We start from the raw sequence: 229406 nt of genomic DNA, 5'->3' as shown, positions 1-229406 counted from the left end.
CAGGGATACTCTCAGTGCCATACCAGCACACTAAAAGCCATGGATAGTAGCAGCAGGTAACTCACTACTTTTTTGATTAAAAAGTGACTTTTTTTCCCAGAGCTTTTGCCAACAATGTGGCAAACATTTTCCATGGCAGTCCACTGTATTGGAACAGTTGGATTTCATTGCTGTCTTTATCCAAGGCAAAAGTGCCTTTGCAGTAGAAGTGCTTTCTTTTTTATAAACTATTGCTGTAGTAGTTGCTACTTTGTGAACCATCATTGGATCTCACACTAGGAGGGTGTTACAAAAGTGCTGCACTTTTGAAGGTACCAAGAGAAATGGAAACAGTTTGTGGGTTTGCAGTTAAGGAGACCCTGAGCAGGAACCACCCCAGAGCTTTTTCCAGTTGTGGTCTAAAGAAGGATGAGCACACACATGGTAAGGAATCTGCAATCAAAATTGGTAAGAGTATTGCAGTAAGAAACTGCAGAGTTCTGCAGCACCTTGGGCCAGGGTGGGAATCATCAGTAAAGCCATGTCCTGGGGTGTGGCAAGACTGTGAGTGGAGACAGGTGTTAGGGACACCCCAAACCTGGAGGTGCAGTTGATGGTGGTCCAGCAGATGAAGCTGTCAGTAACTCATACAATAACAAAATCACAGAATGGTTTGGGTTAGAAGGAACCTTTAGAGGTCATCTTCTTCCAGCCCCCTGCCATGGCAGGGACACCTTTCACTAGACCAGGTTCCTCAAAGCCCCATCCAACCTCACCTTGAACACTTCCAGGGATGGGGCAGAAACAGCTGTTCTGGGCATCCTCTACCAGGCCTCACCACCTTCACTGCAGAAAACTTCTTCCTTGTATCTAAATGAAATTGACCCTCTTTTCATTTAAAACCATTTAGTTTAAACACCATGGGCAAGGAGGGGGTGAGGTTCTGTTGCAGAGTGTTTCCCTTGCTGAGATAATGAGACCACCACATGCTCCAGCAATGCTGCTCTGCTGCCTCTGGAGTTGACAGCCTGGACAGCAAACAGCCAAATCACACCTAATGAGCTTTCATGCTTTGACTGTAAGTGATGAAGGCAGAGGATAGAACTTCTGATGGAAGACATTTCCTCCAAACCTGCCTCTGTTGTTCACATCCTGAAAAGTGGGAATTCACCCCGTATTTCTGAGACTAATCACTTGCACTGGACAAACCCTGCATGGGCTCCAGCAGAGCCTGTGATTCCTTCACTGGAAGGATGAGCTGCTGTAGGAGCTTGTGATCCAGCAGGGTCAGCATCTTCCCAGCCAGCCAACCTGGGAAAAAAACAGACAAGGAGGCAAAGGTCAACCTCAAAATATCTGAAAAGTTGTATTTAGGTTAAGGATTATCCTCCCCTGAAAAATGTGTGTCTGAATTCACAGCTGTGAAGAGCTGCAGTTGCCAGGAGCAATGGGGATTCTTACCAGCCTAAGACAGAGCCCTTGATTTTAATACTAAATCAGATCAAGTCTACAGTTCTTAAAAAACTCTGTTTCCATGGGAAGGGCCTGCTTTTCACTAACCTATAATTTAAGAAATAGTTTGGAGAGTTAAGCTGTATTTTGAAAAATAAATTCTCCTTCAGGCTGATGGCTTTTACAGCCTCAGAACAATGTCATGTGAAATGACAGAGATCAAGACCTTTAGTTAAACTGTACAAGAAAAACAGCTTTGGAGAATAAAGTGCATGATCATTAATTATTGTAGCACAAGGAACACAGCTGTAATTTTTTTGTTTGCCCAGAATATCTCCCACAAATTTTATCAGTCTTATTGTTAATACATGAAAACAGGAGTCCTTTTTTTTTCATGTCTTTTGGTAGCGATCAAAATTAGACAAGATTTCTAGTTACAGCTGCTATTAATAAATCTACTCCTTGAAAATGTGGTAGTTAATGTCTTAGGATTCAGTGCACTCAATAAGCTATTGAAAACTATAATTGCTCATGGCTGTAATTTTGAAGTAATTCTAGAAATAGCTATAGAAGAAATGCTGAACATAGTCTTTCTAACACACTGAAGTTCTCCAAAGTGAATAGCATCCCTGTCAGGAAAATCGAGCACATAAACCCACTGGCACCCTCTGCACTAAAGTCACTGTTTATGGACACCTTTGTGTCCATAACAAACGAGAGACTTCTTGCCAGTGCCACTCCAAAGGCCCCACATGAGGGTGTTTGCTCAGGAGACATCCCACCAGTGGCCCTGTGTGAGCACTGGGAGCTGGCCAAGGGACTTGCTGGGGTCACCCCTGCACAGACTTGGGCTTTGCCTCCAGGCACCCGCACCACTGCACTCTCTGCTGGCTCCAGGCTGTTTATAAACCACTTTTCTTTTGGTGACATTGGTGAAAATATTCTAGAAACTCATTTGATAGTCAAGAAAACTAAATTAACGAGCCTTTAGGAAGGAAGATGCTCATTTCTCAAGAAAATGTTCTCACCCTTCTTCCTCAGCCCAGCTACGTGCACTTCCATAAGAAACACTACCTTCATTTTCAATGCCACTTCAGGAAAACATTTGTTTTCCAGTAAGAACCTAGGAGAAACTCCACCTTCAGCTCTGTGACACATTCATGTGTCCCAGAGCTGCAACTTCAGCCCATCCTGCTCACGCAGGAAATGATGACGAGAGCAGCATCGGTTGCGATTGCCCCAGCACAGCAGAGCCACACGTGATCTGCATGACCCCCATTCCTCCTCAGTGCTTTTCCAAAAGGAAAAAGCAGGGCCTGTCCAACCAGTGGAATCAAAGCTCATCTTAAGGAGTTAATGAAGAAGGAAAAGCAAGTTCCAGATTAAACAGAGACTCTGGTTAGTGCTAGAAACTGAACAATGGAAGCAGGCAAAGGCACAGTCGGACAGAGTTCCACTCCCTCAGCAGTTTAGTGAGCACAGGATAGATGAAATCTTCAAACCAAAAGATACCAGCAATTAAACAATGCTTTTATGGGCTAAAAGGCAGCGTCATGGCCCTGGGATGGCCCTGACCTCTGGCACTGTGGCACTGCAGGGCTCTCCCAGCCCGTGCTCCCCTGTGACCTGTGCCAGAGGAAGGGGCTCCCTCCCACTCACAAAGTTTTGGTTTTTTAAAATTAAAAAGATGAGCCAGAGCAGGAGACTTCCATCCTGCCACCCCTGGCTCGTTCTTCCTTAAGATTTTTCTTGGTCTATAATTTCATTTCTGAAAAGCTTTCTCTAGAGAAAAACTGTTACCAGAGGGGCTGGGTTGCAGGTCCTTAAGGAAAACAACACCAAACTGAAAGCACGAAGGTGCAGTGAGGGATGAATCACAGCATCAGTCCCCACCAGCACTCGGACCGGGCGCTCCTTTCACAGCCGGGGGCTTGGCCAAAGCTGGGACATAGGCAGAGCAGCTGTGTCATAAGAAAAAGGCATCTGCTTATCGCCTGTGCTGCTTTGGAAATCCGGGACGCGCCTGCGGCCCAAATACTTCCTCTGGGATGTTGCAATAAGGGCTGCTGGCCGGGCCGGAATGGCTCCTCCGTGCGGCCCGGCTGCACAGCTCCGTCTGCCCCGCAGTCACGGCCGCTCGCCCTCGCTGCTGTCTGGGCACCCAGACAGTGCCTGGCTGTACTGCAGGGCTCCGACATGGAGCTCTGGGGAAACCTGCCCTTGAAACAAAGCGAGTCCTACGCCCCAGTCAGTGCCAGCAGGAAGCAGCCCCGCGGCCGGGCTCGCCCCGCGAACCACCTGGGCCGGTTGTTCCGGCCGCAGCGCATCGCGGCACTCCCTGGGTGCCGATGGGATCCGGGGCACAGCCTGCCCTGCCCACACAGCCACGGCCAGCGCGGGCATTGCTCAACCCACGGAGCTTTGAGCAACAGCAGCGGGCACGGGCAGCGCCCAGCGCCGGCGTGCGGCTGACGGGCGCTGAGGGGAAGGGCGCGTGTCACGGCCGCGGCCTCTGAGGTCATGCCGGACGTGGGAGCTGCCGCCTTACCACGAACCACTCCCGAGTGCTGCAGGTGCCCTTTCCTTATCACCGGCATCCCAAACCGCCGGACCAGCTACTTGTGTCACCTGCCTTTACTCCTGCACCTTCTCGTACTGTAACTCCAGCGACCGGCGTGAAGAGCTCTCTGGCCCTGCTGCGGCACTGATCCCCACCCTCCGAGCACATGCTGGGAACAAACAGCTGGAACACACAGAGGCTTGGACATCAAATTCTGCCGCTGTACAAATATTTTTGGTAATGAAAATAAACAAATACATGGGAGTAACATGCTGCTTCCTGCTACTATGCTGCTTCTAAGAGACAACAAGCTGCCAGAGAGCCTGAGCAAGACCCAAGTGGGTGGCATGTAGGTGACGGCTCACATGAAGCTGTTCCTGTCCAGAGGCCGCACAACTGCCCAGCCCTGCAGGCCAGCAGGTGTTGCTGAGGCAGAAAATGCTGCCCAGCAGCAGTGCCTCAGTGGAAGGAGAATCACAGCACCTCTCCAACATATAACCCCTCATGCCAGCTCTTCCACCAGGTTCCTGTGGGGACCCCAGCCCCGTGGGATGCTCCACATTGGCATTTTCTGTGCCAGTCGGGGCAGGAGCTCTCACTCCTGTTCCTCAGTGCTGAGCTGCGTGTCCTGTAATGTCTGTTCCTTCCCACTGACCACAGCAACGGGAAAATTAACCACCCCTTTGGGAGAGCTACCAGGCCCACTGGGCACAGATGATTTACCTTCCAGCTCCTCTGCCAGAGGACTCTCAAAGCAAAGCCACTCCTGCTGGGGAATCAGGTTCTGCTCCAAAAGCCATAGGATTTGAACTTGCGGTTCTTTAGCAGTCAAAACAGAAAAGCACTGCTTCCGGTAAAGAAGCATCTCCAGCCAGCACCAGCAACTTTAAAAAACCCTAAGCACTGGTGTATTTAAATCTGCCTGTAGCAACAGCAAAGATGATCTTGTACAGGGGGAAGACAAGAAGGCTGCAGGGATGATGTGCAAAGTCTGTACTGCTCCTGTACCACAAAATAAATGAGGGGATGGCTGGAACAGAATGTGCATGCTGCAGCACATAAACAGAAATGTTCCTTACAGCACAGAGACTCAAAAGTCACATGTATCTCCAGGCTCTCTGCTTACTTTTACTTCCAACTACAAGGCCACTATTTCTTAACAATAAATGTGTAAGAGAGAAGAAAGCAACAGCAGCTCAGCAAAGAGCTGTTAAGAGCTCTGTGCTTTTGTGCAGCCAACACATCAAGCTGCTTCCCACCCCTGGATCCAGAAATTGTCCTGTGGTTACTCTGCTCTAAGTCACACAGAAAATAATCATATCCTCTTCTGCAGACCCCTGGGAATAATGTGGGAGATGAGAGACGCCATGGTACTCGGGTGCCTGTGGCTTCCTTCCTGCCTTTGCCTCAGCTAAGTGAATTAGCTTTTGCTTTTGTTTCAGGAAAATAAAGGGAATTACAGAAAAGGAGCAACAATACATTAAAAATATTGCCTAGCAAGTGCTATGTTCCAGTCTTGCTTGAAAGTTAAAAAGGAAATCAATTCTGGGCATTAACATCAGCATTTTCTGGATGCTGCAGTGATTACACTGGTGCATTTACTGCTCACATCATTGCTGCCAAACACCCTCACAGACACATGACTCCAACTACTCTTGCCATCCCCGTCAGGAGGACACCTCATGACCATCTACTCTGGTAACACAAAATTCTCTGCCCTCTGTCAGGTGCACTCAGCCCAAGGAGCCCTGCAGGAGGTCTGACAGTGCACAGTGCACATCTCAGTGTTCCATGGCAGAACTCCCAGCTAAAGCCCAGCATCTCCTGCTGCAGACTCTGCTGGAGCTGCCTGCTTAACACCTTCAGTGCTGCTATGGGACTGCAGGCTCTGCCTTGTGAATCCATCATGGAACAGGCCAGCAATAAGCCCCTGTGTTATCAATATTAAAAGGCAAGAAATCCCATGTTAATTGCTTTTGTTGACTCACCCACACAGAGCACTGAGCCACTGACACAGTGTTACTTGGGATGCCAGCACAGAAGGGAGGCAGAGCAATTCATCCCTGCACACAGGGAAACCTCAGGGTGGTGTTACAGGACCAGGTTAAACACCCAAGAGTCAGTTGTTGAGGCCTTCATTCCTCTGAGAGAGGACAAATTCCATTCTTCCAAACACTCCCATCATGGGCATCCTTTTACAGGGCTTGGCAGGTGCAAGTGGAAATCCTAGAAGGCTCCAGTGCTGTCTGGCTGTGCTGAATGTGGGACCCACAGCATTCCCTCGTCACTGCAAGACAGGGCTTGGGGACACTGACCTCAGCTCATCCTGCACCTCACATGTGGCAAGGGCACCTGGGGCAGGTATGCACCAGGGCAGGAATCCATGTAGCATTTATCAAAATAGAAGATCAGCTGCTTCAGGCAAAGGTTTCCATCTTCTGCTTGTCCTTTTTCCATTCTTTGGGAACACAGAACCTTATTTAAGCCAGATGCTTTAAAGCCTCATTTATACACTCTGCTACACCTTCCTAATTGTTTTTCCTGTTGTGTGATCATTACTTCACTTTTCTTGGCAGCACTGCTATCACAATTTGAATTTAGATTTAACAAAACCTTACAACGACTCCTCAATAACCTTCATTCCTGTGCAGCAGCCCAGAGAGACAGAGAAGGGATTGTCCTCAGGCAGATGGGCAGAAATGAGTGACAAGCACAATGGCAAACACCTCTGTGACAAACTTCCTTGCAAGTCACTTTAGGAATTAATGTATGAAACAGTGGAAGACAATGGCTTTCTGCTTTCTGCTTATGTTTGTTCACCTCACACAAAATCAAGCATTGGTACAGAGCATCAGGATCTCCCTCCCATCTCACTATTGCCTTCTGGGGGCCAAGAACATTCACAGCTGAAGGGACAGCAAGTTCAATCACAAATTCCTATTTGAAACAATTAATTCCTTACGAGTTCCCAAATTAAAATGGCAGCAGCACTGAAAGTGCCAGAATTAGTGCCCCAAAAAGGGGAGCTGAGAGGAGACAGGTGTCAAATGTAATATGGTTCAGTCATCCACAGACTCATAGCACATGTCAAAAAAGGGACACATAAGGTACCAGAACTAAACTGACATACTGTATTTATTGCACAAATTTCCCCTAAAATTGGGAATGGTTATTATAATACAAGTGCACATCTTGGGAAATATATACAAAAACAGAAGAGATAACAAGTATGTACATTTTACCCAGCATTTTACAAGTACCACCATCTAAATAATTTAGAGAAAGCAAAAAATTGTCATAAAACATTTCTAAGAACTAATAGGGAAAACATATGCCAGGTGTAAAATCTGTTCTTTTAAACAGTTTTTTGTTCTTAGCAGCCCAGTGTTTGCCAATTGCAACAAAATCAAATTTGCTAATTTGTGTGCCTAGTATAATTAGGTTTCAGCCAGAAAATTAAGACATGTTAATAATGGAGATTGGGAGTAGTGGAAAAAAATAAATCAAACATTAGTTTTCTATTCACATAAAAGAATAGTGATATATTTTAAAAAGTCAATTCTATATCCTGTAAAAATCCCTTTTCGTATTTAACAAACAGACATACGTACCACATTGTTCACGTACCCAAAAGTTCACTCACAGGAAAACTTCCCATCACACAAGGGTTTGGTTGTGCTCTGCCCACAACACTGCTGAGAGGTGGAGGGGCTGCTGCCATGCCAGGAGGGACTGGCACTGTGGGAGGATGATGAGGAAGCTGCAGCCGTGGCTGCTCCATCTGGGGCTGACTGAGCACACCATTAATGCCATTACTGGCTGGTGCTGGGCACAGGGCAGCAGAGAAGGTGCCACTCACAGCCACCTCCTTCTCCTCTCACATCAGTCACCACTGCAGGCCTGCAAGGGCCTTTCTGGAGAGTCAAACCCATTTCAAAGTGACCCCAACAATTTGCACAATAAAGGCAATAAAGGCTCAAATGAGGACCAGTATTGCCCTGTAAGGATCACTGTGAGCACAGTCCTGGGGGATGCCAGGGTGAGGGTGCAACTGCCCTGCTCTCTGGGCACCTGCTGTGGATGAGCTCACCCACAGAACCCTCCTCTGCCAGCCCCAGCAGCACAGACACCACCAGGTCACTGTGCCAGTCTGGGCACAACATGGTATCCAACTACTGCCTGTACCACATGTCCTAGCAAAGAGTTAAACATCCATGTTCTGAGCACAATCCTATATTTCATTAGAAATGTGTTTACACAACTGGGCCCCTATTTGTGCTCATTCCAAAAGCCAGATGCAATATAATTGTGTGGCAAGGAAAGGACATTTGAAAAATGGGAGAAACAAATCCTTGGATCACATATTAAACACGAGGTTTTCCCCTGCAGCAGTCAGCATTAGATTTTATATACAAAAGAGTTTCCAATGACACTGCCTGTATGAATGTTGGGGTCACTTCCTGATGTAGACTCAGTCCTACATGGAAGGGAGGGTGGGTTTGCCACGTAGAGCTCCCTGAAACAGAGTTTTAGGTGACAGATTTTAAGTAGTACTGAAAAACTACTCCAGGTGAATCCTGGCCCCAAAGAAGGAAAGGAGGAGAGAGGTGGGGCAGGGATCTCTCCTATTGTTTTCAAGTTTATCAAATGGTTAAAATAAGATTTGTACTTAAAGTAACTCTGCAAACAACAATAGCAGGCGTGCTGTACTATTGAAAAGATGATTACAGAATGATGTATTTATAGAAATTTTATAGAGTTCAGCGACCAAGTGAATACGTGTCTCCTACTTGTGTGGATAATCCATGAATTTCAATATGCTAAACCTAACAGATGAAAACAGAAGCTAAAAATCAGCAACATTAATTGGCTGCTAGGACAAATATGGAAAGCAAAGCCTAGAATGAAGTGTCCAATTAAACTGAGGTAGTAGAGCCTTCGAAAACATAATCCACCTCCCACTGTCTATTTACATTACTTACACCAGGTTGGGTCCATCAGCTACTCGTACAGCTATTGTATATACAATGACAAACCAGTGATGGCTGAGTAAAAGAGAAATGCTGAGAATAAAATAAACAACATTTCCTGCTGGTAATTACACAAGTGAGTAGAAAAGGGATTAGAGTTATCTGCAGCAAGGGTATATTTGTCAAAAAATAATTTGGATATTATTACACTATGGTGTAATCAATGTTCTTTTTTTTTTGTTTGTTTTAAAAAATGTATCAATTTGTTACCTGAGCAATTAAGGGTAATAGTCTACTCATTCTTTCCCCAATGCTTTGGTACAATTATTTCTAGTTCATTATTTCAATAGCTGACTGACTGCTGTAAAAAGAATATGATGGTCCAAGATTTTATATATCATAAAAAAGTTAGAGGTAATTGTCATGTCTTTCTGGGGAACCCATGGGGAAATTTCAGCCAACGTTCTCTTTAGATTATTTTTGTTTTTAACATTTTGATTACGTTGACGAAGAAAAGCATCATTTAGTATAAAGCAACATTTAAACATTATAAACATTTAATACTGGTTACAGCATCCAGCCAAGAATCTCCATCGCTAGTTTGTCTGTTGGCCTCTTCCTCCGTTCTCCCTGTCACCCTCTGTCCCCCACTATTTCCTCTTCCCAGGAGAAAGATCATAAATAAATTCTGTAGCTGACTGTCATTAATAAGTTCCTTACAAAAAAAACCCAGGCCTCTGCCCCGTTATTCCTCTGGGAAGTATTCAGAATTGGACTATGATGTGAAAAAGTAGAAGTTGTTTACAAATCATTGCAGCTTGAGAATTACAGATCCTAATGTGATCCTCATCAGCTGCAGCCTGGCTGAAGGCAGCTGCTCTCAGTTCAGTTTATAAGGGGTGATGGCATCGTGTATTTCTCAGAGCAGTTCTTCCTCCATTCCCCAGTGTAAGTCACAGTCAGCCATTGTGGCAGAAACTGCTAAAAATGCATCTCTTCAGCTTTGCTAAAATCTCCACTTTTCTGTGGTGGAAATCGTGGGCTTACTCAGTTTTCCTTTCTCCTTTCTTTATCCTTTTTTTAAGTTGCTAAATGGGAGAGGAGAAGTCTCCAACTGTTTGCACACCATGCAGTCATATATGGAGGTGCTGCAAGCTCAACAAGCAGTTTGTTTTACTTGCTGCAAAGAGAAAGGAGCCAGAACAAGTTGTCTTCCACTTTGTTTCCAGAGAAGCAAAAAGTCAAAGTCTGTGGCCTCTGGCATTTTAAAGCAGGATCTGGGCAACGTACGGAGAGTGAGTGCTCGCTACAGCTGCCAGCAAGGGGAGGTCGCTGGATTCAATCCTGAAAGGAAGCAGAAGAGTCATGTTTAATCCAGCCTGAAATGTCACTGGGCTGAACACGTGTCAGAACCCACACCGCCTGCTCGAGCCCCAGCACTTGCACTGGGGCCATGGGTTACACACTGCAGCTGCCAAAATGCTCCTCCCACCCCTCCAGATGTGCCTGCTCCCACAGTGTCAGCACTGCCTGAGCTCCCACCTGTCTGGTGGGGTTTTAACAGGGCCAACAAACTGGTGAGGAAGCAGATGGGGGAAGGAAAATTCCTGCCTAACTTCAGAGTAAAGGGAGTAATAGTTGGGGGACACAGTACAGGAGCGGAGGACCAGCTAAAGCCGCTATGTCCAGCACCACACATGCTCTGTGTGCCTTCCTGCTCACACTGCACTCCTCTGCAGGAAAACATATCAGAGCCTTCCTATAAACACCCCTTAAATAGCTCCTCTGCCCATGCCCCACACCCACAGAGAGGTATTATGTGCCTTACATGACACAGAGAGTGTTTCCTGCCATGTAGGGAAAGTCAACCTGGAGGAATCAGGTGCCCCATGCTGTTCAGTGACGACTGACCAACTAAGAAGGGAGTTTGATAAGCTCCGGAGTGCTGAGCCCATCCTCCTGCCCGCAGGGAAGACAGAAAGGCTGGGGGATCCTTGTGATTGAGCAAAGCCTCAGGAGAAGCCTGAAGCCATGGGTAACTTAGGAGTTCCAGTCCCATTTAGGAATCCATTTTGCCGTGCTTAGGAACAAGCCCAGGCGCAGGGTGTGGCACCAGGACACCCAGGGTAGCACTGCTGGGACAAGGTTGTGACCATACCCCAGCACCACGCCCAGCTCCTTGACATGGACTCTCATCTGGCCCTTGAGATACTCAGACAGCATCTTGCTTTTGAAGTAGAGCTCCTGCAGCCGATCTTCCAGGTGCATCACACACTAAAAAAAGCAAAAGGAGTTGGGTCAGGGAGAAGACAGAACCAAACCAGAAAGCACAGATCCCATCCCCCTGTTGACTGTTCTGTGGCTGTGTCTAGGTAAGATATTCACTGGCAGGACTTTCATTTTTGAGCAGAAGCCTTTGATTACATGTTAAATCAAAATTAATGAGGCAGCTGTTTTGATTAGAGTGGCATTTCAATAGGCATCACAAACAGCTGCACCAGAAGTTGCACTGGCTATGAAAACAAACACTAGGCAGACCCTTATGTATCTCTGACCTAGGAAGTTAAAGGGTGCTTCAAAACCATGGCCCTTGTGGTTTCCACTTAGACTTACAAAGTTTGGAGATAAATTATGCTTGTAAAGCTGAAGAGTGGAATGAAGCAGGTTGGAGACGAGACTGGAGACTAACACTTCTTTTCCTAGTTTGTTCTCAATCATTCGCCTCTGGCTACTGGCCACTTGCACCGTCCACTTGTCCGTGTCTGCAATAATGCAGACAGCTTCTGCAATGGGCTCGTCCAGAACAGGGTGCTAGGAACAAAAAATGAAGAGCAGAGCCCCAAGAATGATAAATGACAGCACTCTTTTCACAAAACTTTTCACAGAAATATCCATCCTGGATATTAGGAGAGCATTGCTGGATAGCAGGATAGCATCCCAGACACTGCTTCACCTAAAATACATTTGCCCACATTGCATTCCATCCATTAAAATCAGCAGGGTTTTGTGAACAAGGCGCAGTCTTAGAAGGATAGTGGCTGTTTTATCTTTTCTTACAGGCTTTAAAGCATGTCACTGGCTGACAGTTACATCTTTTGGTATTTGATATAAAGAATTCAAACATATCTAAAGCGTATTTTAAACTCCTAAAACTGAAAGCACCAGAAATCCAACTTGCTGTTTAGCGTGTTAACGAGGTCAGATTATCCCCAGCCGTCACAGGTTTTCCTTCACGGGAGGCCAGCAGAGGGAGTTAGGAACCAAGCCTGTGCCTTGCCATTCCCCCTGCTGGCGTTCCACCTCTCCAAAGCCACGAAAAAGGGTTCCAAAAGGGATATTTGGAAACCCACTGTCCTTCCCTAATAAATTTTCTGGGCTGAACTGTTAGCAATTATCTGCTTCCAAGGAGTCAGCAGGGGCATGCAGGGAAGGGCTGCAGGTCTAATGCACACTGTTGAAGGGAGAAGTAGGGAAAAGGGGACCTTTTGGAAGGGCTCAGGAAAGTGGCTGCTCAGCAGCCTGTTTTTCCTTATTCTCTGGAGACTAAACTAGATGGGAGCAGATGTCACACTTTCAGTGACAGCCTGCTTTCTACTTCTTTCCTGGTAAAAGGGGGAGGAAATACCACACTTCCTAGTCATGCCCCAGTTCATCTAGGGAAAAACTGCTGTGGAGAAGAGATGATTTCCAACACGTCAGAAACACGAGTTCCCTTCAGACCATTATCGTTACATTGGTTTCTCCTTTTCCAATGAGGACAGTGCTGTTGGACACATGGACTACCCTCCTAAAGAAGGAGCAATGTCTCCAAAACACTGAGCATTTGTGATGGAGAACACATTCTGCTGCACAAGCAGCAGCACATGAGTCAGACGTGCAGGGACAGAGGGAGCAATGAGAGCTTCTGCACCACTGCAGAAAGACTCTGTGCCCAGGGAGAGAGGCACAACCTCAGAATATGGGCTTGTTTAACATCATTCCATCCTGTGGGGACACAACCATCAGCTGCCAAGCTACAGGAGACAGTGATAGAGCTCAGCACTGAGATCCATCTTCCCAGGGCACAAGCCTCCCAGCTGGCTTCAGTGGGAGCCTCATCGTTCATGCTCCAGAATTGCAGTGAAATATCCATGATTTTCACATACATTAATTGAGGGAGGAGAAAAATTGGTGACCTGGGACTGGAGAAATCTGACAGGAGCTGTGACAGGAAATATTTCCACTTCCAGCAGGTTTGTACCTTCACAAACATTTATCTTTCCCTACTGTGAGAAATACATTTACCAAATATAGCTTAATTACCTGCACAGCATGAGACAAATCTGACACCAAACAGTGCCTCAGCTTTTCATCACTTCCTATTCCTTGCAAAACAAAGTCAGGGACATAAGAGGAACAGTAGCCTCCTAGTAAGGATCTTCCAAAATTGGCAATACTGGGCTGGACAGAGTTGACTTCAACTAATTTTGACCTGCAAGAAAGGCATATCAAAGAGATGTACAACAGTAAACAGCAAATTCACCTTACATAGGATGCATTTCTACTTTTTTCATATCTCTTCCAACTTGAAGTCAAGCACTTTTAAAAAAGTTTACAGTCAGCTTTTGCAGTCAGCTTGTCATGGAAGCAGAGAATACAAGCCAAGATCACAATACACCATTAGTATTTTTTTCCAGACAACTGATCTCTCAATATTCCTCAACAACCACTAAGCTCAAGAGACACTTTTCCAACCCCTGATGCCAAGTTAGGCTACAGTCCTCCAAATAGGTGACATGAGAAGAGGCTCCATCTTTGTAGGGCTCTGCTAGTGCTGAACAGTACTTACCCAGGGAAGGGAATCTCATATTCCTCTGCCCAGTCTTCTTGCTCTCCTCCATAATAGTTACTGCCCAGTCTGGTTAGATCATGGCCTGTATCCTCACTCTCGCTGTCACCCAGGGCACTGTCTGAACTCTCATTTCTTGGAATGTCCCAATCAATTCCCGGGGCCACTTTTTTCTCTATGTTTTCCCTGTCCCCATGGGGGACACGAATAGAGATTTTCTCTCTTTGGTCCTGCTCATTAAAGCAGTTTTTGTAGGTCTCTTGTCGAACAGAGTCCATAAATTTACAAAATTCACTAGGTGGTTTGCAAGCCTTTGTACAGAGCTTTTTAGGAAATTCTAAACTACTGTTGTGAGCAAGAAGGTTCGCAGCTGCTTGCCCTGGAATATCATCAGTAGTCTGGGTTTCAACTGAACTGTCATCAGTGAAATATTCATCAAACAGACTCATGCTCTCAGCACTGTATGGGTTTGAGTTCCAGCTCTGATGCTCACTAGCAACTTGAGGAAAGGGTTCAGCTGTCCCACAGTCTCTATTTTGGTCCTCAACAGTTTGTTTAGCTTCACAGTTCTGATCAGCAGACACTCCTGCCTCCGCTGCTGGCGGGCTGTGATGCCTGGCAATTTGTTCCACTACTGCCTGACTTCTCAGTTCAATGTCTGAGTCAGGTGACATGGAATCTCCGATGAGGAAAGTCACCTTTGTCTGAGCCTCGGCAGCGCTGCAGGGGAAGGTGTCCATGAAGAGCTTATCAGGTGGCTTCTTCTCCACAGCGATGCCAGGTGTCCTTGTGCCCCCTCCCGCCTGGCTGCCTGCCTCCAGAGCATCCTCACTCCTCCACGTGCTGCCTGCTGGCTCCAAACAAGATTCTGTCCCCACACATTTCTCGGGTGAAGCTGACCCTGTGCACACCACAGTCTCCAGTTTGGCATCCAGGCAGGGCCTTGGCTGTGTCCCATCCACGGCATCGTCCTGGCCATCCTCAGGAACAATGGTCCTGTTCTCATCTGAAGAAGATTCCAGCTCTACCTTAGGAGTGCTTTGCATGTCTTCTCTCTCTTGCTGTGCAACACCTTCTATGTTCTGTGCGAGGGAGATGGGACATTTGCAGTATTTACAGCTGCAGTTGGGAGCTCTCATCTCCTCAGACTCGGTGGGGAGCAAGTTGCCCCTGTTCTTGTGCATCGTGACAAGCACGTACTCAGACTCTTCCACTTCTCCTTTCTCCAGCGTGGTAGTGATCACAGTGCCAGGCATGACAATGGCCTCATCTTCCCCATTTTCCAGCAGGTGTGTCTCTTGAAGTTCAGAGCATCTGATGAAGTAAGTGAGGAAATAAAGCAACCTCTGGACCAGGTCATGTCTTTTGCCAACCACGACTGTTTTTGCTAATCTCACAGGTGATCCGATGGCCCCATACAGGTCACCTAGGACAGGAAATTAAACACACAATTATTGGGCATCTTTGCAATGATTTATTCTTCTAACAGCCAGCTTTTGGCTGGTTTTCAAAGACCAGGTCTATAAGAGAGAAATACTGAAGCAGTAGAGTTAAAACAGCTATGCTGTATTTTGTTTTCAGTAAGAGAATCCCAAAGATGCTGTTGGTATGATCTGTAAGGTGAGCCACTGGTCAGGGGGACATCTGATCTCACACATCAGGGAGCATTCACACCACCTCACTCCAGCTTTGGAGGCTCATCTCCTGGGATCCTTATACAGCCATGGGACAGAGGAGGCACCTGTGCCAAATTATGCTGGAGAGTCTGGAAAGTGGGCTGGACTTCTACCCACAAAAGAAAGCTGTAAAAGAAACAAACCTATGCCAGGAACGAGGACAAAAAGTGACCATGACAGGTGCATGGCTGCAGCCAACCTCCTTCTCTTGCCCTCCTTGAGTTCTGCCATGGCTTGGATGGGGTGCTCTGGCTGTACTGAGTCACCTGGGCAAGTGGCTGTGTGCTCTGGAGGTATCAGGGCACTGCATGACTGCAGGGCTGAGGGGACAAGGAGTCCTCTTGAAGGCCACCCTCACCACAGTGGCTCCCTCAAGCCACATGAGGCCTGAAATCAAGTTTTCTTGCCAACACCCTGACCATTCCTACCTGTACAGAAATAGGACAACCTCACAAAACCCTCCTTACCTTCCCTAATCAAATCCTATGACTGAGTTTGTGTGCAGAGCAGGACAGCCTGACCTCCCCTGCTCTTCTCTCCTGGGCAGTTATCAGACAGTGTGACCAGCTACAGCACTGACTGGGCCCTGAGACCTTCCCTGGGGCTTGCCAAGCTTTGACTTCCTGTTCTGCTTCACCCTGTTGTATTAAAAGTATGTTCACTTCTGATCAAAAGATGAATTTTCTTGATTTTCTCATTCCAGAATGAGGTTTAGTGATAGTGGCATCTCAAAACATAAAAGCAGATTTTCCCTACAGTTGGAGGAGGACCAGAGGAGGCCTGGAATCCTCCACCAGCACCAGAGCAGGGGACCTTAAGGGATGCAACCCAGAGGACTAAAGAGGGCTTTACTTTTTGGCCAACATTTTTTAATGGATAATATCTTAAAAAACTTAGAGCATAAAAAACCACAGTGGCCACCTCTAAGCTTGAAACACACTTTTCTCTCATTTTGTATTGAAAATAAATAACCTGGGAGGGGAGTAAGCAGCATGATAAACCCCACCTCATGCACTCCCATTTCTGTAAAGCTGCTGGGGGTTCAGAGGTAGTTGCCACCTACCAAGCTGAGCCCACAGTGGGTTGTAGGGATGAGTTTTGGCCAGCATGTCCACACTCTGGGAAGAATGCTTCTCCAGGAAGATCCTTATTGGTGGTTGGCCATTGGGCATGACAGTGGGGACCCAGGCCAGGTGGTTGGTCAGCACTGCAGTCAGCAAAGCTGGTAAAAACCTGAAAGCAAAATGTTCAACATGTTTTTTTCTTTTTCCAGATACACACTCAAGATGTTAAACTGACAGCAGCTCTAGTCTATATGGATCAAGGATTAAAAAAACAAAATCAGCAGAGATCATCCCTTCAGTCTTGGTTCCTTGGGGAGAGAAAGGGTGGCTGGACCCTCCCTCCCACCCTGGCAAAGCTGTTTTTTAGAACACACATTTAAAGTAAAATGCAATATTTTAACTTTGTGGCATCTCACTTGCTCTGTTTGGCAACAATTATAAGACTTCCTATTTTGCAAGCTTTATGTTGTAAAACGTCTCAAAACCAATTAATTTCACTCACTGTAAGAAAGCAGTGGCACTGTGTGGCCCTTGTACTCCAAGGAGATCCCAAACCCCTTGTGACTGTGGATGAGAAGGAAGACTATTGCCACCAAACCTGTAAAACAGCTGGGTGCTGTGTTCTTTCACCTAACTATTGTGCAATTTCAGCCCATATGGCTGCTCCTTTTCAAAAATAACCCCCACAAAGTTCTGTAGCTCAGCCAGAGAAGTTGTGTTCTTATGCTGGCAAAACAGTTTTCACTGGCTAAGCAAATAAGGTGAAAAAACTTCCTGAAAAACATGAACTATCTGATTTACTGCAATGATAGAGCAAGGTTTCTGCTCTGTGGAGTTTTCCCAGTTGGTTTTCCCGGCAGGAGCTCGCCCAGGAGGCTCCACACACCAACACATGGTGCTGCTGGCCACAGTGGCTCATGTGTGGGGAGGAAAAGAGCCAAAAGTCTCAAAATAGTGTTATTTGATTAATTTACAAGCATCAGGAACCCTACAGCTTCCATGCAGCCACACCAAAGACAGCCAAAGGAGGAGAGATTTAAAACTAAATTGGGAAGGATAAAGGGCTTAATTTTTCTCTGTTTTCCATCACTTAAAATCTATTATATTTAAAATAAAGAGAATGAACCCAAATAAATGACTATTTAAATGCAACCAATATGTACAGAACTCAATGGCAGGGATCAAAGGAGACAACCCCAGCAAAGAGCCTCCACTGAAGCAGGAACTGATCTTTAGAAAATACATCTGCACCCCTCACAACTCCCTGGGGTTTGTCCCATTGCCCTGGGGCAGGAGCAGGCAGACCACAGTGACCACTGTCACAGTGACCACTGTCACCATCTCCTCAGGGGACAGAAGGGATGACAAAGGTGGTGGCAGAGCTGGAGGATGGGAGCAGCAGCCCCTTCCCACCCTGCAGGGAGCAGTGCCCTGACCAAACATCTCATCTGCTGGTGCCATCCCCACCCAAACTAGGTTTGTGCTCTTTTCAGGACTGTAATGGAGATAAACCCTTTAAAAACTTCCCCTGCTCATGCCCTGAGGAAAGGGGATAAAGTATTGACAAAAGAGTAAATTTATCAGATTCTCCCCAGTTTATCAGGAACTTTCTTTCTTTTTCAGTTTTCAGCATGTGCTCACAGCTGGGGCCTGAGGCCAGAGAGGTGAGTGAGCACTAAACAGCACAGAAGTTCTTTAGTGGCATTTTAAAATTATATTTAAGGTTTGTGGTCTGACAGTATTACAGACACAGCTCTTCCTGAATGTATAATCCTGCTCATCACATGATAACTGATTCTGAAAGATAAGTTAATGCATTTTGTAAGGTATCTTCACCCCTTTCCAGACATCCACATATATCACACACTTCCTATGGACATGTTTCAGATGTTCAGCCTCTATCAAGATTTAGAGAATTGTGAGGAAGCAGGAATTTAATGAGATAATTTCTTATTTGTTTCAGAAAGAAGGTATTTATGGATTGCCTTTTGATTGATTGTCAGGATTTTAACAACTGACTTAAAAATTGGTTTGAAATAAAAAGGCACAATCACATATGTCATTTAGAAACTAAAATCCACCATACTGATTTTTAGAAGCATTTTCCATCAAGAAAGTGAACTCCTTCATGAAGCGATGGCACAGCTGGTTCTTCTCTGGTGTCCCTGACATCATGGTGAGCCAGACAGGCTCCCCAATCCGTGGCATCGTGTACAGATTGCAAATAGTTGTTCTAGAAAACAAAACCAAAAAATCCAGGAGGTTGAAGAAAAAAACCAAACAAAAAGAACCCCAAACAAAAAACCCAACAGCCCTCAAAAAACCAAATCAAACAAAAAACCCCAAACAACAACAAAAAGTAGAAATCCCAGCTTAAGAGAATTCTGTGCAACATTTAGATCCAGCTCTCATTTCTATCAGAAACAAAATTTCTCTCAGCAACCATTCTCCAAACCATGTTGTTCATTAAATAGCACAAATTCACCCTTGAACTCAGAGAGCTGAACCTCACAGGTTCCTCCTGCATCCACCTGACCTGATCCCAAACACAGCAACATTCCCTGGCACAAGTCAAGAGCTGCCCTGCTCTGAATGAAGAAGGAATGGATCGTTTCTTCTTATCTCCCTGCTTGTTCTTCATTTCATTTGAAATAAACTTCTGCTTTATTTATGACTAGGACAAGATTGTATGTATCTGACTTATAAAAATACCTTCACTTCCTCCTTGCTTTAAAAACTTGGTGAATCTCCAGGCCAAATCTATGAAGTGTGGGTGTGTAGAGCAGGGAACCAGTTCACATCTTTAGCTTTAAATAGAGAGGATGACAGTAAAGGCACCCTGTGGCTGTACCTATTACACACTCACCACATCCTTTCTGACTCTACAGAGGACAGTAAATGTACGATTAAAAATTTGCTCTGCAGTAAAATACCAGATTAAAATCCCTCAGATTACTGTTAAATATAAAGAAGTTATAGTTTAAATTACAAAGCCTACATTATGACACTATGGGAAGCTGTATTTTTAACACAGTAAAAATGTAAGCCTGAAAAAGCCCAAAAGGACATGGGCAATGACTGATCAATTCAGGTTTTTCCCTGCCTAATGCACTACTTTTTCTAGGCAAAGTATTTTTGTTTTAAAAGGCAAAGATATACACTACCCCATTATCCCTAGCACCACCCCTGATTTATTAAGATCTTATATCTTCTTTTTTATAGTTATAAAAACTTCTGAACTTCTATTGTATCTTATATATCTTCTCTGGATATTGTGGTCTCAGAATTTACAGACACTTCCAGCAGCAAAGCTGTAAAGAGCAGGCAGGCAAACACACTGGAGCAGCAGCTGCCAGATCCTCCATGGCTGAGTGTTTAAAGTGAAACTCCCAGGCAGTGAGAGCTGCACGTCAGCAGCAGCAGCTCAGCCCATCCCAGCCCAGGGAGGCACCCCCAGCCCGTGGGCACAGATCAGCTGGGTGCTGACCCCAGAGCTGCTCCCCAAAGGGCAGCAGAGGTGACTGAGCTCGCCAGGGCTGCTCCTGAAGGAAGAAGGTGAGGGGGCAGTGGCTTTCTCTGCTTTACTTTTCCTTACGATTTTCATCAAATACAAAATCCATTCTCTAGTGTTCACAACAGCCAAAATCAACCCTGTCTTCTTCAAAGGTTAGACCTTCAAATCCTCCACTGCCAGAAGCACGATGAGAGCACCACAAAAGAGTCAGTGTGCTGGAGAGGGGCACAGCTGAGTTACCTCTGCACTCCCCAGAGGCTCTGCTGGGTCACTTTGGAGCAGCCCCACCAGCTGCTCCACGTTACCCTCTGCTGCTGGCCCTGTCCGGGAGGGAAACCCAGCCTGGTGAGAGCTGAGCACTGGTCCTGCTGCCCAGACAGGAGTGGGGCACACAGCCAGGGACACCAGCCCTGCCTCTGGGGCACCAGAGGGTCTCCAGCAGCACAAACAGTCCTGGGGTACTGGGACTTCACTCCTCTGCAGGGGTAACCTTTGACTGGGGGATTTATTAGGGGAAAGCTTTCTGTTCACAGCCCATTAACTGGAGCAGATGTTAAAGATGCCAAAAAAACCCCAAACCCTCAAGTCCACAGATCTCAAGCTCAAGGAGTTTCAAAGCTCAAAACAAGTATGAAAACTTACACCCCCCAGACACAGCTGAGAAGCTGAAGATAAACAGCACAACTTAATGTAAAACACAGTTTATTTCTCCATCCTATGCAAACTAACCCAAGCCAAGCTTCTTGCAGCTCGGCTGTTTTGAAAAAAGAAACTACTTCTATACTAAAACCAACATATTAAAATACTTGTTTTCGTTGAAAAGATAGCCCGAGTCTTGTGACTCGTTATTTACTATTCTGGTAACCCTGGCTGCATCTGCAGCTGATAGTGTTTCCTCCGAGCCAGATCAGATTGCCCTGGCCCCTGGCCAGCAGGCATGTGACTGCAGCACAGGGAACCCTCAGCCAGCCAAGGCAGCAATGGCACACAGACCAAGGGCAAGGATTAACTGCTTCCCAGCTCTTCAAACACCCAGGGAAGCTCTCCTGCCAGATAGCAAAGGGCAAAAACGAAAACAAAACAAAAAAAATGACACGAAGAAACCCTCCTCAAACACTACGGGGAAGTTAACAGGATTTTAAATATAACAATCATTAAAAACTCACTTGGCCACTCTCCTCATGGCCATCTGCAGCAGCACCCCCTCCCCTCCCTCCCTCCCCACACACACACCAGCATGTGAGGGAAAGCTCTGTTAATGAGAGACTCTGCTCTTTTGAGGGTTCCAGTACATTTAAATTGGTTTATATTTGGAAACGCCTCTGGGAGGCTGAACTCAGGCTGGAGCTTCCAGGCACCTTGGCCCCAGCAGTGTAGAATTGAGCACAGGGGCCAGAGAGCCCCTCTCAGGAAACACCTTCACATCTCACAGGGTTTGAGAGCCAGTGAACCCAGCCTGGCCAAGCAAAAAGGAAGCCCTGAGCCAAGCCCAGCCCAATTCCTCTGGGGTCTGCCTGCCCTGAGGGCACAGGTGGCACCAAGGTGAGCAGCCCTGTCCCACAGCTGCTCCACCCTCACCCTCATGCACCCCCAACCACCCTGGCTTTCAGTACCGATTTTCAGAACCAATCCAAGACATCTTTCCCTGGTGCTGCACAAACCAAACGAGCCAGACAGCTCCTCATGGATGAAAGTATCCTGCTGCAGCCCCCTCTTCCCCAAGGAAAACACACTGGCCCTCAGCACTGTGCCCCCAGAGCAGCTCTGCTATTTAGGAGCCACAACATAATGGCAAAGAGAGAAAATAATCAGTGGTTTATATAGCTTAATTCACATACATTTGTTTCCTACCCTCATTCCATCCTTCCAAAGATGATTTTTCCTTAAAAAGGAACAGAAAACAAAGGCAATCCCCACTGCATGGAATGCAGGAGCGGGGCTCCCCCACAACTCAGTGCCCATGCTGGCACCACTGAGCACACTCAGTTCACAGCAGCATAAGCTGCTTAAAAATTACTGGCAGAAAATGGGATCAAATCTGTCTGCCAGCAAGCAGAGAGGTGTTTCCCCAGGCCCTGCCATCAGGGTTTTCTTGCCAGCCAGCATTTGTGCCACACAGGTATTAGTCACATGCATAATCTGTGTTATCAATGTGCTGTGCTGGCCTCAGGGACTGGGGGAGCCAAAATGTTTATGCAAGTACAGTACCTTATTTCCCAAGTCATGTGTCTGCACAGCTGACATCCACAGAGAGTTTTAAGCCTCTAAGTCAAGTGTTAATAGCTAAACCCATCAGTGCTTTAGAAAACTAAAAATTGCTGTAAAGTGACTAATGATGCAAAGGTAGGCCTGGAGCTGGGCACCAAACTGATGACAAATTTATCAACAGCCTCTGTTTGTGGAAGCAGCCTGAGCCTTTGAGAGAAGGCAGCTTTGTTGTCCAGCTTTGACCCAGCTCCCTTTCTGCAGGCAGTGGAGTGACCCACAGCCCTTCCCAGCAGAGGGGACTCTGGGGTGACATGCTTCCTTCCTTGATCAGCAGGGCAGCACATCCCCCATGCCCACTGCTCTGAGGTTATTCTGATCACCAGATGAGTGCACATCAGCTACTCTTGAGCACCTCTGAAAATCTGGGGGGGGGGGTTTAAAGAAAAACAAAAAATATTCTCCTTAAAACAGCCAGACTGCAATGAGTTAAACCAGCAACAGGATTACATTTTAGAATCACCAGCCCACTGAAGTCAGCACCCTTCTTCCCTCCAGCACAATTTGCTAAGAGGACAGGAATCAACACAAGTCTCAGGTTCACCAAAGGACTCGTCTCCTGACTTCCCCGTGACTTCAGTGGGAAAGCAGACACCTAAAGAGATAAGTGTCCTAAATGGGTTTGCTGAACCTGTGCCAAAGCATCTTTGCATCCAGCCTTTGGTATTTAAATATACCTCTCTCTTCTTACTAGACACATCCTGCATTGCTTTGAAAAGCAAGGGGGTCTTGCATGTCACAGAAATGAGGATGACATGCATGTCACACATGTCACAGGGGCACAAGGACCCTGCCCAGGGTACCAGCTGTTGCCCACCTCTGAATGCAATCCCTTAAAAAAACCCAGCAAAAGCCAAAACTGCCAAAGGCTGCTGCCCCAGGAAATTCATTTCTATGAAATTAAACTGCATTTAATTAACTTCATTACACCATTAAAGAGCAATATTTATATCACCATGGAAACCTCTGCACAGAACTGGTGGTTCAGCTCCAAGTGCTGGTTATGCAATGGCCATGTCATGGGAATGATCCCAGCTCCTGGTGAGCACTGAGTGCCAATCTGTGTCTGCTGGGACAGTGCTTTCTTCCTCACCCCATCCCAGCTCAGCACTGCTGAGTGTCCCTCCAGGAGGAAAAGCCAGCACAGGGGACTTGCCCTGTGTCTTCAGGGTTTTTTTCCTGCTTTTGACTTGGGATAGGTGCCCCTCCCCTCCCTCTGGAACTGTTTAACTTGGAAGGACAAAGGAGAAGGGGCAAAGTCCGCTGAGTGTATCTTGAGGGGGAATGTTTTGGGGGAAAGGTTTGGAAAACAGCTGGGGAGCTGCTGTTAACAGAGGGTGGGAAGACACAGAAATGGCTCAGGGAGAGACCTGGGAGGGGAGACAGGGCAGAGCTGTGGGAGTGGAGGAATCATTGTGGCTGCTCCGAGTTGCTGAACTTGTCTCAGGCCCCTGGGCTGGATCAGTGGCTCCCAGCAGTCATGAGCTCCCTCTGCTCCCTCCCTTGGCACAGCTTATCCCATTCACAGGCCCACGTGATCCCTATTTTCTGCCTTCTGTCCCTACAGGACATATCCTCTGCCCTTCCTTGTGACTGCCTGGAGGTGAGCTTCTAAAAAAATTTAAAATACACTGTGCCTTCGTCCTGCAGCACCACCCAATCCATGGCATTCAGGTAAGAAAATTGTGGAAAAATAAGTGAGCCCTCAGGATCCTTCTCTGTTCAGTAAAATACATCCTGATGTCAGAAATTTCTTTTTATAACATCAGAGAGCTATCTTCAATAATGTGTCTAAAAAGTAGCTCTACAGTGGTTGTAAAAGGAAGCACCCTGCCACTCCCATCTGAGAGGAGATGAATCACTCCAAACAGATGGATTTCATCTTAACTCCCTCCCCATGACTTCAACTATGGAAAGAAAATACAGCTAAATGCCAGGGATGTGCTTATCTGTGTTACTTTGTATAATAACTGTTGAACAGAGAGGCTCTGCAGGTACCAATAGCCAGAGATTACAGCACTGCATTTGACTGTGGGAGAAGACAGCTCTTCTCTTTCCTAACTGTTTCTCTGAAACACCTTTGGAGCACAGCTTAGAGAGGGATGAGCTTTGTCACACATCCGGAGGAGGATTTCCAAAACAGGGCTTTGCAATGCCTTTCCCCCTCTCAACAGGCCACAAAAGACCATTTAAGAGGTCATTGGGAGCTTCTTACCACCTAAAGCACAGAAAACCCTGAACACTTGTGTCCTGTTCACACAGGACTGATGGACACACACTTGGAAAAATCCAAAACCTCACACACATTAGGATGGCTTGGTATCACCAGTCCTTTGCTGTACTGACTTTTGCAGGAGATTTTAGACATTTTAAGTTACTTATCCTGCGCTAAGAAGATCCTTCTAAAACAGGCTCAAGTGCTTTTGAAGAAAGAGACAGAAAGCACAGGAGACATGTGGCTCACCTGAACTCGTTGAGGGCATCCACAATTCTGTTATATGCCAAACTCCGCTGGCTGGCATCAGCTGATCTCCGACTCATTTTCATGGCCTTGAAAACAATCATTAAGCAGATAAGTAACACACAGCTACAGGAGCACAGAAAATGGAAAACCAAGTCATGTGCTTGACTCTATCTTTTGTTCAACAGGTCATGCAAATAATTCTTTGAAGTGATAAAGTGAAAGTCCAAGTGCCAGCTTTCCCATCTGAGGGAAGACAGGTGAGGCACATTTGCAGCTTCTGCTTCTTTTGTGCTTTTCACCATTCAAGCTATAAAACTCAAAGTTTTAACTGCAGTGATGCAATTCCCACACCCAACATCAAGTTGATCCCACTTTTGTAACTAGCAACAGGAGTTAGAAATTAATCTGATAGGGCTGGGAGAACATACACAAGTGCAAGAAGCCAAAGCAATTGTTTACCTGTTCTATTGCACTCTTCAGTTTGTTCATGTGACTCTCAAAAAGAGGGAAGTGTGAAAAAAAGAACTCGTTAAATTTGTTGTTTTCATCTTCATCTCTTGAGAGTGAAAAAATAACCCCAATTGCTATTTTCTTCTTCCTAACAATTCCTGGGTTTGGACCAGAGCTGTCATCTGACAAGTTGAAGCTTTCATCCATGGACCTTGGAGCAGGAACAAAAGGGAAAGTTAATGTAATCCACTGCTTAAAGTTGTACCTTGGTTTCCTGTGTGATTCAGTTCTTAAGCATTTAACTTCAACAAATACCTTTTGCTTGAATGTGTTGTCAAATCATCATCTTTGATAACAACCCCTTTGTGATTTTTTTACAAACAACTATTAATTGATTCTGCAATCAAAAAGCTCTGGAACCAGATTCAAAGTGTTTGTAGGATCAGAATATTGGTATTCTAGTTCTCTCCTATACCTGCCAAGAATTTGTGCTTTGAGTATGATGTTAGGGTTCTTATCCTCAAAACTACAGCATGCAGATTTCCATGTTGCTGAATACTTTCCAGCCAGTGAAAAAACAATGAAGCCATGAGGCACACAGAGACTAAAAAAAAGATCAGCCTGACTTAGACCCTAAATACCCCAGTGAAAGCATCAGCAAGGGCAGATGCACACATGCAAGAGCAGAATCAGTGGTGTGTGGCAGCAAGCAGCCCTGGCACGGCCAGCTCACCATCGGGGGAAGACGCCGTTCTCCAGGCTGGTGGTCTGGCTGCGCCGCCAGCGCCGCTGGTAGCTGCTGGCACAGCTCTTGTTGAACGAGGAGCCCGGGGATGGGAACGGGGTGATGAGCAGGCTGCTGAGAGATGCTGCAACAACAAGAGCAATCAAAACCTCTCCAGAAAAAAGAGCATTCGGAATATAACACCAGCAACTAAACCAAGGCTCTCAGGAGATGCTGATGTTGCTTCTCAAGTGCCTTCTCTTTTGCTTATCTGTGTTTCTAATATAAAAATAACCAGTTTATAATGACATTAACAAGCCATACAAGCATGACAAGGGTGGGACAGTCCTGCTGATTTACATAATAGGTAATGCACAGGATGCACCTTGCTCAGCAACCTGAGTATCAGGAAATAAATTCCTTGTGGAAAGGAGCAATGCTGATCACATCCTTTAACAGCCTTTACAATCCTAGCCCAAGTGTTCAACATCCTGAATTTGGAGGGAGGAAAGGGGTTTGTTGAGGCCAAGTCATGTTTTAACATTACCATCATAGGAACACAGAATCACAGAATGATTTGGGTAGGAAGGGATCTCAATTCCATCTCATTCCATCTCCTGCCATGGGCAGGGACACCTTTCACTAGACCAGGTTGCTCCAAGCCCCATCCAACCTGGCCTCCTGGATTTGGAAAGGAGATGACAGCAAGTATTGTTTAGAAATGCTGCAAGCCCATTTCAATATTTAATCTGCCTTGCTTATTAGCAGCTTGTTTAATAAAAGACACTGCTGTCAGGTTACTGTGAGCTGCCCTCAACACCTGCACCACCTGGACCTGTACAGAGAGGTGTCATTAATGTCACAGAACAATCCCATTTCAGCACTACTTCATGATGTGCAGAGATCCCATGACAAATTAATATTTTTGGAGTTTACAGGGTTAACACATGGAACTGCCATTACCAGATCTTGCTATCCCGCTGTCTCTGTCCTCGTTCTGCTCCCTCCCAGGCATATCCATAGGGTTGCTGTGAACTGTAAAACAAGGAATACCAATTAGCAGGGGAATGTACAGTTCCTTTCTTGTTTGCAGATCTCCATGTAATTAATGAAACAAAAACATGCTCATTAATTCAGATCAACAGCACTGCACAAGGCCATCACCAAGAAAGGCTTAGCTGAACAAACCAAAACACTTACCTGAGAAGCCTGTATAGGTTTTTCTCAAGTCCATACACCTATTTTAGTGCAAAACCAGGATTGGACTTTGTTTCTTTGCACAGATAATTTTCAATAAAATTTTATTGTACCAAGAGGATGCTGGTCACATTTGCAGTACTCAGTGTAGAGGCAAAAACTCACCAAAACTCAAAATAAACACAACTTCATTCCTATACCAGCTTTCTCAGGTATTAGACATGTATTTTTAAAGGAATTTTGAATGCTGTCTTTAAGATATGGATACTTTTAAGTTGTGAGCAGTGCATTGGTTGTTCAACTAAGCTGTAAGCTGTCCAGATTCACAGTCTGCATACAGACAAGATCAAAGGTGTGTCAGGCTCAACAGTCTTTAAATGTGATATATTTTACAAATATTTGTGTGAAATAAAGCTACTCAGCCATGAAAATAAGATCCACTAAAAGCAAGAAATATCCATTTTGAATTAATCTAATTTAGCTCTAATTTTTACAGTTTGGTTGAAACCAATCCAGATCAAAATAGCTTGACATCATTGTGAAATATTATCCCCATAAATATTAATTCCATATTTAAATATTTAAGTTTCCAAAACAGAACAACACAGACAATTGAAAGAGGACTATTAAACGCCCGCTGTCCTTTGGGGATTTAAGAAATATGTCCAGAAAGGTAAGGGAGCAAACACCACTGTCCATTTTATTTTTTTCTTATTTTCTTTTTTTATTATTTTTATTTTTTTATTAATATGAGATCTTATTTGCAGGGCTAAACTACAACTCCACAGAGTTTGTCACCCCAGCTAGACTAGCCCCACAGCACAGCACACAGCACACAGCAAACCTGCAAAGAAAGAGGCGCTCCGGATGAGGCGGAGCGGACCTTGCTCTGAGAATGCCCGCCTGGGGCTGCAAAGCTGGGAAAGACCTACATGGCAAAACGTAAAATACACATCAGAGAATGAGGTTAGTAAAGCAGAACAGTCCATAGGGAGGGGGCCAGGGCAGGGAAAGGTTTGAGCCAACATAAATGCAGAGTAACACAGGCAGGAGAACAGCTCTGAGGCTTTACCAGAACGCTGATGTGAGGGTGAGTCTCACAGCTGGGCTATACAGCATTTATAGATTAAAATAATAGACCCAGCTTTCCACTGTCTCCCATACAAGGATGGGGTTTCTCAAAGGGCTTTTTTTTTTAAATTTTAAGGTTGAAAAATGATTAATTTATGCAGGCTCAAAGCCTAACTTGACCACAAACAGGAGATTCATCACAGAGTATAATGTTTGTTTTAACATCCACACTGGTGGGGTGCCTGGGAACACTGCTTCTGAAGAGGAGGAGGAAGGGGAGAAAGAAGGCAGGAATTCATCTTAGTAGAACCAACAGAATATTATAGGCTGAAGTAGTTCTGAGAATAGTCAGTACATAAGTTGAGTGAAATGATCACATAGAAAATAAATGTTAGCAGTCTCAGTAGTGCATTTTAAAAGTAATACTGGATTATAGATATACCAGGGAAACAGTGTATTTACTGTACATAGAGCCAGAAAAAACACATAAGTATTTTTGAAGAGTTAATTGCCAGTCCCCCTCCTAAATTTGAAGCCAATGCTCACTCAAAGTTTTCTGATTATACAAAACACAAAGGCTGCACCTCAAAGCTCCCTTCCTTTCTCTCAGGCCTCCAGTCATTAAAGGGAACACACGACCAGGGCTGCTTTGGCTTTTTTTAACCAGCACATGTGAAAAAAGCACCCTGTAAACAGTTCCCAGCCAAAACACATAAACTCTCCTCCTGTCAGAGGTGAGTGAAGAGCAGTCTCTGCTGCTGAGCACAGTTGTTGGAAATGCTGCAGTTACAGATTAACTCCTCTCCCTAGCTTTACCTAGGGTTCCCTCTGTACTCAAATGGGAACTGTAAACAAACACTGTTGAAAACTTGTGCAGCTCAATCACAAAGAAAACTCCAGCATCCACTTCTTGCTGGCAATCTTGTGCCTCTTGCCACACACCCTTGCCCCGAGGTGCCCACAGCTCCTGCTCGGTTCTTGGGGCAGTCTCCAGGGTCACCTCACAGCTGGACACAGGGAACAGGTGGCACTGGCTACACCTGAATCACTCCATGCCTAAGAGCTGCCTTTTCTGAACTGGAACTTGCAGTTTAGATCACTCTAATGCTACAGCACACTCCTGCCAGGCACAAGCCACAGCAAAACCTAACAGCAGATGAAGGTGATCTCCTGTCTCTTAAATCAGGCACCACATTCACTGCAAAAATCACAACTGAAACCTGAAAGGACGGTGGGAAAGGAATGGTTTCCCTTACAAATGGACTACTGCAAATTATTTTAATGAGGTATACAGCCATGAGCTTGAGCAGCATTTAAGCCCATGTTTGGGCACACACTTAGTAAAGTCAATGTGAAGGAAAGCAGTAAACAGCCCAGAGATCTAGAACCACCTCAGAGTCAGAAACCCATTTAAGAGTATCACAGTCATCAAATATACCCCTTACTTCCAACCCTATAAAAGCATATTTTACATACAGCAATTTCCTGGAAAGCAATTGTGAAAATAACCCCCTTAATCCACCTACAACAAACATTTGTTTGCTAAGTCAACAATCAAAATGAACAGAAAGGGAGGAGAGAGCCATGGATCAGGCTGCTACACTGGACAACCAAGCACTGAAGTGCAGTCCTATCTGCTCTACTGTTCCAAGAGGAAAAGCCAAGACCTTTGTTATCTAATGTTCATGGAGCCTCCACCCACAGGACTGAGGACACCAGATGGTTTCTCAAGACTGCTTAGCTGCCATGGTCAGCCAGAGGAGAGAACACACAGATATTCTGTCTAATCTGATCCAAAGCTGCAGCTCAGCTGTGCAAGGTTAACTGAGACTCATACAGGACTCACAGCCACAAATGCTCAGGTGGGCAGAGTACAGTGCAGAATGAGAATTATTAATGGCAATAAAACCAGGGAACTGAGCCAGGCTGAATCAGTCCTGCCTGATCAGAGATATGCTCTTCAGGAATTTCTACAGAATGTTATTTTCCAACATTTTCTGTATATGAAAAGTATATATAAATATTTCTATTATGTATTTTGTATACACATATGCAGCTGTGTATACTGAATAACTGCTAATTCCCTGAACAGTCCAAGTTATTCTCCTCCAAGCTCCATCAGCATTAATTTTCTATTACATCTTTAGCTTTTTTTAAAATTTATTTAAAAGATTTGCATGTTCTAGAATCTATGTTTACTCAATTAAAGATATCAGCAAATAAAATCTGTTTGCAATTACCTATATTCCCAAGAAGTCCATTCATAATTGTACTGTGGTCAGGCTTTAATGTATTGCTGTCTTGATTAATGAACTCAAGACTGTCCTGCAACCTATAACAAACATAAAACATATAACAAAACCAGTGATTTGCATTTCAGTAAAATAGAGAGATAGTTCATTATAGCCAAATGGAACAGATAATGTAAAAACACAGGCTTCTACTAGAAAAAACTTTCATAGCCTAAGCCACATCTTCAGGTGGGTCACTTAATAACAGAAAACAGATATTTTTGTAACATATTTTTATAATATTTTTTATTTTGCTATTTTTGCCTTTTTCTTCATCTTGGACTGAATCCCCAAGGTTGCAGGTAGGTACTTTTGTATCTTACAGTATCAAGCTTCACCATATCAGCATGGAAGGAATGGTTCATTCATTCCCTTAGAGCCAGCTGAGGTGAAGACAACCATGAGAGAAAGGTGAGGACACCACTGACAGGATGTAGCAGGGAGTTATTTTTTTAGAGAAAGAATCTGGAGGGTCCAAAGAAGGTCCTGTGTGTCCTTGCATTCCCCTCTTTCTGTGCAATAGCTACAAGGGGCAGGGCACTCACGTGTTCAGGCTGCCGTAGATGCTGCTGCCCGTGCGAGCTGTGAACACCTTGCTGAGCATGAGCTGGGGAGGGGAGCTGGGGAACAGGAGGGAGATGTCAGTCACAAACAGTGCCACGACAGGCTTTGCCTTCCATTTCACAGCCCTCCAGATTTTATTGACCTTAACACAACATAACAGCCTTGTATTTCAAAAATGACATCAGACTGACTTTAGAGCAAACACAGAAATCCATTTTACTCTGCACTTGTGCCATTCAATTCACTGTTTATAGCACTAAGGAGTGAATCTTCTGAAAACACCTGCAGCAAAAAGTTCATCTTACCGGATCTGATGGATTTTCAATGTGGAGCCCTTGTAGCTCATGGCCACAGAGCCAAACATCATCTCTCCAAGCATGTTGGCATCTGAGGAGCACCGAGAACCCTGCAAAAAATCAAACCCACCAAGGTTTGGTTTCAAGCATTTTACAGGCACACTTCTACTAAGGCAACACACAAGAGAGAAAATATTCCTCATTTAAAAGATAAATATGCAAAATATCTTGCTGGAACACTGTTGAACATGGAAATTTGAACAGTTTAATCAAGATAATGCTAACAGAGAAAGTGATCTTCACTGGCTGTGAGCTCAACCCTAAAACCACGCAACAAACCAAACCCACCTAGGTGAGGGGAAGCAGATTCCAACAGCACCGACCCAGGGGACTAAACTTTTAACAATGTGTTAACACACCTCACTGAATTAAGCCTAAACCTTGCTCCTGCTTGACAAGAAGAATCAGCAGTTCATTGGAGATGTTAGACTGTGCAATGGAGCCAAATTGGACCAATGTTTACTTGACAAAGACTGAATCATAACTTATCCATGGATTATATTTTATATGGGATGAATCTCTCCCTGGTGCTTCTGTGATGGCACCAGGAAAGAGCTGCAGCATCACATTAGATGCCAGGCTGAAGTGGTGCAATTCCTGCTTCTCTGGCGGCAGGAGCTTGCTGTAAGGCACACAGGCTAAATACCAAGGAGCAAAGTCACTATGCTGCATCACTGGCTAGGGCAAATTCTGCAAACAAAACCCTAAAATTAAAAAATTACTCAGGGTAATCAACTGGAGACAACTGCTCTGCAGACAGACTTCTAATTTGTGTGTTTTCAATGACTGTGATTACTGTCCCTTTGTCCAGGGCTGTTTCACCTGCAGGCCAGCAGAGTGTAAATGCTGGGTCTCCACTTGTACCTTGCCCTGAATAATTTAAAATGTGGTGATCACTCCCAAACAGAGCTCAGCCAGTTCTCAGGTGAGGGGGTTTGGCACTGTGCAAAAGAGCAACACATTTCCTTCAAAGTGTGTGATAGCATGTCATTACTCCATTCCCTGGAGAGATCCTTCTAAAAGATCCCTTGAACCCCTCACAGAAATAACCCTGCTGGAAGATGCTCAGTGCATCTCCATATTCCTCTGAACAAACCAGCATCCTCAGCAACCATGTATTCTACACAGGACTGAAGTACAGAATGGCAGAATGGTTTGGGTTGGAAGGGACCCGGAAGCTCATCCAGTTCCACCCCCTGCCATGGGCAGGGACACCTCCCACTGCCCCAGGTTGCTCCAAGCCCAGTCCAGCCTGGCCTTGGACATTTCCAGGGGTAGGGCAGCCACAGCTTCCCTGGGCAACCTGAGCCAGTGTCAGACAGTGAGCCTGGAGCACAACCAAGGACTGGGTGTCCCCACCACAGACCCCTGCTGGCAGCAAGAACAGCTGTGAACATCCCACTCAGTGCTCCTGCTCACACCAGCCCACAGAACAAGGGCAGGAACAGGGAAATGCTCATCAGCCAAAAGGCAGCACTCTTACAACATTTCTCAATTTTTAGTTATTTTCAAGCACTCTCAATTAAGTTGATGATACTTTCAATAGCCATGCTTTTAACCTCTGGAATCTATCCCTGCAAGGAGAGGGGATGACTGAAAGCAGAAACCACAACTGTAAAAACGAGGGCACAACTCCAAGGTTTGTAAGTGTTCGGTGACAGGACAAAAGCTGATCATTAGCTGGGCCTCAGTGAAATTTCTCTCTCTGCCTCCCAGGACATCCCACTTCTCAGGTGCACTGTAGGCAGTACTGGAAAAACTAGAATTTAAAACCAGTCAGTATGAACCAGCAGCTCCAAGGAAATCTCAGCATAGATGTTAATGACTCCAGGAAATAACAGGTTTGCCAGCATCACAAAATCCTGTCTTAAGAACACTGCAAATTATTTCAGCCTCACGCTATGATTGTTGTTTTTAAATCTGTTGCAGATCTCCAAATGAAGGACACAATTCTGATTAAATGCCAAGCTCTTGATGTGGGTTTTGATTTCAACTTTCTGCTGTTGTGAAAATATAATTCTAAAGCTCAGTAAAAATACTTTATCTTAAAGTACTGACTTTCTTTGTCAGACGGCCAAATTAAAGTGAAAATCAGCTGCTTTCAAATTTAATTATAGGGGTTTCCCTTTCCTCTGAAAGACAGACAAGCCCTGCTGAAGGCAAAGAGTGTGATAAGATGAGACCATGGCCTGTTCAGTCTGGCATTTCCTCTACAATTAATAACAGTAATTTTGCCATGCATAACCAAAGGCACACATTTCATGCATTTAGTATGGAAACACTGTTACAGCTCAGCTCTTTGGGCCTCTAATGCTGCAAAACTCAGGTCACTCAAGACCAAAGCAGAGTACAACCAACTGGGGAAAGGGGTTAAATATTCAAAACTCAAACAAAAAGTAGCCAAGGAGCATCTGGCAAGAAGGGCACAGCCTGGGGCACTGACAGCCTGGACACAAACCAACTCCTCAGGTCACAGTTTAGAGCTCCTATAAAAACTGATCATAAAATACCCACAAAGTGTTTGTGATTGCACATTAGCATATTAGAGGTAGTAACATTTGCATGATTTGGAAATTACATTTCTGAACATATTTACAGCTTTTAATACTCCCTTTACTGTACATATTGTCCTGTCAATAACTAAGTATATCTGTAAATTAAAAAGGCAATAAGAAAATAAGTGTTAAATATGGGACATAATTACAAATATGGAACCCTGGAACAAATCCTATTTCACCTTGCAATTAAAGTTGCTCATATATAATCAAAGTGTATTTAAACAAGAAAATATAAAATAGTATTTTAAAAGCCCCATAGTATTATATTATTTGAACTTCCATTTTATAGCCTTACAAAAAAACAAACAAGAGAATTTATAAATACTCCAATAAGTAACTTCTGAGGCTACAGACACAGCAGTTAAAACATAGGAAATGCCAGGCTGAGTGAAGTCTGGACAAACTTACTCTGGCCCTTCTGCATACCCAATACTAAATTTTACTGCACATTAAAGAATTCCTGTATTTTTGTCTCTCTGCTCACTTGCTGGGGTAGCCTGGAAGGAGCCTGATGAATGCAGTAGATAGTTCACAATAAATATGCTGTGGAAGACCAACTTCAGCTGGAAGTGTGTGGCACAGTGCCACTGAGATTTCAGTTCAGCTCAGTAACATTTTGAGTGAGTGATACACATGAGGAAATGGGAACTTCAAAAGGAAAACTTTCCACAGCTTTAAAATGCACCCTCATGCCAAACACTAAAATTCATTTTCTTTAGTAGCATTGAGCATTGTTTGCAGAGAGCCTGCTCTGGAGCAGAGCCAGGTTCTGGGAGTGGGGGGCATGTTTTTTCTTGGGCACACAGTGCACAAAGGAGGTTGCATTGTGCTGGAAGGGAGCTGCTGACAGAAACATCTCTTCCTTTCATAACCACAGTAAATGCCCTGCCAGGAAGGGAGGAACGGAAAACAGATCTTCAGCCACCTTACCCAAGCTGTGGAAAAGAGTGTGATGAGACAGAGAAAACAAGAATACACAGCTTGCCAAATATAGCAGGAGTTAACGTGACAGTAGGAAAGTCAGCACTGGAAGCTTCTTCACTTCTATCTGTGGGAGATTAAGACATCTGTAGTATTGTACTCCAGAGCAGGTTGAGGAGATAGCAGCTTCCCTCAAACACACAATTACTTCATTACAAAGAGTGAAAAGGGCTTAGTTCTATTTTAGGGTGGCTTAATATAAAACACTTGTGATCTGTGGAAGGAGAGATGACAAAAATATATCCGTGTCAGATGACTCTAGCTACTCTCATGGCCAAAAGCTCTTATATAAAATGGAACTCAAGTGCACCAAATCCCTTAAAAAGCTGTTACACAGACCATCCCTACAGACAATGTTATTTCTGTGGCATTTGACAATGAAATAGACTACTCCATCAACACCAAGATATTTGTGCCTAGTCTGATCATACCGAATGAGTGTTATCACCTGGGTCACAAAATGGAACAAATGCCCTGGAGAAATCGCTGCCATTCAAGACATCCCAAGAGAACCAGCTGGTTGGTTTTATACTTGATAATATCCAAAGCTGCAGTGTTAAACATTCCTGAGTCACCCAAGGTCTTGGTTCTCACTGCTCTCCACTGCCAGCCTCTCATTTCAAGTACTTTAAAACAGTCATGCCTCACCTGCTGTTAGCATCTGACATGGAAAAAAAAAGTGACTCACCTGGTATTTTGGGCATTGCTCTTTTGGATCAGAGAAGGAGGAGGATGAATTGATTGAACTATCCAAGGAAGAAGAGCTGTCTCCTCCAGGCTTTAGCTGGCAACACTTCCCAAAAACTCTCACCTGAGCATCACTGCAGAGTTTCTGAAATAAAGACAACACACGTGACACACTAAGTCCAATGACCTGAAATCATTGTTAGTATCATTGTACTTACCTATTTAAGTAAGATACTTAACAGCTGAAAGGCTCATGCCCCAGGAAACAGGTAATAGAACATATACCCATATCTCTGCAGCCTGGCTGTCCAAAGGAAAGCTGAGCTCTCTTACTTCCAATTAGCCAGAAGCCAATAGGTCACTACAACTCCATCTCCCTAAGCAGACTTTTTTAGACCCAGGATTAGGAGAGATAATGGTACCAAAGCATTTACAGGAAGGATGGCAATGTCCACCTTACTCCCTGTGCCTGCCAGAGTGGAGATGACACAGGAGTGTAAGCAGCAGCTCACCATTAATTATCAAGCAAGAATAACACACAATTCAGAAGATTCAAGTTAGGAGGGCAAGTGGAGAGAAAAGATCCTGTTTTTCACAGATCTCTCCCTAGCTGTGTCTAAGCCCCCTAGTCTTTCTCAAGAGTGGCAAAGAGGTGACACATTCCTTACATTTTCTGTATGAGGGAATTGTGAGGCTGCAAATGGACAATGCTAAAAAACACAGTGCTACAGAGAAGGCAGAAAATATTCACAAAATTATGAAGAATAAATCCAAAAGGTAAATTTTCATAGAGATTCAGATAAAAAGCAGAGAAGAGAGGGCCCAGATGGAGCTGGAACTGATGTACAGAATGGGCAGAATCTGTGTTCACTCCACACACAGAGAATTATCAATAACTAGCATGGGAGATGCTTCACTATGTTTCATTCACTATTTAAAAGCATTTGTGATTTCCCTTGAGAATGCCAGCATCCCAAGCAGAATCAGCATCCACCAAGTTAATGCAGTTTACATAGCACTGGCATTGCCAACCCTCCTCACCTAAAGATCTCAATGTATTTTTCACACACTCGTTACACTTCAGCACACCCCCATAAGGTTGGCATTATTTACATCTGCTGGTAGGCAGCACTAGGAGACAGAAATAGTCCACATTGCTCAAAATTCCACACTAACTCTGCCCTAAGACTTCCTTAATTACCATTTCCTACACAATCACCAAACCAGTAAGAGCAAGCTGGAAGCAAACCCTGCTGAAAGAAGGTTTAAGGACAGATGGGAACACAGAAGTGCTGTTGTATGTCACAGCTTCATCTCTGGACTCACAGCTCCCTGCCACAAGCTTCCTCTTCATCCAAAAACGTGGCCATGTCTCAACTTTTAAGGAAAAGGCATAAAGAAAAGTGTGAGATAGCCAAGGCACACATTAGTAACTCCACAACTGCTCAATAATCAGCAATGGCTGTTGGAAAAGATGACTGGCCTTACTGCTGTGGAGGAATGGCAGTCCCATGCCTCTGTCCTAGGTTGTCCAGGTTATTTTTTTAGGGACAGGTGACTTAAATTTGGCCCTAACTGTGGTTCAGCAAAGCAGCAGAAAATGGCCAGGATTATAAAGCCCCACGTGGCAGCCTTCACTGCTGCTCCCTTAGAGAGCTGCTGCCACAGAAAGCCTCAAGGAAAAAATGTGCAGAGGAATTAGTAACAGAGGGGAGGGAAGTGTTCACTTTCCCCCAGCCCTGTCAGCTTTCCTGACACACAGCAGTGTCCTCTCCTTTCCACACAGTGGAGAGCTCACTGAAATCCTGCAATATGCAGATTTGCTAATGGCTGCTGAGGATGTGTGGCTTGAGCACAGTGCACAATGGCTGGAACATGTGAACGATCATCATATGACTCCAGTAGGAGCTCGTGAACTAGAATTGCATTTTATCTCTGACACAAACAACAATGTCCTAGGCTAGGCAAGCATCATGTGATAAAACCACATACAATCCACAGGGTTACAGCAGCTTTTGCAGGCAAACCACATTTCAGCTTGCATTTTCCATCAGATGTTGAAAGTTCCTTCTAAAATGTTACAATTATAACTAAGCTTCCTTGAGACTGTAGAAATGCATTTACTGACTTTACAAGAGAAAATAAAATTCTGTGCATTAAAAAGAATAGGCTGAGTTTGCAAATCAATTACTTTTACATAATTTCTTCTCATTGTCACTGCCTTTTTCTGCACAGCAGCTTTTCCCAGATCCACTGGGTGGTCGGGTAACTTGCAGTAATAGTTGCCTAATTTAAATAGCAAACCAGGAAAATGGCTGTTTGGTCTTTGCAGTAGAGTTTAATGAACCAAAACTCCTGCAAGGAGTCTTTAAATGAGGTCAGAATCTTTCAGCTCTCACTTTTCAGAACCTTGTGAACAGTAAATCCCTCCTAAAATGCAGATCACTGATGAATTTTGGTGCTTTCTCTTTCACAAACTTAGCATGTGTTTAAGATGAACTCCTTGGACAATGAAATCAAGTACATGCAGTGACCCTCCCCTCTGCAATCTCTGACTTCAAATGTCAATGAAATTTTAGATGCTACAAATCTAGAGATATTATCCATCAAAGGAGTAGGATTACTTGCATTCCCACATAATATTCCAAAGATATTCAAGCCAGGCTTCCAAAAATAAAAAAAAAAAGTAACCTCATTATTTAAGAGCTGTACAAAGAAAAGTTTCAAAGCTGTGAATTTTCTTCCCAATTATTGCATCAAATCTGATCCCTGGGCAGGGTGGTGCTGGAGTGCTCTGAAATGCCCATTTTTGCTGGAGAGCAGAACATCTGCTGGAAGGATGCCTCTGCTCCTGGCTGCCACCCTGCTCTCCCCGCTGGGGTCACACTCTGTTCTCTCCCTGCCAGCTCACTGCAGATGCCACCCAGCTCCAAATACTTCTGCCCTGCCAGTTCTGACATTAGAGGTCATCATTGCTGAAAGTCTTGGAGACCTATCAGGCAGATCTGAAGAAAACTTAAAGTAAAATGTCTTTATAGGGAACAGGGTACAAAGTCATTTTCTTCCTCAGTTCCTCTTCTGGAGTCTTTTTTCTCCACATCTGTGAGCAATGCCTTTTAACTCTTTGACACAAACTCTCTGTTCTCCTCAGCAAGGGGGAAAAACATGCCCAGTGCTGTGAATGGGAAGAGGAATTTCTGCTGGGCAGGTTTTGCTTTGGGGATAACAAGAAAGTTGAAAGGAGCCTGGTGTGTTGAACTAAATCAGAGTCTGTGTAGGTGTGTTAGGGCTGTGACTGAGTGACAGAAGGGAAAAGAAATGTCATCATATGCTTTACTCTTTTTTACCTCTCTGCAACAGCAGGTGCTCAAATACCACTGTGGTGGCAGTGATAGAGAAATCTCTATTTCCAAGCAAAGTTGCTACTCTTCAAGAGATCTGTTCCTCATTTTCAAAACAGGCTTTCCAGAATAAAAAATATTTCAAAACAGATAAATTAACTCTTCTGCTGTATTAATATGAGTTGGTCTGTATGTGCAATGAATGTATCCACCCAACACATGGGAGTAAACTGAACAGGCACTCATTCTTCCCCTTCAAGTGCTCGTGTAAAAATCCAGACATCTTTCTTAAGATGCAGCTGCCAAGTGCTGCAATTTTCCTTTATTTCTAGAGTTGTTGAGTTCCTCTATTACTCAGAGGTCAGTGAAAGAAGTCAAGACAACCCTGTGCTCCCTTACTCCACTAGTATTTTTCCATGTCTGTTTAGAGAGAATAAGCTGAGCTAAGAAGGTGGGACTTGATCTCTGTGCTTACAGCTTTATCCATCTGCTCCACTCTGCTCAGACAGAGTCCAGAGTCTCCATTTCACACAACTCACCTAAAAGCAAAAGGCTCACTATCCAATTACTAATCCCTCAAAGCAATTTGCTGTTCAACATTTATCCAGAGCTGAAGTCTGTCAGAACACGTGGCTAATCCTGGCTTGTTTCAAGCAGCATGCCATTTCTCTACTTTGGGATAAATATGACATTCAGAGTAAAAGAAATTGACACTGAAGGAGATCAAGTATCATATGACCTTTTAGAGAAATTATTCACAGATAAAGACAACTAGTGGAAGAGGTGAACTTTGCATTCTCCAAATTGAACTTCACTAAGGCACCTCTACATCTCAAATTCTGTACCCCAGGTCTCCCATTTCATCAGAACACCAAAACAAATGCTATTTCTGAAAACCTTCTTCTGCCTCTGGGTCCTGGCAACAAGTCACTGCCCTTCTCTGATTCCTTGTCTCTCCCCCTTTCCTACCACATGCCCAAACTCTAGATCTCTGCTCAGCACAGTGCAGTTTGAGTCCTTCCCTTTTGTTCCTCCCTTCTCTTCCTCATGGTCCCTTGACAGCCCCCCTTCCTCCCTGTACTTGAAACCTTCCTCTAGGCTGATCTTCAAACTTAGGAAATCTTTTAGCTCTTACATATCCCATCAGCACCTCTCTCCAGCCAGATCCCCAATATTAACCACTCTATTGTCATAAATCCCCACTGGACAAAACAGAAAGGAAAATGAGCATTAAAATGAGACAGTTAATCCCTGTCCCACTTTGCCTGCTCCAAGGGAAGCCATGATCCAAGGTTCCCCTTTTCAGCTTCTTCTTTACTTCACTCCCCACTCCTCCCTCCTGGCACCATTCCTGGCATCCTTATCCCAATCAATTACCAGCCCTTGGAGACAAACTCCTCATCCTTCAGCTGGCCTTTGCACACTGGCAGTTATGGGGACATAATTCCTGCACCACACAGTAAAACACAAGCCAGCCCTAGCAGGAGCTGAGTATGGATGCAGTGTCAAGGTTGGGAAGCCAAGCAAGCACAGGGAAAGGCAGAGTGAGGCTGACAGCCCAGCACTGCCTGGGCACCTGGCTGCTGCGCCTTAAGCAGGAAAAGGAGCTGCCTGTTGTGCTTATTTGAAATTCAAAGGAGGCCTGGTGCCACGGTTTTCTGAGGAGCACACCTGTGTTCACACACAGCTCCTGGCTCAGGTACTCAGTACAGCCCAGGGCACAGGGAGGAGAGCAGGGCTGATGGCACCAGGGAGCAGAGAGCAGGAGAGGAGGTGTCACAGCAAGAGCAGCAGATGAACACAGAACCTAACAGCAGAAACCACTCACAGGTTGTAACCTTATCACCTGCACATCAAGTAACACAGTCTCATTAGAAATGAGATACTTACTGCTATGAGGAGTGAAAAAAAATAACTTTAGAGAGGAGACAGTGGCTCAAACCCACAAGCTTGCCCATAGAAGTTCTTGGATGCCCAAAAATCCAAGGGATGTGGGTGCTTGGGTGTGGACAGAGGCTGTTCAGTAAAGCCATCAGTAATGCCTCTTCCTCCTAGCACAGGCTGCCCCGTACAGTCAGTGTGCAAATGGCTGCTCTGGTGCATTTGCTCATGACCTAGTGCCACAGGGCTGCAAGGGGCAGCCACTCTCTCTCTGGGATACCCTGGCAGAACTCACACACTCAATTTTCTGATGCTTGGGACACAGCAGCTTTTCCCTCTGCTTCCAGAGCCCAGCTGATCAATAGCCCATCCCCTGGAAAGCTGGGGAAGGACTTCTCCTGCTCAGCACCAAAAAAGGTATAGGACTCACAAAGGGGATCTCTCTGCCTCCCACATGCAAAGTGCCCACAGCTGCCTGAGGCAGATCTGTGCCTGGCACAGCCTTGGGCCAACATTCCCGGTGTGGGGAATGGCCTGCAGCCCTCCTCCCTCACCAGGCTGCTGCTCAGCCTCCCTGGCACGTTTAACTCTAGCAAGGCTGGGGGAATCATCACTTCTCCTGAGCAATCAGTGGAATGGCCACTGCAAACTCCTGACTGCCTTCAGTGTCCTGCTGTGCAAAACCCTCCCCAAACTCTTGTCTATTTAATATTTACCTTTACTGAAGGCATGAAGAGGCTGAATTAATCTCCAACGAAAACAAAAGGTCCTTGTTTGTGTTATAGCCACGTTTCCCTCGCAGGTAAGATGAACCTACTAATGCTTTACTAAGGAGAGCCCAGCTTGGTGTGACCACAAACTCAGCAGTTTTCACTGATCAAAAATCCAGAGCTTACTGTTTTATTTCTTGAAACATCTGTGTCTGCAAAGATTTTCTCTGATGCTCCCTAAATTTTATGACCACACCCTCCACACCCTCCCTTACAGAATTCAAATGCCTGAGCCACGTTCAACCTTGGCCCACCACACACAACTTTTAACATATGTAGGGATTATACATATAATCCAGATCAAAATATATCTCACCTTGCAGGCATACAACTCTTAAATTATAATTGCTTTCATGTCTGATGAACAACAGAAAAAGGGAACTGAAGAGCACAGCACCATAAAGCAAAGTGAAACCCTCTTGATTCTCTGTGCTAGACTGCTTTGACTTGAACCAGAACACTCTGGCCACTGCCAGGCACTCTTCCAATTGTCTCCCTTGTGTTATTTGTAGATCCAGAGGTATAAGTCACATTAGAAAATGGGGGTGAGGGGGAAGAGATGCAGAAAGCCTTGCACAAAAAGTGGGGTGCTGAACAGACACCCTTTTCAGAACAAAAAGTGCCCAGCCCACACATGACTGGCTGCAAAAGGGCAAGAGTGCCTTGGAATGTGCTTAGAGCCAAGATCTGGCTTTGTATAGGCAGGGTGTGTCTTTGCTAATGAAAATCATGATAAAGAGCAGAGAAAAGAACAATGCAATTCCTTGAAAATGGCCAGTACATCCTGCTCACTGCACAAACCCACACTGAGCTCACATCAAACCCAGCTGAAGACTCTCCTGCACGTTTTCACCAGCAAACTTTTGGTTCACAAGAAAAGTTTTGCCTGACATGACATTATCTGAATGCTGCAGAAAGCAGATACATGGCAAGCAAATGTTTCAATATATCCACTTTCAAAGAATCCTAATACTATGAAAAACAAATGTATAAAGTTCCTAGAAATGACTTCTGGGTATTTCAAATGCCCTGGAAAGAGTTTTCCTCCACTAGTCTCGTGTGGAGATGGTGAGTACAGCTGTTTCCCTCCCCCTTAGCAAAGAAAAAGGGAACATTAATATGGAATCTTATCAGCTCCATTATCAGCCATTTATCCTGTGGCTGTTGAGACGCCTCAGTCAATGAGCTTTCTGAAGTAACCCAAAACAGTGAAGTTGGCAAGTACACATCTATCTTAAAGAGGTTTTAGACTTTCAAGAAATTAATTTAAATCTGGCAAGAGGATGTATACTGTAAGTTACTTTTATTAATGAAGTAATAGTGGTAAGTACAGCCAGCAATTCATACCAATAAACCACTTCTAAAGATCTCCTGTCTTTAAAAACCTGTTTTCCTGGCAAGAACATCAGGAAGAACAGGAACTAACAGAACCATTCTGCAAGTTTAAATAAAAAAGAAAGATGTATTTTTAAACATTTTATGAAACTTGCTTTATTTCAAAAATTCTCTCTAAAAACTAGGAAATTGGGATCTTGATTCATGGCTGTAAAAGTACTGGAGTAAGCAATGGAGAAGACTGGAAGTTTGTGCCGGGTAAGACACAGATTCCAGAGGTTTGGATATTGGACACAGCCTTTGAGACCAGGGTTAAGAGCATCAGGCTGGCAACAGGCTGGAAGAGTTTGGAAAGCTGGATGAAAAATCTTCTTGCTGTACTCCAATACCCAACAGGAAAACCAGGGCTTGGAAGTAATGTGTTATTTTGTGTACTCCTGCTTACAGAAGGATCTCTGTAAGTCCTATAGGTAAAAGCAGCTGGAATCATTAATTTCAATTAATTCACACCATGCTTTCTGCTTGCAGAGCTTAAAATGATTTGTGAATGTTTACTGAAATGGTGAAAAGGAAGTTCAAAGCAGCTAAATAAGTAGTCCAGCCTTATACCACCACTTTCAGTAGCACTGTGGCCAGAAATTAATCTTCTGTCCAGAGCCCTTAAAGGAAGTATCCTCATCTGACCACATTCATTTCAGTTCCAATTAATAGATTACCATGCAAACTATGCCAAAAGGAAAACCAGAGTTTTCAAGTAACTTTGTGTGAAAAAAACTGTCAGCAAAGCATACAAACAGCAATTGATAAAAGTTAACCAAACAGGACACAAGAGGACACAGGGCTGGGGGGACCTTCTGACTAAGAATGCAGACCCCATCATGGCACAAAACCAGATCAATAAATCCCAGTTCAGGCCCTGTTTCAAGTCCAGCATTGTTTGCTGCAGCCCCAGGAAGAAATCCTTCTCACTGCAAGAGCAGAAAATGCATAAATCCCAGAATAGAGAGATCCCTACAGTATTTAAAACTGGTAAAAGTGAAACCCCTGAAGCCTGAATAATTTGCAACTTAACAGGCATTTAAATATAGCCCTGCATATAACCAAGGTTTAAATATCAATGTGAATAAAACAGAATGTATGCAATTTATCAATTTAGCCATTTGAAAAATACAACTATAAACATGTAAATTAGCAAAATACTCACCGAGACTGAAACATCCTCTATTTTTCTTTTAGCACTGGAATCAAATAAGACATTCCGTCCTCTCCTCTCACAGTCCTGGTACACGATCAGTCGGATCTGACTTGGGTCAAACTCCGGCAAAGGCCAGCTTTAATTGAAAAAGAAAAGAGCAGAAGGATCAATTACCACAACTCTTTATTACACTGCTCTTTTTACATTATCTGTATATACAACTTGATTAAAACAGAGTCCAGAAAATTCAATGCCATTTCATCAAACCCTTTGATCCTGTAGCCAGAACTACTGCTTTTGTTTTCTTTTCTTTCCCTACATGTGCCAAATTACGCTGTCATAAACTGCACCAATCCTCTACGACTGCACAAAATGATGTGTGCAGCATTAATAGATCTTGTGCTCTGTCTTGTGATGTTTTCTTCAAGTTCCAGCTATCTAGAATCAACGTCATAGAACTTAGCTTTTGTGTTTAAACATACAAAAAACCCCAAGATGAATAATCACAGGGTGGTTTCACAGAACCACCTGGCTCGCTCTACATAAGCCACTGTGACTCAAGGGCATGGTCAGCAAACCACACAAAGCAATCCTAACACACCTACTCCCAAACTGGTTTCCAAGGGAAGGAGCTTTCCTGAAGCCTCAGAACCTTCCCTAGTGCCACTACTCCAGAGGAGCTCTCAAAGGGAGAACTTGCAGGGATCAGGCTTGGAAACCACTCTACAATCTCCTCTTTAAAGGTGTTTTGTAGTTACCATCTTAAATTTTCAATTTAAAAAGCCAGCCATCACTTTAAAGCCCAGCAAGCATTGTCGTCCATTGGCTTGGGAGTCCATTTTCACTGACACCATGTCAATTCTTGGAAGATAGGAAACAAGATACCTGCTGTATCCATGAAACCACCAGGGATCATCTTTCAGCTAGTTTACAAGCCATTTCCTAGATCAAGTGGAATTCTGTCTTCCTCATTCTTGGCTTTTAGACAAGCAGTGTTAGCATGAACTTCAAGGAGCTAGAAACGAGGCACTGGAACTTTCCAGCCATTAATGAAGGATACAGATTCCCAATTTGCATGAAGCTGAACACGTATTTCAGCAAAAAGACATCCATAACATGAGTTAAACCTGGCAAGTTAGACTCCAAGACAACAGTAAAATTTCCTCTCCTCTAACTCAACACCCAAAGGGTTTCCTGCTCTGCACCCATGCTTTATGTGACCAACAAGTTCTGTAACAGCAGAAAATGCATTTGATCAAAGCCATCACCACCTATCAGAAGTTTTTAAGGATGCTCCAGTATAGGTACACAAATTTTACAACTAGTGTAGTCCCAATGAGGTGGAACTAAGCATCAAGACATACAGTTACCCACTCTCCTGAGATGGAATCTATTTCCTAATCTGCCCATCCGCACCATTTAGCAACAAGAGAGAAAAACAGAAGCTGCAGAGAAGATGGTGTGCAACGAATGTCCAAATCAACTTATTACAAGAAAGAAAACCTTGAGCAACTTGAGCTGAAATAACTTCATGTCTAGATTTGGGGGCAAGGAGCCACACACCGTCTCATTAGGGCACCTAAAGCAAAGTGTTATCCACAGCATGAAATGCCCACACAAAGTGCAGACACCAAACTGAGCAAACTGCACCAAAACCCAAGCACAGTGACAAACTCAGAGCTTCCACTTACTGGAGGCTCTCCTAATTAACCCCATCTTGCATTTCAGAAAATATAAGAAAACAGAGCCCCTAGTTTGTCACATGCCTGGGGTGTTACCAACTGAGAGGCACAAAAGGCACTAGAGCTGGGCATGGTAACTGCTCAGAGCATGACTTTGGCTAGAAGTGAGGAGAACCACTGGATAAACTGGCTTCCTGGAAGAACAACCTCCATATATTAAACTGGAATCAGTGGAAGTCCAGAAACAAACATTTTCTCCAGATAGGCCACTGTGGTTCCTATAAAGAAGCTGTGTGACAATAACAATGACTTGCTTGCCGGGAGGGTGCTTTTGCTCCACCCTTGCAATGCGTTTGAATTTCCTTCACACTCAGACAAAAGCATGTCTTCCATTACCTAGTACTTTTGATATTTGACTTTGAAATTACTGGCAAAGAAGGCAGTAGCTGTTCCAGATCTTAGGAAAGTCTACTTATAAAAAGCTCCAAGAGCAGATTACACACTAAGAGGAGAGAAAGCTAAATATAAAACTCTTGCTGTATTCAGAAATATATTTGATGAAAGTAACAAGAGCTTGTTTACTTCTCAGCTTCTTCACATGACATTTCAACTTTCTCTAGACAAGCATTTAGTAGCTATTATCCATCATAATTTGTGATAATTCCAAAGAAGCGCTATCTGTGTTACATAATAGCATCCTTAAGCACATTTCAGCCTTGCAAAAACATTCCCTGGCAATAGCAGGCCACTTCCCAAACCAGAAGAGCCTTTCAGAGAGCTGGGGGAAAGTTCATTCAGACAGACAGTAAACAGAAGGCAGCCTGGCACCTCCAACTCACCCCCACCAGTGAGGGGGAAGCAGGACACAGAGCTTTGCTTTTGTTGTTAGCAGATTTAAAATACCGTTAAGCTTGATATCTGAATAGATTATCCCCAGAAACATAAAATTCCTGCATGCAAGAGGCATTCTCAAAACAAACATAACAGGGCAGCACTCCAGCGCTCCTCTTCAGCAGATGAAAACTGACCTAGATCTTCTGAATATAATTAGTTCTGTTTATAAATGGAAACTAACTTTGACATTTAACTGATGTTTTCTTGAGATTCCTACAGGAAAACCAGGAGACATAGAATGAAATGTTCTAGCAATGATAACGAAAGGTGAGTCTCCATTTCCCACACTGCTCTGGAAATGACAATTTCTTAATGAGGACTTTTTCCTGCATGAACTATCTGCCACTCTTTGATCTTGCCTTGAAACTTAGTAGAACTAAACAAAACCCCCAAAATTAACCCAGGGCAAAAAAACTCCATAAGAACCACTACCAAAAAACCCCAAATACCTTTCACCAGTAGAAGTGTTTGCAACTTCGCCACACAGTGCTGTGACCTCAGGCACGGAACAAACAAAAAATTGGTGACCATCAAATTCCTTCTGAGCAGGACACTGCTCCTGTGGAGATCTCCACTACACAAGCGGGGATTCCTCTAGAATGAGATGCTCAAAAATACCTATATGGAGTGGAAACCCTTTGACATATATATGCTGTATGGGATCTTTTAGGAACAAAACCCAGCTCTCACACCACGACAGACTGGTAGAGGTTGGAAGGGTCTTCTGGAGGGCATCTGATCCAATGCCCCTGCACAGACACTCATGCAAGTACAGAGTGCAAAAGAAAAGGAATTATTTGGGAGAGAAAGGGAAAATCCCATATTATTCATGATGGAATTATTAGAAACCAGCAGCAATGAGACCAAGGTCTGAAAAATGGTATTTTAATGCATATTCGCACTGAAGCCCTACTGTTGTTCAGCTCTTCCCTTTTTTCATCCTTTCTGCTTTTGTGCCTTTTTTACCTTCAATCACAAGGAATATCACCTGTAGCTTACACTTACAAATTCATTTCATGTTTCCTGACACCTCTACTAGAGAGATTCATAGCAATCCAGAATTCCAACTGCTCTCTAAGGATGAATTTTCTTGTGTTCCTGGAGTTTATTACCACCATCAACGTTTCTCAGCAAGAACTGAATGGCTGTAAAGTGGTATTATTTCACTCTGTGCAAGTTTTAATAGAGGACACAACAGACACAGAGATCTTCAGTTACCACTCCAACAATTAAAATACAGGATTTTCCCCTGTAATTGAATCCCAGTACATTCCTTCCTCCTCATTCCCACCTAGAACATGAACACCACTTCTTCATTACATTAAAGGTTTAGCTTAGTATTATCTTCCCTCCTGGCTGAGACTACTTTTAAAACTGTTTATATTAACATGGCTTAGATTGTATCTGGTTACTTTTTAATAAAAACAGATACTTTAGAAATCTTAAAGTAAAGCAACTGAAGCAAAATGATCAAGATATTTAGCAAGTAGGAACTGGAAAAGAGTTTTCTAAAAAGTAAAGCTACTCAAAATCAGAAAAGGACTAAACATGTAAAAAGTAAGTTGAAACTATCAGTCAAACTATTGTTTTCCTACATCATGTTACCCATAGTTATAAAAATTGCCTGGTGATGAATCACTTGGAACTATTTTTAAATGCATCTACGCAAATGATATTTATAGTTTATGCCAGCTTATCTGTTCTGCATGGTTTACATGTTAGCACCTTTTTAAAGGGTGACAGAACAGCCCGGCGGAGCGGACGGGCCCACCTTGTCCCGTGCTCCCCTCACAGGCTCCGGCAGGAGGAAACATCTTCCTTCACTGCTGCTGGGTGAGCACCACAACAGAGGCACAGGGATTCCAGAGCTTATCCCCAGCACCTGCAGATGGTTCTCCAGGTATTATCCTTGTTGTAGTGGTGCTTAGACCCAGCCAACTTGTACTTACACCTCCTTTGACAGAGGCTGCATCTGTCATGAAGAGCTAACATTGCAAATATGAGACTGTTCCACTGAGTGCACTGGGATTCCAGATTATCTCCACATTCCATGGAGATGTACATCCACATCACAGCCCACTCACCTGTACCCATACAGCCCAGTATACAGGATCCTGCAGTTACTTTGCTACAGGGAAATGCGATCAAGTCCAGAAGGAAAATGGTCCTTCCTTGCCTAGTCCAACCATCCTATCATACTCCTCTCAGCCCTGAAATGCCTTTTCCAACCAGGAATTCCCTTCTCCTGCCCAAACAGCTCTGCAGATTTCTATTATCTGTCATTAGATTTTTTTCTTTTGGCTTTGAGAAGATACAACAAAAGTTGAGTATACAGGATTAATGGCGAGGATCTCCTACATACTTTAATACCTTCTTACTACATTTCAGTAATTCACTTATTATTTGGTCATTATAGCACAAAACAGCTGCACAGACCATTCTGAAAGATCACAACTAATTTAAAAACAATGGAAACAGAACTGTAATGTGTATTAATGATGCTTGCAGCTTTGGAAGACCATCTTCTCCTAGAGGCATAGGTATGTTATTTGTTTCTTTAACAACAGCACCCGAAACACAAAGAACTTTCTCAGCATTCACAAGACAAGGATGATCCAGGCTGCATGGCTGATTTGCAAAGCTGGCATTTCAAGAGAGAGATTCCGTTTAAGTGCTGGTGACATAACACAACCATAAGGCTGCAAGGAGGAAGAAAGTTCCCTACAGTAGAGAAACTACAGGGCCTATACTTAGAAAAAATGTTGCAAGCCATTTGTCTTTACAAGAGCTGAGGTCACGCCAGGGCTGTGTGACTGTGGCGGTGAGCACTGGCTGGTTCTGCCCAGAAAAGCAGCGCTGGTGCCCTGGCCAGGGCAGCAGGGAGCCCTCGGGGCTGGGCTGTGAAGGAGCTCAGAGCGCCCGGGGCACTCTGCCCTCTGCCTCGGTGACCGCAGCTGCGCTTCCACAGAAGGCACAGGACCTGGCTTCTGGGGAGCACGGAAGGATAGACAGATGGTGGATCATCTCAGGGACAAGCACCCTTGACTGCTTGCAGTGGTGACATGGGTTTATACCATGGAAATAATGTTTCTTTAAAACACAAAAAAAGAAATCCAAGCCCCCTGCTTTTAATCTCTTGAAAGAGGGCGACATGTCCACAGGCACTGCAGCACTGTGGAGGTCAGCTCCCTGCTCCATCTCTAAGTCAGTCTCATTATTTACCAGCTTAGCAATCCCCACCTGGAATAGATGCACTTCTTGAGCTCCAGGAAACTTGTTCTGCTTATACTAAGTACACCAGGAACAAAGTACATCAGCCAGGTATTTCACAGGTAGAACAAACTTGGACCTGAACTTCAACTGCCTGTCAAGCTACTTGGCTCTGTCCAATTCTTTATCAGTATATAAAGCTGACTTCAGTTTGTTTTCATTTTTTCTCCCTTCTAATGAGAGTCACTTGACTCTCATTAAGATACCTAATTTATACTCTAAAGTCTAATACATGAGCCAGATCCTCTTCCACAAGCAAAAAGACATAACATTGACAGGTTAGGTACAGCCTAGTCAACACAGTAATCATATCTGGGGTGTTATACTGAAAATAAATTGGTGGGAAGATTTTGTCAGAGCTGTGTAATATGCTGAATAACTTCGCAATTCACATACCTTGCAGAATTTACAATCACTGTTAATAATTTCATAAAATATTTTTGGGACTACTTCACTTAATGCCATTTCAAAAAGCACCTGTTCAGGTTTTAGCTGATTTAGGTACATGTATGCATGCAAAATATATGCACATACACACACAAGTTTCATGCTCTCTTGAAATACGTTTTAATTAAAACCACACACAAATGAGACACAGTTCCTTTCAGTTATATTCACTAGCACTGAACAAAATTAGATTGTTCAAGCAGACTGCACCTTCCTTTGCAAAGTTACATGATAGAATCAATTCAGGCAAAAAAAAATCACGTCCTTTAGCATAAAATCACAGTAAGAATCATTACAAAATAAGTCTCTAGAAGATTCACATCTCTGGAAAATAAGTATTTTCATCAGAGGGAAAATAATAAGCTTTCAAATAATTAAAATTATCTGAAGAACTGTGCAGTGACCATACCTGGGAAGCATCTTTGTCCCCCGAGCAGCTCCACTTTTGAAAATCCCTATAAACTCCTGTTGTGCCTGGCTGCCAACTCAGGTTAATAATAGCAATGAGCCATATTCATCCAAAACCACAAGACTGTCAGGTGACATATCAAGAGGTCTGAATTTAACTCAAACAAAAGACTCTCCATGCTGCAACGCAAAGCCTTAATCCTAGCAACAGGAGCACAGAAACCACCTTAAGGACAGCAGTGTCGGGGTTTGCACCCGCCGGCGTTTGCGCTGCCCCGCAGTTTCATAACCCAAATCCTGCCCCACAATTCTGCACCGCCCGGGATTTCTGCTCGAGGAAGGAGCGCCCGTCTTTCTCCGCTGCTCCGTCTTTTCCAGGGCTTGCTGCAGAGATCAGCGGGATTCAGGGGGAAGCCAAGCGCTGCCCTGGCAGTGCCGTCAGTGCCATCCATCCATCCATCCGCGCTGCCGGCTCCGTGTCACGGCCGAGCCGCGGGCGCTGAGCCCGCCCGGCGAGGAGCGGGGGGCGCGGCACGGCGGGCTCGGGGCAGGCGGCGCCCCCGGCCCGCACGCTCCCCGCAGCAGCGGGATGCTCCCGGCGCAGGCCGGCCGAGCCCGCGCTGCCAGCCATCATGTGACACGGCTGTCACCGCGGCCACCTGCGGCCGCCGGCCCGCCCTGCACGGCGCCCTGGGAGCGCTGCTGCGGGCAGGGCTCGGCGGGGAAAGGGGAACGAGGAGCCCCCGCCGCCCCCGCTCGCTGCCGCCTCTGCGGCGCGACTCCCGCATCCCGCCCGCTGCCGCTCCCCCTCCGCTCCCAACAAAGAGCGCTCTGTGCGCCCAGCGAGGGCTCATTAATATTACACGGGGAGAAACGGGCATGTGCAAGACAATTGGATGGCCACAGACGGGGAAAAACATTAAATACCCAAAATAATGGGCTGAAAGAAAACCCGAGCAAGCCGGCTGGCTGTAAACAAGGTTTCCCGATTGTGCGAGGAAGGGTACCCAGACATCACAACAGCAAAGCGCGGTCTAACAAACATTAAATAGCAAAGAGCGATTTAACGAACTTTATCTCTAAACTGTGGGGGAGGAACGAGACAGATAGACGGGAAGTGAAGAAGGAATTGGGCGTTCAAAAATGCAATGCACATACATTAAAAGCCATCTAGTCTTGTGACAGGCGGGCTAATCACTCATACTACTAATTCTTTATCATCTTTGGATAAAACTCAAGTAATACATGAAGGCAGAAGGCTACAGCATCATAGTTCTTACTTTATTCCCCCCCCCCCCCCCGTATGAAAACCTACAAGTTTTGCCAAAATTTCAAATACATAAGCAGCAAAAATAGATTTATCATCAGAATCTCCTGTTCCACTGCATCCCACAACCCAATTCTATTGATGGTTCCCCTGCATCACAGAGTGGGTGAACTGGTGCACCTGTTCATGGTTTCAAGACCATACAATCCCAAGAGGACAGATGTTGCTTGTCCTCTGGAATGGATTCCAAAGCAGAACACAAAGCTCTGCTACACATCTCATAGGTTAAATACAGGGAGAAATCCCCAATCTCTCACCACTGCAATGGTTTTGTTGCTGTTTTATAGGATGGTAATATTTTTATGTTTGATGCTGGACAAGTGTTTTGACACAAAAGCAGCAAAACTAAAGAGAGATAAAACCATTATCTTTTCTTACCATGCTTTACAGGAAGTTTCTCATTTAGAAATGAAGAATTGAGGCCCTGATGCCACAAACACATACATTACAGACTTGGCTTTTCATATATGATTAGTGCCAGGCAATTCAATGGAATTACTCACATGAGCAAAACTGGGCATGTGCTGGTTACAGGACCCATGCCTTAAGCCCAAATCTTGCCTTTAAAGCTTAAAATGCCAAGCTTTAGGAGACAAAACCAGTAACATCTGACCACTCCTAGCTACCTTCTTGATCTAGTGAAGGAATGTGCAGTGCACAGTAACTTCCTTTACCTGTGTGGCAAAGGCACCGCTCTCTAAAGGTTACTGATGTCAAAAGTGACCTTTTTTCTTAGACATGCAATGCTGAGAAGTGCCTCGTATTATGTAAACATTTATTTACAGGAGTAACATCTAAGGTTTCCATTTTACCTCAGGGTAACCTGATGCGTATCAAAAGAAGTGCTTTGAAAGCTGACCCAGCCTCCATCCAACAACTGACCAGAAAAAATACTGGAAGGAATTTCTCTGCAAATAGAGACAGACTCAAATTGTACAGAGAGTAAACAGTGCTTTAGCCAGATCAGTGAATATTTATTGCTTGAGGAAGGAATTCAGATATTCAATGTTTGTTTACACACACTGTCACCACTCCCCATCCAAGAAAACACTGGAGCATCTTTAACATGAGATATGCACTATCCTCTTCTCTAGGTGTATATTCAAGCCTCTCTTTGAAAGGGTGAAGGCTTTCCTTTTTTTGTGTGTATAAAATTTGAGCTTGAAAAACAAAGCTGGTAATATTACCCTACTTCAGAAAAACACTCAAGTCCAAAAAAAATGAAGTTATCAAAATCTCCTGTGATAGCCCATCACCTGCCAGGGACATATTTCAGTATCCATGCACATCCAGCCAGATGCAGATGGGAAAGATGTGGGTGATGGAGTTCAACTATATCCAGCAGCCCAGAGCCCAATGCAGACCCCCATGCCCAACTGGGGCTGGGGCATGTTCTGAAACACTCAGCCAAAACCAAACAGCACCAAAAATAACCACTTTCTTCACTCTAGCCAAAGGCATTTCTGAAAACACTTAAAACTAATGCAAAGGCTCATATACACCTTTTGGGTATAAATCATCTGATTTTAAACCAAGCAGACAACAGAGTTTGCTCCAACCACAGGCTAAAGAGTAATGAAATAATTAATTTTTGGTCTTCACTGCCTTAACAAGTTTTTTCAGTCTTTCTTCTAAAGGAAGGCTTCCCTCACACATGTTGTAAACGCACACAACAAAGAGCCAGGGAGTGAGCCAAGAAATATTTATTGCTTAGTAATGCACGAAGGTAGGAGCTGGAAGCCACACTAGACGAAAAGAGAGAAAACCAATTAGGATTTTATTTGAAATCTCACTAGAAATACTTGGATACTATTTCTCTACAAAACACTTGCCTCACTAGGATTACCACTGAGCTAGACTTCTAAACAAATGTGCTTTCTGTGCATTGTTGTATCCCCCCAAAAAAAAAAAAATTCTCATTGCTGGAGAGGAAGAGTGGAGATGTTAAAGCATGAACCTTCCATATATACTTGGAGCATACTCAAACCTGCACACACAAACATAAGTCCAGGCAAAGGTCAGCAAGAGCACAAACGATGAGAAAGATCACTGCAAACAGGAGATTCTCCCTCAGGAGATTCAAAACTTGGGCCCTCTATTCATTAAAGGAAAACAGATTGGTAAATGCTGGAAAGAGTGCTTTTGATATCAGATTAAAAAAAAATACACAAGTTTATAAACTTTTCATACACAGGATTCTCACTACCAGCACAAGGTCTCATAACTGGAATAAACTGTCTCTACTAGCATTGTAAAGGAGCATCAGCAACTACAAATCTGCCAATGAGCATTCTTGGAGGGTAGGACATGAAACAATTATCTCTCTTTCAAGAACATGGAGACCTCAGCAGATTGACTATCCACTGCTGTAATTTTTCATGTCATTAGAAAAATGCTGAAAATAAAAATAACTATCAAAGTAAAAATCTGATGCATGGTTAGGCTACTGAAACATTTGTGTTCATTTTGTATCACTTTTCCAGTTGCAATCTACTATAAGACACCAAACAAACCTCCATAATACCAACTGGTACTGCAAGACAACAGGGCATTCTTCCCCTGCCAAACAGTTATTTTATTGTGCACACTCGGGTGTGCACAGCAGACTCTTCTGCTGTAGCTAGTAAAAATGAAGTGTAAATAGCTCAGTGTTGTGTGTGCTTAATGAAAAGTTGGGGAGAAAAAAGTTCCAATACAAATTGCTCTTGATGAACATAGTTGGAAATAGCATAGCTGTTGGAAATAAAGACCCTCCTAAATCACCCAGAATGATGTAATGCAGCAGAGCAGGGTTATGGGGGGCAGGCTGTGTTCCCTCCTTTATGCTGGAGGGAATTCTGGAGATGTCACGAGAGGTTCAACAACCCTTAAATCCACACACAGAACTAACTAGACAAAACAAAATCAAGCTCACAAGCTCAGATTTATCAACTGCAAAGTTTGCTAAGGGAACTTAATGGTGAATTGCTGCTTTTTATTTTGGAAACTGTGAATATTAATAGATGAGACAAATAGGAGAAAAGACAAATGAGAGTCGAGGTTGCATGCAAGACCTCTACTGTCATGAAAATGAAGACATCTCAGAGGAATCACTAAGGCTCCACTATTGTTATCAACACCAATATTAATAATAATAATAAACCCTTGAAAGATTCCTGATGGAATAAGGATGCTTTAGCTCAATACTCCTAACACTTTCCATTTTTTAATAGACAAATATTGAATTCCCTGTATTTATCTTCAGCTTAGAGTGTCTTTAAGGCTTTTATTTTCAAGTACTTTTCAGAAACCATAAGGACTACAGCAGTTTTATTCTTTCTGCACTGCTGAAAACTGAGATTATTAATATATTACTTCAGGAGACATTAAAAGAAAAGCTGCAAGGTGCATAACCAAACTGCCAGTGTGCTCTAGCTATGCCTGACATGTCAGCTGATTCTTGCAACAAGCAAACACATCTAAATAAGCTTTCTTTTTAATCAGACAGATACATCTAAAAATACATACATTTTTAAAGACTAAAAGACTAGAATGTAAACAGCTGCAATTTTTTAACATCATGCTTTTTAACCTGTGAGCTGTACCAGGGTGGGCGATGCTGTGCCAAGGGTGCCAGGATATGGTGGGTGCCTCCCCAGAGCCTGCTTTTTCCACCTTGAAACCCCCTGGCCTGGCTGCAGGCAGCCAGGACACCTCCAGCCTGGAGATGCCCCTCCATGGAGTGCCCAAACCACTCCAGTGCCAGCACATGACAGCCACCAGACCTCTGGCTGCAGCCACTGCACCTGCTGCACAGCCCTGCAGCGACCCACGAGCCTCTGCTGTGTCAGGGTGCAGGCAGACATCTGCTTCTGCTGATCGAAACACCCTGCAATACTTGTTTTGTGAGTTTTATAAGGGGAAAAAATATGGCCTTGGTGGTGAAAGTCATCCAGCACAGGCAAGGCAGCATGGGGCTTGGAGCATTCCTTGGCTGCAAGCCACGGTCCTGTAATTGATTAAGGTGGCTGTGCTTGTGACCGAGTGATAATTGAGAGCCTAATAAATCTCCACACAAGTATTTGTCACTCAGAGATGGAAAGCAATTGTTATGGACCTTCATAACGAGCCACAAGTGGTAAAATTACAGCTAATATTAAAAATACCAAGAGAGCCCACAGATCACTGCCAACTTCCTTGCCCAGCATTCATATGCTCAGTTAAATTTCCAGGAGTGTCAAATGCACAAGGACTGTACTTTCAGGCTTTCAGCTAAATCATCTCCAGCACAAACTCAAATCATTCCAATTCCTCAAGATTATGTTGAGAACTCCCTGGTTTTCCTTCCCCCCACCCCAGATCTCATTTATCTGCATAGGCAGCATTGCTTTAGAGGAGGTCTACGTGCTATTCTTTTCTCAGGGGGGAAAAAAAAAGAAAAGAAAAAAGGCAGAGCCACAGCTGTTCAGTGTTGCTTGGAAAAGGAGGGAGACAGAGGTAAGTAGTTATTCTCCAAAGATTCACAGGGATCAGTGCCTGAACAGCATTTTACTCTGTCCCTCATGTGACTTTAATTAGGTGTTGATTCACTCAGTCATGAGACACAAGGAAACAGGGCTGCAAGCCCTAACGTCAAAGTAATGCCTGTTCTGCCAGTTTCTGTATTAGCAAAGCACAAAGGGGACATCCAGTTCTGAGAAGCAAAACTTGTGTTTTCTTGCCCATAAACCAATCCATCACATCATTTCAACCTTTCCATATTGAAAAAAAAAATGTAAAAAAGACATATGAATTATTTCAGAGAAAGATGCTTGTGGATTCCCTGATTATTCTTGCCTGTAACAGCCAGGACCAGTGCAAGTGTCCCCAGGGTGAGCTCCCTGGCCAGGCTCTGAAGCCCTGAGAGCAGAGTGTCCCCTTCCATATGGTAATCCAGGTCCAAGCTGCTTCAGGATATCAGGGTTTCTTCTGGGGTTTGTTTGTTTGCTTTTGGAAAAAGAATACAAGCTATTTTTCCGTGGCTTTATTCCTGTTGTTAAGTGAATTTCTTGGCCTCCTTAGCACCAAAAAGCTTTTCTGTTATGGGGTCTGGTTCCCATAGCAACAGGCTTTAAAAATATCAAAGAAATTTTCAGGACATGGTAAACCAATTTCACAAACTGTGTATATGGTTGTAATAGGAAAAGCTGGCGGACAATTATTTAGATGTACTCAGTTCTAACAAGGTTTGACATAGGGATAATCCCAAGATGCTGCTCTCAGCCCAAAGCCTGGGGTTGTAGAGGACTATAGTGGACTTTAGCTTGCTATGTTACCAGGTCATTTATCAAGACAGTCACACAAAATTAACAGATGAGGATCACTTTTCCAATGCAGGTGACATTTAAGCTCAGTATGTCCCTGAAATGCATTAAATGCCAAAAGCTTTTTTCCTGACGAATGCAGCCCCCTAAACCTTTGAGTTTAAACACTGTGTGCTTGTAGTCTCACCCTCCTCATTTGTGTAGATTTTAGAACTTATTTAAAACACATGCCTAGTGCTGAGCACATCAGTGGGTTCACTGGGAGCAGCCAAACTACTTCCAGACAGAGAGCACATGCCTAAGCCCAGGGCTGACTCAGCCTTATTGCCCCTGAAAGCTGATGAGCTTCCACCAAAATCCCATCTCAGTTACACAGGAACAACTGCAAACTAAAGACAGAGGATGATTATACAAGCAAGTGTAAGAAATTCATATCTATGGAATGAAACCCCAGGCTGCCCTATCTGTATGTGATGCTCATTAATATCAACATCCCACACGTCCTAATGATAGCTACTCCCCAGGAATCAACAACTGCCTGACATGAGTGTTGGTCACTTGCCACCTAAGCATCCTCCAATACCTTCAAATGTCTGATGTGGCCCAATTCTGCAATCTTTCTGCACACAGAGTGGTTACCTGCTGCCATAAGCCCCAGTAGACTTTAACCCATCTCTTTAGTTAACCCCTCAAACCCCCTAAATGTCAAGTACGCTGCATTTCAAAACTATTGCCAGGCTCTGAACCAGAAACAATTAGGAATGATTTCACAGATCTGCCAAATAACACTACTGAATATTCAGGTGGACTGGATCTATCCTACAGCTGCTTTTCAGGAGGGAAGACTTTTCTAACTTGGCTCCAACCCATGCACTGAACATCCCTCCCTTACTGGCTCTACGAGTCAAACAGGCCCCTACTTAAACTGCAGAAGGCATGAGATCTTGATTTGTGCAGATAGTGCCAGGGCCCCAAGACTACTGTGAGGAGCCTAGACTGCTTAATTCTCCAAGGCAAGAGTCATGCTGCTCAACTGTTTTCCAAATTAAGCATGTAAAGGTGACCTGAAACTATTTCAGGTAGATTTATATAGAGCAGACACTAAAGACATTGGTTGACTTCACTTTTATGTAACTCATAAGGACACGAGGACAAATAAAAATCAGATGCTTGAACAAGCCACAACTTCGTTCATATTGAAAAAAAAATACAGACTATTAGAATATTGGAGCAGCCTGGCACTTTCACGCAAATGCACCTTAACTGTGAGGTCCTAAATGCTTTGGTTTCCAAAAGCAGAAGAACATGTAAAAATGCATTTAGCTATCCGCTCAACCTTTAAACCAAGCTTAACAAAGTGCTCTACTGGGTTTGCTCCACTGTGCTTTGCTCACTGCTGCAAGGAGCTCTGCACCCTCAGGCTTTCTGCCATCCCCTTCAGTGTTCTAAGTCTCACTACACGCTCACGGTTTTGGGTTTCCAAGAATGGTAGGAATGGAAAATACAGGGCAGGACTGGCCATTGCCCAAGCTCTCCAATACAACTATCCATCTAGAGGGATTTTCCACAGCAGAAACACTGAACTGGTCAAGTATTACTGAGAACCCCACATGACAGATACATGGCAGCTTTGAGCGTCAGCTGAACATAGCCCTTACATGCCTCAGAGCTTTTCTTACTGCTAAAATCTGTTTGTGATAAAGGAAACTGCAGGTTCAGCTCAACATGCCCTCCCTGGGTATCAGCACTGAAACTCACTCCAAACACACACCTTCCTTATCACAGAGCTGAGCTGGAACACACAGTCCAAACCAGCTCTGCCTGACAGAATCAACAGAATCACTTGATAAAGCCTACGTTGTTCTACTGGGAGAGGCTGTACTTAATCAAGATATATATGTATATTTAGTGTATGTTCAATAAACCCCTCTCTGCTAGTAGTAACCAAATTGATGCAAACATAATTCCAGACACTCCCAGCCACCACAGCTTGCCAGCAGATTTCAGTTTGCCCACATGAGCATCCTCAAAATGTGGAACCCAAAGAAACCTAGTGCTGCAGGAAACCTGCTGTGAACCAGCCACAGCAACACACAAAGCTATTTATTGCACTGCATCAAGAAGAAAGAAAGGTTCTCATGCTGGACAGCAATAGCTGTCAATGCCACCAGGACATTTTGGACTGGGTTGTTTTATCATGGTCTTTCTAAAGAAGCTGTTCTCAAAGTAATTGCTCCCTTTGCTTTTTGTTTCCCTTTCCCCTTTTCCTGCTCATGCACATCACTTGATGTGACACAACAGTAACCCCAAACAGGATGCACACCACTGCTTGTGGCAGGAGAGGAAGGGACAGTACAGCACCCAGGGGAACCCTTCAGAGAGGAGAGGCAGCACTGCAGGCCTCAGAAGACACCAAGAAGAGAGCAGAAGAATAGAAGGGAAAGAAAGATGGGCTTTAATTCTCGTCTTCTGTGTATGAGTGCATGTGAGTAAATACAAGTTCCCAAAGCAGAGCATGAAACAGGGACAGTGACAATGAGGGAGAACACTAGAAGGAACAAAAAATCCTGAGTAAAATGAATCACAGTATCACTGAGGTTGGAAAAGTCCTCCAAGATCATCAAGTCCAACCTTTGGCCAAATACCACCATGCTGACAAAACCACTATATCCTGTAAATTGTATGTATGTAATCACAGCAGCATCACACAACTGCTTCCAACTGCACTTGCACATGTACCTTTGTAACCTTCTGAACACAGGGCAACTCCAAATGCTTATATTTATACAGCATCTATCAGCCCCCAAAAACACAAAAATCTTACCATCATGGTTCTGATCTAGGAAGCAAAGGATGTGTTACATTACAGCAATTTAGGCTTGTCTACACAGTGCACACAGGGAATGAATTTACCTGTCTCACTGCTGGGGGAAACACCAGAGTCCTCCTCTCACAGACAGCAGCTGAGCAAGGCAGGCAGGTTTCTGCTTTGTGGTATCCTGATTACTCTGAGTTGAGACAGGTGCTCACACACTCAGAGCCATGGTAGCAAATGAAGACACCTGGGTGTATTTTCAAATATACAGATATGTGTATTTTGTCTGGCACAGACAAATATATACCTACATGACACAGATCCAACAGTGAGGTCTGTCCTGTTCTTGTGATCTCTTTTCTCCCAGCAGGAATATCCTTCAGCAAAGCTCAAGGCTTTGGCACTGAAAGCCTTCAAACCCTAGTGAGGATGCTCAGTACTTCATAGAACTGGGCCATTTGGTATTTGTTTAATGTTTTTCTCTTTATTTTAATTTTTATATAAAAACAATTTCTTGTCAAATTCCCCGCTTCCTCTATATTTTCTTCTCCTCCATCTTCTCTATCCATACAGATGAGAACAATTGCCATTACTGAATCTTACATTATCTTGCATGGGTTTTTTCTCCAGTGTGGGCATAGACTGATGTCACCTCCTGAATGCAATTCAGCTGATTTGTCCAGCTAGCTACTAATAGAAAAGATCAGTATTTAAATTTAATATACTAAACCCATGTGAGGAAAAACCCAACAAAATCCCAAACAAAAAAACAAAAACTCATAATACTTGGTGTCTTATCTTCTGACCCTAATGTGAGAAAAAGCCTTACACAACACACAAACATAAGCTACCTCGCAGTTTCTGAACATGCTTCAATTGAATAAGGAAATCTGATGACACATTTTAAAGTAGCTACATATTCAGGCTAACCAAAATTGTTCATTTGCTGATAACTGCAGAAAAGATACTATGGGAAAAAAACCCTACTAAATTTAAATAAAGTAAAATAAATTAGTCTTATTACAAAGTGATATTTTTGCTTATCTAAAAAAAGTTTGATAAATATTTATTTATACAAAGATAAAATTCTGTTATAGTCTCAAAAGAAGTTAAAAGTTGCTTTGATTTTTTTTTTTTTACTTCAACACTTATTTTATTATGTCTATTTTGGAAAAAAAAAAAAAAAAAAAAAAAAGAGGTCAGCAGTTCATGATTAGCATCTCTTGTATGACTAGAAAATATATCCAGTTAAGAAACCATCATGCTCCTTTTCAGAGCTTCTTAGTGCTCCATGCTATCAGTAGAACAATTTCCTTTTCTACTGAGCAAGTAGAGTAATTTCCAGTAACTCACAGCAGCTGAAATACGTTTAGGTACTGAAAAAACCAACCACTTTTTTCTGTCTGACTATTTAAGTTCTATGTCAGTTTGGGTTGCCTTTAAATAGAAACACAGTTAGTACTGTAAGCCAATTCACTGTCCTGACATTTGAGGCATTTCTTTAACTCTGTCTTAAGGGGTAATACTGTTATTTTTCCTGTAGGAACAAGAAAATTCTGGCAGACTTCTCCCCTGGCAGCTTCTCAGATGTTCAGATAATGTCATTCAAGCAGAACAAGCTTCTGAGAAGGAGCACATGCTTCCCCCAAGTTCCACAGCCTGTTCCCTGCACACCCAACCACACAGCTTATCATCTGCACCCATTCTTCATTAACACCTGAACTAACACAGTTTTTCACTACAAGTTTCTGGTATCAAGTTTCATGAAAAGGAGTAAACAAAGCATTCAGCTAACTCTCCAAATGGCAAGAACATTTTCTAGGTAATGCTTCACGGGGGCAGCGCGGGGAGAGTGTAAAAATACTCGAGAAGAATCTCATTCATTTCCCATGAACTGCTCACACGTGATGTGCTTCCTTCTGCCCACTGCAGTCTTCCACAATTACCCACAAACATGACAAACTAAGTGCTGAGCACACACGCTTGGGAGGCCTGATTTTAACCTTGGACATGCATGAGACAAGAGAAACCTGGGTATGTAGCAGGCAGTGTGTGCCTTAATACTTGTCAGAAAACAAAATAATTTAGCTAACATATTTGATATTCTGGTATTCACGGTAGTCCAGGGCTGGCCTTTCTTGAGGTCACACTACAGCTGTTCCCTGCAAACTGTGGAGCCACATGACCACTGTCTTCCTCCAACATGCCATCCTCTGGCTGTCCCCAGGACACAGCCGCTGGAAACAGGAATGGCCAAAGTGCAGCCAGCTCAGAGCTGCAGAGAGCCTCACAGGCAGGAGACACCCAACAGCACCCACAGCATTTTCACTGAACTTAGAGAAACTCAGCTCACTCAAACTTCTGTTCTCACATTCTCCACCAGACATGACAGAAATCAATCAAAAGGTTTAGAAATTACTGAGGGGAGTGCAAGGCCAAGCACTGCAATGTGTGAGCCACCATTTCCACAGCTCCTGAGGCTAAAATAAAACAAAATAAGAAGGCATGTAGCAAAGTAACAGTTCCTTTGGGCAATGCTCAGACAATTTACCTTCTCTCTCTTTTAGTGGGAAATGACACAGGAACTGTGGTGAAGATACTGCTCTGGCTTAAACAGGCGCAAGGCCAGGATCTAAAGTCAGGGCTGAACTGCATTTGAAGGTTCTTCATTTATCAACTAAAACAGATGGAAGAGAACTGTAATTTGGCTCCTGTTTCTTCCCAGCTCTATATCACACAAACTGAAAGAGTAGAAGGTTTCTGGTACTATTACAAATTTTATGTTTTGCTGACATTTTAGCTGGAGCAAGGAAAAAAAACATTTGAAGGTGCTGAGAGTGAGGCACACACAGATCTGGAGGGGCATGAAACACCATGAATGTGCAGGGCATGATCAATCCCCAGAGTAAAGGAAATGTGACTGTTTCTGTGATGTATTTGACTCATTTCAGACAAAAATAATTAGTGGATGTTGTGGAATGATCCTAGAGAAACAGAGCAGGATCAGTGGTGTGTGATGGATCACTCCCATGCCTGAAGCTCACTGCTGTCAGCAGGGGCTGTTGCAGATCCACACTTGGGTACAGCAAACCACAGGGCACTGTTGGGCTGTTGATGTGGGCAGGGCTACCTACAGCCAGGATTGTTGCTACTGACACTGGCAACAATGCAGAATCCTCCACCTGTAGAAAATGGCTTCTTTCAAGAACCGAGTTCTAAAGACAGATGGAGATACCATGGGAGATACCCTGATTATCAACACAAAAGCATCAGTCAAGACTGTTAAATATAAAAAGTTTTTAGATACAGCCAAACTGTTTAAGTCCAAAGGCTTAATTGCTTGGTAAGAGCTATGAAATTAGAAAAGACTAAAAATTTTATTACAAGCACATTTTATTTGCAGATGCATCTCACACACATGCACTGTTAATACTCTATATCTAGTTCATGTGGCAATTCACGTGTTTGAACAAGTTTCTCTGCAATGCATTGTGTTCTCAATAATAGTATCTCCAGAAGCTATCAGTTTCAGAGAAGAAAAGGATTGTTTAGGCAAATGTGCAGAATCAACAAGTAAAAGCTTCAGTTGAGCCCTAAGCAACATTGTTAACCATGCATTGTTGTAAAAATAAATAAATCCTGTTCAATACAAAGACTACATAATAACCACTCACATGTCTATGAAGCAGAACATAATTGTATTGTGTGTATTGGGCAGGTATTGTTAGAAATTAATGATTGAACATAGTGCTTATGGTCACATTCCTTAGGCACAAAAGAATCACATGAATTTTGTGCAAATATATTTCCCATATTTGAATATTTCCCATATATGCTACTACTCACTGTAAGGTGGAGCAGCCAGTGCATTAGCTAACTGATTACTGATTAATAAAATTATTTCCTGTTTTTGATGGGCATAACTTTTTTTCTCCAGCAGATATTTTACAAGTTAAGGTTCTCTATCTAACACCACAAATGCAAAATGTTTCAAGTCCTCAGAGACAAATTCTGCTCTTGGCTGATTCTGGAAGCACAACACAACCACACTGTGGATTCGCAGCTGCAACCGAGCTTTGCATTTTTCCTAACGTTACTCACAAACATGTGATCCTGCAGACATCCAGCTCCAGATGTAGCACTGGGAGGGAACACAACCACTGAGCATGAAACCACTGCATGCATTAGTTTCCACTTGTAAAACACACTGCTGAAGTGGTCACCTAGAGCATTCAGCCAAAATTACAAAACAAGTTGCAGGCTCCAAGTCACACTGGTCCAGTTTATTCCAGAACAGAAGCTTGGATTCATCCGAGCTGTCACCATGAGCATACGCTAACTCGAAGCATAACAGAGCATACACAGAGCAAGGGATAAAGCCCTTTGAAAATACAAGGACAATCTATCAGTCAACCAGATGAGCTGATCATCCCAAGTCAGCAAGGTCTGGAACACGAGACACGTAAACACACCCTCAGTCACCTGAAAACAAATGGTGGAATCGTTGCAGAAAAGAAGACATCACAATGCACAAGCGGGTACATACACCCCATGCTCTTGGTACATCCTCACCTGGAGTAGGAGAGGGAAGAAACAGAACCCAAGGGTTTGTAGAAACACCTTCTTCCAACACTTGCCAGTGTAACCCAAGTGTGAAGCACTTCCACTCAAGTACATCTATATGCACATGAATCACCCACCCCAACCTTTCCTGAAAAAGATTTCTAATTTAGAGGAAGGAGTTGCAATGCAGGAAGGGGAACCAAGAAAGTGACTGTTCCAGGGGTGCTCAGCGAGGCAGGAGCCTGCAGCTATCCCCAGGCAGCCCAGGCCGTGCCACGGGGAGGAAGCAGAGCACGCGCTGACAGCGCTGACCTCGTGATGGCCAGGACGGGCAGGGCAGCCTCGTGATGCCAAATGCTCAAGGCACCACGAGCTCCCAGCCACCACAGGCTATGCCAGGAGGAAAGGCAATAAGGGTGACCCTTCACCTATTAGCTCATTTTGTAATGAGCTTTGCCTCCTTCTAACAAACGAGACAAAAAACTAGCAGAGGGCTCTTTCACTCCACCATTCGTGTTCCCTGTTCCACTGGGGATGGGAAGAAGCCAAGGTGAAGCAAGGGCTAGGCAGAGGTCCCACCAGGGCAGGGAAAAACTTTCCAAGGCACAAAGCCAGGCAGACACAAGCACCCCAACAGTTTTCAAATTATTTCATTTTTCTCTGCACTCACATGCACCTATCAATCCAACTTAATTCCTTCAGATCTGGTGATGATAGAAGTAAATAATCACTGGATGGACTGCCAACCCTCTGATTATCAGCTCCTTCAGTCACTGTACAGACCTAGGTTGTAGCACTGCTTCATTCAGAGCTAGCACCACCTTTTCAAGGACATGCTGGGTGTTTTAGGAGCATCACATTCCTACCTGGAGAAGCACTGGGACACCTAGAGAATGGGCAAGGAAGGCTTGGAGGGTGGCCCTTTCAGGAGAAATTAACAAAACTATCTCCAAGCTCCAGAGGTGCTCAGTGGAACCTTGTCGTTTGTATGTCTGTTTCCAAGATGAAAATTGACTTTAAGCACTGGAAGGTACATAAAAACTTACATGACAGGAAATGCAAAACAGATTTTGGCAAAAAGAGGTACTTTAGAAAACAGCGATATATTTCAAAACACAAGCCAAAGTCATCATAGCATAGAGAAAACTGTGCATAAATCAAAGTGAAGCATTTATTAAAACTTGGTGCACTCAAGCTAATGAATGCAACCAAAAAGCCAAAACCATACTCTTCCAAAGACTACAAAGAGATGGATTTTTATAAAAAAGCAAAACTTAAAAGGACATTAAAGGGCAGAAATTAGCTCAATAAAATCACAGTAACATTTGAGATGTTTAAGAATTCGAGTAGTCTTAAAAATTATGGCACAAAAGCTTTTTAAATTCATCAGATAACTGGAAAAGATAAAAAGCCGGACCTATTACAAAATGAGATCCAGCTAATGCTCTTTTGGAACAAAAACTTTGAGGCGGTGAAACTCCAGGAGTTTTACAAATATTGACAAAAAACCTCACAGAATGCCAGAAACGAACAAACATCAAAACATGCTGTTTCATTAACAACAGGTTTTGGTCAGGCTGGCCTGATGCACTGCTGAGGAACAACTTTAAAAAGCCTTGTGCAGAAGTACTAGGATCAGGAATTTGCTGGCTGCGTTGCTCCCAAGAACTGACACAATTTGGCAAGAGATCTGCTTTCCTGGGCTCAGCCAAGCTGTACACAAAGCTACCTGCTCCTGAGAAAAAAGTTCTCTGGGTAAAACTTTTGACTGGAAATACCGATGTAAAGACAACTTTCATGTTCCTCCTTCACTGTACTCCAGCCTCCACTTTAAAAAGCTGCAGTAGTCTCTGGCTGCACATTAATAAATGTCTCTGAGTCTCTTTGCACTTTTTTTCAAGGAATTAGCCTCTGGTTCAAGAAGCAATTATGCTTTTGTAAGAAAGCACGTACCATTTTTACTGCGCAAGAACAATAGCTCTGCAGAAGAACTGGCTCATGAAGCATCTCTGTATCAAGCTACCCATTTACAACTCTAGGTTTATTGTAATTCCCTTGATGAATGCCACTGCCAAAAATTATGTGAAAGGAAACAAATCTCAAGATACCATTTAAAGTCACTGCCACAGTGAACAGAAAGAGTCTGGGCTGATGGGGAATGCTTGCCTAGACAAATTTCAAGAAATACTACTTTAGAGTCAGCCTGAGGCCAGTCCTATCTCAGGAACCTGGCAAACTATTCTATCAATAAAGGAGCAGCACATATTACTAGAAGACCCCAAGAAAGCCCATGTCCAGGAAAACCAAAAATGGCTTTCTCTATCATAAAGTACACTTAAAATTATTTATTCCTATATCTCTCCCAGGTTGAAAAACAGCACTTGTTCTCAATAATACCTAGATCACCAAAGCAAAGCCCTAAAGGAAGAATGTGCCCAGATACCCCACACCATTGGTAAGACCTGAAACTGGAAGGGGTTCTGTCAAGCTTGAACAATCACCACACAGCTGTACCTCTACAACAGGTGCTTTAACAAGAGCAAAACAGAGTTTGCAAACATCAGTGGAATGCCCCTCGGGGTGAGATGGTTCTTTAGAGTTCCCTAGATTAAAATAAAAAAAGAGACACTGAAGCTTTTATTGAGCTGTAGTGTAAAAAGAATTCCTGATTAATAATCCCTCTATCCTCCAGCTAGGCAGGCAGGATGTCTAGAGACAGAAGGGAAGAAGTATTTGAACTTTATACATGAGATGGAAAAAATCCCCACTGAGTTCCCTCCTACATGGAGCCCCAACACTTCCCACAGTTCAGTGTTACAAGACAATCCCTCTCCCTCTGCCACATGCTAACAGTGCCCCAGGTCCCATCAGGATCCCAACCCTCTCCTGCAGAAACCCTGCTGCAGCCCTTGCAGCTGTATTTACCATTGGAAACACTGCCCACACATCCTGACAAGGATATAAAGCCGCAGCCCTCTTGGTAATTTACTGAGCTTTGTGCTCAATCTGCTGAGCCCATCCTGAAGAACAAAAAGCTGGTTGAGTTTTCAGTGACTTACCAGCTTCCCTTTCTCCAGAGGGCTGAAGTCGATCCCTGGAAAGCCAGGAAAGACACAGCAGCTGAAAATCCCCAACTGTAGCAGTCAGTAATGTAAATGTGCAGTGGAATGCTTTGTGTGCCCATATAATATACAGCAGAAATGCATGGCTGCTTCTGCTTAATTTAAGGAAGTTTTTGTAAGATTATTTCCATCTTACTGGAACAGAATTCATTTATTTATTATTTTAAAGTGTATCTCCATTTAGACACATACGGCTTACAGCTGATGTGAACACCTTTATGTATTTTTACAACAGGAATGCTTTGATTCTAAAATTCTAGAAAACTGCTTACCTGAAATTTTATTTTCCTAATAACCTGAGCCTGGGCTGAGCTCTCCTGTCACCAGCAGCAGTCTGTGCCAGATGCTACAATATGGCCAAGAGATCCTATTTATAGTAAGAATTACCCTCAGGGAAAATCCACTCACATGAGTATTATTTGCAGTAGACAGCAGGTACTCTATATCTTGGAATATAAGGGCTTAATTTTTCCCTCCTAGAATACTTGCAGGTGTTTCTGTGTTTCTTGTAAACAGATTTATTTTACCACTAAAATTTGAATATTCTTGCTCACCATGTGAATGTCAAGCTGTATCAAGAGATTTCAGTCTAAGGACCAAGTCTGCCAATCACCCTGAATTAAATGGAAGAGCTAAAAACCTAACAAGTGGTGGATCTACTGTGATTTCCTAAAGTTTCTTCTGAAAAATAAACTGCATATATATATATATATATATATACATAAATTATATTATAAATGACAAACTGGCACCTCAGCAAATATTTTAAAATTGCTAACTTACTCTTCCCATTACTAAACTTCTTAACCTCTCCAGCACCTAGTCCCAAAGGGTTTCACAGAGTTTGACTATACTTAGGCACACAAAATTTCACACACCCACAGCACAGAGAGAGATTCTTGGCAGGAAATTAAAAAAAAAATAAAAATCAAAGCCCACTACAAACAAATTAACAACTAAACAAAATGTTTCACCTGAAAAGTATTGTTTTATTTTTGAAACAGTGTAAGGTCAGATAAATAGAACTGGTGAATTTTCACAATAAGCCTGATGGAAACGTAAAATATATTGATAGTAAAAAAAATGAGCGGCAAAATCATCCTTAAACGTTTTCTGCTATAGTAATGTCATTGCCAGAATAATTGGGCTCTTCTCTCCAAGCACATATTATTCACAAAATATAGTAAGAGAATTTATGCATTTTATGGTTGCTCTACAGTCTTCTCAATAAGAGACCTGTGTTTTCAAAGTGAAGACAGAAAAAAATAACAGTGCTCCGAATATTTAGTCAATGCTCTGTTATTTAGACTGTAAACAGATATAATGTATCAATCCATAAAACATCACCTTGCCCTAGTGGAATTGATGAGGCTGTTGCATTCAGCTTCACTGGAACCTGCAGCAGTCTAAACTCTAAAGTGCTTATTTCCACTCTCCAAAGACTCAGGTTCATAAATATCAGTCCTTATTTTGTGTATTATCTGAAAGTTTCACCAGGAATTGATAATCCTATCAAGTTGTGATCTTAGCTATAAACTTAGCCTCATTTGGAAAATGAAGGCAGCCATCAGGTAAAATGTACCTAGAGAGCATCTGTATTAATCTTCAAAAATACTACTTGGCTCTCCTAAGTCAGAGCTGGATCTCCCAACCTCCCCAGAGCCTCATCAGCCTTTCCCTGCAAATTATACCTGTGGGTCCACCAAAAAAACACCCAGCTGCAAATTCACCAGTTACCAGTTGACAATTCTTATCACAAAGTGAAACAGCACTATCAGTTTCAGACCCAGTTTGGCACAGAATGATACAGGTGACGAGGAAAGCACAGAGCTTGCCAAGTACTCACTCTCCTTTCAACACGGGTGTGATTCCCACATTTCTGCCCCAGGTCTGCACTGCAGCTGCTGCCTGAACCACCATCTCTAGACAAACCCATCACTAAGGCAGGACAAAAGGCATGACAACGATACAGAGCAGTCCTAGTACCCCTTCCCTTCCCCACCAAGGGCTCTGGGCCAGTATGAAGCTGATTTGGGAAATAAGATGACAGTGACATTATTAAAACATTCTGTTTCTTAGAAAAGATCATTAAAGAAAAGGATTCACTCCACAGTGAATATCAGAGAGGTGTGAAAGCAGTTATGGATCAGTGTCTTCAAAAGTTGTGTGAGCTCCAGGTAATGTCCAGGAGCATGTCTTGACTCCTTGAGGACTCATACAGTCCAATCAATATTTTTTGAAAACCCTTGTGCTTAGAAAACCGCAAATACACTGTTGTACATCTAAACTGCTAAATACTGCAGCTAAAAGGGGTACCCACCACAGAAAATTAAGCCCATCAGTCAGAGATGTCTCTTTACAGTGCAACCCAAGGCTGATCATTTGCAGTCAGTAAATTTCAAGGCAGCGAGTGGGAAAGAGCTTCACCACACTGTTACAAGTGCTTTAAGAAGCCTGTAACTCTTACTAATGAAGCAGATTTTATTTCCACCTAGGTGGCAAACCGCACTTTAAAACGATAGTGAAGGTTCTGTCTTTGCCAGGACGCAGACACGGCATCGCTTTCGAGCCTGACCATTATCCACGCGTGGAACAGCACAAAAGGTACCTGCTTCCAAGAAAACCAGCCGGCGGCAGCCCCGGGGAGCCCCAGGCCCCGCAGAGCCCCCGAACGCAGCCTCTGCTCGCCCCGGCCCCTCAGGCACCGGCCCGGGCCGTGCGAGCCCCCTCGGGCTGCCCTGGGGCCCCTGCCCCGCTCCCCGCGCTGAGCTTGGCCCCGCTCGGCCGCTCCAGGGCTGCTGCGGTCGGAGCATGACCAATTTCGCTACAAGCCCCACTCCTCTCTTCGCCAAAACTTCACGTTTTCTCCCCGTTCCTGGGGCTGCTCCCTGGGGACCTGCCCGCCTGTCGCCCTCCCTCGGCCCGCAGCATCCCCAGAGGGGCCCGCGGGGAGCGGGGCCTCACACACGCCGGGGAAGGGGAGGCAGCGGCGGGCCGGGGGCGAGGCACGGCCCGGCGCTGGGAGCCGCGGCCCCGGTGCGGAGGCAGCCGAGCGGAGGCACCGCAGCGGCCCCGACGTGGCGGTCCCGGGGGGCTCCCGCCCCGCGCCCGCCGGAGGGGCCCGGCCGGGGCGGCCCCGGGGCTCCCGCGGAGGACAGGGGACGGATCCCCCGGGGCTGGGGGGTGCGGGGCGCGTCTCCGAGGAGCTGCCGATGGGGCAGGGAAGGGTCTGCCAGCCCCCGCGTCCTCCGGACGGCGGAGGGAGCCAGGAACTCGGAGCAGAAGTTTGGGGCAAGGGAGGAGCGCGACCACGTCCCGGTTACCTGAAGACACAGTCGTCGCGGGCGTCCCTGGCCGGGGAGATCAGGCCGTGCTTCTTGTTGAAGAGCTTCTGGAAGAGGGTGGGCGGCATTTTGGGGCGCTGCCGCTGCCCCCGCCGCCGAGGCGCTGGGCTCCGCGCAGCGCCGTCCCTTCGCCGCGGCTAGTTCCGCCCGCCCCGCTCCATTCGGTGTCACAGTCATATGACAGAAATTAGTCACCCGGCGCTGCCAGGAGGGGAGGAGGCAGCGAGGGGAGGGACGCAGGCAGCGGGGGCCGGCCGGAGGGCGGGGCGGGCCCCGTGGGGCGGCCCCAAGTGAACAGCGGAGCCCCGCAGAGCCCGGGGCAGCTCGGAGCTGTTCCCTTTCACCCGCCTCGGCCTTTCACGCTCCTCCGGCCGCAACGCGTGCGGGAAAAGCGCCGCTCCCGGCGAGGCTCAGCCGGGGGCAGGGCCGAGGAATGCCCCGGGGGCGGCGATAACGCGCCGCTGTTGTGTTTTCCTTCTTCGGACGGAAGTTAAAGGCAGGAGGCCCAGGAAGGCGAGAGGAGGTCACGATCGAGGCATCAGATCCTTCCCGTGGCTGTACCCAGCGCCTTCGGGACTCAGCAGGGGTGCACAGAGAAAGGTGACGTCTTTCACCCCAAACCTCGAAAACCCAGCTCCTTCCCGCTACAAGAAGCGATTCTCCCACAGCTGTAGCAAAACAGCTCAGCCCAGATGCACTGGAGTCAAAACCTACAGGGAAGATGGAACGCGTGTAGTTGATGGCAGAGGAAGCCATCATTACAGGTAAAACATCCATCCACAAAAGAGTAGGTAATAAAGCCCAGCAACTGATTCCAAAATTTAAAAAAAAAAAAAGTGTGATAGTTTTTTTAAATCAAAAGGATCCATGCCTTTTACAAAACTTTTTATTCACAATACTTAAGTGAAATAGAAACATTGGTAACAGCAGCCTCCTTCAATGTCTCACTGTTCAGATACAACCCTGCTAGGAAGTTTAATTAAGGACTGACAAAACTGAATGACTCATCTGCTTTCCCTGGAAAATGGAATTAAACTACATTAAACTAAAACAATGTATGATGTAAGATTAATTTAAGCATTATTATTTTTAATGCATAATTTAGCACATGTGTGACATATCTACAGAATGATTCTTCACAATCATCTATCTGTAGGAATTTCGTTTTCCATCTACCAGAAGTTGTAGACAATTCTAACACAAAACAGGAATTAATGTTTAGCTGCATCTTTTCCCCCTTGTTCTGTATGGAAGGCACACATGTCTGCCACACATTTACACATGACCAATCTTTACATCCTTTCAGCATGTGGAAGCCTCCTGGCTTCAAGAGGAGCACAAAAGTACAGTCGCAAAGATAAAACCTCCTCAGGGAACAAAACGATAAATTTTGGCCAGGGTATGTAACTCAGCTTTCAGTAGTTTCACAACTTAGAGCAATGAAGAATTAGCTAAGTTCAAGTGCATTGCAATTCAAGCTGATGAAGTCCCTTTAAATGTAAGTGAACTCATGCATACATTCAGCATATTTTGATCTGGGCCCCAGACATCTCTTCTGTGTCTGAAGATTATGAACCAAACCAGAACCATTTTCATGTAGGGCTTTGCCCTCCGCTGACCTGCACATGTACCCTTGTAGTGCTCCTGTACAAGACACATCTCCCACCATCTCTGAGTACTTGGAGTCAAAGTCTCCTAAAAGTGCACTTCAGATAACAGGAATAACTGAACAGTGTTAATGAAAAACCTCTTACAGATTTATGTACAATACATTTACTCAACATGCATCTGCCATGCACAATTCCTGCTGATAAAGGATTATCAGAGTTCTTGCATGGACTGACTCGCTGCAAGCAATTCCATTCAAGCCATTAAGACTTCATCATGTCTGGGATGTGACAGAGCAGCCCTGGTGACACTGAACAGATTCTTCTCCTGAATCACTGCACAAATAACCTCCTCAGTCCTACCCATTAACTGGCCATGACCCTTAACCTTTATCTACCAATATGGAAGAGCCAGTTTCCACTCTGAATGAAATTTTATGTAGTAATTTTTCAGCTGAAAACCAAACTATGAGAAAATGCCTTTCCTTTGAGAACAGCAGAACAAGAGTAGGGATTGTTGCAGCCTCAAAATGAATTTCCTTCCCTGGGGCAAAGAGCTAGCCTGGTAATTAATTACACTTTCTCTAAGAGTCAGACAAAAGATGATAAGAAGCAGTGCTTTCATAACTGAAGGGAAGGACAAGAGATTGTGGTTCATGATATTTCTGTCCTCCTATACAGCCTCATCACATCAAGAAAAACAAAGAAACCCCAGCAATATTCAGGCTGCTACAGCCAATTCCACACTTCCAGACCATGTTTTCCTCTCTTGTACTTTCCAATTAGTTTGTCAGTATTAGTCTCTTTGGGTAACACTACCAAATGGCCTGGGGCAAAATAAGTGTTTTTTCCTATGACTTCCAGAATATCCTTACAATAAACATCTTTATTGTGGACCATCCTTTACTTGAATAATCATTATAAGCATTATGATGATTATTCAAGTAAACTTACTAAATATGTAACTTTCATTTTTGCTTAAAGCTACATCAAGGAGCTCACCTCTGTCTCCTAGGGGCTCTAGATTCCTGCATAATTACTAGTGATTTAGTATTTGCAAGAACAAGGATATTGATAATTAAAAGCATACCCGACAGGACTCCACGGAGTTATTGGCAGAACTCGTTCTATTAATGCTTTAAAGAAAAAGTTTAATGGCATAATTTTTAACCTTGAGCCATTCAGAATGTTTATATAATACCTGTTCACAGACTAATCCAGCAGCAATTATTTGCACTTCCTTCTACCCCAGAGCAATGGGGAAAAGATCAGGGTTTGAACTTTTACAGGTATTTTCAAACGCAGTCAAACTACAGTTGTGGATTTTGTACGTCTTCTTTTAATGCTCTTTTAGGAAATACAGAACTATTTTCCAGGGTGATAACACTGAGAAATAAACTCAGACTTTTGAAAGCCATACTAGCATTTTGTAACATTGAAAAACTTCCTTTTTGTCCAGAGAAAGTCTGAGTAAAGGATATTGTAATGAGAACACTGCAGGGCTCCAAATTACTTTAATGTGCAATGAATTCAAGCAGAAAAAAATTGTTCTTGACAGTGTTTTCTGAGACATTCAGCACATTAAGAACAACATTTATGAATTAACAATCCACAACCTGAACTGGAAGCACTGGGAATTTGAATTATGTGGACATAGTGTGAGCAGTAACCTGAAAATCCAGAACGTCAATATCCATCTTTTCAAACAGTTCAGCTATAAAAGGGTTTTTCCCACCATTGTGTTCATGTAAGGCATTTACTTTAAGTCTGAAGCCACTAGAAGGAACAATGACAGCAATGTGATATTACAAAATACCTGAGATGAAGCAGGAAAAACTCTGAGATGGCAGTGGCTGGGCAGTGGATATGCCCAGAATGGTAACAGTGCTGATCATTAAGAGCCAATTCTAAGAGATGAGGTGAAAATGACCTGTAGTCATGTTCAGAAATCAAATTACAGCAGAACTCACAGTCCTGTACCTCCAAAGTTCTGCAGACCTAAGCATTGAAGGAGTTTAAAGGTGGCATACTATTGACTTCTGGGTCTCCAAGAGTACATGAATGCTCTCATGGCCACTCCCAGGTATGCAGTTACCTTCACAGTCAATGTTAACACTTAAACAGAGGTCTCATCTTTAGATACTAATGCTGGTAGAGAAAACTAGAAATTTTGGCAGAGAGAGAGCCAAAAGTAATTCTATTAAAGGCATTTGGTCTGCTGTTCTTCAGTCAAACTTTTTAAAAATCTAAACAAACTGAAGAATCATCTTTATGGAATCCTTGCAGAATAATGCCCAGAACAGGATCTAGCTGCGGTACAAAATCATTTAATATAAAGTATTTGAGTATTTACCAGCTTACTGAAACACGTAATACTAAACATCAAACAACATACAACCATTATTTGCTAGTTAGGAGGTCTGTTTTACCACCACAGCAGCAAGACAGTAATTTCCTCTGTTAACTCCTGTTCAGAGCCAAAAAGCTCATCTCCGTTTATAGCAGATCCAATTTTTGGTACTCGTTATAGAATCTGGGGAAAAAAAAGTAATAAATAATTATCAATAATGTGGTACATTCTCACATGTAAAAGAAAGCTCAATGATCTCACCAGCTGTTCAGATGTTCACTAGATATATCCAATGCTGGCATTTATCTGGAAGAATGTGGATCTTGCAGATCTCATTTACCAGTGAGAAGAGGACAATACTTTTGAGTATATGTACATTCCTAGTGGAAACCAGCATCATCTGAAAGACTCCTTGAGCAGAGAATAAAACATCCAGCACAAACCCCCCATCACACTGGAATCTAATTCCTGATACCAGGACACTCTAGAAAAGGAGTAAGAAAACCAAACTTTTGTTCTGACAACACTGCTTGCTGATTTCTGATTCACTTGCCCACCAAGTACAACCTGTGTTCTGTATTACCACAATTTGCCTGGGCACATGACCCAGCACAATCCCAGTTCTTTGATCTGTACAGAAGCGTCAGATGAGTGTCATTAATGAATACATAATTAATACATACAAACACAAGCACTTCCTTGCATTCTAGGCGCTGCATATAACTGGTAATAAAGTAGGAAGACATTTGGACCTAAGAGAGTGCAAATGAAAATTTTTGTGTATTCAGTATTTTTGAAAGCTTCCACACTTATGCGGTATAAAGTGTGGCAGTATTGAATTAAAACAGAATAAATAACACACAACTTGCAAGCAGCTTGGAGAAGAACTACTTTAAACTTTGGAAGACATGTGCCATCCAGTGGTACATCAAGAAACTTCATCAGAGATGGGAAAAGGAGAGGCTTTTCCCTCTGTGTTAAGTGATGAGACAGTTTTGTTCACAGTTCTCATTTTTGTATAACAAAAACCAAAGAAGTGAATAAAGGAGCTTTCCCTATGTTAAGGGTTACAGGAAAAAAGAACAGAAACCTTATGAGAAACTGGTAATTTTTGAAGAGAAACATTACTGATAACTTGAATTACTTTGGTGGAGGGGTGGTAGTGAATACCAAAGTTCAACTCAGGCTTATTCACCCTAGAAATAAAGCACAGACTAATAGTAAGGCCTTAATTCTGAAGTAGCCTATGACTGTATTAACTCCTATGCTAAAGATCCTTGGAGGAAAAAACATTAGTGCAATTTTAATAAAGTACTGTTGCACAAGAACACTATTAAGCCAGAGTTGAAAGTTTCTGCAGCTTTCCTTCTTTTTAGCCTTGTGGTTTTTCCAAATATTCAGACTTTTAGGAAAAAGCCCAACAACATTTAAACACTCAACTAACCAGTTAGCACCCGCCCAGTACATATATACAATATGTACTACACATCCAGGAGTATAGAACCAAGTCTGTACCCCCTTTACCTTCAGGCAATCCTTTGGGAAGGTAACACTTTTTGGAGTTAACTGGAACTCGGTGCAGCCGGGAAGGCCTCGGCTCTGGTGAGAATCTCACGATGGAGCAGATCTCCATTCTGTCACACTGAGGCTGGAAAGATTAATGACATTTCATTCACACAACTGTTCCCACTGAAGAAATGTTCTTTTAGCTTTCTTCTAGGGGAACTAGAGATTATATGCAGATTTCAAGGCATGTCACGAGGAGACATTTAAGACTACTTGTGTATGCTCAACATGCTATTGGAAAGGGTGATAGAAAGCTTCAAAGCTTTAAACATTCTCTTTAGCAGTTTTGATATTGTAAGGATTAAATATACAGTACAGTAAATATACAAATATTAAATATTATTATAAATTATTATTATACAAATAGTAAATATTAAATATACAGTATAGTAGAAATTAGCATGACAAAACTGGATTTAAGAAGTGCAATAAAATCAGAACCTTTAAAATATTCTTTTCTTCTGGACTTGGAGGAGTCATTTCTTTTTCTGAGCTCAGAGATGCAGGAACAATTTCTTCTGAGTTAACAAAAGGACCTGTGGTATTCAGGAACAGGTCTTCCCCAGATGAGGCTTTACACACCGGCGACAGGCTAAGCTACAGTTCCATCAAAATACAAAATATACAGGAATAACTGCCCAGTTAAATAACAGACAGCAATTCAGACTGGCTAATGCTTGTTGGCTCATGCAGAAGATAGTCTATTGCTTAAATAAAAATTATTTAGGGATTCACCAAGACCCTGATATTCTCTGTTTATTAATCTAGTATGCACTAGCTCAAGTGTGAAGAGACAACTAGCAGTACTGTACAGCCAAAGAATTCAAAGCGCATTTAAATATCAATTTTGAATCAAAGAGTTTATGCAAGTAAGGACACTAGTGCTGGTTTTACATTACATTTGTAAAAAAGCAAAACAAATTCCTAGCTTGGGTTGTTTGGGTTTTTAGGTGTCTAGAATTATCAGTTTGTTGTGCCATTTGCAATGTAATATATATACAGGCAAAAATGGAATGTGCCACAAGGAATGATTTCTTTGGTTTTAATCATTCAAAAAAAAAAAAAAAAAAATCAGATAGACACTCACATCTAGCTCTAGAGGCTGAGCATTACCAGGATTTTTTAGGACTTTATTTTCCTCCATGATTAGCATGGTGGAAGTCATTTGCTAAACAAAAACAGAGAAGAACTCAGTATCAGTTTCAAAGTCTTTGCTGTTTATAATTACTCTTACAGTATTCTCCTAATACTTAAAGAACTCCATTTAGAATTACTACTAGTTCTTCAGATTTAAGTACTGAATTCATGTCATTCAGGGTTATTTTTTGGTCTTATGCTCTCCAAAATTAAGACAAAGAATTTACAAATTAGTTTAATCCAGTATGGACATTTCAAATGTGGCACTTCCTGCCACTTCTCCTATTTAATTTTAACTTCAGTCAAGATTCACAACTCCCATTTCCATTCCATGCCAGGGTTAATCAGTGGGGCACAATGGGAACACTTACCACCACAGCATCTGTGGGTTTGGTTGGCAGAACTTCTGCTGTCAGCCCCTTTGATCGGGCTGACGTGTTTTCTGGGGCATCAAGCTGCCTAAATGATGATGAACCTTCTTCAAAGGGATTGAAACTGCTTTCTTTTTTCTTCAGCCTTTTGGCTTTAGCTGTTCGAGTACCATACTAAATAGCAAAACAATTACGTTTTGTGTTACAAAGGGAACCTCTATAGCCTGGTAAGTAAAAGCCTGGTATAGCCACTAAAAAAAAAAGAGTCCCCCTTGTCATAGTCGAGCTCTACACAACCCATTTCAGTACCACTGACACAGGCAGTCTGAAAAGCAGTGAGCCTGGGGACATCATGATTATTGCTCTCTGGAGAGGGAGAGGCAAGCTACATCTTCACTCTGCCCTGGCTGCAAACACCACTTTTACAAGTGTAGCAGGAACTACTGTTCCTCTAGGTGGAGTTTTCCACCCATACAAGGAGGAAGTCATTTGTGCTACAACCTTGCTGATTTTTTAAGAATCTTTCACCTTGCTTTCCGGTCCTATTGGTGAAGAACAGCGCAAACCACTTTTTAGATCTGGAGTTCTCTCTCTTGCAGCTGTTATTTTACGGAGTTTTTTTCCTGTGACAGATTTCCAACACATTAATTAACTTTGAGACAAAGACTACTGCAGCTACTCTCCACCCCATGTCTTACAGGATGTTTCCAAAGAGGAATAATTCTAAAGCCACTCCTGTAAACACAATTTTCCCCTCCAATATAATCCTCATCTCCCCACCATCAGGACTGCTTTACCCCTCTCCCATTCTGTACACAAGGCTGCTTATTAAAATGGTTACTTGGCTATATACAGCTGGGTAAACACTGAGACCTGCATAATCACAGCAGTCTTTAGCAGTGGCAACTTCTGATGCTATTACACTCCAAATTAAGCAGGGGGGAATTATGTGGTACCTGGGCTGCAGACAGAATTGTACTGGTCACACATCAGAAATGTAGTTATATCAATGAATTTGTGAAGCTGACATGAAATTAGCTCAAGTAAAGAGCATGACACAAATAGTTGTGCTCTGGGTAAGGTAAATAAGAAATGTCAATTTTCAATGTCAATTTCACTGAGCATCATGGGTGATGCTCAGTGAAAATTGGAAAATGTAGGGTCTAAGACTTTAGTTGGTTGGTTGTTTTTGTTTTCTTCTCCTAATACATTAATTAAAACCAAGTCTTATTTGCTGGGACAATTTTTCAATTTACACTTTCTCTTCTAGACACAACTGAGTTTAGTCTGTGCTGGAAGACAAATGACACAGTAAAAGCCTGGTTTAGATACTGTGCAACCATTTAACTTTGTGTAGAATATTCTGTTCTCACAGCTAGTACAACTGCTTCACGTCATGTTTTACCTGCAAGTGTAGCTGACACGCTTAATGCTGAAGAACTGCTATGGCAACTTGATGGTCTCTTTCTAGAAGAGGAGAAAAAGAAAAGATTCTGAATGAATGTTAACATTAAAAAAACCTATTAATAAGAAAATCCTAGGAAAATATAGATTGAGTGAAATAGGATAAATCTTATTTCAAAAATATTGTTAAGGAGTTGCTTGATCACCCTTTACAGTTATTTGACAGTTTATCAAGTCACACATCTATCTTGAGGACTGTTGCAATTCAAGACCCACAGAAGATTCACTAAATACTCAGCACTTCAGCATTCTATGACAGAACACATTTAAGGAGGATGCAGGGGAAATTAGATTTGCAAGAAAATTCAGAATCAATTGTGTAGAGATCTGTAACACTAAGATTGATATGCACTATGAATGAAAATGTCTGCATATAAAGACTGGAAGGAGAAGCACAAGGGTTAAAAGAAATGATGCTGTTCCCAGAAAAACACTCATGTTCTTCAGGTTTTTATGTAAGGACCTGAAGGCAGCTTTGTGACAAAGCCAACTACAAAAGACCCTTCCCTGTGATAAAACCTCACCACAGACAACTTATCAGAGAAAATCCAGCACCCAACAACAGGAGGGTGTCAACAGGGTGCCAGCACAGCACACACACACATTCTGAGTAAGGAAACACTATCAACAGGCAGTAACCTGGCCCAAGATTATAGAACAAAGTCAGCAGGATTCCAAAGCAAAGGCTGCTCCTCATGTAAGCTGGTGATTCCTACAGAACATAAAAGACCTGCCCAAAAACTGATTTTTCTCTGGGCAAGCACAGAATGTCAGACTTAATGAAGATTTGACAACAAGTAAAATATATATATAGGCAAAAATGGCCGCCTTCAAGCTCTACTGCACAGACAAGTCTGGCCACACCTCCTGAGCACACCCCTCTCACTGTGACTGAATGAAATCTGACAGAATTAGTGCAATTGCACAAAAGCAACTTATTTAGTGATTTTGTAAATAAATGCCATCTCCTTCCATAAAATCCTTCATTGAGTTTTCTTGCATTGACTTCCCTATGGCTGCAAGGCCAAACTAGAAATCTGTAAGGCAAACTCTTCCCTGACCAATTTCAAATTCCACCCATATCAAAGTTAGTGAGGACACAGGTAGCTGAAACTCCACAGAAGAGTCTGCATAAGCAGAGGCTTATTTGTACTGGCCTTTCTTTTAAATACCTCTCAAAAGAGAAGAGTCTGAACATTTAGGTGCATCAGATCTGCTGTACTGATTACCTTTTTGTGTGTTGGTTTGGAAAATCCTCTGGTACAGGTTCTAAAAAAAAAAAAACCCAAAACATGAAAGCTAAACTTCAAATGAAAAGGCTATGCCAGCTTAGACCAGGCAATTTTTTAGTGCAAACTAACTTATAAAGCACAATATTAGAAGCAAACACAAACCACTAGCAGGGAGCTGCTCTCCATTATGCTAAGAGATCTTACATAAAATCATCATTACATATTTTATACAGGTTCCTCAACCAGAGTGAAAACTGTTTATGTTTATATCCTGAAGTATTGTAGAAAAGAATTACCTAATATTGCTGAAAGATTTGACATCTGTGGTATCTTATCAATGGTCACTGCTTTGCTGGAGTCCAGGAGAGTAGAGTTCTTGTACTTGCCAATGTCCACAGAGTAAAAATTGCATTTTTCTGGACATAAAAAATATAAGTGCAGATTTCTTATGGTGATATTCATTGAGTTATTAAATTTGTGACCCAATTGAAAGCAAACACAATTGCAGGACAGGAACGAAAAAGCAAAATTCAAGCACTATCTTGGCTCAAACAGCTGCAGAAAAGTTTGGACTGAACACACATTTGTGGGTCATTCCCAATAAACAGCTTGTGTCAACAGTGAAAACTTTAGCTTTAAAGCAGGATTCAAATTACATAAGGACCTGACTCACACCAGATTAAAGGACAGATACAGTGATTCCACATTAAGCACAGGTTTATAGCAAAGATGTGACTTGGTGAGTCACACCAAGGGAGGCCCCTAGTCTTTCTATTGTAGAGTCTCCCCACATTTTCTGCATCGAATAAAACTGAAAAAAAGTCACCCAGAAGTCGCACCCAAATCATCATCTCTGAATGTTTCAGGGGATGAGTAAGTTTGCAGACTGTTGCTAGTAGTGCTATAATCTGCAGCTGAATCTTCATCTAAACACTCTATGAGGAAGGTGGAAACACCTGTGGGAAGAGTAATTTCTGTACCTAGAGAAAGAGACAAAAAACGTGGCTAAAGAAATCTGTCATCTTGTACAAACCATCAGGATTTCCTTATCTGAGTTTCATTACTGTAATGAGCTAAATATTATCACTCATTATATAATAAGTCATAACACAGTCAAAGGGCATCCTTTGTTTATTAGCATACACTACCACAAGCCAAAAGAAGAAATCTTCATCGTCCAAGGTTCACAAGGCAAATCTTAAATACATCACAAGTTTTTAGAAATGCAGGTTTGAGTAAACTGAAGAACTCATGTCCACAGCTAGTTGTGTCAATGATAAAACCAAGATCATGTGGTTTGCAGCAGGCTGGGCTCAAGACTGTCTCAGGTGCTGTGGGTCTGTGCTGCCAGAACCAATTCATGTGAGCCCAGCCACAGGCTGCAGTAAGAGGCAGAAGTCCAGCCAGTGGTATCAGAACCTTCACTTCCTAATATCACACAGTCAGAACCTGTTGTCTTATATATCAAGAGCTCTATTATCATTATAGTGCAAGGATTCCATATCACCAGAGTTTTGTACCTCCTCAATGTTTCTCGTAGGCATCTCCTCTAAGCACTGACTGTTCCTGGTGCTTGCAGCAGCCATCTAACCCCAGTTCTCCCCACCCCACTCTTTTATACCACTGTTCTTATTGGCTACAGGTGTGGCCTGTTATCATCAGGCCTGCTCCTAATCTTTAGTAACTGGTTCAGCTACAACTCTTTAGGGGATAAGATTACATTCTCTACTACATCATTTACCCACACTGTATCCCCCTACAAGAACCAGTACAACAACAGCACAGTACATGACCAGCACTTTTATAGAAATAAAATTATATCAGGAATTTTACATTTAGTTTCTTATCAATATCAAATATATTTAATAATATAATGTATAGTCATTATACTCACTTGAAGTCACTTCAGCATTTTTCAGACTTCCTTTATTGTCAAAGTTGATTAGTTTGGAATCCTAAAATTAAAAGACCAATACAAACAACCTAAGAAAACTGAATGTAGACAAAGAAAGGCATTTAAATATCATCCTACATTAGCAGATGCTGAGAAAACTCACTGTCTGGTACTTCACCACTTAAGCCTACTATTCACAGTGTAATTTGTTGTAGGATTTTTCATTAACAAACCTACAAACTTACAGCTCTAAAATTCATGAAAAATATCCTACCCCTTGATCCTGCAATCTTGGCTGGATGCGACTGCCATTGAAGGCATACTGACATGAACTGAACTCAGGCACAACAGAGGTAATGAACTTCACTGCCTTTTGATTTTATTTTTTTGCAGACACCAAGTCCTCACTTTCAGAATCCTACACCATTTCTGTAAATACAAACATCTGCAATGTGTAGGCAATAGATTCTACAAAACTAGGCATTTTGTAAAAATGTAAATAATTGGTAGACTGTAAAGAAGAGCTAACATTTTAAAGAAAAATAGTTTTCTACCAGTATCACCTGTGCCCTCTGCTGCAGCAGATTTCAGTTCAAACACCTGGTTCACTATTCTCTTGCCACTGCAGTATTAACTGTCCTGCAGCACTTCTGCACCATCACCTCCAATCACTTTTCCAGTTTTACTGACACAAGAAAGAGCATCAGTGAGTGTCAAAGGCCTGTGCCTGACCTAGAAGTGAGCAATTCTCTGGAATCACAATCTACTGACATCTCTTCCACACAGCACAATTCCTACAGCCTTGCCTTGTCCAAGATATTAGTATTGATGTTTTCTCATGCTACCAGGACCCCCAACAGCTTTTATTCTGGCTGAAGACACAGAAGATGTATTCCAAAATACAGGACCAAGTTCAGCCTGAAAAACGTGTGGGCTCACAGACATAACTCATAGGAAATTTTACCTGAATAGAAGAAGAATTTAATGTGTCACATTTCTCTAATTTATCCTCCATCACTAGTAGATAAAAAGCAAGACAGCATTCTCACCTTCAGTGGTACACTGCTTTCTTCTGGCTCCTCTTCTTTTATGTTGAAGTCTATTGTTTCACTGCCAGTCACTTGACTGCTGCAGTTGAACAAAAGAACCAAGTTCAGTCACAGAGCTACACTGCTTTAGACAAAAGCAACAACTCCAAAATGTCTTTATGGGGTGTGAATAAATAATTTGACAAACATCAGTGCACTGAAAATTCGGAGTGCATTGCTCCAATTGCCATCTCACAAGACCAAACAATACCATTTACTAGCAAGTCTTAACAATGTGTGTTTAAATGAGGTCCAGCTGACCTTTGGTTGCATGAAGAGCTCTCTTCAGTATATTCAACACTTTCTTTAATCTTTGGTAAGTTTTTCCCACTGAACTTTTTCTTCAGGCCTAGAGAATAAATATTTAGTTCAGTAATGAAAATTTCAACATTTGAATTTAGATTATTTTTTCTAATTTAACTGTTCCCACCTTCTACACTCATAACACTTTCTGACCCTATTATCAAAAACAATGTAAAATCTGAATTTACTTTTTTCAGCAGTATATCAAGACAAAACGAAAAGCACACTTAAAGAAATACTTCTCATGTTTTAGAAACCTGTTGATTAAAAGGAAAAAAACCCACCACCCTGGAAGCAACCTTTACCTTGATTCAAAGTGTTTGAGTACAAATCACTTTTAAATGGTGTTTATTAGGAGTATCAAGGATTTCTACATAAACTGGTCCTCACTGTATATAATCCCAAACGGCATTAACAACACAATTAATCAGTAACCAGCAAATTTCAGAGACATATTTTCTCATCCTAAAACTAATTTTATGAGTAATTTACTTTTGTGGTTTGCTTTCATTATCTAAGAGCTAGAAACAGTCAAATTTTCTAGAGTTACACTTTTATGACTGCAAAGGAGCGTCCATCCCCACACTAAAACCTGGGTCTGAGTCACTGCATTTCCCTAGGGCCACACAGAGCCCTTCAGCTGAAGCTTCCTGGGAATTCAGGACAGGATGATATATGGACAGCACTCATCCTTTTCCTTCTTTTTTTCAAGCATATGGAAGACCTCCAGGCAGCTGGTTGCACCATCCTGTGCACTGGAGCACTAAATACATACACGAGCAGGAGCCAACAGAGCAGGAACAAGGCAATAACAAACATTTGCTGTACCCTCTCACTGCAAAGTTTTACTTTTAAATTACCAAGATCAGCCCAAGATCAAGACATCCCACGCTGGCGTTCCCCAGAGTCTGCCAGGCTTCACTTGATTCCCATCCCTTCCCTTGAACTGCGTTTTTTTCTTAACAGGTCTCAAATGCTTAGCTTGGTATCTGCTGCACTGCGTTCAACGAGGCAGCTCCTTCTGAGTAACGATTTCAAGCAATTCTTAAAATATTCTCTCTAAGCAAGACTTTTGTCTTGCCATTTCTCGACGCTCCCTTCCAACTCGATTAAATGGAGGGGAGGCACTTCACAGAAGGAAAAACCCTTCCTATTGCTAACGAGCAGCTAAAATAGAATTAACACTCCTGTTTCCAGAAGAGCAGTCTGCTTTCTCCAAGCGGTGAGGGACATGGAGAACAAGAAATCACCTCCCAGCCTTACACAGGACCCGCTGCGCTGGGCACCCATGCGAGAACAAACCTTTGGGGGCCACCGAGGACGCTGCTGGCAAAAATCTTGACCTCGTTACCCTGACCAGCATCTTTACCCATCAGAACACACCGCAGAAAGCACAGCACACGGTCCTCTTTCCCCCACCTTTTCCCGCCGGTGCGGGCCCCGCCTCCTGCACGCCGAACCCCGCCCGGGACAGGCGCTTACAGGCGGGCTCGGGCCCGCGAGGCCCTGCGCTCCCGAACAGGCGCCGCCGGCACATCTGGGAGCCGCCGGCCCGGCTGCCCGGGAGAGCGGCCGCCTCCGGTAGAGGGGACGAGCGGCGCTTCTTACGCGGAGCCTTCCCGGCGAAGGGAGCGCGGAGCCGGCACTCCCGCTCCATGGCAACCCCGGGCCCCGGCAGCCTCCGCCGCCCGCGGCCCCTCCGGCGGCGCCGCCCCAGCCCGCATGCGCGGGGCGGCCGCGCTCGCTCCGTGTGAGGGAGCGGTCTTCGTGGGGGATCGGCTGTGTGAGGGAGCGGCCCTCAGGAAGCATCGCCCCGCGTGAGGGAGCGGTCCTTATGGGGGAATCAGCCTGTGTGAGGGAGCGGCCCTCATGGGGGAGTGCCCCGGGTGAGGGAGCGGCCCTCGTGATGGAGCCGCTGAGAGCAGGAACGCGGGACAGCGGACACGAGACACCTCCAGCGGGTCCGGCGGATCCGGGCATCGCCGCCCTCGCAGGGAAAAATCCCCTGTGAAAATGGAATCAATAAATCGTGTGTGTGTGATAATCCATGTACTGCTCTGACCCCGTGTTTCAGCTTCAGGCTGTAGACAGGAGGAATCTCGTTGCTTCGTTACCTTAAAAAAATAGAGCGTATAGAACCAGAATAATTTGGGTTAAAGGGAGCCCAGATGTAATCCTGTTCCCCCCTGCCAGGGCAGGGACCTTTTCTCCCACACCCTGTTCCAAGCCCCATCCAGCCTGGCTCTGGGCGCTTCAGGCGTTTGTGGATTTCCAAGTGAAGGGAGATACAACTGCACACAAAAACCGGAGTAGAGCCCATATGCTTTGAAACTTTATTGGTTTAGACACAATCTGAAAAAATACTATGCATTCCCAATTGCAATTCATATTAAACAAGCATATACATGTGGTTATATTATTATTGATTTTAAATTAAAATCGAAACCATTACAGAAAGACTGCTGCATCTTCAGAGAACTTTGCAACGATTAGTTTTCATAGGAGATTGCTAAAATCAATCTCATGTCCCAATATGCTTTTGGTCATTATTTTATTTTACATAATTTTTTATTTTTACAACACATTTAGTTTAGCCACACATTCTGAATGACTTCATACCAATGGTGAGGACAAAGTACTGGAGGAACAACAGATTTTATAAAAGAGCTTTTATTGTATGTCAGTACACAAGAAAATCTTATGAGCAGTTTTGAGAAAGGTGAAAATTTAGTTTTTTACAAAAGTTTCCATAGATGACTCTTTGATATACATGCTAATATATACCAAAACTGAAAAATTTTTAATAACAGTTAGGATATTTTTTTTACACAAATGTATATGTTAAATTTTACCCCCCTTCACTTTCAGTTGAAAATACAATAGGCAACACTTACCAAAATGCCTCATTTGTTGGCTGCTTTTACTTTGCTAAAATACATAACAAAAAGCTGAAATGAAGGGCTTAAAGGGACTCCAGATGCCTCAGAAAACAGTTTTCTTTGGAAGAATTCAAATTTCATTTCTGGGCATCCAGATTTCTCTGAAAAGCTTCATTGTTTCACAGGTGCAAAGGTGGTATAGAAACCACCAAATGTGTAAAATATTGAAAAACATCAGTTCCAAGAAGAAACAATGATTAATTCTGATCCCTCCCCCCCCCCCAAGAATACCAAAGTGAACTAAAGATACAAAAGGCAAGCCAATAGAATTGTCTCTAAAGAAAATAAAATGCTTTTTCAATTTTTTTCTAAGGCATCAAGAGGTCTTTAAGTCACCTATTACCATGCAAAAATAGTATATTATTTCCCATTTTACATTCATCTTGTAGCATTTATTTACATATAGATCAGCAGTTTGTGCTTTTAACACATGTAAAACTAAAAAAAAAAAACCAAAAAAAAAAAAAACAACCAAAACAAAACCTAAATTAATTAATTTTTTCATTCCAGAGGTTAAGGTCAGATTATTTTGTTACACATGAGAATTTCATATTCATGGCAACAATGAGACTGGACTTTACTGTTGCTGATAGATCCTGACTAACAGATTGCAAAATGGTATTTTATCAATAAAAACTCACCCTCTCTGTATCACCTGATGTGCATCAAGCATTTTAACTTGCAAATGTGCCTTTCAGGACAGAATTATTCCATGTATTTCCTGCCCACATGGGGTTAAATACTCTGGTCTGGTTTCTGCTCATACTTTGTGCATTTTGGCAGAACAGATTTTTTCTCTGTGCAATATATCAAGCAAAGAGCATACAAAATATATAACTAAGCAAGAGCCTCTTCCTGAAAAATGTATTTTATTGTGGTTTTTTTATATATAAGACATTCTTCCAGTGATTCCACAGGCATAGCACCAGGCCCAGGAAGAACCAAGAATGCAGTACTGCAACTCTAAAACTGACTGCAAAAAGAGTTGCCACCTTTTAAGATGAATAACAGAAACTAATTTTGTAATTAGCTGTCTTAAGGTAAAAAAAAAAACAAACAAACCCAAAACCAATCTGGTTATTGGACAGTCATGGGGATTTTTCCGTGGTGGTCACAAGAAGTGTTTCAGTTGAAGAAAGCTCAGTATAAAATAAATACGCCTGGAATTTGAAGAGAAGCAGGATTGAGCCTAGCTCATGCCTTATGCAATGTCTGTTTTTCAGGTGTTAATCTCTTACATCGTTATGATTGAGGTGAGAGAATGACCTGCAGAGGAAAATTGGATATACAAGTACAAAAGAGAGCTTTTAGTTCATTTATACAAATTTTCACAAGTTCTGAAAGCATTCACACTTTTGGTGTGACAAAAACCAACTCAGATTTTACATCACCCAAGTGTGGCCAAGTCTGCATTTTTTCTTATTCTTTTGGTGTTCATATATTTGGCTCTAGTGCATCTGACATTTTGCATCAAATACCAAAAGAAGAATATAGATATATTATTCAAGGTCATATATGTAAAAATAACAGCCATCTAAGCTGTAAATAAACTCATATTGGAATCTTCTGTACTTATACAGAGTTTAGTTGTCTCAAAAAGCCGGAAATCACCTCAAGAGAAAAGTAAATCCAATTCAAATGGCAAAAAAATCCCAGTGAAAAACAACTTTTCTCTACTTTCTTGGATGACTAGGTTTTGGGGGTTTTTATTTTAAAACTGTTGCATTAAAACAGACAGGAAATTGTACTGAATTTAATTCTCCATTGCTTTGAAGGTTGTGTGTGTAATGACTGTCTTTTGGCTGATACAAAAAGGATATGAACTAAACTTCACTGAGATAAAAATCCTTTATGACTTGACCCAAAGAGCCAGATTTTATGCAATAATCCCTATCCTCCATTGACGTGGCAAATTCCCCAGGGATGCTATTGCTGCATACACCAGTGAAAAATGATGATCCCATCAGATCTCAGATATTTCTTTACTTGCTTTGGACTGATATGAGTCACTGCACTGAAATCAAATGAGGAATCAGGTGCATAAAGGGATTCAGACAAACGCACATTTGATAAATCAAACTGCCACATTCTTTGAGTCATTATGTTACTGAAATGGTTTCCTCTGTATTATTCTGAAATCATTGCAATAAATCAGTCTTCGTAAAACACTAACTTATTAATTCAATTTATTTCATTTGGAAGCATGCAACAGAAATTCAGAGAGAAAATAAGGTACTGTTTACATTAAAAATTTAAACTTTTAGCTTCAGAAGTCTACAGTGGATTCCACTAAAAGAGAGAAAATAAGTGTGCTTCCACTGTCCTAGCAAAGATCTAGCAGGCACAGCTCCATGCTAGCATGTACTGGTGCAACAAACATCAGCTAGTAAAAGACACAGATATTTAGGACCCTGTTTAGCAGAAAGAAGCTATCAACAGTCCAAGTATTCAAGCAACTTGACATGACAGTTTTCTCTTTGCCTTGTACCATGCTTTGTACCAAGAGAGAGCTCTAGAGTCTGTTCCTACTCCTTGTGAGACTTATCCCCTTTCTGATGACCACAGAAATGTAAGGTTTTATCCAGACAACTTGCTGGTTATCCCACAGAGGCCATTGGAGGTGATGCCAATGGGATTTGATGCTTCCAGATGTCTGACCATAAAGACGTTCCCTTAACAGGCCCTTCTGCCACCACATCCACTGTTCTGCCTTGCACAGCAATGGCCAACACAGCCTTTATCCCATCCCCATGAGTCTTTTGGGGCAGTATTTCTTCCCCCTCCATGGCCAGATAAAGGACAGGATGCCCTCCACTGCTGCATCTCAGGCTGGCCTTTTCCCAAACCTTTCCATTTTGCTAAGCCCCATCCAGAATCACAGCTTATTCCTTGTGCTCCATTTCTTTAGCGCTGTTTCTGAAGGGAGTTAGTCCAGCTGGACTATGCAGTATTAGCAGCCTGTGAAGTAATAAATTAGGGATTGGGAGCATATGGATTATCGTGAACTCCCACCTAAAGCCACCACAGAGCCAGTGATGCTTTTCCAACCTTGTCTGTTTGAGCAGTTCAGATGTCCTTGAGTGCACTGGACTGAAGGAGCCCTAATGCAGAATCTGCAAACCATGGATAAACTGTGTTTGGATGAAAAGGAAATAGAGGGAATTCTGTGCTATTGCTTCCTACCCTGTTCTTGTCATTTCCAGGTAACATGAATCCATTAGATGTAACATACTAATAGGTCTATTAAGTACAAACAGTGGGAAATTCCTTCCTATTTCTGTTCTGGCTGTTAAGTCATCGATGATTAAATCAAATCAATGTAATTTATGTCCTGAAAAATATAAAAACTATCACTTACTATATAAACCAATATCCAGCTTGAAGTTCCAAATCAGAGAAAATAGACTTTTACTTTCACCATCAGTCACTGATTATTTGAGGTAGACCACATTATTGAATTACTTATTATTTTAGTTTCTAATATATTAGGTTGTATACAATCAAATATCAACAGACATACCTGAAATTTTCCCTATTTTAACTAGAAATGTTTGTAGTTATTTAAAAGATAGACTTCCATAATTTACTTGGTCATAGATTGAAATTTCTGCATATTTTGTGGCAATTTAGCATAACTTTTAGTAGTGCCTTACTGTATACCTAGAGTAAAAAAGAAATTGTATCACACCTGATGGCAAAAAGAAGGGAAAATATGGTTAGTGATGAAATCCTAGAAAGATGAAAGGCTCAAATGTAAGATTCAGATGCTTATCCATTTCAGCAGTGTCGTTCTGGCTCTGTAGTTTTTGAGTATTATTCTAATATTGCTATGAAGTCCATTACTCAGAAGATTCTTCCCATGATTTCAGATGGAGATGCTTGAATATAGCTCTTCTATTTGTTTTTTGAAGTAATCTCTCAGTTCTGGTCTCTTAGCCTTTAATGTTGGTGTCAACAAACCGTTTTGCACCGAGAACATATCAGAGTGAATATAAATGGCTTTGACCTAAAATAAAAGAGGAATATATTTATAGCAAAGGTCACAGGCATCACACTGGATAAACATTAATTTTTTTGCTATGCTTCCCTCTGGTGGTGCCTCAAGTCCAGGGCACTCTTCTGCTGAGTCCCCAGGATTTCCATCCCCTGCCCACAGAAGGGAGCTCTCCAAGAGAATGAGCACATAAACTGCTTTTCTGTATGAAAGCAAGGCCAGAGCACAGTGAGGCAGTGCACAAGGGCCAGTGTGAGATCATCACTGCAGTTTCACACAGCTGAAAGGCAGTGGGGGAGAGGGCAGGGGCAGGGAGTTGTGCTAGGAAACCTCAACTTAACCCCACTGCAAAAGCAAACAGCTGATTCAATATTGCAAAGTTATCATGAAGCTTTTCAGGCACAAAATGTGTACATGATGATCATCTTTAGCTGATTAAAATGATCCAGATCTTTCAGCCAGTGCAAATGGCATTTCACAGGGCTGCCCTTGTTTGAGGCAGTGGCTCTGAGCACAGTGGGGAGCCTGGCAGCACAGATGGGAGTGAGCTTTTCCTTCCCGTGCTGGTGTGGGGGAAAGCAGAAAACTGCTGCGTGACTGGTCAGAGCCCACTGATTTAAGACAAAATTCCCCAGCCATCTGCTGCTTTTGTGATTCCCCAAGCCAGACTGCTTTGCAGTTTGTTTGGCTGGGAGCTGCAGCAATATAGGCTGCAAATCCATTTTGCATTCCTTAGATATGTGATTCATCTTTCCCTGCAAGCATCGTGGTCCAGGCCCTGCCCCCATGCAATCCTTCATAAATCAGTGTTCACACTATTAGTGCTCCCCTGTTTGCTGCACTAGCTTTCAGATCCTGGAAGCTGATGGTTATAGAAATCACACTTGTCATTCCCAAGACAGAAATCCAAGCTGCAGATGAGGATGGGGATGATAAAGAGTATCCCCATAAACAGAGAATCCCATTCCATAGGAATATTAGCCACAGTATCTGGCTCAAAATTTGGTTTTAAGATTACATATTGCAACAAAGATGAAGTTTTGAAGCCCTTTAATTTTGAAAATGGTATCATTTTTTATTCTCTTCTCTTATTATTTCATTCCAATTTTAGAAAGATGACAAGTCTTTCCTCACTACTTTATACTTTATTAATTGTAAACTGCTGGTGGAATCGATTACTTGAGGATATTTCATACTGTGAAGACCATGGCAGAGGCAAACAAGGTTTATTGGCACAGACAGTTATGTGCATTAAAAATGATGCTTTATACTGAATTATTTTAAAATAAATTTCTTTTTGCTGTCATTTCATTTGCATAGGTAACTGAGAAATTAATAATAGGGTTATGTTTAATGATGCTTCTGCTCCACTCCAATATGGTGAATTACTCATTAGAATTATCACCCAGAAACAGTCTGAACAAAAGCAAAAAAGCCCTTGCTTATTATATGTAATGATTAAGATATTTGTTTTTTTAAACAGATACAAGCATTTGACATTTTAAAGTGGGGTGGATAATTTTTCAGTGTTTTTAATGCTATGTAGACCATGGTTGATTTCAGATCTCCCCTTCTGAAGTGTTTGTAGCTCTATTGCAGAAATATTTACACAAGCAGGAAAGAACTAGTGCCCAGACTAAAGATAAAGAAACCAGCAGCATTTGCAGGTCAGGTATAAGAGTAGTCATTAGTGACCCAATTTCTAACAGAGCTTTCAGTGGCAGGAAAGTCAGACTCCTACAGATGTTTATCTTGACCTCTGGTTTTCTGGAGATTATCCATGTCCCCAGTTAAGATTTTGACCTCTGCACCCAAAACTTTCACTAAATTTAATTCAAATTTCAAACATGGGTGGGAAGCAGAATCACAGCAAATACATTTTTCTAAAGGAATAAATACAGGGTGCCAGCAGTAAAGCTCCTTCCAAAAACATCACGTGCAGCTGCAACAAAGATTTGTAGTAACATGATAAATGCTGACAAATCCCTCTTCTATACAGACAGATGGCCTGTCTGAGCACACTGAAGGATGTGTTTCATTTTACCTGCTCAAAGGAGTGAAGCCCACTCTCCTTCCCTAACCGTACCATGTCTTCCATTATTGCCTGCTGCAGTTCCTGCATCAAAACACAGAAATTCCTCATGAGCTACCATAGCCAACCTTACATGCAATTAATGCTCACTGCTCACCAAAAAAAGTGTTTCTGAGCAAAGTTCAAGTGCCTTACTAACAGTTAGCATGTAGCTAGCAAAATTCTGTTATAATGTATAAGCATTACATTTAAGTGTGGTGATGTTAAGTGTCTCCTTGGTATGAAAAGTAATTCTATTTTCAAACCAGCAGTGTGACATAGCTGTTAAATTTACAGTCCTTTCACCATCTGCCAGACTTCAATGCAGAATCACTGCCCACAGACACCAGTGGAATGGTTCAGTGACATCAGTATTTACTGATGTGATCCAGTGCAGTTCCTCAGTATTAGAGAGCATGTGTTTAAGACTGGGGTCCTTTTTATAGAATCTTCCCTTGAGTTGGAAGGGACCCACAAGAACCACGGAATCCAGCTCCCAGCCCTGCACAGAACAGCCCAAGAGTCAAACCACATGCCTGTGAGTGTTATCCAATTGCTCCTTGAGCTCTGTCAGATTGATGGTGTGACCAGTCCCCTTGGAAGCCTCTTCCAGCGCCCAGCCACCCTCTCTGGGAAAAACCTTTTCCTAATATCCAAACCTCCTCTGACAACTTCAGGCCCTTCCCTCCGGTCCTGTTGCTGGTCACCATAGAGAAGACCAACAATAAGTTTTGTTTAGTTGTCTTATTTAAGAAATCTGAGTCAACACAACCTCTCCTCCTGCTGTACTGTTGTTCTCTGCAAGAGAGACTCTTGCCCTCCTCCACCAGTGCTGACAAAAGTTGGTACCACCAGTCAACACATATCACTGGATCCAGGTCAACCCTGCTGAATGTTCAGTAAGGAAATAATTCTTGTCACTGAAATTGTCATTCCTAGACAAAGTATTGTGCACACATCATGCTACAGCAAAAAATAATAATAAAAAAAGTCTGTACTGCAGATACAAACCTTATTTTTACAGAGTTCTGCATATGTTCCTTCAAACCCTCTTTTCTTTGCCCAACCTGGCATGACCTCAGAATCAGGCACCACAATTCCCACCAGGAAGGCCTGTAGGTAAAGGAGAAGGAGAGTTGCAGGTGAAAGCTGAACCACATTCCAGGCTCTACATTGAAGTGAATACACAAGTCAGCTGAATTTCTGCATGTTTACCACTTCCTGATAATTATGTCAGTAATTTGCTAACATATTGTCATGAAGTACATTCTGATGCCTGTGCCTTTTTCTCAGGTAAAAGGTTGTCTGTGACTGCATTTACCAGCAGTTTTAATACCCTCAGTTGGGTTCATGCTCCTCCTGGACATTAATAACTCACATGGCCCCGCAAATCCCAGGCAAACTCTGATGCCAAGGGAAGGCTCATGCCTGTGAGCCTTGAATGCAGAGGATGAATTGCCATGGCTTCAGAATCTGTAAGTCTGTGTATAAATGTGCAAATTAACAGAACAAGACTGGTCAGAATGGGCAGGCAGTGTTGGGGCAGCAGTGACTTTGCCTTTTCCTGGCTTACCACAGGCATGGTGGCAAAGCACAGCACTGGAGACCCAAAGAGTGACACCAAAGCCAACTTAAAAGCTTGATCTTTGGTCACAGCATTCTCTGAGCTGCTCAGGGTCACACCAGCAGCTCAGTTCCTGCCTGGCTGTCAGGCAGCTCCAAAGCAGGAGGGAGACAGTGTGGTGTGATCCACTCACATTTTCCCTTCCTTCAAGCCCAGCTCTGTCTTCTAACTACTAAGAGTAAAGTAAGATTTTCTGAAAGCTTGGTTTGTACCTGCAGGCTGTCTCCATGGACATAGATCTGAGCAACAGGGTCACTGCGGATGTAGATATTCTCGATCTTCTCCGGTGCAATGTATTCTCCCTGAGCAAGTTTAAATATATGCTTCTTCCGATCAATAATTTTAAGGGTCCCATTCTGTTAGGAGAAAGAAATGAGAATTCCCAGAGAAGTTATTTAACCACAGAAACTCAGCAAGCTGTCTGTCTTTAACAGAGCTTTCAATTGCCTATTGTGCTTTTGAATGCTTATTGTGCCAAATATAAACTCAATCCTTTGTAAAGACAGACCTGCTTGGAGACCTAAGTTCAGCCCTTGAAAATTTACTTGGGATAATGCAATTGCCATAAGAACTCTGGGTGTGTCCAGTACGCACAGGTAACCATTTTCCAATGTCTCCTGTGTGAAGCCAGCCCTCCTGGTCCAGTGCCTCAGCTGTCCTCTCTTCATCTTTCAAGTAACCTTTAAACACATTGGGTCCTTTCACACAGATCTGCAAAACAACCAGGGGTGGTGATGAATTATTTTCTTATTCTGCTATAAATATAAGTTAAGTAGTAACTCACTAAATTTGAAATATTTTAATGACTAGGCTCCATGAAACTAAAACAGATTGGGTTAATAAACTATCTATGGCTTTTTTTTAAGCAAAAGGAAATATGAAGTAGGCTTTGCAAAACTGATTTGTTTGAAGTTGATTTGCATTCCATTTGCAGTTAAAAATAACAAAATTATTTCAATAAGTTTAATTTTTGTGTAATATAAAAATCACAGCAATGTAGAGATCGCAGCAATGTAGAAATCAAAGCAATTCAGCTCTTCTTAGCTGAACTAATTCAGTCTTAGCAGTTTAAGGAATCAGGCTGGAAGTACTGCCACAGCTCCTTTTTCGTTAATTCTTTGCTGCTCTATGGTTAAACATCTATTTTCCTTTCCTGATTGCACAATGTAACCCATCAGCAACCATGCACGCTACAAAGGTCAAATGCTTCTATAAACTACTTCATACAGTGTTAACTAGTGAGAATTTGATATAAAAATGTGATTTGCTACCTCTCCTTCTCCTTTGGAAGCAAAATAATTCAGTTCTTCCACATCCTTCAATCTGATTAAGTTACAGGGCAAAGGGGCTCCTACATGACCTGGAAATCAAAGTTATCAAGTCACTTGTCATCTCTCCTATAAATAATAATTAGCATTTTATCATTAGTTACTTGCATAGTTGTAGATACACTGGATGTTCTTGCAGGAGCTGTGTCTGTGTGCAGAAATCATTTACTTAATTAAGGTTTTGCACTATTAAAACTAAATACCGACACCTCCTCTTTGGATATAAAACCTATCCTGAAATAGCACAGAGTGGTTTGGTTTGGAAGGAACCTTAAAACTCATCTCATTCCAACCCCCTGCCAGAGGCAGGAGCACCTTCCACTAGATCAGGTTTCTCCAAGCCCCATCCAACCTGGCCTTGATGTTACAGTCCAAAATTTCCTAAAGGAATGTGCATTTCTTTTATTTCTTCCAATGGTGGAAGAAAATAATTACCTGATGTCCAGTCACCTGGAGTTGTAAAGGTGCATCCAGCTGTGCATTCTGTTTGGCCATAGCCTTCATAAACCTGACAAAGAGACAGGTATCTTTAAAAGATCCTAAAAGATTTTGCTATTCCAAACTGCAATCCCAAGCATTGCCCTGTGTTGCACAGTCCTTGAGCTGAGGCTGCAGCTGCAGTGTGTGGGTGCCCATTTGCCATGGGGACACCGTCCCTGGCTTCTACCGTGTACAAAATTCCATTTCCATAACTAGGAAAGACCATGACTCTATATCATTGAAAATAGGGAGATGATGAGTTGAGCACTTAGCCTTTGATTCAGGACATATGCTACACTATGAGAGGAACTTATTAATGGGAAAAAAAAAGGTATTTTTGTGGGACATTTTGAAAATTCACCCTTTATTTTTCTAACTAATTTTAGGCTCTCAAATGAGACCTCTCAGTTGCACTGGGTTTCCTCTCACAGAGAAATAATGCAGCGGACAATTCAGGTGGGTTAGGCTGATGTCTGAGGATTAGCTCTCTCCATTTATATATAGAATAAAACTCATGTAATGAAGTTCCCAGCACGAACACATTTAATTTCACATACTCAATTTGGTGCTGAGAGGTGGGTGGGATGAGCCTGGGGGTTTTTCTGGGAGATGCCCAAAGTGAAAATATCTCTTGCCTGTTACTGCCATCCCAGAGCTGTTCCCACCCGCTGAGCTCTGGGTGCACCACGACTCCGTGGCTGCCCCAAGCCCGGCTGTTCAATCCATCCTGGTACAGCTGTCCTGAATGCCCTTCTGAGGGTCGAATCCATCTCCTTTCCTAAACACCAGGTGCTCTCTTGCTAGCAGTGGATGAACATCCCTGAGCAGGCACACAAACCCACCTGGCATCCGAGGGCGGCGCGGAGGAAGCCCAGGACGGTCGGGGACGCGGGGGCAGCGCCTGTCACTATCATGCGGACACAGCCCCCAAGGCTTGCCTGGTTGGGAGCAGGAGGAAACAAAAGAAAGCATCAGAGGCTACTGCAGATGGCAAAACCATGAGCTTGCACAGAATGCTCTCTCTAGGATAAATGTGCAGGATCTCCTGCCCATGGCTTGGGGTGAGAATTAGATGAACTTCAAGGAGCCTTCCAACCCAGCCATTCTGTGGTTCTGTGGTGAGGCCATCTATGGAAATATGAACTAGCTCTGAAGCTTTCCTGAGGGATAAAACCCCATTCAGTGTACAGAGACAGGAGTGCTCCTGTCCCTGGCAGGACAAGCTGCTCAGCCTAGGCTCCTGCAACTGCTGTGCCTGGGCAGGCTGCAGAGCTGGCTCTGGGAACTGCTGGGAAAAACAGACTCTTCCCCATCCAGTCTTCTTTGCTTATTTACACCTCACTGGTTTTAATGAATTGCCTCCCAAGCCCTCTAAAATAATGTTGTCCCTTTTTTAAGGCAGATGACCTTCAAATATTTCTGGAGGGTATTACATCAATTCCTGTGTCCTATTTCACTTCTTTCTCCTCCCCCTTCATTTCCTTTTCTTTATTCTAGAAGTAAAAAAGAAAACCCAGCACAAAAGAAAACAACTGCTGACTGAGTCTGCCCGTCTCGCCAGCCCTTGCATCAATATGCGGCCTGGCTCGCTCCCGGCTGGGTGAACTCTGCTATCTGTGCACACTGAGGACAGCTAATCCAGAGACCACAAGTACAGTCAGTTTCTTTAGTTAAAAATAAAGTGGCATGTCTCCAGATAAGTCATCCGATTAAAAAAAATGAAGTAATTAGAGCCTCCTGTAGTAGTACAGAGCCCAGAAAAACCTGGTTTAAAGCCAATTTAATATCTTTTTTTACTGAGATGTGTGGGAAGCAGAAGGGCATTCTGATTTCTTTATTCATGGTTGCTAAACCATGATTCATGTGTGCATTTTTCTTTACAACTTTATTCTTTTCCTAGGAAGAAAAGTGGGTTTGAATATACCCAACTGCAACTCAACCCTAAGTCCAATACTATTTGTTGGGATTTTCCAGAAAACTTTGGAGCAGCATCTCTTTGATCAGTGACCTCCTTTTCATGACCACCTGTCTGAACTTCATCCCTAGATACCTTTCCTCCTCCCTCTCTCTTCTGTCTGAGAGCTGCAAAAAATTTTTGGCAGTATTCCATAAATTAGTGATTTCTTGGTGCTGCTGAAGAGGAATGTAGCAAATGTCATCTTAGCTTGCCTTGTATTTCTCCATTCCCTCTGGAAAGTTATCCCTGAGAGAATTGAAATTTTGACATTATGCATGGTGCTTAAAAACAAAAACAAACAAAAAAGGCAAAACTTCACTAGCAACAAACTGTGCTCAGTTCCCTTTCTCGATTCTATTTTCCAGTCTGTTGTTCACTATTGAGTAGTGATTGCCCACAGTTCATCATCAGGCAAGTGGACTACAGTGACTTTAAAGAATCATAGAATTGTTAAGGCTGGAAAAGACCTCTAAGTCTTAACACTCATCAAGTCTCACCATCAATCCAGCACCATCTTCACAACTAAACTATGTCCTCAAGTGCCACGTCCGCCCCCTTTTCTAACACTTCCATCACTCCCCTGGGCAGCCTGCTCCAATACTTGACAATCCTATCCATGAAGAAATTTTTTCTACTGTCTGAAACTGCCTTGTCAGAAAACCAGGCATTGCTGGAAGAAACGAGAGTTCTTTGACTTCAGACTCACTTCTTGAATCACTTACCTGTATCTTATTAAAGAAAAGTTTATCCCACAAACTGTCGTTTCTAATGATGCCGTTTCGAACTTCGGCCTTTTTCCGTCTGGCCGCAAACTCCAGGATCCAGCGCTTGAGGGATGTGTCAGCCTGGCTGAAGATCTGTGGGAGCACAGGATGGCAGATGAGGTGTCACGGAGGAGAGGGAGCACATCAACACCTCTTCTCCCCATGACACCCACACAGCCCGGTGGGCACAGTTACATTTGCAGCACAGGCAAACAAGTTTTAGTTCTTTTGGGATTTGTTAGTGGGGAAAAAGGAATTATGTGTTTCGTTCCATTCCCTATTGCACATGTGGTTCCTTTGGGGGGGGGAAATACAGGATGGTGGTACAGGCCTTGACTGGATTGACAGGGCTGCTCTTAATATAAAATTTCTGAGATGGGGTTCAGTGAAATACAGGCAACCTGAGCAACAGGGAATAAGCAACATGAACAGGTATCAGTGGTGGCCAATGTGGTGATGGGGGCTGCATTTACCTGAGCTGAATCAGGCACCAGCACAAATTCCACTTCAACAAATGAGAAACTCCCAGTGCCTGTCCCTTAATAAAGCACAGAAGCCCTGACCTTTGGGAAAAATTACATCAGTAGCTTGTGCTTAAGCTTGTCTTTAGCAGGTAAGTCTTCTGAGGAATAAATATTCCCAGCTAGTCAAACAGATTTAACATGATGATCAGACGTGCCTGTCTTAAATACCCTGCAATACCTTTACCTTAGTTTTAAAGATTTCTAATCCAAAAGCCACTGTCACATTTACACTGCCTAAATCCTCAAAGGCTTTTTGAAATTTCTGATTTCCAGCTGTTGTTGCCACCAGAACAAGAGATTTGAGTTTCAAATCTGGTTGAAGGGCACAAAAAGTCCTTGTGCAGCCAGGTTGGACTGATGTTTCTGTGACAAAAAATATCCTGTATCTCTAGAAACATCCCTGGTAATTTTAGTGAGAACAAGGTAGGAGGCTAGTACAGAGGGATTTCATATTCATATGGGATAGCTGTGTCTGGAGTCTGTGTAAGTCATAATACAGACTTACACACTGAAGGAGCTGTATCCATTACACAGGGTGAGAATGTGTCTGCAGCAAGGCAGAAATAGTGTCATCTGCTTGAGAAGTCTCCATGACTAAGGGAATTCTTCCACATGAGTAGTAAAGGGAGATAAACTCCACTGTTCTAAAAAGAGTGAAATCAAAATGCAGCTCACCTTGTCATACATTCTGTTCAGCAGCCGTGGCACCACGGGGAAGATGGTTGGCCTCAGTGCCTTCATGTCGTCAGACAGGAGGCGAATGTCGCCTTGGAAGAAGCCAATCCGCCCTCCGTGGCAGTACACTACAGACTGAGGGGAGAAAGAGGAGCACATGTAACCCCTTGGCTTTCAATTCCCTAAGCAAAGCATTCCTATCCCAAGCGCAGAAGTTCCTTTTCTGCTCTGCAATGTGGCAAAAATGGGACTTTGGAAATACAATAAAGTAACAATAAAATTTGCGCTGAAGAGAAATATCCAAATAGTTCTGGGCATTTTTCAGTACAAGCAATTCAGCATCTGGCAAATTTACCACTTGTTCTGGAGGAACAAGGAATCAAAATTTTTAGAAGGGATTTCCCTTCATCCCCTGCATATGGGGATAGAGAAGTCCCAGTTAGGGTCAGAGTCTGGATCAGAACTTTCCTAAAGCCCAGCCCTCCCATAGCAGCTCACAGCATGAGGACCTATCATCAATACAGAAATGCAAAGTAAGAAACATTATAAAACACAGAGCAGCAGCCAATTTTTAGATGTTAATACTTTAGTTTTGTTTAAATACAACAATATAAACTACGTTAGCAATACAGTGCCTGATCCAGTATCCCAGAAATAGAAGCCCACTTCATGAAAGGTGCTTGACTTGTATGGAAACTACAAATCCAGAAGCCTTGGACTTGAAAACAAAGCAGGGTGTTTTCCTCATCAGCAGAATGGAGCTCAATATGTGAGATGGGGCAGAGGGGCTGCTGGCCATGAGCCAGCTGGTAGCGGGTTGCTGGTAACCAGTAACCCTGCCAGGGAGCCATCACAGACTGGGTCACTCTGGCATTTTGTCACTGAAGAACGTTTGGAGACCAGCACTTCTCCCATGGTTTTACAGTGCATGGAGGAGAAAGTGTCCTCAGCAAGTGCCCCTGTGATGCCAGAGCTGAGCCCAGCCTTCCTGAGTAGACTGAAAACTTCAGCTCCCTTTTGTGGGCTTGTCTTCCCCAAATAACTAAATAAGTTGAAAATTCCTTAAGAGACATCCACAATTTTTGTGCAGCTCCTAAAAATCTGCAGTGCTAACCAAATTGCTCTCACTGCTCTGTCAGACAGAGAGTGTCTCCATCAGCTGAAACCACAGGAATTTTACACATGTGATGTGGGTTTAATGAAAATCACACTGCTGAATCTGTGCTTTACACTGCACATGAATTTAAAAAAGAAAGTAACCAGTGTGCTCATTGAGAATTGAAAATAACAACTAGAAATTTTTAGTTTTAAAGAATCTATCTTTGAATGTATGATTTTAATTGTAAATTACAGAAATTAATAATGTTGGCTAAAACTAGGGACACTGATGCAGTGCTTGCTGTTCAAAATGCTTTTGAAAATTACTTTTTAGCCCTTTTGAAAAAATCCATATATTAAGCTGTTTCAGATGGGAGGATAAACCTGGACATCCTTTGGAGGCTGTCCCTTTCAGTACAGCAACATCCTCTGAAATGAAAGCATTTTCAATGTTTCTAATTTCTCTCTGCCCACCCATCAGATGAATTTCGAATAATTATATTCTTGTTTGCTGAACAGTGCTGGCACATTGACCAACTTTCCTTGCAGGTGGAGAAAGGCTGGGCTGTAATTCTCCAAATCTTTCATGGGCTTTTACTTCCAATTTGTGAGAGTTTTAACAGGGAAAAAATATATTATTTTTGGCACAGATGTTACTAAGAAATGGGAGGTTTTTTTTATTCAGATGCTTGTCTGACTCAGAAAGTGTGCTTTCAGCCTGAAACAGGCCTCCCTGAGAAAGTACAGAGCTGCAATTGGATCGAGATCCAACCTTCACATACTGGATCTATTTTAAGTTTGCAGCTTCTCAGGCCAGGAGACCTGATGTGACTGTCTCACCTGACTTGCCTAACTCACCAATTGCAGCACAAGTCAAAAAGAGACATGGAGTCAGTTCTGTGGGCTGGCAAGAGCTTGGATCTGCCCTAATTCCTGGGGGACACAGGCTCCAGTGAATGGCCACCACATGCTGCCCTGCCAGGAGGATCATGTGTCTCACCATGATCTCAGTTTCTTCCTTTTCAGTACCCGCCAGGTTGGGGTTTTTTTTTTTGCAGATCATGTTATTTATGCAAAAAAATAATTTTAGCTGATGTAGAAAATGGCATGAAAGTATCTTGACTCACACAACACCTCATCCTAGAGTGCTTTGAAAATCTGTCCTAGAGATTGCTCAGGTAGCAGTAGCCATGAGCTGAGTGAGCCATGAGTTTGGCTCATTGCTGAAGGGCTGTTTCTCAATCCTTGAGCCAGGTGTAAGCTGGAGAGCTTGGGAAACTCTCCTGGCCTTGCTCTGGACTCACAGCCATGTCACTGAGACCATGGCTCTGGTGTTATGCACATGGCACTTCTGGAGTACAAGCCTTTTTAGTGCTACAAGATATCGCTGGTTATTTAGTATTTTATTGATTTTATTTTATTTTTTCGTTTGTGGCGTGGAAAAAAAGACGATTTCCACTGACACCATGACCTTACCTGTACCATTCTCTCAAACATGTGTGCTAAAGGCAAATAGGAAATGTGTACATCCTCACAAGTAGGAGACCACTGACTCTGGAAGAAAACACAAGGAGCCCCACGAGGCCTCGTCAGTTCAGGCAGTTTCTTACCTGTATAACTCTTTCAAACATGTGAGCCAGAGGCAGGAAGGAGATGAGCACATCGTCCTGTCTCGGAAAGATCACTTTCTGCAGGTGGAGGGCATGGGAGACAGAAAGGAAAGAAACACTGACAGGAAGACAACAAGAAAGTCATAAAATAATAAAAAGAAAAATGGCACCAGAGGAGCAAAAGGGTAAAGATTGTCAAGAGAGGAGGGAGCGGCGGACACAGGGAAGCGTTAAAGCCACAGCATCATGGAGCTCAGTTAGCAGGAGGAGTAAAGAGCACGGAGATGTACACACAGGGCAATGCAGAGGGCTCTCCTTGGCAGAAGGCAGATTGTACCCACGCAGCTCTCGCTGGCAATGGAGGCTCACCCTGATGGAGAATCCCATTTTTATTCACTGCTTTCTACCAGGAGGCGCCGAGACCCTGATCTGTGCTCTCAGCTGTGCCAGGCAGCAGGATCCTGGTGCAAACCTGCAGGAGCCCCCAGGATCCCAGTGCTAACCTGCAGGAGCCCCCTGGACACCAGCAGGGCCCTGCAGGAGCAGCACTTTCCCACGTTGCATCCAGCCCATTCTAAAATCACAGTGTTACTAGAGTCAAAATTAGCCTTTTTTTTTTTCCTTTTCCTTGGGTTAATCATTGGTTTGAATCAATGTGTTGGAAAACTAATGATTCAATCTTAGGCTTCAAAATTACTTCTGTTAGTGTTTCTCATCATTTTAAATGATTAAAATATGATTTTAGGGGCATTATGACTGTCCCACAGATGAGAAAGAAGAAGGGAATAGGGGAAGAAAAGTGACCAAAGTCTTAATTTTGCCAAGTTTTTAACTCTCTCTTGAAGGCTGGAATAAACAAAGGCCTCAAGAGCCTTACCTAATCCATTCCCCAAAAGAAAATAACCTTGCTACCTGCATTTCCTAGGGAACAGCTTGCTGTAATATTATGGATTAGAAAAACGGAAAGGTTGACTACCCAATAATTTGCATCAAGGCCAGTGGTTGGTGGAAAATGGGTATAAAAATCTATCAGCTCACAGTGTTAACAGTTTATACCCACTTGCACCTCCACTGCTCAGAAGGAATCAATAGCCCATGACCTGGGATACAGTGGAGGCAGACACAGGAGTTCAAGCCTCAGGGGATATTTTATTGAAGTTAATTCTGGGCTGGTCAGATTTGGGTATGGCCTCCCAGCCATCACCTACCGAAGTCAAACATCATTGACCTTGGGGTGTTCTCAGCATCCCATTTCATATTATTGTGTCTGTCAGTCTCAATGAAGCCATTAGGGCCTGCAGATCTATTTATACATTATTTCAAATTGGCTTCATTTTCTGCAAGCACAGTAATGCAAAACCTTTAATATCAACCAGGGTTGTTCTTTTATTACTGCTGTAAGAGCCCAGACAAAATAATCTGGTTTTAAATCAGAACAAAATTATGCTATTGAATAGCATTTCACAGTTGGCACAGTTAAATATAAAAATGCAAACAGCTTCTTGGTATTTGAGAACAACCTTATAAAGCTTTGGACTCGCTTAAAAATACATTTGGTTTGTAAAAATCACTGAACTAAGCAAAACTGCCACAAGAACTTGTAAACAACAAACCCACAGAACTTCTCATTTTGTTTCTTTAATTTATACTACTTTTAAATGTTTCACACTTTACTCTATTTCATTACCATGGTCAGACATTACCCAAATCTTGTGGATCAGCTACAGGCATTTACCCTCTGCTAGCAATACTCTGGTGACTGGAGACAAATTTACAATCACACCAGACTTGGGTCTCAATCTGATACCTTTGAGATTAATCAGGGTTCCACTCCATCAACAAACACTAAATCCATTTTAGTGGACCAGTTCTGGAAAATGCCAAGTTCCCTCAGTTCTAAATTAGCACTGTTCCAAAATAAATGCCTGCCCATAGAAGCTCAGGCCTCCCCACACCTCAGCTTCCATTTGTGCCTCTTGCTGCCACTGAAGCTCCATGCTGAGGAGCCCTCACTGGCATTTTGTGCTGCACACTGTGGAGGCACAGTCCTGCAAACATTGGCACATGTGAGTTCAGTGGCATTTCTTACATCACATGTTGCAGTTTCTTTACACCAGGGGTCTGGAAATCTCAGAAAATTCCAGGATTAAAATAAAAAACTTCAGTAATTTCAACATCAACAATAAGACCCGTAAGGGGTATGAGATAACCAATTTTCCATCCTATGTGCATGTAATTACTTTATAGAATTCCTGTTCACTACCAGAAATTATTTAGAAATTATTTAGATTTGTTTTATATAAGATGTATAAAATCCTTACTATCCTTACAACTGATTTCGCTTCCTATATTGTTTCTAAACATGAGTTTACAGTTGTGTGGAACAGATTATAAAGGCACTTGGCCAGCACTCTGCTGTGCTCTGTTAGAAATATGTATAACATAAACTGAAATATACTGGAATATCAATGAAATTAACCATTAACCATTCTGGTAAAAAATCATGTATGTTCTTAAAAATATATATATTTATACACACATACTTTGTATGCAGAGAGGTTTCAAAGAAATAGTGACATTTTTGGGCACAATGAGACACACAGAGCACAAGAGAAGCTTGAACTCCTCTTCAAGCACCAGTTGCAACTGTACAGGGCTTGTGTGCTCTCCTCATTCTTCAAAAAGAGTTAATGAATTGATTTACAGAAGTCAGCATTGTTTCTCAGAAGCCCTTAGTGCCCTACAGAGCCTGGGAGCCAGAGCTGCAAAGAGGATTTAATGCCCTCCAGTACTGTAGATTCAGCCTTGCTCCATTCCCACGGATTTGGCCCTCTGAGCAGGAAAAATGTCATCTTTTATCTGCAAGAGCATCCTTCCAGCCCATGCAGGGCCACAGCTCAACCCACACACCCTGCACATGGCAATGTTTTCTAGCTCAGGGTAATCACCTCTGTCACTTTCAAAAAGCCTGAAAAATCCGCCACCACGTTTCCATGGGTCAGCATAGCACCTTTGGGACTTCCTGAAAGGAAACAGAGAGGGAGTTTAAAAGATAAGCCAGAAGGTAACTTTCAAAAACTGAACAAAAAAACAAAACAAGAAATGTCTAAAATATTATGTTCACTTCTTCAATTTTAAAACACAGTAATTTTCACCATCATTTCTGTGCACTAATACATACCAAAAACACTTCAATACTCAAAACTTAATAAAATGCTACTGCAAATAGAAATATTTCTCTTGGAGACTTTGGAAAACAGGTTCCAGCAGCAAATAGCCTAACTGCAATTTCTGAGAGTGCTCAGATGGAGCCACTCAATGAGCACAGCCATCAGACTTGGCTGGCTGTTCCAGCCTCTCTTGGGAGGATTTATTTCATCCAGATTTTGACTAAGAATGATCTTGAACACCAAGAGACACTGTTTAAAAGGCTGTTATACTCTTACTTAACCAGTATTCTGGATGACATGAGAAATGCAGAGAAGTGCAGGTAAAAATTAGGCTACAAGAAGACCCTTTGAGACTACAATTAAGGGAAGTATGAATGAACGAATAATATCAGCAGCAGAGGTGTCTTGAAGGCACCCCTAAACCCATTAGGGAGCCAGCAGAGCCCCTGTGCTGTGGTCCAGAGCTGGGCACTGCCCCTGCAGCATTTCATCCACCACCAAAAGGCACCTCAGCACCACTAATATTTGCCTTTTTACACTCCTTTTACACCATGGTCAGCTGACCATGGTACACCTCTTGCATTTCATATCTTTTGGACACAAAAACAGTGTTTGTTAAGCAAATCCACAGGCTGGAACCTCCAAAAAAGTGACATGGAGGGCTCTGCACATCCTCCTATCACAGCACTGTCCCTTTTCATCACCTTCCAAGGCTTTACTTGTGAAAATAAGGTGTAGCTCAGCTCAAATAAAGATTATGGGGCCAGCCTCTTTCTCTGCAACATGTTTTTAAGCAGATTGTTTTAATTCCATCACACCACTGCCACGTAGTTCCTGCTGCTCTGTGCGAAGGCAGATCAGGGGAGCTTTACCTGCAGGTGCCCAGTGTGTCCCCAGAACAGTGGGCACAAGCAGCCTGGCAAAGCTCCTCCAGTCAATGCAACAAAATGGCAAACCAGCCAGAATTTCATTCTGCCTTCCTCAGATTAGGAAGAGACTGTGGTGCTTTGTGAATATGTTTCAGCACAGGAAAGTATGTTTAATCCTCTCATTTCAGAGCAGTTTGATGAGGGCTGTGCTGCTAGCATGGGCACAGACATGAGCACACTCAGCACTGAGCCCTGCCAGCACCACCACCATCACTCCTACTCAGCCTCCCAAGTAATTAAAGGCAGGCACAAACAGCAATTGTTGCATATATTTATTGCAGTGGAGCAGGATATTTTTAACACAATGTATTATACTGAAAATTCCTATTTGCTGCTCCAAGTGCCTTGAGTAATTCAGTCCCAAACACTTGCAGATGAAGATGGTGCACAGGAGGTTGCTTTGGTCCCATCTGAAGCTCAAGGGTGATGGTGGCAGCTTTGCCAGCCATGGCTGCTCCCATGCCAACATGCTGAACCAGGCTCACAGGTGCCAAACCAGCCTGGCAGGTTATTTTCAACCGGGTGCACACATGGATCCAGGCTCCAGGAAACATCCATGAACAGGTGTCAGTTGTGCATACACACCACAACTCCAGAATCACTTCTATTACTGAGCTGTGTCCAGCCAAACACAGGTGCTCAGCCCCTGCAGTTCTAGAAGCAGCTCTGCTCCTGCAGTGTCACAGTGGAGAGGATGTGCTCAGTACTGGTTTGGAAACTCAAAACTGTGCCCTCTGGCACACTTCTTTCTGGTCCCTACACCTTGAAAAAATTCTTCAGATGTTTTTTGGAGGATTTCAAGTGTTTAGTGCCAGGCTGGGTGGGGCTTGGAGCAAACAGGTCTAGGTGAAAGGGTCCCTTGCTGTGGCTGGGAATTGGAACTAGACATGCTTTGAAGGTCTCTTCCAAGCCAAACTATTCTGTGATTCTGTGAGATTTCTCAGATATTTGACTCATTTACTCACTCCACCTCTGACTTGAATGCAGATCCAGCATCTCTGCCATGCCTGGAAGCAGTGTTAACATCCTGACTCCTTCTTCAGCCTCCTTCTTCTTGCACAGGCTCAACACCCTGGACAGGCTGCAGTGTTGATAGTGTCAAAGCAGAGCAGCAGTGCTGGAGCCAGGAGAGCCTTCATCAGGAGAAATCCAGAACAAACCATGCTGTTATGGGACAGCTGCAGCTTTTTGGGCTGGGGGACTCTTGTAAGCTTTAACCTTCCTTAGTAGTTCTAAGAGTTAACCTAGCAAAAATGGGTGCCCTTTTCTATGAGCTCTTTCCCAGAATCACCACTTTGAGAGAAGAGGGTTGGCAGGGATGCTGCTCTTCTATTTAAAAAAATCAATGCCATTTCTGTAACACTGTTCTTGTTTGAATTTCCTCACAAAGACAGGCCTAGTGAGTGTCCTGTTACAGAATGGATACCTGCAATCCATCAATAATCCAGGAATGTCAAGGCCGCCTTATCTTGGTGCCAGGCTTGTTTTATAGTTCTCATAAGCAACAGTAGAACTTTTAAAAGAATAGAAGAACCTTTTCCACATTGCCAAAAGGGTCTTTCAAGTGCTCCAGCACAAATGTGATGGTGTGATCCATCAGTGTTCTGGGATGCAAGCACTTTCCTCCCCAGGGGAGCTCTGACTAAAAGGAACATGCACTGGCCATGCTGGGAGAAACCATTGGGAAGCAATTTTTATCCACCTGATCAGTGGATCCTTGAGGGAATGACAGTTGATTGATTTCTCTGGAGTAGCCAACATGAAAAATTGTATCCTGACAGTTTGGGGATATCTATATATCTTTGGCCCATTTCCAAGCGCTGATGGCTTCTTGGCACAGCCATGGAAGTTGCTCTTCTCATCCAAGATCAGTAACCTCAGCCTCTCTTTTCTCCCTGAGGAGGCATTGGGGCATCTGGTCCTGTCAAAGAAAAGCAAGTGTTAAAGTCTGCTCCTGGGGAATTCTTTGCAATTCTACAATTTTCAGGAGACAAATTCTAGAGCAGAGGTTTTTTTCACACCATACAAAAATATTTAAAGCCCTTTGGAACTGGAAAAGCCCTAGAGAATATATCCTTTGGAAGAAAATTCTAAATTTAGTCACTAAAAATTACATGGGCTATATAAAACTCTTACATCAAAGCACAATGTAGAAAACAGACCAGAGTGTTGATGCAACCTCTGGAAAATGCAGAGAGTGATGTGCCAAGTCCTGCAGCAGCAGAGGATGGGCTCATGCATCGCAAATCATTGCTATGAAATGTTCAGTTTGAGATGATTTGCAAAATTGGAAATCTCTGATTTGGATTGGAGAAGGGAAATGAACTTCCTGATTGTCCTATTTCTGTAACTCTGGCCATGCTTCTAAGAAAAGCACAAAATCGGAAACTGGCCCATGATTGCATCTGCAAATGAAAAGGAAAATCACAAGAAACCTTCTCTATGCAGAATTTCTTAATTAGAAATAAAAATGTCAACAATAACGTGACTAGAAGAATAACTGCAGAATTTCTTATTTAGAAATAAAAATGTCAACAATAACGTGACTTGAAAAATAATTGCTCTGCACTTGAACATGCACAGAAACACACTGTGCCCTGCTGCATCCACAGCATGGCTCCTTCCATTTCCACTGCTCCCATTTGTGCCCAGCCACTTTGCACTCTGTGCATGGCTGTGATGTTCATGTCCAGCACTGAGGTCAGTCTTTCCCATTTAGGAATTCCCAGTGCTGGAACAGAGCAGAGTCACAGGCTCCTTTCCCTCAGTGCCCTGCCCTGGGCACTCTGAAGTGCAGATATCAAATCTAAGGACCATACACAAAGGTAAAATACCCAAACCCTTTTAATACACCTTGAGCTTGTACTTGGAGCTGATACAGCAGTTGCCTACCTGGTCTGAAGCACAAGTCTTCTCTGCGAGGTGGAGGATGAAGGTGTTCCCTCGTGCTCAGCCTGACCCACCATCTGAGGAGCACCAGCATCTTCTGCTGACACCAAACTGAGGATGCTTTGGTATAGGACCAAGCATTAGGCAATCCCAAGAGCACAGGTGGATCTGGAAGAGCTGCTCCAGCAGTGCCTGGAGCATGGACCTTCTCTGCAGGCAAGTGTGAAAGCAGTGTCCCAGGCAGTGATGCCTTGTGCATCTGCCCACACAGCTTTCAGGGAGATGTTACAGAGGCTGAGCTCTCAAGAGTAGGAAACTCCTGCAAGCTGATGAAGACCAGGGTCTGAAGAGAGGAGAAAGAACTGCCTCTGCTAAGAACAGGCAGGAAAATTATGCTGCTCCTCTCTCCAAGAAAAAGAGGCCAGCAACACATGAGTACCAGCACCAGGCTCATCCCAAACCTCCCCAGCACTTGGTGTCATAAGCAACACACAGGAAGAGGAAACAGAGGTGACAAGAACCTTGGTGAGGCTGGAGACATCAATGTGCTTAGGATACAGAGAATGGAAAGCTCTGGAACCACATTTTAGGTTTTTTTGATTTTTGTAAATATTTGCAGAAGATAAATACCAATCAACCAAGTGCTTCACAACTACACAACAAAATGGGAAGCAGAGACATGGGTGGATTTTCAGACAACTGGGAAATCATACTGGCAAAATGTATGTCAGAGAATTCAACTGAAAAATAAATATATTGTTATTTTTAATTTGCAATCTACAGAAGTATATAAACCTATATATTCTTAAATATTAAAAATGCCTAGAAATATCATTGCCATATCAGTATAACAGCACATTTGAATGTATTGAGGTTGGATTCATAATTAATTTCATAAGATATTTTAACATTTCTAGATTAAAATGCCTCTTTTACCTGTAGTGCCACTAGTAAAACACACAATTGACAGATCTTCTGGTCGAGGAGGCTAGAAATACAAAAGGAGATTAAGAAAATCACATCAGTCAAATGCAGATGTGTCAGTGGTAGAGACTGTTGACATTGTAGAAACCTAAAGATCAAACCAATTATGTTTTTGCTCTGACAAGAGAAAAAAAAAGCTATAATTCCCCTCAGCATATATAACCAGAATTCTTCAACTGATGCAGGCTCTATTCCTGCCTTTATGCTGTGCTCCAGCTGCACTAAGGGCATGCTTTAGTGTTTGTCTCACAGTTAGCATTTTCCAGTCCACCACCTGTATCTTTAGACACGTGGGACAGCTTGAGATAATTCATCAATTTCCAGGTCAATTCTGCAAAGAACTCTACAACAGGGACAAGATTCCAAAGCTGCTGATTGTTCCCATTTCCAGCAGCATCTCTGTATTCTCAGCACCGCCCCATACGTGCACTATTTTGGGTCATTAATGATTAAATAAACCCTTGAATATCAGAAGCTGCTTTTGAGAGTTTTGTATGAGTATGAGCAGCCAGTGAAAAATATCAAAGCAATTTTCCCAAAATATCCCATATAAATACTGCCAAGTAGTGCTTCTGAACTATAGGAACCCCAGCAGAAAGTGAAGGGTACAGAGACACTCCAGTGCCACCAGGGTAAGGTAGTGGAATTAGGATAGCTTAACGATGGCATTTAATTACTGTCCCATTAACACATTCATAGCAGGATGAGCTATCTCAATTAAGTGTTCCAGGTAGAGGGAATAAAGCAAATACTGCACATTGTTCCCTACGGGGGTGGTGAAGCTCTGGCACAGGCTGCCCAGGGAAGCTGTGGCTGTCCCATTCCTGAAAATGTTCAAGGCCAGATTGGACAGGACTTGGAGCAACCAAGCACCCATGGAAGGTGTCCCAGAATATGGCAGGGGGGTGGAACAAGAGCTTTAAGGTCCCTCCTGTGCAGTTGTAAGTGGGAAAAGCAACAAGCCAACACTCACCACAGGCACATGTCGATTCTCACGGCCACAGTCCTGGAAAAGATGAAAGCAACAAAAGTGATTTCCACCTTAATTCCTGCAGTGTAACCCATTTGCTAATAATCTGCAAACCACTAAGGGAGAGTGTGAGCTAAAGCAACAAATTCCTAGCTGGCCATCTTCATTGTCCTGAGTTACTCATTATCCTGAGTTTCTTGCCTCAACTGTAGTGCCTTCCTTGGATTTCAAGGAGTGTTTGGGTTGGTTGAGCTGCATCCAGGGTGTTTCAAACAAGTGTGAGGCTGTAGGCTTACATGTAGTGTGGGTGAGGGTCCATAGTGACACAGAGTCCCCGGGCAGGTACAAAGGAGAGCTGCTTTATTGCAAAAACCAGGCCTTTTAAAGGAGTTTGTCCATCATCAGTTACATAGTTTTAAAGCATAACAAACATAATTCAACCAACCACCATACAGCACAATGTGAACAATGTGTAATTTTTATAACTTGTGAATACACAAGTTATATAACTTGTTTTCCTACCCCTATTTCAGCTGAGTCTCTTTCCCACAGTCCTTTTCTGCTTAGCTAAAGTAACTGAGCCATGACTTTACAAGGCCTTCCTTTTGTGAAGTTTTACTTATTGGTAACATTGCATAAGGACAATGTCTCAAATAGCAATCCCCTTCCCATGCTTAAATAACAGCTGATAGCATACTTGAGGATCAAGAATTGAAATGTTGGCTCTGCTATCAACAAGGAATAACACCAAGAGGCAAGTGCACCAAGCATCAGCATTATCAGCCACAAGCTGCTCTTTTGTGCTCTCCAGACACTGAACCTGGCACACAATTCACAAGTCCCTGTGCAATGTACTGTCTTTTCACAGATATTACAAAAAAAAGTAAAAGGGGAGAGAGAGCAAACTCACCTCCACCTCCTGCATGGTCTGGATGCGAACCCCACAGCTCTTCCCTCTCTCTGTCAGCTCCTTCTCAAAGGGGTCCATCAGGATGATAGACCTCAGGCCTGGTGTTTCTTTCCTCTCCACATGGTCGAGGAGTATCTTGGCTTTCTCAGGCTTGTCACAAATGACTGTGGAAATGTCAGCTGCAAGAAAAACAGCCAAACAAGCTGTTTGCAGTAAATCTTCTTTAATGCAAGATTAGCTCATAGCTAACACTATATCAGTTCTGATAGTCAGTCCAGGCTACACCAGAAATCCCAGCATACAGCACATGCTTCTCTTGAAAAATGAGGAAAAAATGCAGTCTTAGGTAACCTAAGTCAATGACAAAGCTGTGGCTGACATTTATGATTATTCTGGGAGTCAGTTCAAAATATTAAAATTGGTCCCCACATGCATTAAAAAAATCTAGGAGGCAAAATATCAAGCAACACAGGAGTGGGTGGACACATTCCCACATCCAGAGCAGCCCTTATCTATGGCTATGCACAACTGGGCATGTGGAAAATGCAACAGAGGCAGCACAGGGACACAGGGCTTCTCAGGAACCTCTCTGAGTGAATTTAAGACACTCAACAAGTATAATCACAGTGTCCCACCCCTGGAAGTTTTGATGGCCAGGCTGGATGAGGCTTGGAGTAACCTGGTGTAGTGTGTCCCTGCCAATGAAGAGGAGCTGGAAGCAGATGAGGGTTTAAGGTCCCTTCCAACCCAAACCATTCTAGGATTCTATGATCATCTGTCTTTTAGAAGCAGAAAATGAACCATTCTGAGCAACAGGACTGAGAAAATCACATCAGTTTGGATGTTACCTGTGTTGACAATGTACCGAATGGCTCCAGGACCTAAGGTGTCATACAGGGGAACCACCACCATGGAATAGGTGTAGCAAGCCAGCTCAGAGATGATCCACTGAAGGAGAACATGGAAGCACAAAGGTGAGAAGGGGCCTCGAGAGCAGATATACCTTGAGAACAAGCTGACAGGTCAGGAACATTATTAATACAATATGAAGTTGGATATAAAATCTCACCTCTGGGCGGTTTTGAGCGAAGACGCCAATGAACTGCTTTGTGGATGGCTTGCAGCCCTGCTGCAAAAGGCCTGAACCCAGAGCTTCTGCTCTTTCAGCCACCTGGAATTTGGAGAGGAAAAAATACATATAAAAAGAGGAACATAATGATACCAAATTAAGCAAAGACTTACAGGAAGGCTCTCCAATTATTGTATTTCCTATCTAAAAGTCCAGTTTTTATGTTATCATGAACCATCATTAGCTGAGTAGTAGTTGATGAGGTCGGTGATGCCCCGTGGCTCCAGAGTGCCTCAGTGCTGCTTTCAGGAGTGGGCTCATGGCATGGAGCCAGCCCCTGAAAGCTGACACACCCATGTAACACCTGGATGTGCCAGGGTGGGGACAGCAGGAAGCATCACATGCTGCAAGAGCAACCCCCTGGTCTAACGTGGAGGCACTCCAACACCCCATCTTGTGTTGGGCAGGGGAAGAGGATGCACAGTGGGTGTCACATCCAGCTCACCTCCTTGTAGGACAGCCACTGGTAGGGCTGCTTGGGCTTCCTGAACCCCAGGCAGGGGCCATTCTCTGAAAGACACAAGCAGAGATGATGAGTTATGGAGAGGCAGTGCCAGGAGTTCACACATAGGGCCATGATGTGGGGGAGCCCTCCAGGAGTAAATCCATAGTTAATGGGTTGGTTCTCACAGCAATCCCCAGCAAATTACACACACAAGTGCATCTGATGGGAGACAAGCTGCTGGGAGCCCCCAAAAAGGCCTCAGTCCTCCCACTGACAGCAGCAGTTTGCCCCAAACAGCCTCATTAAAAGACATTTCTCCAAAGGTCACATGAGCATTGATGTCTGATAAGGGCACTCATCCCACTGCCTTTTGTGCTGCATTTTGATTTAAAAAGGTAAAAACTACTATATTTAGCCCAGCCTACTCTGGAGGAAGGTAAAACAACACGCAGCAGTGCGTGACCAGATGAAAATTTGAAAAGTTTGAATAATTTGCTAATGGTACCTACTTGCAGGAATCCAATCCTCCACACACCTACCGAGTCCTTCATCTACCCCTGTCTTGTGGGGCAGAATATGTGCAGATCTGGGGTTTTTTATTGTACCAAAAATACTAATCTGACCATGACATTGCTAAATCCAATGAGGCAGGACACCATAAACAGCAGACATGGAAATAGTTTGGTAGAGCAGGGAAGAGTTATCATGGCTCTTTGGAGTGGGAAGTGATGTCTCAAGTGTGTGAGAGCTCTGTGACGATACCAGTGACCATGGAGTAAGGACACCTGCATGGCCTGGTCCCCACCTCTCCCAGCTTCTGCTCCTAGGCCTCCTCACCACTGTGCTCTCACCAGAGATGCTGAATCCCCTCCTGAAGACCTCGTACATGGTCCTGGCATCATCGTAGTAGTGCGTCAGCAGCTGCGGGCTGTCCCCAATCACCGAGCGGCGCGCCCCTGCCAGGCCCTGCGTGACACAAGGTGACACAAGGTGACACAGCCAGCAGCACTGCTCCAGGGTGGGACATGGGGAAACCCCCACCATAAAGCAGTACACTCCCCAAATGCCAGCAAGAGCTTTGTGATCACCACCTGCCCCAAGAACCAAAGGGATGTCAGAGGGGGGACATTGACCTCAGCACCTCAGGGAGAGGGAGAGCCCTCTGGTCACAGAGGAGCACTTGACCCAGCTCCTTGTCACTGAGATCATTGATATTGCCCTAGGGAATTTAATAGGGAATTATGGATCTGGAAGTAATGGAGTGGGGATGTGCTGGGGGAAGCAACTGCTCTGGGCTCCCCAGGTCTCCAAGACTAGCACCATGAGCACTTCCACAAGGACATCCAGGCCAACATGAAGGACAGACCAAGGCAGAGCCCAGCCTCCAGTGCCAGGAGCTCAGCAGAGGTATTTTAGGAGTGGACAACCAGGGTGAGAATGAGCAAACCAGGACTGCATGGGAGCAAAAAAAAAACCAAAAAAGTAACTAAAGCCCTAATCACAGGGAAAAATTATCTTGAAAAATGTTAATTCCTCCCACCCTTTTAAAAAGCTGTTGGAATTAAAGACAATGACGTCTTGGGGGGAGCATCACAAAAGGCTTTAAAAATTCTCATCCCACTTTCAGATATTAAAATAAGTGGAGACAATACTCAGAAACATTTCTGTTCTTTAAGACAGAGCCACATCATTAAAGTAATTTGCAAGGATAACAATTAGTAACTCCTCAGCCTCTAAGCATGGGTTCAGGTTTACTTTTTCTTACTATTACCAAGTTTGCAGCACCAAATTCAGCAATGGGTGCACATGAAGACTGCCAGGTGATCTGGTCTCATCAGCTGTTGCCTTTCAGTTGTTTCTCCCATGCAATGGCAGTGCCTCTAATTTTTTGCAACAGATGGTTGAACAAAGCTAAGACCAAAATTTTACTGAAAATCTAAGAGAATAACATGTACTCTGTATTCTAGTTTTTCAGTTTACAGGAAAAGGTGAAGTGATGGGGTGAAGTGATCTTGGCACAGTGCATTACATGGTTGATTTCAGGATGAGGTTGGGGAACTAACAAAACAACAACAACAAAAAAGACTTTCTGGTGTGCCCTGTGGACATAGATCTGTAGAGATAAGTCCAGAGGAGCCATGAAGGTGATTAGAGGAATGGGACACCTACCCTATGAGGAAATGCTGAGAGAGTTGGGGTTGTTCAACCTGAAGAAGAGAAGGCTCTGGGGAGACCTTAATGAAAGGGGCTGGAAAGGGACTTTTTGCAAGGGCACATAGTGATAGAACAAGTAGTGGCTTCACACTGAAATAAAGTGGGTTTAAATTAGATGCTAGAAATAAGTTCTCTCCTGTGAGGGTGGTGAGGCCCTGGCACAGGCTGCCCAGACAAGCTGTGGCAGCCCCGTTCCTGCAAGTGTCAAAGGCCAGGCTGGATGGAGCTTGGAACAGCCTGGTCTAGTACCCATGGCAGGCAGTTGGAATGAGATCATCTTTAAGGAAGGTCCCTTGCAACCCAATCCATGCTGTGACTTCCAGGCACGCAGACCTTGGGGAAAGCCAGCGGGGGTTGCCCTCACCTCGACTTCTTCCGACTGCATGCGCAGGTCGCAGGGCGGCTTCACGGCGCGCGGCCGGCTGGCGAACCAGTAGGCCACGACGGCGGCGAAGGCGCCCAGGCCCACCAGCGCCGTGGCCGGCAGGTTGCGGAAGAACTGGCTGAGGTCATCGAACTCGGGCAGCCGCAGGCTCCGCAGGATCTCCTGAGCCTGCATCTTCTCCACCAGCGAAACTGCAACCTCTGCAAGAGCCACAGGGATGGGTCAGGCCGGGTGAGGTCAGGCTGCGGAGGGGCAGAGGCAGCGCGGGGCTCGGGGAAAAGGAGAACGTGCTTTGCCTCATCAGCCGTCGCAGACACCCTGCTCTGCTGAGCCAGGGGCTGCCTGCCAGCGGCCACCCTAACTGAGAAAAACTGCTTCTGTGGAAGAGACAGAAGAAAGGACGAAGCATCCATAGCAGGGTGAGCTGGAACAGACAGCTCACTTCCTAAGGACAGCTGAGTACCAGTGTACAGGAAGCGATGCAGTTGCAGTTATCTTGAGTGAGAGATGCTGGGACAGGCTCTAGGATCCAGCTAGGACCCCTCAGGGCTGCCAGGAGCTTTCTCTGCCTCCCCTGAGCAGGACTGCACAGACAGTTGTGCTGGGCTCACAGAGTGGGAGCTGCTCCTGGGAAAGGCAAGGTCACGCTGTGGATCAGGCATTGATCTAGACTCTGCCACAGCAGGTTATCCTGCTTTTCCCTTTTGCACAAACAGAAACAGCCACCAGAGAGAACGAGCCAAGCAGGTGGCTCACTGCTCCAGAGAGGTCAGGCGGTCCCCTGGGGACTCGTGTTTGGGCATTGAGTGCACAAGGAGCATTTTAAAAAACTCCTGTTTACAGGAGAGCCGGGTATCGGCTCCTCGCTGAGGAGTCCCCAGTATCGGCCAGCCCTCTGAGGAATGAGACAAGCAGGTGCTGCCCAGGGGGAATCCAAACAGTTCAGGTTTCCCACAGCTCTATTTATGACTTTACAAGAGTCAAGGTCTTAAAAAAGTTTTTCAGCCACATGAGCCCAGGCAGCCCTTTCCCTCTTGCCCTCTGGCCTTGCTCCAGCTTGTGGAGTTCAATTGCTTCACTTCCATGAGGGGGCCAGGACTTCCCACACAACAGCACCACTAACACAAACCTGCTTTTTTCCTCCTGGGAGCAGTGTCTGGGCTACACTATCCTGAAATCCTGAGGGTCAGGACTACCCTCTAGTAGCCTTCTCCTGTGTTTGTGCCAGGTGAGCATTGGGGCTGGCACAGGCCAGGTGGTGAAGACAGGGGCATCCCTTGCACAGGGCTCTGGAGAAGGTTGGTAAGTTTGCAGCCACCATAACAAACAATTAACCTCACTCACTTTTGGGCTGTGAAATGGTGAGGGCAGCAGCAAGGGGACAGCAACACAGAGCCCATGTTCAGGGTCATCCATCTCCCCCTGAGAGCTCTGGCCCAAATGTCCCTCTGGCCCATGCTGCTCCCTGATGCTGGCCAACATCTCACAGCCACCTCTCCTCCCAGAGAACTCCTGACTCTGCAAACCTCTGGGACCACAACCAGCCTCTTCAAGAATGGTTAAACCCCTCCAATAATCACATCCAGATGACGTTACTGGGAGATATCCACCATCCTCCTGAGATCTGAGGACCTTTTCAGAAATTTCCACATGTGATAAAATACTGACTCTGGAACTGAATAATGTTGGTATGAACTGTGAGGGTGGTGAGGCACTGGCACAGCTTGCCCAGAGAAGCTGTGGATGCCCCATCCCTGGAAGTGTTCAAGGACAGGCTGGATGGAGCTTGGAGGAACCTGGTCTAATGTAAGGAGTCCCTGGTCATGGCAGAGCAGTTGGAACTGGATGAGCTTCAGGGTCCCTTTCAATCTAAAACATTCTAGGATAGAATGATTCTACGGACGGAAACAGAGTACTGATTTGTCCCCTCAATATTTCTCAACACCAGACTATGAAAAGCAGCCTGACAAACACACTCTTACTACAAAAACTAGGAGAGCTTAGCAAGGGAGCTATTAATTTACTGCTGAATTGCCTATTTGTGAAAAAGCATTTCAGCAAGTCCCAATTAAGACAGTCTGCACCCAGAAACAGCCTGTCCCACCAAAAGCAGCCACCCAGCTTGCTGGTTACACTGAAATCCTGGGAATTACTCTCTCAACAGCAGCCTGTAAGTGCTGTTTTGTATCCATCTGTGCAGTTAAGTTGAAAATGGAAAGCTGGGAAGGTGCCTGTGGGAACAGCACTGCCATGGGGGGATGCTTGGCTACAGCCATATGCTTCTGTCCTGCTCAGCTCCAGGGATTGCCTGGGTAGAAGCAGGACTAGGCCTTTACACCCATCTGCGTCGAGGGCATCCATGGACATCCAGAGCTCATAGCATCAACAGAAGGGTCACGAGAGTCAGGGCTGCAATTTCTGTTCACATTCAATTTTGGCACTGCAGAGTTCACACAAGTTGCCTTTCACAAGAGTTAATCCTGGGTTTTGCATCCCCAGGTGATTCATGATAAGTCCATACTTGATCTGCTCAGAGCAGCCAACCTGCCCTGGGATGGTGGCCAGGAAAGGGCCCAGGTGTGTTTGGGATTATCAGAGAGAACTGCCTCACCCCTCCCTATACCTATAGACAGACAGAGGGGTCAGGGTGCTGGCTCACAGCCTCCTCTGACAGGTCATGACAAGCAGGTGAGCACCTCAGGGTCACACGCTCTGGGAATACATTTCTCATGTGATCAGGAAAATAAATCATAGTAATTGAAACCCAGCACAGTTGGGCTGGGTTACCCATCAGCAAGGCAGTGTTGCACTCCAGACTGCACAGCAAGCAGCTTCTGCTGTCACCTCAGGCTTGGGATCAGCAGCAGGATGCTCTCCACACCTCTTCTCTACATTTCTGTTACCTCTGTGCCCCATTTCTGCTACTTCTTGGCCCCATTTCTGTTGCCAGAAGTGGATCTAGCAGCCTGCTGCAATTCATGTTCCCCACAAGTAAGCAGCCCTGGGTGCCAGCAAGCAGAGCATGGCACCCATGCATGTGACACATGGAAACACTGACATTTCCATTTATTCCAAATGGCACTTCACATCAATGGATTTCCAAAATATTCCCATGGCAAAGAAAAGAGAAACAAATACGCGAGGAAGGACAGAAAAAAGTGGTTTGGAGGAAGGAAGGAAGAAGTGCTGGAGAAGTGCCAAGAGAGCACAGCCATGGGTAAGAGCTGGGGGTGCCTGGCACAGGGGAATTTCCCAGCCTGGGTCTGGGCTGAGCAGGGCTCCTGCAGCCTTGGGGCAGCCAGCAGTGACACTGGGCTCCAGGGCACCCACCAGCCTGTGTTCACAGCAATCACCCACAGAACAGGGCTTATTTATTTATTTTGGCAACAAAAGGCTCTCTTTTACAAATCAATTTTCATCTTTTTCTCCTGGAAGTGATTCTGTAACTCCAGTTGGAGTTCAGTGACATAAGCCAGTGTGGGAACAGCCTCAGACTACTGGTGTGTGCTTAATGCAATTAAAATCTTACTGGTCCTGTGCAGCCACACAATCACATCCTCCCTACCATTCCATCAGTGCCTGCTTGGGAAGAACAACTCCTGTTGGGGCATCCATATCCTCCTGCCCCGTGCACTCATGGTGGGGTGGGGAAGGGGCAGGTGAACCATTTTATCCTGGAAAATGGGCAAAGTGTCCCATCACTGTCCCTTTATTCAAGCCCCAAAAAAGTCTATTTACACTGGACTTCCACAGCACAAAACCAAACCCAAATAAGCAGCTTTTCAATATGTCTGAGAGAATTAACAGGTTGCAGTGGGGAACTGCAAAGCAGAACCAGTGCCATGCAGTGGCTCAGAGCACAGAGACCCTCTGCTTCTCCCAGAGCAAGCTGGAATATCCCTTCAGCCAGCAGTCACCATGGATCCGTGTCCTTGGCTACAGCACTGGCTGCTCACTCATTTCACTGAGGAAACAGAATTTCCAGGATCTAAAACATCTCAATCTAGACAGGCTGATTTGGAGGGATTTCACGCCAGTGAAACACTACAAGCCTTTTGAACTCTTTTCTCATGTTCAGTTCTGCAGAGCCCAGACCCTGAGATTTATAGTTGTTTTCCTGAAATGGGGTCAGTGACAGAACATTTGCACAAAGAAGCATCCAGCAAAACTTGAACCACACTCCTTCACCTTCCTGTACAGAACAAAAAACATGCCAGTGCTCTGTGCAGAGGGCTTGGGGGAATTTGCAATAGGGATCCAAATCACAAATGGCACTCAAATTATGACTATGCACTACAAGAGAGTTTCCATTTGCCAAGGGGAAAGGGAAAATCAGCATTCCCAGGGATGCATAAAATTATTAGTCAGACTGCATCACTGGAAACCATTTGTTTATTTAAATGGAAGCTGTTGCAATAATTAACATCTTCATGAAAACATGCACAGAGGCTGTCACAGCCATGCAGGCAGAGGCATTTGGGGATGTTGTGTATTGCTTGCAGAGTATAATCATTTTTATTTTTCCTTTTTCCTCAGACTCCATGTAGGCTCCTGGGAGGAGCCCCTGCCATTAAATGCAGCTCAGTACTTCTGACCTTCTCCAGCTTGGCCAGGGAGCTCCTGGGACACTACAGGCTGTGAATTCCTAATCACTGCTGTAATTAAAACCAGAGAGGTGATGCCAAGTCAGCCTCTGCTCTGCAGCTCCACAAGTTTTCCCTGTGTGGGCACAGAGAATGAGAAGCTGGATAAGCCTTCAGCCCTCATCCTGAAGCCAGTGTGGGTTGGGGCTGGGCTCAGGTGAGGAAGGGGGACACTGACCACTCTGCAGCAGGAGGCTGGGCTCACATTCCTCTAGATTTTATGGGAACAAGTGATCTAATGAGATCTCCTGTTACAGACTGTGCTGTACCTCAGCCACAAAATACACAGTTCAATCCAAACCTGCAGATTTCTTCTCACTTGTTTTATTTAAATGTGAAAAATTGGAAAACTCATGGCACTTGGTCACCTTTCTATTTTCAACTAGACATCAGGTCAATTTATTGTTTTAATGATTTTACACTATAGTGTTTATGGAAGTGGTAATGCCACGCTTTACAGCGGAACAAAACCAGTGTTAATTACTGAGAGAAAATGCCATTACGTATTTGCTGGGCATTACAGAGAGCTACTGAAAACCTTACAGAAAATTTCCTGCTGTAAGAGAGGAAGCCAGGCAGTCTGCAAGCTTGCAAACTGCTTGAGAAAGAGTAAAAGGTGTGTTAAACATCAAGGGGAAAATAAAAACAGCAGAAGTGGGGAAAATAGGAACACCAGAAGAATCTGAAACAATGAAAGAATCACTGTGTGGAAATCCAGTAAGCAGCCCCAAAATGAAGCAGGAGACAAGCAATACTTGGCTCACATAGTTGTGCAAGACATCTAACAGATTCTGTCCCACATGCAGCTGTGCTATAAACACACGACCACAACAGTGACCCAAAATACTTCACTGCTTGTCCTACACCCCTCCAGAGCAGCCTGGGCAGGGGTGACCCCACAGCCCTGACCCACTACACGCACAGGGACCCTCTGTACTCTGCAGGGGCTAATCAGCCACACATGCAATTCAGCAATTACTAGGATTATTAACCAAGGCTAATACTACCTAAAACTTTCTGAAACCATACCTGCTTTTTCTCCTCTAATGTGGAGGAAAATATAGAGAACTTCTCTATTTCACTATAGCCCTTTTCTCCATTTAATGCCTCTCACCTTCAGACACATCACCATAAGCCAATCTCTCACAGCCTCCACATGATGTATCACTGCTTTGATTTTTTGGACAGCACATTTTCATAAAAACTGTGTTTTCCATTAAAAAAATGCCCCCTACCTAACCAAAACCAGACCAAACTGAACTCTTACAGGTGCCTAATTTTACCCACTGAGCAAAATAATTGCCTCTCCAGTGCACAACCACAATTACTGTGTTTTACTTAGATCATGCAATTCTTTGCAGGGTCAAATAATAATAGAGGACTCAAAGCCAAGGCATTTGGCCTCATTGACTATGGTTCCACTACAACTCAATGAGTTATAATTTGGAAGGGGAAAAAAAAGAGGGGAAAGAAAAGGAACTGGTTTTGAGATAAAATTTCTTTTTTTGGATTATTATGCCAGTGCTCAGGCATCAAAAGAGAGGGTGAGAAGCAATGGATAGCAAACAAGGGAGGACAGGCCCACAGTGCCTGTGAGGCTGTTGCACTTCTCTGGGGAGCAGATGCTAGAAAAGCACCCCATGATCCAGAAATGTTATAAAAGCAGTTTATAACTTTTATATTCTATTTTTACTAACAAAGAATATCCTTCTCCCTTTCCTTTGAGAATCAGACCCATCCAATCTGTGAAACTGGCCTTTTGCCAGCCTGACTATTAAAGAGCAGGGTTTCAATAGTACCTAAGCCTCTCTAGCTCAAATTGCTTTTGTGCTGGCAGAGCTGCCTGGGGGCTCAGTGCACCCCAAACTCAGGGTCTGGGCACTGGAGCACACATGGGGCTGCAGCAACACCACCAGGGCCTGTCCCCATGCCCCTGCTCCCCCTCACCCTCTCCCAGTGCACTCCCCCTCACTCAGTAAGGCAGGGTTACCCACAATGGAAAAAGGCTTTGCATCCAGGTCAAGCTTTGCATCTGTAGGAGAATAAAGCAAATAAACTTTATGGCAAGGAGGGCAGCAGTGCTTTTCTGTGTCCCCTGGTGACTGAATGAGTGAGTGGAGCACAGGGATGGATGAAAGAGACCAGTTCAGCATCAGCATGTAGTTGGGGCTGTGGTATAAACTTGGCCCAATGGTGCATTAAGGCAGTTTCACTCAGGACAGAAGGAATGTCTCAGAGAAAAGGCTGACGAAGTACTGGGTCCTATTTATACCCAGTATTTACACACATTACATATCTGCATGTGTGGATGTAAATGCTTCTGTGTGCATGTGCATATATATATAAAAAGCAGAATTTCTCCCTACATATATATTTATAATATATATATATAAAAAGCAGAATTTCCCCCTACTCTCTGTAACTGATGATTAACAGCATTAATTGCATAATACCATGTGCCTCTAGCATTACTGCAGAAACATCTCACTCCTTAAAAAACTCTAAGTTTAAAGCAGCTGGTGCATTAACAGCCTGGGTGTGACCATGGCACCACATTTCCCCATGGCTCCTGGGGACAGAGCCAATGGCAGACACAGCACTGGGCTCAGGAGCTTTGCTGACCTTCCAGCTTCCATCCACCTTCCTGACATCCCCAACCCCAAAGGCAGGGCCCAGACAAAGGATGGAATCTCCAAGCAACCAGAGGAGCAGCACTGGCCTCTGCTCCCTCCTGCTCTGCACTGCTGGGAAATGTATTTGCAAAACAGAAGATCTTTGCAAGCATCCACTAAAAAGGGGAAAATGCTAACAAGGAGCTCAATGTCCTGAAAGAGACCAGTAATCACACATAAATAGAAGTATTTAAAGTATCTGAAATATCTACAGCGTATTGGTCGCTTGCCTAGAGAAATTATTCAATAAATAATTCAGTGCTATGCAGAGATCTTTAGACATTTGAGATCTTTCTGAGAGCAAAATCCAGCCCCCAGCTGCCTGGAAATGCTCCTTGCTCAGAGCCATGCACGGACCACTAACCCATCCTCATGTCTCTGCATTGAGTCCCTTTGGCACTGATGCCAAATCCTCATGGGAAGCTCTGTCCTCCATCCCACACCTCCTCACCCACTCAGCACAGCTCAAACACGTGGACCAACATAAAAATACCTTTTGCACCCCTGAGCAGAGTGGTGTAGCAGTCCTCAGAAGCCACTATGACTCACACATATGGAAAAGCCATGCCTGGGAATCTGCTCCAAATCTGCCACTCCTCTGGATAACAAAGCATCAGGAAGCCAGAGCAAGCATTTTAAGTTTCATACCAAAAGGGAAAAGCTCAACAACTCTGCTGTCTCTGAAGTCTGTCAGTTGCCCAAGGCACAGTAACAAAAAAGCTCCTCTAACTGCTGAAATATCCTGAAAAGGTTACCCAGCACCAGCATGAGCCAGAGTCATGAGGTTTCATTGACCAGGCTAAAACCCTCAGCCTGTGGTTGCAGGATGGAGTTCAGATGGGAAAACCTAAATGGGATATTTTTGCATTCAATATCCTCCCCATCACATTCCTCTTGTTCCCCTTATGCCAATGTAGCTTCTGTGTGCTCACCTCAAGCTAAAACCTAACCCAGCCAGAAGGAAAAGCAAACCACCACAGTTGTGGGGTTTTCTGGCTGTCTTCAGCTCTCTGGAACCTGCTCACAAGTGTGCCAAAATCAGCACAGGGGCTGCAAAGTTCCATCTGGGGAAACCAGAGCCTGATCCCTCCGCATTGCCTTCCCTGGCTCACAGGCAGCACAGCCCACAGGAGCATCCCATTGAGGTGGCTAAAGCAGGAGAGAATTTGCCACTCAGCCTTATGGCAAAGCTTGCAGGTGGTGGCAGTGAACCCTGCAAATGCTTTCTGGGCTTGTGCTGAAGTGCCACGTGCTGCTGGCATTGTCCCACAGGGCTGGAACCTGACAGAGCATCATGGGGCTGCTTTTGCCAGGGCTGGGGCTTCGTTCTGCACACTGCTCACAGAACATCTGCAGAGCTCCCCCCTTCCCAAAAGTACACATAAGTAATTGTCAGCTTCAGTTCTCATGAAGAATGAGGTTTGTTGGGTTGGGTTTCAGCTTTTTAAAATTTTTTTACTGACATTGATGGTTGATTGTCCCATATACTATATGATTCCTGAATACTCTGTGTCAGGCAGCAAACAAACAACTTAAAGAATAGCATAAAAATAATTATCTGGGGCAGAGTACAAAGAGAAGTACTGAATGGAAAGGGAGAAGGGAGCTGCACCCCTGACAGCTGGCTTGGCAGAGAGGAGATGTGAAGGTGCTTTGCAAAGAGCTGGATGGCTTTGCCAGGGAAAGTTTTGATGTTGCCTTTCAATACTGAATTTAAATGAACCTTAGTACAGTCTGTAGAGGCCCTGGTCCAGCTAAGAACCCCAATGACCTGAAGGCTCTGCAGCAGTGTCAGTGCTGGGCAGTGCAGAGGTGCAGGGACCCAGGAGGGATGCACTCCCCTCCTCAGCTCACTGCCTGGCCCATTTTCAGTCTCTCCACATGAACATGCCCTAGCCAGGCCCTCTGTGGCCATCTCACCCTACAAAGCCCCTAGGCCATGGCTGGGTGGAGGCATTTGGGCACAATGCCAGGCAGGGAAGAAGCTGATACCATAAGCATGCATTGCCCTGGCTGCTGAGGGCTGGCTCTGCTGTCCCCACAGCAGGTCACTGCCACACAAGGACACACATGCAGGCAGATTCCTGCACTGCCAGTTGCTCTCCATGACCGTTCACACCCTGCCCTTGGCTGCACCTGGAGGGTCACTGTGTGACACTGGTGACAGGGATACAGGGACAGTGATGAAGGGGGAGCCTGGCTGCTCTCCTGCTGCACACACAAACTGCAGAGGCCTGATTCCTGCTGGCAGGGTAGGGTGGATGATCCCAACTCACACCACTGCTGGACTGGGCCATGAGGAACCCCTCACCTTATGCCCATGCTGGGGCACATGGCTGTTGGCACAGAAATTACTGTCCTGCTATAGTATCAGAAAAAGTGGTTGGTTTACAAGCAAATCCCCACTTGGCATGATCAGATGGCATCCTGGTGCCAGGGTGGGGTCCTGTCCTCCCTGCATGGCTCCCTGACCCACCACACACCCACCTCCAGCCCTGCCTGGAGCACAGCTTGGGGAGCCACACCGGCTGGGATGCCCCATCACATTCCAGGCCTGCCAGGGCAAGGAGTGCTCCTGAGCATCTGCCCCTTCCATCACTCCCACACCCACCCTGCCTTTCCCAGGCACCAGCACAAATATTTGTGCACCACTCCAGGGGTACTGATCCAGCTGCAAACCTTTCTGGGTTCATTGCTGCAGTTTCTTTTGGCAGCAGCACCAGAACAAATGGTTTCTGAATAACACTCTGAGGATCCTGCCAGCCAGTTGCATTCAGGCAAGCATGGGAGTGCTTCATCCAAAGTGAAACAGAAAACTAAACAAGCTCATAACAGAAAATCTTCCATAATTCTTAGGACATGACACAGTGGCATGCCCAGAGTTAATCCTGCAGGGAAGAACAGGAATGTTTTAAACACCTATTCCAAGTCAAGTGTTAACCTGCCTTGTCTCTCTGACAGCTCAGACTGGACCAAAACACTTATTTGGTCAAACTTCAATTTTGTGTTGCCTTCTGCTATATCAACAATTATGTAGCAAGTGTTCACAGCAGGGCTAAGCAGGCCAGACTGCAGCTGGCATTGCCTCCAGCCATGAAGATCCTGGAAATTTGGCCTGTTGCTGTCTGCAGGAGGTTGTCTGTGCATTATCACACCACAGATTTTCATCTTCTGCTGCAGATGTAGAGAGAGACCTCACAGTTTGGGCCACATGACAGCCAAACACTGCCTTTATTATTACAAGGAGCGATTTTTTTTATGCCAATCCTAGAGCTTGAAGAGCTCCAATACTTACTGACCTGCCACTGCAGTTAAAGCAAAGCCATATGAAAAAGGAGAGGGCTGAAAGGCTCTGCCAGCTCTGTGTCAAACACATGCCCATACAGACAGTATTACAACTGTCACACTGGAAACTGAAACGAGAAAATGACATCAAAATGGGAGCTTACAAAAAAGTAACAGTAGTGTCACTAACCATAACAAATAGAGTTGTTTCCCTCTCTTAGAGTAATCTGACTGTAATTAGACCAGGTTAGTTAACAAGAAAGTGCCCTGCAAGTTCATGGGATCACAGATGGGTTGGAAGAGACACTGAAGATCACCCAGCCACCCCCCACACAGTGGGCAGAGATGCCCTTCACTAGGGCAGATTGCTCAGGGCTCCATCCAACCTGGCCCTGCAGCTGTAGTGCTTTTCTAAAGGACCCTGTCTGCACAGATGGGAAGGAGTGAGGGGGTACCAAAGGCTAAGTACACATGGAGAGAGCAGAGTTTTATCCAGACCCTGTGTACACAGAACTGTGACTGCCTGAATCTGCTCCAAGTTTTATCCCAACACAAACCAGAAACTGAAGGCAGCTTTGAAAGTTGTTCGAGGCTTATTTGGCAACCTTGCAGTGCAGTGAGGGGCAAGAAAATAAAGAGGCAGGCCATGTGCCAGAAACCCAACGGAAGGCAAGTGCCCCCTGCCCCTGCAGGTGGGGGACAGCAGCAGGGACACAGAGGGGCAGGAGCAGCCTGATGCAGCAGCCTTGCCCTGCACAGACCTGCCGGCTCCTGCCGTGCCCTCTGCCTGCCTGGGCCCGGTGCCAGTAGCCTCCAGTCAGAACTGAAACACACTGCCTGCAAGAGCCAGAGCTTCTCAAAATAATCTCTTCTGTGCTCAGGAGTATCACCATGCTTTTAAAGGAACACAACTTGATGTTTCTCTCTTGCGTGGTATCAGTAAAAGCAGAGTGATTAGTGCAGGAAGGCTCCTGGTGTCAGGGACACTCAGTGCCCAGGTGCAGCAGGTTTTTCCAGGAGGCCCCACAGTGCCCACAGCCACCCCTGCAGCTGACCCACCACATGGCACAGCTCCAGCAGCAGGCAGGGACCCTCCACCATCCAGGAGGCTCTCTGAAACTGCTGAAAGCATCATCCTCCCCTTCTCATCACATCTCCAACCTGCTCTGTCCCCAGCATGCCAAAGGATGGGATGCACCAGCAACAGGCACATACACAACACAGCAAGACAGAAAACACACTATGGTCAGATAGGGCATTTCATGGCTACAGATCAGGTTTTCACATTCTGTCCCTGACACCAAGGTGCAACCCCATGAGCTCTCACACCCCACACAGCAGTAGGCTCATCCCACGTGGATGGAGCATGTTCATGGTTCTATGCTTGAGGAAAGTGGGACTGCACGGCATGGAATTAGAACATCACACACTGAATGCTTGCAACCTACCACTGCTGCATAGCTTTGGCAAAGGCAAGTTTTGTCACCAGCTCCAGGAGCTCCCTCAGGCAGGGACATACATTGCAAAGAGCCTGCACTTCAGTCTGGGTGGCTGAAAGTTGAGACACAGAGAGCATAGAAACCAGCAGGATGTCACAGAATTCCAATCATTTAGGTTGGAAAAGCCCTCTAAGATTATCGAGTCTAACCATTCCCCCAGCACTGCCAGGCTTGCCACTAAACTGTGTCCCAAAGTGCCAAATCTACACGTTTGTTAAATCCCTCCATGGATGGTGACTCCACCATTCTCCTGGGCAGCCTCTTCCAGAGCTGAAAAATTCTTCTGGTGAAGAAATTGTTCTTAATATCCAACCTAAACTTCCCCAGGCACACCTTGAGGTCACTTAATCTTGTTCCTCCATTTGCTGCTTGGGAGGAGACAAACCTCCCCACCAGCTTCAACCTCCTTTGTAGAGTGATAAGGTCCCTTCTGAACCTCCTTTTCTCCAGGCTGAGCTCCCCCAGCTGCTCCTTATCCAGCTTGTGCTCCACACCCTTCCTCAGCTCCACTGCCCCTCTCTAAACACACTCCAACACCTCTGTGTCTTCCTTGGAGTGAGGGCCCCAAAACTCAACATAGGATTTGAGGTCAACCACAACTAAACAGATGTCCCACGCTCCACAGAGCTCCCGCTGTGCGAAACAAGCCCCGATCTGTAGGGTCAAGAGTTTGGGGCAATGAACTAAGAGGGGCAGAGTGCTCCAGGGAAGCCGCAGTGCCGGGCTCCGTCTCCGCATCCCAGTGAATTTGCCCCCACGCAGGTAGAGCTGTCCTGCCCGCTGACCCCAGGGCTGCCGGGGATGTCTCCAGCCCCAGGGCTGTCCCCCCGCAGCCCACGCGGGACCTGCGGGGCCGCTGCCTCCAGCGCCGGGAGCTCCGGCCGGAGCCGGGCAGGAGCTTTTCCCGCTCAGGCTGCTGGAAACACGCGAACCGCGGGAAAATGCCAAAGCCACGTGCCAGTGTCCCCCGGGAGCTGTCCCGCATCCCCCCAAGAACGAGCCCATCCACCCACCCACAGCCCCGGCTCCCGCTGCACCGCAGCTCTGCCCCCGCTCTGCTTAGGCTCGGATTTGCTGGGCATCCCGGAGCCCGGCTCCGCTGGAGCCCGCGGGGATGCGGGTCCCGTGTGGAGCCCCCCGGGCCCTCCCAGACCCAGCCGAGCCCTGCCCGGACGCAGCTCCCGGATCCCCCCGGGATCGCCCGGCTCCTCGGAAGCACTGCGATAATAACAATGAACCCGCCGGCACTCACCATCCGCCGGTGCCGCCGCTGCCCGCTCAGCTCATGGCCGGGGCTCTGCCCTGCCGAGCCCCGCACAGAACTGCTGACTCCAGGCCGTCCCTCCCCCTCCCATCCGCAAACGGCTGAAAGAAGTTAAGCTTGGCTAATATCGGCTTAGGCTGAATTAGCGCAGCAGCAGCGGCAGCGATGCCCGCTGTAACCCTTGAGCTTCCGCACCCGGCGGTGGGAGCCGCCTCCCAGAGGAAAACCCACCCTCTCCGCTCCTGAATATTGCAGCAGTTTCGCACATCTCTGTCATACTGGAGGATTTACAGGCTCGAAGAAACGCTTCTGGGTGTAAAACTGTAAAACCTTTCTGCAACTGCGCAGTTTAAAATTAGAAACGGTTTTTTTTTTTTTTTTTTCTTTTTCTTCAGGAAAAGTCACCATACGAGAAAGTTTCTGACAAAAGAAAGTGTGTACCACCAGTTCAGGTCTGCTGAAATAGAAACTTCATAGGTCGGATATCGGCAGATATTTAAATGGGCAGATGGTGGCAGGACAAAAGGAACGGCTTCCCACTGTCGGAGAGCAGGGTTAGATGGGATATTGGGAAGAAATTCTTCCCTGTGAGGGCGGTGAGACACTGGAGCAGGCTGTCCTGGGCAGCTGGGGATGCCCCACCCCTGGATGTCCAAGGCCAGATTGGACAGGGCTTGGAGCAACCTGGTCTAGTGGAAGGTGTCCCTGCCCATGGCAGAGGGATTGGAACTGGGTGACCTTAAAGGACCCTTCCAACCCAAAACATTCTGTGATGATCGAGTAGAATAAATACAAATCCCCTGAATCAATAAAATAGTAAGAGTAACTATTACCAGTGACATCATCCTCATACTGTTATATATAATCACAGAAAAAGCCCAACACCCCTGGTATTCCAGCCCCAACCAGGTTTTGTTAATTTAAGCTCAAAATAGCAAGACCAGAACTTTGAAATTCATTTGTCATGGTAAATTACTGACATTTACATTTGAGAGATCTGGCTGAGATATTCTCAACTACAAGAGCATTCCTTTCAACTGGAAACCAACAGACCAACAGTGTCTGATAGCTTCCAACTCCCCTCTCCTGAGCAAAGATAACATGGGTGTGCCACCCCTGGGCCCCCTTGCTCCATATCATCATGTTATTTACTGCTCATTTTTTACTGTTCAATTCCTGCTTAGGACTCTGGCTTTTAGGAAGGCATTTGAGGGGTTCTCCCTTCTAGAAGCTGAATACCTGGCATTACTAACACTGAAATTATTGTTTTCCTCTACTCCTTTTTTTTTTTTTTTCCTGGCTGGCTCTCCAGAACTGCTTGGCAGAAAAGGGGGGAGCAGAGGGTGAGAAGCTATGTGAGGACTTACTATTACCATAGTTAATAAAGTTTCTGTCTGACCTGTCCTAAATTTTACTTGTGATATTGGAGTTTGTAATGGAGAATTCTCAAAGAACACTTAATATCCATGAATGAAGAGACTATTTAATGAGATTTCAGGCAAGATTGTAAAATATTGCTCCTTCGGGTCACATGGAGGATGTTCTGCAATCAGGCTTAATTCATCAAAGTGCCAGAGTGGGGCAGGGAGTATTGGACTGAATGGTCTGCAGGTGCAAATCAGCATCACAGTGCTGGCTTAATGGGACCTCAGCAATATTCACCAGCCTCAGATTCCTGCCCCTTTGTTCTTTATGAGCCACAGCTTGACAGAATCTTTGTAGCCAGGAAAATATTTCAGGTGTGTGAACAGTTCTGGGCTGGCTGGGTGCTTCAGTGCCAGTAGCCCACAGTCTCAGCATATCTGTGTTCATGCTGAAATGCCCTAAAGGGGAGGTGGGAATCCTGATTTCAAATGAGTATTGGATTAAAACCAACATACTGTGCTATGGAACTCTTCTTTCAAGCTCCTTCTGGTAAGGGCTGGTCTTGCCTACCAAGATGAAGCTCACCATGGGCAATATGCCCTCGGTATAAGTGGTGAGATTGAGTAAAACACGTTTCATGGTAGAGTCTGACCCTTTTACCCGCTCTGTAAGTACCCTGAGCAGTAATTCCCTTTCTCTTGTTTTGCTTTCATTGCAGTACATACGCACATGGACTCACTCTCTGAAACAACCATTGAGGATATCTGAGGGAGAACAAAGAGAGGAAGATGGATGTGGGCTGCCTACCTTAAGGGAAAAATGATGCAAGCATACTCTAAGTAATAAACTGAATAAAAGCTTTCACTCTGCCCCAGAATTTTCTGCCAGGTAATTTGCAGGGCAGAGTGATGGGGACAGGGCTTTATGGCAAGACAACCTAATATTTTGGACTCACAGGCAAGAGAAAGCATTAAGTAGCAGGGATGTTTATACTAGCACAAAGGAAATTAGACTTCACCTTTTGTGCTCAGTCTAAAGCCCAATAAGACCCACCTACCAGTAAAATCAGTGGAAAGACTTCAAAGAACTCTGGGATTTGGCTGAGACCTGATCCATCCAGGATGGGATGCAAAAAAAGATGTTTCAGTAAATACAGTGCATTTAATGATCCCAGCCAAAGACAAAGTTAAAGAGTCCTATAAAAGAGAGTAATCTATGTAATCTCTCTGTCCTTTTATACTTTATCAAAAATAATGAGAAACGCAGATTAAGATTGAATTTTAAACATTGCTGCTTTTAGCCAGGAGAATACAGGATAGAACATGGTGTAATGGTTTTAAACTAAAAGATGGCCAATTCAGACTAGATATAAGGGATGATTTTTTTATAAAGAAGGTGGTGACACACTGGCACAGGTTGTCCAGAGCAGCTATGGATGCCTCAGCCCTGAAAATATTCAAGGTGGTGTTGGACAGGGCTTGGTACAACCTGTTCTAGTTGAAGATGTCCGCTCATTGTAGGGAGGTTAAACTAGATGAATTTTAAAGGCCCTTTCCAACACAAACTATTCTATGACTTTACACAGAGTCATCAGAGCAGCTAAATGAGGCTGTATCACCAGGAAACCACCCAGAGCTGAGATAGCCTGGGAGCTCCCATTGCTCTGAGGAAGAGTTTCACTTCAAAATTGTAAGCATAACTCAAAAAACCCCAGTTGCTGCTATGGTTTCCAGGGCATTCCCATAAACCAGAGCGATAGCTTCAGTTACAGAACAGAAATCTGCCAACAGAATCTCTACATTCCTGAAGGCCCATCCATGGAAAATTGTGCCTCAAGTAGAAATAAAAAAACGCCACTAATTCAAATAATGTGTAAGAAAGGGGAACTTTACTGCTTTGTGTGTCTTTTTAGTGGTCTCCTTTTCTATATCTTCTGGTCAGATATTATGATTTTATGTTTATACAGCCTATATTTTTGACCATTTCCAAAGAGCAGCAGGAAGGAAGCATACAGCACAAACAGAGGAATAATTGAATAATTAGGAACATTAATATTATGTTACTGGGCAAGTCTTTCTGCCTCCTCTCCCTCTAGCCCTCAATTTCCTTACACCACAGGGATGCCAGCTGATGGCAAGGTAACAAAAATAAACCCAGGATGATGAATTTATTGCTTATGCATCTCTTCCCAGCTGTCATCCTCAGAACACTTTACAGGCACCCAGAAGCTCAGTCTCCACACTGCAGCTGAGCGTGGTAGGTGCAGCACACAGTGGGGTGCAGGGGCCGTGTCCTGGCCCAGTCCAAGGGGGTCTCTCCTGCACCCTGGCATGTCAGGGCTGGCATCCACCAGCCACAGACCCCAGACACATGCCACACCCAGCTTCTGTTCCCCTGCCAGCAAGGGCCTGGCACTGTGCGGGAAAATGAGAGAAAAGGGGGGATTTGGCATCACCTCATGGAGGGTTTTTGAGAAATCTGTGGTTGGGCTGTGATTTGAGATGTCCTTAAATAGTCCAAATTAAATACTTCACTGAAGTATTTTTTTCTCCTGACACTAATAACAAGCAGTTACATTGTTTGAATGATTTTTAAACACACGGTTTATGTTTCAGGATCTTTGTTGTCGCTTCAGAGTTTCTTATTTATTTCGTTAACTAAAGCAGCAATTAGGTTATTTCTATTTTTGTTTCTAGAAAATTCCCTTTGCTGATGCCACATCCTCAAGCACCCTGCACCTTTCTGTCCCTGACACTGCTGTAACTTGCTTTTGCTCTCCTGTTTTCACAGGTACTTTCAAGTCACCCTGAAGACATTTCTGTCCATGCTAAATTTTGCAAATTCTCTGCAAATCAGTGTGTGGCTGTATTCACAGAAGTGAATTTTCAGTTCAAATGTATATGGCATATTTTTGCTGACTTTTGTCAGGGCTTTCCCTGTCTCCAGCCTCCTTCCCCATACCCGCTGCAAAAACAGCCTTAAAATCTCTTTTTCTGAATATTTTAAGCCTCCAAGATGCTGGAATGTGGTTCTAAAGGGTTAAGATGGAGGAGGCCCCCAGACAGCTTATTCTGCGGTCTCAATGACACAGAGCTTTTGCCTTTTCAAATATATTTAACCAAATAAAGTGAATAGAGGATATGCAAATGCCTTTCCCGAAAGGAAACACAGCCCTGAATTGTTGTTGGCAGGTCAGAGCATCACACCACCCTCAGCAGCCTCTCAGCTGCGGGAGATTCGGGCTGGAGGAGGTGGCGGCACAAAAAGACCCTTTTCAGGCAGAAAAAAAAAAGCAGGACTCGGGTATTCCAAGGAGACAGAGGGAGGAGGTCATTGGGATTGGCTCCTCCAGCATCTCAAAGCCCTGGTTCCCTGTGAGGGTAGAGAGGCCCTGGCACAGGTTGCCCAGAGAAGCAGGGGCTGCCCCATCCCTGGCAGTGTTCAAGGCCAGGTGGGACGGGGCTTGGAGTAGCCTGGGTTAGTGGCAGGTGTCCCTGCCCTGCAGCAACACAAGTGGGTGTGCTAGGGAGACCCACAGTGAACAAAGGTTCAGGGAACGTCAGGATGCTGGCACAACTTGGGTGACAAGCTGGTGCTCACAGGCTAGCCACAAGCTGCTCTCAGCTCCAAGGAGCTATTTGAACATTTGGCTGAAGAAAAGATAATTCTGAATGAGATTGCCTGGAGTTGTGGAGAAAGATTTTACCTAAAACTGAGCTGTATTGGTATCTTGGTTTGAAAGACAGGTGTCTGCCAAGAAAGGCAGGAACATTTCCTGGAATTCCCTCCAAATTATTATAACCTTGAAGTAAAGGGGCTTTCAGGCACAGGTATGGGGAAGCAATAACAGTTCTTTGCTGGTGTGTGTGTGTAAGAAGGCAAACCAAGGGCAGCAGCAGCAGCTGCCCCAGCCAAGAGCCGGAGCCGAGCGCGGCCTCCCCTGGGCCCAGGGCTGTCCCTGCGCTGCAGTTCCGGGCACGGCCGGCAGGGGCGCTGCTGGCTCCCGGCCGGGCTGGGCACTGCAGTGATTCCCCCAGGCCTGCAGGGGGCGCTGTGGCGCGGGCTCGGCCCCGCTGTGCCCCGGGGTGACGGCAGAGACAGGGAAAAGGGGCATCCCTGGCAACTCCCCAGGGGCAGCCAGGCCCGGTGCCCTCCCGATGGCGAAATGTCACCATGATATTTTATGAAAAATCCCTTCACCAGGATTTCCTCTCTTGGGAAGCTTCAGCTTCTCCCTGTTTTGCTGCTTTAGAATGTGATTTGGAGACTTGTTTATCCCAGCATGTGAATTGTTTTTACTTAAGGACCAATCCCAGTCCAGCTGTGTCGGACTCTCTGGCCAGTCACGGGTTTTTATTACTCATTCTTGTCTAGCCTTCGGATGTATTCTTTCTTCTATTCTTTAGTATAGTTTTAGTATAGCATCCTATCATATCATATCATACCACATCATAAAATAATAAATCAGCCTTCTGAGAACTTGGAGTCAAATTCTCATCTCTCCCCTTGTCCTGGGGGCCCTCACAGCACCACAACAGCGGAACCCCGGAGCGGCGCTGGAACAGCAGAGCCCAGCACACCCACTGGCAAACAAAGTGCAGCATTAAACCCTGAACAGTGGCAGAGGCAGAACAGCAGGGGGTCCTGGCAGGCACTGGGTGTACGGCTAAAGTGTGGCAAAAAACCCAAAATAATAGCAAAAAAATGGCCAGGGCTGTGCAGCAGCAGCAGCTGGGCTCCCACAAGCAGCCAGGAGAGGCTCCCTCAGAGGGGCTCAGGGCCCTGGGTTTTCCCCTGGCGCACCCCAGTAGATGGTGAGGGCTTTTTTCCAGTGAGGTCAGGGGTTGATAAGGTCTAACAGTGCTCTTACAAGCAAAAGCTCAGCCATGGTAGGAAAAGCATTAAAAGACTGAACTGTTGGAAACAACATAACTTTTAAATTTTTATTTTATCGCTCTAAACTTGACTTTGCCTTGGAGAAAGGAATTTTCTTTGGGATTTTTAGGAGATGTAATATCACTCTAAGGAGATGGATTTGACATACCAACAGACTGGGAGCAGCCCAAAGAAAGATAAAAGACCATCAACGGAACATCAGTGGCCACCTACGAACATCAACTCTCACAGGAATATCTACCACTCTGACAGGAACATCTACCACCCTCTGCTCCGGAAAGGACTGATAAGAAAATCGAAGAATCAAGATTTAATCTATATCAGAAGCAAATTTGGATCCAATGGAAAACTGAACATTAGGGGTTGCTCAACTCTAGACCAATGTACTTTGAAGCAGTGCATCTCTATGGGTTTTGACTGTATAAAGTTTGGGGAGAAATCCTGCAAAACACGTGTCATGGAATGATTCTCTCTGCACACCTGGGCGATGTGATTATTTCTGTGGTACATCCTGGCCAGATCAACATCCTGGCCAGAATAAATTCCCTCCTCCTCCCCCCATCCATATATTTTGTTGTCTTAAGTACCAGTTGTTATCATCTCTTGGGCATCGAATAGGACAAAATTCTCTGAGAGAAAGAAAAAAAAAGGAAAAAATCCCAATCTCCAATTTATAATTGGAGATACTAAATAAAGTATATTTAACATCTCAAAAGAGGTTCTAGTATATTTGTCTTTTTTTGTCCATCATTGCAAAGAATCTTACTACAAACTAAATAATATCCTCTCTACTTCTTAGTAATAAGTACTGTTTTCTGCAGAAAAGATATTAAGTCTGCATCATTCCTGCCTTCTGTAATTTGACTGCTTAGATCACCTCCAACTAATTTCAATCAACAGCAGAATGATTGACTGTTTCCTAGATAATTTTTCAGAGTAAAAAAAAAAGTTAAATCAGTTTAGCAATCTGCGTGCTGGTTCCTGTGCCGAACAGCTCATACTTGCCCTTGGAGATGGGGGAAAAAATAAAAAGAATGCCAACTTAGCAAATGTCTCAGTGCTTTGCCTGCTGTAGCTTTTGGCTGGGGCCATCTAGCAGCGAGTGGGACACCCAGCGGTCACAGTGATGTCAGTGTGGCTCCTGAAGCTGCTTTTAGGCATTTCATAGCCCTTGGAAAGGAGTTGATTGTTGCTCTGGAGGCAAAGAGGAGCAGGGCTCTGACCCTTACCATGTGCAGGCCTTCCCTGAGGAGGCTGTTCCTGAGCCCTGTCCCTCCCTGGGCACCATCACTGGCCCACAGGGGTGGGCACAGCCCAGGGGCTGCTCTGCCTTGTGCAAGGGGACAGCTCAGCCCCAATTTCCTAAGGGGTGGGAGAAGGAAAGGTCATTTCAGCCAGCCCCTGTGATTGTCAGCCATGAACAAGCACAGTGGCTTGACAAGGAGAGGCAATTTTCCACCCAACAGCAGGTCAAGCAACAGCCTAAAGTGAGCCGTGGTGCCTTCTGCACCCATCCATGCTCTGCCTATGCTCTCAGCAGGGAAAACTCATCCTTTCCAAAGGCAAAATATGCCAGGCTGAAGAGGGGGCACAGCCCCAGGAGCAGACAGGACGGGGCAGAGATCTGTCACGTAGGCAAGTGTCCCAGAGAAAAACAAATAGCAAGGCTATTGTTAGCAAGTCTCAACATCATGTTGGTGTCCAAATAAGCAGGATCTGGATTAGTCGTATGCAAATATGACAGGAAACTTGGAAGATTTTCGAGTAGTTTCTAGAACTTTCCCAAATGAAAATATGTTCACAGCAGGGAGAGTCACACTTATGTGGAAGGATCAGCTTACATGACACCAAGTACCAAGTCCCTGCCACCTCAGCACTTCTGCTTCTTGACCCAAGTACAGAATCATTATGGTTGGAAAAGCCCTCAAAGATCATTCAGTCCAATGGCTAATCCAGCGCTGCTAAACCCACCACTAAATTAAATCCCCTAGCACCACATCTACATATTTTTTGAACACTTTCAGGGATGACAACTCCAGTACTTCCCTGGGCAACCTATTGTGATGTCTGACCACACCTTCCATTAAGAAATTTTTCCTAATATCTAATTCAAACCTCCTCTGGCAGAACAAAAAGTCCCATTGCAGTGACTGATCTGGCTGACAGCTTTGGTGTGGCTGTCATTCCTCTGTGGTCAAAACACAAACTCAGGTGGCCAGGTGAAGCATCCAAGTGTCTGTTCCCAGGTGCAGGACTGATGCTCCCCTCCTTGCCATCATCAAACCCCTCACCAGTGAAAGCAGTGAGGGGTCTCTTAGAATCTGGCCACTAAGAGATGGATTTACACAGGTAACCCTTCACCTCTGCCACAGGCAACAGTGAGCAAAAGACCCTCTGCTGAGGTGGTTTTTCCAAATAACCCAGCATCTGGAATTTCTGCTCCTGGGCCAAGTGACACACTTGGCCACAGAGGGAAAAGTCACCTAAAAACCCCCAGATGCCTTTGGAGCTGTTACTCTCAAAGAGGTCAACTCATCCAGCGCGGATTTTGCAGCATGACTGCACAGTGCTTAGTGGAAACTCCTCACTGCAGTTCACATGCGGTGTCTCTGAGATTTTATCTACACAACCAAAGCCACTTTGTTGAGCAAATGGAAATGTGAGCTGCGCTCTTGCAAAACCATGGCACACAGGTCTGAAAAAAAAAAGAGTTTTCTTCCTTGAGCTGTTGCTTTCCTAGAGAAACCATGATTTCCATTGAATGACACACTTTTTTTTGACAAGTGGCATTTTCTTCCTGTGGTGTGGAAGATAATGACTTGGACAGGTTGGTTGGATTTAGCTTCTTTCCATGTTTATGGGATTGGAATATCCCACACAACACAGAAGACAGAAAAACCCCGTGTGGCTGACTAATCCGGAGGTTGTGGGGAATCACCATGGGGTCTTGCCAAAACCTTGCTGTGGACTCAGCCCAGGACAAGAAGGGGCTGCATTTTCAGCCATGCTTTTCTGAAGTATCTGCTACACACTGTAGCTGAAGCAGCTGCATCACTGCTTGCAAAAGCCCCAGCAGTGAGTAAAGGATGCTGAAGTGTGGCTGCAGCAAGGAGCTGGGGAGCACCAGCTCGCAGGTGCGGAACTACCCCTGTGGCTTTGGCACTCTTTCCTGACTAAAATCCCCACTCATCCCAGTGTCTTACTTTCTCATCACCAGCTACCATGTTTTCCATAGTGCAGTCTCTGGTAGGATGGTAAAATATTTATAATTTTGCCTATGTACAGAGTGTAGGAAGAAGGAAAATGAGGCAAAGCCCCTGATCTGCTTCCTCACCCACCTTCCCCAGTTCACCTTGGAGGCTCTGTGACAATGTTTATGGTGCAATGAGGCTTTGACACAGCAAATGACTTGTGTCAAAGTCACAATAACACCACAATAAATCCAAGCCTAGCAGAACATTTCCCTGTATCATGCTTACAGAATAATCACTCAGTTCCTGGAAATCTCCAAAAAGGTTTTGCAAAGACTCTGAATCAGCATATCTGGGAATAAAAGCTCCTGGAGAGCCAATCATGGCTCACAGCAAAATGCAGGAGAGTGTGGAAAGGAGTGTGAGGATCCCTGCTGGGGATTCAAGGATTTTACATGTATATTTCAAGCATATTTATATATTTATGGCCACATGCTCTCTAATACACCTTTCTCCACTCTGTTTGAGTGGTTTCACAGGGTAAGAGGGTATCTGGGTTCCCAAGCTCATAAACCCTCCTGCACAGTGGGAGAAGAGGTGAGAGGATGGAGCAGTTCAGACCACCAGTGCCTTCTCCAGAGGGGACAGGACTGGTGAGCTGCAGGAGCAGAGGTCTGCACTGTCTGCACTGTCCCTCCTCTGAGCTGTCCCTGCTCCCGGCACCCAGAGCCCTGCAGGGACAACAGCAGGGACAGATGGGTCCCCAGTGCCAAGGACCTGCAGGGCTTTGGCTTCACACAGTAGCACAAGAGACAGAAATAGCAGTGAAGGAAAAAACCTCATTACTTGTATTGGCCCATCCCCAAAGAACGTATGCAGAGCACTTAAAAATAAAAGAACAAATTAACAGATTTTTTTTTTCCATGTTGATTTCTGATCAGAAAGAGGGTGAGTAAGTTTCTTTATTTGGGTCTATATGAAGAAATAATGTAGCAAAGTTAAGAACAAAGCCATGGGAAAAGAGCTGCCCTGGATGCCTGTGAACCCACCAAAGGATAACTGCCTGCATCACGTTACCCACCATCCCTTTCCATCTCACCCAGCCTTGCCTCCAGTTACCTTCAAGATATCCAGGTGCTGATTGCAACTGTGCAGTGATGAAGGAAGAACAAGGTATTTCTCTCAAAGTGCTCTCAGAAATGTACTCACAATGAAACATTTAAGCCCTCTGGTGCTCTGCAGTGTTTGGTGACATCAAAAGGGCAATTATAGCCTTATTGATGTAATGTTGTACTTCTTTGTTTCTGGCTCACTCCCAAGTCAGCTTTCCTATTTCTGAGAGTATCCAGTTAATTCCATTTACCATCTCTTTTCAAAGCTTCTCTCCTATTTTTATTACTTGAATGTAATTGTAATATCCACAGTTCTATTGTGAAGACAAGAATCAAATAAATGTCCAGATTAGTCAGGAGCAGCAGAGAAAAATTGCTATGTCCTATCTTGTCCTGTGAGGGAGCAGAGAAATCCAAATGTATCTAATCTTTCCTTTTGATAGTATCTAGCAAATGTTCAAATGGAGCAGCAATAGAAGGATGGAGAATAAAAGCAACTAAATATACCTCAGCCAACACCATGAGCTTTGCCTCTGGTGCAGAACCTGGCACTCCACAGGCTGGGCTGAGCAGCCTTGGGCATCTCCTCTGTACACAAAGCATCACCAAGGACTCCTGTGTCACAGCACGAGAGCCAGGATCAGGAGTGGGATTGTACAAGTCCACTGTAACCTCAGATGAACCTCCCAGCCCTTTGCAAACACGCACTGAGAAATGTTTGGAGATGCACTGGTGCTGGTGGAAAGGGGCACTGTGATGGCAGATTTCCCTTCTCATGCCTCCACTCATGAGTGCAGGTGCCTGCCTGGCCTCCAGCTGCTGCCAGGAGGCAAGAGAACAAAGACTTCCTTTCTGAAAGGCAGGGCTGATAGGGCAGGCAAGAGACTCATGGCTGCAGCCACATGAAAGAGAAGAGCAGAGGAGTAATAGTAGGAAATCCCAGAGGTTCAAGGGGTAAGGTGAATTCTTGGACAATTTCAACCAAACCAGCAATGTTCAAGTCCCTAGGGGAATTTGCCATTAGGTTTGTGTATTGTTTGCTATACCACTCTGCATCCATCACACCATCCAAGACTGCACAGTAGGAAATAATTGGCTTTGTCTTTCACTGACTTCTACCATTATTTCATTGAGATGGACATTATAGACCTGTTCTCAACTTGTTAAGGCTTTCCTAATGGCACCAGAAATTATCTGAATTAAAGAACAATGCTTCACTGGGCTGTGATGGCCAAGGAGCCCCTTGTTCAGTAAATCAGCACAGCCACTCCTTTGCAAGATGACTGATGGGATGGGGCCATCAGAAAGCCAGAACCAGACATGAGAGCACCAGCTGCTGCTCCAGTGCTGAGCAGGTGCCACACTGCCAGGTCAGGCAGAGCCATTGGCTCTCTGGTGGGATCCATCCCTCAGAGATATCTCAATGCCACTGCAAAAGGCTATAACAGCACACCTCTCTTCTGAGGGCACCCATTCTGCAGACAGAAATGTTGGGCTAAAGTCATGTCCACACTCAAATAAAGAGAGCACAGCATTAAGTGAGGCCCCAAGACACACACACTTTGGGATAGCCAGATGCACAAGAGAGAGGAGCTGGGACACAGAAGAAACACTGAGATGAGAAGCACAGAAATCAATACCTCAGGGCCCATGTGGAGGACTGAGGGTAGGAGCTTACACAGGAGACCTGTTCCCAGTGGGTCCTGTTCTCCTGCTGCTGTCATAAACAAGCCTGGTGCAACAGTAATGTGGCTCAGAGCAGTCCCTGGGGCCTAAAACACAGTAACAAACGCTTGCCCACAGCTTCCCAGCCAAGGCCTCCTTTCTGTTTCACCCATGTAATTCCCTCTGGGCCATATTTCACTGCATGAGTGTTGCCACAGTTCTGAAGCAGCTGATTTAAGCTGCTGATATAAGCAGCTGTAAGGCCACTGCCTTTAATGAGAGCTAACAAGATATTTTCAGAGGCAAAATTCAGGCTAGCAATTTTAGGTTCCCTTTTCTTCAGTATGAAACATCCTTTTTCATAATCAAAAATAGCAAGTAGGCATGAACATAAATAATTACAATATTTTCCATTATCAACCCTCCCCTCAGATCACCTACCTAACGATGCTAAGGTGTTGCCTTTTAAAATAATTTCCCCATTTATTTTCCTTTGTACTTCTTGGAAGCCTGCCTGTCTAGAGGGAAGCTCCTTGATACATAAAGGGGGAAATAGCACAGACATTGAACATTACCTTTCTTTTAAACAAATTCAAAGGAGTCAATTTCAAATCGGCACAGCAGATCAATTCAAGATGAACCTTTAAATACCTTACAGAAATCCTCCTGTTTCAGACTCGCAAGAATTTCCTAACGCAGACCCTCTTGGAATCGTCACTGCCTGCCCACAAAACAATGGGATCCAGCATCACCCTCTGCCCATCAGCTCTTAACGCGCGCACACCCCTCCAAGCGCGCCGCCCTATTTCACATACCGCTACAGACAAAGTGCCCCAACAGATGCACCAGAGATGGGCTGGTGGAACGAACCAGCAGGACAGTTTGAGAGATATTATGTAATGCCTCCCGCCGAGCTCTCTGCACCAGTGCCACAGCGGCTCACGGTGCCGGCTCCGCCGCACGCATCACGCCGAGCATCGTGCCATCCCTACGCCTAGCGCCGCTCCCGCCTGCCTCCTCCCTTCACAGAGCTTCAATACCCGTTATCCCGGAGCACGGACGGACATGGGGAGCCGGACCGCGGGCCCAGAGGGCGCTTCGGAGGGTTCAGGCCGGTCCCACCGTGCCGAGGCGGGCAGCGGGTCCCACCCGCTGCGGAGAAAGAAAGGAGCCGGGAAGCAGGGAGAGGGGCGGGGAGAAGGACAAACCCCGCAGCCGAGGCGGGCCGGGGCAGCACTCACCCAGCAGCAGCCAGCCGGAGCCCGCCGAGCCCAGGAGCGGGGCGAGCATCCCTGCGGCGCGGCCCCCGCGCCCCGCTCCGCGCACTGCGGCGCGCACTGCGCACCCCGCCGGCCCGGCCCGGCCCGCTCCGCCGCGCCCCGCACGCTCCCCCGGCGGAGGGCGGCGTTTTCAGCAGCCCTCCTCCTCTCCCCATCCAGCCGAGCCCTCCAGATCCCTCCTAAAAGGGGCTATGCTGCCGGTGGTGCGCGGATGCTCATCAGAACATCCCTGCCCCCTGGGATCCATGAACGAGGCGGAGAAACTTACTTCTTTATAGCTTTATTTTCACCTTTGGCCGATGAAATTGCAGCTGGCCGGTGACCTGCACAACGGAGGTACTAAAGATGATCAGAGATGCTGAAACACAGCCAGCTTCATCAGCAGAGACAGCCCGGCATTGCCTCTAGACATCTCATCATCATACAGCTCGTGCCTACTTAAACCAAAAAAATCCAAATAAACCAAATAAATTGCAATCTCTGTGTAATACTAAATACACAGAGAGAGGGGAGAAGAGCAGATTGGTGCTCTTGACTGTTCCCTGAACAAGCTAGTTGTTAAAAAACTGATGTCCCAGCTCCATGGTACATGAAGGGCTTTGCAGAAGAAGGTGTTAAAAGGGCTGCACCAGTGGTGAGAACACATCTTGCATCCCTCTGGGAATCAGTGCCAGTGGAGTAAACAGCATGGGAGTGCCAAAGGGTACAAGAGATGCTGTCTTTTTATTCAGCCCTTTGAGTCACTAACATGGCAGGTCTGCACAGCAGGCAAAACTGCCTGCTCCAAGCTGTGATATGCTGCTGTTTAACTCTTTGGGAACATAGGCCAAGATACACCAATACAATTCCCTGCTTGTACCAGGAATTGGCACTAGTTCAGGTATGATTACTGCTGTGAAGGACACATTTCCTTTGCAGATAAAAGCTTTTGGTTTTATCAAAGGTGAAAATGAAGCATGTGAAAATTAAGAATTTCCATTCCATGGCAAAAATTTTTCACCATGTGGTTTCCTTCTGATTCAATATGGGAAGGATCTAAAAAAACTTCCTGTGTACAGAAGCCCAGCAGCTCATTAAACCTGATGTAATTTGTATTAGAGCCATCACTGCCCACTCCTGAAAGCTGTTATAAAATTGTCATGTCCCTTTTAGTCAAGGGCCCTTTGTCTTTCAAGACTCACAATCTCAAGGCAGAAAATCATCATCAAGCACTCTAACAAGTGAGCTGGAAACCAAAGAGAACAGTATCTGCTTCCTCAGACTGCAATTCTCATAGTAAATGCCTCTAAAGCAATTGGGACTTCAGCTACACCTTCAAGTGCCATCAAATCAAATATAACAGCTATAAACTAGGACTTGGCAAAATCATTTCTACTGTCATCTGTTTTGCCTGAGAGTGAGATAGATTATAGATTAAATATTGCACAGTCTAATTTACTTAAGAACATTGGTAGCCTATTCCTGCAGCCTTCTCTTTCTTGAAAATGAAAAACAGTTTCTACGCCAATTTTTACCTGCCTCTCTGTGGCAATTTTTGTGTTGCAAGGCTGTTAGCATGTCTCATCATCTGCAGGCTACCTGGATCCTACAGCTCCTGTGTCTAAGCAAGCCCAGGCTTCTCCCTGAACCACCAGTGTCCTTAACTGAGCCTTGCTTCTGGACCCTGAAATCTGTTAGCTGGAAATTGCAATACTGAAGCTAACAGATACAACAAAACAAACTGTCCTAGAGATATTCAAGGCCAGGTGGGACAGGGCTCTGAGCAACCTGATGTAGTTGAAGATGTCCCTGGTCACAGCAGAGGAGTTGGACTAGATGAGCTTTAAAGGTCCCTTCCAACCCAAAATGTTCTATGATCTTGATCTTGATGATCAATGATCTTGATCTTTGAGGAGATGAGTATTTTTAAATAATACTTCCTTAGGGAAGTTGAGGGATCAGAGGAAGCTGGCTGAAGAGTATCAGCTCCCAAAACTTCACTGAGATTGATGCAAACAGATCTGTGCATGCAGTTGCACAATGAGTCCTGGAAACACCTTTTGTTCATCTACCATAGGAGTGAAGATCATTGGCACAACAAATCCCACCTGGACCTCCATGCCCTTGCTTTGGGGAGCCACAAGGTGTCTGCCTATGCTCTGCAAAGTAGAGCTTTCCTGACCTCAGCATCTCCTGCAGCAGCTCCTCCAAGCCCTACACAGATTAAAAAAAGACAAGTGATTTCCTGTGTTTCACCACAAACTTCCTGCCTCTCTGCAGAGTTCTCATAAACCTTTCTCTAATTCTTGACTTTAAAACCCTTGCTAGCTTTCTACTTCTCTGTAACTACAGTCCAAGGCAAACTTGGCCAAACTGATTATCAAAAGGCCATCTACAGTTTTCTGAAATTGTCCACACCTCAACTGCAGTTTAAGTGCTCTCACTTACTGGTATAACACTAATGGATGTTCTGTCTTTGGAGATGTGACAGACACCTGTCATAATGATGCTGAAATTTTCCATGCTAGGAAACCACCCAGAATCTTATGATTCACAAAAGTGCCACGAATCACCACTACACCAGAGCTGTCTCTCCTGCAGGGGACCTCCAGCCACCAAGATATTAAAGCCACCACCAGTATCACCTTCCTAATACAGCAGAGGGCAACATCAGGAAAAAACTGGCCAAGGAATCTGAGCTTACACCTCTCTGAAATGTGTTAAGTTTTCCAATCCACCCCAGAAGTTGTTACTACCACAACTCTCATCTTTTCTGTTTGCATCACAGCCTAGGCTGCGTTATAGGGAACAGGCACTCTGTCACCTCCCCATGAATACAAGGCAGTTCCTACTTGCTCTCACAATCAGATACAGTAACATTAGCCTAGCTGGGAATAGTTTATTTCCAGTTTAATAACAGTTTATTTCTTGCTTGAATACATTTATGTGTCTATTCAGTAGTCAAATATAATCTATTTGACCCAAGTAACACTAATATAAAAAACCTTCAGAAGTATTCCATTCTGTTAAATATTTTAAAAAGCATATGAAATGTATTTCAAGCTGGGATTTACATGTTTTTTATTTCAAGTTTTTCAGTCTGTCTTCATTCCCAACCAGCTGGTAAATAGTTACTATGGCAGCACCTAATGCAGAGTGACTCAGCACTCCCTCACATTCTTCCAGTAGCAGCGCTGCCTACCCTTCTGGTTTCTTATGATTATAACCTTGTCTTCTCCTTATTGTTTCATTGCAGAATTGTGATGTTTAAAACATCATTCTTTCCTTGTGAAACTCAGCATTTATTGGTGGAATCAATGCAAGAATCTGCTAAATAACGATCATACCTATTCAGGATGCTATTTCTGCTTTCCTTTAATGTTGATCACAAAGGTGTTTGAATTGTTTCCACAATTTCTCAGTGTTTCTTTGGAGCTTTTTATTGCTAAGTGAGTTTGTCTCATATCAAACCACAACACAACCAGCTCCAAAATATCCCTGTCTGATTGTGAGTAGAAGCTCCCCTTCCCTTTGTTAATGTTGAAAGCTTCTTGCTTTCTGTTCATGTGTTTGTTTTTTTTTTTAGTTTTCCTTGCTTTGAAGGTTGTATTTACACCTTGGGTCTTCTCCTTTATTCTTTCTTTGGGTTTCAGTTCAACCCAGAGATGACTGGTCAATCAGTTACCATTGTTATCAAAACTCTTTGAGTGTGACCATCAGCCAATTCTTTATCTACTACAGTCATCCAATTTATCAAGTCTAAGCCCGCAAGTCATCAATTGGCAAGTCATCAAAAATTTAGAAGAATTTTTTTTATAACAGTGAAACTTGCAAAGTTTGTGGTTTCCCATCTCATGGCTGGATTTCCCCAGAGCTAGAAGGGTGTGAACTCTCCCATCATGGAGTTTTCTGTCATTGAGCTAGTTGTTTTACTGTATTATGACATTCTGGAAGAAAGTGCCTTTAAAGTGGCTGGCCGGGGATCTCAGCTGAGTTAGTTTCTCAACTTTAATTTTCTAAAATTGAAGCTGACAGATTTATGACAAATAATATAGCAAATATACGTGGGGAGAGCTAAGGTATTTTTTCAGTACACTTTATGAACATTAAGATAGTTATTTTAGACCTGGAATGCAAAAACGTGTCTGAGGAAGAATAATTAATTTTTCTCTCTAGCCCTGCAGGCATCTTTCCCTTTTCCTCAGCCATTCCAAGCCCTCCCCACCCTGACGCCACGCAGAAGCTCGAGGCCCTTCCCACCGGGTGTGCCCCTGCTCGGGAGTTTGCAGAGAACAGAGAAATGAGGGATCGTGCCCGGGCCCGGCTGCTCCCCGGGGGCTCAGGCGGCGCCTCCAGCACCACGGACAGCGGCAGCTCAGTAATTATCCTCTTCATTAACAAACCCTGTCCTTGCCCCGTTCAATCCCTGGCGGTTCTGAGGGACTCCCTGTTGTGTTCCACATTACTCCCAACATCAGAGATAGCAACAGTGATTAATGTGTTACCCTGGAAGTTGCAGTTGCTCCTTCCTTGTCTTCTGCTTCATCAACCAGCCTCCTCTTCTGCCATTTTATTTTTTCCTACCTGTGGAAGAGAAGACATTTAAGTCCATTCTGCACCAGACTAATAGAAGCCTTTAAGTTAATAAATGCTTTTGAGATAATCAAGACCACAACTAAGCCATGCCCTCAAGATGTGCCACAGCTACACCTTTCAAATCCCTCCAGGGATGGTGACTCCACCACTGCCCTGGGCAGCTTCTGTCAGTGTCTGAAGAAATGTTTCCTAATAATAAATCTTAGCCTCCCTTGGTGACACTTGAGGCCATTTCCTCTTGTCCTGCTACTTGTTCTGTGGGAGAAAAGACCAACCCACCTGGCTCCAAGCTCCTTTTGGGAATTGGAGAGAGAAAAAGTCCCCTCTGAGATGCCTTTTCTCCAGGCTGAGCCCCTCCAGCTGCTCCTCATACCCTTCAATGGCCATCTCATATAGAGGATTGTGGGTCTCTGCCTAAGGGCTGGGGCAGCAGGTGTGCTCAGGATGGGCATGGATTTATTTCCCAGAGGGACAGCACACAGATCAGTGCTATCTGGCAGCCCAAAGCCAGGTGAAGAGCAAGGACTGCCATTACAATAAATCTGTTTTGCATCTCACAGCCAAGAGAATGGTTCCAATTGCTGCTGAAAGCTACACAAACATGCTACAAGGTGCCAACTCTCCCTATCTTCTTGACCTTGAAGATTTAGATAAGTGTATTGTGGCTAAATGAAGGAACAGAAGGTGAATCAATTTACCAAGCGCAAATTTTTGTATGTCTCATTAATTTAATAAAATTTCACCTATGCATCACTCTTAGCTGAGATCAATGACCTTAGTGCCAAAATCTTCATGGCTGTAAGAAACAGGCTAGAGACAAGACCTCTACTCAACTATACATAGGAAAACTCTGTTAACTGACTGTGAAAAACAAGGAAAAATAGAATATTTCATTTTGAGGATACAGAAATACCAACAAGCATTAGATAAGAAGTGGTTTGATGACCTAGTTTGTTCTCTTGGTTTCTGTTTACATCCGTTCATTACCATTAACTCTCTGAACCACTTCTGGTGAGGTTATTCAGGGAGTGCACAGGTGCTACTGCTGCTCTGCTGCTGCCCCAGTTGCAAAGACAAAGCAAAAAGAGGGGTTTTAGAAAAAAAACCAAATCCCAGACCCACTCTTTCTACATTACAGTAAGAAGGGAGAAAACAAGTAGTTCTATTATGGTTTTTATGGAACAAATGAAAATATCTGAGTTTGACAGAAGTAATTTAATCCCATAGCCCTTCATGCCAGCTATGCTGAAATCACATTAGGAAAATAAGTGATATTCACTTTACCTCTTCTGGCTTGGAGGACATACTCACAGCTCAAATCCAAAAAGATCCTGTCAATAAAGCAGAGCAAGCTCTGGTCACACTTCTCCTGTGGCCAGAAGAGCTTAATGCTACTGCAAGAAATTATGTTACACCTCCATCAGACTGGAAGCACAGTTTCAACCTCTTTATATAGCTATAAACATACACTGTAATGACCTTTGAGCTTTCTTTACACAAAAGCTCTCCTCTTTGGATTTGGATAGTGAACAAATGCAGGTATTGTGGTTCAGCTTGCAGCTCATGAGCCACACCTCTAAAGTAAGTAAAGGACAAAGCCAAGACCTGAGCATATCCAAAAGCTCAGAACTCCTCAGCTTTAGGTGGAGTTTTAAGTGATATCTAATGTATATTAAATAATTTTGCCACAGATTTTGGCTGGAGGCAGCTGAATGCTGACCTGTTCATGGCAGAGCAGTGTGGGCAGTGAGGTTGTGTGGTTGGTGCAAAGCAACTGACTGTTCCTGCTGTGAGCCACTGAAGTGTCACCCTATTATTTAAAAAGCATCCAGGCTCTTTCAAGCTGTAAGTGCTCCAATAAAACACTGTGCCTCTCCAGCCTGTGTGAGCACAGGCACAGAGAGTGAGCACAGGCACAGCACAGAGCCTGGTCACATTTTGCTGCTGATCCATGATGTGACCTTGTCAATGACAGCAGACTGGCAGAGCAGGACAATGAGCTTTCCACCTTGTTTCCTCCTGTAGCAATCCCTTTTTGAATTCTGGTTTTGAGGAAGATGCCATCTGCTGTCAGTAGCTCATTCAGACAACTGGGAGAGAGTCAACTCCACTAAAAGCATCAGAAGTCAAAGAGCTGCAGAAATATCCTCATTGAGAGTGTAGGCTGAAATGCCTTTAATAAAAATTTTTATTACTATCTATCATCTCACATATTTATTAATGATTTTCTATTAGCTTGTACTCAAATGGAACATCTTTTAAACAAGCACTTGTGTTGCAGACAAAAAGCCCTTTAGCCCAGTCTATCAGGGCTTTTGATGTCATTTGCCTTCTTGCCATGATCATCTGCCAGCTGCCTATTTGTGCTGGTTTAATTAAAAGATAGAATTGATTGGTCATGAAATTTTTATAATAGCAAGGTTAAGAATTTAGAAAACCATTGAAAAACAAAGGTAAAAGAGGTATGGATATCTCTAGATCTGAACCTTAATATGGTTTTTTAAAAATACTGTAGAAGCATCAGCAATGAGTTTGTTGCAGAGGGAAAACTCACTGTTTACCAAGGCAACAGCAAAAGTAGCTTTTACCTAGGAGAAATAGTAGATTTTTCTAAATAGTAGATTTTTCATTCATATTTTGAATCAAATATTATTTCTTGAAAGGGAGTAAAATAGACCATATGGTCTAATGAAATGGATGTAAGGGAAACAAATCCCAGTCTCAATGAATGGATGCAGGACTCAAAAGGGGACATAAATAAAACCAAAGTGATGAGGGATTTGGATCACTTCAGTCAAAGGGAAAAGTCCTTGCATGAAACAATTAATTACTCACAAGACCATGTTTCAGCAGCAGCATTTAAAGCCAGAATTAACAGTAGCAAACAGTAGCATTGCTTAATATCCTCTGCAAAGGGAGGTGGATGAAATGTGAGGAGTGGAGTGATGCCAAATACTCTCTTAATTTGGGTATGAGGCATCATAGTAGGATCTCACAGTGATGAGAGATTGGGCAAGAAGATGGCACAAAAACCCCAGTGTTGGTATGCAAAGACATGCACTCAGGAAATATAACCCAGATGGGTACAACAGAGAGTGAGTTGGCTTTTTTAATGACATGAGGAATGTTTATGTTGAGCAAAACTCTTTATACCCTGGAGTGGTAACTCTCCCAGGTCACTGCTGCATGCAGACACATGATGCTCTCCATAGCAAAGGCTTTTATTTTCCATTTATGTCAGTATTTTGAAAACACCTCTTGAATCTTAAAGCAGCTACCTTTAAGCACTCAAGAGACCTCAAGATTTTTTCCTAGTACAGATCAAGCCATTCCTTGGAGACCAATGTTTCCTTCTGCCTTCCAGAGGGGCAGGGCAGGAGCAGCTGGAAGTGCCAGCCAGCAGCACTGCAGCAAAAGGCAAGTTGTGCTGCCTGGATAATAATGGTAAAGGCACTGTCTGCTGGTTGTTTAAAGTCACACACTTACCCCCAGAACCTACTTCTCTTTTCCCAAGGGTAAGAAGTATTGGAATTCAGTAGTTTATTAGACAATCAAATGAGATCTAGAAACCTATTTCTCAGTACTCAGATGTGGAAAACCAGACTGAAATCCTCACAGCAAGCTGAAAATTCCCCATTATTTTTTCCTAAACAGAAAAAACTGACATTGATCCATATTTGATTTCTCACCTCTGTGTTGTCACATCAGTTTTCTTGCAGCCATGGGGATGCTGCCATGGGCCCTGGCCTGCTCAGTGTGCACTGATGGGTATGGGCTGTGTGCTGCTCTCTCCATAGCTCTGTGGGGAAAGCAATCTGGGAGGCTCGGAGTAAAAATATCCTGGTTGTTTGAAATGGGTTGGAAATAAATGGTCTCTCTTCTTGTTTGTTTAAAACTAGCATAGCAATTCTAAACATTAATGTTCCTCTCAGCTGATCTGGAGGCTCAGAAACTTCCAAAGGATGTGATTAATCTCTCAAGCAGGGTTTCTTGCAGCTGCTGGGGAGCCACAAAGTGCCTTGAGACACTTTGCTCCACAAACTCCATATTGGGCCCTTTAACCTCTGACTCTCTGCATTTTTGCCATTGAGGAGCTGGGGTGCATCAGCAGCTCCCACACAGCCACAGGTATTTTTCCATCTCCCTGAATCCCACTGGTTGAACCAGGCTGGAGGTGATGCTCTTTCCTAGGGCACTTCCAAAAGATGCATCTTTTGCCTTTTGTGGGAAGCCTCATGTGTTAGCTGTCATTTTCTTTCTCAACAGACATATCAATGTTTAATCTCCAGGACAACATTTTCCATGTTGACTGGGATGCTGACTCATCTTGAAGATGTCAGTAGGTTCTAAAAATAGGACTTGGTATAAAAAGATATTTAGTAAGACTGAGAACATGAAATTACTTTTTGTTTGAAATCTCTATGGCCTTATAGAGTGCAGTTCACTGAATTCTTGACCATGCTGGTGTCACTGTGACGCCACAAGGTAGATTGCCTGGGATTTTGGGGTTTGGTTTACTTGGTAAAACAAACCCCAAAATTACCTGGGAAAAAATTACTTTAAAGGACTATTAAGCTTGCAAAAAATCGACTTCAAAGTTAGAAATACTACAGAAAAACTGCCACCCAAGAGAGATCCACCCTGAGCAAAACAGATTTCACAAATTTTTCATGGGAAAAAATAGGCAAAATATAAATAAAGAAAGTTTCAAAGCACAATGTAAGGAGATTAATATATATATGGTCGCATAAGCAAATTACATTTTAGGATTCAGTTTCTTAGGAATTATAGAATAATTTAGTTTGTAAAGGACCCTTAAGATAAGCTTCTCAGAGTTCAACTTTGGTTCTACTTGCAATAAGATATAAAAAGTGGCCAAAGAATTCACTACACAGACAAGAAATTGGATTTGTGAAATCTTTTACCAGGTAATTTTGATCTCAGACAAACCTGTAAAAAATGCCCAGGTAAAATCTTTGGCTACAAGGATCCTATCAACAGCCGCGGCTTTGTGATGATAATTCCTTTCCTGAGGTTTGAAGGTCCATTCAATGGAAAATATTCATATATAAATTCACAACTACTTGTAAAAATTTATTTTTGTTTGTCTTTACAGTTACCGTGCATGGGTGGCATTTTTCCTCTGAAACAGAAACCACCACATGACTTGTGAGCACCATCAGCTCACCATATCTGGGAAGAGGAATTTCCAGTCCTGCCCACTCTCACCTGGGTCCCAGCATGCCCAAGGCTGCCTGCCACATCAGAAGGAGCTTGGAAGAAAATTGTCTGATTTTTACCCTCATTGTTGGCAGTAGTCTGATGGCCATCAGATTCTCATCAAAACTTTCAATTCTGTTTGGCATTTTTAATGCAAAATATCCTGAACTACTTGCTGTACTTAAATAATTCATGTCTGCCAGGTCAACTTCATGGACCTCTCCTGCTTTTTGTTTGGATGTATGGTTTCTGGCTTGTGTTCTTCCCTTTGTGCTATTGAAAAAGTTTCTCATTCACATAGTGCTGCTGCAGCCATCTCAGGCTGATGTATTTTTAAAGTAAATTATAATATGTGTAAATGTAGACACCCACTGTATTTCCCACTTTGTCACAGCCACTACAAATGCACCAAATTCATTGTGAGTTTGAAAATAAGAAAAGAAAAAAAAAAAGCAAAATCAGAAAAGCAGTGATAATAAATAGTTCTAAATAGGTCTTCTACTAACTGCATAGATTATCACAAAATGTCTTAAGTTACTTCTTGGCCATATGGGAGCAAATAGCACAAGAATCAAGAATGCCTATTTTGGGCTCCATTTTGGAGCAGTGGGATCCCAAAGGGGTAGGAGGTTATGTACACAGCAGGACACACTTCCTTTGGGAAGATCAAGACTGATCCATCCATACACCTGACGTTATGGCTTTTGTTGTTACTGTCTAAATGGATCTGCCTAGACATGTCTGAGTGCAGTGGATGGTTGGATGGAAAACAGGGGAGCAGCCAGGCTGTAGCCCATTAGGAGACTCCATTTTTGCATTTTCACATCAGGCTGACAAACCCCAAGACCCCTTCTAAAATCTAGAATTCTTCACATGAATCTGAGCAACTTTTGCAGAGGTGCATTTCAGAGCAGCAAGATTTGAAGGGAGATCAGAACTGAAAGTTAAAGCTCTCATCATATCATTGCATCTCTGATATCCTCATTTGATCTCACAAAGGGTTTACTAATGACACAAGAAAGCACTTGCTATCTGCACTTGTGGTTTTTATGACAAAACCTCTGTAAAGCTTCCATGAGAAATTGGAAATAAAACTTAGATGAGATACATTAACTTTCTGACACAAATATTTCTCTTATTCTGCTCATGGTTCCCTTCCATGGGGAAGTGAGAGGATCTTAAGTTCCCTTCCAACCCAAACCTTTCAATGATTCTATGATTCTACTCCTTTATTCCCTCAGGAAATTGGTTGAGTAAATGTAATTAACTTAATTACTTAATCAAGATGACCCAATAATTGGTCTTGATAGTTCCAGGGGAAAGTTTTATATGTTTGCAAATATATACACATTTCAAAATAAGTAATTGGAAGAAGAGTAAATAAATTGAGATTACTGAGCATGGAAGAAATGTACCATTTTGCACAAGCTCATTCCAAAGTGGGCATCCCAAAAATAACTAAATTTTCAGCTCAGTTTAGTGGGAAGCTGAGTATGAGAGTAATTCAGGGTCTTGCAGTACAACAGTTGGTTCACCCACGTTTCACCACCTGGTTTCCAGTAATCTCATCACTACTGAGAAATCAAACATTTCTCTATGTGACTGCGTGTAGTGGACAGCAAAGAAGGCTGTGGGTGTGGGCTCACTTGCTACTTGGCTGAGGCCTGAAACATACAGATTTTTTCAGTATTTACTGTACTAACAGTGCAAGGTTAGTGCAATATGCTCTGTTCAGAGACATTAAATCCATCTCATCAGCATGAGATTCTGTTTGGAGCCTGAACAGAGGACATTCTCACACTGTGTCTTCCAGCACTGTTCTCCATAAACAAAAGAACTTCTTGGGCTTTGGACACCTTCGGGCACCTCTGAGCATACAGAAATAGCCCATGGGCTGATGAAATTGCACTGTTAACTGTACATAAATCTTCCTCTACTCCACTCTCCAATATAGGTCAACACAGCTCACTTGCCAGAGGTACCCAGTTTCCTAGAAAGGGCTTTTGTAGGTTTCTTAGAACAGACTTGTACCTTATTTGGAAGGAATTTGTTGTTTGACAGATTGAGAAAACTGCCACAGTGATTCAATGCTGATGATTTTATAAAATGCTCTTCCAGTTTGAAGTTTAAGGCTCTGGGGAGACTTTCTTTAAGTACAGATACAGAATATAGAATGAGCCAGACTCTGAGATGTCTCTGTAGAGGACAACCTTTGCAGACCATGTAGTCCTCTGTAACTGGGTTGTCCTATGCCACAACCTTCCTTTGAGGATCTTCCTTTGCACAAACACACAGCTGTTATTACTCATCCATTGCAGAATTTTGGAGCAAAGATTCTGTAAACCGGATGCATGTAAGAGAGTTGGTCAAAAAAACACAAGAGCTGTCTTCATAAAAATATGCCTCACAGAAAGTATTTAAGTAAACTAACCATAGCCAAGTCTGCAGGAGATGCAATTAATTTTTGAGCTTCTAAGGCTCTCTGCAGTGTGACTGTGGATGACTGCTGACAATCTGGGAAAATCCAGAGGACTGTGGGAATTTTTCTGGGAGTGGAGGAAGATAAACACAGTCTGGGACCAGTAGAAAGCTGAGGGGCTGCTTATAGAGCAATCAGCTCAGCCTGAGCTGTGGGAGGATCTGGAAACCAGTTCTCTATCAGTCTTTTCTACTAAAAATAAGGTGATTGATGAGCTTTCATATAATCATAGGATGATTTGTGTTGGAAGGAACCTTTAAAGCTCATCTATTCCAAACCCCCTGCAATGGGCAGGGACATCTTCAGACCAGGTAGCTCAGCACTGGCTCCCCTGGCCTTGGATGTTTCTGGAAATGAAGCATTTTAAAGTAGTCAGTATAGAACTGGGGGGACACTGTTGCTCACAGTTAAATTGTTCTTTGATGTGGGTGAGGGTGAAGGGATTGCTGGTCCCCTGGCATTACAGGCTGGGGACTAAAATGTTGAAATGTTTGAAGACATTTTCTTCAGAGGATGAAACATCTTATCATTGCAGATAATTTCCTACTAAATGGAGGCAAAACAATGGAGTTTTCACAGGCAGTTTCCTGACCCAGATATAATAATAATAAAACCAATAATAATGAACTTTTTGAATCATAAATCAGGGACAATCCTTGTCAGAATTGGGTGTGATGTGCTCTTGGGAGGACAAGGCATGAAGTGCAATGATTGGGGAGGCAAATGGCCAAAACACACACACAGAGTGGCCAAGCACCGCTGAAGGATCACAAACATCAGCTAGATTGGCCTGGCACAGATTTTTTGTCTTTTTTCTTTTTTCTTCTAATTTATTTTCTTCCTGCTTCCCATTCTATAAATGTGCACACTCCCTGCAGGAGGTACAAGCAAGCTGTGGAGATGTAAGGCATGGCATCTTATTCTGTCCAGCACATCTCTGCACACATAAAAAAGCATCTTGTAAAAGCCTTTACCTAAAAAATACTCCCTCAGAGTGATGATGCTGACCCCAGACAGCTACGCTGTTTTTCCACAGTCTCCTCAGCACAGCTATTTACTTACTCTAACGCTCTAGACTGAATCCAATAAAGTAAAAGTCATAGTCCTGGCATTTATCTCAGATTATCACTTCAGATTTTAACACTGGATTCTGTTGTTTCTGGCAAGTGTCCTGATTGTAGGATGTAACCAATTGCATGAGTAACTCCTTTGTACTCACAGGCCTGTTGTAAATCACTTGCTGCATCCGGGGTTTTCTTACTAATACATTTTACACTTGTTAGCTGGTTTTCAGCCAGTCTCCAGCCCTTGCCTGCACATCATGTCCCCTGCCTGGGGATGAAAGTATGTCCAGGATGGTAAAAAGTTAATCCTGAAATATGCATGACCCTGACAGCTGTACTAAGTAATTTCTCTGGGAATTACCAGAGAAGTGTCATAGATTATTGATGGAATGTGGAAGGAATTATTAAGAACAGCTGAAATACTAGTAAAATTATGAGGAAACTATGGGTCACTGCTGGAAATTACCCCTGAGATGAACCATATAGATATGGAGAAACAGAGATAGCTGGAAGAAAGCCTGATGATGTGATCTGATATAACACTGACGTGTGAGATATGCTTTCTCTTTTCGCCTCTTACTTCACATCTTTTAAAGACTGTCCAAATTCACAGTGTCATCTGTGTTTGTCATGGTGCAAGAGCTCTCATAATACAACTGCAAAAAAGATTTTTATCATAGGGTTGAGTTTTCAGGAGAGGAATGTACTCAGTGAATTTGACAAAATGCATCTGAAAAATGAAAAAATGCAAAACTGTGTGTGGCTTGAACGTACCTGACCATACAGGAATGAAAGCAAAAGGAGCATCCAGTTCCCTGAGCTGGAGGTGATACAGCACCTGCCTGTAGGCTGAGCTCCCTCCCTGTTGCCTTGTTGCTCCTTGTTGCCTTCCCTGAAGATCACTCAGCTTGGTCCATCCACAATAATGGCACAGCATGCTCAAGGCACAGTCTGATTTTAAAACTTCTTTCATTCCTAGAGAGCAATAACAAACACAAAGAGAGCAAAGCAGATCACGTCATATGTAATATTTGTTAAAAAGAATTTGCTCCTTGGACTTCTGCTTTGGTTAGTAGAAAAACATTTATTTACATTTTTGTCTAAGGCTACAGCATGTTTTCATAAGCAAACTAGGTGAAAAAAAAAAGGAAATTTCTGCATTAAATATATAACTTACAAGCAATTCATCATCAGCTTGCAAGGTCATACCTCTCCTTGGCTGAAAGGATCTGGTCTGGGTCCAGGATTCTCATCAGAAATATTGTATTAAAGAGAAAAGTACAGCCTAACAAAATTTCTGGATGACAGAGCGTGTACTTCTACTACTGGCTCTGGAAGTGCATTAGGTATGGGGAAAATACTGAGTAGGGGGTTCCTTTCCTTCCCAGGACATGGCTACAGCCTCACCCAGCACCCAAAAGTGCATCCTCAATAATCCAGGAGTGAATAAATCTCCTGGTAACACCCTGATTTTCATGTGTTACCTAGAACATGGAAAACTACAGCTTGGTTCCTCACTTGTAGCCCCAGGCTAAGACAGTGAGAGATGACACAGCCATTCTGTCCAGGGAATAGTGGATCTGACCTCTCCTTGCCAGGGCTGCAGCATCCATGGTGATCTTCCTCTCATGCAACCCAGGGGACAGCTGTTCTTATGAAATCTGATTTTTTTTATATTCACAGGTCAGCAGACTTCTGAATCATTCTTTACTGAATTTCTCCACTCCATACTCATAATTAGCTTGTCCCGTGCTGCTCTACCCATATTAAATGAAGTTTGATTGCAAAATGCCTCAGTTACTGTTCAGTTTGTTTTCTCTACAGACACCTGAAAAATCTATCCTGAGGCCACAGTGCCCTTCCTAAGAACACCAACACTTTGAGGTCTCAGTCCTGACTCAGTCAGGCTGTACTATATTTACTGAATTAGACAGAATTCTCTGTAGAGACTCTACTCAATAATTTTGGTAGCTTTATTACAAACCTTAAAAAACATAAATCTACTGATATTGAGAACTGTAACTCTAGTTTTCTGAGGAAACCTGTACATTTTCTTCAAATCACCTCCAAATTTTTGGAAGTGCTGAGAAACTAATATAAAGCAATATTTTAGTTTTCCAGCATCCACAGTTGCATGCATATTTGTCTACAGGTGTATGTATAGTCTATGAATAAATACTCTAATAACTTCAGATAGATCCAGATATCTGTCTACACTTTATCCACACTAAAGGGTTGTACAGTTTGCCTTGGAAATACATATTGAAAAGGGGTTCAGGTAGATAGTCTATAAAATTGATGCACCAAGTACATAGACTGTTACTCATTTGGATAAAATTCCATTCTTCAGGTAACTCTTCCCCGCCTCCCCTTCAGCAAGAGCATGTTTGTGGTGAGATATTAATCATTTCCTGCAGCACTGTGTGTATAAAAGGAGCCCAAGGCAGAGCCACACACAGTTCACCCAGCCGAGGAGCAGAGCTGACTCTCAGAATGCTGGTCCAGGTCGTGGCTCTGCTGGGTCTGGGGGTGCTGGGCAGCTCAGCACCACTGCGGGAGGAGCGCTCCAGGACTTCAGTGGGATCTATCATTCTAGAGCTTCTCCAAGATATGAAGAAACTAAATTTAAATGCAGTAAGTTCCTTAAATTTGAACAACTTTTCCCTAGCTGCCCTTCTATTCCAGGTTCTATTCTGAAGTTACTGACTTCATTTTCTCTTGAGCAGGTTCCCGGCCTTGTAACTGTGAATGCTACGGTAAGCAACCACATACTTTTACTTAAAATTGTTGTCTAAAATCCCCAAATTTCTTTCCCACTTCAGAATTCTAATAGCAGTAAGATAGCTTTAGAAACCTATGGAAATGAAAAGTTTTTGCAAGAAGAGATTCTTGCAAAATTTCTGCATGTAGCAAGCAGCTACAGAAAGCTGCTGCCAGTGCTAAAATGCTTCAGTAGTTCTCTCAATAGGCAAAGGTCTTAGATGTGCACCAGCATCTTCTTGGAAGCATCACAAATTCACTCGGATCCCTTAGTTTTAAAACAGTGTTTAGTCCATATCCTATACAGACCCATTCATTTCACTGGCCTGTACTTTCCTGAAATCCAGTGAAAAAAAGAGTTTTTTATGGAGGCCATGAGGAACACCAATGAGAAACAGCTGCTCATCTCCTATTAAAAGTGAACAGAAGACAAATGGCATCAGTCTCTCTTAGTTTCAGGGAGAAAAGCTGAAAATTCACACCAGCAGCAATAATTGCTTTTATTTCATTAAGATCATTCTGATCCAGTTTCAAGAGAGACACAAAGGCAGGACATGAAGACCTAATGCAGGGTTGGCCCTCCTTTTCCTCAAGGAACAAATATCTCCAGAATTGAAGACATCCAAATTGTTTATGTCCAGTTTCTAGAGGCACCTGCAACTTAGTTAAGGCAGTTGGGAGGTTTTGGATGCTGGCATGTTCTTAAATGAAAATGATAGATTGTGCTATGATGTCCTAAATTTGGTGTCCACTAAATGTAAAAATACACCAAGTACAGGATCAGGGCTAGTGTTGAAAACAAGCACTTCATTCCTGTAGGTTATTATTTTCCATGGGTATTTAAATTCCTGGGATACAGTGTTTTATTTATATGCTACCAATTATTACTGTTGAAATATAATTCTTCCCTATCCCTGCAGATGGAGAGATGCATGTACAGCCACCTGAAAACCTTTAATAGCACCTTGAGAGGTCTTGACACTTACAGCAAATTCATTGCCACAAAATTGACCACAATTGACCACAACTACAGAAACATCCTCCCCAAAGTAAGTTTGGCTTTGTGGTACTTAATAGCAAAATAATCAGCAAAGGCTGTTCAGTGATGGGGTGTGGCAGCTGGGATGGCACTGACCTGCCTGCAGTGGACACTAGAAATTTCTTCTGAAAATGATATGATTAAGAAGGGTGTAAATACATCCACCTTCTTCCTTAGATCACACTCTGACATCTTTTCCTGTGGTAATCACAATTGCAAGGAAGATAATAGTATGGAAAAACCCTCAAATGAGAGGAGAAGCTGGGGCAGCTGGGGCTCAGGGCACGTGTGCATGCTGCCAGGTGTCACCCACACACCACCACCCTGCCTTGGAGCCTCCAGGGCAGCTCACCCAGCTCTCCAAAACACACTGTGGGCTCCTGCAGCCCACGCGTCACTTCAGGTGGCAAATACCACAGACTTCCATGTGATATCCAGGTTACGTGGCTGAATTATGGTGTCTTTCTTTTTTAAAGGATCTGGATAAGGAATGTCAGACTGCACAAGTAACATGGGATGAGTTCCTGGACACACTAGAGAAGTTCTTGAGATTGCTCTCTGAGAAAATTCAAAATGCCTAAATAGAGCAACTAGTCCAAAGCTGGGAAGAAAAGGAGAACCCGAACTCTGTTGAAACCAAACTGTGACTCAATTAACTTATCCTCAGGAATGTGGTAGAAAAATATTTATATAGAGAGATACATTGTATATATAAATATATGTATAAAGAGTGATGTTATAATGCAGCCATGTTCACTATAATGATTGAAACATGCTGATTTTTCGAAAGACAAGCACTTAAATATTTAAATATTTTAGATAATTTTAATATTTTAACTTATGTCTTTTTTCATTATGACAGAGCAGTTGTTATTTATTTATTTATTTATTTATTTATTTATGAAGACTTTGAGATATTTATTGTAATGCTGCTGTATTTAAGTACTTGCCTTAGGAAACTGCTGTGTGATGGTGTGTGAGGAGGAGCTCTGGGGATCTGCTTTGGGATTGGCTATCACAATATTTGTCTCACAGTGTCCCAAGCCAGAGCCCCAGGGCTCTCAGAGCTGGGTCCAAGTCAGTCTGTGGGACAGGGACAAGGCCACTGGTGCCACCCAGCCCATTCACTTCCCCTTGGCTCCTGAACTGGCTCCAGGACTGGAGGAGATTAACTTCAGCTGTGCACTCCCACCTCCACTCCCTCCCCGAGGATTCAGATCCAGGGGGCAACTTCAACCACTACATGTTTCATTGTCGGTGAAGCAGAGCCATATCAACCAGCCAAACGAGGTAACACAAAAGCAAAGAGGTCTTGTTTGTTTTTCCTCCAGTTCACTCAGCTGATAGGAGGTGTTTCCCACATCTCATGTGAGCTGAATTCTACTGAACTGAATCAGACAATACTTGTTTTCCAAACTGTTTAAGTAGCCATAGCTATGGCAGGTACTCACAAAGTGCATACCCATGTAAAGCTATCAGTTAAGATTCTGGAAGTTAATGTTTAATAAAAAGCATTGAAGGGGAATGTTCTGCAAGGACTGTTTTTTAAGGACTCTTGTCATGTGCCGCCTGTATTTATGTATCTGTTATTCAACGTTTGCACCTTTACAAAAATAAACAAAATTTCCTGCGTAATTTAGAGTCCTTTGTTTGTGAAGGGTGAGTGGTTTCAGTGCTGTTCAGGGGAGCTGTTTGATTTCCAAGTGGGATAGACACAACAGGTGCTGCCAGCAACAGGGGAGATGTCCCTGATCAGGGGGAGCACCCCATATCTCACCTAACCCATCACCTTTCCAAGGCCCAGAGCCACCTGCTGCAGCCTGGCCCTGAACTCAGCTTTACTGAGTCATGTTGTGCTTGAACTTTTAAAAAAATATGTCCTCTTGTCCAGGGTAATTCATTCCTGGCTGCACCATGTCCCTGCCACGTTGCAGCGCTGTGAAAGAGGAAGAGCTTTCACTTGTCACAGCTGAGAACCATCCCCTCGCTTTCACTGGTGTGGAGAGCTCCCAGCCCTGAAAAACTTGAGAAGTGCTCATGTTCACCAAGAGGATTGGAGTGGAGGGACAGCCCAGGTGAGGCAGGAATGAACACCCAAACAGCCAGAGACATACAGCCACCATGGCAAGCACCCTTGGAGACAGAGAATGCCTCACAGAAACCTCCAAAAATGTGTTTTTTCCTGCTGGCAGCATGGTGGCCCTGGAGAGGGCTTGCTGCAGCAGGGGTTGGCTCCTATACACATCCCATTCCTTCCATGGTGCAGAGCACATCCCATTTTTCAGATACACACTTCCAATGGTTGAAACAAGAGCAGGTGCTTTGCATTCAAACAGCACCTCCCCAGGCAAACACCGCATGTGGCAGAGCCCAGGCTCCATCTCCCGACACAGGGGCCTCAAAAACCTGCACAGTGGGGACACAGCCACCAGCCCTGGATGGGGGAAAGTGCCCTGACTGTGCCCGGGTACCACAAGCTGGCCAGGCTCCATGGGCAAGGTCATTGGGCATTGTTTTGTATTGAAGTCTTGTAAGAACTGGGGAAAATGGAAATCAAACCAAACCCTGAATCTGTTTACCATGATCAGAGAAAGGAGTGAGTATCCAGCCAAACTCCCTGAGGTCAAACAGCCAGGAAAATCTCTGCTCCTGAGCTCCATCTCATTCTGTGCTGCACTTGTGCAAGGAATAAGAAGAACCACCCTGAAGAAATCCTTCCTGAATTTCAAAGTTTTCATTAGCAATGAGGTGTTTAATATTTCAGATACATTATTTGAAATTACATTTTCATATTTTACACTAAATTTTAAATTCACCCTTCAGATAAATGGGAAGTCAGAATCATGGACAAGAGAAGAATATCAGGATTTTTTACAAAGGAAACATTAATCAGGCTCAGCATTCTTGGCACAGCAGTCCAGGAAATTCTGACAAACAGACAGGAGGGAAAAGTGAAGCATTAAATAACTCCAAGTCAATACTGGGCTGGCCGCAGGAAAACGCAGCTGGAGCTGTTGCCCAGGGCAGCAGACTGCCAGGGAAAGCACCGGGGTGGGACAGCTCTGGGACCTGCAGCATGCAGAGAGGGGGTGAGGGCAGTGGGGTGAGGGCAGTGGGGTGTGGGCAGTGGGGTGAAGGCAGTGGGGTGTGGGCAGTGGGATGTGGGCAGTGGGATGTGGGCAGTGGGGTGAGGGTAATGGGATGTGGGCAGTGGGTGCAGGCAGTGGGGCGTGAGCAGTGGGGTGTGGGCAGTGCAATGTGAGCAGTGGGGTGCAGGCAGTGGGGTGCAGGCAGTGGGTGCAGGCAGTGGGGTGAAGGCAGTGGAATGTGGGCAGTGGGGTGAAGGCAGTGGGTGAGGGTAATGGGATGTGGGCAGTGGGGTGCAGGCAGTGGGGTGAAGGCAGTGGAATGTGGGCAGTGGAATGTGGGCAGTGGGTGCAGGCAGTGGGGTGAGGGCAGTGGGATGCAGGCAGTGGGTGCAGGCAGTGGGATGTGGGCAGTGGGATGCAGGTAGGGGGTGCAGGCAGTGGGGTGTGGGCAGTGCAATGTGGGCAGTGGGGTGAAGGCAGTGGGGTGCAGGCAGGGGATGCAGGCAGGGGGTGCAGGCAGTGGAATGTGGGCAGTGGGGTGCAGGCAGTGGGGTGAGGGTAATGGGATGTGGGCAGTGGGGTGCAGGCAGGGGGTGCAGGCAGTGGGGTGCAGGCAGTGGGGTGCAGGCAGGGGATGCAGGCAGGGGGTGCAGGCAGTGGAATGTGGGCAGTGGGATGCAGGCAGTGGGGTGAGGGTAATGGGATGTGGGCAGTGGGGTGCAGGCAGGGGGTGCAGGCAGTGGGGTGCAGAGGGCAGTGGGATGTGGGCAGTGGAATGTGGGCAATGGGATGCAGGCAGTGGGGTCACAGGCTTCCCAGCCATGATGCCAGCAGCACCCTGCAAAGCCCTCAAGCATGGCACAGCCCTTTCTCTTCACCACCCTGCCCTGGCAAGGGAGAAGTCCATTTGGCCCAGGCTTCCAGGGGTTCTACTATTATCTCTGATCCCCTGGTGGCTCCAAAATAACCTGATACCACGAAGCCAAGCAGAAACTGCTGTGCAAACAGCAGTGAAGGAAATGCCTGGTTTCAGCAGGCGGGACAGTCTGACCGCCAGCACTGACAGCACCCGTGTGCTGAGCACAGCTGCCTGAGCACGATAACCCCAACAGCTTCATCACAGCTCTAACAACCCTGATAAGCATCTTGCATCATCATAATACAACAAAACACACCTGCCTTGATGTCTCAGTCAAGCGGTGACTTTGACTTTCGAGGGCTGCTGCAGATTGTTTGTATTGGAAGCAGCTTTCCCATGAACAAATGACAGCTGCATTCCTCACACCAAGGCAGGAAAGCAGCTCTGTGAGCCTCAGCAGGGGACAAGATGTGTGAGCTGGTGGCACTGTGGGGGAAGGTGTGCTGCACAGAGCCCTGTGCTACTTTTAGAAGCTGTAGGTGTGAGTTATATTTAGCATTCCCCATTTGATAAGCAAGAAATTATTCACGGTAAAACCCATCTCCCCAACAGTGACAAGAGCACAGACCCCCTCCAGTCTGCCAAACTGCTTTGGGGTACATACCACATGCCTAGACCTGCCTGTGTTTATGAGGTCCATGGCTAGCTCTCCAGGGTGGAAGAAGTCCATCCACCCTGTGTAGGACCAGCCACAGTCTTTGGGATGCTCTCCAAATCTTTAATGCTGGCAGCTGTCCTGTGCCACCACAGCAAGCAGGTCTGGGGGATGGTTTGCCAAGAGACACTGGGCTCTGGGGACACACAATGTGGGACACACAACACACAGGCACCAGCTTCACAAGGCCATGTTCTCCCCTTGGTCTGGGGGTGTCTCTCCTAGAGCTCCACTTTCCAGGCTGTGGATGGTTCTGGAGTAGCTGCACAGGGGAACGGGGCAGGGCAGCCACGAGGGAGGCAGCTGTGCCCCAGCCCACAGGCAAGCTCCCTGCCAGAGGGTCACCCTCATTTTTGCCAGGGCAGAGCTGACAGAAAGCAGCTTGGACATGGAAATGCTGTTCCCATGCTCCATCCTTCCCCTGCCATCCCAGCACCCCTTCTCTTGCCATCATTGCTGAGCACTGGGGATGAGAGAAATGGAGATCAGCCCTGGCATTGCTCCCCTGCTCAGCTGTGCACAGAGGATGGTGATGCCATCACAGCCAGAGGAATACAGCCTCAGCTCCAGCAAGGAGCAATCAGCAGCCAGATCTGGGCTTACTCTCTACAAGGGTAATTCCCCTGTTTTCTTTTTTTAAACTTTTGACTACTCATTTTCTGTTGATATTTTACTTCCTTTTCATCTGTAATTCTCATTAGTCACTTTTCAGGATTCACAAACCATCTATTTTCTGCACAACATGATCCCACAGGCTTTGGAAAACCTCTTTCTTATTTCCTCATTCATATGTAATGTCTTTGAAACTGAAAAATTAAGCGTCCCTTTCTGGACACCACCTGTCTGGAGCCAAATTTCATCAGGTCAGTGGGTGAGGCTTGAAAAATACCCATTACAGACTTTTTGGATTGATCATCTGCGTTTCTCTCAGACTCACTTGATTTCAGACAAGTGACTGAGAATGCAATGAATCATCATTAAATACACAGTTGTCCTTCTTTGGGTTCTAGTCAACAAGTGCCAAGGCCACTGCACATGGGTGACAGGCTCCAGCTTAAAGATGCAAGAGGTGCAAGGTGCTGGCTGCTCCCAGGGCACACAGGAGTCCTGGGGGAACTTGAATGGCTTTTACACCATAACCCCAAGTCTAGAGACACCTTGCAATTTCTTCCTATGTGTGGGAAGATATAAGAAACTGTAGATAATTAAAAAAAATCAGGGAAGACTATTCTCTCTGTAAGTTGAAGTTGTGCATGTAGTAATGTTTGTTGTCCTGTGAGCACCAGCCTGACTCACCGGGGCTGGAAAAGTGCCAAAGCTGCCTATGAAATCTTTTCTGATCCAACAGGCATCTCACTTCTTAGAATTTAACACTGAAATCCAAGAAGGTTTTCCTGAAAATTTCCTGAGAATTTGCTGTGTATCTAATTTTTCCAGAAAGGTTTTCCTGAAAGGTTCCTGAGAATTTGTTGTGCATCTCCAGGACACTTCTATGACCAAGGAGGGAAGTTTTCCTTCCTTTTCCAAAGTTGTGTAGTTACAAAAAGTTCTATCCATGAGTCCTAAAACATGCCTTTAACAGGTTAAAGGAGACAGAGGGAGCCCTGTTGACCCCCATCAGCCAGGGAGACCTTGGCAGAGCCTTGACAGACTAAGGGATTGCAGCAGAGGACAGGGATCCAGGGGGTTGAGATGCGCTGGATGAGTCACCTCTGGATTAATTTCTGATGTACAGTTCTCCCACTGGCTCCTGCAAGGGAAGGACAGGCCTCTGTGACTCACAGGCACTTTTTTTGAGTAGCTGCAGAAGAAGTCATACAAACATGGGGAATACCTTCTGATTAAATAAAAAATCCTTCTCTCTCCAGAGACTATTTCAAAACATGTAGCTCTGCTCTCCAATTAGCCTGATTTGGCCCCATGCTCCAAGGGCCCCTTTCCAAGGATGACAGCCCACTGGCCAGACAGCTGGCCACAGAGCAGTGACCACAGCCAGAGCATGAAACACAAAAGGAATGTCCTGGGCTGGGGAGCTCAGCCGCACATCTGCTGCAGATGCCCCGACCAGGCACAGTCACCAGTGACAATGATCTCAGTTCTGCTGCTCTGAGCAGCCTGTAAAATCACTCTGCAGGGCAGGGAGAGGCATGGCTTCCTCCCTTCTGCAGGGGCAGACCACAGAGACACAACACTGCTTAACTCCTGCCCAGACCGAGGAGCACAGCGCCAATCCGCCGGTGCAAAGGACGCTGCAAATCACTTCAGCCTCCCGGGTCAAGATTAATTAAAGTGAAAGGGCTAAGGAGGGGAAGAGGGAGGCCATCAAGGCTGGGGAGCCTGATGGTTTGGTCTGCTCAGGGGTGCACAAGTGCAGCTGCCAGCTAGAAATGTGGCAAACATCTGGGAGAAATCAAAACACTTCAAGGCTGTGCAAGAATGCACAGAGATGGACTTGGCATGTGTGTGACAGGGATATTCAGAGGAGTGAAAGGAGGTGCTGATCAATCTTTTCACAGAGGAATGACAGCAAGAAAATAACTTTGAGACAGAGTGCCACAAATCAGTACTGTCAAAATTGTTTGCTTTCTCCCTGATAGGACAAGAAGCCTCACAAGAGCTTGTGTCACCCTTTAGCTGGCTGAATTTTCACTCTGGTGAGTTATATTGGTGTGACAATTTTATAATGGACACTTATGTGGTGATGAACCTGAAGTTCAGAATCCTTCTTGTCCAAATCCTTCTTCACAGGGGAAGAATAGTCTCTGTACCATTGCTGAGACTTCTCACCAGGATTTCTACTTGAGTTACATCGACCCCAGCTCACAGAACTGAAGCTCAACATCTCTCCAGGTTTAGAAAAGTGAACAATTCTGTTAGTTTTCAGTTAATTTTTCTATTATCTTTTCGTTTTTTTGGTTAATTTTACATGCAACTTTTGTTTAATTCCTAATGGGCTGGGCCATTTTCTGTTCATTGATTCAATTCCAAGGATATTGGTATTTCATATGGCTCTGCCTAGGACTGAAATCATATCAGTGATTTACATCTCATCAGTACTCATCCTTGTGGGATGTTTTGGTGGAGGTGGAGGGTGGAGTTGGATGGAGGTACTGCTGCATGAGCCCTGGCTGGAAACTCCCTGCAGCCCTGTCAGATTCCTACAGCAGTCATCCCTTCAGTACAGAACAAGAAAGAAAGGTCAATGCTGGTACAGCCTTGAGGGGAGCAGGGTGGTCACAGCAGTTTCACCTCTGAGTGAATATTTGGAAGAGTTGGTGTGTGTGAGATGGATGTCTGAATGTGCATACGCAAGTAGACCACAAATTTCATCTTCCTTTCTGGTTTTATCACCTCTTTTTTTTCCACCCTGCAATCTAAGCTGCAATCTAAGAAAGTATTTGCATGTCATTAGTGGTTTTAAAAAGAATAAAGAGAAAAAGGTAGAGTCCCAACTTCTAAATTTGTGGTTTTCCAGCAGTAAAAGTCCATCCTGCCCACACCTTTCCCTTCTGCCCTTTCTGCTGGACCTCTCATTTCTTTAGATATTTTGGAGATAAAAGCAAAATCCCCAGTGCTCACCAAAAGGTTCAGCTGCAGTTTTATCTCCTACTGCTTTTTCCAAGGGATGAAATTCCCTGCACTTTGAACCTGGCTAGAATTTATGGTACCAGCAGGTACAGCCATCCAGGCAGGGTAAGGTTAGATGGGGCTCAAGGGGTTGGAACAAACTGGCCTTTAAAAGGTCCCTTCCAACCCAACCCATTCTATGGTTCTATGATTCAACACATGCAATTCATTCCTTCCCTTTAAACCATGCTGTAATCTGTTCTATCTCCACTGCCACAGCAGTGCCAGGGACAGGCAAAATCCTGAACCACCCTGAGATGGACAAACATTCCAATGGACGCTGCCCCACTGAGGTAACACACCGTGGGTTAAGCTCAACTCTGGAGTAAAGCCAATCTTCTGACTGGAGGGAAGCGTTGGGAACACCAATGGCAAGGCAGGAAAACCAGCCCAGGTCCCACACCTGCCTTCCCAGGAAATGGAGAACATTCTGTTCCACAGCTGGCTGCTGCTTTCAGGGTGGCTCATCCAGCAAAGGCTCCTGAAGGCTGAGCTGAAGAGAACAGCAGGGCAGATGCCTCACTCACCAAATAAGTAGCCAAATGACTGAAAACAAAAAACTGGACAAGGTGGCTCTTCAGGGGAGAGAAGCATCTCGAAAACCTGGTTTGTAGCTAACAAGATGTCTTCTGATTTAATTAATATCATGCAAGGGAACCAATGACACTGTGCGTTCTGTGAAACATCAGCTTAGGCACCAGTAGGAAAATGCCATGAGTATGGAAAAAGCAGCATGTGGGCTCTCATCAGCTTGGATGGTACCTGTGCGTGTGTGGGAGTCACCTGCCCTTGCTTCAGGGAAAAAAGCAGAAATGAAGTCATCTCTCTAGCTATGCACCACTTGAGTTTTTTTAAGGGCAAGAAAACCTAATGCACATTAAAGGATGTCAGTTACTTAATAAACCCCTGCAGGATTGAAATAGCATAATTTAAATTAAAGCAAAAATATGTAAACATAACATTTTGAGGTTTTGGATAGTAAAGACCTGATGTCCTGCAGGTGTAATCCTGGCATGGTGTTCATTCCTCTTGGGACGAGTGAAGAGGAGCTGTGCAGCAGGGTCAAAGGCAGCCCTGATGGGGGACTGGGGGACAGGAGAGGGCTCTGCACACCCAGGACCCACTGTGGCCACCCCAGAGCCCACCTGCAGCTTGAGAAGCAATTCTGTCAGTGTCCTCAACAAACAAACTTGAAGCGCTATGTACCCCATCAGGCAAGCTTCCTGCAGATGAAGTAAAATGAGATACCAGACAAATGGTTTAAACCTCCTCAGGAGAGCACAGAAACTGGACAAATGTTCCTTGAAAAGAGCAGAGGAGCTGCTTTTCTGTCCCCCCAAGACACTGAGCTATCCCAGCAGCTCATGGCTGGTCCCTCTCCCCAGCACAGACCCTGCATTGTCTGAGCATGGTACCATTGAGCAATTCATGGGGTTCTAATGACAAACACACAGAACAAGGGCAGAGAATCAATTAGTAGAAGTGACAGTATGATTCAATGTAATTGCAATATTAAGTAGGGCAAATATGGATGCAAAGATCCAAGAGACAATTTCTTTGCATCGACGTTTAGACAATATCAGTTCATAAAGATGCTTCAGCATTTAAAATCAGAATGGCTCAAACATCTACATTACGTAGCTCCCACTGAACTTCTGGGGGAGTCCTTATTTTAGAAACATGTAGTTTCCCCTATCAGATAAGAACAGCTTCCATTCTACAGGTGACTACTCGCCTTTAAGCATGTTTGTGGTTGAGTATTAATCACTTCCTTGCACCACAGCATATATAAGAGGCAGCCAGCAGGCAGATTAGCCATTCCAAGGAGGGGAGCACAGACCCTTTGCCACCATGCTATGCCTGCTTGGGGTCATGCTGTCAGTGCTGTGCCTGGTGTCCCCTGCACCACACAGCACAGTCAAACCCTGTCCTACCAGCGACCTCTTCAAGGAAACCATCAAAGACCTTCGGGTGCTAAGCTCTAAGGTTGGTCCATTTCCTCTGTGCCCCCTGTCTGACTTTCTGTGTTAGCAAGGAACCTGCTAATGTGATTTCTACCAATCTCTTCCAGGGCAGCAGCGAAATCATGCTTCGGGTAAGACCTCTCTGTGGTTCACTTTGCAATGCTGTGGGCTCATGGGGTGCCTCGCTGCTTTTTGAGAGGGAGGGGGAAAGCAGTTGTTGCTATACACCATTCAGGATGCTCTTGTGCTCTTAAGTCAGGTCTTAGATGGCAGCCAAGTCACCCTTTTGAATTTTCGGGAGCACCATGGTGGGGTTATTTGTGCTGAGACGTGCATATATACGTGCAGGGCTCTGCTCCCTCCAGAGTTATCAAACAAAGATCTCCCTCAAACACCGGTGCTCAGAGCTCTGCCCTCAGTACAGCGGTGCAGAACAGCTGGCTCCCAGACAGCATTGGTTAGCTCTCTTTTCACAGGCAGATAAACAGAACTGACTGTCTTCCAGAGTCAGATGGAGACAGGTACCTCACTGCCATTGGAAAGTGGGGAAGAGGCTGTTTCCCTGCCTTTTGGGGAAAAAGATCCCATGTAGTTAGACAGCAATGCCAGCAGTAGCAGTGTGTTTCTTGGGGAAGCTCAGGAGAGGCAAAGCCCAGGTAGCAAAGCTGGAGGTTAAAGATTCTCCTAAGAACCACTGCCTTCCCATGCCTGAGTCAACTAAGGAGGCAATAAAAATACAAATGATGCCCATTCTTGCATAAATCCACCTCCGGAGACTCACTGTGTAACTTGTGAAGGTAACATCAGCCTTGAGCAAAAGGAAAGCACTGGATTTCACAATTGCTTCTCTACTCTATAGATTATTATATAATTTTATAATAATTATTATGTAATTTTGGCCTCAAATCATTGTTCAAGATTATTTCTTGTAGCAGGCATTTTGACTGCATTAACGTGGTGTAATCTATGCCAGGAGTAAAGACAAAATTACTAAACTTTATTATTCCAGACCAACACGATGGAGGCGGGAGGGAATGCAGCCACCTATCTGGAAGGATTTATTGAAGCCCTAAAAAACAGCAAAGAAAGTGTGGAGCACATACTTGTGAAACTGAAGGACATCCAGGCTTATGGAGAGTCATGCACTGGGTGGATGGTATGTCTGGGCTGATTCCCTCCTCGCTCTTTCCTCCTGTCTTAGAGGACCACGAAGGATTCTGTGATTTTTCCTGGCTGCACTGAGAACAAGTGTCTGACCAAAGCACCCACTGCCTTCCTGGTCCTGTGGCAAGGGCAGCAGCTTCCAGCCAGCAGCTGGCCCCAGTGCCTCCCCTGCTCTGGTCACCTCTTCCCAAAGTCTCCTTGCTAGGACAAAGCCCACCACCAAGAGGAGAGGCCCTGGTGCAGGTGGGGACTGGAGCGCTGGCTGAGAAACAGCTGCGCAAGGTGCAACATGTAACACATTCCTCAGCCATTCAAACCCCAGTATCTTCAGAAGACTCTTTCTGGTCTTAAAATTAATTATTAAGAAAAAAGAAAAACTAGTCAGAGAACAGAATGCAACTTACATGTCCTGATTCTTTTCACTCCTCTCCTTTCAGTCTACCCTCAAGGAACGTCCCTGGAAGACACTGGAAGGGTTTGATTTTTTTGAGAATTTGGACGAGTTCTTAAGGCTCCTGGGTGAAAATGCCAAGCCACAGGACACAAACTAAGCTTCAAAGGAGTTCAAGGCACCTGTCCAGATTGCTAGAAGACCTGAGCTTAGCAGAAGGATACTCCTTCAAGCACTGCTATTGGGAGCTGTTATTTATTTGGATCTGTATTATTATTTATTTATTCATTCTATTTATTTAGAGAAACTTCAAATTATTTATTTTTACAACGAAGAAATACAATAATTATTTGCTTTAGAAGAGCTGCTCTGGGGATCCGGTTTGGGGGTTGATGTCACACTATTTCTCCTACGTGCTGTTCCAAGCCACAGCCCAGGGCTCAGCCCTGCACCACCCGAGTGCTCTCTGGGAGCCAACCTGTGGGGCAGAGCCACCCAAGTCACTCAGCACCTCCACCTCCCCTCTAGGAAGCAGAGGCCCTTTCAGCCTTATGAAAGAATGCACTTTTTCAAATTATACCTAAATACTTATTTTAACTGAAGACTTTTATTATGCACAAATGCAGTGACAATAATTTTGAAATGTTAAACATGTGAAGTGAAAATTGTGTGAGCATGACTGTTCTCATTACAGCTGTGTGCTGCTGGCCCAGCACTTGTACATTTTTATGTTTAAGTTTGAACTTTTATGTTTAAGTTTTAACTTGGGAAACTTGTATGCAGAACTCTATGAAATGTACCCAAACTCTAACAGAATCTATGCAAAATAAATTTCCTGCACAAAAACAGAACTGGCAGTTTTTCTTTTGTGGCACATATAACACAAGCATAAAGACATTTTTATGTAAAAGTATATTGCATTATATATAATATATATAAAATATATAATATGATATATATGTTTTAGATATAAAATATCTAGATGGCAAAATATCTAGATGGCACAATATTTGATATATTATCTATAGAATAATTGTTTTAAACATAAATATATATTTATGGTGATGCAAGGAAGGTTCTATCTAAAAATAATTTTGATTGATTGACTCAATGTCTCCTACCCGTGAGGTCTGGACAGTGTCAGCAGAGTATTATATTCAGAAATCTTTAAGTTTATTATATTGCCTACAGATGAATGACAAAGAATTGTGTATAGAATTATCATCCTTAGATCTAGATACCACCTAATACCACTAGTGTTTTCAAATTTTGGTAAAAAGTAGCACTGAATCACTACATCAGGATTTAGTTTCTTTCTTTGCTTTCACTTCACGATGGAGATCTCCCTCCAGCATCTCCTCTTTCCCATCCAGTTGGATATTCTGATTTCAGGAAAATTCACCCATGCAGAAGAAATCAAAGTGTGGCCAACAGAAAGAAATTTCCTTTTTGGGGCTCTGATGGGGAAACTAACAGGGACATCAGGGGTTGTTGGACACACACCTTCCCCTCTGAGCAATCCAAACCTAGCCCATCGTATTTATGTACTTTTGCAGGCATTACTGAGCACCTACAAGAAATTTCCCTAAAACGTATGATTCATGGAGAATTTAGCAGAGAGCAATGGCTGTGCAAGCCATGGTGTGCCTGTGGGATACCCCAAACACCACATCACCCGCAGGAAAAGGCAGGTTGAAGAGGCAGGGATATCCCTGCTGGAATCTGCAGGGATCCCTTAAGGCAACCCACATGTTTGAAAACTCAGCCAATTTCTGTAACAACACCTGAAGGGGAGTTCCTTGAGTGTGGGAGAAGAAAGTAGTCACTGTATGAACAGGGGAAAAACCACAACTCAGCAATAGGTTCAGTCATCATCTCTCTGCCGCCCCAAAATAGTCAGGATTAAACATTAACCGATACCTACCAAAAAAAAAAAAAAAAAAAAAGCAGAAAATAAAGGTTTGACATTTTTAGTGGCTTTAGGTCAAAGCAGCTCACCCTGTGAGGAGGCGGGAGGAAGGTGACTCTGGTACAGGACTCACAAGGGACCCGAGGGAACATTCTAGTCCCATCACCCCCAGCCTGGCACAGCCTGCTGAAATGCTGGTCTGAAAGGGTTGGTGCTGACCTCCAGCTCAAAGGCTGAAAGGGGAGCAGGAGGACAACCCCACACACTGCATGCAAAGCTGCTCTCTCCCTTGGGACTGGGTGCAAAAGAGAGGAATAATTAATATTCTAAGGAGGGAAGGGGCCATGATCCAGTGGAATGAGAGAGGAAAGCATATAAAAAGTTTGCTTCCAAAGGAAGTTTTACATTTTTTAGCAGAAATTTTCTGAGGAGGAGATAAAGCAATGGGCCAGGACTACCGGGAAATGCTGTGGACCATTGCTCATGGTGGGGAGGGAAGATCAAAAAACGGTGAGACACTGCAGAAAGCTGCCCTGAGAAGCTGGAGGTGCCCCATCCCTGAGAGTGCCCAGGGTCAGGTTGGATAGGGCTTGGAGCAAGCTGGCATAGTGGAAGGTGTCCCTGCCCATGGCAGGAAACTGGGACTAAATCAGCTTTAAGGTCACTTCCAACTCAAACTAGTCAGAGATTCCATGATCTTACAATAATGTTTCCCTTAGAACAGCCTGGAGAACAGCAGACACACATACTCCCAGAGCAATCATTTGCCCAAATACAAATACAATTATTTCCACTATTATTCATCTCCCCTAGGCGACCCCTCAGGCTGGGATAAGTGGCAGAGCAGGCCAGCCCTCAGAGGGCTGTGCCAAGGCTTACCAGTGATATTTTCACCTGATGTCCATGAGGAATGATGAGGAGGACTCCATCTTATCAGAAGGCTAATTAACTACTTTATCATACTATATTAATTCTATATTATATTACATTACATCTAAACTGAACCTGCCAGGCACTCAGCTCCACTCAACTGCCCTCATGACTGTCAGCCCACAGTCCCAACACACGCACACACCTGGATCCAACTGGGCAGTGAATCACAACACTCACACCAGAATCCAACCACCAATTCCCTGCAGGTGAACAACCTTCCACAATGCATTCCACTTGTGAACAACACTGGAGCAGCAAATGAGATCAGAATTGTGTTCTCTTTCTCTGAGGCTCAGAGAATATGAATCCCAGAGTATCCTTGGGAAGTTGTGCCTTGCTTTTCTCTGTGAAGAGAAATGTGGCTACAGAGACTGGGCAGGGGTTTGTCCCCAGGAGCTGTCGCCAGAGCCCTGGCAGGGTTTCTCCCCAGAGATATCCCCCTAAGGCCCGGCAGGGTTTCTCCCCAGAGCCCTGGCAGGGGTTTCTCCCCAGATGTTCTCCCCAGAGCCCTGGCAGGGTTTCTCCCCAGATGTTCTCCCCAGAGCCCTGGCAGGGTTTCTCCCCAGATGTTCTCCCCAGAGCCCTGGCAGGGTTTCTCCCCAGATGTTCTCCCCAGAGCCCTGGCAGGGTTTCTCCCCAGTTTTCTCCCCAGAGCCCTGGCAGGGTTTCTCCCGAGATGTTCTCCCCAGAGCCCTGGCAGGGTTTCTCCCGAGATGTTCTCCCCAGAGCTCGGGCAGGGTTTCTCCCCAGTTTTCTCCCCAGAGCCCTGGCAGGGTTTCTCCCCAGAGATATCCCCCTAAGGCCCGGCAGGGTTTCTCCCCAGAGCCCTGGCAGGGGTTTCTCCCCAGTTTTCTCCCCAGAGCTCGGGCAGGGTTTCTCCCCAGTTTTCTCCCCAGAGCTCGGGCAGGGTTTCTCCCCAGTTTTCTCCCCAGAGCCCCGGCAGGGTTTCTCCCCAGATGTTCTCCCCAGAGCCCCGGCAGGGTTTCTCCCCAGATGTTCTCCCCAGCGGTTCCTCCCCAGGAGCTCTCCCCGGGCCGCGTGTGCCGGTGGCGGTGTCGCTCTCTAGGTGGCAGCCCCGGCCCGTTCTCCGCCGCAGCAGAGCCGTGAAAACAAGCGCTGCCTGGGAGCTACTCGCTCAGGCTTTTAATTATCTTTTCTCAGTATTACTCTGAAGAGCTCAGAAGTGTCACAGAAAGGTGAAGGAAGAGTTCAGATGAGCTATTTTCTGAACGAGCTGGAAAAAAGGGCTTGTGTGCCTCAGTTCCCAAACTCACTGATAAGGCATGCCCTAGGTGTGCAGCTGTCAGGCTTTAATGTCAGATATTTTTCACCACTTTGAGAAATTTGGTGTTCTGCTTGTTTATCCCAGTTTCTCAAAACTCCCTGTGCCAACAGCCTTGAAACTCTTCAGCCGGTAAAAAATACGAGCACTCCTGTTTAGAGTATTTTTGGTATAGAACATGTTTTTTTAAAAACCTATAGACCAAAAGGGTTTAATAAAGCCCAGCAGATTTTCATCTCTCATCTAGAAAGAGTTGAAAGGAAAACAACTCTGTCAGGCCCCACAGCTTTTAAGAGAAGGCTGGCTTTGAGCAGGAGTCAGTGCAGGCACGAGGGCTGGGCACTGACACCCAGCATCACCAAGAGATTCATCCTGTGCCCAGGGAGCTGTCTCTGAGCAGGAGCCTATTGATAACCTCTTGCTGCTTCTCTCCAGCAGCTTCAAAGCTATTTGACACAAAGTCAGAGTATGTCTTCCAGTTAGGCATTTATTAAAAGGAGTGACACTGTTCCAAAAGGTATCTGGTACCAAAATAATTTGATAAATGGGTTTAGAAGGAGTCAATATTTGCCTAATGGCTTAGGTGAACACACATAGGGCTTTGTATCTGGTGGGTCTGGTTATTAAATCCTTGTACACACTAAGGTGGTGGTTGAACCTCTCACCCACAGCCTCCCCTGGAGCAAATGATCAGACAGAAGTGGGAGAAGGTAAAAGGGACTGTCCTTCCCTGATTTCTCCCACCTCCAGAGGTGAGGAGCAGAATGGGCTTCCTTGTTTTACCAACAGATGCTGAAACTCACATAAGAGAAAGTGCAAAGGCATTTTAGTTAACTATTCACGTATTTTGCATCTTTTGGTGTGCCAGTTTAGCACAATTGAACTTTCATCTTCGTAACTCATTTTACTCTACTCTACCTCAGGGTGTCAGTTGAAAAGAGATGCCCAAAGCTACTTGGTCTTGCAACAGCCTGGTTGGGAAATGAGGGGGCCTGGACAGCAACAGACCACGAGCAGCTTGATACTGAAATGTTGCCCTTTGAGAGAGGGATTCAGGCTTCTCATCAGAGAGCTGAATCAAAGCAGTGCTGGAAAGTACATCCATGACAACCATTTCCCATGTGCTTTTTGCTACAAGAACCTTTCACATAGCAACGTAAATATCTTCTCCAGTTTGCAAAGCAGGTAAATAAACAGTGAATAACGTGGCCATGGTTAATGTGGATTTATTTTTATAGTAGGGACAAACCAAAACAAATTCAGACAAAGAATTGAGAACATCATTCAGTCTCAAATATTCATATTATTAGTAGTAATGTTATTATTATAATTATTTAGAAGACTATCCAGGAGGAAACATAACCCTGACTCAACACAAAATTCCCTTTATCAAATCTGGAAAAACCCTTCAACCAACTCTGTGCTTTGTCAGACATTTTCTATGAAATTACATATCTAAAAATCAAATATAGACTTAGAATAGAAACTGGCCTATACAGGAAATATTTAGGAGAGGCCCTAACACCAGCTGCCCCAGGCTGACAGGGACATTGGCAAAGCTTGGTGCTCTGGCTGGGAGCTTGGCTCTTCCCTCACCCTTCCCACAGAGCACTTGCCAAGCTCGTTGCTTCTGGCATTGAACAAGGAGTTCCTCCCAGCTCTCTGCTGGAGCCAGGGCTGCTCCTGAGCACAGAACAAGGTGAGGCAGCCCAGCTGTCCTGGGGAAGGTTACAAAACCTCCCACTGCACTGCCAGGCATGGTTGGCACCAATGCTGATGATGAGTGATTTCCCTTTCCCCGGTGGCCAGAAATAACTTCACTCCCTTGATGACACCTCTTTGATTGGCTGTAACATTAATTGCTACCTAGCATAGAACAAATTACTCTTTTTTGTATTTAGAGCTGCATTGCCTTCATGTTTGGAAGCGAACTGCTTTATGTGTTCACTCTGCTCTGAGCTGACTGTGCTAGGAAAGCTGCAGTTACTCTGAAAGCTGGGGGAGCCCTGTGGGACACTGGGGTCCCACCCCAAAGCACCCCTGACGATGTGGCACTGTCCTTGCAGCCCCTCTTGTCCCCATGTAAATTACATGAAGTGTTACATAAAGGCCCAAATACCATTAATGAAGAAGCAAACATTCCCTGCCCCACGAGAAGGAGAAGCTGCAATTGCCACCTGAGACTGCAGATTTGCACAGCATTATCATACAAATTAATTATGCCAGGGTAAGATGCAGCTCTCACAATGAAGAAACAACCTATTGTTTTCTTTTCAGGTCAAAGAGATGATGTTTGCTCTAGAAAAGCAGTCAGATTTGCAAGGCTGCTATACATGTCTGTGCCCCCCCAAGTCACACTGCAGGGATGTAGGTTATTAATTAGGTCCTGTGGGCTCCATCTTTAGCTGATATTAGCTCCAGAGGTGCTGAAATTGTTGAACTGCAAAAATTTACAGCAATATAGATATAGCCTTATCTGAGGGGAAGCAATCCCTTTCATGGCTGTGTTACTACAAGTTTGTTCAGATATTTTCCTTGATAGGACAAAGCAGAATGGCTTCAAATTGACAGGGCAGGGTTAGATTGGATGTTAGGAAGAAATTCTTCCCTGTGAGGGTGGTGAGGCCCTGGCACAGGTTGTCCAGACAAGCTGTGGCTGTCCCATTCCTGGAAGTGTCCAAGTTCAGGCTGGATTGGGCTCTGAACAACCTGGGCTAGTGGAAGCTGTCCCTGGCCACGGCAGGAGGTTGGAACAAGATGAGTTTTAATGTCCTTCCAACCCAAACCATTCTATAATTCTATTGTTATTCTTTTATGATATTTATGCCTTGACACATCACTTTTTCTTGCATTAAAGCATTGCTATGAAGTCAGAGGCTTTAGGAAATTTACCAGAACTTTAATCATAGAAGTTTCTCAAATCTGATATGCTGATAATTCAACTGCTTAAGCTCTTGTTGTTGACTGATTTATGAATGAGATAAGATAGCAATCACATCCTGCATTTACTCATCTTCTCTATAAAAGCCAGCCTCCTATCTGCCTGGAGAGAAGAGCTTGAATTCGAAGCCCTTTTCAGATATCAGGGGTCAAGCTCCCAAATGAACACCTTTAAAATGCATCCTCATGTATTCTTGCTACTACTGAGTTCTGGGGTGTCCAGTTACTTTCTCCCTCAGAAGGAAATGGCACTGGTTGATGAAATGCTTTGTTTGCTGGAGGGTGAAAATGCACACATAAAAGTAAATAATTTCCCCTCTGCCCTCACACCAGATTTGCTTTTTGAGATGATTTCCAGTTTGTGACTAACAAATTTCTATTTTTTCCAGGTGAACTTCTCCACACCGGTCTACGTAACGGTAAGAACCTGCTGCTTCCCTTCTATTATTTTCAGTGAGTCTCCAAAGGGTACTTGGAGTGTAACCTCTGGCATAGCAAGTCTGAGGACTTTTAAAGCAAGTTGTAATTGTTGCAGATATAAGTGGTGTCCCAAAATACTGATGCAATGGCCTATTTTTAAAAGATTATGAGAGCTACTAACCATTCTAATTGCTCCTAAAGATAATCACGCCATAACTCAATTTTTATCAGTTCTTTTTGATATTTTTCCAGAGAAATTTCTGCTGGTGATTGCAAAGTCTGGTCTTCAAAGGGCTGGCAATATTAAGAAAATGTTTAAAGTAGCTCTCCCCAAGTGTCCTACTTCCAAAGCAAAGACAAAATTAATTACTCTCTGACTTGGATGGAATCAAATCAAATTCCCAATGTGGTCACATCCTCCACTGACAGAAACTGGACCCTTTTTATTTCAAAGTTTCCAGCTATGATAGTTAAGAAAACTGCCATTATAACACTTCTGGCAAGAAGGAAGCAAAGAGGAAATCCTAAAAAGAATGAAAGAAGTTTAGATTTCCAGAGGAAAATGGTGTATTCAATATGATTTATTAACAGTTCTTTTAAGAAAGAAAAGCTTTCTTGTTGCACGAGAACACTATATATTTTCCATTTTTCTCCTAGAAACCAGACTGTGCACATAAGAATGCTGAAGTATTTATTCATGAACTAAAAAAGCTTCACAAATGGACATGCATGAACACAGTGGAGAGAGATATGAAAGTGCTAGAAAATAATTGCAGTATTTTCAAGGTAAGCTTCTACTATTTTTTCATTTGCATTTCAAACTTTTTTCTCATTGTTATCCATTTATCCAGGGGTTTTAAAACCAAGTGATTTACCATTCTCACCTTTTATCAAAGAAATGATCACTCATTTTTAATTTTGAACCAGCTACAGCCCTAGGGAAGGATATCAAGCTTTCTCTCCCACACACAAATTCATTCTTATGGAGACCATATCAATATGGCTCAGTTAGACCTGCAGTAATGAAGATTATCTATTAGGTACAGTTAATAATGACCTGTACAGCTTGTCCTTCAGAAAGAACAAGACAATTAATAGCAGAAAAACCATATCAGAAATACTACAGAGAAAGAATTGGATTTTGAATCCAAAAGAGAGAAAGACAGAGAAGTTAGGGGATAGAAAATTGTTTTGCATGGACCAGTGGCTAAATTTCCAACAATAACTGTGTTTAGGTAATCGCCTGCAATAGAGAAGCAGGCTTTAGGAAGAAAACCAGATAAGCATCAATTTTCTATCTATTGCAGCTGCAGAATAAGCCATGTCTAAGTGATCCATGCTGCTGCAGCCGGGAGTGTGCTGGGACCCAGCCAGTGTCCCTCACATCCCCAGGATTTGGTATTGTTAGAGAAATGTTTTTCACCTTCTTGATTGGCAGATGACTCCTCTGCCCTCCCAAACTGAGAAAAGTCTGCAGTACTGTGAAAGTCACAGAGAAATAGCTAATGACTAGTGATCTCTAAGAATTGTGTGAAATGGTTTTGGTGGTGTAAAGGACAACATCCTCCTCCATCCCAGTGATCTGAGACAGAATGTACAGCATCTGTAACTCATGTATCAATACCTCCTTTTTCCTCTTAGAAATCTTCATTCAACAAGGGCTGCTCAAAGAAGTCAAATACTGATTTCTCAGAATTTAAAGCGAGTCTGGAAGAATTCCTGAAATGGATCAAGCAGAAGCAGGACTGCAAGAATGTTGGGAGAAGCGAGTTCGGTTTCTACCTGGTTAATAGAAACCTGGATGGTAAATGCATCTGCCCTGACCCCTGGAAATCCCACCAAGCCTTGGGCAAGGGAAGAGCTGCCCAGGCACTGAGGGCCTGGCTGGGAAGGGGAGGGGGACATATGGCTGTTAAAAAGTAGAGTCTTTACTAATCAAGGCAAATATTCTGATGCTAATTAATGTCAAATTTTGATGGCTAATGCAAGGGGGCAAATTAAAACTCTACACGGCAATTAAAACTTCATATAGCAAGCATGACCAAGTCATCATTTATTTTGTGCAGTTATCAAATGTGAAGTGTATTGTGTCACTAGAGTTTTATGGTATAAGGATATACCAGAGCCTTATACCACATGTGAGGGAAAAAAGGAACAGAAAACCAAACACTGACCCACAGACCAGGAAATAGAACCCCCAGGAGGGCTGAAGAGACCCAACAGCCACCATTCCATGTTCTTTTACCCTGAGCACAAAATTCATGCTTCTAGTTTCCACTGCTTTACAATGAGCTTTAACATGAGCCTAACTTAATAAACCTTGATGCTCCATGTGCCACTGTGGCTGCAGTGTCTTCTCTCAGTGCACTTAACAGACTTTGCTTTGAATTTTTCACTTTTTTACTATACAGAATTGTACAGGTTATGACTAGGTCCAAACTGGTGCTGAATATCATGCCTTAAAAAGATACTGAGCATAATATTCCTTGCACAAGATCTCACACAGCTCTGTGTAGGTCAGTATAAACTGGATGCCAATGCTGTTTTTCTGTTATATATCTGTGGGGTTTTTTCTGTTATATTCTGTTTTTTCTGCTATATATCTGTATTTTTGAACAAGTCTTAGGTAGAGACTGAAATGGGAAGAAGTTTTTAAAAATGCAGACTACCTCAAGGTAGTGGTTAAGGCCAGTTCTAGTTGTGGCAATACCAGCACTCCTAGTCTGCACTAGGAACACCAAGGTAACAGATAGAAAAGGTCGTGGATGATGGGTTTCCCAAGGGTTGCTGACAACTGTTCCCATGAGATTCAGAGGCACCACAGATTTAAAGGGTTGTGTCCTCACAGCTAGAAAAGAGGGGGGGAACCCAGACTTCTCTAAGTACAGATAGAGCTACAATTTGCCATAAAATTGAGCCAAAAAACAATTGGCTTGTATAATAACAAATCTAGCCAACATCAGTTAAAAATCCATAGCTCTTCCAAGCACAGAAAAAGCTGGACCTAAATTTGAAACTACTGTGATAAAACATAATGGAGTCATTAATTGGTTTTCTAACTCTGAAACATGATAGATTTTTTTTTGCTAGATGAATCTTACCTTGGAGCTTAGACCACTGAACACACTTCACCCCTCCCACTCACAGCCTACCTAAGGTTGGTGAGCTTTGGACAAGGAATGGTCAGGACCCAATTGATTAAAGTCACTAACAACCATGGAAATTCCTTGTTATGGCAGTACAATTAATCACAGATGTAAACCTTGTAATTCATACACACAAGCCAGAAGGTTTGCACCATTTCCCATCATGTCTGGATCACTAACCAATACCCAATCCAGACTGGACCATCAGAACTAATTTTTGCAGCTGATGAAATAGTGATAAGAGGAAGGGAGACAGCATTTATAAAGCATGTGGAGAAAAATATCTATTCTATTGTCACACTTCAGTCCCAACATAAGGAGTTTTCTACCATGCTCAGCAAGCCCTGAACCATCTGGCATCTCCAGGTTAAAACAGCAGTGGTGATGGGGTCACACAGGTCTTGCTGAAGCTCTCTGTGTGTTTTTGCATCCTAGGCAAGATAAGCACTCTGGAAAGCCCCACATCATAGACAACCTTGAAAACGGAAACAAAATTATAAAGCTCAAAGTCTACGAAAACATCTGATATCCCAACAAGATCTGAATTGCAGCAGGGTTCTGTAGGGGCATATCCACACAGCCACATGAAGGATGAGTTTCTGTGGTTGTCTGAGAAAGGATGGGACTACACAAAGAAACAAATCTGCTGAATTGCTGTCTTAAATTCCCCACAGCACACGCAGTAAATGCAACCAGCTCCTGGCCTTCCTCTCAGAGCAGCTGCTGAGTAATACATGAATTTGCTCATATATTCAACCTCGCCTCAACTGCCAGAGGATCTCAAAAAATATTAGAAGATACCCAGTTTAATAGTGGTTTATTTTAAGCCTAGTGTGTTTCTTTCTCAAAGTCATTGTTTAATGTGATGTATGTGTGATTTCACCTTTGCCCTGGGGTTTTCCTCTAGGTCATGCAGCTCCTTTCTCTGCCCAACCATTTCAAAGCAGAGCTCAGTTTAAAAACAGAAAGAAATTGAACAGAACTTTGTTCAGTTTCATGAACCCTAGAGATGACCAAAGTGCTCCTGTCCAACCCTATGAAAAATAACAAGTCAGCCCACAATATTTCCTGGAGCTGGCCTTGTTCAAGCACACCCTAAGGATTTCACAAAACCCCACAGAATAAGATATATTGCACCAGTCAGTGTTTGAACTGGGATGGTAAACAGAAAAGTCACATTATCATCAGGAAGGTATTTATTCTGCAGGAGTCTATGATTTTTAGGAGCTCTTGCCAGAGGACATCTTTTTATTACTGCCTGTGGTCAAGTTGGCTGAGATACAGTTGGGTTTTCCCACTGAGCCCTACCTACTCAAGCAGCTCCTCCAAGGTTCAACCTTAATGTAATTCAGTTTAACTTTTAAAATCCCAAGCATGGCATTAGGGCTTAGTATTCCACTGACCTGATCAGAAAGTCCTGTAGCACTCCCAGCATGACTCATATTTGGTTTTTTAAGTCCATAAAGAGAGAGGGAAAAACCCCTACTCACACTCTACTATGCCCACTCTTAAATTCAGGTCACTCCTCCTGTATAAATGTTTATTTTTCCATACATCTACTTGCAGCCCTTGCATCAAGGAAATGCAGGAAAGGAAATCAGATTAGAATTAAAATCCGACCTTTCAAACTGGTAGGCAGCAGAGCATTTTCCTCACTACTTTATGAATGCATTTATCTTGCATGTTTCCTGCACACATATGTTGCCCTCTCACATAAGGTCCTCAAGGTCAAAGCCATGCTCAGTTATTCCTCATGTTTTACAACATGAAGTAACCAAGTAAAGCTTACAAACAAGCATAAAAAATTCTACACCAGCGCCCTGATGTTTTTTCAGGTATCAGAGTATGAATAAGGATAAACCAACCAAACCTGGGCAAAGCTTTTAAAATACTCTGATGAAGCCTATACTTAATGCAAATGCTTCCATAGAAAAAAGAAAACACATAATTTAGGATGATTCCTGATATCACCCATCAATGTGAAGTTATGAGAGGACTCATACAAGTTTAACTCAGAGGATTTGACCCAAAGGAAGCACAGGCAGATAACTTCAGCACGTAAATTCTTCCCATGACCTTATCAGAGCACGGAAATAAACCAGGCACTGAGGCTACAGTACCTGTTTACCATAGCTGACATATTTGAAACTCTTTTTTTTTGTGTCTTAAGATACAAAAAGCTGTTAGCCACATCCTTGAGTCACAAATGCTGTGAGCAGACAAAAAATGTAATCTTATTAAAAGAAACCATAAACTTCAATAACAATAATAGAAATAACTACAGCACAGAATAGAAAATAATTTTAAAAGCTGATATTAAAAATGTCAGTGGAAGACATGGCAAGTATTAAATAATTTGTTTGAACTAACGGCACATCAGCAATCCATAGACCATAAGCCTGGTTATCATTGACTGTAACCTTATGTAAAAGATATAAAAGAATTAATTTCCCAAAGATGTAAGACCTACAGAAACCCCATCTGATTCTGGTCAGAAACAATCCTGAACCAACCCTAATTCTCTATATACAATTTCCTAAGTTATTTGAATCTTCATCCAGACTTTGAAACTTCTCAAGTGCAATGCACTAAATACTCTCAAAGGCAATGGAAAAAAAAAAGAAATCTGGATCTAATGTTCTTGGCAGCAGCACAATCTGTGTTCTAATAACTTCCATAAGGACCGGGCTTGCATGTCTTGAAGCCTATTTTATGTGATACACTTCACATGCAAGGAGTCTTAATTTTTATTACTTGCAATTAAATGCTTCTTATCTGCCCTCACAAAGGGTCTAAACTTAGGGTGCAGGACAGAATGCTTGAGGGACCTGAGTGCACTTTTAACCACCTCCCATGAGCAAACAACAGAAAGAATGGGAAAGTCCCCTCCCTGCCTCCCTCTGCTATCTGCAACAGCATCATCCCTGTCCTCTCTTCTGATCTGAGCAATCCTGCTTGCAGAGAAGCAGGAGGCACATCCCATCCACCTCCTACTGAGTCAGCATGGATCCAAGCTACAAAAATCCAGACACATTAGCCTTGAAAAGTCACAGTTCCCCCAGAACCTGGTGGCAAATACAAATGTATTGCTATAATAGTTGCTCTTCCTAAACTTAAATGTTACTCTCTAAAAATTGCATATTTCAAATAAATTGTGGAAAAAATACAACAGCTAGAGCCAGAGGAACAAATCATTTTTCTGGTGGCCAGAAGGCTACTGGATGTATCTGGTAATTTCCAAAGTACACCACAAGAATAAGCTTACCTTATTGCTTCTTTTTTCTTGCCAAGGTGTTACTCAGAACAGAGTCACCTGCGATCATTGACACCATGCAATGGAAGAAGTGTAAAGGGGGCTTTAGCTTTAGAAAAGTTATAAAGGAAGATAGAAAATAAAACACAAAGAGGTGTGATAGACTGAGACCTCCCTCCCTGAGATGGAGGGGTGAGATAAGGCTGTGGTTGATGTGGTGGGAACTGAGCACAGGCAGTGGTCATCGCTGCACCCCCACTTCCTGCCCCATCCAGAATTCATTCCCCAAAAGCACATTAACCAAAATTAAATGAGCTTACTTCAGTTTCTGATGTGAATGGAGTGCTGCTGGAAGGTTGGGGATGGATAACCCTGGATGAAGTACTCAGCATCCCAGGCACAGGTCCTGCCTCCCCAGACCACACAGCTGAGAGCAGGGGATCTTGCTGCAGTGTCCACCTGGTTCCCATCCTCTGCCAGGCTGTGAGTGCAGGGCAGGCTCAGGCCCACAGTGCCAGGTGTGGTTTGCAGACTGGAATCCAATCCAGCAGAAAGTAGAATGTGATTTCCCGGAGCTCAGAGGAGCTTCTCGTTCTGTGATCTCACTAGGATTCAAATCAATCATCAGAAACCTCCTTTATCCAGTTGTTACTCACTGAGCCTCTCAGTTCTAGAGAATACATCCATACCAAGCAGCTCTTCTGCCAGTGTGGCTTTCCAGTTACAACAGCATCCCTTCAGTTAAGCAAAAAGGCACCAAAATGTAAATCTGAGCACTAACCAGTAGCCCCAGAGCCAAGATAAATTACTTGCAAGGCAGTTTAAGCTTTGTTTGCTCAAGCTAACAATGTCCGTGGCAGGTAGTTACACACCTGGAGGTGATGATCAACTGGAAAGCACTCCCAATGACTGACACTTGCAGAAGCTGCACAGCTGATCTCCCTTAAATCATCACCACCACCAGGCCCAGCTTTAACAAGCACCAAGGCTGGTTCTGAGCAGCTTGTACAGGTGCTGTTTCACACCTGGTGCTGATCAAGGTTATGCTAGCAAAACAACAGCTCTTGATAGAAAAATTTCATTTTAATTTCCACCCCATTCTAATGAAATATTAGTTCCAGTTTTTACGTGTAAACCGTGGTCTGGCTTAGAAACAGAGCTACCAGCCTGCAGCAAACAGCAGGACTGGGGAAGGATAGGACCAAGCTCTTGGAGAAGAGCAGAGCTTCCTCTGTCAGCCCTGTGGAAACCTCCTTTGCACCACACCACTTTGCCTCTGAATCATTTACTTTTGCCAGAAGGGTTAAAAATTGTTTTGTCAGTAAAACCCAAACCAACCACACGGTCCACACCATGGTGTGGTGCAGGTGAGCAGTGCTCTCAAACAAATTAAACTCCTTAGGCTCCACTCTGCCTTGCTTTGATGTGCTGAATAACAGAGGTGCCAAGTGTTCTTCCACTGCAAGGTGCCTCAGATCCCACCCACACCCTCTTCAGCTCAGGGAAACCCCACTGTGAGTTATAAAAGCTTCTGGAAGTGTAAAATATCCTATATTTACTCCAGGTAATATGTTAAGGAAACAAGGTCACTTGTTTCTCCTGCCCCTCTCCAAAGGATATTGCATTAACTTACTGTGTAAACTGAGCACAACTATCTGATACTTTGTCTTGTTCTCTGGAAAATAACGTTTTCCAGTTTTGGAACCACAACTATCACTTTGTCCTTTCACCCAGCTGTGGCTCAGGGCCACCACAACAAGCTGGCCACTGCTCCCACTGCCAAGCACTGCACAGGCTCCTCAAAGCATTAAGGGATAAACATCACTCACAACTGAGAATTCAGCATTTTATTAAAGAGGAGTTTTTTAAATAAGACTTGGCATATTTTTAAATTGTTTTTGCTTTCTTGTTTTTTTTTGTTTGTTTGGGGTTTTTTAAAACAAATATGCTTTTAATAAAGTTGGTTTCTAGGAAACAACTCAGTCCTGGAGTGGCCAAGCAGTTGGACCAAATGATTGCTGCAGGTCCCTTCCAGCCGAATGATTCCATTATTTTCTCCCTCCCAAGCTCCAAATGCTCCTTCTCACACGATTCTGGTGCTCTGGCCAGCAGCTGGCCCAGCTGCAGAGGATCAGCCTCCCAGTTCCCCACACAGCTCTCCAGCCACGCTGCAGCTACGTGGCAGCCTGAGCACGAGCTGGTGGCACATCCAGAGGACAAGCAGGGGACACCTCAAAGGTGGCTTCAGAGCCAGCCATGGTCAATCCTGGTCGAGAGGAAATGTTCAACAGGGCTGTCTTTGAAGAATTTCCCAAGTTATTATTTCCCATAGGATTAAACCCAAACTGCAAACTCATTGTAACTTTACAAACAGAATTTGGATAGCTCGAGTGTCCAGCTAAAGGGGGCTGTTATGTATCAGTAACTCGGGAAGTTTTTCTGATAACACAAGCTTGGCTGGGTAAATCCTTTCTTTGAGAAAGGGATTTCTTGGTCATCACTGTGGTACAGGACACATAAGGGATTTAACCTGAGAGATATTTAGAAGAAAAGCAGAGCCAGCATGGTGCTGCTGGGGCAGCTCTGGGGGGGTTCCTGAACCATGAGGTGCAGCTGCTCAGCCCTGCTGGGCTCACTGGCTGTTATCCAGCCCCCCAATCACCTCGGCTGCACGAGTGGCTCCACACATCCTGGCCTTGACTCTGAGAAGTGCTGAGCTGTGCACCTGTGACTGATGGGGTGGAAGATGTAGCTGCCTTTATCTGTGTATCGAGCCCTGGAGCTGTGCTGGGGCATTTCTTAGAGAACATTTACTGCCTGATGGTGGTTTCTTCATGCAGCAACATCCCATGTTGTGCTGCCTTTGGGCAAGAATTCTGAGAGACAAAAACCTTCCTGGCCTGTTTTATCTGCTGTCAGCTCTTATAGTTTTTATGCTGTTTCAATAAAAACCAGATAGGTGCCCCCGAACAGCCACGAAAAGTGAGGAAGGGGTTTTTTCACAGTTAGGTGGATCACTGTGCACTTGTTCACCCCAGCCTGATTGTGCCTTTTCTCATCTAATGGAGGGAGAGGTATTTTCCAAGCTATTTGCTGTTCCCTCAATGCCTGCATCTTTCCTCCTTCCTAAGGAGGCACCTGGCACTGGGTGAGACAAACCCCATCTGGCAGCCCACCAGGATGGCAGGAGCAGAGCAGTGCTGGAAGATGAAGTTAAATCTTGGATTAAAATACCCAGGAGAGATGAGGTAGAGGAGCACTCCTGGGAACACCCAGTCCTCCTCTAGACTTGGGTTTGTAAAATCCAATTTCCCAGCTGGGTATAAGACACACTTCAGACTTCCTGAACTCAGAACTGCTATTTCTGAAAGACATCAAAGTGCAAGCAGCCAGAGCAGCACCTCAGCAGAACTGAATGCCAAGTGTCAAAAAGAGGCACTGATTGCACAAGGGTTAGTAAGAAGCTTCTGATCAGTCTGGAGCTTCAAATTTGTGGCTTCCCAGATATAACTTAAAAATGGCATTTCATCATTTAATGGTTTGCAGAAACAAAGGTCTGGTACTCTCAAGGGTGACTCTCCTTGACACCTTTGCTTGCTCTGGCTGCCTGGAGCCACTGGGGACAAATCACAACTAACAAAGTATGGCAATAATACTTTGAATTCATGCAAAAGCTTCCATTAGCTCTGACTCCAGTCCTGGCAGTGCTGCCATGGGGTTCTGGTCAGTCCTTGGGCACATCACACTGCTGCAATGTCACTTGGTGCTAGATGAGGTTCTGCTCACCGAGGCTGCAGTCTGTGGCTGCTCCCCTCCACCTTTAAGCACACCCAAAGTTCTACAAGTGTTTCCTCTGTACTGCTTCAAAACCAACTCCAGCTTGCCATTTCCTCTTTCCTGTGAGTAAACCCAGACTAATTGTCTTGAAAATCCAAGCTATCATTTACTCAGAGCAAAACACAGAGATGAAAACCACAGCAGTGCAGCCTGTGCAAAGCTTCTGACTCAAAGAGATTTTTTGTCAGTGCTCTTCTTTCATGAGCAGTGCAGTCATGGGCAAGCTCTTGTGGGAAGGAAGATTCAAAGCTGGGAGCATATAACAACTCAGATGCTCATCTTACTGAGGTACAAACCTGAGTGATTGAGCAGTCTGAATTCCTAGGCAACATGTCAATGCAGAAATAGTTTCTTTTAAATGAACTGTGTGATGTACAAACTCTTTCTTGCTTGAATGTGACATAGTACAACATTTCCACATAGTGACAGTGCCCAAAAATGTGTCAGACCAGGCCACTGTACCCAGCTGGCTCTCTGTGTATGGAGTGTCCATGGGGCACACTGGTCAGTGAGCAGAGCCTCAGCTGGCCAGAGGGCTTGCTAGGAGGTTTCTGTCATTTATTTTGGCAAGGGTAAAACGACATTAATAAGAGCTCAATTACCTCAAACTCTTTGCTAATTTGAAACAGCTCTCTCCTTCTAAGTCGACCTACAGCAAGCCCTGTGAGAGGCTGAGCTGCAGAAGGTGGGGATCCAATTGTACCCAGCACATCCAGAACAAGAGCATGTGCTTCTGGCTGCTGGAGGGGCTGGAGAAAGCCATGCTGGAAACACATCAAACACACGGTAAATGACACCTGTGTTAGAAACAAACTAACTTCTAGATACAATTTAATTCGGGACAAAGTCGTGAAAGAAAACTGTTTATTTGTACTGACTCAGCTGAGCCAGCTGTGAGCCTCTCTTACCCCAGAACCAAACACACCCTCCAACAAAATGGCAACTTTTTATGCCCTTTGGGACTGGGGCAGTCCCTGTCCCCTTTCCCATCAGCTGGGCACTCAGGAACCCACATTCTCTCCTGACCACTTATTTTTGTGTCCCCTCCCCTCTCATCCCACTTCCTTTTGGTCAGGTCTTCAACTCCACCCCTCTCCCAGCTCACAGCAGCACCCAAAAAATTAACTACAACAGATCCAAACCACAAATAACAACACACAGAACCAACAACTTTCGTTCTTTTACCTAATAACCATCTGGCTGCAGCAAAATATTACCTCATCTCTCACACCTGCAAGAGCCACATGTGGCTGCATTTTAGCAGGGTGACATCCTGCAGGCTGGGGACAGCACAGCCAGCAACTGCCTCCATCCTGCAGGCATGGGTGAGTGAACACATTTTGCAGTGTTTCTCCCACCAAAATACGTATGTGGGGGCAAAGTGAGAGCTGAGAGGAGAGCATGACTAAATTAACACTTGTTAGGAAGTGACAGCCTAAGGCCACAGATGGTACTAAGGCTCACAGATTCCCATACCTCACTGAGTCAGAAACATTTCACTTGTCTGTGCCTACTCAAAGAGGAGGAAATCAGTGCGCAAACAAGCAAAACCATACTGTAGCAGGAGGAGGTGAGCTCCCGCTGCCAGCCTGCCTGGGGTGCAACAGCAGTGGCTGCATCCTCCACAGAGGGCTCAGTGATGCCACTGGGGCTGCTGCACACCTGGAGTGCAGGTGGGTAATGCTCACAGCTGACTGCAGCTGCCCCTCTCGTACCAAATCCCACACATCTGCTCCAGGGCCAGAGGAAGGAGCCTCATGGATGCAATCCATCTTCTGCGGAGGAAGGGATGAGTGCCAGGCTCAGCCGGCTCCTCTTCCAGGCCATGAATCACTTGGAGACTTTGTCCAGGTCTACAAATGGATGTGGTCACAGGACTGCTGAACCTCGGTGGGTGAGTCACTCTACCCCAGCCCAGACAAGCAGAGAAAATTCAGAAAGTTCATTAGGTCTCATCGGGTCTGAATGTTCAATGTGATACATCGATCTTCCATCACCTTTGCAGATATGGACTCTGACAGCAATATCCTCCGAAGCCATAAGGAACGAGGGAGTGCCCAATGTCCTGAACAATCAGCAATCACACAGGAGGATGCTGGTGTTCCCCCAGCTCACTCCTGGCTCGTTTCACACCATGCTCAGGTCCCAGCAGCTGCCGGGCGGGGAATCACTGCCCCGGCCGGGAGCCAGCAGCGCCCCTGCCGGCCGTGCCCGGAACTGCAGCGTGGGGGAATCACTGCAGTGCCCAGCCCGGCCGGGAGCCCGCAGCGCCCCTGCCGGCCGTGCCTGGAACTGCAGCGCAGGGACAGCCCTGAGCCCAGGGGAGGCCACGCTCGGCTCTGCTCCTGGCTGGGGCTGCTGCCCTTGGTTTGCCTTCTTACACACACACTGGCAAAGAGCTGTTATTGCTTTCCCATACTCTTGCCTGAAAGCCCCTTAAATGCAAAGTTATAATAACTTGAGGGAAGAGAGTCAAATTCCCTATTCCAATGGAGGTTCCTGCCTTCCTTGGCAGACAGCTGTCCTTTAAATCAGGACACGAGGTCTGCTTTTTGTGACCCAAATCTTGATGTGAAACATCTGATAAAGTATATTTCTAGCCCAAAACAACACACCACCAAATAGCTTCACTCATACTTGCCTTGGCCAGCAAATAATCAGCTATACAGCTGCTTTTGTTAGCTGGGCTTCACTCTGGTTACACGTGCCCTTACACAGCAAGCTGCTGCCAGGTAAGCTCAGGCACCATGACCCCAGTTCCCTACATGCTGCTGATACAGCTGAGAGGCCTTAGAGCATGAGAGAAAAACAGATTTCAAGGAAAAATAATTCTCAGTCCGTGTGAGTTTTGACCCAGCTGATCCTAACATCAAGTGAGTGGTTTGGTTTTATCCTTGACTTTCTCTCAAAGTCAATTTCAGAATTTCAGAAGCATCCTGATGTGCATGCTCAAGCTAAGAGCTTCTCTGAAAGCTGAAAAATAACTGGGGGACATTTCTCCCAGGGCTTTGCAAACCAAGTCTGTCTTTGGGGAAATCCTTACCAAGCAGGGGTAAGTTTTGGGCATGAACTGCCTGGCTTTAGCGACAGGTCACCTGCTGTGCTGAGCCACCCCAGCACCATCTCAGGGTGCAGAAGAACAGACAGAGGCTTGGAGGACAGCTAGATCCCAGGCTGCCTTTTACACATGCACCACACTGACCTCAAACACAGCTTAGCATCCCTGAAAATGGACCCTTCCTCTTCCTGAATTAGGCAGTCCACAGCTCAGCCAAGGTACAGAACTGTCTTGTATAACACAAATGTGGTCCCCCTCTGAGCAGAGTATGTCAACTGCTCTCTGCCAGGGCTTGCACCCCTTCCCATGTCCATCCCAGCCAGACCCTTTCACCACTCCCTCCACACATTTGAGCCTGGATACCAGTTTTTCCATCTAAGATGATTAGATTGATGGTTTTCACATGCTGTTCTAATGTAACAGCAAAGACAAGTAATTTTTAATACAGGCAAAAAAGAAAAGATAAGCAATTCACTGAGTCTGTTCAGCTGAACATGAATATTTTGGGTCATTTCCCAACCCAGCTGGAGGGCTGCACAACTGCTCAGTGACCCAGTTTATATCCACCTAAGCAGCACTCAGGCTAGAATGTGGATTACTGGCATGGGCTGGGGTGGTTGCTCCTCCTATGACTACAACATCTACAGAAAATAAGAAATCACTTTTCCATAAGAGCTCATATGGTGTCTGCCTTCACCAGTATCTGTCACACAGAGCAGCACCTTGCAGACCTCATCTCCAGCTAATTCCACCAGATGTGGCCAGAAAAGGTCCAAAGCACTTCAAAATGACTGGTAGTCACTGGTCCAGAGTCAGCCCCTGCAGTGTCTGTGCAGTAAGTACTAACCCTGTGAAATAAAGAAGAACACACATGATGGCAGGAGAAAAACCACTGCAGTCTCAACAAGAGAGTACTAAGTACTTACCAGTAATACACTGGCAGGAACTCCCTGTGCCTACATGCAGGAAGGCTGATTTGCTCCAGAGTTTGAAATGTCTTTGTTTTAGGTCTGAGAACTGTCCCTTAAACAAATTCAGGCTCAAATTTGGGTTAACTGCCATATGCTGTTCATCTTCTGCAATGCAGGAGACAGAACAGGGAGTATAATGTGACAGACTACACAAATATGCTTGGGAAGCTACTGAATCTCAAAAGCCACATATGCTCTTTTCTCTCAAATTATGATATTTATTATCTATTACTCTTCAGATCAGATTAGCAGTAAGCAAATCCTGCATAAAACACCAAAACCAGCTTGGCAGTCAAGCAGTTCTGCGTCCACACTCATTGCCTCCTACTTTAGGTGGGAGCAAGGTCAAAGACAACTGGGAAGACAGAATAGGATTTTTCTGAGAGAAAACAAGCAAGTAAAATTATCTTTACAAGTTCAGTATGATAACACACAGTTAACAATGGTGTTTCCCAGCCAACTATGCTATTTCAGAAGTGGGATATGCAGTTTTTGGCCAGAGTCCTGATGTAAACTTTATCTGTCAACATACCACGTCGACAAAGCCTAAGTAGGCTCCTCTTCTTCCCCTGAACCCCAGAGTGCTCCAACCAGAGACTGTGGCTTTGGCTCATCATCACTTCTTCATATCTGCAAGACTGTCATACATTGAATACTTTGTTATAAGGCAAAACTCCTTATTTCCCAAGTTTATGTTATGCTCAGACATTTTACTAAGAAAACGGGAGGTCAACAATGAGGTATTCTAAACAGCCAGCCAGCAACCACAAAATTCATGGCAAGCAAAGAAGGGCCCTGGGAGATTAGAGAGCAGTTATTGAGCTCTGCTGTGCTGGGTCTACAAATCTTTTAGGAAAAAAATGGTGCAATTTCTATCGCTACCTACACTAAGTATTCACACAAAGCTTAGTCACAAGTCTGAATTTTCATTTCAGTACTATTAACAACTTGAGCTCAGTAAGTCTCTGTCTGGACAATGCAAGGCCTCTTTCTTCAATCAGTTGTGCATGTTTAACAAAAAAATTAAAGCTTTAGTGAGTACAGGTGCATGCTGCACCTAAATGAAGGAATAACCCTCAAATTCATCAGTTCTTTACATATAAAATATAAGAGCACATGAAGATGCATTGCTGAGGCACACTGCTTTAATACTGATTGAATAAATTAATGACATTTGGTATATCTAACATATAAAACTCTCCCATACTACCAATCTCTCCCAAGAAGACAGCAGGATGTGGTTCCAAATTCAATTCAGCTGCACAGCCACATAGTGATACAAGAGCCTGATACTAACACCAAGCACCCACATTTCTCAAACACTGCCTTGTTCCCCCGTAACTTTTGCTTTTTTGTCAGCAATTAACTCTGATTTCTTTGCAAATAATTCAGAAATGGGAACTCATTCCAGTCCTCCATGTGTTGGCAAGGGGCCAATACTCACATGTTAACAGAGCAAAAGGGCAAAGGAGAATCACAGGGAATGATTATTCCCAGCCTCCCTGAAGGGCATGACAAAACCCTCCTCCAGTCTACAGAAGTAGATTAAGATTTGCTTGCAAGACATCCTACTGATTTCCATATGTGTTGAGACAGAACACTGTCCAAAATCATGATGTATTTTCCACAGGAAAAGGGCAACAAGGCAACAGGCCTTCAGAGAAAAAGTAAAAGTCCAGTGTTCCTTACATCCAAATACTGATGCACCAATCAAGGACTCCAAATAGAGAATCACTTTATGGAAAGAACATTTATTTTTGCTTTAAAACTTGTGATCCACAGAAATACAATAAAATCAACATGTACACAAAACTTTTTTTAAAAAAAAACTTTGGTTCAAAGAAATATTTAACATCTAAATCTGAGGTACAAAAGGCACAAGACCAAGCACCCAAACAAACAGAATTGATCACAGCACTGTTTGCACCACTACTACAGAGGGAGACTGTAGGGAGGAAGGCAGGGAAAATGTGGAAATAACTGCAACCAAAAGACATGAATGTGTACAATGCCATTTACTTTCTTTCACAGGTGTTACATATTTTATTGTTCTTTTGTAGTAAAGTGCCAGGACTCTTGGAGAAAAAGATGGATCATTTCTTAGAAATGAACTGGAACAAACAACAGTAGAAAAGGAGACAGAAACAAAGGTCTGCAGCAGGCTGGAGTTCAGTCAACTTCTGTTCTCCCACAAGGTCTTAAGAATTCATTTCCTCTTTCATGAAACCATTTGTTTGAAACTGTGGAAACAGGGAACTGGAATTAGTTATCACCCTGTAGCCAGTGTGGATATCATCACAACCTAGATGGATACTTTAGGTAAATCTTTCACTTTGGGGATCCATGCTTATACTTCTCTACTCACCCAAGGGAAAACACATAGAAAGATGTAAAAGGCTGGGGAAGAAATGATCTACCCTAATGCACAACACTGGAGCCAACACTAAGAGAGCAGTGTATTCTGGGGCTTGTGTCACTGACAGTCAGCATCTCTGGCACTCCAGGGGCATACCCTGGGGGCTAGGGGATATAGGTATGGGAATAGATGATACAAAGCTTGATAAGCTTTCAGCAGGAAGCAGAAACTCCTGATGTCCAGACACTCCCATTTACCTTAGAAGGAGCTCTCATCCTTTTGCAGCTCAAATTATGGGCAGATCTTTGTAGGAATAGACCTGATTCTAGTCAAGTGACAATTCAAGTCATTCTGATGCAGTACACAAACCCAGTGACAGGCACTTTGTGCTGCCACTGACAAAAAAACTCACTAGAAAAGCTGTAGCTGTACAATGCAGCTGCTGAATACTTCATGAGATCAATGGCAGGAAATTTCACTATGGCCAAATGACTCCAGAAGCTGAAGAGGTGCCCAGGTTATTAAATGCTTTAAGAGGTCAGTGTACCCCCAGCTTTACATACATGAGCCTTCCTTCAGGATTTGTTTCAAAATAGGAATTACTTACCCCATTTACACCCTACTAGTACTGGACAAGCTGCATGTCTTGTTCTATAATCCCCCTCACCACTTCTGAAGAGATTGTACCAAAACACTGCTGTTCCCTGAAAAGTGAGATCAGATCTGGATTAGTCACAACCTAGTCAACATAACCAGGTTAAAGTAAGGGGAGGAAGATGCCCATGGATTCAGCTGCAGGCAAGAAATTTAACAGGTCACCATCAACAGCACATGAAAAACTCTTAGTCCTGTTTTAGTACAGCCATGTTCAGAGGACAGAGGAATTCTACTGAACACAAGTTTATTTTGTGAAAAACAGCTGTACAGAGAAACTGGTCACTTCACAAATTACCAACAAAGGGAGATGCCCTTTGGTCTGCAAGATCACTGCAGCTGCAATGAACTGCACTTGTCACATCACTGACTGACACAGACTGTGCTGAGGGAGAGCCAGGAAGTGGAGAGAGAAGGAATAAACCCAAACACATCAACAGACTTTACCTTCTTGGGCCATATTGCTGCCCCAAAATCTGGGAAAACTGTAGCTCCTCCAGCTTCTACATCACTCATCTGAGAAAACAAAGTCCACAAACTGTACATTTACAAGGCTTTTCATACAGTCCCACAAGCTATAAATGTTCCAAGGCATGACATTTCCACTTGCACCTCTACAAGCAGCACTGATGAGGAGGGTGCACTTCAACCAGCACAAACTGCAGAAGAAGCAGTACCTGCTGTTGAAGCATTTTATTGCAGCTGAAGGCTTTTGTGCAGCTTATGTCCATCTGCTCTGTATTTCCTAGATTATGTATCCTCTACTTCAAGTAGCCACTAGAAGTTGTGTACCTGCAATGTTAATAAGCTAATAGTCTAGAACAGAGAGGACTTCAGAGTTAGCTGGTTTCAAGAATTTCACTCTACTTTATGATCCAATTAGGAAAACAAGTGTCTGTTAAACCACATATTTCCTTGTAAATTGAAACCATGCCTTTGGAACTCATTTTCATAATTTAGTTTATGCATCTTGGTCAACCACTTCAAAAACTACACAAACTATTAGAAAAAACTCTTTCTGCAGCTTCTGTGCTGTTCACCAACAGTCTTATGCAATTTCAAGTGCTTTAGGCAGCTCAAGCTTCAACAGCTACAGCTATGTGACTCTAAACAAAACCATGTATCTTTTATGTTTTACACTTCTACACTGGAATGAATTTAACCCTATTGTATTCATCAGGAACAACGGATTTATTGTAAATTCTAGACTTGACTCAAACCACAAAGTTTCTAGAAATGATCCCATTAAAAACAGAATGTCTTTCCACTGAAATCAGTAAGCTTTGGGTCAGATTCTAATTAAAAGAAACAAATTAGTCAGATCCAACTCCCACCAAATTTAAAACTACTATTAATACACTCCCCAAATTTAAAAACTACTATTAACACACTCCCCAAATCCCTACAATCCCTATTGTAACTTGGATTTCTGTTTATAGGAAATATTGTTACCACTCTGGTGTCCTCCTGCTTGGTCCAATAAAAGGACCATCAGATGCCACAGGTGCACAGGTTTTTGCCCATTCCAGGTAGAAAGCGTGTGCATGCAGCCTTGCAAGTTAATACACAACTTAGCCACAAAATGACTCTTTTTAGTAAGGCTGGTGGTACATGTATGATGTGTAATGAGTTCTGTATCGGACAAACAAAGGCAAAGTGCCTTTGACCATGTACAACTGGCAGAGATGTGAATTGTTCCTTCTAAATCAAAGCTCATCCAAAATTCCAAGAAGCAAACAAAATATTGACTCAATTTAAAATTTCTTTGCAGCAGAATATTTCAGTTACTCCAATTCTTGTTTTGAAGATTATATCCCTCCTGACTATACCAAGTTGAAAGTGTTCCTGATTCTGTTTTGACCTTTGTATTTCACTCTCAAACATGTTATCAGCCAACAAATTAAAAATTCTGTGATAAAATATTTAAACTATATCACTAAAATCTTAAACACAGAACATGAGGTGATCCTAAAGATATAGTGGGTACAGGTTGACAGATAAAATAGTGTCAGAAGACTACTGTGAAAACAAGGCCACTATTCCCAGTGGCAGCTGTTTAGGATTCCAGTGTACATGGTCTGTAGGCTGCATAATGCATGCAACTAATGAATCTTTCAAATCTACACTGTAACCTAGTTGCACCAAGTTTGTCAGCTCTGCCTGCCTTTGTTTGTTAAAGCAGCACCTGTGCTGAGCAACTGAGCAACTCTGGCTTTGCCACACAGCTGAGGAAGAGGATCACAGACCACAACATCACGTGCTGTCGAACAGTGGTGGAAAAATAGGACTGTCTCACATGAAGTGGCTGCTAGTCAAGTTCTCCAAAAGCACACCACATGAGTGCCCCACGTACTTCCCTCTCAGAATTAAGCCAAAGTCTCCTTTCCCCCACGAAATCCACTTAGGTAAAAGATTCCATAGCAGAGTGACCGAAAGGAGAAGATGGGTCCTGTATTCAAATTTTCTGCTCTGATGTTAAATACCACCAAAATTCTACCAATTCAGATGGGACAGCACCTGATGCTGCAGGAATAATGAAATCCCTACTGCCAGATGCCAGGAAATCTCTACAAATAACCAACTGCACAAGCTTTAAAGAGATGCTGCTGAAGTTACACTCAATGCATAAAGGATCATCATACTTACATAGTTTAAAAAAGTGGCCACACGATTTCCAGTCCCTAACCGCTTGAAAGCATCTGGCTCATCTTTCTATAAAATTAAATGAGAATAACTGCAAATTTCCAGCTCCCAGCCAGCAGACACACAGAGGTACTTACATAGTTAAGAAACGTCGCTAGCCTATTTCCTTCCGATTTGAGTGTGCTGTCAAAGGGTCGCTGCAACAGACAACAACTTTAACCCAGGTTCCCAACACAGCTACCCACGTGCAGCTCTGCAGAGATCCTCAAGCCCAATTTAAAGAGTTGGAACAGGAAGGGGATAAGTGATACAGGGAAATGTTAAAGTCATCACAAGTTGCAGCCAGGGTGCACAGCTGCATGCACAGAGCACTGGGATGTGACAAGGAGAAGTTGCACTGAACAGTTCTGGAGGGAGAATGGAAGCACTGATTTCAGGGCCTGTGGCACAGATGTTATCCCAGTAAGGTCAACAACAGGCCATTATTGTTCTGGGCACTGATCCAAAGTCAACAACTGACATGAATACAAAAAAATTAATCTTCAGTGGGCTTTAGATAACAGTCTTGTAAATGTAACAACTCAAAGAAATACTATCATGAGAAGAGCAAATGCATGTTTTGACAGCAGACAAAACTATAGAGTAGTTTCGGGTGGTTGCCTGTCTAGGACTAAAGACCACATCAAAAAGATCAAATTGTCTTTAGTCTGTAAAAGACATTGAGTTTCATTTGTTGAAGTTGAGATCACACTGGTGCCAGTGGAGAAGCAGAAAGAACATCCAGAATACCAGTGTCTTTCCTTCAAATAAAATGAAATTAGAAATTTATTTACATTGCTAATAGTCAGGAAGTCATTCCAGTCAGGAGACATCCAGCTGCATTTTTACACATAAAAGCAGTAATGTTCAACATTTAAAGAAAACAATAAATCAGTATTGAAAAAGAAACAGCAGGGAAAACCACAGTGACCATGTCTAAGATGTTGTAGTTCAATCTGCTTAGAGCATGTTTTAATGAACAAGTGGTCTTTCCTGAAATGTGTTCACAAAAACCCCAAACTTGCATATGCAAATCCCATCCAAAAAAGCCAACATAAGAACTCAGATACAGAAAACTCCCTGGTTACTTGCCACTGCTGTGGAACCCAGGTCCAACTATGAATTTCTGAACTTTAACAGCAAAAATCTAACTTGAACAACCAATAAAATCTTCAAGCTGTAGTAGACAGCTACTGAAGTGCCTCTATTTGAGAACTGCAAGGGAATAAAAAGCTTCAAGGCTGATCAGAAGCTGGGGAGACACAGCAGCACCTCTATTTCAACACAAAGTCTGTGATCACAGAGAGCCTGCAGGACCAGACCAGAACTCAGGCAACCTCTGCAAGTGCCTTGCCTCAGCTGACAAATGCAGCCAAGGTTATGTTCCAAGTGGAGCTCTGCTCCAGCTCCTAATCCAAAAGTAAAGTCCACAGTGGCCAATTTGATGCCTGAGGTCCTTGAGTTCAAAGGATTTGAAGAGAATTTAAGAACACTTGCTCAACTCAGGAAACTAAGCAGACTTGAAGTTAAGAGGAAAATTCTCAGAATGGGCCAAAGCTAATGAATACAAACTTCCATAGTGTTAAAACTTGGAATTTTTTTATTTTTTAAACAGTGCTAAGTTGGGAGGCTTCAATTCTGTACTCAATTAGTGGGTTGTATACTCTGGCTGCAGCAATCCCTCCTACCAGGTAAAACCACTGGGACAATCTGAATTATGCCAGATCCCACTGAAATACCACGGAAACCAAGGCATCACATGGATTTTATATTTGAAGTTAACAGTCACCACAGCCCCTCAGTATGCTTAGCACAGCCATGAACTTGTTGAGGGTCATTATTAACAATCTGCTCTTCTTTTCTCCCACAGCAAAGCAGAGCTGTTCTTTGCCAGGCAGAGCCCTCTAGTGCCTCGTGAAGACCCAGCACTAGCACCTGTTCATGCAACCTGGGCTGGAGCACTGCCCTCAAAACCAACCCAGGGAACTCTTTTCAGATCCCAGTGCTGCAGCCACTCTCAGGGGTCTGCCAGAAGGGCTGTACAACCCATGAGGATTTCCATAATGTTTACTTTTCAGGAGGAAAGTGGAAGAATATTGCCTCCTCAGTCAGCTCCTGCAAAATGCTTTAAAGCACCCAGCAAAGCAGGGTTTGGACAACAATCACTGAACTCAGAAGCCTAATGGAACAAGGCAGACTCACAACCCAGGGCTTGCAGACCTCAGTTTACAAATAAAACAATGCAAAGAGCACATTCAAGTGCTGCATGACTGTTTTAGAGTCTCTGTACTGTGTAAGGAATCAAGGTCCCAAAGTAAGCAGGGAGGTTTGTTCATAATTCTTTTGAACCTGCAGCATCAGAGAAAGCAGTGCAAAGGCTTTTCAGAATTCATAATTCATCCATGAAACAGGGCTACATATTAAATGCTCTAAAAGAAAACACCTCCAAAATTTCTCTCAGACCAAACTGCTCCCTCCTCCCCACCCCATTAAGAAATAATTGCAAGTGTGATCTTACCCTGGAAAAATCAAAATGTGGCTCGTACTGCCCTCCCATTCCATAGTTGGCAACCTACAGCATGGAAGAAGGAAGCACATAAATATGTACTGAACTGCAAGTGAGTGCTGCAGAACAGCACTTGCTCTCAGAAATCCAAAGCAGGCTCTGAGAAACAGCACTTTGTGGCAAGATGATTATCTAGAGTATACTGGATTTATTTTTAGTTTGCCGGAACTGAGGTACACAGATGAGAAACAACTTGAGTGCTTTTTCCCTTTTGTAGCTTGAGGGTTTGTACTTATCACTACAACAGCTTGTTTAACATTCAGCAGCAATAGTTCCACCACATTTTTTCTTCCTTTATCTGAAGGAAAGGCAGATCAAAGTGTGCAACTCCCTGGGAGTTCAGTCTAGGGGACAGAACTGGACTCTGTGCCACTCATGTATGATCTGTTACATACTAATGCCTCTCCTGTGTCACAGAAAATTAACTTAAAAGCACCTCTTCCCTCACTTTATAATCACATAACATGCCTTAGTTACCCTGAGGCTGTACTTAACGTGTCTCTCAGACCACTACACAATTACCTGGTTTCTATGGATAGCCTGTAATCGAGAGTATTTCCATCAAGCTCTGAAACAGGAATTCAAGGAGCATGGAGGAAGAGAAACAGTGAATAGACTAACATACAGCTATTCTGGCAGTGCTCTACTACTGGCACTCTTCTTCCCAACAGCCATCCAAAGATCAGAATTCATATCAGACTATAGGAAAAAATACTTAGGTCTTAGAAACATTGAACTAGGACAGAAAATAAGCTTTTGCAGACTTGAAAAATAAGCTGCAGGCACTTCCCTCAGAACAAACTGATAAATATCAGATTTCTGCATGAAGTTTTCTTATATTGCTTTGGTCTCTCCACCCTTCTCTGCCTGGCACACACAGAAAACATCTGTCTGCACCATTCCACCTTAACCAGGGTGAAGTCAGTGCACCAACCTGCAAGAGCTCAGCTGTTTTCACTGTTAACCCTGTGATCTGCTGCATTCGCTGGTTCACCTTGGCCACAACAGGATCATCATCCTCCTCCAACCACGAGCTAAGGGAAGGACAGCAACACGTGATTTTACAATACCAATCACCACATCCCATTTCCCAAGGCAGAAGGATTCTCCTGCCCTTTGTCAGATGGCTAAAAGAGCCATTTTCCATGCATTTGTTGGGGAAGCTTTGGTTACATGCAAAGCAGTTCAGGTTTTCAGACATAGGAGGTAGCAAACAACAGCTGTTAAACACAAAAACCTTAAAGCTCAGCCCTTCCCTCTGCTTACCTCTTGGATACCCTGTAGCTGGCCACTGTAAGGACACCAGTTTTGGGATCACGTACTGTGGCTCGTGCCAGCTGTGCCAAAAAAAATCCCAAGGGGGAAGAAATACATCAGCTACAGGGGAGAAAATTTCTCACATCTTACCAAAAGCAACACCTGATTTGTCCAACTTCAGTAACTCACTGGATAAAAGAGTTTCAACCTAGAATATGATCTGACTTAATGCTAAAACAACACATGCAGAATCACAAGTACAATCCATCACCTGTATTTGACCCTGGAAAAAGAGTCTGAGGGACTGCCCAAGCCATGATATTGATTAAATCCATGAGTTGCTTGCTTAACAGGTTTTGAAGGCACTTTTTTAAACAGCTGGAGTCAATATTAGCAAGAGGGAACAACAACAAAAGTTAACAACATATGAAGTCCAAGTTCCTAGCAAACAGAAAATCATTGGATAGTCCATGAATTTAATCAGCCTGCTCCTCATATTGATTAAAACTCCAACCTCATTCTCAGATGTAAAATAACAAGTGAAAACTTTTACAGAGCAAGTTACAAACTATGGGACAAGCAAACCCCCAGTAGTAGAAAACTCCCAAATACAACTCTCAACATTTCCATGCTTAAATTTTCCAGCTGAGAGATGCCTGGAACATCCAGCTCTGATGAAGGTAACTCTGCAAAAGCACAGCACACCTAGACATTTTAAACAGGCAGTATCATCACATGTAGGCCATATGACCAGATCTGTAGGGAAAAAAAAAATGGAACTTGGCAAAACTGACAGTTTGCTGTGGTGTCAGAGTGACAGATGACTGCTAACAATACACCAGCTCACTTTGGTTTCATTCTTGCAGCTGAGAACAAGAACTGGGATACTCTTTTCTTTGACTGTAAACTAAGACCACATTTAAATTTAACTCCTGCTAACCACACACACTCTAAATCATACCTCTTTCCTTCCACTTAATTATAGGTCATGGAAGGCCTTTTTATTTGCCTCTTCTTCAGGGAATGCAGTCATTATTTCCTTCATTTTTCCTCAAATAAGTCTCCAGCCAGCTTTACACTCCTTGTCAGCTGTCTTGTCCCTATACAAGAGTTCTTGGCACAGCTGTTGCTGTAATTCTGACTCACTGTTACTTTGTTCCAGATTCTGCCTGTGTAAATTATAACAGAAGAGCCAGACTGACTGGATGTTGTTCTTCACTGGTACAGTGAAGCATAGCTTTGGGGATATATATTTTGCTTCCCAGACTTTTCATTCTGCTGCCATTTTCAAGCTTGTACATGCTTGCTTGATTTCTGCACCTAGCATATGATATAAATAAATCAGAACTCAAATAAGCCTGACTGCTTTGATATTATTTCCTATCTGCTCTGACAGGCAGGTTTCTTCATTTAAGACACCCAATCTACATCTCAGTTGGTACAAGCAACTGATAAATGTGAGGCTTCCTCTCTCAGGGTGGAGAAATCAGCCTTGTAAGAAGCATTTGCTTTCCAAAACCATCATAACACCCTTCAGAAGAGTGGTCAGAAGCTTCACTGACTGTTTCAGAGTCTGTTTAGTTTAGCAATCTCTGTTGTTATTTCCTTCTGAAATTCTGCACTGCTGAAACCCTGTAGCATGAGCTCAGATATTTATGCCTCCCCACTTCATGCCATGTTCTTGCCTGTTCAGACATTCCTGGCTTGCAGGTAAAACTAAGATTTTAAGAATATGTTTCTCATACTATGATGGACCTGCCTCAATGCTATCCACACCAACAGAGCTAAGAATTTTCTTGGTCCTCCCCAGCCAGTTCTGATGGATTGCCTGAAAAGCTGGATCTACTTTTTGGAAGTGGAATAACAGTGATTGCATTTTGCAAAACAAGCATAAAAAGCAACTCAACTGCAGCTACTCCCAATCACATGCAGATGTTCTTTCTCTACAAAAAGTATTGGCAAGTGTAAACTGCAGATAATGCTTAAGTGCTTGGACTCAAAAGTAAAATTGTCTTGCAAATGCATTTTAGAATAAACAAAGTGGTCACCTTTCTGAGCCTAAAATAAAATAACACTTCACAGTTCTGTCTGAAAGCTTCCATGATTCCCAACTAAAATTTCCAGGCTAAAATTAAGCTGTATTTATTAAGGACCATCTCACCACAGCACTTGCATTTTCCATTCTTTCAGTAGTAGTGCAGAATTTAAAGTTACTCCAGCAGCTGAGGTTTAGAACACACAACTCATAAAGAAATGGTTGCTTTTTTAAAATTGACAATTTTCATCTGAATCTTAAGGCTATAGTAAATACTCTATTTACCTACTCTTCTAGGGACTGACTGCAGTTCTACACTACACAGATTACATGAAAAATTCCTCTAACATTAGTAATATATGCAAAATTCAGAGACCAAGCATTACGACTTTCCATAAAACTCTGAATAAAAAACAGCAGTCTTTAGACAGTGCTTTTATTTGATAAAATAGATTAAGTGATATGCTCTATGTGAATACTTCCATTTTATCTGAAGCTCTTGAAGTTTTCTACTATGATGTAATAGGAAAAATTCTCCATTTAAGGAGGTGAGATCCCTCACTGAGACAGGAGTGTTCAGCCAACATTTCCCTAGCTGGCTGATAGTCATAGAAGACCAGCTTCACAAACATCCCAAATCATTAATCATCTGGGGAAGCATCAGTTTCTCAATGTGTTTCTAACTATTTATGCTTACATTTAGAAATACAGAAAGCTAAGTCTTTACTAGAATTTTTGTACCATATTTCACATGGTAGCCTGAAGAGTGCTAAAATGAACCACTCCTCTATAAGCAAAGATTTGTTGTTTTACATTCTGCTCAGACCTGACAGAAGATCTATGGGGGCGTCTACTACTATCACACTGCCATACTACTTTTTGCTAGAAAGGTGACAGAAAATTCCACCTCCAGAAAAAACAGATAATTACTAGCTTGGCATGAGGTAGCTGTCACCAGAACTCATATCATGAGTAACAAGAAACATCTATGGTTTAGAATAGAAGCAGTGGATTCCAGGATACACAAACAAACAAAAAAAACCCGAACAAACCCAAACCTCTAGGTATTATTCTAGCACAACTTACATTTTTATCTTTCCACTTCTCTTGAGATTTGGGGGTTTTAAATATCATTTAAGTTTGGCTCCAGTTCAAAAGGCAGATTCAAGACATATTGCACACCTACTCCCATCATTTTAAGTCAGCCATTTATCTTTTCAAGTCTAGTCTCTAATTTCTTAAAGCTTTCTAAGCCATTTAGTGAGAACTTTGCATAATTAAGTGCAACAATGCAGAAGTACCTTTAAGTACCTTTGGGAGCCTGGGCTTTATGGTCCTACATCACCAGGCAGTTTCAAAATCTTTCCCTTTAGGCTCACAGCTGCAGTGTACCATCTGTAGTATGAAACCAGATCTTTCAAATCCTTAGCTTAGTCCTTGCTAATAGAGACTGAAGCATGGAATTGGCAGTTATTAGTGAGATGGAAAAAGGGAAACTTACCCTTGGCTTAGCTAGTTGTTTAATCTTCTCAATTTCTTCATCAGACATGACATCATAGTATCTCACAATGTGAGGACTGTCCCATTCATCTTCTTCTTTAAAGGGAGCTATCAGCAGATGAGGGTTTCTGTTTCCATCATGGTACCTACAAAACAGCCTTTTTTGTCTTCGAGGTGTCTGAAACAAAATGCCAAACAAAGCATTGTTTGCTCAAACACTTGAACTTCAAACAGGCAAGGCAAGAAGATGAGCTTCATTCCACACACACTGTAAAAGCCATCAGGTGACCAGAAGATAGAAGAGGTAAACAAGAGCAATTCTGCAATTCACTGCAATTAAAAACAAGATATCCTGCTCCAAACACCACTGAGCAGCATCTGAAATACTCATCTTTAGGGGAATTAAACCATAATAGGTTACAGATTAAGAACTATGCAAGCAGCAAGCTATAAAAAAAAAAAGTCTGGTTTTCATAATTAAGACTATACAGATGAAATAAATTGCTTCTTTTCCCAGGACTAAGAATTGAAGTGATATTTGTTGAGAGGTACTGGAAATCACTTGGTCAAAATAGTCATTCCAGAATACACGTCTAAGATGCAAAAGGGAAGGAATAATGTGATTCCCTGAGTGTGGTAAAGCATAATCAGCTCTCAGGGGAAAAAGCCCTGTATGGCTGACTTTGAAAAAGCTGAGTAGACAGACTGAGGAGAATCAATTTTCAACAATCCTTAAGAGGTACAGCTAAAAGTTGTGTGTAACAGCTGAAGATTGAGAAGTCAAGAGGTAAGATAAAAATCTCAGCCTGGACAGAAACAAACTTAAATTTTTCTTAAAAAAAGAGCTTCACAGAAGGAAAAAACAACACGTTCCACCAAGCTTGACCACCCTTATGCAAAGGCAGCATAGTCAGGAAATTCTTGTCCCTTACCATTTTCACCCCTTCACCTCGGCACAGGGCCTCGTAGATATCACGCTCAGGCAAGTAGTCCAGAGGCCTCTCATAGGCTCCACTTTGCACCACAGCTTCTGTGCTGGTCACAGTCTTGTTTATTGAATTTTCTTTCTCCTTCTCCTCTCTTTCCTTCTCCAGCAGCTTCTCAAAGTAGCGCAGGTTACTGCCCGCTCTCTCATGAGTGCTGTCTTCATTGGGAGAAAACCAGACAGAAAGGGTGATTTTTGCAAACTGTTAGGACAAACAAGTCCCTGTATCAAGACAGCAACAATTCTTATCTTCCTAAAGCATTATCAGGCAAACAAGGGCATTGGCTTCAGTCTGCACTGAAAATCCATGCCAGGAAGCTTCTGCCTTTGCAAAGGAGAGCTGCACTAAGGATACAAAAAAATCCTTTCTGGAAGAACCCATAATAAAACTTGTATTCCAAGAAAAATAATACAAAGTTTTTGTTGTTCACATTCCTCCTTTTCTCTCAACTTTTCTGACCAGTTCTACCCAAGATGAGCAGGTCAACAGAGTTCATGAGCAGAGACCAAGGTAGCCCACTTGCTGTACCCCTCCTTTCCATGCTGCTCACCCACACTGCACAAGCAGACTTTAGCCAATACTGTGGTGGAGTCCAGCCACAGTCTGCAGTCCCAAACACTTCTCTCAGGTTGGGAAGCTCTGAGCCCACCTACAGCACCCATCTGCAGCTCTGACAGGGTTATATGGGAGGGAGCATCTTTGGACATACTAGTGATTTATTAATGATGTTGGTAAGAATCAATTATCATCATCAATAGACCTTTATCCCAGATAACTAAGAAGGAACAATTCCTTGTTCATCTGTGTTTCTGGATGCTACTACCTACAAGAGATTCTTTCCTTTCTGGCCTTCCCAATTTCACTGTGTTTATCTCATGGAACCAACCCAAAAGCTCACTCCAGTCACCACTCATTAGAGCACAGGGTAATAATGGCCAGATAGGCAAGTTGAGCCCAGAGCAGAGGAAGCTGCTGCTTTCAGAAGGGACTGCCAACTGTGTTCCACTGTTTGCTGCTGATAAAGATTTGCATTCTGCTATCAGTGCTAAACCCCTAGAGCTAGATTCAATGCATATTCATATTCTTGTAAATTTTAAATAAAGAATTCTAGTTCTGCAGAAATTAGACTAATAAATATTTTTCAATAGGAAAGTTTCACCCACTCTCAGGATGCGGCTAATATCTAAACAACCAAAGCTCATTAAAAACCCCATCAAATACCTAACACCTAATGTTAACTCTAAGTGAAGAGGACAGACCTTTCCACTGCAGGAAGTAGGCAAAGCTGGATAGAAAGCTTATTTGCTTAGTCAAGGGAAAACTAAAAACAGTTCAGAAATAAAGAGGTTTTAAGAAACTCAGTTTGTTCTGAATATTCAGAAATAATGCAAGATCTCAGGCAAAGTATTCCAGCATCCATGATTACCTGCACTGAGGAATAAAGAGGTACAGGTAAAGTCAGTAGGACTTCACAGAAGGTGCAGCACTACCCATATCTGTGGTAGCCTTGATCTCTACTTGAGACAAGCAAGGCTTTAACCACTGCCAAACAAAGCATCTCAGTACAGTCCAGCAGGCAGTGAGTGCAGTCAGACACACCAGGGCCTTGGGTAACAACAGCATGGACCATAAGACAGCTTGTTAAAGATACTTCATGTATAAATAGACTTTTTTCTAGGACCCACATTTATTAAAGTGATCTGTGAGGATATCCTTTCCAATCACCTCACCAATGTGGATGGGCCATGACTGTTCTCAGCTCTGCTAAAGCAGCTAAAGTAAAGTGGTCTCTGTTCTTACCGAGGGATATCAGGCGCCTGGTGAGCTCCATGGCTCTGTGCAAGTCCCCAAACTGGAAAACTGCATAGCTGAGATAATCTAGGATCTCTACTTTGCTGACTGTTGTATCCTCCCCCTCATCATGCTGTTTTAAGGCCTGCTCCATCCAGAGCACAGTGTGGTAATAGTCCCCATCGTTGTAGGCTGTCTTCCCCATGCCAAAGCAGTCACCAACTGTCAGGGAGGATCTATATTTTGTTCCTAAAAACAAAAATACAGCTTTCAGCAATCCACACAAGCACCTTTGCCTTAAATACATGGGATACAATGAGAAGTATCTGTAAATACACACTTTTATCATCCAAAAACGTTTCTAAGAAACAATGCTTTGACAATATTGTAGGTTCAGTACTAAAATGATCACCATCAGAATTAAAGAGTAAACTACCTTAATTTTATTCTAACTCATTCCTTTGGAAACAAAGGGAAGTTAACAGTGCTAAGCTACTGTGTTTTCTGCTGTAGACAAAGGAAGAGCAGACTAACATTGTAACAGATTTCACCTAACCTACAGATTAACACCGTTAGATGATCAGAGAAGCCTGACTACCTGCTGACTGTGCAGCTTCTCTTTACTATAAATCTGTATTTGTGCATAAGCAAGCTGATGTTGATTTACACAAACTGAGTGTCCAGTTGACTGCACTGATTTCCAGTTGCTCCAGCTCAGAAGATGCACATGTAAGACTTAAAATTTAGTTAATTATTAATGGCTAGTAATACTTACAACAAATAAAAACATTGTGTCAGCTCATTTACCTACACATCAACAAAGCCTATTCAGTTAGTAAACACCATGTTGGTAGCCACCACAACCTGTTTCAGTAGGTGTCACAGCAGCAGCAAACATTAATCAGGACTTTGCTAATAATCAGACATCCCAGTATTTTTTTGAAATTTTCTGAAACATCTGTGGCAAAAACAGTTAACCCTCATTTTATAAAGGACTTTTGGAGAGAGTTTGAGGATGTTACCATTTCCTTGCTGTTAAAGCCGAGGAGCCCTTGGTGCCCTTACCTGGCAAGTTCCCTCGAGAGAGGGTTTCAGGATCCAGCTTGTAGGTGTCCTGCAGGCGCATCAGAGCCTTCGCCGCTCCGGTCTCGTCTTCTTCAGTTGGAAAAAACTGACGCTGGATTGTAAGATTTGCAATAAAGCCTTTGCAGTAAAAGGGCAGATGTTACTTCCAGAGCTTGAATAAATATCAGCACAAGATTGACACAGAAGAGGAAACATCTGCTCTGGCTTGAGAATTAAGTTTCAAATAATCCAGATTTAAAGCCTCTTATTAGGCTCAAAAGTTACAAACACATTGTTTTCTGTCCCTTTTCAAGAAATACAGCTCATGAGTAAAAAATAAGTAATAAATATCTAAACTCAGTTTTCTTGTGCAACAAAATTACTGATGTACAATGTGAATCTAATGATCTTAATTGTCCTGTAATATCTCTTTCTGACATGAAAACTTAACAGCTTTGATCATATCTCCTGCAATACCCATAGTTGATGTCAGGTTGTAGTACTAGTCAATGATCTCCAACTTGGTATTCCAACATCTAAAGCTACAAGAGCTTTTCAAGTCTCAGTTCCAGGGGCAGAGACCCTGATCCAGGATCCGCTCACTAGTACAGGGCCTTACTCAGTGAGAGAATGAAACCTGACAAGTAAACCAGGTGATACTCAGAAATAAAATTAAATGCACTAAGCAAACATGTCAGGGTTACACAGCAGGTTGGTTGGGCAGAAGAGGAAGCCATCAACTGAAGGAAAACAGCCCAACCATTTCTAATCATACAGAAAGCCAAACTGGAAAAAGAAGCATTTAGAAAAAATTAGCGACAGACATATTCAATAGACATTAGTATTTTATTTCCATTTAGGATAACTATTCCAAAAGGCAATAAAAACCTTGTCTGGAAAAAACTTTCAAGTACCTAAACTTTAGCATATGCAGAGTAGAAGGGGAAACCATGTGGTGTTCTGCCTGAAAAACACAACCACCTCCTCCTCACTATCCAAGAGTCCAGTAAAAATAAACCTCCGCTTAAAAAAGGTATGCAAGCAAATTCAGGCAGACATGTGAAAAAATGATGCAAACCCAAGGATTAGTGCTGGAAACATTTGATTTAGAAGGATAGATTTAGAGACAGCAATCATATAGCAATCCTGGTTTTGGCAGACTACAGCATCTGCAAACTCTAACACTGAGGCTGATCCAAGTTTCTCCACCAGTTCAATATGGGACTCATTTTGATTCTTAATCCTATTCTCTGATCAACACTGTCAAAAAACAGTGATCATCAAGAGAAGCAGCAGACTGGGAAAGCAAATAAAGCAGTTTGTATACAAGTGAACAATAACACTTAACAGTTACCAGCACAACTTTAAGCATGTCCCATTCTCCCTTCTTCCCCAAACAAAACAGTTTGAGTCTTGACTAAGACGTGTTCATATGCAAGTCTCACTCACTTGGGTAATCAGTACACACAAGTCAAGTCCTTAGCTGCTTTTTAAACAAACTTGGCAATAATATTTAAACTACAGCCAAGCTTGTGGTTTTCCAGAACACAAGGCTGCCTCCTGACAGCAGTCCCCTGTAACGCCTCACCATTTGTTGTGTCCTGAAGAACCAGGTTTTCCAATTCCAGCCAGTCAGTATTCAGACGCTTGACAAGCTTGTATGCATTCACAGGGTGTGCCAGGTACCCTTCTGGATCAGAGGCTGATTTGCTGGTCAGTACATCCATCCTTTCAGCCCAGCTGGAATGAGAAGTGTGCACATGATTTAAGAAGGAAGATGTGCATCCATAAATTGTTCTCAGGCATTTATGAATGCACATCTTCCTAAATCATTCAAATTACACATCTAGATCAAATTATTGCTGCTTTTACTGTCAAAACTGGCTTTCAGCCTTTCAAGTTCACAAGGATAAAGTGGAGGCTTTTTAAATTACAATAGTCTCATTCAAAGGGAAAGTATTTCCCTGCTTAGTATTTTAAACTTCAGCAGGCATGCATCTCAGTTGTAACAAGCCTTAAAAATACCAGTTTATTCACAGATTTAACAGATATTCTCTTTACCAATACTTGAAAAGGATACTGCTTTGCCTCTGAAGGGCAGCTTTTCAGGAAAAGAACATTTTGTGCCTATGTGACCAGAACTCCTACCATTCCACTACTCCATAGCTCTATTCTCATCCTACACTCCCACAGGAAGGTCAAATTGACACATATAGCCTCGAGCTGAGAAGTTTTTTGGAAAGCACAACTCCTCCTAGAGGCACTTGGCTCTTCTGAACCTGGACCTCATGCAGCCTATCCTCCTGTCACACCCTAGCATATATGGCTTTTGGCTAGAGCAGAATTAACAATCTTCCTACATGACACAAAGTATCAGCTGTCAGCAAGGGCCTTTCAAGTGATCCAAGCATCAGGACAACATCAGAGATGTGCAGCAGCCAGGCTGGCACCTGAAGAGAACAGGGCAGAACTGTCCCTGAGGGCAAAGCCAACACAGGAAGGAACCCAGAGATTTGGTAAATGCCACTGGCACACCTGGCTCCTGTAAGCAGGGCTGGTGGCATGAAACAACAGGCAGCACAGAGCACTGGCACACAGAGGCATTCAGCTCTCAGGACAAGACTGACATGACTCTGATGTGTGCTCTTCACAGGAGTCCTGTGATGGTACAAGGACAGGGCAAAGTGGGGAGATCCCACCAGAGCACCATTTCTAAAGAAGTAAATTCTAAGTGACACCTGTGATTATCTACTGAGGAAATACCAACAAGATTTAGCATCAGAGAGTGGTGACAAAGGTGGGGTGTGACTGAACACAAATGAGCCATTTTGTCACCCTTCATTACACAAATCTCCCCTACCTTTTAATCTGAGAGAGCTTTTTCTCTTCTGCTCGGATATATTCCTGTAAAGACTGTACCAAGTCCTTCTCTGCATAAATCAGGTCTGTCATTTGACCTAAAAAGAGTAGGAGCAAATATTCATCAGTCCTAAAAAAGTAACAATTCCCAAGTGCACAAAAAAGAAACCTTAAATGCTCCAGGGCTATTAAAACCACCACAAAGAACAGACAAATAAAGGATGTGCACTTCAATGCCTGTACCCCACAAAAGCTATCAGACACACAGGTCTGGCATTCAAATGCTTCAAGGGGCTTTTAAAGTCCCAGCTTCAACAGTTCATGCAGCTTCGCTCTGACCCTTCCTCTGCCTCTGAATTACTTTTAGTACTACAAGTGCAAGCAAGAAAATGAAAAGAAAGGTTTGACACTCATACAGCTATGGAGACAAAGCAACAAAAGATGCAAATGGCTGCCAAAGCATCTGTTCTACATATGGACACAGATTAGGTCACACTAACAAATTGCTAGTGTAACCACTAACATCATTTAAAGTTACAGCTTTACAATATGGGTAACCATGGGAACAGCCTAACATTACACAGAGAGGAATTTCAGACTAATGTTCATAGACTCACACACACTCTCCTGATTAGCATTAGTGGAAATTGCTAACATATCAGTCCTAATTGCTATGACAAACTTGGCTTTTCAAAGTCCAAACTGAAAGAACATTATTAGATTCATAAATGCAACCACAGGTCCAGCATTCCAAAGTAATTATGAATGAGGCATGATTAAGCAGATAGAAGGCAGCAGGATGTGCTGTTTTCAGAGTTAGTAAAGGTTCAGAAATAGGTAAGTGTAAAGAGAAGGTGATCCTTTGTGGAAGCTTTGTATAAAATGCTACTTAACTTAGAAAATCAGAAGCAAACAATACACATGTAGTTAAATATTGTTGAGCCAGCCACAGGGCACGTGAGGAGCTTGGCAGCAGGACTGGCTGAGCAGTTGCACACAGTGGTGCACAACAACCCACCAGGAGCTCTGAGCTCTGAGCTCTGCCATTCAGAACCAGCTCCACTGACTCAAAGAACATTCTGGAGAACAGCCAGTGGCAGTTAATCAGCCTCTAATGCCCTTATGGAGGGCAAGTCCCCAAACTGCTCAACAGGAAAATGTTACAGCAATTAACAGCAGAAAACTCAGTTTGTGCTCATTTGAAGCTCTACCACAATCATACATTATTGGATCCTATTAGAACACAGGAACTAATTTGTCATAAAAATCAAATTATTTTACAGATTTATTACAATGCAAACTCTTTAGGATTTAGTCAGGCCTAGCAAAACAAAATGTAAGGGAGTTACTGATTTTTCCTTCTGACACCTAACTTCAGCTTTTTGAGAAGACAGGACATTTTGGCTGCTGGGGAAAAAGAAAAACTTCACATATTTACCACTTAAACTATTTTCATAACTCAAATTCAGGAGACTAAGCTTTCTAGCATAAGGTGGTGTGCTCTGTTTAAAATGACAACAGATGCACAAACCCTAATAGAACACAGAGCCCATCCTATTTTACTGACAGAGGCCCCAGAGAAACTTGGATCATGCTGGTCAGTGTTCCAAGTCAGCCAACTGCAAACCAATTGCACTGAGGCTGCAGAAGAGCAGCTTTTCCTAATAGAGAGTGTTGGCCAGGGCCACATTTAGAAAACCATATGCTTCAGATGATAACTTCAGCAGTTCTAGCAATCACAATAACCACATCACAACATCATGCACTGATTCTTCCCACACCTATGGAGGTGAAGAACTCTGCCTCTGCGTGCCAGATCAGGAAAACACAAGGGAAGAACAGCAACTGCAGCCAGGGCTTCATCTTCCAGATATCTGTTAAAAATTAAAAGGAAAAGGAGGAATAAAAATAATTAACTTATTTATGAGAAACAAGCCAAAGCATTAACCTTTATCTTCAGTCATTTTAACCTCATGCAAATTATTTAGACACTCCAAATTTTAATTAGTAAAGCTTGAAAAAACTCTTCTTCAACCATAGGAGCTGTTACTTAACAGTGTCAAATGCTATCTTGCATAGTCTTTGGGATTTACATGGGAGACACTGGAAAGCCCACATGAGAAAAGGGAAACTATATACACATTGTCCACTGAGAGTGAGAAAAAGCTCTTTTGCAAGAGCAGTTCAGCACCTTCCATGTCAGACATAACTAGAGCTGGAAAATATGAGATCCACAAATTATATTCCAATAATAATAAAAGTCTAAATTAAATGGGTTTATAGCATTCTATAAAACTCAGTTATTTAAAAACTGTCTAGAAACACAAATATTGAGAAAGCCAAATAGAGAAATAGAACATTTTGTAGTGTAGAAGTGGCAGCAATGGCTGGAAAAGTTAGAAGTGAAATTTCCAGCTCTGCTTATTCAAGATGCATTATCTCAGCATACTGGCCTCTGGGCACAGCCCTTATAACTCCTGTATTTCAAAGGCTGTGCCAGTTTAGAAACCCAGCCCCAGAGATGGATGTTGAAAGCAGATTGTTCCACTTCCAAAAGCACAGCCTGAGGGGTATGGGAGGAGAGCCAGGGTGAGCAGATGGGTCAAGAGAAGCAAGGGCTGCAAGGGGCACACAGAAGAGCCCTGATGACCAGAGCACCTTCCCCAGGGGCTCTGTGAGCAGCACTGCCCTGGGATCATCCACAGCTCACCCCAGAGCTGCCTGCCCAGCAAGCAGGAACAGCCCCCGGTGGCAGCCTCATGCAGGAGCACTGCTGCTCAAACTGGAGCTCCTGGCACAGCCCTGCACAGTGTCACCAGGGAGGTGACAACTCCCCACCTCAGCTCAGTTATTGCTTTTTCCTGTTCAATGTAACTGGGCAAACTGGTGGCTCAAAATTACCACATGCAACCCAGTAACTTGAAATACAGTAAAAATGCAACTATTGGGGACAAAATGGAATCAACCTGAGAAAGGGGAATGGGAGGGAAAAATGAAAGAAAAATACATGGAGTGTCCTGAAATTTCAAGCAATGCAGCAAATAGGAAGGACTCAAGGTAATTCTGCATTAACTCTTGTTCCCTTGGGCTCCACACATCTGCCTCCAAAAGATGAAATACCCACAAGGCAAAAGATGAAAAATGAATATTTCTTTCTTTCAGTCCCACAGCATAACTGAAACTCTCACCCTCAGCTGGGCTCACAAGTGCCACAGAAACAAAGACCTAAAAGACATCCTCAGTGACACCACCACCACTAAAAACATCAGGAATAGCTCTGTCCTCTGTTGTGTATTATCACAAGACAAGATGATTATTTTTAAATTATTCTTTTGATTGCTTTACAAGACTACACAAGGAATCAGAATCATTCACCACAACAGTTTGCAAGCATGAGTAAGCAGGAAAATGTCTCACAGTATCATAAAAAGTCTTCTCCTTTCCCTCTTTTGTTTCTCACCCTCCTGCAAACCACATATTCCCCAACTGCTTGTTGAAGTTAGTTAAGAACTAGTACATGGGTAATCTGAGAAATGAATAGAGCTGAGTGAACAGTGCCATGCAGAGGTCTGCCAACACTGCAAGCCACAGTAAGTGATGTAGCAGAAAGCACAGCAAGTCAAGTGCACTTGGGAAGTACATTAATTTGGATATATTAAGCCTCATCTGTCCATCTGAATAGTCTGCCATCATTTAATGGAGTGGTTTTTTGGATGCACAACATAAAGCCTGGGAGAACAATTACAAGTGAATATTCCAGTTAAAACAACTGTACACTTTGCTGCACCTCCTCACCATGTTCTCTCATGGCTGAGGAAATCTGCCAAGAAGTACTACAGCTACCAGCTTGTCTTCATAGCAGATCTGCAACAGCTTTACCATCCTACTCAGCTTTACTTGAGTCAATAAACAGAGACCTCAGCAAAAAGAGAAAGCAGCTCTTGCTCAAACAAGCAGGACACCTGGCTGCAGGGTTGGCAGATTGTTTGTACATTCTTTCGACAGCTGTTACTGGGAAAACCAGCACAAATAATGAATTACAGGAGGCTGAATAACCACAGGCTTGGCTGGCAGGAGCGTGTGTGCACAGCAACACGTACGTGTGCCCACCCCACTCAGCTGAAAGGAGGGCAAGAGGGCAGAAGGGGCATGAGCAGCTCATGCCTCAATAAAGGAGCCAAATGTTTGTAAAGCAGTGTGTTTTATTCAAACAGAAATGCCAAACAAGCCTTTGTATAACAAACACTGCCTACATTTCTGGCTTTTCTTTTGTGGGTTTTGGGTTTTCTTACTTCTTTACAGTACAAGACCTCAGTGAATCATTACTCCTATGGAAAGAGTGCTGTCAGGCCCAGGGAACACTGGCAGAGGGAGAAAAGTCCTAGACAAAATACACAAGGATGGAAATTTTCTCCACAGGTTAGACTGAATTTTTTATTAAATAAGCTTTCTGAAAACCTCATAAGCAACAAGATATAAAAATAGACTTGACCTATTAAAGGGGAATTGCTTGCATATCTACCATGGTTCTCAGTCTCTCATTCACTCTGAATTCCATATCTAGTCACAGGGAGCATAGGCCAAAAGGGAGCACTTTTTCCAGGTCAGAAGAGGAAACAAATATCTATTACATCCAGTGCCTTCAGGACTCAACTTCTGATCACACTGATATGCCATGGACTCCCTTATGCACCAAAGTACAAGAGAACTCCACTTCCTGACAGCCTAACTAAAAACAGGGACAAAAAAGCAAGTCCTTCACCCAGCTCCAAATTTGCACAGACTTCTCATGCAAGAAAATTAAATTAAGTGGAGCCAACATAAGACCAGTCTGTACAACATAAAGTACACAAGTCATAGCCTTTATTGTGGTAAATTAGACCAGAGTGTTACTTGTACTCATGTGAACATTTTTGATCACATTAACAGCAGAAAAACAAACAGTGTCCTTCCACTCCTCAGGTAAAGGTGGCAGCACTCTCTCTGCCATGGGGCTTCTTTAGGGGAGCTGGGGAACTGGGGTGCAATCTAACTGCTCCAAACTGCTACCAGCAAAGTCACCTCTTCTTCCAAAGACGAGCTGGGGGAAATTTTTTCAGAGCACACACAGCAATGGTTTCTTCTAAGCCATTAATGCAGAGTACTGCTCTCTGCTTACAGACCCAGAACCTGCTGCAGAGGAATAAAGCTTGGGAGACAAAGTAACATAACCAGATACTGTCAACATCTGATTAAGATACCATTTTTCTGAGCTACTGGAATACAGCGTGCAAGCTGATAACACAAGGAAGGGTTACACCCTGTCTCCTCTTCTGTGCTTGTCTGTGCTGTTAAAGACACCAGGGAAACCATTCTTAAAGCAGCTCCTTCCATTTAAGTACCATGGTGAAATCCAACAAGCAAATCACAATTCAAGATCACCCCAGGCCACTGATGAGCTCTTGGTGCATGTCACCATCATATTTTCTGAGAAAATCCCCTTGCCCAGGATTTTTCTCCTGGGAAGCTGAAAAACCTCAGAGAAAAAGGAAAACAATATTATCTCATTTGCTTCTCCTGTGTTTTGCTGCTTTGGAATGTGGTTTGGACACTGTTTACCAACAGGTGCATGTTTCATTGGTTTCATGTGAATTGTTTTTACTTAATGACCAATCACCACCAGCTGTGTCAGGGCTCTGGAGAGAGTCACAAGTTTTCATTATTACCTTCGTAGCCCTCTGCCTGTATCCCTTCTCTATTCTTTAGTATAGTTTTTGTATAGTATTCTTTAATATAACATCATAAAATAATAAATTAGCTGAAAATACCACAGGTGCACACAAAGTTGAGGCTCTGAAATTTGGTCCATACTGAAACAGCAATTTGAGGTTGGACTGTTGGATGAGACAGATCTGTCTGGGGCTCCTCCAAATGCCACTGCTTTCCACCCCATCCTCTTGCTTGGAGACACCCCAAGGGGTGCTTTCAGACACACTGAACTGGGGCTGCAGATGGCTTCATCCCTTTCCCCTCCACAAACAAAGGAGCTTCACCAGGAGGCATTAAGCTGCTATCAGTTAATGCTATAAATGGCTATAAATAAGGTTAATGATATCCAAGTAGAAAATGATACAAATCAAACCTGCAAGGCTGCTTATTTGTTAAGAGCCAAAAGATAGGCTTTAATTACAAACAGGTTTTCAAGATGATGCCGAGGAGGAGCCTCTCAATATCAAGAAAGGCAGCCATAAAACCATTCACATGTAGCAGTATTTCAAGTCTTGCAGATTCGCCCAGCACATGATAGCAGCTATAAAACATTTCAAAAGTTATTAAATACTAAGGAAGGAAAACCTATACCATTGGCTGAAGACTTTGAACCAAGTAATTCAAAGCTGCAATTCATTATCCACATGAACTCAGATGCACCAGTGTTCAACCCAGCCCCTTCCTCCAGAGCACACTTGTTTTACTGCTTGAAGCAGCTTATGCCAACATCACTGCCTTTCTTTACAAAGCATTTTAATATGCATCTAAAACCAATTATAATTACCTAGCAAAACCAGCAATGTGACTGCCTTGTGCTTCTCAAGGCAAGCCAAAAGAAAATGAGGAAAAGCTGTTTATTTGCAAGCATTAACAAGGACACAGCACAGTCATGCAAAACTGCTGGCATTTCTTTTAACATAAAATAAATTATAACCACCTTAGAAGCCATAATCATCCTGATTAGCTCCCAGTAAAATTTTAAAGCTATAACAAAACATTTCTTCCACACTCCAGTAGAGAACAAAACTGATGCAAGTCTAAGGCACAGCAAATCCTCTTGAATCTTACTCTGCAAGCTCTGCCTTTATAAAGCAGCCTGGAGTCAAATCCCACAGTGTTGGTGAGACAAAAAGACCCTGGGCTTTTTCCACTACAGCTTATTTTTTTAGCATTAATATCTAGACTGCATTTTACTGTGCAAAGGCCATAACTTTAGTATATAATCATACTTAACATAACTTGGAATAACTTATCATTTGCCATATAAAGCATTAAAAGTATCTTTTTGTTCAGAAATAAGAGGACTTATTTTCATATTAAAAGGTCTGCTGTCAGTGAACTGTTTCTTTCAATTCAATTTAATTAAAATCAGGCATTATCTCAGAGGTTGATTCTGTTCTAAAATCCCCCTAGAACATGCCTGCTTCCACACTCCATGTTCTCACATTTCTGACATATAGAAAACCATGCACAAAAATCAGAACTAGTCATAGGAAAAATATCTATGTTTACAGCTTGCTTCTTTGGAAGTTTGCCAACGCACACAGCATGGAAATTATAAACAGATTGGATTCCTGACTTAAACCTCCAGTGAAAAATTTCTTATGCTTACTGGTAAACCCAGCTCCCTCTGCTGTTACTTTCTTTGAAGTATGTAATTCCTGCACTGCTTCCCAAAGTATGATTAGTCATATTAAAAAATGAATCCCAAGAAATTATGGCATTAGCAGGAGGCCACATTCTTGTCTGTTAGTGTCACAGCAGTGCCAATTTACCAATGCAGAATAACGTTCTACTTGTGAAATATGAATGGCAGTTATTGATTGCTACATATATTCACAACATACCTGTGGGATTATTTCCAAGTCCTTAATGCCAGAAAGATGAAATATTACCCTGGTAAAGATGGCCACAGCAGCCTTCCAGCTCCACTCCACTCTCACAGGGCACCTATAAAGCTAAAGCACAAGAGGTTTTGTTACAAAAATGTCTGCTGGGGAACATTACTTTAATACTGAAGAAAAGGGATGATTATTGGCTGGAAACACCAAACATCACAAAGTCAGACAGTCCCAAAAATAGCCTTTATTTACATATCCTCTCTCCTCCTGGCTTCCAGGTTACAAGGACATTCTTTGCTTCCTGAAATAAAATTACTCCTGTCTAGTCAAAGGTATGTTTTGCCATCTTACGACCCGCCAAGCTGCTGTGCCCCAGCTGAGCTGTGGTAACACTTAAGTAGTGCCTTCAGTTTTCACACCAGCTGCTCTCCCCTGCCTTCACTCAGCCTCTTCCACCGAGGCTTCGGTCGCTGCATCGCACAGGTCACACACAGCTGCTGTGCTCTCCTGGCTTGTCCCCAGCTCAGCTGCACAACTGTCCAGGGACAGGCTTTTTTTGGTAAACAAAGCTCAGAGTAATATAAAATGAGACGTGAGCAGAACAAGTGGGGCTTGAACACCTCTACGAAGCTCAAGCCATGGCTTGCTCTGTGCGAGCCTGTGGCAGGCAGGGAACACGCACAGCCAGTTAACGCAGCTGGCAGAGTCAGCTGGCAGTGATTTACCCGGGAATGCCAGTCCTATCAAACACAAACAGCGCGGAGAAGGGCAACAAGCTCTTGCACTGTTTTAGCGATGACAGCTCTAACACGCTTACAGAAACGCGGGATGTTTTGCGATACCGCCATCCCCCCGAGCCCGGCCCGCGGGGACCGCCGGCCCCAGCAGCGGAGCCAGGACCCCGGAGAGGATCGAACCGCGTCTCGCCAGGGCCGAGCAGCCTGCAACGCGATCGGACCGCGCTCCGGGCTCCGGCAGCGGGACCCCCGCGAGTCCCGGGGGGCTGCGGCAGCGGGCACAGCGTGCTACGGGCTCCGGCCGTACCTGTGCCCTCAGCCCTGCCCCGCTCGCCCCAGCGCGGGCTCTACCCGTACCTGTGCCCTCAGCGCGGGCTCCGGCCGTACCTGTGCCCCAGCCCTCAGAGCGGGCTCCGGCCGTACCTGTGCCCCAACCCTCAGCGCGGGCTCCGGCCGTACCTGTGCCCCAACCCTCAGAGCGGGCTCCGGCCGCACCGGTGCCCTCAACAGGGGCTCCGGCCGCACCGGTGCCCTCAACAGGGGCTCCGGCCGCACCGGTGCCCTCAACAGGGGCTCCGGCCGCACCGGTGCCCTCAGCGCTGCCCCGCTCGCCTCAGCGCGGGCTCCGGCCGTACCGGTGCCCTCAGCCCTGCCCCGCTCGCCTCAGCGCGGGCTCCAGCCGTACCGGTGCCCTCAGCCCTGCCCGCTCGCCCAGCCCCGCTCACCGTGCAGCCGCCGCTCCCGCCGCCCGTTCTAGAAGCGCCCCGGCCCTTCCAGCCCCACCTCCCGCCGGCCCCGCCCCTCTCGGACCGCCCCCGGCCGAAGCCCCGCCCCCCGCCGTAATGCCGCGAGTAGCGGCGCCCCGGTAGCGCCGCCCGGGCTGTGCCGGGGTCTCGCAGCGGCTGTTCCGCGGTGCAGAGCGGATCCGGAGGGAACCCAAACACCGCTGCAGCCCCCGCTCCATCCCTGGAGCAGCCCGCCTGGCTCTGGACGGGCTCCCTGCAGGCCGGTGGCGCTGCTCACAGGACCACCGAGCCAGCGCGCAGCAGCTCCGGGGGAGCCCCAGGCAGGCGCCGGGCTCGGGGCAGAAGGAAAATGATGAAAATGAAGGAAAATTATGGAAATGAAGGAAAACAGTCTCAGTGCCGGAACGTGGCACGGCCGAATGAGCAGGTGATGTGTTCACCTGGCCTGGCTCCGCCGAGGGCAGCAGCAGCCGGAGCCCCACTGGGTCTCCCCGGACCGCGGCACCGCTTGGGGCGAGGACGGACCCGACACAGGCACGGGTGGAGCTGAAACAAAGAGAAAGTCATTCCCCAGCTCACCAGAACATCTAATTTACTGTGCTTCCTCTCCAGAAACCAGTATTCACACCAATTCTGAGTGACCATCATCATTGCCAATCACCCTAACAGTCACCTCTACCAAAACTTTCCAACATTAAATAGAACCAGGAACCTCATCAGACCAAGCAAAACACCATGAACAAGCTACCTCTTGCTTTCCAAATTCACTCCGTCACAAGTCCATTTTCTAAAGAGAGATCTGGTGAACTACAATTGCAAAAACAAGGTTGTGGGAGATGACTCACTGAAGCACAATCCATAAGAAAAATAGAAAATAGGGAAATAAATATCTAACATAAGAGGGCAATTTCACTGAGGCTTTCAACAACTGCTAATATCATAAACCATAATAAAAGGGTCCAGCTGTCCTGACACCAGAGCATACTAACACAGTACCATATGTTGCACATACATACACTTTGTACATTAACATTTATTGGGTGAATTCAGAAATGACTGCATCATTATCCATGAGAGAAGCAAGCTGTGAGTGTGTGATGGCATTAAAGATATTAGTACATTTTAGAGACTGTAAAAACACCATTAGTCTTCAGACCCAATGACATGAGTCAGAGCCAGATTTCTTACTCAGTTCTGATGCTTCTTTTTGAACCTATTTTTACTACAGACTTCTCACTCTTTTGTTTGGGAGATACAGATCTTTTTTCCCTCTTTTAGCAGAAAGAATTTAAAATATGTTTTTGTAGAGGTATGTTGGGTTTGTCTGGCAACATTTTGGTAGTGGGGGGTTGCAGGTGTGGCATCAGTGAGAAGCTGCTGGAAGCTCCCCCCATGCCTGATGGAGCCAATTGTCCACTGCTGCTGGATTATGCTGAGCCCGTTGGCAACAGCAGCTGTATTAATGTACTTTAAAAGGGAAAAAAGCCCTGCACAACTGCAGACAGAGAGAGGAGTGAGAATATGTGAGAGGAACAACTGAACCTGGAGTTCTGCTTTAAAACCAGGAGAATCAAACATCCTGTGGGTGTTGGAAGCTCTTACGTTCCTTTAAGGTAAAAATCTCTTTGTAGAGAGCTTGTCTGCAGAAAGTGCACACAAGTATTTCTGGATTCCCCCTTGTCTCTCATATTACAAGGGTTTGGTCAAGACCTAGGCAGAGGAAATATTAAAATTAACCGAAGAGCACTTATGTCATGCCATATAGGATTTCCCATAAAACAATGCAATGAGTCAGAACAGAAGAGGCAGGAATATGCCTGGATAACAACCCTCAGCAGAGCTTGGGTTTCTCCCTGAAACTGAAGCTGAAACTTACATGTGTTAAAAGGCCTTGTACAGGAACGAATTCTAAAATTAGCTGTGTCTGTTGTGCTTCCTTTTTGTTTCATGAATGAAAAAATAATCACACCAGATCCTAGAAAAGCAAGGATGGAAGCCAAAAGTCAAGGCATGCCAACATCCAGTGTCTGCTGTTCAAAGATCCAGCCAGAAGTCTGAGCAATTCTTTACATCAGCTGTCGATAAAGATTGTGCCATGCTGAGGAGGTGCTGTCTGCTGAAGTATCATCTCATTTTTAATCTTCCTGGGTACAGGTGGATTTCACAAGCTGAGGATTTGGTGTACCAAAGGAAATACAAACTGTATTGCTGATGATGGGCAGAAGCCAGGGGGCTTCTGAGGCGAGGGAAGGGTACATGGACTGGGACAGGCCTCCTGTGCCAGGTGTGCCTAAGGGCTTGGCACTGCCAGGTACCTGACAGCAAAATCACAGAGCATTTCCAAACACCAAAATTCCTGAGCATTTGTCAGGAAGCCATCCTGAATCAAACCCTTGGAGCATTACAGAAACATCCCTGTCACAAGAAGGTGGGACTAAGATGCAAACACTGGAAAAAGGTAACATGGCCAGATACACACCTCACCATGAACAGACTGAGTACATCCTCCTCTTGGAACAACACACCGTGCACAGCAGCAACAAAAAGCCACATCAGGTTACACAGCCCACTGCTCTACATGCCCCCACTGCTCCCCACTGGGCATCTGCTGTCCTGATTGCAGGTACCTTTGTCCAGCAGCCAGCCCAGGCCAGCCCAGGTGTCTCTGCATGGGGCTGCCTGCACAGGCTAAACAAACCCAGTGTGTGAAACACAGAGGTATCAACTATACCATGCTTTGTCCTCTGACAAAACTCAGAGACCCTGGCTGTAAACAAACTCCTGCTCTGCAGGTTTCCTGAGCAGTCTGACTCGTGCCAGGATTCTCCTGGAATGGGCAGAAGGCTTTCTGCTGACAGACTGTTTTGGGAAGCCAGCCCTGTGAGGCCCTGAGCCACCCCAGCGCTGGTGCAGCTGAGCTGAGCAGACAGGGAGGCTGCAGGCAGTCATGAATAACTCAGTGTTATTCAAGGCTGCACCCCTTGGGGACACTGAAGTGCAACAGAGAGAAGTGAAAGGATGGGATTTGTGCCTTAAATTCTGCTGCAGATAATCTAGACAAGAGGTGAGATAAACACGCAGTGTTCAGATGGAAAAGGTCTGGCACACAGAGCAGGACCTCCAGCTGTCCCTGTGCCAGGCTTGGCAGATAAAGCTGGATTCACCAGGATCCTCCCAGGGAGGGACCTGACAGCTCCTGCTCCTATTCAACATAATTATGGTCTGGCAGGGCTCTGAGACGTGCCCAGCTGCACATTCACAAGGCCATTTAAACTTCTGCAAACACAGAAAAAACTGGTAATTGCCTGACTGGCTTATTTAAAACTGTACAAGTGCACCCATACAGAATTTGAGGGGTCTGACTGCAGAGATGGAAAAAGACACATATTCTCCCCTTTTTATTTAAAATTGCATTGCCCATGTTTTAATTTGATTATCCAGGGATGCCCAAAAGAATCAGGGGATGTAGTGATGCAGACTGCAGTCCTTGCTAAGCATCCAAGGGGCTTGCAGGACATGAGGCAGCTTTTATAAAAGATGTTCTGATATTGTCCCTTGAGATCTGTCAGGGAGCATTTGGGGTAGACAGCTCTGAGGACTGTGACCTCCATCATTTGCATGCAAAGGAGGCAGTGTCCAGGCTGAAAAATTTTTTAACCATATCCACATTTCATGGTTTTTAATCAAAACTTGGCCCCTGCCTCAGCAAATGAATAAACTCTTTTGTAAACTTGGCTAGCAGGAATGATGAATCACCCTGTGTTCTCTGTTTGAACTAAGAAGGAAATGCCCTAAATGGCTGGAGCCTGAGGAAGATGCTGATTTGTGCAGAAAGACACATTCCCATCTCCCTGTGTCACCACAGCTGGGGTGTAAGTGGAGTGGAATGCACCTGGGTGGCTGCAAGCAGGCACCTCTGAGCATTGCCCACCCAACCCCTGTGCTCTCCACAGAGCAGTGACTTTCACTGAAAGAACTGAAGACTTTGAAGCAACACAGATGACCCTGCCTGAAGGTCAGAAAGCAAACTGCAAGGGATTTAAGCTTGTGACACATTTAACATAGGGGCTTGTGGAGGAGAAGCACATTTCCTGCATAATAAATTCCAAGAGGGAATGGGGAAGAGGATTGGGTCATCCCACACTGCACTGGGCAGGCCTCTCTGTGCATGCCCTGGATTTCAACACAGATTCTGTACAAGGCTATGCAGCCAGTGGAAAGGCTCTGTAAGTCATTCCTTCACAGACTGCAGCATAAATCAAATCCAGAAATAGGAAAGGCCAGCCAGTCACATTATTCCTTTTAGGTTTAGAGAAAGATGTCATTAAGAAATATGGGTAAAAGACATTACAAACCCACAAAAAACTCCCACAAAAATCTCTTTATTTTATTTAGGCTACTAATTAGTGAATGAAAAAACAGACCTTAAAAAACCGATATTGAATCAGTCTGAAGTCAGACAGGATGAAGTATTTCTCTCTGGAGAGACGGTAATTTGCAGTCACTGCACTTTAGGTGGCAATCATCTGCTGGGCATAGCTCCTGCTATGTGTGTGGGTTTTCCACATGGAACTGAGGTATATTTATCCAAAAAAGATTCCTCACATGAAGAGAGGGTCACTGCATCTGGGTTTTTGTACTAAAGAGAGCAGCCTGGGCAAATGCTGCTTGCAAGCTCTGTGGTTTCACTGCTGACTGGCTCCAGCACTCTCAGCTCCATGTCCTTACTCATTCAGCATCAGCCTGTGCTGGCTTTTCACATCCCATCTTTGTAAATATAATTAACAGACACCTTGGAAGGGAAACCCAGCTGGTGAAAAATGCTTGTGCAGAGGGCTGGTTAGTTTTGTGCTGAGATTCTGAAATCTCAGATCTTAGAATTGAGATCCTAGGGAGGATGACAGCATCCTTCCTAAATTTGATCAGAGGTGTAAGTTCCACTCTGACAGACTCATGGCCTCCAGTCCTGCCAGTAGCCAGCCAAGCAAAGCAAACATATCTTTCTTCCAGCTGCTGAATACTTTGTCTTTTAGCTTCTCATCATTCTCACATAACATCCCTTCATTAGTGTTTATCATTCATGATTCGTGCACAGCCATGCAGGCCAGGGGCGGACAGAGTCAGTCTTGTTCCCAGAGGTGCCTCCTCTCCTACCTGATCTGGAGCTGCTCCTGCAAAGTGTCTTTGAATTCCCATTTCAGTGCTCAGTAAAGGCAACCCTGGCACCATGAGTCCTGATCCTTCCTCTGAGCAGCAACATCTGCACAGCAAAATGCAGTGGTGGAATTGTTAACTTCTGGAGTTCCTGAAATCCTTTCTGGCACATGGCTTCATTTTAAAAATATTTGTCTGACTTGAACAGTAGATCTTTATTCCTTCCCAGGCAGAAGAAGAGGCACAGTGTGTGCACTGTATACTCAGCATAAGTAAACAGTGAATACCTGAGCATGAGCATTCGTGCAGAGCTATTAAATAGGGCAGTGAACTCCTTTCACTACAGCTGCTGGAAGGGAAAATACATCTTCTGCATATACCCATGCTACAACTCCATAAGTAAAGTCACACCATTCATTTGCTGGTGTTATTCC

At 44.0% G+C, this 229406-nt stretch overlaps 4 protein-coding genes and 1 long non-coding RNA gene across 14 annotated transcripts; all 5 read right to left on the bottom strand.

The window, feature by feature from the left end:
• Nucleotides 1–7108: 7108 nt before the first annotated feature.
• FNIP1 (folliculin interacting protein 1) lies at nucleotides 7109–71459 on the bottom strand. Of its 3 annotated transcripts, none has more exons than XM_063168670.1 (18): nucleotides 71307–71459; nucleotides 44183–44309; nucleotides 35653–35796; nucleotides 31375–31475; nucleotides 31051–31125; nucleotides 30455–30546; nucleotides 27988–28071; nucleotides 26910–26981; nucleotides 25956–26091; nucleotides 25232–25433; nucleotides 24773–24858; nucleotides 18616–18762; nucleotides 16529–16698; nucleotides 13790–15215; nucleotides 13264–13432; nucleotides 11575–11772; nucleotides 11120–11235; nucleotides 7109–10305 (listed from the first exon to the last, which is right to left on the bottom strand). In XM_063168670.1, exons 1-18 carry the CDS (start codon nucleotides 71393–71395, stop codon nucleotides 10227–10229), a joined length of 3513 nt encoding a protein of 1170 aa, XP_063024740.1. In that variant the 5' UTR covers nucleotides 71396–71459; the 3' UTR covers nucleotides 7109–10226. The 3 variants fall into 3 exon arrangements, with proteins under 3 accessions (XP_063024740.1, XP_063024741.1, XP_063024742.1); XM_063168671.1 differs by lacking the exon at nucleotides 71307–71459 and adding an exon at nucleotides 50876–51360; XM_063168672.1 differs by lacking the exon at nucleotides 27988–28071.
• Nucleotides 71460–72260: 801 nt separating this feature from the next.
• MEIKIN (meiotic kinetochore factor) lies at nucleotides 72261–85996 on the bottom strand. Its single transcript, XM_063168653.1, has 14 exons — nucleotides 85759–85996; nucleotides 84298–84385; nucleotides 83998–84076; nucleotides 82949–83009; nucleotides 81894–82034; nucleotides 81351–81470; nucleotides 81052–81091; nucleotides 79764–79825; nucleotides 78887–78981; nucleotides 78359–78532; nucleotides 77938–78018; nucleotides 77292–77447; nucleotides 76809–76932; nucleotides 72261–75467 (listed from the first exon to the last, which is right to left on the bottom strand). The coding sequence occupies exons 1-14, from the start codon at nucleotides 85994–85996 to the stop codon at nucleotides 75421–75423; spliced, it is 1506 nt and encodes a 501-aa protein (XP_063024723.1). The 3' UTR covers nucleotides 72261–75420.
• A 653-nt stretch (nucleotides 85997–86649) lies between these two features.
• Nucleotides 86650–144327, bottom strand: ACSL6 (acyl-CoA synthetase long chain family member 6). Of its 3 annotated transcripts, none has more exons than XM_063168651.1 (21): nucleotides 144262–144327; nucleotides 117408–117628; nucleotides 115681–115795; nucleotides 114830–114894; nucleotides 114325–114426; nucleotides 114104–114203; nucleotides 113256–113434; nucleotides 112349–112381; nucleotides 111328–111379; nucleotides 106352–106425; nucleotides 103404–103481; nucleotides 100696–100830; nucleotides 99455–99589; nucleotides 97618–97713; nucleotides 96731–96803; nucleotides 96239–96327; nucleotides 95562–95678; nucleotides 95180–95323; nucleotides 94355–94456; nucleotides 93317–93388; nucleotides 86650–91284 (listed from the first exon to the last, which is right to left on the bottom strand). In XM_063168651.1, the coding sequence occupies exons 1-21, from the start codon at nucleotides 144308–144310 to the stop codon at nucleotides 91144–91146; spliced, it is 2172 nt and encodes a 723-aa protein (XP_063024721.1). In that variant the 5' UTR covers nucleotides 144311–144327; the 3' UTR covers nucleotides 86650–91143. The 3 variants fall into 3 exon arrangements, with proteins under 3 accessions (XP_063024721.1, XP_063024720.1, XP_063024722.1); XM_063168650.1 differs by lacking the exon at nucleotides 103404–103481 and adding an exon at nucleotides 103270–103347 and having other exon boundaries at nucleotides 144262–144326; XM_063168652.1 differs by lacking the exons at nucleotides 103404–103481; nucleotides 144262–144327 and adding exons at nucleotides 103270–103347; nucleotides 130780–130950.
• LOC134424694 (uncharacterized) lies at nucleotides 107760–110581 on the bottom strand. Its single transcript, XR_010029475.1, has 2 exons — nucleotides 110395–110581; nucleotides 107760–109423 (listed from the first exon to the last, which is right to left on the bottom strand). It is a non-coding gene; the product is annotated as an uncharacterized LOC134424694 (long non-coding RNA).
• Nucleotides 144328–196995: 52668 nt separating the features above from the next.
• Nucleotides 196996–229075, bottom strand: P4HA2 (prolyl 4-hydroxylase subunit alpha 2). 6 transcript variants are annotated; one of them, XM_063168649.1, is made up of 17 exons: nucleotides 223798–223847; nucleotides 222342–222452; nucleotides 216528–216620; nucleotides 214748–214844; nucleotides 213476–213627; nucleotides 211888–212025; nucleotides 210832–211071; nucleotides 208978–209189; nucleotides 208047–208223; nucleotides 204520–204590; nucleotides 204188–204287; nucleotides 203206–203259; nucleotides 200786–200845; nucleotides 200652–200717; nucleotides 198453–198521; nucleotides 197959–198055; nucleotides 196996–197235 (listed from the first exon to the last, which is right to left on the bottom strand). In XM_063168649.1, the coding sequence occupies exons 3-17, from the start codon at nucleotides 216607–216609 to the stop codon at nucleotides 197165–197167; spliced, it is 1686 nt and encodes a 561-aa protein (XP_063024719.1). In that variant the 5' UTR covers nucleotides 216610–216620; nucleotides 222342–222452; nucleotides 223798–223847; the 3' UTR covers nucleotides 196996–197164. The 6 variants fall into 6 exon arrangements, with proteins under 6 accessions (XP_063024719.1, XP_063024716.1, XP_063024717.1 ...); XM_063168646.1 differs by lacking the exons at nucleotides 200786–200845; nucleotides 223798–223847 and adding an exon at nucleotides 228973–229075; XM_063168647.1 differs by lacking the exon at nucleotides 200652–200717.
• Between the last annotated feature and the right edge of the window lie 331 nt (nucleotides 229076–229406).

This window comes from Melospiza melodia, chromosome 14 (genome assembly GCF_035770615.1).
Source record: "Melospiza melodia melodia isolate bMelMel2 chromosome 14, bMelMel2.pri, whole genome shotgun sequence".
NCBI lineage: Eukaryota > Metazoa > Chordata > Aves > Passeriformes > Passerellidae > Melospiza > Melospiza melodia.
This window is presented reverse-complemented; position numbering and strand designations above follow the sequence as displayed.

Coding starts and splice junctions, on each gene's coding strand:
- FNIP1 (XM_063168670.1), bottom strand. CDS start 71,395: ATGCCGCCCACCCTCTTCCAGAAGCTCTTCAACAAGAAGCACGGCCTG. Junction 18,763..24,772: donor GATGCCCTCAACGAGTTCAG/GTGAGCCACATG, acceptor TTTGTTTTCTAG/AACAACTATTTGCAATCTGT. Junction 10,306..11,119: donor GAGCTGGGCGTGGTGCTGGG/GTATGGTCACAA, acceptor GCTTCCTTTCAG/GATTGAATCCAGCGACCTCC.
- MEIKIN (XM_063168653.1), bottom strand. CDS start 85,996: ATGGAGCGGGAGTGCCGGCTCCGCGCTCCCTTCGCCGGGAAGGCTCCG. Junction 81,471..81,893: donor ATTCAGAGATGATGATTTGG/GTGCGACTTCTG, acceptor TTTTATGTCCAG/AAAAATGCAATTTTTACTCT. Junction 76,933..77,291: donor AAGAAAAGAATATTTTAAAG/GTTCTGATTTTA, acceptor TAATCTTTCCAG/CCTCAGTGTGACAGAATGGA.
- ACSL6 (XM_063168651.1), bottom strand. CDS start 144,310: ATGCTCGCCCCGCTCCTGGGCTCGGCGGGCTCCGGCTGGCTGCTGCTG. Junction 97,714..99,454: donor TTTTCTTTAATAAGATACAG/GTAAGTGATTCA, acceptor GCTCCCAACCAG/GCAAGCCTTGGGGGCTGTGT. Junction 96,328..96,730: donor TCCAGGTGACTGGACATCAG/GTAATTATTTTC, acceptor TTTGATTTCCAG/GTCATGTAGGAGCCCCTTTG.
- P4HA2 (XM_063168649.1), bottom strand. CDS start 216,609: ATGAAGCCCTGGCTGCAGTTGCTGTTCTTCCCTTGTGTTTTCCTGATC. Junction 213,628..214,747: donor AAGCTCTCTCAGATTAAAAG/GTAGGGGAGATT, acceptor TTCTCATTCCAG/CTGGGCTGAAAGGATGGATG. Junction 212,026..213,475: donor TCTTCAGGACACAACAAATG/GTGAGGCGTTAC, acceptor TTTACTGCAAAG/GCTTTATTGCAAATCTTACA.